This window comes from Urocampus carinirostris, chromosome 13 (genome assembly GCF_059441175.1).
Source record: "Urocampus carinirostris isolate Australia breed hairy pipefish chromosome 13, RoL_Ucar_1.0, whole genome shotgun sequence".
Taxonomy (NCBI): domain Eukaryota; kingdom Metazoa; phylum Chordata; class Actinopteri; order Syngnathiformes; family Syngnathidae; genus Urocampus; species Urocampus carinirostris.
Genome location: NC_142361.1, coordinates 18,187,237 through 18,475,594, shown reverse-complemented (window position 1 = coordinate 18,475,594; position 288,358 = coordinate 18,187,237). Strand labels below are relative to the sequence as shown.

The window sequence follows — 288,358 nt, the reverse complement described above, 5'->3', positions numbered from 1 at the left end:
GTGTTTTCATCTCTTTCACTCAAGTCAATAGATAGTCATCGATCCAGTTAGTTTATAAGCAGCCATGCTATGCGTGCGTGCCTGTGTAACAGGTGGAATAATAACTTTTGTTTTGTTGAAATTCCTGCTGAAATATGTTGTATAGTTTTTGTGTAAGTGTCCTGCAACGATGAGTCCAACAGTGCCACCTGCTGGTATGGGGTAATGTTTGGTTTGGCTTCTGATCTTGTGACCGGAAGGCAGACGCTGTTGGCGCTGCTAACGGTAAGGCACGATCTTTTGGTGCTCCGCAAAAAGTTAATTTTAAACATAAAACCACAGCTGACAAATCCCTCAACATGCACAGTAATGTGATTGATGTTGTCAAGCTGTTTGGATTTATTTTCGTTTTTTTCTGTCGCCATTTATGTTAGTTTTGCCGGACGTTGCATGTTGTGCTAAAATGCCAATTCCCCTTTTAGTGTTGAAAGCCAGCAGAGGAGTTAACCACGTGTTGTGTGTGACTCATTAATTTGTAGGTAAATTGTACCTGTTTTTATATTCGTTATTGTTATTATTTCTATTTTCTCATATATATATATAAAAAGGATGATGTTGGTTAAAATTCAGTTTAAAGAAAAATATGTTTAATTCATTGTAAATGTTAAAAAAACACTATACGATCTCTTGTTAAAAGTATCTTGTTAAAATGGATGTAAAAATGCATTGTGATGGTTGATATTATAAAATGTATTTTATGTAAACTGAAAAGAAAGCTATTTGATATGTTTGGGCAGTCTACAGCGCGCTGCTTACATGTTGAAATCCAGCATAGGAGCTAACCACGTGTTGTGTGTGACTCATTCATTTGCAGCAACTATAATAAAAACCTCATCATCCAGTCCAGCGTGAATGTGGATCTTTGGTGGAACGGGTACACCGCAGTTACCCCTGTCTAATACAAAAATTGAAGGCAAGCTGCCAAAACAAGCAAAGAGTGCAACTGAGTCCACACCTGCTTTGGTTTTGTGAGCCTCATCGAAACTTGTAGCAGTAGTCGGGCACCTCCGCGAGCAATTTGCTAATATGCTGATGAGTCTCGCATCTGTGAAGTCCAGCAAGTGGCGGCTACTCGTCTGGTGGCGATGCTTGCTACCTTTGCTGACACCGTGTGGGACAGTGTATCGACGGGCGCGTTTGTCGGCGATTCTTCTCCGCAGGGAATCGCAATTAGTCAAGATGAACTTTTAAACTCAACCGACGCGCTGGGAACTAGCAGCCGACTCGTTCGAGGACACGTGTTTTTGCTTTTACTTGTTTGTCGTACACGCAGGTGACAAACTTGTACGAAAACATATTCCCTTGATTGGCCTTGTGGGATAAACAAGACCGACCGGCGGCGTCGACAGAAGACGAGTTTTTTAGTGTCTTTGATATTGTTCTCAGCTAAAGTGCAGAGCACACCCACACTCAAAACAAGACTTTTAATTTCTCTGTGGCCTTTGCTGCTTCAATATGTTGCAATAGTTTTGATTTTCAAAGTCATTTTGTCTCACTTTTGAAAGAACAAAAACAGTAAAACTAAATATATGTCCGTCAATTGTATGGCTAAATAGGTTATAGAAGAAACAACATCATGTTTCAAGTCGTTCTGACAACACCATTATTCGCGTTTGAGAAATTGAATTGTCTTTTTTGTAATTGATAACAAGGTGTCATGCATTGTGTTCAGACAGCACACAGCAAATACGATCACGCGGGCAGGTTAGGGAGGGCGTTGTTTGTTGGGTGGGCGCGACTGCCAGTGTGCGCAACAGTGATAGGCTAATATGCAAGTGAATGTGTCGACACGCAACACCGCCCCAAAACAAATTGCGAAGCAAGGCCAAAACCACAGCTAGTATTTTAGCGGGTCGTTCCATTGAAAATAAATTCATCAACTAAATCAGACGCAGCACAGCGGCGCAGTGGTTAGCGCGTGTGCGGCATAGTTCTGAGGTCGTGGGAACCTCCTGAGTGGGTTCAAATCCAGCTCCCGGCCTTACTGTGCGGAGTTTGTATGTTCTCCCCGTCCTTGCGTGGGTTTCCTCCGGGCACTCCGGTTTCCTCCCACATTCCAAAAACATGCATTTCAGGTGAATTGGCCGGTCCAAATTGTCCCTAGGTGTGACTGAGCGAGTGAGTTGTCTGTCCCCGTGTGCCCTGCGATTGGCTGGCAACCAGTCCACCGTGTCCCCTGCCCACTGCCCGATGATTGCTGGGATGGGCTCCAGCATCCCCGCGACCCTACTGAGGATAAGCGGTGCAGCTGATGAGATGAGAAATCAGACTCTAAAGATACCAGATGCTAGTGCGCAGCTAGCCATCAGCTCTCTAAATCGCTCTCCTGCACTGTTCCCGTTAACCGCAATAACCAAAGGATTACTGATTTTTTACAAAAGTGAAATGAAAAATGTATATCAAAAGAGAGAAGAATTACTCTTCAAGGTACAGTTTGTATTATCTAACTTCATTAATTAAAATTATTTTAATAATAAGCAGAACTAAACGAATTATTATATAAACATGATTTTTTTTTCTCTACTCATGCATAACACGAGGCTAACCTAGATCATTACACAATGGAATCTAGTGGTCAAATATTACACATTGTAACAATTTAAAATCTCTTAAGTTAAGCACCAAGATATTTGATTTACCGTGAATTCCGAACTACAGAGCTCACCTGATTAAAACCTGTATGTGAAAATTTAAGGCAGAAAACTGGTTTTGCACAAGCCGCGAAGGATTTTGAGCCACACGCTTCAAAAGGCATAAAAATGAATACGATCACATCCATTTCGTACATTTAAAAAAAAAAAAAATCAGTGGGGAAATGTCCAGTACAAAAAAGTAACACACTGTGCCACGATTGAGACACCCATATGCGGACTGAGTGCACAACTGTCAATCTCAATAATCTCGCGCAGCAGTCAATATCTAAAAAGATGTGCGTTTACATGACAGTTTGTGTGTTTTTGCTTATTCAGATTCAGATTCAGATTCAGATTTACTTTATTGTCATTCGTGTACACGTGTATACAGAACGAAATGTCGATACATCTGACCCGCACAGTTTCTTTGAGCGTCGGCCGGGCTAGATAAGATTATTAATAGAATTATTATATTTTTTTGATGATTGCATTTTTTTTACCACAAGGAGACTCTAAAGCACTGGTTATCAACTAGTCTGACTTAAGGACCTATCACCCCACCGTGAATGATGAGCTGGGACCCAAATCAAGAAAAAAAATCTACTTCTCAAACTTATCCAGTGAAAGGAGTGTGCAGGTCAAAGCAGATATAGTAGAATATATTCACCTTTTTTCAAAAAACTAAATAACCAGCAAAACAAAAATGTCAAGTACCGTATATACTCGTCTTTGTCTCTAAAACTTCAATAGAATTGCAAAGCGTGAACCCAAACACCAAAAGGATTTAATTATGTCGTTTATAAAGATTTATACTCTAGTAAAAAGCTAAATACAGAACATTTTTAAACCATTTGCTGTACCTTCCAGCAGTGCCTCAAAGGCTGACACTCAAAACTATCTTCGTAATTTGCAATTGTTTAATTCGTCGACTAAATCGTTGTTGTAACTGTTACGTTTCCGAATTTCTTGGAACCCAATAAAAATAACTAAAACCCCAAATATTTGAATAAAATGAAATGAAATCCCTATTAAAAAAGCAGATTCACTAAACAGGTAGGAGATATCAAGCAGGCAATTACTGCCCTCTAGTGTTTTTTTTTCCTTTCTCACAGCATTATTTTGTCAAGGAAGGAGACCAAGAGGAAGGCCGCGATTGACGTGGATGAATGGTGTAATGAGTGCACTGCAGGAAAGAGGTCTAAATATAATGGAAGCTAGAGCTCTTGTTGGTGATAGAAAGGAGTGGAGAGGTGTTGTGAAAGGATAGTGGGATTGTGGACACGTTCTTAAGGATGGGCTGGGCACCCGTATGATGCGGCAGGGGTAACCAGTGAAAGCTGTCGGGCCCTGCTGTTGAACAAAAGAGTGTGTTGTGTCACCCTGACCCGAGTGACATGGCCGCTTTCCCGTTTCATCTGGAGGGACGAAAGCATGACCAACTTATGTGCCGAGGTGCCTAACTTGTGTGGGTGTTTGGGCAATTGGGTTGGCCATGGTCCAAAAATGTTCGTGTGTGTTTTTTTGCAATTCTTTTCCCTTTTATTTTCTTTGTTATTGTATGTGTTTTCTTGCTGTCGGTCACCCCTCTTGAGGGATATGACCAAGGTAGATAGATAGAATTTTGTCAAGGCAACGTCACACAACCCTTGAAAATGACTCCATAACCCACTTTTTGGTAACAACCCACCAGTTGAAAAACACTGCTCAAAAACAAAACACACTGTCACTTTGATGGTAATGTTTTTCAGCATTTAAATTCATACATTTTAATTGTGTATTTAATCATATTTTCCTCAGTTTATTATTTTCAATGATCTTCATGCTCATATGAATGGATATTTTTGCGTGAAAATTCGTATTTACACTCATTTTTGATGTTTTAACTAAATGTTCGGTAATAAGATGTGTCGGATGATATTTTGAATTGTTGCCTTCGTTGCTCTTCTTTTTTTCTATTCGTTACATTTTATATTCTTTTAAAAAACAATTCATAGAAGAACTCCACTGCGAGTGAGCCATTAACCTCTCTACATTCGCCATTTTTATTGCTCACCCATCAGGCAGCAGGAAGCCGATGCCAAATCATTTGACACTTTTAGGGTTTGATACAAAATCGCTAGCGGTCGCCATGGAGACACTTGACAACATATCTCGGAGAGAGGTCTTTGCTCACCACTGTGCATTTGACAGCTTGTTTGCATTATGATGTCATTGCGAACAGGAAACGTGTTTGCGGATGATTAGCAAATTGCAACAAAACCTGGAGCATTCAATCAAGCCTGTACTTCAAATGAGTCGTATTTTGATAACTGATGAATGGTCTCCCAATGTGCTTTACAATGTGCATACCCACACTTACCCATTCACACACACACTAACACACTGATAGCGGCGTCAGGCATGCAGGGAACCCTACCTGTTGATCGGGGGGCATTAGGGTTCAGTGTCTTTAGGACACACAAATCTGTGACCTCTCTGTCCCAAGATGAGCACTTGTGGGGGATTTTCAAAAACATTTATTGGTATACGTAATGTGTTCAATACTTTCATCAATAATATTGTTTACATAAATCAGGGGTGTTAAAGTCAATCGGACAAAGGGCCAACCAAAAAATTTGGCTATAGGCTGAGGGCCCAACTGATTTAATGTAATATAATCTAGTGAAGCTAATTAAAATGACTGAAAACCTAAGAAATATGTGGCAAAATGCCACCGAGCTTTGACGGGCCGATAGAAGATTATACTCGGCTGCTTGGAGTGGTCAGTAACCGGGAGCTCCAGTAACTGATTAGTTCGCCAGAGAGCGTTATAGACCCAACAAAATCAGACCCCACATAAAAAGATGTTTAGCGATTTTGTTGGTGTTTATTGGGGGTTTCTTCACACAAAGACACCAGCGGAGGCCCATAGTACAATTGTGTAAGTTTTTGTGAAAATTGGTTCAGCCGTTGCAAAGCGTATTAGTTACATACAAACACACTGCCAATTAAAGTAGTATAGATTTAGACAAACGTATTAGATAAATAAAACAATATTTTTTACAGCTCCGTCAGTCATTTTAAGTTTTCAACTAGCACAAAAAGACGAATGTCCTCTAAAGGAAGATTCCCATGTTATATTATATGATATTATTTTTTGGTTTGAACAATTTTATTGACACTATTAACAGCAAATAAACAATGTGAAGTTTGAACAATTTTTCTCGACATTTTTAACAGCAGTTAAGCATATTCACAATTTCGTTATATCTGACAATACGACGTTTTAAGATTTTTTTCCGACATTTTTAACAGCAATTAAACACACAATTTCATTATATCAAATCCCAACAATAGGAGTTTTTATCGACACTTTTAACAGCAATTAAATACATTCACAAAAGCCGCTAATACTAGTTAAAGACGTTTTGCTAGTCACAGCTAATGACAGCTAATAAAGCCAGTGAAAGCGTCTCAGGCTGAGGGAACGCTAGTTGCTAATGTTATGGTAGTCCATCTTTAAACCAATGCTAGACGATACAAATACTAAAGCTAACAGCTAAAGCTAAATGCGTGCGCACTACTTAAACTAAGAAAGTTAGGAGTTTCTGTGGTGTATTATGTGCATTCATTTCAAATTCTCCAATAATGTGTGAAACACATTGTAAAGCGCTTCAGTGACCCAATAAGCTCTATATAAATCCAGACCATTTACCATTTACCAATTATGGATAGCATTGATACAAGATATTGTCTCAGCCAAACTCGCCGCTGTATTTCAGGCGTCATCCGTAGCCCTAAATCTATGTTTTAGCAAAAGTGGGCTAAATTGACAAGAAAAACAAATATACCAATTGTATTTTCTTGCATTTGCTCAACTGAATTTTTCTTTTAAATATAATTGAAAAAAAAATAAAGTGCAAAAATATCTTACCATTAACTGTCTTCAAGGAGACCTATTGTACAGTAAAAGACAACGATTCCTGGTGTATGATAAAATAACAGTGGTGGGCCACCAGGGCCTGCAAAACCTTCTCTGCTAGCCTAAAGAATATCTGAATTGTGTCCATGAATTATTTAATATCGTAATTACTAATTGTCCGTCAACTTTACTTCCACTGCTTTTTCTCTCAAGCTACTTCCAAATGTGTGATTTCATATTTAAGCATTTAACCAATCACATTTAGCCACTACTAGTTGCCAGAGTCAGAAATCTATTAGGAGGCCTGGTTTAGCCAATCAGATTTTGAGAGGGTGACCAGGGCCTTCTAGCAGACATCAGGAACCATCATTGGTTTCACAAATTATAATTGGCTAGGGTGCAGTAACTAAAGTATCACAAGGAAAAGGTGAAGAAAAATACAGTACCCTCGTATTCACTGCTTCTGTCAAACTTATTTTTTAGTTTGAAATTGAATAATTAAATATGACAGAAATACGACAGGACAGGGTGGACTTTCAGCATTAGCTCTGAGGGCAATGGAAAATAGCTTTTTGATGGAACTGAAGCGCACGGATGATCTGTACGTAATTGTGTCATCGCAATATTCTTGAGGAAAGAACGGAGGATGGATTTTGTGCACAAATAGCTAGTAAATTGTGGCTACATTCCTCAATATTCTACTTACGAATTGAATTTGTTCCGGGAGTAGATTTGTAACCTGAAAAAATTGTAAGTAGAGGTGCCATTTCAATGTAAATTCGCTAATCCGTTCCAAGAGATGCAAAAGTATGATTTTTTGTTTTAAATAAATCATAAAAAAGCCTCCGAACAAGAAAAAATACATGTTAAAATTACTATACTATGCAAAAAAAACCTGAGAGGCACAGAATGTAAAAAAATCAAAGAATAAGGAAAATAATAAAAATATTCTTGTACTTTTTAACTTTTTTAGCACTTCCTTCTTTTTAATACAGTAATCGTGGCCATTTAGATGTATAGCGGCCATATGTTTTGGCAACATCACAAATACGCATCCCATTTTCATACCGTTCAATTATTTCCTGCTTTGTTGCAATGTCCAGAAAAACTTTTTTTCCATTTCTTTTCCCCTTGCTGCTCATTTTCTTGAATATCGTTCTTTGGGTCCATCGTTGATGTTTCGTATGGCTAGCTATAGTAGAGTACAGTACTGTACTGTTTACAAGGTGGGAATGGGACCGGAAGGGGACACAAAGAATTGGGCACGAAGATTAAGCGGTAGACACAAGAGCATGCCGATGCATACGAGTCGGGTTGCCAGATACAGTACTGCGGAGCGCCGAAAAGCAGCGTGCACAGTACTGGTCTGTTCGTACCTCCAGGTAATTTTTTCATGCTCAGTCTGCTCGTAACCTGAAAAATTCGTATGTAAATATGTTCATAACTAAAGGCATGACTGTATGTCACTGCCATATATGTAGTCAATGTTTTATATCCACAAGATAGTAATTGAGAATTAGGTTGTTTCAGACGTAACTTTCCTGAAGGCGTAGGTGTGAAATGCACTGCATACCACTGTAAAATAATGTATGAAGATTTTCTCAGGGTTCTTGGAAACCTTCTTGTGGGCTGAATGTAGCCCCTCGGGCCTTGACTTTGACATATGCGACTTAAACGAATACGACCTTATTTTATGTTAAATGTTTTTCCCGTATTGATATTTTTGTTCTTATGAAGTAAAATGTCTGCTGCATATCTTTAAAGCTCCTTCAGGGTCATTTGCGCCCACCCCCACTGCGCTTAATCCATTAACGGCACATTATTAGCCGGACCTTGAAAGGAGATGCTCTAATTGGCGTCATTGGCTTGATGTGGCGTAACGCGAGAAGCCGGACGCGTCTCATCTCGTCTGGTCCGCTGACCTTCTGACGACGGAGTTGCATGAAAAATTGTCCAGAGAACCATTTGTGACATCAAGCCCTTAATTGTGAAAGAAAAAAAAAACGATTATAATGATGAAGATTTCTGATGGCTCTGCTTGCTAGATTCAAGGTTCAGCATAATGACTTAGTATGTTGGACTTGTTGAATGCTGAAATGATTGATGTAATAAAAATTGCATGTTATATGGGTTTGGGTTAGTTTTGATGAATGCTACATTGTCTGCTGTTCATTGCAACGCTGGATGATCTTTGAAAACGAAAATTGCTTTTGATCATTCCTTATAAGTACAGGAATCGCTCAAAAACTTTAAATAATGTGATGACGTTTATTTTTTTATAATACAATTGAAAAAAAAAAAAACTGTCATTCATTCTGGATTCAGTACATCCATCCATCCATTATCTGCACTGGTTATCCTCAGTAGGGTTGCGGGGGTGCTGGAGCCCATCCCAGCTATCCTCTGACAGTGGGCAGGGGACACCCTGAACTGGTTGCCAGCCAGTCGCAGGGCACACTTGCTTATTCATACCTAGGGACAATTTGGACCAGCCAATTAATCTGACATGCATGTTTTTGGAACGTGGGAGGAAACCAAAGTGCCCGGAGGAAACCCACACAAGCACGTGGAGAACATGCAAACTCCACACAGGAAGGCATGTATCTGGGTTTGATCCTGCAACCTCAGAACTGTGCCGTGGACGTGCTAAACATTAAGCCGCCGTGCCACCCAGCTTCAGTACAAATCAATTGAAATATTGAACGTATTTTATTGTTTTGATATCGCTGATTATAGGATACAGCTTAAGAGTGGGGTGTGGCGTTTAAAAATTTCAGGTTGCAATCATGACTTTAAGAGTAAGGAGAGTAACACATGCTTTTTTGTAAGGCATTTAAAAAACATAAGTGTTGTAGATTCTGGATTCAAAACAAATTAATTGAAATATTGAAAGTATGTCATTGCTGAAAAGTAGGGTGCGGCGTTTGAAAACTCAAGACTACAGTTATGACTTTAAGCAAAGATACTTCATACAATACATCATGTCTAGAGAAAGGGAAAAAACATGTCCTATATATCTGACTTCAAGCTAAAAGAGGTGTAGGCTGCTGAAGAAACATGCAGTTTAGATATAAACAATGTCATACAATAAAAAAAAAAGAATACATCACTGGAAATTGCACCTTGGGCCTAACGTGAGAACAGTGGATCAAAACATGGACATTATCCAGAACGGAATATTTTTCATTGGTTTGAAGCCCAGATATGAAATAGATATGGAGTAATAAGTTCAGTGGTACCTTAACTTACAAATGTCTCCATATACAAAAGTTTCAAGTTACAAAGTACCTGAACGGGGGAAATATTGCTTCTAGCTACAAAGGTGGTTCAAAGATACAAAGTAAAAAAAAACAGTTCAGTACGCACTGCCATTCGCCGCTTCCAAAGTTTTACCTGGCAACTAGTGCATATGCGTCAATCCTGGCACGCTTTTTATGTTCCCTTTCGACTTTGTAAATATCTGGCCATCCGGTGCGTATGCGTGAATCCCGGCATGCTCTTCGTGTCCCCTTCCGGCTATGTAAATAATCTACCGTATGGTACCACTAGAAAGAGCTCATTCACAATGGACCTCATAAATGACATGCAGAAAAGTGGAGAAGGAGAAATATACTTTTTCTGGCCATCAAAGCAAAGCAAGAGATTATAAAAAGCTATAAAAACACACACCACTGTGCAGGAATGGCTTAGAGATGAGGAGTAGGAAGCAACCATCATTCCATCCACCCATTATCTGCACCGCTTATCCTCAGTAGGGTCGCAGGGTTGCTGGAACCCTATTCCAGCTATCTTTGGGCAGTGGGCAAGGGACACCTTAAACTGGTTGCCAGCCAGTCACAGGGCACAGAGAGACATACGACCCCCCCACTCAATTATTCAACCCTAGAGACAATTTGGACAGGCCAATTAACCTGACATGCATGTTTTGGAAATGTGGGCGGAAACCAGAGTGCCAGGAGGAAACCCACGCAAGCACGGGGACAACATGCAAACTCTCCTCAGGAAAGCTGGCAGCCGTGCCGCCCCAGGTGTCATTCCATCTGATCGAATTAAATACATTTTGGCTAAATTACATGAAATTTGTGGAATCTCAATACGATTACGAATGCCTCGCGCAAAAGCAGATGTCATTGGATCAGTTTATTAAGTATCACCAGGGAAAAAACACCGCTGAAGATTAGTAAACAAAGAGGCAAATTCAAAGGTCAATGAATACTTTTATTATTCCCTTTAGTTTTTTAAATTTTTTATTTCTTTTTTACATTATATGCCTCTCGTTTTGTGATTATTGTGCGGTAATCTTATTTTAATATGTATTTCATGTTCTGATGCTCTTTTATGATTTACTTGAAAAACAGCATACTTTTAGGGGTTTTGGAGTAATCCAAAATTAATTGAAAGTGATCGAGTCACATGATTGGAATATTATAGTATTCAGATACTGTTACTGATTACATGATTTAATAGGTACCTAGTAACTGTAACACATTACATTTTTGAAGTAACCCTTGCAACTCTGGCCAAGCCACTTTTGAACTCAAGATAACGGAAGAAGCCTTTTACTTAGGCTATGGAATAAAAGCACTGGACTGTTGCAGACGGCTCCAAAGTTCTCTTTTCAGAAGAAAGCACATTTTGTATTTCAATTGGAAGTCAAGTCTGGAAAAAAGGCTGGAGAGAGTTAAAAACCAAGTTGCTTTATATCCAGTTAAAGTAAACATTTGATTCAGCTCATCGCAGACGTGTGAAATGAACTTTTGCGGGTGTTGCTAATTTGCATATTTCGCGAACTTTTCAAAGTCATTGAAGCGCAAAGGCCCTCACACACTAACGTGACCTTGTGAGTGTTTCCCTGACGGCGGCATGACATCACCGCGGCCAGAGGCTTCTCTGTGGTGTTGTTTCGGACATCGGGCCCGCGGTGGCGGAACAGATTTACTGACGAGCGGAATCATGGCGCCGACCTCGCACCTCCGTTCTCGCTCGCATGACTTCATCACCAAGTTCTGTTCAGCGGCGTGACGGTACCTGAACATGCCGCCGGTGTCGTGTCAGGGAACGTTACGGCAACAACTTGCATGCTTGTCTGCTCACATGACTCTAATGAGGAAACGTTGAGGTGGAGTGCTTTGACCTGAAATGTTCTGAGCTAATGATTTAATTTGAAATAGAATCGAACCGGAATCAAAATCGCTTTTACAGTGGGACCTCGGTTCTCGACCATAATCCGTTCCAAAACCCTGTTCGAGAACCGATTTGTTCAATCACTGAAATCATTTTTCCCATTAAAAATAATGTAAATCATTTTAATCCGTTCCAACACCCTGAATGTTTACCATGAATGTTTAACGTAAACATGAAGCTAACCCAGGCTAATCGTACGTTCGCGTTATCCTAAACTTCCGTACGAAAGATTACGCTAACATGAACGTGTGAAAATTAAAAAAACAGGTCGTTTACAAGTCATTTAGCACCACAAGTGGCTAGCGCTTCATTGAAAAGGGGGCTCCGTTCCAACACCCTGAATTTTGGGCTCAGTTCCAACACCCTGAATGTTTACCTGGAATCATAAAGCTAACCCAAGCTAATCGTACGTTCGCGTTATCGTAATCTTCCGTACGAAAGATTACGCTAACACGAACGTGTAAAAAAAAAAAAAAAAAAAAAGATAAAGAAATGAGTTATAAATAGGATTTCTTACCTTTGTGGTGGTCAGCAGAAGGTGCATGCTGTATTCCCTAGCGAGTTCGGAAACTCGCACACCTCTTTCATATTTAGCTATTATGTCTTTCTTAAAGGCAATAGTTGTACGAACAACTTTTCTTTTTTCACCTGTCCTGCTTGCACCGACCTTCTTCGGAGGCATAGTTAGGGGCTAAAACACTCTGTTCACCGATATTAAAAGCGAAAGCAAAAAGAGGCAAGTGCGCACGTGATAACAGTTGGTCACGAGGGGTGGGAGGCGATCTACACGATCTACACCCGTACGCCGCTCAGCATCGCACTCTAGCGTACGCACTCACGCATTACCGGCGTTCGAACTCCGAATTTCTGACCAAACAGCGAAACAAGAATTTCTCGAAATTTTGGGTCGAACACCGATTTGTTCGAACTGAGAGGCGTTTGAAAACCGAGGTTCCACTGTATTATGCCTCATTTTCAAAGGCTTACAGAACATTTGGTTCTATAACTATATAGGGATAGGTTATAAAAAAGAAAAGCTTGAACCCTTATCTCTCATCAGAGAAAATTACGTTTTAAAATTATGCTTTTACCATTGTTTTGTAAACAGATAAACAATTAATTACCTGAGGAATCTTTCAAAATACTTGTTTCCAAGGAAAACACCTTTTTGTGATATGATTCATTTCACACAAAACCTTCACTTTGGGGCTTTTTTCTGTTGCGGGACAGCCTACACACAATAATTTGCCGAATATAGGAAGTGCTTATTTGATGTGTGGACAAAGATCTGCAACTCCTGCCATCTAATGGTGATTTATTATCCTCAAACTATTCCCAGAGGCCTAATATTTACGGATGAGGAACTCAACTTTAAGTTTTGGCATAAGGGACGATGCTTTTGCAAACATATTCATGCGTTATGGCATTAAATGCGCTGAAAAGCTTCCGGGAGCCACTGGGGCAGGTCTTGGGAGCTAAATGTGACTTTTGAACTTCAAATTGCACACCCCAAGGTTAGTCAATCTCCAGAAATAATTATTGATAACAGTTAGAAGAAATAAATTTAATTAATTGTCATTGATGAAAATCAATGAATTTCCTATTATCCCTTGTTATTCATATATTTTTTTTCAAGCACATTCTCAGACACTATCTCAGTCCACTTTAAACGGACTAAGTCAAAGTTTGCCGGTCTGCAAGCAGCTAATTTCTATTATGCGCTGTTTGCAAAGTGGGCTCATGCAGGCCACCAACAAAATATATTCGATTGAAGTGCGGTGAGTTGGCAATTACAGGGTTTAGCAGTGATATTTAACGGAAGATTACACGAGTCATTCCTGTGTTGAAGTAGTCCAGGTAATCCATCTTCTTTAAAAAAATAAATCGATGGATTTGATTTAAACATTGAATTCTTAGTATGAGGACAAAAAAAGGGTCACCTTATTTATCCTTCCACATTTTAGCCTGCTTATAACTGTGTTCTGAATTTGTCTTTCATGTCATTGATAAATACGTGGTCATTGATAAAAACATGGTTTACGAGATTAGACATGACACTCTGGGATGAACACATTATAAGAACTTTAAAGAGAACCATACAATTTAAAAAAAAATTAGGATAAATGGTGGTCGACACTTGGTCCAAATTGTCTTAGATGTTGATTAAATGCACCATTGTCGTCATCATCATCTCCTGGCAGTCAATCAGTCTATTTTCAGTTGTCTCGATTAAAAGTCGTATCCAGAACGTAAAGAGACTCGCTGCTGAAGACCTCGCGTGATTGGTCGCTTGATTTGATTTGCCACCCGCTCGCTTATTTATCCTCCCGCCTGCCGTCCTTTGATAGGAACCCTCGGCTAATCAGATATCTTGCACGTGAGCGCTCACGCAGGCGACCAAGTGTCCGTGTTTGGGTGAAAGGCAAAACGGAAACAAGAAGGCATTGAGCGTGCTGATACAGCTCATCCGCCCCGAAAAGCCATTTCAAGCTTTTAGCAGCGAACCGCTGCGAGCAGATACCAGCAAACGTCCACATGACTTATTGCGTGGATGTCCGCGGCGAGTGTCTAGCGGCCGTTGCTGTCGGGTTGTCGGCGCCGCCACCGTCGTCGCCTTGTCAAGCTGACTTACGGCTCAGACATTAATCTTGTGTTAGCGTTTATCTACGACACAACACGCAGACAACTGTTGACTGTGTGGATTTATTGTGCAGGTCAGAATCAGCAGTTAGGATTTAATAGTGCGAAATGACTTGTGTTTTTGGACGTACAGTTAAAAGTTCCAGGCTTGCAGGTTAACGAAAGAAATTGTAGAGAACAGATTAAAGTAAAACTTTTTCAACAGCTACAGTCCGCTCTCTGAGTTAATTCTTTGAAAGTTTTTCGAGCATGTTGACTTACTTTTCAGGCCAACAGAAATTTGTGTATGGGCTATAGAACCTTAGACTATGAAATGAAAGATCATCATCAAAAAGTTTGTGTGAAAATTCTTCACTTATTCATAATTGTGACGTATGAAATAAGGTTGGTTTCAGCAAAATCTGAGGATTTGGCGCAACAATCGGAAAAAAGGGATCTTTTGTGAAAATATATATTTATTGCAAGTTGGCGGTTAGCTTTACTGATTTCTAGGTTTAATGATGTCAATGCTGAACATTCGCAATCGATTTAGCGAACCCATCATCATTTGATGTCAAGCTGGGGCTTTGCAAAATGTCGTTACTGACTGGTCATTCCAGGTCTACCGTCACAAATGTCAAAGTGGGTCTGGTTGCAGATAGCACAATTGTAACTTCCAATCCCCGAGACTATATAGAGAGCCCCTTGTTGCTTCACTCTTCTGTTATCGCTAGTTCACTGCTTCGCAGATTTTCAAATGAATTGTCTTTTTGTCATTGATATCAACGTATTGTGCAGAGAGCAAACTCTATTAGTTGTCCGGGCAGATTGTGTGTGTGTTGGGTGGACGTCACTTTAATAAAATAGAATAGAATAGGCGGCAGTGGCTCAGGAGGTAGAGGGCCCGTCTTGGGATCAAGAGATCGCAGTTCGAATCCCGGCTCCTCCGTGTTACATGTCGAAGTGTCCTTGGGTAAGACACTGAACCCCTAATACCCTCAATAAGCAGATTAGCGCCTTACACGGCTGCACGGCAGCTATTGGGAAATGTGAAGCACACTGTAAAGCGCTTTGGGAAGTCTTGACTTGAAAAGCGCTATATAAATGCAGATCATTTCATTTCAATAGAATAGAATATGCCTTTATTGTCATTGTTACAACATGGATATATTGTAACATTGAAATTGGACGGCTGGTATATGCTGTCAATCAGAGGGGCGGGCGCTCAATGTCGATCATGACATCATCTCGAGGTAAGTTTGACCCTCGGAGACTTATTGAAGGTGCGACACTTGTTTGCGAATTTTCACTTTTCAAAGGAGGGAGGGGTATTGTAAGGGCGTTTGCTCTTCTGATCCCCAATAACCAATTTTTTTTGCTTACTTTTGCAAAAACAACAATCAATGTACTTTGAAAAATGATGTTTTCAAAGGTGATTTGCTTGTACATGGAGTTTACCCCCTTTAGAAATGGTCTCAAATTTTTGAGCTATTCAACCCTTTTTGTAGTATTCTTTTTATCTACTTGGATTGTTAGCTCGAGTTGATCTTTTTAGAAAGAGAGGCGTCACTGCCAACTCGTGGTTGCAGTTGGTCTGTGCTGTATTGGATCGGATCGCCAAGCTCCAATGGCTATTTGCTGTCTTTTCTTTTTGCAAATTGGACTGCGATGCTATGGCAAAGAGACGTGGCAGGAATGTTTTCAGATTCAGTTTCGATTCAGTTCGTCACCAGTCTTTAAGCCCTGGACGTCATAATTGATTGCAACTGTTTTTGATGACGACAATGATTCGGTCGAGATTTACAACAGAATGTGTTAGCGAAAAATGTTTGTTTATGTTGCAAATTTATCTCTTTTCCAAGAATATATCTTATTGTCAGCATGGTATAAAGCGCTGCATTGGACAGCTGAAGCTCCGCCCTGCCAGCTCTTTAATTTTACGATTTAGTATTTCCCCTCCCTGATGCTTGGATAAACCCTGCATCCCCATGGAGTAAATGGCGGCTTTCTTTCACCTCCGTCAGGACGTTTTTACCTTCTAGGCACTAAACCTCTTAAGCACGTTCTCATCCCTTCCACCCGCAGGATCGTCCAGAGACAAAACTCTCATTCTGCAGCTATTAAGGCCATTTAGCGGCTCCCCAGGCACAATTTAGAGCAAATATATTCCTGCTGCTTCCCACTTGCTATATCTTGTTTGCTTGCAAAACGCTGAGCTTTTGGATCAATCAACCTGAAAACTTTTAGTTGTTGTGGTGGTTTTGTGGCAAGTTATGAATTCTGATTACATTACTGTAACATCAATGTTGTGGACAAATCTGTCAATGAATAACTCCTGATAATGGAGTTCAAACGACTGCCTAAAAAACAAAGTGATGCACTCTCTGTTTCTTTACAGTTTTTCCCTCTAAAGAAATCTTCGTGATTCGACTGGCGTTAGGCCAAATTTCATGACACCTAGTGAAACCGATTCTTTTTTAAATATTTGTAGGCTGAGTCTTGAGTGTTTGTCTCTGTTTGTGGCATATTACCGCTTCAGCAGTGGGTCTTGTTGGCGTGGATCTGATAGGATTTGCATTTCACCTTAAAAACAACTTTTTCTTTGAAGGACTGCATGGAATTGGCCACAAATGCTGTAAACAAATGTAGCTAAATTCCTGTGTCGGGCACAAAAGATTTATCTTGCTCAATGATACTTCTGTCGTGTCCAGCATGGTCGCCGTGGTGACCGGCTGGCCCCGCCCCCTGGGCACGGCTGCAGTAGATCAGCTAATTTGCGTGTGTGCTACTTAAGGGTGGGTTGTGGGTTTTGCCGGTGCTGGCTCATTGCATTTTCTGTCTGCATTTCCCGTTCTGTTTTGCTCTGTCCTGTTTTGTTTGAGTCGGAAGAAACCTGTGTTTGCACGTTTTTAGTTAAAGCCTGTTTGTTCTGTGTTGTCCCTGAGTTTTGGACGACTTTTATTTTGCTAAAAAAAGTTTTGATCGTCAACGCAATTGAGTTCTCCCTTCCTGCCTCCTGCCTCCGTTCTGTTCCGGTCCTCCTCGTGACAGAATGAGCCAGCCAAGAAATTAACTCAGCGGACGATCCCATTCGACTCCCGTGCCTGCCTGTCCGATCCCCCCTGCCGAGCGCCGAGTCCGATCCGTCCGACGCCGATGGCGCCTACCTCTCCCCATTCCTGCTGGTTCGGAGGAGGGAGCGGGGTTGCCCCAATCGAGAGTGTCGACCCATTCCGGGGTGCGAGGGGGGTTTTGGGTATTGCCCCGGGAAGATTTGACGCCTGCCTGTTCGACTCTCCTGCCTGCCTGTTCGACTCCCCTGCCTGCCTGTTAGACTCCCCTGCCTGCCTGTTCGACTCCCCTGCCTGCCTGTCCGACTCGCCTGCCTGCCTGTCCGACTCGCCTGCCTGCCTGTCCGACTCGCATGCCTGCCTGCCTGTCCGACTCGCCTGCCTGCCTGTCCGACTCGCCTGCCTGCCTGTCCGACTCTCCTGCCTGCCGGTCCGACTCCCCTGCCTGCCAGTCCGACTCCCCTACCTGCCAGTCTGACTCTCCTGATTCCGCCTGTCCTGATTTCGACTCTCCTGATTCCGCCTGTCCTGTTTGCCGGTTCTGATTCTGCCTGTCCTGTCCTGTTTGCCGGTTCTGATTCTGCCTGTCCTGTCCTGTGTGCCGGTCCTGATTCTGCCTGTCCTGTCCTGATTCTGCCTGTCCTGTTTGCCGGTCCTGATTCTGCCTGTCCTGTCTGAATCGCCTGTCCTGTTTGCCCGTCGGACCCCCCCTGCCGAGTCCGGTCGTCCGATGCCGATGGCGCCTGCCTCTCCCCGTTCCTGCGTGTTCAGAGGAGGGAGCGGGGTTGCCCCAATCGAGATCGTCGACCCATTCCGACTGCGCTGCCGATCGCCTGTCCGACCCCCCCCTGCCGAGCGCCGAGTCCGATCCGTCCGATGCCGATGGCGCCTGCCTTTCCCCGTTCCTGCGTGTTCGGAGGAGGGAGCGGGGTTGCCCCAATCGAGAGCGTCGAACCATTCCGGGGTGCGAGGTAATAATTTTTCTTTTTGGGACCTTTAGGAGCTGTCCCTTAAAGGGGGGCTCTGTCATGTCCAGCTAATTTGCGTGTGTGCTACTTAAAGGTGGGTTGTGGGTTTTGCCGGTGCTGGCTCATTGCATTTTCTGTCTGCATTTCCCGTTCTGTTTTGCTCTGTCCTGTTTTGTTTGAGTCGGAAGAAACCTGTGTTTGCACGTTTTTAGTTAAAGCCTGTTTGTTCTGTGTTGTCCCTGAGTTTTGCTAAATAAAAGTTTTGATCGTCAACGCAATTGAGTTCTCCCTACCTGCCTCCTGCCTCCGTTCTGGTCCGGTCCTCCTCGTGACAACTTTCTTTGTGTGTGTAGGTGGAATAAAAACTACTGTATTGCTATTTTCCGGCATTTCCGCAGAAATTTGGGTAACCGTAATGACACTTATTATATGTTTCTAATATGTAGTGACGTGCTGTTAGGGAAGGCAGGTGAGGGTCTTTATTAAAGTTCCTTGTCATTTATTTGTAAATCTAACCAAGCCTCACTAGACCTGAACCTCACCGTGCGTCAGTGCTAATATATAATTGATTGTAAACAGAGCTTTGATTTTTGTTTTCTTGGTTTCTAACAAATTGCTTCTGCCTGCCCAGCAACTCCATTGCTCTGCTACTGTTATTTGTCATTTTCTTCAGGTAAATATTGACTAAATACTACTCCTTTCTTGATATTTTCGCTTCAATGGGATCTGCAACCTGCACATGTCAGGTTTGACATGCACAAAATACATATAGGTCATTTTACCGTCAATTTAACATATGAAAAACCCTTTTTTTTGCCTTCTTATTAAACAGTTTGACGAACGCATGTCATTTATTTAAGTCATAACATTATTAAAATCTCACAGAATTTTAAAAATGTTACCTTGTTTGTGGGCAGCCAGGCTCAACAAACGAGTACACCAGCATGTCGGCTGGCCTCAGGCAATGCGATGAGACTCACCGGCGTGTGTGTTTATAAGTGTGTGCATTGTGCTCGTGTATGTGCTGGCATCCATAGGAGGATGCAAACCATTATGTGCCAAAGGGCCGCTTTCAGACATCAGCAACCTTTAGGCAAGATGAGTGTGATGATGTCATCATTAGGTAACTGCATGCGCATGTGTCCACCGGTTTACTGCCAAAACATGCTTCATATTGAATCATACAAACATTTAAAAAAAACACTATTATTTAGCGGCATGTGGCTGAATCTGTGAATGTATTTTGAAATTTCTACTTGTCAAAATGTTTTCTTTGCACTGGACACAATTGCTTAGTTCAGTGTTTTTTGAATCAGTGTGCCTTAAGACCTTGTTTAGTGTGCCGTAGGAATTTGTCCAAATTTATCTTAGTGAATAAAGTATGCCATTGATCAGGATCTTTGTTTTCTTCTAGTGATTATCCGATTAATCATAAAAGTCATCCATATCAGTAGGTGGCAGCAGATTTTTTTTTTTTCATTTCTTATACTTTCTTTCTGATAATGTGATGGTACAAGGAAAGATATTTTAACAATTTTGTTGAAAAGTTGTTAAGAATTGCACTCCTAAAAATGATAAAATAAATTAAAACAATTATCAGGATGTCGCAAAAAGTTTTTTGTTCAACTGGACGATAATTGTCTTTGTTCCAAATATTGTTTTCGATATTTTTCTGTCACAGTTGCCATGGCGCCCAATTGGCCCTGCCCGTGTGGCGCCAGCTGCAGCTCATTGACAGATTGGCTTTCTGTCTATTTAAGCTCAGTGCTCTGATTTTTCCTTTTTCAGTCCATCAACGAACCTCTGCCCCGCAAGACGTGAGTTTTGACTCGGCCCCGTTTCCTGTTGGTATTCCCTGTCCGGTATTGTTATTTTCGTCCTGTTTAATATCGGTTTCCAGTTTTGTTCCCGTCTATTTTTGTCCTGTTTATTATTCTCTCCAGTTTTCATTCCCATCTAGTTTGTCCTGTTTATTTTCAATATCCTGTTTCATTATCTATCCTGTCTGTCATGTCCTGTCCGGTATCGACCCCATCTGTCCGATATCAATTCCGGCCATTGGTATCGATCTCGTCGGCCTCTGGCTTCCTATCATTTCCAGCCAGACTGCTGCCTAACGTGCATGACTCCCCATTTCCCGTAAAATAAAAGGCTTGTGTGGGTAACATCACGCATTTGGGTCCTGATCCTGTTCTGGTTCATGGCATTGTTCTAGAACAAAATAGACTGGTTACAAATATTGAAAATCCAAAATGACAGGTAAATTGTTTCACAAAATCAATAATGTGTAATAACTGCTGAGAAAATTATTAGAAAAACTATTGTCAAGAAGGTAAAATGATAATTTAAGCTTTAAAAAAGTTAAATTGGTGCCGGGAATTATTTTTTAAAAACGGTTTTCTTTTATGGCTGGTGTGCCTCAAAATTTTCCATCAAAACAGTGTGGTTGGCTCAAAAAAGCTGGGACCAATTTGCCAACCAATTTTTTTTGGATGCCTCAAGTTCAAATCGTTGGAATTGAGAAAAAGAAAACCTAGATATATTCAAGCCATTACATTACATTTTTTCACTTGTTGTATTTTTTGTATTGTTTATTGTCCAAAGAATGAATCAGAAAATAGTTGAAAAAACTGTTTTACAAAATTTGACATTATCTTAATAAAAACAGATAAACATGCATTTCAGGTGAATTGGCCGGTCCAAATTGTCCCTAGGTGTGAATGAGCAAGTGAGTTGTCTGTCCCCGTGTGCCCTGCGATTGGCTGGCAACCAGTTCAGGGTGTCCCCTGCCCACTGCCCGGAGATGGCTGGGATGGGCTCCAGCCCCCCTGCGACCCTAATGAGGATAAGCGGTACGGCTGATGAGATGAGAAAATAATAAAGAAAAAAAAAAACAAAAGGTGTCCGCCACCTTCTTCCTGAGGCAAGAAAATATAATTACTTTCCTAAAGGAAGGCTGACATTTTCAGTCGAACAAGCAGTTAGCAAAGTCGTTATTGATTTATTTAATAATTATTTCTTGTATCTCGAACTGTATTTTCATATGTCTTTGCTCACTGCTTTAATCCACATTTTATCGTGTGCAACTTTGTCCTGCCAAGTAACTTCCTAGCCGGTGGTCAGTTTTCTTTTTGTTTTCATCTTTTCCGACTGGTTTGATGAGGTCGAGTGGCCAAAGCTCCAGCCTCTTCAACAAATGTCACGCTCATTATGCCACTTGGAGCCTTTATTAGCACCATGCACACACACGGAAACACACACGGGGCAACAAAGGATCGGATTGTGGAAGTGCCGCCGCCTCAGTGGTTTCTCAGCCATTTCCTGTAGCTGAGGTTGCTTGTCAAATGTTCTTAAGAGACGCGCTTTGTTTGCCAACTTGGCAGACATTGAACTGTGTGTAAGTGTGTGTTTTCGTGTATTTATGTTGGACTTGTTGATTGCTGTTTAATTCCTCCAATTGCTAAATGAACCAATGACACTAGGTGTACTTCACACAAAATGTAAGTTGTTGTCACTTTCCTTCAATCTAGTTTCTTAGGCCCAATCCCATTCCTCTCACTTGGCCCTGAGAACCCTCCAGTGAGGTCCCTCCATAGGGAAGTTCCCTCAAGTGAGAAGAGTGCAAGTGAACATTGTCGCCTAAGAAATCTGCGTGTAATGGCTGGCCCACGGTCTGTCCTATCGTGTGGTGTCACGGGTGTTCAATGTTCACAGGTCCACCGTACACAGAATTGTCCACAGTTAATATGGAATTAATTGCCCAAAAGCAATGTTTCAGGCTCTGGAAGTCAGACCCACATTAGCATCCTGTGCTTTTCTGCATTGTTTGAACTATTAGTTATTACTGCAGCAGTCACCATTTGTCCTGAGTTCTACACAAGTTAATATTCATACTTGACCTGTGCGTCATGTGTATTTGGTATATTGTTTCTCTAAGTACAACTATTCATTAAACGTCTTTATCTTGAGTAACACCATGGTTGTTTATTTCATAATGATGTGACATACTGTGTGTGAACTGTGTGATTGTTAGACAGAAAACAACTACAAATCACTCTGAGTTAAATAATAATTTACTTTCAGAAAAACAAGCTCACATTGGTGCGAAATGCATCAGAGTAAATTAATAATGAGTCACAAAATGTAACAAAAATAAATCAATACGTCCATAAAACTGTAAAACACAAACTGGAACTTCATTGAGTTCTTAATAAAATAAAACGTTTTAGATGCCGACGACGTGCCCAGTGGTGTGGATGGTGTGGTCGCCGTGATGGTGGCCAGCTCTTCCACGGGCCTTTCGGTTGGGTGGAAAAAACAATAATAATTTCTTAATGCCGGTGTATTGTACAAGAACAACCGAGTATAGGATGCTGTACATAAAGAAAACGTTACTGGTGGGTTCAGTTCCTGCTCGTCTTAACTTACCATTGTGTTCTGGATAATTGTTTGATAGTGAATAGATACACAAAACTGACATGTTGTTCGTATGGCTGTAAGAGCCTTCTATTGACCAGCATCACATATGCTTTAGGATTGTCTCCACATTTGGACAACGTTTTGAGAGGGTAATTAATTATTTAATATGTGTTGACAGAGAAGACAGTGGACTATGTGATGGTTATTAGTTTCATCTGTATTTCCACATGAAATACAGAGATATTACATCATGATGCATGATGAAAACTAATGTATTTTGATCTCACATGAAAGCATCAAGGGCAGCACGGCGGCGCAGTGGTTAGCGCATGTGCGGCACAGTTCTAAGGTCTTGGGAGCCTCCTGTGTGGGTTCAAATACAGCTACCGGACTTCCTGTGCGGAATTTGTATGTTTTCTCCTTGCTTGCGTGGGTTTCCTCCGGGCACTCCGGTTTCCTCCCACATTCCAAAGACATGCATTTTAGGTGGTTTGGCCGGTCCAAATTGTCCCTAGGTGTGAATGAGCGAGCAAGTTGTCTGTCCCTGTGTGCCCTGTGATTGGCTGGCAACCAGTTCAGGGTGTCCCCTGCCCACTGCCCGATGATTGCTGGGATGGGCTCCAGCACCCCCGCAACCCTACTGAGGATAAGCGGTGCAGCTAATGAGATAAGATGAGATGAGATGAGATGAGATGAAAGCATCATATTGTAAATAAAACAGGACACCCGAAATTGTGTGCAGAAAACAAGGGCATATATCCAGAACGTTATTGTGACTATGATATTTTAGCGACTGGCCATGTAGATGTAAAGGCAAGACTCGTTTAAGATAAAAACAGGGATAGGCTGAACTGTGTTTTTTTTTCCATAGTTATCCTACTCTACGGTTTGGAGTGTGGAGTTTTTTTTTCCTGCTCCCTCGGTAGATTTGTTCACTGTGTAAAGTAGCAATTTTGCAATGTTCATGTTTTACGCGAAAATACGATTTTCTATTGCATTTACGTCTAACTAAGATATCTCAATATAATTCGTTGTGGAAAACTACTTACATTTGTGCGGTTCCTTTCCAGCCATGTTGTCAGGACCCGGAATGGAATCTCGGACTCAAATGCGTACGTTGGAAAGGAATCTTTATTGATTAGTTGACAGAGCTGGCTTAGGAAGCCGGCTGGCGTCGGTCGCTAGCAGCGTCGGGGCGGAACGGCAGTTCCGTGTCAGGTAAGCAGAATCAATCTTAGCGGGCAGGTCGATGGCCAGGGCAGGAGAGAAGGTCGTAACGTGGAGCGGAAAACAGGTCGGAACCGAAGGCAGGAATCAAAACGGAGAGTAGTCTTTAGTACTTGATGATCTGGCATGAACAAAGAAGTACGCTCGCACGAACTGGTCTGGGCGCTGACTGCTTAAGAACAATACGTCAGCCAATCAGGGAGCACGCTCAGCGCGCCACACGATTGCCGCAGGTGTCTTCACTTCAGCAATCGTGACAGAACCCCCCCCTCAAGGGACGGCTCCAGAAGTCCCCAGAAAAAGAAAAAGGTACTCCGACAGGCAAGCCAAGAAAGAGTAACAGGAAAACACAGGTAATCCACAAGTAAATCCAAAAATACGTCACCGATAAACCCAAGGAGCCTCACAGGAAGTCCTCAGAACACCTCCGAGTGAACGGGACCCCATCGTCAGCATCCGAAGGGGCAGGAGGGGGTGGGTCCGTAGGTGGAAGGGTTGCGGTACCAGACCCTCGGGGACGACCACGGCGTGGAACAGGTTGGTCCAAATTGAGGCGGTAGGTAGACTGGCAGGCGGGCTTCTTGGCAGACCAGTCTCGAGACACTCCGACGGATGACCCGGGATGGCTGGCACACGGAGGTCGAGACCGGTGGGAAGGCCGGCGGACGGACGGACGTGGAGACGGACTTCGGACAGACGGATGTCGGTACCGGCGGGTGGACCGACGTCGGGACTCCCTGACGGACGTCTTGTTAGGCAGACATGCGGACGGAGGACAAGACAGGCAGACAGACTGACGACGAGACTGGCGAACGGACGGACTGGACTGACAGGCAGGAGAGCAGGGCTGGCGAATCGAAAAGCTGATGGGACCCTCAGCTCGGTCACACGTTACGGGCGGAGACCTGGAAAGGATAGGACGAGAGGTTGGGTGAAAACAGGTTTGTCGACATTCAACCCCCCACTCCAGGACCGCCCCTGTTCGCCAGTCCAAGTGAGGGTTGTGCTTAACCAGCCACGGCTGTCCCAGGACGAGCGGTTGGCCGGGGGAGGGAAGCAGGTAGAAACTAATCCACTCGCGGTGGTTCCCAGAAAGTCTCATCTCCACAGGCTCTGTAATTTGTGTTACCGTGCCCAACAGATGCCCATCCAGAGCTTGGGCCGGAACTGGGGTTGGAAGGGGAATGCCTCTTATTCCCATACTCCGGGCGAAGGCCGCGTCCAGGATGTTGACCTCCGCGCCCGAGTCCACAAGGGCGGACAGGGACTGGGTTGACCCGGAACTTTGAAGGTGCACCTGGAGCCTTGGCCTTCCGGTCGGGGACAACGGGGTGTGGACGGAACCCAACCGGACGACCCCAATCGTTCGGTGAGATCCCCCCTTTACCGGGCAGGATGATGCCCGGTGCCCTTGCCCCCCGCAGTACAGACAGAGGCCGGTAGAGAGTCGGCGCTGGCGCTCCTCGACGGACAGTGTCATACCATCCACCTCCATAGCCTCTGGAGGGTCTAAAGGAATCGCGGGTAGTTGATGGACTTTCGAGTTGTCGACCCTTTCGGATGAGCAGGGAGCAGGGTAGCTCTGGTGGCTTCTCTCACGGCGTCTCGCCTGAACCCGACTGTCGATCCGGGCGGTCAAATCAATTGCCTCGTCAAGCGTTGCCGGGGAAGCGTGGGACACCAATTCGTCCTTTATGTAGCACGCTAAACTGTGGAGGTAGGCGTCGACCAGCGCCTCCTCATTCCAGTGGCTTTGGGCCGCCAGTGTCCTGAAGTCGATTGCGTAGTCCGCAATGGAACGTTTTCCCTGGCGAATGTTCATGATCGAACGGGAGGCGTCGGCCGTCGAGGAACCAGAATCAAAAATCTTGGTCATTTCTTGGGCCAGGAGCCTAAACGAGGTGCATGCCTCCGCCCTTCGTTCATATGCGGCCGTTCCCCAAAGGCGGGCTCTCCCAGACAAATGATTTATAACGAAAGCCACTTTTGCCTCTTCGGTTCTGAAATTGCGAGGCTGGAGATCAAATATCAGCCGACAATTAACTAGGAAGGGGCGGATTTGAGTGGGATCTCCACAGAACTTCTCTGGCGCGCCCACTCGTGGCTCCGCCGTTTCGATGGCGGGAAAATTTATGAGTGGAAGGGGCGGGGCTTGTGGCGGCACAACTTGCGGAGAATCTCCAGGAAGAGGAGCCGATGCGTGCAGCTGAAGGGTGAGCGCCTCTGGGAGGGCGTCCAACCTTGCTTGCTGGTGCTGAAGCACTTCGTGTTGTTGCCGGACAAGTCGAAGAATGGTGGACACTTCACTCGACATCCTTTGGAGCTCCGCCTCAGTTCGGCGCGAACGTGACATGGCTCCCTTCACTGATCGGTGCGTGAAAAAACGTAGCTGAGTCCTGTTTCTGGTCCGAGCGTTCTGTCAGGACCCGGAATGGAATCTCGGACTCAAATGCGTACGTTGGAAAGGAATCTTTATTGATTAGTTGACAGAGCTGGCTTAGGAAGCCGGCTGGCGTCGGTCGCTAGCAGCGTCGGGGCGGAACGGCAGTTCCGTGTCAGGTAAGCAGAATCAATCTTAGCGGGCAGGTCGATGGCCAGGGCAGGAGAGAAGGTCGTAACGTGGAGCGGAAAACAGGTCGGAACCGAAGGCAGGAATCAAAACGGAGAGTAGTCTTTAGTACTTGATGATCTGGCATGAACAAAGAAGTACGCTCGCACGAACTGGTCTGGGCACTCACTGCTTAAGAACAATACGTCAGCCAATCAGGGAGCACGCTCAGCGCGCCACACGATTGCCGCAGGTGTCTTCACTTCAGCAATCGTGACACATGTTTGTTGATATTGAGAATTCGCAAAGCCTTCTGGGTAGTCACTTCGTTCCAAGTCAGGTACCGACCTCCCTCGATCTGAATTGGTTATTTCATGGGTTGAGGGCACTTCTCCCTCGGTCTTGAGAGTATTGGGGCGAATTCCATTTTCATGTGAACGTGCATAATCGAGTGACTAGGGTAAATAGCGAATGAAAGTGAGAAGAATGGGAGGCAGCCTAAGTCTCAGTAAGTTTCCTCCCTATTTCCCCCTCTCTCTCTATCCCCTCTATGTCTCTCGACCTTACTTTATTAAGTCACTAACTTCCGGGTTCCATTTTCCTTCTCACTGTTCTGGTCATTTGTCATTATTTACCTCCAATCACGCCTCTCCATCTTCATTATTTAACACTTTGTCCCTTTGTGTTATTCTCTGATGTGACTGGAGAAGGGAATCCCATAAAAGTAGACACATAAGTAATATTTAGAAAACGATTCATGGACAGAGAAGTATGTGCCTGCTACAAGCTTAGCAAACACTAACTTAAACAACAGAAAACAAGAATTGGCTCTTGCTAGATAGTTGCCTTCCTTGTCACGTCCCAAGCATTCTTGTCTCATCCTTGTTTTAAGTGTACTGAACCATTGTCTGCCCTTCTGGATCACAGGTACCGTCTGATGAACTTTTGGACTGTTGCCTTTGCTGATTAAGTTTACTGGAACCAGCCACCAATCGACTGCATCTTGGACCACAATTGTTGTCTTGCTAATTGACTGTGTACCAAACCGTATCCAAAAAGACCTCCGTTACTGCACCAATCTGTGTTACTGCACTGTTTCGCACGCTCCGCAGTGGGTTCCTGACAGTTGTGTACCTAGAAAAATATTACAGAACTTTTTAACTATTTCAAATACGGAGCATCAAAGCTAAAACTAAAAGAACATACCAAAAAGAGTAGGAAGGAAAATCTGGTTGGATTTACAAAAATACAGAGCGGATACAACAACAGGAGCTTTTTAAAAAAGTAAGAACCCCCCCAAAAATCCAAAGAACTAGCAGCAAAGTAGCAAGTCAGAATACTCTTTAGCAAATGTGATAAAGACTCATTCAACAAAAGAAAAAGTCACACGTGAAAAAAGTCAAAATGACTAGGTGATGTAATGGGTTGCCAAATCTTTTGAGGGGTTGAGTAAACATTCAGGGGCATCTTTGGTGAGCAATGCTGAAAGATCTGATAAGGACTCTAACAAAATATTTCCTTGTTCACTACCAGCCTGGCCAAAGTGTGCTCTGGTGAGGCATGTTTGTAGCAATATGCGACCGGGGATATTGGATCACGGCCAGATGAATGTGCTTTTGCAGCAATATGCGATCTGGGATAATGGATTGCGAAATATTTTTCAACCCTCGATGCACTGAGGTCACAAAGTACGAAGCGAGAAGAAGCGAGAGATTGCATACAACCTTGTACTCTGTAATGTGACCTAAAAAATAACAACATAAATATAAAAAAAACTTGTAGAGTAATCTTTGATAAGAAAATTCGTCCCCGATAGTTGAAATGTGTGCGTGCGAATGGGTGTGACCCCCTTTCAAGGCGTGAAGGGTGAGCTGGTCACCGCTTCCCTTGAAGGAAGAAAAAAAAACTCATGAGCGTCACTGAGACGGTAAACAAGGCCGTTCCCCTTAATTAGCCGGCCTCCTGAACCAATTAAGGCCCATCAAGTGATGCTAAATGGAGTGGAATGAAGTGAAGCACGCACTCTCACGCAAGCGGGCACGCACACTCGCACAGTAGGAGCTAAATGGCTTATTTGCTTTCGTATCGTGCATTTTTTCACAAGTCACATTCATCATTGTGAGTCTTTTATTGTTTTATAACATTCTGCCCATGATTTATTTCGTCCACAATTTGTGATTTTTCCATTTTTCCCATTTACGTTCACCCACCCAGTATAATCTATTCCTCCCCTTTCTGTCATTTTCTGCATGCTATCCTCATTAAAATATGAAAACTTCTAAATGTTTGGGTGGTTTTAGGGAAGGCAGACAGTTTTTTCGTCTGTGTGATTTGGACAAAGATCAAAGTTCATTGGATGGTGATTTAATGCAGGTATGTGAGAAATTTAAAAGTGTTCATATACTTTTTTTTAACATTGTATTGAGCTAAAATGAAGGGAAATAGGGCACGAAGTTAAAGATGTGCTCAAATTTGATACACTGTAATCAATCAATCAATCAAAACACTTTATTTGTCCCCAAAGGGAAATTAAAAGACACACAGAGTAGCATACAACAAACACCCACATACTGTACATAGAATAATCCAATGTTCAACCTTAAAGTGCTGAAGTTCTGAAGTTAATACAGTAAATAAGACTGAATGAAATGTTAAAAAGTAAAAAAAATAAAAAAAAATAAAATAAATCTAAATGAGTTTGTGCACTGTCGTGAATGATGCAGGGGCAAAACACTACTGAACACTAGGAGGCGGGAGCTGCGAGTTCAGGTGCTGAACAGTCCTGGGGATGAAGCCAGTCTTCCCCCTTTGAGTCCTGCTGCCGGGGCAGCGAAGTCTGCGTCTTGATGGCAGCCAAACAAACTCCGGGAACAGGATGTGTGTAGGGTCCTGAAGGATTCTGCGGGCTGATTGGTGGTTTGTTGCTCACACAGGGTTTTGAGAGCTCTTAGAGGCTGGCCTATTATTTTGGAGCAGACTTCTACAGGTTCTCCAGGCGGTTTCTATTCTGTAGACTGATGGAGTGGTGAGACAGTTATAGCAAATTTGGGTGGTTAATAGGTTATTTGAACGAATAAGCAAGCATAACTTATTTAATTAAATTGAAAAGGTGAGTTTATTATTTTTCCAATCTCGTCTCGCCTTTTTGAAACACCACACACGTTTTAAAATAATTACATCAACCGAAGGATTGGCTACACACAATTTTAAGTTAACATATTTTTCCCAATATAAGGCGCACCTGATTATAGAGCGCAGCCCCCAAAAATAGTTTTTCGTCCTATATTTTCCATACATACCGGATTATAAGGCGCTACAATGGGAACGTCGACAAAACAGTCAAATAGTTCAGTCCAACTTATTACCCCCTTAACATTCCGAAAGCTTGCAAAGAAGCAAATATGTGTCGTAGACACGTGCGGATGCGGTGTCCGTACTATGTCACCAAACAAATATTTCTTAGTTTCCATTTTATTTTTTGCTAGCAACTGTGTGGACAGCAAAGTAAGAATTTTATTGTCCTGGGAAATGGGGTTCTTTACTGTGCATATGACAATAAACACTTTGAATTGAATTTAGTTTAAAAATAGACTCATCACGGAAACATCAAGATCGTTCTAAAACAAGATACCGGGAAAATATGAATCCGCATAGCTCACTCAAGTTCTCTTGCAGCCTTCACGTTCATTAATGATACGTAACCATGGTCTTCTTACAACCGTGAGTGTAGTAAAATATTTACAAATACAGAATAGTAAAACATGTTTTCTCTATGCCGTAGTGCAACCCAACATGTGATTCACAATAATCTTTTTTGGCCAATTGCAGGCTTTGTTTCGCCCTTTTAGCCTATGCAAGCCTGTAAATGATAAAAGGATCCGCCCCCTTTACCTCCGAATAACTTTAGCCAATAGTGACTGATTCAAATGATGATTGACACATTGGTTAGGAAATGAAACGCTGGTAAATCCCAGCATACACCACGGACGACTTCGTCTTCGGGGGAAAATCTAGTCGACGGCTGCTTTCTTTAGTTGCGAGACTTGATCCATAGATAAGGCGCACTGTATTATAAGGCGCATGGTCAGCTTTTGAAAAAATAGAGGCTTTTAGGTGCGCCTTATACTGTAGTTCGGAAAATACGGTAATTCCTTTTTTGGAGGGCATTTTCATACTAATCCTCTACAAAAGAATATAGAATAGAACACAAAATAAAACAAAGCTAAGAAAATAAAACAAAGAAAGATAGAAGTGGGGATCTTTCCTGACACTATTCAGATAGAAAACCAGTGTGGTTGGCTTAATTTTGACCGTCTATAGAATTTAAGGCAACTGGGCATTATAGTAATTTGATAGCATTCCCCTTAAATCACACCAATCATTACCTGGCACCATGAGATGGACTTTAGTCTTGCTTCGATTATGGTGGAGGGCAGTTCTGGTGTTCCAGGTGGTAGTCTGGAGTGAGGAATCCCCAAGGCTGGACCAGGATGCAGCGCTTGCTGTGTTTTTTTCCTGGACCGTCATATCTTTGTTCCGAGGTTGTGTGAGGTCGCTGGCTGAGTCCCACCGACCTGGTCGCACGTCACAGTAAATGCACAAACGAAGGATGTCATGGAAGAAACTTGGCTAAGACACATATGATAAAACTGATTGTTTAAGACTTGTTGGAAGTTGTCCGACTTCACCATAACAGAGATAGACGGACATAAACTTATGTGAATTAAATACTACTAAAACCAAATATTTGGAAAACGATAACCAAGATTGTTCGAGGTCTCAAATCAAATAATTTTGGTCAAACATATCCGCTAAATCCCAAAACGATGATCAAAATAGTTGTTGAATTCACTGGATTACTTGTGAATCAATCAATTCTTTGTTTCGCGTGTAAGAAAATTCCAGCAAGTCCATTTGATTAACTTTGCTTTTGCGTCGGTTACTCTTCCCCGATGAATTTTGTGCTTTGTTCAGATATCAATCATCCGATACGAGCGAGCGCATCCGTCACATTGACAACCTTGAGCAGAGGACGACGGCACAAAGCATCGAGAGAAGGAGGAAGAAGAAGATGAGGAAGAGGAAGATATATTAGCCAAGACAGGGCCGCCCGGGCGCATCCCTGGCAAGAATTGTAAGCGGGGCAGACAGCACCAGACCAACACAAAGGGGTATCGGGCTGGCGGGGGATGTCCTTCCTGGGCCAGATCACTTTCCCGCTTGCTGAAAATCGCCTGGTGGCGGTGGCGTTCGTTGAACCCGGCTCTGGGGGAAAACGTCAACTCAATTTCTACTTCGGACGGCGACGGCGCTCACCTGGCGGCAGCAAGGCCATCTGAGCGCAAACGCTCGTGACAGGTGAGCCACCTGGCTCTACAAACAATCAGATGCGTTTACTGTCTTTTTTCACAGGCGAGTCAAAGAGCTAGCCTGAGTTTTCAGAATTATAATCATCAATTCCCACTTTCCCAAAACAAATCACCATTGTTGCTTTTCTCTGAAAAGCGCCAACAAGAAAGTAAACTGGCTGCAAAACTATTTTCAGCATCCCTTTTTCGTTCCATGGATTGCTGTTCTGTGTTGCATTAACATTAAAAAAAAAAAAAAAACGAAAATAAATTAGGGACTACAAGCCAGCATTGAATAAGGTGCAGCTTTTTTTTTTTTCGCGAGACGGATGGTCAAAAGGATGACTGCGGCTACTTGGGACATGCATTGGAGCTCATAAATGGATTCCAACTATTCCAACTATATCTAGGGAGCGAGATCCCAGTTTTTGCAGAAAAAACAGGGGACATTTCCAAGAATGGTAAGACTCCTTTGCGAACTGCGTCTACAGCTGTAAACCTCAATCATTGGTCAACATTCTTAAAAATTTGCCTTAACATATAGGCACGGGTGCGACAACAATCATTATACATAAATATGAAATCTTTCTAACAAGTAGCGTCAGCTGATTGAATATTTTAGTTTGGAGGCAGGTGACTAAATATCGGTTATATTTTTCGTAATTTGACATTACAGATATTGGTCCAATATGGCCTTCTTGTGTTTCAAGTGCATGGACAAGACATGGCCATCAAAAAAGCCAGGGGGTCTGGCACTGTGTAGTTCCTTGAACACCTCCTCTTTATTCATTCTTCATAGGGGATGGAAATAAAGAACCGCTGGTTCGATTAAAGGTTGGTAAGTGTAAAGCAGGAAGCCTTCCACAATGAGGATGTGAGTCTCCTCATTCTGGACAGATTTGGGTAGAATCTCCTCATCCAGGGTGTTGTTGACTCAGTGAGACTTTTCAAACTTTACTGGTTTCTCTAGCCATGCGTCATCATAGCATCGCTGTCCAAAGCAGTAATGACATCATACTGCTTGAAGCCATCTTCAACTTCAATCTGATTTTGAAGTCATCTTAGTGTACCACACAGGAGCATGTAAACATAACTATAGACCTGTTCGAACACAGCAAATTCAGAATTTGTTTTTGGCCACACAAAAACATTATTGATGTTATATAGTAGGGGAAATGCCTTTAAGAAAGGCCCTCAAACATCCTATTACACATCATAGAGTGAAAACTTCATAAAATATATTTCAAGCATACCTTTTTAATAGGCATATTTAGTGTACAGTACTCAAGTACAGTGGTACCTCTACTTACAAATGTCTCTACATCCGAAGGTCACAAAGTACCTGAACGGGAGTTCATAGTTTCCCGAATGTAAAAAACAGCCTGTCGCTTCAAATCTGCCTGGCAACCATTGCACATGCGTGTTCCCAGCATGCACTTCGTGTCACCGAAGTTCACAGACAGGGTGGCGGAGGGTTTCCGGCAAGGCGTAGCTATCATTCAAACAGCGCAAATTAAAGACATTTTAGAAAATAATCTGCCTCACACGTTTCTGACAAATTATCAAAAGCCGACAAATGTAGACATCATTGGATATGTTTCTCAATAAACAGGAGCCAAAATGCTAAATGAATACATAGATATTTTGTATCTATTCTTTGTTTTTTTTTCCCATGATGTTCCTCTTGCTTTATGTTTAGTGTCTCAATCTAATTTTAACATGTATTTCTTTCACGTTCTGATGCATTTTTAGTAATTTTTAAAAAGATATACTCTACATTTGCCTGACTTGGAATGGATTAACGCATTTATATACAAAATGTATCTCCTCTTACGGAGTTTTCAGGTTAAAGAGCTACTCCTGGAACGAATTAAATTCGTAAGTGGAGGTACCACTATATACTCGTTGTCTTTTATTGAAATTGATTTGGAAATTTCAAATTAAACCGAATTGTACTTGAAATACAAGTTAATGTAAATATAACTCATTTTTGGTATAGTCATTCTATCTACAATATGTGACTTAGCTAAATAAATTGAGCCATACAGTAAATAATGTTGGTATTTTGCAAGTATTGAACAAAAGAACAAAAATACCTTAAGTCGGACTACATTTTTTTGTATACTTTACATATATTATTTACTTCAACTTGTGACATTATGTACTTGTTGAAGTACACTTGTGATATATTACTTTTTCACCAGGACAGGTTTTTTTGCTTATTGGATTTTGATTTATCTTCCCCAGACTCTTACCTAAAATATTTACACGCATACTGTCATCGCCAGACAAGGCCATCCATGCTTTAACGTTGAGGCTCAGCGCTAAAAAACAGCAAGCGCTAAAGAGACAACAGACCTTGCATCCATGTAACTTATTCATCTCCGATTGATTGTGGCATCAAGAGCAACCATTTTCTACATGCAATTACAGGCAACATAGTATTAGTCAGTCTTGTGCCGTCATCACTGGAGAGCCACAATAAGGTAATGGATAATGCGCAATTCCCTCAAAGCCTGTCAGAATTTATGCAACGACCGGGCGACGCCGGCTTGGAATCCCCTGACTGGTCCGACCTGGAGGGGGTGATGGTGTTTTCCTTCTCGTCCATCATTTCCCGCGTTAAAATAAAAACAACACAAGTGCAAAACACCCCCCAGCGAGATAACGGAAAAGAAACATGGCTCCATAAAGGACGCATTAATGCTGCATGCTGCTCCGGTATGCCTCTCATCAATAATTGAGCCCGGAGTGTAACCCCCTTAAATACACACGGTTGCGGGACGGAAATTTGGCCGCAAGCTAAGCTAACAACTGCATTCTTGTCAAGGCTCAGTCTGAGCAGGTCACTTCCACCTGGGATCTTATCATCTTTTTATTGATGGAACACAAGCTTCCACATAAAAACTTTATAGGCTGCGGTAGCTGTGAAAAAAAAATGCTGACCAACGGTTTAGGTATCGCCCCCAAGTGGCTTGGAGGCCAGATACAGGTCATAAAATGAAAATATTTAAGACTGTTTCTTTTCAAACTTTTTTAAGTTCGAAGTATGAGTGTAAAAAAAAAAATCATCATCTTATTTAGAATGCCCAGTATGTCAAGCAAGGTTCAGAATTTTGACAGGACATAAATCCAATAACGGGCAGCACGGCGGCGCAGTGGTTAGCGCGTGTGCGGCACAGTTCTGAGGTCATGAGATCGAATCTTTCTGTGTAGAGTTTGCATGTTCTCCCTGTGCGTGCGTGGGTTTTCTCCGGGCACTCCGGTTTTCTCCCACATTCCAAAAACATGCATGACATGTAAATTGGCCGGTCCAAATTGTCCCTAGGTGTGAATGAGCGAGCGGATTGTCCCTGTGTGCCCTGCGACTGTCAGGAAACCAGTTCACTATGTCCCCTGCCCACTGCCCGATGATGGGTGGGATGGGCTCCAGCACCCCCGCGACCCTACTAAGGATAAGCGGTGCAGATAATGGATGAATGGATAAATCCAATAATTCCATTAATAACATGCCTTGTTTTTTTATAAGAAATAATCAAAACATGGCCATGGCCAACCCAAATGCCCAGACACACAAACAAGTTAAGCAGCTCGGCACCAAGTTGGTCATGCTTTCATCCCTTCAGATGAAACGTGACACAAGAAAGCAGCCATGTCACTCAGGTCAGGGCGTCACAACACACTCTTCTGTTCAACAGCAGGGCCCGACAGCTTTCACTGGTTTTACCCTGCCGCATCGTACGGGTGCCCTGCCCATCCCTTAGAACACGTCCAAAAACCCCACTATCTTTTCACAACACCTTTCCACTTATTCCTATCACCAACAAGAGCTCTGGCTTCCAATATATTTTTCACCTCTTTCCTGCAGTGCACTCATGACACCATCAATCCACGTCAATCGCGGTCTTCCTCTTGGTCTTCTTCCATTTACTTCTGCTCTGTAGGTCCTCTTCAACATTCACTCCTCATCCATCCTCTCCATGTGTCCAAACCAACCGAGTTCTCTCTTATCCACACGCTAGTTCAGTTCCACTACTACTCCAGTTCTATCTCTTACAATTTCATTTCTCAAAAACATTGAATATCCTTCTCAAATCTGCGTTCAGGCTCCATGTCTCGGTCGGCATAATGAGACTCTCATACAGTCCCCATTTAACAGCCATACTCATACTCTTGTTACTCATCACTCTCCTCAGAGCACCCAAAACCTTGCTTCCTTGATTCAATACCTCACACTCCATTCCACCAACTGCAGCCACATCACAACCCAAGTACCTGAAACTTTCCACTTCTTCCAGCACCTTTCCATGAAACCTTATTTCTAACGCCATGCCCACTCCATCACGTGAACACTTCATCACCTTACTCTTCCCAACATTCACACGTAACCTACGCCTATCACACACTCTTCCAAACTCCATTAGCAACCTTCTCAATGTTTCCTCAGAATCGGCCACAAGCGCTGTGTCATCTGCAAACAACAACTGACTTACCTGCCACACTGTTCCACTGTTATCCATCCTCTCTACACCTCTGCCAAGTACTCTCTCATCAATGAAGTTCAAGTCGGAAAGATAGCCATGAAACCATTTCGTAAAGAGTCAAAGATCCCCCCTCCCAATTTTTTTTTGCCTAAAAGTAAACCTCTTGTGCTTTGCATTGTCAACATGCTAACTCAAGTCATGTTGACAAATGCAGTACGTAAAGGGGCAGATTTTTTTTAAAGAATTATGGGCAGGCTGTTTCGTGTCACACCTGCACTGTCCACCATATACAAAAACAACACGAAGACAAGAAACCTCCATTAGGTCTGGCCATGTCCCTGAATGCTTAAGTGTTCAGCTGTTAAATTAATAGATTAGTAAACACTTAGAACAAGGGGAGAAGACATCAATCGATTTTAAAGGGAAACAGGAGGCAGCCCAATTACAAAAAAATACATTCTCACCTGTTCTCAAAGCTATCATCTGAGCCCTTTCTTTTGACCAAATCATCTACGTTACAAAAAGTAGATCCACCCTAAAGGTTCTGGTAATCAAAGAGCAAGAAAATTATTGGCCGATAGTGGCAATGATGTAGAAAGTGCAAAACAACCAACAACAATGAGGTACAACAGACGAAATAACGAACTGCCATCCTGTCCAATCTTCTTTGCAGGTGTCCAATATTAAAGACAGAATACATTTATCATCAGCCCTCAAACAACGTATGCTGTATTTTCTCCGGACTTGTGATATTTATATGGAAATTGTTCTACAGATAAGAAAAAAAAAATACTTTGTGTTAAAAAAATAAATACAAAAATAATGCACATGCCGTTAGAAGAGCTTAGTCCAAAATTCTCCCTCGGCTTCATTCCTGCCTACCAGCCTATTGTGCTCTGGAAGAGTGGGAAATGCGCTGCTAAACATATCTGCGCAAACAACAAACGTTTGTCCTGCTGTAAGCTACTGTGGACAATAAGCATGCTAATCCTTCTGCTCTAAGAGGCTTTGGTGCTGCTTTTTCATCAACACTAGCATGACAAACAAGCGCGCACACACTCTACCTTTAAGTAAACGCCTGAACGTTGTTCGATCTTTTGGCAAATCATATCACTGAGAAAGATTTACAGGAAAAATACCAAAACAATTGTAATCATGTTCGAGCACGGCTGTTCATTTGCTTAACTGTGCTGCTGCTTGCACGGCCATGACAGGGAGTTAAAATCAAAGCTGATGACCTGATGCGCACTCCCCGAGCAGTCAAGATGACTGGTTTTGTTAACACCATTAGTGTTCACTCGCATGTGTGCTAAGAGCACTGCTAGCACTGTCACCAAGCCACCAACGTATCGCCCTTAGCTCTTACATGTTGACTCTGTTAACCTCTTACCTCCAAACAACACCCCAACCCCCTACTCCTGCATCAATAACTTTTCTGAAATAGAAGCCGGGCATTTAGTTCTCATTAGCTCAGCTCCAGGTATTGATGCCAGGAAATCTAACCCACAAGTTAAAAATGGAAAATAAATAAATATCTTACTGTATACGAGGATTGGTTTGTCAAGGTGCAATCCTATGGTGTCCCCTGGCTATTTGTGCTTTCTACACCTTTCCATTGCATTGGAGTGGGGACCCAATTATTATTATTATTATTGTTACATCACCGTAGGGGACTTGAACCATGCTTAGTCTCCCCACTTACCTAGGACCAGTTTTTATGGGCAACACTGCCATGTGCCTGAAGCCCCAAGACTACAAAGTTCCGGGGATCACTGGGACACAAAACCTCCTACACCACAGTAAGGTGACGGCGGATTTGTTTAGCATCTGCAGTTATGTAAACTCTGTATTAGTCCAGTGTGCTGAAAAAGGAATTGAGTCAAAATGTGAAGGTCTCAATTCACCATCCATGTTGCTACTCTCACGTGACCAAAAGAACTAGATTCTGGATGAAAATAGCCAGAGAAGTCTTTCCTGCAAAGTGTCAAGGCTCCTCCTAGGAGAGAGCGTGTGGAGTTCTGTCATTTTGGAGGGACTAAAGGAAGCACCATTGCTTCCTTGTTGAGTGGAGCCAGTTGAGGTGGCTTGAGAATTGGTTCCTTGTTTTGGGTATGTTCCACCGACAAAAGCCCCAGGGAAAAAACAGAACACACTGAAGATGCTATTTCTGTCAGCAGGCCAGGGAACACCTCAGGATCACTTCGGATAAGGCTGCTACCCTGTCGTGCTGACCCCGGATAAGTATGACAAAATGAATGGATGGATCTTTCAAAGAAAACAGAAGAGAGAGGGCCATGCAAAGTGACTGTCAGAACCTTATATCATCGGGATGGTATCATAATATAATGTGAAAAGAATGAATTGCACAGTGAGACATCTCTTCATATTATTGGTTGATCTATATTATATCTATTATGATTTAAATCACACGCCGCTGCCCATCAAAAATGAGGTCAAAAACACTTCACACAAAGAAGCAACAGCAACCAGATTATGAAGGTGCTGTATCTAATTTACATCAGGAAGCTTCTCCTGCTATTGGTAACCATTGAACTCAGTACTATACAGTGCATCCGGAAAGTATTCACAGCGCTTTACTTTTTCCACATTTTGTTATGTTACAGCCTCATTACAAATCTCTACACAAAATTCTACACAAAATACTCCATTATGACAATGTGAAAAAGGTTTTTTTTTTACTTTTTTTGAATTTATAAAAAATAGAAAACTAAGAAATCACATTTAGATAAGTATTCACAGCCTTTGCTTAATACTTTGTTGATCCACCTTTGGCAGCAAATACAGCCTCAAGTCTTATTGAATATGATCCCACAAGTTTAGCACACCTATCTTTAGGCAGTTTTGCCCATTCTTTGCAATAAGTCTCAAGCTTAATCAGGTTGGATGGGAGACGTTTGTGCACAGACATTTTCAGATCTCTCCAGAGATGTTCGATCGGATTCAAGTCTGGACTCTGGCTGGGCCACTCCAGGACATTCACGGAGTGGTTCTGAAGCCAATCTTTTGAGATCTTGGCTGTGTGCTTTGGGTCGTTGTCCTGCTGAAAAATGAACCTTCGCCCCAGCCTGAGGTCAAGAGCGCTCTGGAGCAGGTTTTCATCCAGGATATCTCTATATATTGCTGCATTCATTTTTCCTTCTATCCTGACTAGTCTGCCAGTTCCTGCTGCTGAAAAACATCCCCACAGCATGATGCTGCCACCACCATGCTTCACTGTAGGGATGGTATTGGCCTGGTGATGAGCGGTGCCTGGTTTCCTCCAAACATGGCACCTGGCATTCACACCAAAGACAGAGCAGAAGTAAATTTACAATCTTTGTCTCATCAGACCAGAGAATTTTGTTTCTCATGGTCTGAGAGTCATTCAGGTGCTTTTTGGCAAATTCCAGATGGGTTTCCATGTTCCTTTTACTAAGGAGTGGCTTTCGTCTGGCCACTCTACCATACAGGCCTGATTGGTGGATTGCTGCAGAGATGGTTGTCCTTCTGGAAGGCTCTCCTCTCTCCACAGAGGAACGCTGGAGCTCTGACAGAGTGACCATCGGGTTCTTGGTCACCTCCCTGACTAAGGCCCTTCTTCCCCGATCGCTCAGTTTAGAAGGCCGGCCAGCTCTAGGATGAGTCCTGGTGGTTCCAAATGTCCTCCATTTACGAATAATGTAGGCCACTGTGCTCATTGGGACCTTCAAAGCAGCAGAAATTTTTCTGTATCCTTCCCCAGATTTGTGCCTCAAGACAATCCTGTCTCGCAGGTCTACAGACAGTTCTTTTGACTTCATGCTTGGTGTTTGTGCTCTGACATGCACACTCAACTGTGGGACCTTATATAGACAGGTGTGTGCCTTTCCAAATCATGTCCAATCAACTGAATTTACTGCAGGTGGACTCCAATTAAGCTGTAGAAAGATCTCAAGGATGATCAGTGGAAAAAAGATGCACCTGAGCTCAATTTTGGGCTTCATGGCAAAGGCTCTGAATACTTATGTAAATGTGATTTCTTAATTTTCTAATTTTAATACATTGAAAAAAAAAGTAAAAAAAAAAAAACGTTTTCACATTTTCATAACGGAGTATTTTGTGTAGAATTTTGAGATAAGAGATTAAATTAATACAATTTGGAATGAGGCTGTAACATAACAAAATGTGGAAAAAGTGAAGCGCTGTGAATACTTTCCTGATGCACTGTATGTTTCTAATTAGGTTCTGAAACCCATCCCCCTAATAAAACCGTATGGTAGGGATGGGCGCCACTATGCTGCACTAGCCCAAGACACACCAAAAGAAGTGGTGTCCCTGAAAGCCCTTGTCATGATCTGTGAAATTAAATGAATCATAAAACATCGTAACAAAAACGAGTCGTTTTGTTGCTGGTTTGACTTAAATTAAAATGATATTTCCCCAAACCTAGGTCAATTTGATTTCACAGTCATTTCAGCAAATCATATCGAATTTGTCAGCGAATTAAGTGTTTGGTACTTCATTAAAATGTTCACATGAGTTCACTGAATTGAGATATAATATAAATAGAATCACTCTTAAATGTTTCCTAATTTTTGTGTGAATCATGTTATTAAATCAAGTGTGTCACAACCGGGACATGCAAGGGGACCCAAATGTGTAACGTTTCATAAAATGCATTATTAAGGGATCAGGGAAGTCAGGGCAAGAGGAAAAAGACAGCAATCTTGTGCTCGCTGGGCAGGAGGAGCGGGAAGGTCTTGCGAACGAAGATTGGGTCGGGGATCGAAACAGGAAACAATCAGGCTACGGGTAGCCGGGACCAGAGAACAGAGCTCGGCTCAGGGATCGATAGAGGAAACAGAATCAAGATACGGGTAGCTGGGACAGGAGAACTGAGGTTGGATCGGGGATCGATACAGGAAACAGAATCGGGATACGGGTAGCTGGGACAGGAGAACTGAGCTTGGGTCGGGGATCGATACAGGAAACAGAATCAGGATAGGGGTAGCTGGGACAGGAGAACTGAGCTTGGTTCGGGGATCGATACAGGAAACAGAATCAGGATAGGGGTAGCTGGGACAGGAGAACTGAACTTGCATCGGGGATCGATACAGGAAACAGAATCAGGATACGGTAGCTGGGACAGGATAACGGAGCTTGGATTGGGGATCAATACAGAAAACAGGTCGGTATCAAAACGGGAGCCAGAGTCAAAAGTGCTTGCCTTGCATGCACTGAGGTTCGCAGATGGACTGAACAGGAGTAAATGAGAGTACTGAGTTTAGATAGCAGGGGAACCAATCAGGAAACTAACAGCAGCAGGAGCCAATCGAGCGGGCACAGGTGAGGGCAATGCGCAAATCATGACAGATTGATCTGCTTGGGTCGAGAACACTTTTTTATCCTTTTTCATTTTTGAGGAATCTTGTGTTAAACAATGTAATCATCTCATACTTATTGAATTGCTTCGTATTAGCTCTGGATGGCTCAGTTCTGCTAATTTGTGTGCATGTTACGAACTCGCGCCTAAAAAAAAAAACAGAGTACAATTGTGCAACAAGAGAGCAAACATATTAACAGTAAATATTCATTACGGCAGTCTCATCTCTGCGGTTATTAAAGTGCCACTAAAACTTTCAATGACGTCGGAAAGAAAAGTCTGTGAGTGTTTTAATGAATACGGCTAACACATCATTAAGCTGCACATAATTACAAAGAACCGGCGAAACGGCCGCTTTGATGACAAGCGTTTGCAAGCACGTGGCACAACAGCGACGCCATTGTGACGCTCGTTTCCCGTTTCGCAGCGGGGGGTTGATATCGCATCTTTGGTGTTTAAATGATGTGTTCTACACGCCTGTATATCAAATACTTGCCTCCAATTTTTGGCCATTTTTCTATTACAGTTTTTCTTGTGGAATATACACGATCTAAAGACAGGGGTTTTTCTAAAGGTATTCAAAACGACCCTTTATTTTTCAATTAGGCACAGAACATATTATTCTTTCCCACAATTATCCAGATTTGATGCAAAATATTCCATCAACTGGTGATTTGAAAAATGTCGTCTCAAAGTTGACCAATTTGGCTCATAGCCTTTAGAACTGTGAGGTTATATAAAAAACAGATCACTTCCAATATGGCGAATAGCACTGTGTTTTTGGAGTTGAGAAAAAAAAAGTTGCGTTGGAGTCAAGTTACCACCAATAGCAACTTGATGAAGAGACAGCTCCGAACCAGTCGGCAATTGTGGTGAACAGCGATTAGCGATTGCATACAGTTTAGTTTTGCTCGGAGAATTTGGAACTTTGTTAATCCTGTTGCTGGGGGCCTTGTGACTATTAGGTGCTTCGACCTCCAAAAGTTATGTATGGTAAGTTTACCTGCCATCGTTACAGGGTGTGTTCCTTCTTTGCCTACGCCTTCTTTTAGGTAGGCAGTTGTAGCATTTCATTTGTGTTTTTTACCATGTGTGTCTTGGTTGATATAATTTTGTCCGACTAGCTTTCCGTTAGCGTCCGGGTGCTGAAGGCTTACTTTTTTGTTTGCTCCCGGTGGTTAGCCCCTGTTAGCAGCCGGCTGGCCTGCTGAGTCTATTGGTTTATTCCTGGATGGGTTCCTGTTTGTTCCAGTGACCGTTTTTTGTTTTGAGTTCCTGGTTAGCCTGGCTGCTCACTGCATGTTTTTAATCGGCCAGCTCTGAGTTTTTCTGCCAAAGCGCCTTTCGCTTATGTTTCCATGTTAGACCCTGTTAGCTCTCTGTGTTATTTTTGCATGTTAGCCCTTTTTAGCCGCTCACCCTTTGTTGTACCACGACAACATCCACACAATACTTAGGCATTCTCCACAAAAACTACCAAACCTTGGCTTAAAACACTCGTTACCTATTTGATTAATTAACATGTAAAACAATATAGTGACTGGCTTGCTCGGGGCCTGTGTTACTCGCATGACATCACAGCTCAGGAAATCAAAATAATACAGGCTGTATTCAAAATGCAATAACTTGGAAAATAATTAGGATTTACCAATGGAATATAATCTTATATAGATTGTATGCAAAAAAAAAAAGCACTAATTTGTAACATTTTTCAGCTTTTAACACCTTTAAGACTCAAGAAATCTGGTTGAATATTGTACTGTGTTGCTAATATGACCAGGCAAAACAATACTTTCCCATTCAAAGTATGAGTAGGAGGCCATGTTTGTTTTCCTCCAAACACAAAGTAGTCATCTATCTTGCTGCACAAAAGCTGGCAAATATGCAGTCGGTTCACGCCACATGTGACCTGCCTTCCATAATACCCCGCCCCAATTAACTGGAGCTATTCATCACACGGCTCGGTATTAAACTATCATTGTCTTGTGGAAAGATCTCATTTTTCATTGTGAGAAGGGTTTTTGTGAAGGAGTCGTGGCCCAGATGCAACCTGTGTGTTCAAATCACCATTTCAAAAGGTTTCATTATGGAAAGAGATGCTTTCATTCGCTTAATTAGAAAACAGGAAAGCCCTTTCATTTTTGGATTGTGCGCTTACGATCTCTCCATTATTTTTCTTTTTTTGTCCACCATTGTTCCTATTTATTTGGTGTGTGATTCCAGTCAGTTCCTAGATGACTTACTTGATTGTTTGCCATCTTACTGCTACTGGAACCAAAATACCTAAAACCCTATGCTTGCATGCTGAATAAGTTTCACCAGGCTGGGCAAAAACAAGAAAATTGGTATGGTTAGGTCACTTTGAGTCTGTGTGGTTTGTAATTTTCCCTGTGCTTCGTATCACCCATTTTTCGTTGCACTAGAAAACTCAGTCACATCTAGTGGTGAAAGATTACACTTTCCCTTCAAATTAGAAAGAAAAAGAATAAATACAGACCTTATTTATTTCAACTAGGTCTTGTTTAAGGACATAATATTGTTATTGTTTTTTTTTTATTTATAACTGCTTGTTCGGTGATGTTTAATGGTAACTGCAATGACGAGCATAAAGTCACTATTCAACCAACCCCCGTCACTCCCCCTTCCTTTTTCCCTAATTTGTTGCAGGTCATGTAACAGCATTGCTGAAAGTATGTAAGAAAGAAAACCCAATTAAAAAAAGGCTTGATATCCCGTAAACACATAGACACACTTCTCAATACATTTACTGTGTCAATCACTGCTCTAAGCTGTTTTGCATATGATGCATCATACTTTCTTCATTCCTTGTAAAACACTGAAGTCTTAAAAACGTGTTAGCTTACTTGGGTTTTAATAGTTTTTTTGTGCCCCTCGCTGTCTTGTGTTCTTTCAAATGGACTTTCTGGGAATCTGCAACAGGCAGACAATCGATTCCTACAGAATGTATCCAATTATCAACACTTTTGATCATTGCTTTTGGCTTAACGGCTTTGTTTGACCTATAAATTATGTGATTTGACTCAAAGGGTGTGGTTTTGGCATTGATGGAGGGGACAGGTTTCCACCAATATCAAGCAATCATTGTTTTGTCCCTACCAATAGTATGTGATCACTCCCAAAAATGCGCTGTTTCCCCATTAATGCCAAGACCAAACCTACGTTTTTGATTACAACCACTGAACTATTGTTATGATCTCTGCTTGTTTTAAGCTGTGTTACATTATGTTTTGATATTTTTGTTAAAAATACCGTTCACGGATCCCTCAACGGTATGGGTAGACGGGGCAACAATGTGGATGCAACTCTGGATAGTCTTTTCCACTGCTGACAGTCCCTGGCCTGTCCTTGGGTCATGGCAAAGTTGGAACCAGTCCATTCCTTACTGTTGTCAGCCCAGTTCTTTTTTGGTCTTCCTCTCCTCCTGCCCCTTAGACTGTGCCCTGAGGAATTATCTTGGTCAGTCCTGATAATCTTGTGACGTGACCATACAATTGAAGTTTCCCTCTTAGCACAGTTGATAACAGTTCTTCGTAGGGTCAAATGTGCCCTCTGATGGTGTTGCGCACTATTTCGTTTGTTACATAGACGAATTAGCTGATTCCTAGAAGATTCTTGTAGCATCGCATCTCCAAGGCGTGGATTTTCTTTTCCAGTGTTGCTGTAAGACTCCATCATGTCTTGCAAGCGTTCAGAAAGATGGCATGAGTCTGATCTTTGATTTCAGTGCCACGTTCTTGTCCCTTCCTGATTCCTGATCCTGATTGATATCTTATCCCTACACTAATACCCATTTCATAGTGCCCTGTCCTCTTGGGCTCCACCCATAGGGATCATGGGACGCTTCATAGGACAATGCCATTCAAAAGAATGCCAGCTGCTGTTAAGTACAAGGGAAGAAGAAATGCAATGGAAAAGCGAAGGCATTAAAGAGCACCAGTGTCATTTTCCAGCAGATTTGCTGAGAAACATGGCAATGTTTCCAAGCACTTCACCCTAAATTCAAGCACTTTTCAAACTTTAAAAGCAAAACGTTTAAATTCATGCTGTCACAAGGATTTCAAGCATGAGTAAAAACCCTGCTTTAAGTCAGGTGATTGTCATCTTTAACATGCCCACTTTTCTTTGAGGTTAGATTTAGTGGCAGCTACCTGTTGGTGTTACTATTATTGTTTACGTTATGTTTGCTCAATTTGTCTTCGGGTCGAAGTGTTGAAACTGCAGAGATTTAAATGCAAGTGATAAATGCATACACGGCAGATTGAGGGTGGTACCAAGGTACTGCATTGCTGAGTGCAAAATGTCATAAAACGGGTGATAAGAAAGACGACTAAGTGGCCTTTTTATGGATTGTGAAGCAGTGACATTTACTGTATGCCAGTGTCTTCATACAGCTAACACATTTTTATTAGGCAGTCATTTTACAGCCACTTATTTCAATAGTTTAAATCATCAAATATAGGAGGCGGTGTTTAATATTTGTAACTTAACAAGCAAGATTTCACTGCGCATGATAATATATGTACCGTGGGCGGAATGCTGCAGGAGATATGCGGGCAGATGTTGAACTTCAGGTTTTCGGACGCTTTGTCACCATCTGCTGTTGCCATCACAGGCGAGGATAATCAAGACCTCATCCAGTGTGGGCGAAGCACAATCACAAAAGCTCACTTTTCATTGTTTGCATGCAGATATTTACAATTTACGTACTTCCAAGGATGAGAACTCCTGGTAGATCATAGCACATAGCCAGAGCAGATGCTTTTCAATGTTATTAGCATTTTTATTGTCTATTTGCGTAATGTCTTTAGCGTTTACCCTAATTTAGAGTGTTTATTCCGGCAGCTTTTTACATTAAGATCATTAGATCTTTATTAGTGTGTCAGCTAGCATGAGTGATATTTCACTTTTCATTGCTTAGTGTGACTGTTCAAGGACACTTCCTTTTCTTAACTTGTCCTTCGCATGTTTGTCGAAATTCGGGTGATGAGGATGCTAGTAAAATGAAAGGCTGCAGATGGACTACTTCTGGAGAAGTTTTCAATTGAATTTAATTAAATTGTCTTTATTGTCATTAATAAAAGAAAAGTGAAGCATTGTATGCAAGAGGATTAAACATGACACTTCAAAGTCTGTGGGCATTTTTGGCCAAACATGTTTCCAAAAGGGAACATAAAAACATAAGAAAAGAGCCATTAACCACAGCACTCGAGTATGGTGACATCTTGGAAAGAATTGGGAAAATATTCTGGACACTTTTGCGATAGAGACAATGGCTACATCCTGGTAATAGTGTGTCATTGATATTTTAAACCCATATTTTTATACTTTTTATGAGGCATTGCAAAAAGTACACAGAAAACCACATCTGTAGTCTTCTGCTTGCCATCGTTTGCATATTTTTCTTTTATTAGCCAAGTTTACTGATTTTTGGTTTTCCATGTAGCACAATATATTGTTTTAGTAGTCATTTCCAAAGTTAACCCCATTGCCAGTCATTTCAAGAGTTGCCACTGTGATCTTGCGATTGTTGAACTTCTAAACATGAGGTTAAACTTGCAAATTGCATTAAAAATATACATTTATTGTTCAAGCTGATATACTTCATTTACAGTAGGGTCTATATCAGCTTTCATATGACGTTGCTTCTATTTTTCTTCTTGATTCCATTTTGTTCCCATATAATTTCTAAATGCACTTTACTTTCCTTAGATGGTCTTAAGTGCTAATTAGTGGTATAATTATGAATCAATCCTTTTTTTTTACCCTGATTTTAACTTTTAAATATTTGACCTTTGCAACACGCCTATTTTCATTCTTTGATTGTCTTTGCCGTAGAGCGTCGGGCATCTTGCCGACCGTCCTCCGCCACCTACCATTGATTCTTCGTCTTGAATTTCCTTACTTTACTAAGTTGCTAATTATAAGTCTACATTGCCATTATTAGCATTTGCAAAACAAACAGAGAGCAGGCCACTCAGGCTTGACGGTCCAAAACACTTCTAGCGCCATTATTAGCCAGCTTATTAGCATCTGCACGCATGCATACGCACACACATACTGACAATAAAGAAATTGAATCTCCAAAAGATGACTCCAAAAAACCTTGACGGGCTTATTATTAGGTTAAATGAGTTACGGCTTTCAAAAGTTTGATTCTCCATTGCAGTTGTTTCCTCTTCCGGGGTGAAATATGGCAACATCTTTAAAATGTTTAATTTGCCGGAATTTATTATCGAAAGTATTGGCAAGAGCTATGTTTTGGTTATCATCCTTTCTTCTTTTTTTTTTAAACTCACAGTGTTTCTTGAGTTTTTAACGATTTTCCATATACAAATAAAATAAAATCCCACTCCAAACAGACTTCAAGTTTACAAAGTAATTTAGAACAAAATACTGGAATAGTTAATTCATCACTCCTGCACTATGGGTGGGCGATACTGGAGTTTTTTAGATATATCCGATCCAAGTAAATACAGGGTAGTATTGATCCATACCGTTCCGATCCACTTATTTTTTTGTTCAAAAATGTCATGATCATTAAATAATTCAACATTTTTCCTTACGAGTTAGTTTTTAATTATGATTAAAAACAACACAAATATGTTAGGCACTAAAATTGTCAATTTTTCTATTTTTCTAAGGGACATTTCAATGTCTTGGCGCGTTTTCTTTTATTGAACCAGACCGAGTATTCGAACTTTGAAAAAAATAAATCTGGATAGAAGCAATGTAATTTCAAAATAAAGACAAAATCAGAGTTTACTCTCCTCCAATCGATGGGATGCGCGTGTCCCACCAAGAACGGCATTGAAATGTGTTTCGGCCCCTCTCTTGTAGGAGAAAGGCGTGTATTACGCAAAATGTAAAAATGCCACTCGAAGAAGCAATCCTGGGAACTCACATTACAAAATGAAAATGAGACTTTTGTTAAAACTGCACACACCTAGATTTTGAAGGTCGTTTAATAAGATAAGGCTAACGTATTGGAAGACTTTTACTGGGAATATAACCAATAAGAAAGGATAAAGAAGGTAAATACTTCATACAAATATGTGGACGAAGATAAGCGCATTTATACCAACTAAATGAGTAACGTTATTAATGAATGCCGTGATTATTAAATAATAAATTTAACATAGCTACAAAACTCATGTTATGGTGAAAACATAGTCAGTGATGTATTTTAGTAATTTAACACTATCTACAATGAAAACTTAACAGTATAAAAATATATGCAATTCTATTAAAAACTGTTTCAGAACAAAGGTCAAGCGAGTCAGACCACAAAAATGCAGCAGTGTAACGAAAAAAAAACTAATAAATAACAAAGTCAACATGAAAACTAAAATACCTTCCATTGCAAAATATTTTGAAAAGGAAGTCAAAGTGCAAATAGTGTAAACAAGACAATGTAAAACACTTTAACAGTGTAAAAAATACTCCTATAAAGATAGATAGATAGATAGATAGATAGATAGATAGATAGATAGATAGATAGATAGATAGATAGATAGATAGATAGATAGATAGATAGATAGATAGATGGATACTTTATGCATCTCCGCAGGGAAATTCACACTTCTAGCAGCATCCCTGCGCTGAAGGACAAAACAATAATAAAGCAAAAAGAAAAGATCTCCCCAGTCTGTCCGTGGTACAAAACTGTGACAGCAGTCTGTCGCTGAGGCTGCTCTTCTGTCTGGAGATAATGCTGTGTAGTGGATGTGATGAATTGTCCATGATTGACCGCAGCTTTTCCAGTGCCCGTCTCTCAGCTCCTGTTGTCAGGCTGTCCAGCTCTGTGCCCACAACAGAGCTCGCTTTCCCTACCAGTTTATTGAGACGAGAGGCATCCTTCTTCTTGACGCTGCCTCCCCAACACGCTGCCGCATAGAAGAGGGCGCTTGCCACAACAGTCTCATAGAATATTTTCAGGAGCTTTTTGCAGATGTTGAAGGACGCCAGCCTTCTGAGGAAGTAAAGTCGGCTTTGACATAGAGCTTCTGTGGTGGCAGTCCAGTCCAGGCGCACCTATATTAGCCAGAGATTCGAATGAGTGCCTTATAATCCAGTTCACCTATAAAGAGCCGGAAATGCAGTAAATAAATCTGGAAATCAATAATTACAACTAGATTCTTTCACATAAAGTCACCTTTTATGGATTGTTTTATTCATTTTAGTCGTGAAACATGATAATATCTATGTTGTATTTTTATATATATAGTATATATATATATATATATATATATAATGTAAATATTACAAAATATATTTCACAAAAGGATATATAGAAGGTGCATCTTATAATCAGGTGAGCCCTATAGTCTGGAAAATATAGTATTGTACAAGATTTTGAAAATAAAATCAGTTGTGTTAATAAAGTGTAATATTTTACAGCCCACTGCCAACACTATTGTAGTGATAGTTAGAATTGGAAGACAGTATCGATCCCAAGTACTCCCTCAGTATCGATAATACTGATATTTGGATCGATACTCCCTCCTCCAACTTATCTCGTCAAATTTTTGGGTTTATTCCTTCCCTCCAGGTAATGTTATATCCCAATATCACTGTGCAATAGTACTTTTTTAGGTTTTGTGTCTAATCACATTTGATCGATAGCATCAAAATAGACAAACATCTGCTTTAGTGGGGTTTCTATTGCCTTCGGGCGGCCACAGACCACTCCGAGCAGCCAAATCCAATAATTTATCGAAACAAACACCTTGATTGATTTTTTGTTTTTAAGGGTCACAAAACCAGGCCGTTCTGCTTGTTATCTATAAAAGGCTTGGGCTATTCTACTTGTTTGAGTTCGTGCAAGGAGGCGCGATAGAAGAGGGCGTCTTGCGACCCTCTTGTGGTTTATCAGTCCTGTAGAGGGCGGCGCTGAGCGTTGAGCTGTAACCAACGCCCCAGCTCTCAATACACAATGCCGCTTATCTCTTTAGCCCACATTGTGGCAAAGCTTTTTATATTTGGAGGTTATGTGACTTGAAAAGTACGACATTCAAAGGTGATAGCATTGTGAAGTGACTCTCCAACAACTCTTCACTTGCCGCTCCACAAATTACCAGTGCAAAAATAGCCTATCACGATCAATGAAATTCCCTTCTCATCAGAGTTAGCCTATTACAGAGGACACTGGCTTTTTTTAGTCTGCTTACATTGTTGTAAAAAATAAAAGAGTAATTAATTCAATACAGTTTGTTCCCAGATTATTTTAAATCTATTTTTTGAGTCTGATTCCTGGTTCTATTTCTGATACTTTTTAATCACTTTTTTGAAAATCCAGTTTTGTTTGCCTATTTGATCTAAATCATGTTTCTAGTTTTGCCTGCTTGCACCTCCTCTCCGCTTACCGCAGGCTTTCGTATCTCTGTCTTACAGCGCTGAAGCCGGGTAGCTCCGGGTAGCTCCACGTTAGCGTCCGGGATGCTGGATGTGAGCGACGTTTCCGTAAAACACAGCAAACTGCACTCCCTGCGCGCTTTGATGTTTTTCACCAGCACAGCCAGTTCGTCGGTCTTATTTGGTAGAGAGTTCACATTTACCATGATTACGGACGGTACCAAAGACTTATAATGCCGCTAGCCGCTTAGCTAGCTCCGGCTCTCCATCCGCGATAGGGCCCCCTCATCACGCCGGCACGAGAATTCTTCAGGGCAAGGAGTTGATTCCTCGAATAAACGCATTTTGTGCGTTAAAACCCATGGCCATAGGATAGAAGGTAATCCAAAGTGTAGTTGTCAAACGGGACGAAACACACCGAAGATAGAAGCACACAAAAAAAACAATAAATCATACAGAGCTGCTGGAAAGGCTGCTACTCGCGGTGGCGCTGCTTTAATCTAGTATGGCAGTAAAGGCTAGACTTTAAGCGTTATGATGGCAATGCAAAATTAATTCTCGATGTCACTGAAACGCACCATAAATCTGTACGACATAGTAAGAAAAATAGATTGTATGCACAAAATAATTTTATTTTCAGTGAGTAAAATGTGGCTATATTTCCAAATGAAGCGATGATTTTAGGTTTTTATAAATGCATTTTCATAGATGTCCCATCTGTAGCTGCAGTAAATGATTTATCGCCATAAAATAGTAATTGAGGGGTTTCATTGATTTGTCCTATTGAAGGCCTAGGTGTGAATCGTACTGCCCTCTACTGGTATGTATTGATTCTTTTTTTTTGTTGTTGAAAAGAGTGGTATGTAATGAACCCGTATCATCTTCAGCAGTTGAGTGAGACACACAATTGTCTTGCCACTTGACAGAAGGCGATAGTGAGAACGAGGATTGTGATTTAAAGCAGACATTAGTATCAACCATTAGAAATAGTGATAGTATCGCTAGTTAAATTGACTTTCTTCGTAACGCAATATTGCCTATTCATCAGTACTTTCCTTCAAATGGAACAGCGAATGGACTCTAATTATAAGACAATCAATGTTAGAATTATATGTTAGAGTTCATTCATTGCTTTGTTGCTCGCCAAAAATAATGCAATAAGTGTTGTACAATGTGAATCTCAAGAAAATAGTTTTTCCCCAGTGATTTAGGATTTTGTATCAAGGTCCGCTCATCTCTAAAAAACGGGAAATACAATGGCAACCAAAAGACGGAGTTGCTGTAACTGAGTCGGATCAGAAGTCTTCTCTTACTATTAGTAACCATGAAAACAAGTAATACCTGTTCATGTTAGGGAGCCTGGAGAGGGACGAGTGCCGCCTTGTTGAACTTGCTGGAGACACACCATAGGAAGTGCTGCCCCTCGACAGTCACATTGAGGAGTCTGTGAGCAGTGAGTGAGCTCTTCTAATCCAATGATGAATTAGGATTTATGTTCGTGTATTTGTAAATCCTTGTTGAACTTGCTGGAGACACACCATAGGAAGTGCTGCCCCTCGACAGTCACATTGAGGAGTCTGTGAGCAGTGAGTGAGCTCTTCTAATCCAATGATGAATTAGGATTTATGTTCGTGTATTTGTAAATCTGACTGTGCCTCACTGGCACGAACCTCACCACACGTTCACCGATACACACACAATCACACAATACAAGTTACACTCTGCGCCCATGAAACTCTCGTTTTATTATTATTGCCGTTTTCAATCTCATCTACTACGTAAACAGCAAACAAAGAAAGAAAAAGGAACTCTTCACACTTTGGACTTCCTCATCCGTTGCTGTTGTTTGAGGCACCGCAGCCAATCAATGAAGGCAGAATTGAAACGCTCCCCGGGGAGACAAGATGGAGATCTGCTCAGATAACAATAAGCTTATTCTGCACGCTCACACAATCACCACACAGCAAAGCACGTACGGACACACTTTGACCATTAAAGGATTAAAGGAGAACACCAGATGTGCGTTGATTTCATCTCGGGAAAAGTAAGAAAGCTGTTGAATCAAACTTTCCATCCATTACGTCACCGCTGCTCCCGTGTGGCAAAACGTCAACAAACGAAACATCGAATCGTGTTTGTGTGAAGCGAGGCAGAACAATTGCTGTTTCTCTGATGTGTCCAGTCACTTGATGTTACATGATGTGAAGAGCTCAGACCGGGCCGAGCGAACCCTGGTCATTCACAAGCAGTATTGGGTGTTGATAGGATTTTGGTAAATTTATAATGAAGTAACTACAAACATTGAGCATTACAGAGACTCTTACAGTTGAATAGTAAACCTCCATTATTCCGTTTGTTGTTTCTCTGTGTACAAATGGAGTGTCCCAACTTCCTTCCCCCAACAACTCTGACTAAAAAGAGGAGTTAGTAAAGTTGTGGGCAGATGAGAATCAGGCCTGAACTGACTTATTTCCTCATGAGCTATATTAGTGTCTCCGGTCTCTCATTGTGTGTTTCATTCAGATATGTAAGGTAATAGACCTAACAGGCGTGTTACTGAAAGAAAATATAAAATAAAACAACTAAAAGTAATTTTATACATTTGTCATTAATTGGAAATTGCCCTCACATGCGCTCACTTGTTCAGCCCCAGCTGCCACTTGTTCCCTAATTAGTTCTCCTCCTATTTAAAGACTTCATTCTCGTTCACTCATCGTTAGTCCATCTGCGAACCTTAGCGCGTGGAAGGCAAGCACTTTTGACTCTGGCTCCTGTTTTGATCCCGACCTGTTTTCTGCATCGATCTCCGATCTAAGCTCCGTTCTCCTTTCCCAGCTTTCCGTATCCTGTTTCTGTTTCCTATATCAATCCCCGATCCAAGCTCTGTTCTCCTGTCCCGGCTACCCGTATCCTGCTTTTGTTTCCTGTATTGATCCCTGGCTTCCCGCTCGTCCCAGCTACCCGAATTGTTCCGCTCTCCGACCATGCTCCGTCTACCGTCCCGGGTGACCGACTTGTTGTGATCTCCACGCTTCGTTCGCGAGGGCTAACCGACCCTCCTGCCCAGCGAGCACCAAAAATCTTTTTCTTCTCGCCCTGACTTTCCCCGATCCCTTAATAAAGCATTGTGTGAAACGTCACGCATTTGGGTCCCCCTGCTTGTATCGGCCGTGACAACAGTTACTAGTTAATGAATTTAAAAAGTAACTGCGTTACCACCCCATATTACTGACACTCAAAAGTAGCGTGTTACTCTGAAAGTCACTGGTATATGGTTATTATAGGTAAGATCTGGCCTAAAAAAATCCATGTCTGCCCTGCCCCGTAAGTATTAGATTCAGATTCAGATTCAGATATACTTTATTGTCATTCGTGTACATGTGTATACAGAACGAAATGTCGATACATCTGACCCGCACAGTTTCCTTGAGCGTCAGCCGGGATAAGTTTAACCATGTCTTCGTCAGAATTTATAGCGCAGCAGTTCGTCATCTCGCGGTTTGATGTTGCTTGATTCCTGGATGATCGCATATCCAGCAAAAAAAATCGTATATTAATCTGCGGTTTGAGTTGACTTGAGTTGACTTTGTTCGCCGTCAAAACTGAGTCGAAGACTGGGTTTTATGACCGAAGTGTAAAAAACTGTAGCGAGCCGATGTATCCGCAGCCGGAGCCTGAACAATTAACTAGATTTGAGGAATCGAACCAGAATTGTTCATATTTTATTTGAGAGGACTCCATACGATGAGGGCTGATTAAGACGGAAACATTTTAGGCCCAACCTGACCCGGGTTTCGGTTCAAGTCCTGCTTGGGCTTAAGATCTTACCGCTGACTCTCATGGCACAAAAATAGCCACATAATAAAATGAATAATAGGAAACCTTTTAATCCATTTTGTCTTTTGTTTTCAAACAACTCGAACATTTCATTTTCAATTTCTGGGTAATGACCAAATGCAAAAAAAAGAAGAAAAAAACTCAAATCCAAAAAATAAGACCAACATTTACCACTCTTTTACCGTAAATGTTGTGTTTACGTTTGCTCCATTTTTTTGTTCCCATAAAGGCCATGCCCCCTCCCCACGCATTTCCTACCATTCGCTACTGGTGACACATAACCAAGAAAGTGCATATAAACCCATCCCCTGATTTCAGTCTTTCATTTTATAGTTATAAAAATGGCTTAGATGTGAGTATACACAATTGAACAAATATCAGTAGGGAGAAATGATGCGACCTCATACTCTTCGCGGCCACTGTAACTGTATTTAGTTTTATTTTGTACGTAGGTATAAACATCCCAACCTTGCTTCATGGATGTGTTTAGCATTGTGTTGCTGGCGGAATGAAGGAACAAATGATGAATCACCGCAATTCAATAGATGTTGTTATCCGTAGGCTTTGTTCAAAAAGTAGCAGAGTTTTGCACCATGTTGAAGGACAATTAAGTTACAAAACTTTATCAATACATTTGAGTACTGTTGTGGCAAATACACTTGCAAATGTAGAATGGATTTGCATACATGTGGAAATTTAGAAAGACTTGCTTACGTTTGTGGGAAAAGGTCGGGTAGACATCCTTGAAGATACTCTTGGCAGACATTAAGTTTCCTTGAAGATAGCGTGCAAGGGACGGGACGCTCTGTACTTGATACGTGATACAGGACCGCCTTTTGGGGTGTACTCAATCGAAGCCTAATCGTCACTACCAGCTTTAAATACATTGTCATGTTCCTAGCTCTGTGAGATCTTTATTGACGCATCAATAAAGTGACATCTCCCTCCATAACGAAGCTGGCTCTCTGTCTATTTCTTTTATCCACATATGAGAAGACTTTCTCTCGATTATCGGACCTCCAATTTCTACAACATTTGGCGCCCAACGTGGATTGGCACTAATTAAGTAAAAAAGAAAAGGGAAAAGACTTCTCAGTGGAACGGTCTCGAATGAGCGGTTGAGGTAAGGAAGATTTTTTTTTTCTCTCCTTACTTCGGTTTGCTTGTGGAGATTCGTGGGAGGACGGGAGCCTGTGACGTCGGAGCTAAATTATGAAAATGCGTGCACGTGGAATTTTCCGTCTATAATCAGGCCCAAGTTCGGACGGATGAGATATGTAAACTGAGTTGAGATTTATTTTTTTTTTTTTTGTCCCGGGAGTTCGGTGCTCAAAGAATCCTGTTTGTTTGGGACGTAGGCTGCTTGAAAAAGGAAAAAGGCTAATTTTACCTGGATAAAATGGTGCAGCGGCGTCGGTATTTGTATATTTATGATTGTCTTGAGATCTGTGTAAAGCTGTGATAAGACGTCGTCATTTGCTGAAGTGACAGTTCGAGAGTGAACGATCTATATATGGTTAATACGGGGCATGTTTTATGTGTTTCCCTAGTCGATTGATGATTTGGGAGGGATATGTAACCTTGCACTTAGGAAAAAGTGTGGTGCATGGAACCTCGCCATTTTCTACAATCTAAAAGGTTATACCGGCGTTAGAAAAATGAGCAGTAATCAGATGTTGTATTATTAAGATATATTCGCATAGAAACAAGCGATACACAGAATGTGTGAGAATTGCTGACATGTTTTCAGTCTGGGAGATGTCTCATTCGGGAATGTTGGTGTGTGTGCCAGCTGGCGTTAATTGTGCGTGTGTCTCTCTGTATGTGGATGTGTGTTCTGTTCGGTTCGGTTTCTCCCCCGCCCGCCTGAGTGAATGTGCGCGGGTGATTTATACTTAACTGTTTAAGGGCTAGGAGAGCCTGTGTTTCTTTTTGTCTTTTTTGCTTTTTGTGTTGTTTGGCGTTGGGAGAGGAGTTAAGGAAGCATGGATGATTGATGGAGTGACTGCTTATTCTACGTTTTACGGTCTTGTATGTGCTTTAGGGTGTTTTGCTTACCCCCACCACTCTCCGTCTTTCCCCCGTCTTTCGCTCTGTGTGAGTTGAGCTCAACCGTGTGTATTCCCGCTCCGATCACCTCCCCCCACCCCCGTCTTTCCCCCGTCTTTCGCTCCTTTGCTGTATGGAAAATAAAAAAAAAGTGGAGGGATTAATTAATTCGTCAAGTGCTCCGTTTGCGTGTGGCCTTTTGATTTGTGGGATCTTGTTCCGATAAACGTGATAAGTATAGTTTGGGTAAATTGAGGAAACAATTTGGCAAGCATTTTCAAAAGACAATGAGGGGCAGATTACTCGATCTTGAGGAAGACCATGACAAATTTAAGAATTTAATTGCTTAGGTGATCTCTTCATGGTCATTTAACCTAGACTAAACATCCGAGTTTGTAAACATAACCGATTTAACAGGATTCAGAAGTCAGACGGACTGTTGAAAAGGGCTGAAGATGGCAAAAAACAAACAAAGACGTTCACTCATCCGTTGTCTGCGCCGCTTGTCTACAGCAGGGTCGTGGGGACACTGGAGCACATCCAGGCTGTCCTCAAACAGTGAGCAGGGGGCAATCTGAACTGATTGCAGCCAGTTTCGAGGAGAAAGAGGTAGACAACTGGGCGCCAAGGTCAGTGTGGCACTGATAAAGCTCATGGCGCATTCCTACAGCGGATTACGAGTGGAACGTCACGATGGACTGAGCCAGACGGCCAAGGCCGTCGACGAGGCGGTGATAACGAACAACACGAGTCTGCATTGAATCACGCTAGAATCTTGTTGATTGACGTAGTGTTTACAAATCTGAGGAATATTGATACGTTTGGATTGTGAATTATTTTATTTTTAACACAGAAATACTGCTAAAATTGTATTTTGAATCTGCTTTCCAGGAAAACGGTGATGTGTCTCCAGATGCAGGAGCATCAGGAGGATTATTAAGGAGAATAGGTAACAGGGGAATACCTTTGACTTTATATCAGATACAGGCCACGGTAGACGGAGAGAATAATAATAATAGGAGTAGTAGGAATAATAGGAGCAGTGCCATCAAAAGATCTAGGTGCGGGAACAGTAATTAGGTTTTTGATTAGAGAAGTTATTCCGCGATTTGGCATACCGTCAGAAATAAGCTCGGATAACATTTGTTCAAAAGGTCGTGAAGGGCATCTTACAAAAACTACACATTAAACAACGGTTCGGTGAGGTTTATCAACAAAGTCAAGGGATGGTGGAAAAGAGTAAATGGAATATTAAAATCAAAGATAAACAAGATCTTTGTGAGTACTAGGCTCAACTGAGGGGATGCGCTACAGTTAGCGCTGATGAGTTATCGCATGCAAACTCATTGGATCACGCATTTAACACCGCATGAAGTGCTAACAGGCAGACCAGCACCGCATCTGGGAGGTCCCTATAAGGGGCCGCCACTTGAGCAACTACAAACTGAACTGAGAGACTGTATGAGACAATTGACGGCTGTCATCTACCGGCTGGTTAAGAGACAAGAGTCCAAGGTCGAACAACCATTTGAAAAGACGTCCCAGGGGATCTCGTCTACATCAAGGTTTCGACGAAAGAGGAACCATCCGAGGCGTGAGGGACCCTACACCGTCGTGAGGGCAACGCTGGCCGCAGTCCAGGTCGAGGGTAGCTCAACATGGTACCATCTGAACCGCGGTACCACGGCTCACGCTGCCACCGTCAACGAGACCAAGCAAGATCAACAGGGCAGTAACGTTAAAATTAGGAAAACAAGATGTGGATGACAAAGCTGTGTGTGATAATAAATTGTCTGATATGATTGTTACTAGGAGCAGAGCTCGAGAAATCGCAGCGGCGAATGGAAATTGTGGTTCCGAAAGTGCAACCGGAGATCCAAAAAGCGACGCTGCAGTTGCAGACCATGACGCATCCTAGAGACAGCGGCCCGGTTAAGTGTGACACTACTGTATAACATGCAAAAACGGTTGAGGATTTGGGAAGTACAAGTACATTTTACCTCATGAAGGGCTCACTGGCCCTGAGGTATGGAAGCTCGAAAGTACCAAAATCAAAAATATTACAGGAAAAGAGAAAAAATGTGAGATATGACGAAAATGTGTAAAATATAATGTTTAAAATATGGTGCCATAAGAAACATGCACTCGAAATCTTTTAAAGGGACAGTGTGTATACATTGACCCCAAGATGTCTTTGCACTGTGGAGTGCAACCGAAGTAAAAGTGCTGAACAGGATAAATAAGGAGAGTCACAGTGCCCAAAGAAGCACTATTTTCTTCTAATTATTACTCTAGTTTACAGTCACGTAGTCACACCAGCGGTCCCTGTTTTGGATGTAAATTGCTAAAAATACTTTATAAGAAAGCTAATTAAACGATTTAGGTTCACTATCAAGACATTTGTAATAAAAACTCGCAGGAAAAAACCTTAACCGAGAACGAACGTTTTATCCAGAACCTGTAGCAAAGAAACTCAAACGTTTTGATTGGGTAAGTGTTAGGAACTATAAACAGGACATGCGCATTTTGCTCCATTGCCCAGCGCCTGTGCTAAAAGTAAATACGTAAGTGTCTTCAGTTGTAGGGATTTTTAACACTTTCGTTTTGGAATAGAGTGGCAGACAAAATGAGCGTCAGCACTCATAAGTGACGAAAGAGAGAGAGTCGAATTCTAAGTCGCTCGACACTCAAAACGTCACACAGTGAAAATTAAAATCGCTAAATGAAAGTACCGTAAAAATACTACGACAGTAATACGGTAATAGAGAAATGCCCCTAGGGCAAGGGTGTCAAAGTCATTTGAACTCGGGGGCCACACGATAGAACAAACATTCTGTCGGGGGCCTGACTGGTAGATTCAAGAGAAAGAAATTGAGAGAGGAATAAAAGAGAAAGAGGGAAGGAAAGAAGAGGGGGAGAGAGCATGAGAGACAAAAGGGATAAAAAGTCATGAGAGAGGGGGAAAAGTAAGTAATCAAAAGAGAAATAGAAAGACAGAAGGAGAGAAAAGGAAGAGTGAAGGGTAGGAAGAAAGAGAAAAGAGAGAAATGGAAAAAATGAAGGTAGAGCAAAAGAAGTTAAAAAGAGAGAGAGAGAGAGAAAGAGACAAAAATAACAAAGAAGGAGAAAAAGAGAGACACAGAGAGTGAAGGAGACAGAGTGGGAGAAAAGGGGTGGAAAAGAGAGAGAGAAAGCGAAAGAAATACAGAACAGTGTTTTTGTTCAAGGCACCTGGGTTTCATATTTCAACCTGCAGCCTCTTTGACACCTGTGCCCTAGAGGTATACTAAACAATATCACAAAACTAACGATTCAATATAATACTTTAAGACAAAGACATAGTACACTACATCAAATAAAAAATAAATAACTACAGAACTAAATACCAAGTTAAGTACAAGAAGGGCATTTATGAGCTGGCTCTCTTCAATAAATTGAGAAAAAAGCAGTTTTGTCCAATGAAAAAGACTGACTTAACCAATTACCAACAGCAATGACGTAATCTCGAAGCGACGAGATCTCATTAGCTAAGGTCGGCGTGCAGAAAAATAAAATCTCATACAGCAAGACCAAAGTAACGATGATGTAATGCGTTGAATCTTTGTTATAGAGGAATTAAATGATAATGACAATTTAAAGGAAAAGTTTGCGTCCCCAGCATGAATGATGCATCTGGGACACAGGTACATGGTGAAATGAAAACACTGAGTGTATAATACAAGATAATTATACAGAATAGTTTAAAAAGAAAGAATGTTTAAATAACAAAACTAATCATCTCTCGTTGAATATGCGAATGGCAAAAGGGTAAGAATTTTTAAGACGTGTAATTATGCTCCTAATAAAGCAAGGGCGAGTAAAACAAAGAAGACGACTGGAAACCGTCCATAATTTCAGTGTCCATCTTTTCGTTGGTTGTAAATGGACAAATTCAAAAGAGGCGTCATACGTAAAAGGATTGTTTCCTTAAGTTTTCTCATATTCAATAATAGATTACTAGTGGTAAGAATGATTTCGAATTATCAAAAATTGAAAGAAGTTTGAAAATGACGACATATTATCACAGGGAAGAAAATTGGAGACTAGAAATCATTAATAACGTAGCTGAAGCTATTTCAGTCACTGAATGAAATATTTCTTTTAAAAAGAAAAGAAAAAAAGAAACAAAGGGAACTAAGACAATTGCATAAAAACGAAGATTGTTGCGCGGAATAAAAGATTATGATAATAATATAAAATAAATACGAGTCAAAAAGATAATTCATGAGTGACGAGTATGTATTGCTTTATATCGAATCAACAATAAGAGATTATGATTACAGAGGGATGAAAAGACAATTAGAAATTTTTGACATTGAGTTCGAGTTGGCAGTTTTTTAGGACAATTGATTCCACACTGAATTTTTTAGAATGAGTGTTACGTTTGACAAATGATTAATAAATGTGAAACAATAGCTGACTTATGGTTTGGTTAAGTTAAAATGAAACATTGTCTATGGAAAAGAGCATTTTTTTTTGGAAGACAATGAGAAAAAGATTGATCAATCCTGGAAAGGATTAAAAGAATTAAAAATAACGGATTAATGGATTTCGAGACATATCATGGTGATTTAGAAATATAACTGCATGGGAAATGAATGGAAATTAATTAAACTAAGATAATTAATGTCTACTAGTACTTAAATTTAGAGAAAAATTTAGAAATTGAATGAACTGGCTAATTTACTAAAACATCTCAATACGTAAGCACGATAAAACTTAACGAGACTCTAAGTGCCCCTGAATTACACAAAAAAGTTTACCTAGTATATTGTTTTGCTTTATTTCTGAAAGAAAGGGAAAAAGAAACACTAAGACAGACATACAACATAAGTTATTTAAATAAGGATCATTTGCTGAAAATTGGGTATGAAAAACTTGAGACGAAAGTATGAAAAACAACACATTAGGTAGTGTTTTTGGAGTTCCCCAGGGTCTTGAAAAGCACTATATAAATCCAGATCATTTATGATGGAATGGAATATACCTTTACGGACATAGTTACAAAACGGGTTCACATATTGTAACTGACAATTAAATTTGGCATGACACTCCATCTTCAGAGTTAGGTAAAGGATCGGAAAAGATAAGGTTATAGTTATAATTAATACAATATTTATACAAGAATGTGCATTTAAAATGTTACATACAGTTGAGGTTTGTGTAAATATGCATTTGGTGAAAAATAGTCATTGTAGTGCAAAAAAGAAGTTGTCAGCATTGTGCAAAACATATAACAGTATTTTTATAGATAAGCTATAAAAATAAAAGGAAATTAAAAGGATCAATATCTAATTGAAGGCAAATAAACATAGACATAACATGTTGTTTTGCTTTAGAATAAGAAGATACGTACCACGCAATACATAAAATTTTATTATAGAAAGAGATGCTGAGCACAGGGGTGAACGAATTAATCAGATAGATAGATAGATAGATACTTTACTCATCCCCTGAGGGAAATTCACATTTCCAGCAGCATCCCTGAGCTGAGAACAATACAATAATAAAGCCAAAAGAATACAATATACAAATACCCAGTGTGACGTGCAAATGCCCACTTTAGCATGTTATATAGGGTAACTAAATAGTGCTACACAGAATACATATTGCAGTAAGATTCGGTAATGTCCAATGTAGGTGGTGTTGTTTAGTGTACGTATTATAGAAAGTAGTCCAAGTGTTGCAAGGCACTATAAAGTAAGCAAAAATAAGTAAACAAATAAATAAATCACAAAAGTAGCGAAAATAACACGAGAGCTGCTGGAGTGGCTGCCATTCGTGACGGCGCCGGAAGTAACATTATCAAATACATTTTTCCACAATTGGGTCAGAATTAAACCTCTAGGGTTTAATCCAGCCATTCATGTGCAGTAAACCAAAGGAGAACAAGAAATGGGATGGTAAAGTATTACGATAATGTAAATCCTACTACAGAAATTCTATGAAATTACTAGAAAACGGAATATAGAGCTTGGAAAACGGGACATAGTATATGGTACGGCTATAATTCTAAAAAGACCAACTACAGAAATTCTGCAAGAATACTGCTACAAAACTACAACAGCATTAATACTAGCGCTACTAAAAAAAAAAAAAAAAAATCCTTCAAAAATACTACAACAGACTTCGAAAATATTACAGAATCTTATTTTGTAAATATTATAAGATACTACTGCAGGAATGGTTGAGTTAAGTGCAGACCGGACCTGAACTCAATCGCTTAACGACCAGTTACTTTATTCAGCAAAATTGTCCAACGCTCAGGAAAAAAAAAACAAAACAGCAACTGGCTTACAGGCAAACAGGAACTCAAACTAGGAATACTCATAAAACAGGCTTTTACTCAGAACAGGCAAGCCCTTAAGAAGGACACACGCAAATTAGACGGTCGTCACGGCGACCATGCTAGACATGACAGAAATACTACATACGTGCACAGCTACAATGACACAGTTGTACCTCTACTTATAAGTTTAATTGGTTCTAGCAGTAAATATGGAATGATGAAACTATTGTAAATCGAAACACATTATCAATTTGAATCAATTGGATTGAAACGGGATTAGTCCGTTCCGAAAGCAAACGAACCTTGTTGAATCAACTGCAATTGCCCTGAAGGTATGCTGGTGTTCAGTAGGGGTTCATACATATACACAAAATAGATAAACATGAAATAAATATAATGAAATATAACATCATAACTGTAAATGAGAAAAACTGGATGTGTCCCCAGGCTCGTGACGCCAAAAGTTTGCCCACCCTTGACTTAGAACCATTGTTTTTGGGACGATGGACTGGTGGTTAATTGCGCTTTTAATGACGGATTTCTTTTTAGGTTCTTTTTAAGAAGCAGAATGTTGGAAAAAATTTTTTGAGCTGATTGTAGGCGATGATGAAATAGGTCGATAATTCTCTATAGAGCGTGACGTCTCGTTTGGTCTCATGTTATAGTCATCATAGTTCCATTCCACTCCATTTAGTTATTAGTATCGATACGACGACACACACACACGCACACTGCTGTCGTCTTAATAAAACTGAATCGTCTCTGCACCGCACAATACAGTGGCCACGATCACACTCTCAGTCCACTCTTGGCGCCCATACTCAGTCATCCCTCTCCTCAGAGCGCCCTAAACCTTGCTTCCTTGATTGAGTAGAAGGACGTGTATAAATAGTGCAATTGCGATAGAAGACAAGTTTGAATTACTGAAATTCCGAGTATTATGGGATGAGTCAGACGAAAGAGAGACATAGGTTGTGAACTTAGGTTTTAACTCAGGGGGGAAGTTGAGACATTCCGTAAAAATAAGTTAAAACCTAGTTTTTTCCGAAATTGATGAAAAATTGTCTTCTGAATAAGCTCTCCATATAACTGTTTTTTGAGATTCAAATTACGAAATTTGGACGGATAGAAAAATATTACACAGAAGAAATGTTGTAATATTACAAAATTTGCAATGTTTGTCAAATTGATTAACAAAAATCAATTAAGATAACCATTCACCATTAGCATATCGCACACATTGAGAACATTTTGGGATGGTATTTTTCATTTTTGGCAAAATCATTCACTTTGAGCGTGAATTACCTGCTTTCTTTGCAAAATACTGTTATTTTGAACAAGTTTACTTACTGAAGAGATCATATATAGGTTATGATTTTTATAAAAGGCAAAACAAAGAGTGAATCATAACAATAAAAACGTCTTTTCTTGGGTTAAATTGACAATTTAACAATCTATCCTGGTCATCTGCCTCGAGGGGAATGGCCAACTGTGTTAACGACAGTACAGACTAAAGTGACGGATAATATGCTAAACCTTAATGTGACGATACAGGCGAGAAGGGTACCGACACACTAAAGTCCAGAAAAACCTACACCCACGGCGACAGCACTGAAGAGTGAGGTTACAACGCCGACAGCCAAAAAAGAGTGCACGGCCAGTTCGTAAAATTCGGGAGATTGTGTAGAAGAGGAAAACCATAACCCTAACTCGGTAGTTGTGTAGGCACATGGCCTCAATGTGCACTGACTTAATTTGACTAATTAAAATTAAATTTTGTGGGCCATTTGTCTTGTTTTTATGTTTGTTATGTTGTAAGTGTTTGTATTCTTTCCTGTATTCTTATCTTTCTTGTCTATATGGTTGTCCAGCGTTTAATCGGCCCACGTAACTGAAAGGCTTAACAGAAAAATATCGAAGGAAAAGGAAAAAGGGAACAATACAGTACTCATTGAGACGAGAAAAACATTTTTAAAAAGGTAGACGGTTTAAAATGTATTGTTTTAGATAGAACCGATAGCACGTCTCGTTAGGAATCGAAAACGTTCGTTTTTTTAGAAATCGTTTTGACGCTAAGGGTGTGCAACATAACGTCCGAGAGCCTATGGAGTTCCCAGAAAAATAAATGTTTTTTCAGTTGGTAAACGATGAATTTAGGGGTGAAAAGTCTAGAAAAATTATGTTTGGTTATTTTAGGTGCTTTAGATTATGTTAATGCCAGAATAACACCAAGAAAGGATAGGATAATAACAAAAAGAAAAAAGTTAACCTATTCCGGTTTTCAGTTCAAAATTGGAAAATTAAGGAATGTGAAGACGAGGAAAAATCCAATTGAGTGAATTGGGATGGAGTAATTTGAGATGGAAGCATTGTTGTACGAGAATAGTGGAAAAGCGTGAGTAAATACTTTCTTTTCATTGAATATGGAGGAAATATTCATTGAGTGGAATACAAATGAGTAAGAAGAATCGTTGTAGATCAATGCACGTCATTTTCACATTAAGTAGGTGAAGCTAAGATAGTAGATTGAATTGGTTTGGAATAAATAAATAAATAAATAAATAAATAAGTGAGGTGGTTATATGTCAATTTCCCATTAAACTAGTGGGCTAAAAAGCATGTGTTAGAGGGCGTAGGAGAAGGGAAAGTTATGTAGAAAATTGATTGTTGGCAGAGCAAGTAAGGAAGTTACAAATACAGAAAGATAAAAGTTAGTAAAAGAAGGTAAAAAGGGGAAGAGATAGTAGGCATTGAGGGAAAGAGAAGAGGGGGACATGCAAGTGACAAAAGAAAGAAATGAAAAGGGGAAAAAAGTAATTAAATGAAATATTTTTGTTGACAATTGGCCGCAGTAAAGAGAACATATATTCCGGGTAGACGTGTATATCTAGATACCATCAGACAACCGAGAGGAATTCCAGAAGAATTTAAAGCTAGGAATGAAATTAAGTCTGGATTAGAATCGATATTTATCTGGATAACTCCGAAAAAGAACGCAGAATGGATTAATTACATTTATTGATTTATTACAACCAACGACGTTTTATTAATTACATTAACGAGGCCTTCAGTGCAGTAGGAGAGCCAGTAAAGGAGGCGTGTGTCATATGATATAGGAGGAATGCTGTACTTATATACCTTTAAATACATCCGAAGCAGGAAGCTTCACAAAAGCACTGTCAAAGATTCGTGAGTTGAGCAATGAAGTGACAGTAAATACTGAAAAGAACAGTATCTCTTTTGATTGGTTCTCGTCTACATTTGGGTACTGGGGTGGTATGTTAGCGAAGGGGGAAATTCTTGTACTAACTGTCGTAATAATTATGTGTTTGTTGTGCCATACCTATTCTTGAAAGAGGAATTCTTAAGACTTTTGGAGAACAAATGACAGTAGTGGCTAATACTAGGGTGGCAGAAGCTCAATGAGCACGGTTAGTGATTAAGTATCCAAGCCTATTCCTTAGTGAGGAAGAACAGATGATTCAACTAAATTCAACGCCTTGAATTTTATCTGGCAACGTTAATAGTCAGTCTACATTATAATAAAAAATGGAGCATCTGCGGAAAGAGACACATATGATGATCTGGACTGAATACGATATCAATTAGCACTATTGTTAAACACGTAACACACTATATAGCACTAGGAATAACAGCAACGAAATATATTTCTGATTGTGATTCTTTTGTTGGTATGTCACACTGCCGGGGAGCAAGCTGCTGTCTGGGATGGTCAGGATGCATCGTCGCTTCCGGGTTTTTGGCTGCATGGAAACTGAGCGTGATGCCTGCTGGGATGAACACTCACTCCAACATCTGACTTCACGACACCCGTTGACGAATACGACAATGCATGGTCTTCAAATTGTTCACGGGGGTCAGGCCAAAGGCCAATGTGGATATCACTATCCAGTCATGCACTCATCTTGGAATGTATCGACGACTGTTACCGAAATTTGTTATCACTCACTTATCAGTTCATTTATTCATTTACCTTTATCACGTACCGATCAACCGTCGACGGTCCGCGTGTATAATCCAGTGTGTACGGATAAAGATAAATGAAGGGGGGGTTAGTGCATGGGTCAGATGTTTGGAGTGTTGGGGGTTTTTTGTAAATGAAACATGAACAATGAAAGTTAGAATGATCACAGCAGGCTGACCGCCAGAATTTTATTTTATTTTCGATTCGCGTAAACTCTGTCCGTGTATTGATGTCTATGATTTGTAATACTTTGCCACTACTCTGTATTGATTTTCAATTTTAATTTCCATTCAAAATGGGAGTATGAACTCCCAAAAGGGGGGATAAGGTAACAGAAAAAAAAAAAAAAAAAAAAAAAAAAAAAAGGGGGGATATGTTGTGGCAAATACACTTGCAAATGTAGAATGGATTTGCATACATGTGGAAATTTAGAAAGACTTGCTTACGTTTGTGGGAAAAGGTCGGGTAGACATCCTTGAAGATACTCTTGGCAGACATTAAGTTTCCTTGAAGATAGCGTGCAAGGGACGGGACGCTCTGTACTTGATACGTGATACAGGACCGCCTTTTGGGGTGTACTCAATCGAAGCCTAATCGTCACTACCAGCTTTAAATACATTGTCATGTTCCTAGCTCTGTGAGATCTTTATTGACGCATCAATAAAGTGACATCTCCCTCCATAACGAAGCTGGCTCTCTGTCTATTTCTTTTATCCACATATGAGAAGACTTTCTCTCGATTATCGGACCTCCAATTTCTACAACAGTACTTGTTACCAAGAAAAGTTATTTTGTATCGCATTACTCTTAAAATTGGTGATGAGTCACTTGATGTTACATGAAGTGAAGAGCTCAAACTGGGCTGAGCAAACCCCAATCAGACAGAATCAGTACTTCAATACATGTGACGCCTCGGAATATCTGAGGTCACAGATTTTGTCGGGATGAAAAGAGGGCGGCTGTTTTTTGTGTGTTGTGCAGTGATAAAGCCTCAAACAATCAATCAATCATCAATCAAACCTTATCAAGATTGTTGATTGCGGAGATGTGTTTTCTGAATAAAGTTATTCAATGAAGATCAAAAAGTGTAAAAAAAAAAGTGATATTTTAACAAGTAATATTGTTTGCCATGAAGATAGCACAGAATGCCTCTTCTGTCTCTTTTTTCCCTGGGAAAACACGGCAAATCATCTTCTGAGACCAGATGACTCATTGTAAGGCCTGTACCATATGCATGGTTATGCTTTTTCTTCTTTGTGTGGTCCAAACAAACATAGCCAAAAAGATTCATCTGATTTCATATTCTAGGAACTATTTACTCAGATTTGGTGCGGTGTAAAGGGATGTCAAAGTGACATTGTGCCTTGATAGGGAACTGTGCTCGGTTGGATTTCTGCTTAGCACTTTGCCACTTTTCATTTCTCCATTTCTCTATCTCCACCTCTCCCTCTCTCAGTCTGTTTGAACTTTTGTCCATCTGGGCAGCTATTGACTCATCACTGCCAACTTCCTGTCCAAGCTCTGATAGCTGATCTGAAGACTGCGCTTCACCGTCATTGTTGGCAACCCATAGACAGAAACACACTCTTACACCTTAATGGCTCCACATGGTTATTGACTAAGAATTGATTAGGCCGCTCTTTGCTAGAAAGTTCGGGAGACGATGCCCGTGGGCTAACCGGCGAGACGTAATGGTATACAGGCTCTCATGCAGACATGCTATGCACACGAGCTGAAAACAAAGCAAAACGTATCGAAGCCACGTATTCAAACAAATTTTGTATCACAAAAAAATTGACTCAGCTGAATTGCAACATACACCGAAACTGAAGGGGGGAGCTTTGTCTGTCCTTCTCATACTCAAATCAACATCTGGGTTCCGCAAGACATGGAGCAGAGAGGTTCCATTGAGGTTTAGGATGGTGATTTAGAAGACAAGCACAGCACATATTTACCATGCGCCAAAATAATATGTGAATGAGGGCTAAGATTCTCTGAATGTGAGCCCTATATTTGTATATTTGTAGACAGCTCCAGAGTAACCATACTGAGAATAATGCCACATTGCAACACATACTTGAAACGTTGTCTCTCTGTGTTTTTGACATTGGCGGTTGCCGCGGTAGCATAGCAAATTGCACTTGCTTGGTATTGTTGTTAGGGGATTAGAGAAAACTTTGAGATTGACGTTGATGATACAGAAAGACAAGTGTAGCGCTTTTTATAGATATGTTCCACTGCTGCCTCTGAATACAGTTACATTGGCTGCAAAGAGTATGAGGTCGCATGATCTCTCCCTACTGATATTCGTTTAATTGTGTAAACTCACATCTAAGCCATTTTTAGAACTATAAAATGAAAGACTGAAATCAGGGGATGGGTTTATATGCACTTTTTTGGTTATGTGTCACCAGTAGCGAATGGTAAGAAATGCGTGGGGAGGTAAATACATCAAGTTGAAAAAGTAGAAATATCAGATGTTTTTATTATTGAATAAACTACAGTCCGGGGCAGCACGGCGGCGCAGTGGTTAGCGCGTGTGCGGCACAGTTCTGAGGTCGTGGGAACCTCCTGCATGGGTTCAAATCCAGCTCCAGGCCTTACTGTGCGGAGTTTGTATGTTCTCCCCGTGCTTGCGTGGGTTTCCTTCGGGCGCTCCGGTTTCCTCCCACATTTCAAAGACATGCATTTCAGGTGAATTGGCCGGTCCAAATTGTCCCTAGGTGTGACTGAGCGAGTGAGTTGTCTGTCCCCGTGTGCCCTGCGATTGGCTGGCAACCAGTTCAGGGTATCCCCTGCCCACTGCCCGATGATTGCTGGGATGGGCTCCAGCACCCCCGCGACCCTACTGAGGATAAGCGGTGCAGCTGATGAGATGAGATGAGAAACTACAGTCCAAACTCGTGTTTTGCTCCTGTCATAAATGATATTAAAATCCCAATGTGTAATATTTGACCACTTGATGGCACTGTGTTAACTGGTACCTGTGATACACGGCAGATGCCGGAAGAACATGGCGCCAATACAAGAAAGGATTCCATGGTAAAAAACAAATACAAATTTCTTGACCTATGATATTTTTCTGAAAATAAACATTGCTATGATAGCTTATGTATTTTTGCCCGTATTGAAATCAATGTTCTTTTGTTTTCTTTTGAATGGGATTAAAAAAAATTTATACAACAAGGAGGCACTAAACTTTACCCACGGTCTCTTATATATTGTTGGTTGAAAATACATGTATTTATTCACCCAGTAGGGTGTAGGAAATATTTCCAAGCATCACCGTGGTGTTTTGTATTTAGAGTGCATGTGTTGTGTAAAACAGCTGCTACAACAGACGCTCACCGTTTTCCTCTGTGCCGCGCACACTGAAGGAATTTGGCGACCGAGCGGCAAAACTATCATAGCTGTTTGATACTGCTTTCCCCCAAAAAGTGCCCCGAGCTCACCAGACGTCAAAAGCAAAAGGCCAATCGCCATTGGCGTCTCAGGTGGGCCTAAAGATAGGCCACCGTTTACCAGAGAGAAGTCGTCAAGTATGAAAGCAATACAGGAGCCAAAAAATATAATAAAAAGTGGAGCAGGAACCTGAACTGGAATAGTTTGTTTTAGAAAATGAAAAAAGACTAGATTTGAAATATATAAATATATTTCTGTATTTTATTTTTTTCTTCGCTGTTGATTCTCAGAAGGGTCGTGGTGTTGCTGGAGCCCATCCCAGCCATCTTTGGACAGAGGGAAGGGGACATCCTGAACTGGTAAATGGTCTGCATTAATATAGCGCTTTTCAAGTCACAAGCCAAGCGCTTTTAAACACAAACTCACACAACAATAGCCAGAAGCAGCCATGCAAGGTGCCTACTTGCCTATCAGGGGCATTTGGGATTCAGTGTCTTGCCCAAGGACACTTTAACATTTATTTTATAAGAGCCGGTAATCGAACCTCTGACCCCTCAGTCTCAAGACAACGCTCTACCTAAATATTCATCCATCCATTATCTGCCAGCCAGTCGCAGGGCAAACAGAGACAGACACCTCACTTGCTTATTTCCACCTCGGGACAATTTGGACCGGGCTATTAACCTGACATGCATGCGTTTGGAAGGTGGGAGGTAACCAGAGTGCCTGGAGGAAACCTACGCAAGCACGGAGAGAACATGCAAACTCCACACAGGAAGGCTGGTAGCTGGATTTGATTCCATGACATCAGATCTGTGTCGTGGGTGTGCTAACCACTGCGTCGCTGTGCTGCCCAATATATATATATTTCCTGACACCAGTAAGCAGATGAGATCACATATGACAGTTCATTAGGAACTGCGAGGATGAGACGACTCCTTATTAGCACCTCGTCTGCGCACATCTCCAGATGTGGACCGGGTCGCCCATGACAGGAAGCGCTCACTGCCGCATGCCAAAGCTTGCTGGCCTGTTAGCTCCAAGTCAAAGTTGATTGGCATCCATGTTTCATTTTGTTTGAACACACATTACCAGCCCTCAGTCACCAGATGGGGCGCATAACTAAATAGAGGTAATGGGCATAGTTAAATTAGTTGACATTCAAATCTGTAGGTATGAGCAAGCCTATTTTTTCCTTGATCCGGTATTGTTTCAATAAACTGTGAATTTTCTTTTTTGCCATTAATAACATTGTGAACATCGTAGACAATGAGATTAGATGTGGTACTCCAGGATAAACACACAATACAAACCCTTATAATGAAAAAGATGAGGATAAGCAAAATTTAAAAGGTCAATAACTAAGTTGTAAGTTCATCAGAACAATAGTGAGATGAAAACAGTTCAATGACTTTCGGAGCAATTTTTTTACAAAGTATAAAAGTACAGAAAATGTAGTATGAGTTCACATTTCTAATATGAGTTTACATAAATATGACATTAATATTCATAGTTTTGTGTGCTCTTTGAGGGTGGTGATGACCCTAGGGAAAAAAACCTTTTTCTGAGCCTGCTAGTCCTTGTTTTTAGTGTCTGTCACAGCCCAGCAAGTGAAAAAGGTGGTGGCCAGGGTGAAATGAGTCCTTTAGAATCTTGTTGGCTTTGCAGCAGTGTCACAAGCAAAAGATATCTTTCAGACCGGGCAAAAAGAAATCGGTAATTTTTTGGGCTGTGCTGATGACACTGTAAGTGTTTTCTGTTCGCAGCTGTAGTTCCTGGACACACAACATGATCCCTTATGCCAGTATGCTCTCCACTGTGGTTTTGTAGAAAAACACCGGTATATTCAGTTCCAGCTTGTTTTTCCCGAGCACTCTTAGTAAAACCACTGCTGGGCCTTCCCACACCTCTGGTGTTGGCAGACAAGATGAGGTCATCGGAGATGTGCACACATATATGTTATTAGTTTATATGTTTACTATCTTGCTCTTAATCCAGTTTTGGTCCTTTTTTTGATCCATCGTGAATTACTTTTGTTTTCTAGTAGTGTTCTGCATAAACCATCTGATATTAAATATTCTTAATGGGACTTGTGACTGTCAGTGTTATCAATCACGTTTAGTTTCTATTGATAATTTTGATCCAATTTTGTTTCAAAGTATGATCATACTGTTTTCCTTTCCTTTTGTGTTTGTGAGTTTTATGTTTGCTTGAAGAATGTATGCCACATCCTCTCCCTATTCGTCTTTGATGTATTTTTGTTCAACGGCAATGATCAAGTTTTGCTACTGTTCCTGCTTTTGATCCATTTTTTTCCCAAAGAGAGTGTGCGCGATTGCTGTTGGTAACAATAAACAGGCCTATAAGCTTTGGCATGCTTTTAAGAGACTTTTAAGCGGTTCTGGACTCGACCTATGTGTGTCTTTGTGTCTCTGTATACTATGACTACCATCTGTTGTTACTTTTTTTCATGCGCTCACATCTCCTAGTATTCCAAAGTATAGCAGACTGTCCATCGGGTCCTAAAAATGTAAGTTTTTATGCTCTGTAGAAAACCTAGTTGGCTTTGAATTGTAGCATGGATTTTTATTAGTGTCAAGTGGAGGCTACAGAGTTGAGTCAGCGCCACATGCAGCTGATACATTGTTTCACACTTGAATCGTTGGATCTTGGAAAATACTTCTGAACTTTGAGTTACTGTACAAAGTAAATACAGTAACACTTTTCACTCAGATATAAGTACTGTAAAAACATAAAATAAGCAAAAACAAGTACTAAAGGGTTGTTTTATGACTTTGGTATTAAAATATTTAATTCTGCTTGAAAGTAGGGTTGGGTGATACTAGGAATTTAATGCAAATAAATATAGGATAGTATTAATCAATACCAATATGATACTGATACTTTTAATATGGAAATGCCATGATCATTGAATTATCAAACCCCTTCCCCCTTGATGTGGTTTATGATTACAATAAACACAGCAAAAATATTTAGTCACTAAAAAACTTTTATTTTTTTATTAAATAACCACAATGCAAACTATGTAAAAGAATACAAATGGACATTATTATTACAACAGTATCTGGACAAAGGTTTATAGAGTTAAACATTAAAACAGAAATGTAACAAAAATACAAATACCGTATAATAATGTAATCAGAGAACTAAAATGCCTCCCATATCACAATATTTTTTAAATAAGGTCAGTTATGCCGATAAATTGTCAATTGTTCCCCTGTTGCAATAGTGCCAATAGATCTACAGGTTTTTGCTGAGGAATAGTAAATTTTTTACATGTTTGGTTGTGGCTCGTACCTTTCTTCAAAATGAGCCGTTTTCCACATTCATGTAAATTTCTCAGTGTGGCCACAATAGCAGACCACTTTACAACACCAATTATACCTGCCGTTCTCCTTATTTGTCATTGAAAAAAGTCCACACTACGCTGTTCTTCCTGTTTGCCTGTCATTCTTAGCTTCTGGTAGGAAAGTGCGTACGGATTTGTCCGTCTCTGCTGCTACGTCCGGCCTGGCGAGCAGCAGACCAGGTAGGGAGGTGTTAAAAGGGTGCATATCAGTCTCTCACTCAGGCATAAACATAAAAAGCGGATGTATGCAGTGGGTGAGAGGGATAAGGGCTGCCTGTCTACATAGCGTAAGAGCGCTTGAAGAAATTGGTGGAGTAAGGTATCAATTAGAGGACAATAGTCTTCATCAGATCTAAGTACTTGCTTAATATCAGTAACATCAATATTTGGATAGATCCACCCACCCCTACTAGAAAGTAGGACTTACATCAATTTAAGTGTTTGATGTTAGTTCTCCACATGATTCAGATGGAAAACAAGTTCAAGTACATCTAGCTCAGGAGTCATGAACCCCTTTTGACCCAAGTAGCCATAAAAGCAAAACATTCAAAAAAATCATTTAAAAAATGAGAAAGCTACACCTTGTATTGAGGAATAAAATCAACAAAAACGCCAAACCTGATCTCCAGACGAAAGCTAAATCTACAGGACATTTTATATCACTGTGTGACATTTGACGATGTGATCAAATCCATGAAATAATAATAATGCCAAAGTCTGAGTCCCATATCAATAATAAGCACTTAAATTTTGTCTCCTTCTCTCATTTACTTAAGAGAGTTGAAGCTCATTTTGACCATAATTTTTGTCTTAAAAAACTTTTCAAAACAAGTTATTTTGTAAAAATGTCACAAAGTTCTGCAAAGGAGAAGGATATTGTCGTATGTACCCTCTGCGCAGTCTGCACTGAGCGAGAGAACGAAGTAAGTGCCATGTCCTGTGTGCAGAGATCTGCCCACCTTCATACAAAATTTAATGAGCTTTCATTTAAAAAATTTCTTAGCAACCTTCTGCCAAAACCGGATAAGTGCATGGGACACTTAAACTGTAAACTGTAGTTGATAAGTGCCCTATATATCCTGAAGTAAACCATTATTTCCACAATGTTGCCTCGGCCCTGCATGTACCAAAATCAGCATCCCCTTCCCTGACTGTGGAACACTACAGAGAAAGGAACAGTAACCATATTTAATTTCCGAGCCATATGTACTTGTAAAAAGAGACATATATGGCTCGCGAGCCATAGGTTCCCGACCGATGATCTTGCGTATCTAGATTCAGAGCCATTTTTTATGACATTTGCCTTCTAAAAAGTGAGAAGTGATCCTTTTTTCAAAATGTGTGAACCCGAATTTACATTGTCCCAGGTCAATCTTCCCCCTGGGCTTCAGTTTTGGAAAGCTTGTTAGCCGTAACTTCAGCATTACCCGCGAACGTCAGATGTTTTGCAGCTGCTGCTCGTCTGGTCAAGGAATCGTTCGTCACATTTGGCTGGTTATTATCTTCACCAGCGCCCCAGCGTGGGAACAGCGCTGACGGAGAACGTCTGTCTGAGGATAAAGTCTGATGCAACGGGAATCCACATTTGCTGAATTCAAACCTAGGCCAGTCTGGTCAGCCGATGCCACTGCAGATGACTAATCGGACTTGATTTTACGCTTAGCTCTCAGTTTTTCTTCTCTTTTGGAGACTTTCGGCTTTGCTAAATTATGTCCACTGAAAGCTGTCATAGAATTTTAATCGTAAGCTTTCATAGAATATTAATCGTCTCTTTCGAACATATTTAGAGACTCTTGAGTAAAGACCCAGCCCTTTTTATTGCTACGCACAGCTGAACTTGATGACAATATATCCACCTACTTGTCTAAAAACGCATCCATTTACAAGCACAATCGAATCGCTTTTTTTCTGTTACTCTTCAGATGACCAAATCTCTTTTGGGTCCCACAAGATGCGGACTCAGTCGGCTGTTCTTGAACGTTCCATTATCTGCACCGCTTATCCACAGTAGGGTCGTGGGGTTGCTGGAGCCCATCCCAGCTATCTTTGGGCATTGGGCAGGGAACAGCCTGAACTGTTTGTCAGCCAGTCGCAGGGCACACAGGGACAGACAATTCGCTCGCTCATTCACACCTAGGGACAATTTGGACCGGCCACTTAACCTGACATGCATGTTTTTGGAAAGTGGGAGGAAACCGGCGTGCCCGGAGGAAACCCAACAAGCATGGGGATCATGCAAACTCCACACAGGAGGTTCGATCTCATGACCTCAGAACTGTGCAGCACACGCACTAACCACTGCTCCGCCGTGCTGCCATATGAACGTCAGACTTACTTAAATTCAGGCTTTTTTAGCAGACTTTTTAGTTGGTTTGTTTAAGTTGGATGAGTCCACTAAATCCCATCTTGCTAAATGCTTCACTAGCTCCAACTAGTCAAATTTCTTTGTAGCTCTTTTGATGATGGATTGACCACCACATTTTCCACTATGGTCTGTCTCAAGGTGCATAATTTCCCCCAAAAAGTTTGCAAAATATCTTGTTTTTATCTAAGTTGTTACCATGCTCAAATTTATCCTATTTGGGTATGGCATGGCATTAACATTGTAGCGGGTCTATTTATGGTAGACAAAATCTTTGGATTGTTATACTAAATTGGTATTAGAATAATAATTCTCTTAATTGCCATTGATAACAACATAGTCAACATTGTTTACAAGGAGGTTAGATGTGGCACTCCAGGACAGAGGTAGGATCATAAGCCTGGGCTTGACCAAACTCAGGTCAGGCCAAATATATATTTAAGTGTGGGTAGTCTGGGCTTCTCCCTCGCTGTCTTGTCTTTTGTTTTGGTATCTGTGCCTCTCTCTTTCTTAATATGCTGTGCAAGATTCTTGAGGACATTCTACCGCTGTAGTTTATGGACCAATTAACAAATGATGGACGGCCTTTAAGTATTTCAGTCAACCTTTTAAAAGATCAGACGATGATGTAAAACTGTCAGTTAATGTAACTTCTGCAGACACAGAAATATAAAATATGTAAATGTTTATACAGTCTTGTCCACCCTATATTGTGTACCAAAAACATAGTTTGGTTTGTACATATATATATATATATATATATATATATATATATATATATATATATATATATATATATATATATATATATATATATATATATATATATATATATATATATATATATATATATATATATATATATATATATATATGTGTATATATATATATATATATATGTGTGTGTGTGTGTGTGTGTGTGTGTACGGGGGTAAATAAACCTCATTTTTGTCTTTCAAGGCCCCTACACAAATACAAGAGTTTAACACCTTCTTGAAAGCACCTGTTGTCTTTACAGACGCGTATTAAAGACATCAGTTTTTTCTTGGATCTTTACAGGCTTACGAAATCGGTGTTTATATACGGCCAGCTTTGGGGCTGAATTTCCAGAGATTGCTCCTGAACCAATTGGCTGGCCTCTGTAGTTTGTAAATTTGAAGCCAAAGAAGCATTCAGTGTTTCATTGCTGTCAGTGCTAAGATGACTTAAAGTGTTTTGCTTGGGTTCCATCAAAAGTTTGCCCGTCGCAGCTCTGCAGTAATTGCCGGCATCCTCTTAGCCGTGGAGCTGAACACCACGGGTGGCGAGGCAGGTCCACTCCAGCAACTGCCGTCTCTCTTTGTCTGTCAGGTTTGCTAATTAGCGCTCTTTGCATATCTCCCTGTCTGATGACAATGGTCCAAAATGAATATTGTAAGACTCTCTTCTGAGCCAGACTGCTCAGCAAAATAGTGAGGTGTCGTTCACGAATGAAAGGGCTCTAAGAACCGAACTGCACCCTGACCGATCCCTCAAACAGCATCATCAAGTTCGCTGATGACACCACCGTAATCGGACTTATTTCAGGAGAAGATGAGTCAGACTACAGGGATGAGGTCAAAAGACTAACAGTGGAATGTTTAGTGAACAACCTCCCATTGAACACCATAAAACTAAAAGAGATGATCCTGGACTTCAGAAAGGGCAGAGCAGAACCAGCCCTGCTTCACATCAATGGGGACAGCGTGGAAATGGTCCCCTCCATCCCATTTTCTGGGCGTGCAGATCTCCGACAACCTCCCCTGGTGGGTTAACACCGCAGCCGTAATAAAGAAGGCCAAGCAGCGACTTATCATAGCGTGATATACACAGGATGCTTTGCGGCGGACAGGAGAGCCCTACAGAGGAGTATGAACATGGCCCAAAAGATCACTGGCTGCCCCCTGCCCAGCATTGAGGACATTGCTAGCTCTTCCTACCTCAGCAGAACTATACACATCCTGAAGGACTACTGACACCCAAGCATCCACAGTTACTGTCGGGCAGATGGTTCAGATCCTATAAGGTTCGAACGAACGAACAAACTGAGGGATAGCTTCTTTCCCAAAACTATCAACACACTAAACGACAGTTTTGGAACAGTGCAACATCCAAGTTGTGTATAGGTGTTATTTTAGATGTGGACATTTTCTATTAGAGGTGAGTACTTTATAGTTTTACATAGGATTTTTGTTTTTATTTCGTCCTATTCGACTCTTTTACTGATTCAAAATACTATTCTTGATGTAGCTTTTAAGCCCGTGGTTGGTTTTAGCATTGTGTGTGTTAACCACAATAATCACACACTCTATGTATGCATTCCAACCTTCCTCTTACCTCATCAGTTAAAGTTCTGTTTGCAGTTATTCTGAGTTTCAGTGTTATTCTTGATTATATATAAAAAAAAAAAAAAACGCCTACGTTAGGAAGTCTTAAGAGGGAAGGATGTTTCGGCAGAACAACCCTAAGAGCCCCACCAATTAAGAGCCTATTCCCTCTGGGACACTTTTTTTCTCTTGTGATTGGTCAATATGCATTTTTATTCAGGGATTCTGTGTTTTTGACTTGGAATTTGTTAAGCATTACAAAGGTTACAATTGTTTGTCTTTTAAATCTTTTTTTTTTGTAGATCTGTAAACATTTTTTGTTTCCTGGGTTTTTCAGGGATAATTTATTTTCCTTTTGTCTTCTTTTTGTTTGCCTGTGTGGGTTTCCTTCAGGCACTTTTTTATTTTAATGAAATGAAATGATCTGCATTTATATAGCGCTTTTCAAGTCAATGACTACCCAAAGCGCTTTACATTTACATTTCCCAATAGCGGCCGTGATCTGTGCAGCCATGTAAGGCGCTAACCTGCTTATTGGGGGTATTGGGGTTTCAGTGTCTTACCCAAGGACACTTCGGCATGTAACACGGACAAGCCGGGATTCGAACTGGGATCCCTTAATCCTAAAACGATCGCTCTACCTCCTGAGCTATTGCCGCCCCCTGGTACTGAAGAAAGTGGAAAATTGCCTTTGAAAATCCCTAAAAATGCTTAAATATGGTCATTGACAAGGTGCACAACACCAGTCAATTCTGTTCTAAAAATCGATTTCTTAGATTCACCTTCTAGAGTTTGCAACATGGCAAGCCCAAAGCCCCTCAAAGCAAATTTTTAGACAAAAGGCGGCGTTGCTGCTACTCCGTGTCAAGTGCACGGTCTTCCGAGACGGACTATTATCGGGCCAGGAAATCTTTTCCCTTATTTACGCCGCTCGCTGATCCAAGTTGGAGACAAAACGCTCGTCTGGAAGGCTGACAAACTTGGCGGAAATGAGATCTGTTATCGGCTCTCTGTCGTGCCGCCTTCACACACTCACACACATCCTTTGACCAAAGCCAATAATTGCGTCTGATATTACGAGTGTTTGTGTCATTTAAATCCCAGTAGTGCTCTGAAGTGTGCCCTTTTATCAAGCAGCCGTTTTCAAGCTCATAATGGCGTCACTGGTGTGTATCAAGCGTATTTGCACGTATGTGTGTGCGATTGCCTTCCAATATCGCCCGTCAGGAATTTTCATGCTGTGTGACGACACTTCAAACGTCAATAAATGAGCAAATAATTGATATTTTTATCAGTTGATATCAGTAGGCCCTTTGTTTTTATGGATCTAGCACAGGATTCTATGTATGCGTGTTTGTGTGGATACGTGTGTATGTGTGCATGTACACACTCTTGTGTAATTGTGCTCTTGCGGTTTACCAGAAGACAATGTCAATGTCTGCCAACGACATCCACACTCGCTATGAGGGATAGCGCAAACTAGTTGACGATCGGACACTCGGCACTTATGTTGACCACTGAAAGCGATAGCGATGTTTCGTATGATGGCGTCATGATATGTTTTCATCATTTTAGTTAGATTTAAGTTTTCAAGTGTCAATCTGTTGTCCTACATACGTTTAAATGCAAGGTAAGGTCCGATTAAGATCATATTGACAAAATTTAGGGTTTTTATGGCCATGAACATGAGGACAGATAACTACATGCTGTTAGTAGTACTGCTTATAGTCCCAAGAAGCAGACATGGGGACTTGAGACTTAGTGACTTGGACTCGAGTCGACTCGAGTCGCTGTTTTTATGACTTGTGACTTGACTTGGACTTGGCAATCTAAGACTCGGGACTTGACTTGTGACTTGACTTGCCCAAGAAAAAAATACTTGGGACTTACTTGGGACTTGAAGGTGAAGACTTGAGACTTACTTGAGACTTGCACATGTGTGACTTGGTCCCATGTCTGCCAAGAAGAGAGGTTTGGTCATTCTCTAATAACAATAATAATATTCGCTATGTAAAGGGATTAGGTTTATTGGATGTCATATAAACATGGTATGGTTTCTCTTCTTCGTTTGTTCCACATTGAATATTGTCTTTTACCACAGAAACAAAAATATAAATGCTAAGTCATGCTAACCTGCTGAACAAACTTAACTTAAATCGGTTAATATATCTGGGACATTTAAATTTGAATTCCTGACCCCGTGTGGGAAAAGCCATAGTTTTAGCTATACATATATTGTGTAGTTCCGAGCTTCTGTAAAATATATACATACAAGCACAACTTGTAAATACACAAGATGCAGCAATCAAGCACACAAAGCATGAAGGAAACAGCAAACTTAATTTATTGTGGTGTGTGATAGAAATAAAATTTACTTATTTAATTTCAAAAGGAAAACGTGGAAACTAGGTCATAGGATTATTTCCTAATGACAGGTTAATAGGGTTAACACTTGTAATTATTCATGTAAACTGATCATTCTTGTTCAAAAACCTAAATTCTGATCTTCAACTGACTATTCCCTGCATAGAAACTTACTACTAAGTGTTTGAAGTCTGATCCTCCCATCTCGTGTAAACCAATTAGCGTCCTCAATATTTGTGTCGTCAATTTCTATGTACTTAGTTCTCAGCTTTTTTTTTCCATCTTTGGCAGGGAGTTCTAGACATCCTTAGCCTTAGTTTACTAACTTCTGCCTTGTGTTCCTTACCACAGCCTGTTCTCACAATTCACTTTAGAACTTTTTGTTTATCGTTGAATTACATCTATAATCCTCCGGTAAAAAATAAAGTGATGCCATCAACTTTCAAAACTGAGTCCATTTTGAGGACTTAAAATCACTGTCATCACTCCCACCCATCTTATATAATATTTATTGGCGGTAACAATAAACATGGGTGTGTGCACTTACCATCACAGACGCACTGTTTTTACCACTGTCATAGTTGGTCTTAGTGTTGATAGAAATTTGTGTTTATAGTTGTTAAGTGTTTGCAGAGTTGTCAGCATTCAAGCACAGATGAGAGCAAAGGCACAACCATTAATTCTGGGGCCCGGCCGGCTGTTTTATGAAGGCGAGGTAGATCTTCCCTCGCTCAGACGGCAATTCGTGGTTTTGGTGGTTTTGGTGGGACAATTGGACACTGGTGCGGGTTTCAAAGGCATTTGTAGTGTTGCCTAAACCGAGGCAGTGGTTTTGCTCCACAGATGCCCTTTGTTGATAAGGTGAAAGCTGACACGAAATGGACGCCTACTTGGCTTTGGGGTGTGGCAAAATTGGTGCTTCAATAGTAACCAGAAGGTTGTTTCATTGTGTTGTTGTGCACCTTGACTTCAGGACATAAAAAGTGCAAATATTTACTGCCGGTCAAACTACAACTGGCAACCAATTTTCCATCAGTTTTCTCTGGGGCTTGCTGTGACCACGTTAAGAAGCTTAGCTCAACCAAAGTGTCATTGTGCATGAACTCTCCTATTAATGTGAATGTTTTCAAATTCTCGTAGGTCAAGAAATGTGCACTAAATGAGGCTCAACTACAGGGACGCGATCGTCCACCATTTTGGGTAGCCTACACCATGTCCAAAAACCTCACGGCAAAAAAAATGAAAGACAATTGATTATCTGTAGTTTATATTATTGATTTGGTTTTCTAGCATTCATTGTCAGTTGCCAAGGTTGGGTAACTGGATTACTTTCAATTACTTTTGGATTACTCCAATACCAAATATGCTAATAAAAGACAAAATAAACTGAATATGAATAAAATTACTAAATTTTGTGCAGGCTTGGGGAGTAACGGAATACATGAAACGGCAAAAATGATGTTGGCAAGCTGTTTGGATTTATTTTCATTTTGTTTCTGTCGCATTTTATGTTAGTTTTGCCGGAGATCAAAGCCAGGAGAGAAAGCTTACCACGTGCTGTGAGTCATAATTTTATTCATATTTAGTTTCTTTTGTCTTTTATTAGCATATTTGGTATTGGAGTAATACAAAAGTAATTGAAAGTAATCAAGTTAAAGTAACCCTACCCAACCCTGTCAGTTGCATTACACAATACAGTGACATCTAGTGGTCTAACGATACACGTTCTTTCCATTAAAACAAATTCTTTATTTAAACAAACAAACCAAGAGAAATGGAAGTTGATTTGCCTTGTTAAATTTTTTTTTTTTTTTGGTTTGAACAAATTTATTGACACTAATAACAGAAAACAATCTTAACAATCTTAACAGCAATCAAGCACATTCACAATATTATATTTTGGTTTGAACAAATTTATTGACACTAAAAACAGAAAACAATCATGACAATCTCAACAGCAATTAAGCACATTCACAATATTATATTCCAATATTACGTTTTTAACAGCAAACACAAAGTGAGGTTTGAACAAACCTTCTCGAAAATCAAACATATTCACAATATTATATTGTGACAATTCGCAACTCACTCTAGTTTTAATAGTCTAAGGAGTGTCAGTATTTCACAGCCGTACATCACCATATTTTTCGTCTTCAATGATGAATGTTGTGATGACAAAGCGTCGTGCACAAAATGAAAACGTGTCGTCGATAGTGACAAATGTGCATGTGAGGGCTTTCGGAGCAAAGCGACCGCCGATGTGTCTGCCACTTCCGTCTCTTCCCGAACACTGCTGATGATTCATTCCGACGTCAGCGCAAGCGATTGTTACGTCTCAGCACTTTTGCAACCCGCCTCGTTATAATTGTCCATTGCGGTGCGTGCACGCATTTTTCCGTCGCGTCCTTGATGAGACAACGAGGACAACACGGCGTAAATCAGGTACTGGACTGCTAACTTTGCGTTTTTACAATCAGAATCACACTGTTGTGCACTTGCAGAGGTGATGTTGGTGAGCGTCAAGAAATAACACGTTTAGAGTTCAGATAGGCTAAAATGTTTTGCAAGGCTGAATAGATTTTTTGTTTTTTAATTAGAAAGCAAACTCAATTTGATTTCCTTGTTGAGGACACTGCTCAGAATTATGTCAACAATGTCTATTCATTGATTATTGCCGTCGAAATCCAGTATCTTAATATTAAAAGAGCTGTGTGGAATTTTTAACTTTTTTACTGTTGGATGAGAGGACTCTGCTGTCCCTGCAGCAGCACACTGTCTACCTGCAGCCTCATTCTAACTGCCAATTGGGTTATCTAGATTACATAGATAAAAAAATTTATTGAGAAGTGAGAGCGGGATACACACGTGTCAAGAATTAAAAACCCGGCTAACGTTGCTAGCTAACCGTTGGAAGGCTAGCTAGGGTGTTTACCTGCTGTGGCTACACTGTCCTCCTGTCTTTAAGGGCCTCAAACACAGTGCCTTCTTTGAGTTTAATGCCATGTTGTCCAGCTAGGTGTTTGAGCATGCTGAGACGGCTTTTTCCCAAGTATGGCATATTCCTGCATCGTCTTTTAGAATGAAATACAACCACACCTTTGACCGTCTACTGTGAGCCGGCGACATCTTCCAAGGAATCTGTTAACTGCGGAACCGGTTCCAAATTAGAACCGGTTATCAATGCGCAGCCTTAGTGATGTTAGCAACTGGAACTTGAAGAGGCAATGTTGTTTCCAGTCAACAGCTGGGGGCGGTGCTGTATGAAATGTTGCTCCTCCTAAAATGAGATGAAAACATATCTGTCACAGTCCCGCACTCCAACGGCTTAACCAAGAGCTTGAGAAAGGTCTGAGAATGTTAGCAAAACATGGTCCTCCCAGCTAATTTTGGGCGAAAATGGCGCACAACACACTTCCCTCGGCCGTTTCTGGTATGTCGCCCTGTCATGTTGTGTTTGGCTGCCCTTTTTCTCTTTTTATGACCAAGTTCTTGTCCTTTCTGTTTTTAGACCTGTTCAGAGGTGCAGGAAAATCTAGGAACAAAAAAGTTCAGCCGATTTAAAGAGATCAGCTGACCCTTGATATTCGGTGGGGCAAAAGTTTTAGCAGCGAGCACGTAACATAACGATCAGATTAGCGTCCCACAAGCTCGCCCCCATGTTCGTCAGACCGTACCCGGTATCCAAAGGTGATCAATACAGGTGAAAACTACCTTCGGAATAAGACCCCTCCACCCCTCTGTTCCTTGAGGGTGACCTGGTATACCGGTTTAATAAATTGCTTTCAGTTCGCTGTCGGGGTCGTGGCTCGCAGTATTCGGTGGATTGGGAAGGTAATGATCCTTAGGATCTGTTTTGTGTTTCATTTTGTATTGTTTTTGGATCCTGACCTCATTTGTAAGTTGCATGCCTCTCATCCTCAGGTGACTGGGCCATCAGGAGCCGTCCCTTGAGGTGGGGTTCTGTCACAGTCTTGAACTCGCAGTGCAGGGCTGTGACAAGATGATTGATCAACTTTCTTCCTCCATCGTCTTGAAAATGCAAAGTTGATGCCGCAATCACGATGTACCCACAAGACAATATACAGCGTGACGTTGATCGCATTAAAAAAAATGTGCGTATCATGTTTAATGAGCCAAAACCGCCTTTAATGGCATGACATGACCTACAACAACTGGTGGCGCCTCCGTCACAGTACGACAATGCTCCGTGTCACATAAAAAAGACAGAGCGTTACGTAAGCGTGTTTCAGAGCGCAATAATCACGCCCTAGCTCTACGGCAGATGTCGGGTCGTTATGCGCTGTCAAGATGGACGTCACCTTTAGAAACGCCAAGCACACACCAGAAAACAAGTCACAAAGGCTGAAACAACAACACATTTCATCTGTCTTAATGTGACAGTTGTAAGCTCTGAGATGCATCCACTTACACTCAGTTGTTGCTCTTGTCCCTACAATACTGTTCTTGCCAACATTAGGTTATACATTTGTTCCAATGACGTAAAAACACGTTTTTGAAATATCAATGAATGTATATGTGTTAACTCCGTCCTTTATTAGGGTATAGTCATTTCCTCTGTTGACCAATGTGATCCTCTTTCTGCTGTTTACTGATAAGAAACTAGAATCTAGTCTACATGGTATGAGGTTTGGACTTTTTTTTAACTCACATGGCCTTCTAAGGTGGGAATCTTATAGTTTCCTGCATTGGTGGTGTCCGGATTGGGTGTCGCTATCCTCATTTCTGAAAACATAAAATAATTTTAAAACTGCATTGGAATAATTCAGATCATAGACAACAATTAAATCAAGATTTGGCATTGATTGCTTTTCGGTTCTAACCGTCTCTCAAATTTACAGCTCTGTAATATTATTTTTTGAGATACTGAAAGAGTATGGAATGTAAAACAGTCAACTTTATTTTAGAATATATTACACTTTTTTTGAATGGATAAATATGCAGAGTATGGTGAAAGAAAGTGCAAAATTTGCAAAGGGAGATAAAAATCCAATGAAGTGCGAGCATTTACTTGTAAAGGGTAGTAAACTCAAATGTCCGATAAACCATATTTCTAAATTTTAATTTACGAATACTTAATTTTGAAAAGAGTGTAATAAATTGGATAAGTCATAAACCTCTTTCAAATCAAGTCAATGTAATATTTTTATTGGGGCGGAAGCAACCGAATTTAGTTCATCTAATTTTCAGCAATTGACTTTGGATCCACTTAACGCAATCGTGTGTTACCAATTGTTATAATTGGTCAACTATTCTCTTAGAGTGTAGGAAGAGTGAGTAAAAAATAATTACTGGTATAAGTTTATATTAAATCAAATTAAAGTTTCATATTACTTTTATTCACATTTTGATATCCTTGTGCAAGTGGTAGAGAAAACATTTTTGGGAAAGCAATTAACTTCAATTAGCCTTAATCAGCAAACTTTGAAAAGCTGGAATGGAGGTACAGCACGTGGGAAAAAATTCAGAAGATTGGCATAAAAATGACCGAGCAAGACACAATCAGAGCTAGGTCATCCACAAAAACCAAACCGTGAGGCCCCCCGGGGCCTATTGGTACCTTTGCGGCCTGATTAACGGTGCGCTACCATTTTCAGAAGGCAGCTCTGAGGAAACCATCAATCCATTTGCGATGCGCTCTTTTAATAGGCCGTGTTTACGCCGCCTTTGCGCCACTTTAATGTACATCAGCACGACGGTGGAAGAAGGAGGTGATGAACAATAATTACGAGGCGTGGGAGGCGCAAGTAACATGCATAACTAAACGCAAACGCACACATTGCAGGGGAGTGTTGACTCATTTGCTTGAACGAAGAACCAAAAAACTCAGGTTGTTATTTTAAATGTAAACATTTGATAGTTTAAATGACTACATCTGGGCAGAAGGTGATTACTTCTGGTAAATAAGAAACAAACGACTGCAAGCCAATCGGAAAAAAAACGTTAGATTAAAAACGTTGCCCCTAGTGAAGGAACACAGATTGGCAGGGAGAAGACTACATGCAGCCTCACCCACCACATCTGCATTTCACTCTCTGCTGGTTTCCTGACTACTTGAGTCAGCTGGGAGTAGAAAATACGCAGGAAGTTCTATGAAGATTTATATCAAAGAGCACAAACATACACACACACACACACATACACACACACACACACAACAAAAAAGATCTATGATGCAAATGTGAAATGATCTATGATTTGATACACTGAGCTCCAGGGAAAAGGAAAAAAATAAAGTTAAAATAACACCTTAAAAAGTTTTATGGCTTTTTCGGAGAACTAACTGTGTAAAATCACTGAGCAGATTCAACACAAAGTCAGTTTCTGGTTCAGGACATATTCTGAGATTGATGAAGAACGTTCATGTCAAGAGACAGTGCTGAAGCTGACCAATGGCAAAACATCCCAACGTTTCTTTCTTCAAATAACAAAAAAGAGTTCATTTGAAGGGTTGATTTAATTAAAAAAATAAAAAATAATCCACCCAATATGTCATTTTCTGTTAAAAAAACAATTGGATCGTATTTTTCAAAACAACTCCCAAAACTGGATCATTGTTGTATCTTATTACTATCGTGTAACTATGAAATCAATATTTTATAACGGGGTTATTTTTAAGAGTGAGGCAAGAATAAACTCAGTCAACCATAAAAGGGTTTCCCCTAAAAGGGCACTAACCCATTACATAAATTAGTGAAAGGCTCATTCTAAAAAGATATATCCAGGACTAGAGTTATTATTAAGAACTAGTCATGTATTTAATGTCACGTCCAGGACAAAGGGTAGACCCAATCGTCTAACGTTTCTCACAAGTTTATTGAGATAGAGAGAGGGAGGGCAGCGCCCGCGATCCGATGCTCACTGGACGCGGGAACCAAGTCGCTTTCTTACTTGGATTGTGATCCGAACAGGGAGGGGATCTCTCATAGCGAGCGATGGCGGTGTCAGGGACGGAAAAACTGGTCGGTAGCCGGGACTGGGAGAGCAAGGCGTGGTCGGGTCGGAACCGAGTCGTAAGCCAGAACGGGAGTCAGGTTCGAAAAAGGCTTGACTAGTATACACTGAGGTACCCAGACAGACAACAGAGGACAGACAGGACTGGGAACAAATAGTTACAGGGAGCCAATCGGAACCCGCGGCGGTTGGCGCAAAATGATTAGGCAAAGGTGAGTCACATCAGTAATCATTACATTCAAATGAATATTCTGAGATTGATGATGAACGTTCATGTGAAGAGAGTCTAAAGCTGGCATTCTGGCGAAACCACACTAAAGCTGTGGTTCTTTTTAAAAGAGTGTTCATTTGAAGGGTTAACTTAATTTTATAAGAACAAATACCCTTAAATCAGGTTTTCCTGTTAACCAAACAATTTGATAATTTTGTACAACACAGCTCAAAAATCCCCCGTGACCCTTCAACGGATAAGTATTGCAAATGATGGATGGCCATATCAAAAATCATTTTATCATGTTATGAATGTTAAAACAAGATTAACATTATTGTTATTATTTAGAGATAGCTTGTTCCCTTTAGTCCAAAAATGAGGTTGTTCTTTGTCACGGTTGCCATGGTGCCCAATTGGCCCCGCCCGTGTGGTGCCAGCTGTGGCTCGTTGACGGATTGGCTTTCCGTCTATTTAAGCTCAGTGCTCTCACTCTTCCTTTGTCAGTCCGTCGAGGAACCTCTGCCCCGCAGGACGTGGGTTTTGACTCGGTCCTGTTTTATTGTTGGTATTTTCCAGTCCAGTATTGTTCCCGTTTATTTTTGTCCTGTTTAAATATCGGTTTCCAGTTTCTTCCCGTCTAGTTTGTCCTGTTTAATTTCGATATCCTGTTTTGATATCAACCCTGTCTGTCCCGTCCTGTCCGGTATCGACCCCATCCGTCCAATATCTACTCGGGCAATTGGTATCGATCTCCTCGGCCTCTGGCTTCCTATCATTCCACACCAAACTGCTGCCTAACGTGCATGTCTCCCCATTTCCCGTCAAATAAAAGGCTTTTGTGAGAAACGTCACGCATTTGGGACCTGATCCTGTTCCGGTTCATGACCGTTCTATACAAAAGTGCAACAATTATGTTTTTATCCACCCCTATGTTCCCCTCCTAAATTACACCAGTTTGTGTGAGGCTTTACCAGTAAGTGGGTCGTCTATTGAAAAATAATGACAAAAACTTAATAACTTTGACTACATTTTCTGAGGTATTTAATACCAGATACTTGGATACAGAAAAGGGGAGAGTGCACCAAAATTATGGGTTGCCTTTTTTCTGAACCCTTTCCAAGCAGAATCTGGTCTTTTTTGTTTACGAGTCAGGAGAAAATAATAGCTGAGTAAAATTGTTTTTATTGCTTGCATGAACCTCAATAGAAGGTGTCAGCTTGATTTTGTTTGATACTGTTGTATCATACACAATATTAATACTTACTATTGATTGTTACTCATAAACATACATTGTTCTGTTCTTTGTTTTGGCTTTCAATTTGAAAACAAAATTAATTGAAAAAAGGTTTGATCAACTTAATCACATTCATGGATTGGTTGGTCCATTTTTTAACCAAAAATCAGAGATTCTTTGCCCCAAGTGTGCATCTGCAAAAACCCACATAGCGTTGGCTTTGGTTGGGTACCAAAGACTAAAGGCTTGGAAAAAAAAAAAAAAAAATGAATGGTTGGATGAGGTGACATCATGTTTATTTTACAAAAAACACATCAGGTCTGCAGCTGGTTGCAAATAATTTTAGCATTTTTTCCACGGGCCTTCTTCCCTGCAGCTCCTTTAAGTCATTATATTTGTAGCAACATTGTCCCTCATTTTACACTCTATGAGCTCGTTTATCAAGTCGTCCTTTCCTGGGAGTCGTTCTCTCTTTCCAGAATGTTGAGTCATTAGACTCTAAAATGGTGTGTGTGTTGTGTATTTACCGTCATCTTTTGTGTTCATTAGAGGATTTAGTTCACCTTTTCTTGGTCTTTACGAGCGGATCGATGACAATCTTCCTCATCGTCTTCATCTTCATCTGTCAGTATTGAACCGGTGGTGGAAAAAATGGCGTTCTCGCCATCCGTCATGGCGTGATGTGAGCAGGTAAACAACACATTCATCTCCTTCACGCTAACGACAGAAAGAAAAAAGAGAAAAAAAGCAAGGCGGCCTCTTCTCAGGTCAAAACTTAAAAATAAACACTAACCCAAGAGCTGACAAATACTAAAAATCTTAATTAGTTCACTATGCCAGCTATTTCTGAAACTTTTTTATTAAAATTTAGAATATTTGTCGTATTGAAAAAATTGATTTTTACAAATATGTTGATTGTCACAAGTATCAAACAATTACATTCATAGCAAATACAAAATAAAGTTATTTATGATTGCTGCTTTTTTTGTTTGCATTTTAATGCAAACATTCAATAGAGGGAATGTGAGATTTTAGACTTGATTAATATTTGAAAGGAAAACTCTTTTTGTCCAACACGGCGGATGGGTGGTTAGCGCATAGCCCCACGGTGCGGAGGTCCAGGGTTCAAGTCCAGCTACCGCAGGAGTTTCCTGGCACTCAGGATATATCCCACATTACAAAAACATTCAAATTGTCTCGATGTTTGAATAAGTGAGTGAGTTGTCTGTTTCTGTGTTTAACCAGTTCAGGGTTCCCTTACAAATTGCTAGATATGCTACGGCGTTAGCATCCATGAGTACCTCTGCAAACAATGGACGTATGTATTCTCCTGCAAAAAAAACTTTTCACGTTCACACAGGAGACACATAGAAGTCAACCTGAAAGGGATCGAACTCAAAAAAGGGTACTGGCAATTACAATAAGTTTTGGCCAATTTTAAAAATATGTACTCAGAGTTCTAATTAATGATTCATCATGTACGTAAAGAGACTGATCAGGTTAATTATTTCTTATGCCTGTTGTGAAACGGATACTAATGTCAATATTTTCTGTCACGGGGAGACCAGAACGGAGGCAGGAGGCAGGAAGGGAGAACTCATCTGCGTTGACGATCAAAACTTGTATTTAGCAAAATAAAAGTTGTCCAAAACTCAGGGACGAAACAGAACCAAAACAGGCTTTTACTCAAAACGTGAAAACACAGGTTTCCTCCGAATCAAACAAAACAGGACAGAGCAAAACAGAACGCAAAATGCTGACAGAAAATGCAAATGAACCAGCACCCGCAATACCCACAACCCACCCTTAAGTAGCACACACGCAAATTAGCTTATTTACTACAGCCGGTGCCCAGGGGGCGGGGCCAGCCGGTCGCCACGGCGACCATGCTGGACACGACATTTTCTATGTTGTTTACAGTTACAAATTTCCTAAAAGATTACAACAACTGGTGAGACTTTTCTTTCTTTCTTTTTTTTTTTTTTACGAAAGCCACCCCATGTTTTTTGGGGACCAATGATCTGTTTATTTTTTGTTTATTTAAATCATTTTTTTGTTTACCAGGTAGAGTAGGTTAGCACATTCGCGGCACCGTTCTGATGTCACAGGTTCAAATCATGCTCCCAGCCTTGCTGTGTGGAGTTTGCATGTTCTCCCCGTGCTTTCATTGGTTTCCTCTAGGCACTCCAGTTTCCTCCCAAATTCCCCAAATGTGCATATCAGGTTAAATGGCCAGCTAAATTGTCCCTAGGTATGAGTGAGGTCTCTGTTTGTCCTGCGACTGGCTGGCAACCAATTTAGGGTGTCCCTTGCTCACTGCCCGAAGACGGCTGGTATTGGCTCCAGCACCCCTGCGCAACCCCACTGTTGGGAATCAAAATGTACCGTTTACCAAATTGTTCGAATTAGTTGTCTGAGTCTATTAACCAAACATGACCTACATTCATCCAACAATTATGCACGCTCGTTTCTTGAGAAAAAAATGACCAGGAAAGCTGACATTTCACACGGGGGCGGATTTATTTTCGTAACAGAAGAACTAAGTGTATTCGGGAGACGGCCGAAGAAGTGACGTTGGAGTCTGTGTGAAGCCCTCTTCTGAAGTCCTTTAGCTTTCTCTTATTGGCCCACGTCTCCCCGCAAGATGGCATCTCGGCTCCATTCATGGGCATGCCAAGCTGTTGTTTGTGCCTAACGATCTCACAAAACAGCGTCTTGATGTCTCGTTTTCCCAAAACAGCGACTGTCGTCCTGCGTCAGCATATCCACGAGTCCTGTTATCAACATTCCAAGACAAAATATTATGCATTTCGAACAGCCTGCCCTGCCATTGAACTAAAGCACAGTCAGTGAATATCTTTATTGCATTAAACTGAGTCAATCATATAAAATCCTCGATAGTGAAATGTATAAAATCCGTTACTATTAAGGATAAAATAATGGATGGATAGATGGATGTATGGATGGATAGATAGGTAAAATAATGAAGTTGTTATTCACTTGCTATGGATTTCATTTATGTGTCCAATATTCAACAAGCAAAAGGCTTATATCACATGTTTATACTCTATAAACATCCTTTTTTTCCACAAGTTTTTCTTTTATGATGCTTTTGTTAAGAAGAGGTTAGCGTCTCGTGTTAATCACTTGAACCAGAGTCATATATTTTATCCTTGGAATTTGTGAAAATGCCAGCAAAGAAGACGTGTAATCTGTTGTTGATCTGCAGCAGCATCTCCTCGATTGCACGGATAAAGCTGCCACTTTATACCGTGACAATATCTGAGCCTTGCAGAGATTTATCTTCTTTTTTCCCCATCTTCCAGAGGAGAAAACAAGCTCAAACGATACGGACACGCCTACCCCCTCCACATCGAGCAAATTCACGCATTGCCATCCTCAGGCTACAAGATGAAGCTTTATATGCTCAAAAGTACACGTTTGCTCGTTTTATTCGACATACACACACACACACTCACACACACAAACACTCAGGCAAGCCTCCCTGTGGAGGATCTCCGCAGATCCAAACAGACGATCGAAAATTGAAGGGTTATGATTTTTTTGGTGGTGGCGTTGAGAAGATTGGATATGGGCAGTTTGTGCACGACGGGGAACAACATGGATGGACATCCTGATGGGCCAGCTTGTATGTGTGCTGGTGTGTGTTGGTGCTTGTTTTCAATTCTGTCTGGTTCTCGAAACTCAGAAGGGTTTTGTGAATGAATAAGATCTGCTGAATCATTCTGAGGAAGGGGGAAAAGGTAGGGTATGGCTTTAAAGACTGGCTTTTCATTTTAAGTAAGGGTTTGAAAGCTTTCATTGAGGTTTTAAGATTGGGTCAGGGTTATAAATCCAGCTAATTTAGGGGTCAATGAATCAATTGAACCATCGATTGGTGAATTAATATGAAAAGACTAGTTTAATAGGATGATCTTGCCTTACGCGGCACCTTATCAATTTTTAGGTTTTGTCAGGGTAACCGAGGAAAAACCTCAAAACATATCTCATCATCTGAAGTTTGGCTACGAGGCAATGTAAGTGAGTTCTTTGAACCATTCTAAAATTTAGAATTATTCAAGCGACACACTCAAGTACTCATAGAAATTAGTTTAACACTGTTCTAACAGAAGGGAAAGTATTAAAAACACGCCGGAGATGTTGGGAGTTTTCGACCGCTGAAAGTCTGGAAGTTACTAGCACCAAAAAAAAGTTTCCCGCTATAATGCTAGTCGATTTGGGGGGATTCCCTTGTACAGAAAAAAACGCTCATTCCCAAGAACGGGCAAACATGGAGTTAATTTTAAACTGTCACCTTATTTGTCGTCGTGGAAAGATTTGGTCTCGTGCTCCCGATGGTCGCAATATATGGCCCACATGCTGATCTCAAGGCCGTAGTACAGGGCTGCACGGCCGCGTTAAGGGGCCAGGGTGTGCGATGTGTCAGGCGGAAAAAAAGGGAGCGAGCTATCAATCAGCTACTCTAATTACTGTATATGGACCCGTGACGCTCGACCAGATCATGCCTCTTTGGCTGTGGACTCAGATATCTGATACCACAAGTATCGTATGATGGTGTTTGAAATTGCTAAACTTGTTAGAAAGCCAAAGAAGTGAGACATTGGCGTAATGTTCTGTAATTTAAAATGTCCCTCCAACTGACATAATTACGTACGGTGAGATCATAATTTTATCAATACATGGCCTTGGATGTTTTAATTACATTCAAAACTTCATGTTATCGGTAAGTCCTGTCATGATTACTGATGCGAGGCACCTGAGTGCTCCTTTGGTACCAACTGCCTCAGACGCTGATTGGCTGCTTGTCTCTTTTCAAACCCCTGTCTTCCTGTCACCCGTTGTCAGTCCGTCTGCGAAGCTCAGCTCACGCTAGGCAAGCCTTTCGACCCTGACTCTCTCCTCTCCTGATTACTGTTTGATTCCCGGCTCTGACCCATGTTCTGAACTTGACTACGTTTTTGCTCCCCTGTCCCGGCCATCGATCTGTTTTTCCCCGCTCTCGACACTGCCTTCGCTCGCCACGGAAGTACCACTTCCTCGTCTGAGTAACAAGCTCCCCTCAATCAACGATCTACGAATCGTGGATACCACCCTTTCCCTTCTTCCTTATAAAACTAAGAGAAATGCATACAAGTGGGTCCTGTCTTTGTTCTGGTCCTGACACGTCCAGGAACTGTCTAAAAGGGGACGCAGTTGTTCCATCATTTCTAAAGTTCTGAGTTATTTTAACTGGGCAACTATAATTGTTTTTGTTTGTGTAAAAGAAAAAATAAGATGGGGGGTAAAAAGGAACGCGATAGTCATTTTTGTGTCGGGCTTATTTGCTCTACACTGAGACAATATTCAATCACAGAGGGACATCTCTGATGATTGTCTTTCAGAGGGAAACTGAGGATTTATTAATTTTGAACACCTTATTATTGTCTGCACCGCCTATCCTCAGTAGGATCCCGGGTGTGCTGGAGGCCATCCCAGCTATCCTCAGGCAGTGGGCAGGGGACACCCTGAACTGGTTACCAGCCAGTCGCAGGGCACATGGAGACAGACAACTCACTTGCACATTAATACCCAGGGACAATTCAGACCGGTCAATTAACCTGACATGGATGTATTTGGGATTTGGGAGTAAACCGGAGTGTCCGTAGGAAACCCACGGAAGCACAGGGAGAACATGCAAACTCCACTCAGGAAGGTTCGATGACCTCAGAACTGTGCTGCACACGCGCTAACCAATGTTTAATAATATTAGTACAGTTGGGTTCCTTGGACTGTCTTGAAAGTAACAAGACCATGTTAGAGTACAACTTGGAATAGTCATTAAATCTTTAATTCTAAGAGTTTAAGCTTTCCAATGGTATGTAGCATGTAACATCCTGAAAACACGCCTTTTTTTAACAGCCTAAACGGGTTAATAACTGAAGAGTTTCAAAGGACTGAATAAACCTACAGGGAAGGAGGTATCATCCCCTGATCTTAACCCAGAAGATTATATTTGGCATTCAAGCATACACTGGCAAAAAGGCGTCACACTAAGAAATAGTTGTGCTCTGTTTAAATGCCCCAAAAATTAAAAAGAAAAAAAGAACGTTTAAAGAAATGTTAAAGTTCGAAGTAAAAGACATTTAAAATGGACGATGTGCCTCCAAAAACTGTGATTTGGCCTAAATAAACTTGATAAACACTGGTTTGCAGCAAAAAAAATGATCTAGTCCCTAAATTCGTGCTTTCAACGCGACAAGCTTTCAACTTTAGGTATCCTGGACCAGGACTTTCAAGCAAACTTTGAAGGTTTCATGCTTGCAGGATTGTTGGAGATGATGAGCAGAAGCCCGCAAGCTCTGACAGGCTTTTTTGACAGCATTTCATGTTTTTTCTGGCGTCGCTAACGGCAACACGCCTAACGTCTTTGCTGAGTTCAACAAGCGGCAAAGACAAAACGTCCAAAGGATTGACTTTTCCGACCGCAAGTAGCATCTGCTTTCTCACTTTTACTGAAATGACGTCAATTGAGACAAAATCATCTCTGGTGAGAGTGGCAAGTGTTCTTCCAGACATGGCACTGACAAATGACAACACGAACTTTAGAGGGACACCATGACCTGACCCACTAATATCTGACAAATATCACAAAATTTGAATTAAGTTAACCTTAGGCGACATTGAGAAGCTGAGCGATACTGTTTTGTTACTTATTGGCACAAGGGCTACAATTTTGATACACTTGTAAAAAAAACAACATTTTTTATTACTATGTTATTAACATGTTATTACCATGTTGTAAAATTAGAAGTTAAGTACTAAAACTTCATGTCAATTAGACACAAAACATATGATAAAATCGCAATGACCCACTTTTTTGCGTACTCGTAGCAGCAAGGTGGCGGGAAATCATTTCAGCTTCCTCAAGGTGAGCCTCATGTAATAAAAAAATGAACAAGTTTCTCGACATATGAGTATTCATAAAAAATACTTGATTGTTCATGTATTTTTGCTTGTTATTCTAATTAGCATTCATTTTTTTAAATGTTTTTAGTTTTTTTTTTTTTTGAAAAACAATGTGCATTTAAAAATATGTTTTTTGATGCTTGAGTATGATACTCTTTGTTGTGGTTCCTTGAAATTAGCCTGCAGTTACTATAGCTAAATCATGTGACACATTAGATGATATCCATTAAGCTTACCCAGAACCAGGCGGCCATTAAAGCAAATCATATATGTGAAATAATATATACAGTTCGGCATTTTGTTTCTGTTTCCCCTAGCCATGTTTTGTTTTTTGTTTTTACCGTTTACTTTATTGCTTTTTTGATTTGTTGTACAGTTGAAATGTACTGTTTACACTGTGGTAAGATGTTTGTATGTAAATGTTTATGTGTTTGTTCAATAAAGCATTAAAAAAAAACATTTGGTAGCCATCACTTCTGTGACAAAAACCAAAGAAAGTGATGGCTGAATTCAGCCACACATCAACTTTGCTCAACCTCACCAAAATGTCAGCCATTTTCTACAGAAGTGCCCATTTTTTTACGGTTCGGATACAAATAATGTGTGTGAGTGTTCGTGTGGGATTCTTCATTTTCGGGTCGTTTCACGCGACCTTTGCGGCACAGATGAGTCGAAAGGTCGAAGGCGATCGATAGCCGAGAAATGTTAGCCATAGCGTCGGATGTCGTAACTTGAGCTGCTCCATTCAGTCTTGCTGCTGCCTGGAAGGGTCTTGGCATGGCTAATTAATGTGTGGATTTCGAGGTTGTGTGTAGTTTTGTGCGTGTAGGCCATTTCTATGGGGGGAGGACATTCTCTCAGTTCTAACCTGAGGAATCAGGGGTTCCTTTGGTTTTATAAATGCAAATCTTTGGATATCCTTGATGTCTACAAACATTCGTCTTAAGAGTGTTATGATTTGTGGCGGATTGAAATGCAGGGAAACAGGAACCATGGCAAAGTGCCCAAAAAGATGGTATTTGATAACGAGCAAATGGTCAATGCACAACAATCAAAACTCCCAAACTAGGAAACAAGGATAAACCTGGAAAACAGTGTCATTGCAATGTGGATGGGGGTAATTGATGATGACCCGACGAAAGTCAGTGCAGTATTTTTATACATCTTGGCTTTTAGAATTACACGTAGACCAGCATTTTCTGAGCGAAGGCACCCAGCAGGAATATAGGATGTCATGAAATCACGAACATACGAGGAGGCCACTCAAACTTGTGTATCTTAGAAAAAGAGCCTTAAGAAAAGTTTTGGGTTTCAATCAAAGGCTCAGGTTTTTTTGGAACTTGGGGAGACGTCTTGTCAGGTTGAACCACCCTTTTTCTCCCTCCCTCCTTCAATTGGGCGAGACTCCCTAATCGATTGCCAACCCTCTGCTAATGCTCTGAGATGCTAGGATATCTGATAGCCCCCCAAGCCCTTCAATGAGATCTCCCCAACTTTGTGCACATTCAGCAAATCTTTTTTTCCTTTACTTTGGTCAGCACCTTCACTTTTGCCAGCTCCTTCTCCTCCCTTATTAAAGGGTTCAATTTGGTTCAAAATGAAATGGGTCTGTTTTTAACCCTAGGGTTTGCAAGTGGAGCCAGTGGCATGGAAACCATATCACCCATAAATGGAGAACGGAAGTTTAAATGTTGTTGTTGTTTTTTTGCTTCATTGGCGGATACTTTCAATGCCACTCAAAAATGGTCAATGAACAATTGACAAAACTGTTCGATTTAAGAGACAAAAAACAAACCCCGTGAACCAGGCTGAACCAGGAAAACAGTGTCATGGCAATACAGATGGTGATAATTGATGATAATGAAGGAAAACAAATAAAAAAAGCATGCTGTAAGAATGTTTGTGTGTTTGTTTAAGTTGCAGTAACTTTAATTTTAAGCGCACAGTAAACGCTTACATACCATCAAAAGTCACTCCTGCTGTACCCCTAGCCACATATACACCTTCGTTTTGGTAAATCCCTCATAATAAAACTCACATTTTATCACGTAAGTATCGTATTTCTGTTTTTATATTGCAGTGGTTAGCACATTCCCCTTACATGCGAAAGGTCCCTGGTTCAAGACCGAGTGGAAACATTTGTTGACCTGGAGAAGAATGGGCTCCACCAGGCTGTACTTGCGCAAGACACACCGCAGGACATGGTGCCCCTACAACCCTAGTTGTTAAGGGATCCATCCATCCACAATGTCATATCAGGTATTTTATTACTGTATTTTTAATTATTATTTGAATGTTTTTTTTAGTAAAATGTGTTTCATAGCCATTAAGGATAACATGGATGCTCTTGGGAGGTTGGGAAGAGGCCAATTAGCTTTGAATATATCAGGGGAATTTGCTTGTTACATGAGAAATTTGAACTACAAGCACGATCCTGGAACGAATCCAGCTTGTATGGAGAGGTACCACTGTATTCAAATTTGAGTTCGCCTTGCAGGCAGGTGGCGTACTGTTAGCTCACACCGGTTAGTGGCGGAGTAAACGGGAAGAAACCCCACCTTTGGTTCTACATTATAAAAAAGAAATGCGTCAGACCACCAGGGAACAAGAAAGAGGAGATAAAAGTGGAGGCCCTCTTCTCTTACCTCCCCCAGGGAGACTCTCAGCAGAGGGTCAGGCTGCCGTTCTCCATTGATGTTGGCTCGCAGCCAGACGCTTGAAGAGCAAAACTGCAAAACTCCTCCAGGATGCTCGCCACACTTTCACACGCTTTTGTTTTGACGCCTCATCGCTCCAGCTTAATGCCAGATATTTCACACAAAATGTACAACATTCCTAGACCAGAATAATGGTTTAGAACCGCGGTCTAAAACTCTATTGACTTGGGGGCTGCCAAAACTAGGGTCCGGTGAGGTTGGGCCAAATTCTACTGTTCTCAAATATTTTTTTAAATAATTGTGACACATGCAAAGATCTAAAATTAAAAAACATTAGGAATTAATATGAAGATAAAACAATCTGTTTTTCCTTTTCAAATAATTGACGCCGTCAGGGTTGGGTTTGAGAGTGACCCCAACTCATTTTATTTTGATTAAGTGTGTTTTATTGCCTTTCTTGCTGATAATGATGGGTAGCAAGCAAATTCTAGATAAGGAAAAGTGGAAAACCGTGACAAAGACATTCAAATGGAAGAAGGGAAAGATTGGAAATTACAAAAATGGTGTACGGGTGTCTGTCATCGAAGTACAGCTTTAAGTTTCAATAAATGGTTAAAAATGGTTTAATTTTCAACCCTATTACTGGTATATCAAACTTTATTATATACACATGTAAATAACTAATGTCGTTTAAGAAACATTTTGGGTACGTATTTCTTTAGTATGTGGCCACTATAAAGCAGTTTTAGCGGGTTGGCTTATATCCAATGTTGCCTTATAAACGTGTATATGTGGTAAAAGAGAGACGAATACAAAGTAAGAATCACATTTTCCAGATGCAACTACCAGTTCGGTGCAATCGGTTTGTAGTGGACCCTTCAGCATTTGGTTTCTCTCACTAATGGCTGTACAAGCCGGGTTACTCAATTATTGCTTTTCCCATCATGCCACTGACTTGTGATTGTCTTTATCCTGTGGCATTTACGAAGACAGTGGAATGCTTTTAATTGAATATTTTTCAAGATCCTATTTTTCTTCCAGGTCCATTAGGCAGCATTATGCTTTGCTTTGCATGAAAAAAAAGCAACAAAGAAACACTTAACGGAAGACGACGTCCACTATGGCAAGTCAGTGTAATATCGGTCCTTCCTGCTGATGGAGCTTGATTTTATAGAAAAACAAAAAAAGGCTGACCAAGTTTATCTGACTTTTTGTTTGAAGACGCTTTAAAAGCAGCGAGCCGTCCGGCCAGTAGCCATTAGCGAGGAGGTAAGTGCTTCTTTTGTGTACATGAAAGACGAGCGTTTTAAGCTATAAGTGGACGCCTGGCAGCGACGCCGATTCACGCGTCAGCAGGAAAAACTACAGTAGCATCCATCTCAACGTAATGCTCCCTTTATTGACGCAAGTCGTGTGATGTCGATGAGAGCAGGTTCAATAAGTGAACGGGCTGTGGTTACATCCAACTCGACGTATGTTTTTCCAAAGTCTACAAATCCAACATGAACATGGGGTCTTGAGACCATATAGGAATTGGATTCCAAGAAGTCACGTTCCATCCATCCATTATCTTATCGTCAGGAGGGTATCTCCTGGCATGGGACACCCTGAACCTATTGCCAGCCAGTCACAGGGAACTCACGCATTCACACTTAGCGACAATTTGGACCGGCCAATTAATTTGACATGCATCTTTTTGAAAAGTGGGAGGAAAACGGAGTGCGCGGAGGAAACCCACATAGGCAACGGGAGAACATGCAAACTCCACATGGGCACGCGCTAACCACCCATCAACCGTCCGGCCTAAAAGTCAAGTTGTCGTAGCAAATAAAGTCTAAAGATAATCCGACGAGTTAAAAGTTTAGTTCATTGGTTTTCAACTGGTTCGATTGAGGACCCACCATCACACCCAAATCAGATGATTGTGCAGCTGACCCCAGAGAGAGTAAAACATATGCACATATAAAAACAGCAAAGCCAAAATGAGTTAAAGTCATAATAATCGTTTTAATTCTCAACGAGTTGCATTCTGAATGAAATCCAAAACATTTCACTTTAGGCGTTGTTTTTGATAATATAAATATCCATATCTCATATACACTCAACTTTATCGAAATTTGGCCATTTATAACAAACATTATCCATATTTTTCTGTGGTGTGAAACGGTGGGTGTCACTCGCATTTGCAGGGAATTATCGCCATGTGAATGGTCTGCATTTCCCTAGCGCTTTTCAATGAAGACCTCCCAAAGCACTTTACAATGTGCTTTACATTTATTCCTTTTACACACTGACTAACCGATAACCATACTAATCGAACCTGCCGGGACCTCTTGATCCCAAGACGAGCACTTTACCTTCTGAGCCAATGTGGCAATCTACTGGTATGGTGTTCAAATGAGCCTCAGTTATTTTTTAAAATCTTTTCTTAACATTATTTTGCTAAAACAGAGGCCTGTGACCCACTGAAAACAGGTCCATGACCCACTTCCGGGTCTCAACCTACCAGTTGAGAAAAACTCTGGTAGTCGACACCAGAACAAGGAGAGACGACATCAGTGAATTTTGAACTTGCAAGGCGAACAGGAGAAGATACAACCTTTAAGAAGAACATTTTTAAAATCCATTCCGAAGGTCCTCTCCCGAGTCCTTTCCTTTTATGAAATTCCCTAGGTTGCAAAAAGCAGGTCTGACCTAAAGGTTGAGCAAATCAAAGAACAACAGCATTATTGACTGAGAGTGACAATGACGTAAACAGTGCACAATAGTCAAAATCAATAAAATAACCAACCCTGGTATCCTATGCAATTCTCTTTGTAGCGGTTTAAATATCAAAAGGAGAAGCAAGCAGAATAAAGTCCATATCTTATTACATTTTTGTAAAAATTACAACATAGTTTTGAGAGTGTCATTTAAAAATAAAAATGACACGTCCACGTTAATATGATAGTGTTTATTTTTGCTTCTTATTTCAATCAATATTGTTTTTATTTTCGTGAATTATTTTGTTTTTATCATAAACGTGATAATAAATAATAAAAACTTTCTTGGTATCTTTTTAAAAAGCATCATGAATATTGTAATTTTGGAATTTTCAACATTTGAATTGATATGTTACATTAATTTACTTGTTTTGGTTTACTTAAAACAGCCTAAATAAACTGTCTTTTGTGTGTATTTGGTTCGAAGTAAAATATATACTGTTTTTATTGAATTACCTAAACTTTTAGGGCGGCTGAGTGGTTAGTGCGTCCGCGGCACAGTCCCGAGGTCATGGGATTGAATCCTCTTTTGCGGAGTTTCCATGTTCTCTCTGTGCATGCGTGGGTTATCCCTGGACACTCCGGTTTTCTCCTACACTCCAAAAACATGCATGTCAGGTTAATTGTCCCTAGGTGTGAATGAGTGAGTAGATGGTTATATGTCTCTGTGTGCCCTGCGATTGGCTGGCAACCAGTTCACGCTGTCCCCTGCCCACTGCCCGAAGAGAGCTGGGATGGGCTCCAGCACCCCCGCAACCAGGATAAGCCGTGCAGATAATGAATGGATGGATGGACTTAAACTTTTAAATTCAAAACGAATTTGTATATAAAACACTTCCAAAAAGACAGTGTGTATTGTATTTAAACTGAGTAAAAATATTTTCCAGTGGAACTTAATTTCTATATTATTTTTTGCAGTTCACTGGGACAGTGGATATTACTTGACCACCATGTTGTCGTATTGTGTCGTGCAACCGAATACGAGTGTTAGAAAACACAAAGAGGAATACAAACTACAGAGACTTTAAGGGACCAAACTTTACCATTTTCCTCATGTTCTTTGCCCTGCCTTTTTGAGGTTCTTGGATATCCATTACAGCAAGAAAACGGACAATTTTGTTAGCTCGGTCAAGGTGAGGCTTATGTAAAATAGAAGCATATTAATCTATCTGTGAGTATTTTAAATGCATGGTTACATGATAGTTCTTTTTTAAATATTATTTAAATCACTATTGTTTTAATTCAAATGTATTACATTGTTTTATCACTGGGAAGGAAGCACTAAATCACATACACTGTCCCTTTAGGGAAGGGAAAATATTTATATGTGCTGAAGTGATTTCTTTTGGGTGGGAAAGTTTTATTTTTCCCCCCCAGTTTTTCTTGTGATGAGCACAGAAGGAATGATGGGCTTCAAAGTTTTTCGCAAGAATCCCTCAAGAGCCTCTTGTAGGTTTATTATGAGAATTTTTCTTTTCTGGATGTCAGCGTGGGGCCCGCCTTGCTTGTCCCCAAACATTCTTGCATTCCAGTGAGATGTTTTGGTATTCGCCGCCAATCCGTCACTCGGACTCCAATTAGGCTCCGGGGTCTCGCCACCATGCAGGCATGCCCAGGAGAAGCCCACCCTGCACAACCTTTTCATGTATACGATTATTTTGTTCTTTCTTTTATGACTTTCTCTCAGCAAGCGTAGGGCAGGTGAAAAACAAACGGAAACCAGGTGATTTGTTTGGACAATGCAATGCTAATTTATAAAGTGATGACAGCAAACTTCATCATGTTATCTCCTGGGTGTAAATCTCACCACAATTGTCAATGTGAGGTAGAGGCAGAAGTGGGTAGAGTAGCCAAAAGATTTATTCAAGTAAAATTACTGTTACTTCAGAATAATATTGCTCAAGTAGAAGTAAAAGTAGTCATCCAAATACTTACTTAAGTAAAAGTATGAAAGTACTTGGTGAAAAAATTACTCAAGTACTGAGTAACTGTAGCAACGTCGTATTTATTGTTGTTTTTTAAATGCAAATTGAAGTGATTTAACAAACAACAAAATCAAAATAGTATGAATCAAACAAATACATTTAACACATGCAGCACTGAGGCCAGGGTGCTCCTCCTCTTCTGTGTTTTCATAGTCAGGATTGCTTAGCGACATTTTCGAACTGTTTTATCCGTAAACAAAATTTCCCCCCGCTGAAGTTGAAGATGGTCACATGACGAGGCTGATCCGTTTGATTGGTAGAACATGGTAAAGCCTCGCGGAGCACTGCGTCCAAATAAATGTGCCTTAGCGGAGACAGACAGACGCGTACTTACAGGGAGGGGATCTACGAAGTAATGAACTTCAATGTTGCCTGATGTAGCAGAGTAAAAGTACCACTTTTTCTTCACAAATTTACTGAAGTAAAAATAAAAGTATAGGGATTCAAAATACTCCTACAAGTACAACATTTCCCAAAACATACTTAAGTACATGTAACAGAGTAATTGTACTCCGTAACTACCCACCTCTGGGTAGAGATAAGATTTTGAGCCCAGGGTTCAAACTTAATATATCAATCATTTAGTCAGGCTGTTAGGGGCGGCCATCCCTCCTGCCAATTTTTATGCACTTACTTTTACACAAGTTATTCTTTAGATGACTGCTTTTACTTCTACTTGAGTAATATTTTTCTGAGGTAACAGTACTTTCACTTGAGTAAGACACTTTGGCGTGGTAATATGGCACTGAAATGCGCACTTTGTATTAAAAGTTATATTTTTCACAAAACTCAATAATAAAGAACATGCTTACTGAACTATCATTTTAACTCCAAATCATTAAATCCAAAGTAATTTTCATCCTCAGTGTCACGGTAGGAAATGTGCCGCTCCCTCTTTCCACCTTTACGAGGCTTACCTCAGACATCATTTCCGCTTTTTGCCAAAAGCTTAGAAGCTTAACACATTTTCTTTCTACTTTTTGGCCAATTTATCACTATCTTGTACTCTTCGGAATACAATTTTTTTTTCAGTGCTATTTGTTTTAGCTTTATTTCACTGAACTTTGCTTGTATGCGCACTTCAACGCCTAAGAGTCAATTTAGGTGCTTCCCTTCGAAGTGCACACTTAATTCGAGGGACAAGGACCAAAATAACCCGAAGCTGTGTACTTCTGCTGAAACACATACTTCAGCGTTGAATTAAAGCGCCTGGTTTACTTCGGGCTTGGTCCTTCAAATCAAGTTAATTGTTCTGGTTGGAGAGGGTTCAAGCTTATATTCCCACAAGTCGGGTCGGGCTGTATTTTTTGGGCCCTATTTTGCCTTTAATGTAATGTGTGAACTTGATTCGGTGTAACTCAATTTTCAATTTGATCGATAGATTAAACTCCTTCAGCAAAGACGTGAAGATTTAGTTTGAGCTTTTGATAGATCCCAAAAATAATCTATGGGTTATTAAGTTATATGTATACATCTATTAAAACACCATTTAGAACATAGCTTGAAAGAAAATGTATACTTGGCAATTTTTACGTGTATTTAAGCGTTTTTGATAATTTCAAATGGTATATATATATATATATATATATATATATATATATATATATATATATTTTATTTTTTATTTTATTTTTTTTATTTTATTTTTTTTATAAATATAATTTGAAATACAATTAAGTACAATAGTACAATTTTGGCGAGGTGTCGTACTGTGAAAAAAATACTCAACTTTTTCTTTCTTTCAGGGGCTGCAGACATTGGTCAATGTGTATTATTTGACCAGTACCTGCCAACTTATTGTGATGTGCAACCAGGAATAATATAAACTACGGGGACTCAAAGTGACTAAATGGCCCCAGTTTTCCTTTTTGGAGTGCCCTCATCGAGTGCTAGATAGTAGACGATAAAATAAAAAAAGAATCCCCCAATTTAAAACTGAAAATAATTTTAATTTGCATTTGCATTTAAAATAGAATTTTATAACCCCACTTTCTATGGCAAAAATATGTGAAAACGAATAACATTTAACCTATATGCAAAAAAAAAGGAAAAGTGAGAAGGAGTCAGTCTTTGTGGGTGATTGAACATTTTCAATGTTTATTTGATTTCTTTGTACAACAGATTTAACATTTTTTCACAAGCCTAGACGATGGCATTAAGCCGAAGGAGAAGCAAAATAATTAGAATATTTGCCATCATTTTCTCTTGTGGGTCCCCGAACACGAGTGACTCCATCTTGGAATCCTCAATCACCAAGCGTCTTGTTATCATCAAATTTTCTTTTTCAGTTTTTTTTTATCAAAGTCCTTCATTCATTTCACCATGTCAAAAACAGCAAATCAAACAATTGAAATGTAGAAAAATAATTCAAATTTTTGTCCCAGAAAGCAACGTAAACATAGTTATTTTTAAACAACATTGTCAACAATTTGCTTGTATTGAAGTACAACGGGAGTTAAATACATTTTCTCTATTTTTTTTACAAATGCAAATGGGATAGTATTTTCATTGCATTAACGAGAGAAAAAAGCCACCACATATAAGTATTAAAAAATAGTAGACAAAATAATACCAAATAATACATTTACAGTTACACCCCTTTCTCCCAACTCTATATGTGTTGGCTATATTAGCATCAGCCAATATTTTTTGTTTAGTAGCCAATATGTCACTGCTTGCATGGAGAGTAAAAAAAAAACTTACAGAATGTCCTTGAGAATTGTTGCTAAACCAAAAAAGCGGGGAAAGGTACAAAACAGAATGGATTGGCATGATCCCAACAAAACTTGTCATTTTTGATTTTAGCTTCACAAAACTAAGGCTAACCATGTTTTTCCAAAAATCTCACTTTGTTGCGCCTTAGCTTCAGCGTAGTTAACAGGTCTAATGACCTTTGCTTGCTGCAAACATTCAGTTAGTGCTCAACTCTTATGGCTATGTTTGTGTTAAGAATGGATTTAGTGATTATTCTGGCAACTTCACATTTTCTGTTATGGCTGTTGGCACAAGCTAGCTTATGTAACAAGCCTTGTAGAAGGAAAAATTGAGAAAAAGTCCAAAACGTCGCTTTAATGTGGAATTCTGTTCTAACTTGAGGAGTTATTCTGTTATCAAATGCCGCCTTGACAAAAACACAGGTAAAATAATCGAACGTATCAATAAATGTGTCTTTCTCATGGAAAGATACATTTTAACAAATTGAGCACTAGATATGCTAGCAATGTGACAAACTGTGGTAAGATGTCTTTCAATGACTTGTGCGAATTCTAAACTGGACCCTCGACCCTTTAAAGCAGAAGGGTACTGTTGCAACTTCGTCCAAACAATATGGCAGACTTTTATATTTTACCTCTTTTTTTTAACTTTGGGTTCTCTGAGGCAGAGTTGTCAACCTTATCCAAGTGCTGAATCATTTACAATCAGGAAAAAGTGTTGTGAGCTAGCTATTCCTGGTAGTAAGACATATATTGCATTGACATATAAGAACGTTCTACTTTTTGTCTGCATTTCTTCAAGACAAATAAAAATGTACATACAAGTTGATCATAGCCTAAAGGGACAAAAAAAACAGTAAAAAAATAAAATGAAAACACGATTCAAAGGGAATTCATACATTGAGTAGGGAGAAAGAAAGAAACAATTTCACTTTTATCTGATTTTCCCCCCTATAAATTCATTTCTGTCAGTCCAAGGTTTCGGGCTGCTTGTCTACGAAAGGTCTGCAAAGGACGCAAGAAGGCGGGCGCAATAGCACAGCCAGAGCAGCGGGGGCAGCAGAGTCGTCACCCAGGAAGGTCTTCGGTGTGGAGAAGAATTCCTCACAATGGCGTTGGACGTGCTGGGCCCGTCCATTTGGGGATCCTGTGAATGGGCACACAAAACAGCAGAGGTTAGCACAGATATTATGGTCTGAGTTGGTGAAGATTTAAAACAAGTAAACCGTTTGAAGTTGGATATACGTGACTACAGTGTTCCCTCGCTGTGTTTCTGTACTTTCCGTGATTTTTGATACTTTGCAGATTTTTATTGTGCATTGTGTCTGCATTATTTTTGGCTGAACAGTGTCTCAGCCCCATTTCTGCCTGCGTCTGCCTGTGCATTAATAATGATGGAGTTAAAGCTGTACACATATGTAAAACAGCTTGGTCAACTTACTTCCAGTATGTGCAAATCTTTTTTTAATGTCAAGTTTCTCTAAAAGCCATCGTGTCAATAAAATGCTGTGGACCGACTACACCTGGGCCCAAAAAGGAAGAGGGACATGCTTTCTATTGCCAACAAAACTGGACAAATCAGCAAGCGAAAGCAGTCAAAGCAGTTTTCCGAAACGCCCACATGATGGCGACAAACTATCAACAGTAGATAGTTGTGAAACATTCAAAATTGAGCTTTAATTATTTTTAATTACAGCCTACCTAACATGATGGCGAAAAAATATAATCTGAAGTGGATTGTGTACTCCGTTGATACACTCGTGTAAATGAACCTAATTGACTCATAGAGTCATAAAAGCAAACGTTTTTGAGCCAAACCACAAAACAAAACACAATGCTCTAAACCTGCTCTCAAGACAAAGGATACATTTTCAGCGCATTTTATTTCAAGTCAAGTCATTTTTATTTGTATAACCCTAAATCACGAAGAGTCGCAAAGGGCTTTATTGTGTAACGTTTGATAATTTGATCAAATGTATGGAATAATAATAATAGTGCCGGAGCCTGTATCCTATATCAATACATGTAAATATATCACTTATAATTTGGCCCCTTCCTACAGTGTTGAGGCTCATTTTGGCCGACAATTATATCAGAAATAATGGTTTCAAAGCAGGGTCAGAGCAAAGTTCTTTTGTAAAAATATTGCCATCGAGGATACAGAAGGCGAGAGATGAGTGTATGCGCTGTGTGAGTGCAAAGCACCACCCATCCCTACCGCTCACCCAATCAAATTGCTTTCACTCCCTTGCTGGAGTTGTCAGGTGTTTACAGTTTGTTCTGTGGGTTTTCATTATATAATGTCTCAACAGTGAACATAAGTTGTTTAATAAGCATCAATTTAAAGTATTCCTGAGCGATGTACAGCCAAAACGGAGTATGACACTGTGACTGTAACCTGTAGTGAAGACTGTGCCCTATATTTACCGGACTGTTTAAGTGTTGTTTCGGCTTCGCATGTCCTAAACTCGATATCACATATATTAAAGTTGCAGTGACAGAGAATATATTTGCATGTTTTAAACTTTATCTCTGAGTCAGGTGAAATCATGAAAAGACCCATATGGCTCGCAATACCTGCACTAGTGCAGTAAAGAAGCACGATTATTTTTATAATTTGACAGGACAGAAGTTATTTGGAAAAAAAATCGTTTATAAAGTACTGGACTTGTATTTGTTAAACAAATGCTTGAACCTGTAAATGGGGTTTGTTCTTTGGTTTTCATGTATAATAGAGTACTTAATAAATAAATAAATAAAGGTTTCTACTTTGCAGGTTTTGACAATTGAAGGACCTTTTTGTAATGTAACCCCTGCAAAAAACGAATGATCACTATATATATGAGTACAAAAATATCTACAAAATGGAGACTTTATCATTGATAGTTGGTTTTATTTTTTCTCCTATTTAGCACCTCCCAGCAATAAAAAAACTTAATTCATTAAATAAATCTACCACTTTGGAAAATTTGTGAAGGAAAAAAAAAAAAAATAAAATAATATATATATATATATATGTATATATATATTTGATGTTCAACTTTTTAAATTTGTTTTGACTAACATGAGGCTCGTCTAGAGAGAGCTTGCATACAAATGTAATTGCAATTTTTGTTTTGTACCGTGTCATCTAGTTTTACATTTGAAGCAGCATCTTGAGTATTTTCTCGACAATGCTTAAATAAATTAATCCGCTTTGACGGCACACCAGTGCTTCAAAAGGTTGTTTTTATTACCTCTAAATGCCACCGAGGAACGACTGGCTTGCACGTGTGCACGCTGCGAGCCCGCTAGCGTAAGCTAATCAAGCTGCAAGCTAACAGGCGTGTCATCTCTTGCTAGTCGTCGTGAAATGTCACTGCTTGTACACGCTGACATTTGCGCTGAACTTTTTGAGGTTTCGTCGCGTCCGCCAAGAGGACGAAGCCCTCCTGAGTCATGTGATGCCCTGCCTTGATCAGCACGCTCCACTTCATATTGCGTCCGTTCGGGTTCAGGATAAGATCTTGAGCCTAAGCCCAGCCTATTAAATGTCAATCATTACATTCGGGTTCAGGCCAGGGTTCTCTGTTTTTTTCTTATATTGTCCACGCATCATTTTCTTGGTTTGTTTGTGGAGGATCTGCGTGATAGATTTCGTCTGTCTCTCGCACGGCCCACCTTCGCATGTTGGCGCATACCATCGGACCTAGAGAAGCAAGCGCCCAGCAGGGAGCAGAGTCGGCCAAAACCACCCTTCCTGCTCCCATGGCCTCACAAATAGAATATAAAGTTTTGGGTTTGCTTTGGGCTTGGTCCCTTAAATTAAGGTTATTTGTCGGGCTTAGGCTGAGTCGGGCTTTAATACCCGTGGGCCCGGGTAAAGTTTGGCTAGATTTCTTAGGCCCGATCTTACTTATAGTTTAGATCCACTTTACTGGGATGCCAGACGCTAATGCTAACTTTAGGCTCAATGGATTTTTTTACCACATTATTTCATAGTAGAACAGGTTTTCTGCCCAGCTTTTTGAGTCGCAGGCCAGATTGGTTTGAATTTGTATGGGGCAGAAGAACAAAATAGCCGATTGATGTAGAGAGACTCCTACCTACTATGCACTTCAGTTATCGCTGGCTCACTGCTTTGCAGATTTTGAATTAAATTGTCTTCATTTTCATTGGAGTATCATATATTATGTTCAAAGCAGACAGCAGATAGCAAATGCTACCACAGGGGAAGGTTAGGGTGGGCTTAGTGTGTTGAGTTGGCGTGACTGCATGTCTGTGACTGTGATGGCTGGTGTATGGTGTCAGTCAAACAGCTGGGCGCGTAAACAAGTCACTGTGTCCACTCCCTCAAAACCAACAGCGGAGCACAGCTAGAGCTTAGCTAGTGCTTTAGCGGCTTGTTATATTAAAAATACATTTTTTAAATTAAATCAAACTCTGAGGAGTCAAAAGAATGCAAATACATTATGATTCGCAGTGGGTGTTCCGTGGATTGTTATCAGGTCCGGGAAGCGACAGAACAGGAGAAAAGGGAATAGAGAGGCTGCAGGTCCCTCCTCCTGCTACGGCTAGACTAACAACTCTCTTAAGCCACTTTCCGACCATTTTCTCAACCGCATCAAGCTTTCTTATTCCACTTTTGTTTCAAAAGAAACGGCTTGCCTCATCTTTAAACTTTAAACCAACCATATTAAATTGATGCAAGAGATATTAAACAATAAAAACGTCAAAGTTTTTAGCGTGCTAGCAATACAGTACACACTTTAATGATATACGCGAACCAGGAAATAGAAGCCGGATTTCTTCTTCAGCGTGGATGCTGGGTGACCTCTTACAGCGCCACTACACGCCGGTAGGGGCAGAAAGAAGCACTACAGTAATGTCCTGTACTCGGGAAAAGGTGCACACAATACAAAATCTAACTTATAGCAATGTCCAGATATTTTTCGACATCCTGAAAAAATTGTTCTCATCTACCGTTTTGCGTAAGTTGTAAGTAAGGGGGGCGTCTGTATATAGTTGTTATTTTGTTACAGTTGTATATTCTCTGTTGTTAATGACATCATCTCGAGGTAATTTTGCCTCATGGGGCTTTTATGAAGATGCCATGCGACTTCGCTGATATTTATTTAACGTGGGGGTTCCGGTCGCCATTAATCGAGATGACTGAAGGATTACTGTATTGATTTTTTTGTATATGCTGAAAGAGAGTCTTAATAGTCTGCAATGTATGAGAAAAAAAGATAACAAGCTAATCCATTTTTTTCTCCTTTGCCTTTATTTGCACAAGTTGTTTCATTGACTACTTGTTTATAAAGGTACCATTCAACCCAATTGGCTTTGAACATTTACCAATAAATATATTTTTTTACAAATGAAAACATTAATTAAAAGTAAGAGCAAAGCCACATCTCCCCTTTTAAGCACTAAATGTAATTACTTGCATTGAAAGAAATCAATGCAATAGGCCGTGCCAGAGGCCTACTTCAGAAGTGTTTTATTGCAAATTTATTTTATTGCAAATTTAGTTTATTGAAATTTGATATTTTGAAATGGCTTAAAATAAGCAAATACAGAAAATTGTAGCCAGCTATTGAATGTTGGCAATGAGCCGAATGAAAAGTATAGCTTTTATGAAGGCACACAAAGAAACACAGGATAGAAAAAACACAAAAATGACAAAACATTTCTATCAGTGTTTTTTTTTTTTTTACATAAACTACTGTTCAAAGGTTTGGGGTCACCCAGGCAATAACTGGTTTTCCATGAAGACTCTTTTTATTAATCAAAATGCAAAATAAAAAGAAAATGTAGTGAATGCATTGAAGAGGTTAGAAATACTGATTTTTATCTGAAATAAAAAACATCCTGCAAATCATTGAAGAATGGATATTTCTAAGCGACCCCGAAATTTTGAAAAGTAGTGCATGTTAGTGTAATGTTGCATACATTTTGTACTATTTATTTCTATGAAAATGTTTACCTTGGAACATGTCTGTTAGATTTCATATCTATTATTGAATAGAGCTAACTTCTGCAGCCCCGCGACCCTACAGAGGATCAGCGGTGCAGCTAATGGATGGATGGATGGGTGGTTTGCTTCCTCAAATGTTCTCTGGTTGATAAATTATATTCAGTGAATACAGCTTTGGGAGTGGTACTAAGTTTTGGCAACATCCAGCAGGCATATTTAAAACTGCAGGTCATTGATTTTCTGGTGCTTTCCTCAGGTTTGGATTAATATTATGGCCAGCCTGATCCAGCCGGCTATAGGCTGTAGTTTTCCCACCCCTGTCCTAGAAGTTTAACTTTTTCTGCAACTCGGCAAATGATAAATGACTAAAGCCAGAAAAGAGCTGAGTCGAGACTGGCTGTTATTGCAGTTCTCGTTTTCAGTTGCTAGCAGATTTCAAAATGGCCACCCAATCAGCTGGATAAAGACAGTTGCTGTGTTGCTGGCTCAACAGATATTTTCAATATATATATTTCAAATTATCTACTCAAACAGACTGAAAACGATAACAAATGCTTCGCGCTGTTGGTTGGTTAGCTTTTCAAAAGTTACTCAAACTTTCATCGTAAGGATAAGCATTGTGGTCTAGGGAGCTGCTCACAACTGTGGTAACAATGACAGTCAAAAAGATAATGACGAAAAATATCTCAATGACTCACCACGCAAAAGACGCTGTCAGCACTGGAGTTGGACTTCAACTTCTGAGCCTATTAAAGAAAAAACAAACAAAATGCAAGTCAATAGTTGTGACATTTCCTGTGTGTTGTGTTCATTTTATTTTTCAGAATTTTCTTTGACCTTAAGCCCTGCGTACTCTTAATTCCATTAGCATCAGGAATTTAGTGCTGACGCCACTTGCTACAGAAAGCGAATGTAGCTGTCCCTTTCACACATAAAGCTGGTTTCAGCTGTGCTGTTTTCAGCCCTACTCCAAATTGTCATGTGAACACTTGAGGGGGCAACTAACACAGAGTCAGAGAACAATTTCAAAGACAAACACCTACTGGTTTACGACAAACAAAAGAAGGAATGAGGGCTGTGTGGAGTAAATTAAGTCCTATATTTCTAGACAACAATCTAAGGGCACTTTTATGATACCCGCACAGAACCATGCAGTAGCCATGTTGCAACACAAATGTGAGAAGTTGTCTTTTTCTGTTATTGTCATCATGGTTGCCACAGTATGGGATCAAATTGCATTTGCTTGCTGTTGTTCCTTGAGCGCAAAAGGGAACTCCAGTGCCTGGGCAATTACTTTGATGATACTGCTTGATCCGTTTCCAGCTTCACTGGTAAAGGATCTGTTTGAGATCTTAGGACCATCAGTTTTAAATATTATTAATATATCGCTATCCTCGGGTATTGTTCCTGTAGCCTTCAAGTCTGCCGTCATTAAACCCACGCTTAAGCGACCTAACCTTGACCCAGAAAGCCTAGGTAATTTTAGGCCAGTGTCAAATCTGCCATTTCTTGCGAAATTACTTGAAAAGGTCGTTGCACAGCAGCTAAATGACTACATGTCAGAAAATAACCTTTTTGAAACTGTCCAGTCAGCATTTAGAGCAAATCATTCTACTGAGACAGCCCTTGCAAAAGTAACCAATGATCTCCTTTTAACAATAGATTCTGGTGCCTCATCAATGTTACTGCTGCTGGATCTCAGCGCTGCTTTTGATACGGTCGACCACAACATATTATTGATTCGTCTAGAACGCATTGGTATCTCAGGAACTGTACTCTCGTGGTTTAGGTCCTACCTGTCAGACAGGATGCAATGTGTTAACTATGGCAATATGACCTCTAAACAATCTAATGTCCCTTGTGGTGTTCCTCAAGGCTCTGTACTTGGCCCCCTTCTTTTTAGTATTTATATGATCCCGCTTGGTGACATTATCCGCAAGTATAATATTAGTTTCCATTGCTATGCAGATGACACTCAACTGTATGTGCCACTGGAAAAAACTGGACATTTAAGTTTTAGAAATCTGGAGGATTGCCTTACTGAGATTCAAAGATGGATGTCAAATAATTTTTTACGCCTTAACCCAGAAAAAACTGAAATGTTGATTATTGGTCCAGCTCACTGTCGTCATTTGTTTTCAAACATTACCCTGAACCTAGACAAATGTAATATCACCCATAGTGACTCGGTCAAAAATCTAGGTGTTATATTTGATCCTAATCTGTCGTTTCAGTTACATGTGAAAAATATTACTAGAATAGCTTTCTACCACCTCCGTAATATTGCGAAGATTCGTTCAATGCTGTGCCAATCAGATGCAGAGATTTTAATTCATGCGTTTATTACTTCTCGGCTTGATTACTGTAATGTATTGCTTTCTGGTCTCCCGATGTCTAGCATTAAAAGTTTGCAGCTGGTTCAGAATGCGGCAGCTAGACTTTTGACTAAGACTAAAAAGTTTGAGCATATTACACCTGTATTGGCCAACTTGCACTGGCTCCCAGTCCACTTAAGATGTGACTTTAAGGTTCTCTTATTAACATATAAATGTTTGCATGGGCTTGCACCCTCTTATCTCTCTGATTTGATTTCCCCCTATGTTCCTGCACGGAGTCTGCGCTCGGAAAATGCCGGTCTACTTGTTATTCCGAGAGCCAAGAAGTCTGCGGGCTCGAGAGCGTTCTCCATCCGGGCCCCGGTGTTGTGGAATGCCCTGCCTCTGGAGATAAGATCTGCAACCTCAACGGAAGTTTTTAAATCGAGGCTTAAGACACACTTCTATTCCAAAGCATATGATTGATGCCCACCTCGTATTCTGTTTTGTCCTGTCTTTTTCTGAGGCCTGCCTGGCTGATACGAAGGAGAAGGATGATTTGGGATGGGTCAGCGGACCGGGGTCTGACCTGCAGCATGTCAACCCCTGCATTTACCAGCTGGCGTCGTCGTTGATGTCATGCTCTTTCCGGACATTTTCAACATCTTACCTAGTGTTTACTATTCTGTGTACAGTAATGCTAATTGTAATTCACCCTGTTCAATCCTGGAAGGGGGATTACCACATGTGAGGTCCTTTCTCAAGGTTTCTCTTTTCTCCTCACACTGAGGTTTTTGAGTTTTTCCTTGCCCGCATGCTGGTTTGCTAGTTTAAGATCAGGTAATTGTGTAATTTTGTAACTGTAATCCTGTGCAGTCCTTTGAGACATTTTTGTGATTAAGGGCTATATAAATAAATTTGACTTGACTTGACTTGAACTGTAGTATCTACCTTTCCCTTCTCTTCAATTCGGAGGTATGAACTGAAGACTTTGTGGGTGGAAAGTTTGAAATATCCCAAGTACATTGTAAACATTGATTTAATTACCATCAGACTTACTGTTTTGCTCTTCCTTATTTTGCTAATCTTATAAGTTGTATGAATAATGTTAACATAAATAAATCAACTCATTTATCCACTTTGAAGGTGGATGAAAAGTTTTCAGACGTCATCGCGGTGTTTTGATTTAGAAGCGCATCCATTGCAGAAAAGAGCAGCTCGCTGTTTTCCATCTGCCCTGCACACGTGAAGAATTTTTCTACCATGCGCTTGAATTATCAACTATTTTTGACATTCAATATCAGTAGCACCGACAATAATCTGAATCTGAATCCTGTCCCCACTAACCAATACTGTACTTGATTTGGTGGCCTTAGTTTAGTTTACAGTTTTATGTTACTTTCATGAAACTTCCTGTTTTGGTAAACACTTCACGCTTGCAGCTCGAGTTATTATTTTTAGTGCTATTTTGTGTGTATGTGAGTGTGGGGTGTGTGTGTGTGTGGGGGGGGGGGGGGGGTGTTTGCGATGTGGTTTTATACTTCCTCCGCGTGGAAATTGTTTTGATTTCCGCCAGGCTTGTGTTCGACATTGTGAAAGCTAATCATATTGTTAGTCAAGAGATTTGCCTTGGATTGAAAAAGCTGTGAAGTTTGTTGTTGCTGCCTTTGTTCTTGATTGCGAACAAAGTGAAAAGTTTATTTGTGTAGTAATCAGTGTTGGAATCATTGTTTGATTGCGAGAAACATTTTCGGGTTTGTTGCACGCCGACATTTTCAACCTCATATTACATTTTCAGGTACAAATATAATTTTTACAGACACTAATATGTGTTTTGCTACAAGTGCAACCTTTTCTTTTGCATGTACAAATTTGTTTGAAACGAATACGAAATTCTTATTTACAAGTGCACATTGTCTACAGGTGCAAACTTCTACAGATACAAATTGGTTTTATAGTTACACATTACTTGCACCAAATTTATCTCCACGCAGATGATCATTGCAGCTTTGGATTCGGCTCAGAAGAGATGAAAAGCAATTATGAAATTCAAAGTGAGACAAAATTAATCAAAACAACCTTTTGAAATAAAAACAAATTGCATAATAATAATAATCAATTATGTAAAATGGCTATCGTTGCAATATCGAAAAGTATCACGGCAACATTTAGCCATGATTGTTTTTTTTTTTTTCATTTATTACCTCTTTATTATTTAGGTCTTTCATAACTTCTTTATTTAGACATACATTATCTTCTTCATCCTTTCATTTGCAATATTAGGACTTCATTGTTTCATTGTTTTAGTAGCATTTTATTTTGTAGTTGGGCCTGGCTTGGGCTCGTCATATCACTGTTGGAAGCGATTAAGACAAAATACTTGTTTGCGGATTTTTCACTCCGGCGTAGTCTCATTTTCTTTGTACTCAACCCCAACCACCATCCTAGTCTAAAAATAATAGTCAGCCCTTTTGACTGTGCACTCATGAACTCTTTGAAAAAGAAGGTGTCATTATAGAATATGTATTCACGGTTCTTAAAAATCTGCTAATTGACAGGTTTCATAATTAAATATTATCAAATATTAAACAATTTTTAGAAAACTATACTATGGTGTCTCTTGCTTTAATTTCCATAGTGTTATTTAAAATAAAAGACATTTTAACAAATTACATTTTTATTTAAAGCTGGAGTCATTCTTTCATTAAAGGGCATTGTGAAATAATAGGGCCATTGTTGAAAAAGACACTTTGAAATAAAAACAGACAATGTTAAAAAATTGTTTTTGAAACATAGCAATGAGAAATGATTTAAAATAGAGGATTATAAAACATATGATGTTATCAAAAATACAATTTTGAAATATTAATCATTCAGATTCAGATTCAGATTCAGATCTACTTTATTGTCATTCTAGTACACGTGTATACAGAACGAAATGTCGATGGATCTGACTCCCACAGTTTCCCTCAGTGTCCTTCAGTGTACAGATATAAATAAAGCTGTATTGTGTTATTTACCATAGTGCCGATAGTGCAAGAAGAGACGCTAACCAGATGTGCAAGATGGGCAGTCAGGTTAACAAGTCAGGTACACAGTACCATTATATTGTAAACAATAACACTGTAAGTAATAACACTGTAAGTAACAATAGTGCAGAGATCAAATGTGCAAGGAGTGGCAAGCTATAAAAAAACTGCCACTAGTGCAAAAGTCAAATTAGCAGCCGTTTAGATTTAAGTTAACTATATGTTAGATTGACCATTTAACAGTCTAATGGCCAGGGGGACTAGACTATTGCGGAGCCTGGTGGTCCTGCACCGCACACTGCAGTACCTCTTCCCAGAGGCTAGCAGAGTGAATAGTCCATGATGGGGGTGAGAGGGGTCCCCGGTAATGTTCTTAGCATGGGATAAGCAGCGCTTCTGGCCAATGTCCTGAATGGAGGGAAGTGTAGTCCCGATTATTTTCTCCGCTGTCCTCGTTACCCTCCTCACACTACCCCAGTCGGTAGCGCTGCAGCCTCCACACCACACAGAGATACAGCTGGTCAGGATACTCTCTATGGTGCCCCTGTAGAATGTGATGAGGGATGGTGGGGGCAGGTGGGCTCTCCTCATCCTCCGCAGGAAGTACAGGCGCTGCTGTGCCCTCTTAACCAGAGATGCAGTGTTCACGGACCAGGTGAGTTTGTTTGTGATGTGCACCCCTAGGAACTTGATACTGCTGACAACCTCCACAGCCTTGTTGTTGATGCAAAGTGGGGCATGGTTGGGCTGGTTTTTCCTAAAGTCGACAATGATCTCTTTAGTCTTGTCAACATTCAGGACCAGGCTGTTGTCCTTGCACCAGCCCACCATCTGCTCCACTTCCTCTCTGTAGGCCAGGTCGTTGTCATCCCTGATGAGGCCCACCACCGTTGTGTCGTCAGCATACTTCACGATGTGGTTTGTGGCGGACCTAGGGGCGCAGTCGTGTGTCATCAAGGTGAACAGCAAGGGGCTTAGGACGCAGCCTTGGGGGGAGCCCGTGCTGAGGTAGATGACATCTGAACTGTTCTGACCTATCCGCACAGATTGGGGTCTGTCACAGAGGAAGTCCAGCAGCCAGTTCCGCAGGGGGGTGTTGAAACCCAGAAGCCCCATTTTGTCTACCAGATGTTGTGGGATGATGGTGTTGAATGCTGAACTGAAGTCCAGGAACAGCATCCGCACATGGGTGTTCTTCTCCTCTAGGTGTGTCAGGCTCAGGTGAAGCGCAGAGGAGATGGCATCCCTGGTGGAGCGGTTTGTCCTGTAGGCAAACTGAAAGGGGTCGAATGAAGAGGGGAGACTGGAGGTGATGTGCTCTTTAACCAGTCTCTCGAAGCACTTCATTATGATAGGAGTCAGTGCAACGGGCCGGTAATCGTTGAGTGATAAGATCTGGGTTTTCTTTGGCACTGGGATGATGTTGGCAAATTTGAAGCATGATGGTACTTTGGCTTGGTCTAGCGAGGTGTTGAAAATGTCTGTTAGTACACAAGCCAGCTGATCGGCGCACTCCCTAAGTACCCGCCCCGGAATGTTGTCCGGGCCTGGAGCCTTCCTTGTGTTGACCCTTCTCAGGGTCTTCCTCATACCAAAATGTTTAAATTTGTATGACAATTCTATAAATGTTTCTCGATATGACACCATCTTTACAAACCAATTGTCATATCACAGAATCGTCTGTAGTTTGAATTATTTTCAAAAGGTTATTTTTATCTACTTTTTTGGTGCAATGTTGGCATTCCGTAGCAATGAGGCGGCCTGAAGAAAATGTGCAATAACTCTTCAAACCAAACATGATGATGCATTCGGAAAAATGTAAAACAGAAAATAAACATGAAGTTGGCTCATTTCCAATTCAAAGCAATAAGCAAAAAATCAGAGGAAGATGTTTTCCTGCCCTCGTCCCAATGTACCGGCTCTGTCTAATACCTGGACCAAGTCAAAAGTCACATTAGCATGCCATGCATTTCCAAAAGCGGCGGTACGCCAAGCCTGTAGGCTGCTAGCGCGGGAACATGCGTATTTCTTTCACTTTGGATTGTAGAGTTTCTTTATAATAAGACATGAAATCTGACAGAAAATGGAGTAGCAAACTTTTTGTTGTTTTGTTTTACCTGAAATAAAAACAAAGAAAAACCTCCTCTTACGTTGCCTTTTAGATAAAAAAGACCCTCCGTCAAATTAACGACATGTCATGTGACGACTTAAAGTGGGCGGATCTTTTCAAATATCGATGTTATAAATACTAAACAAGTACTTGGAGTGGACCAATACTGGAATCAATACTGTCTTTTCACATTAACTAGCTCCATAATAATCTTATAAGATTATACATACATAATAACTTTCAATCCAATTGTGTTTACCCTTTATTTACACTGCTGACTTCATTTTCAAGAAATTGTGCAATGACATACATTTTTTACGTCTTGTTAATATTGCTATAAAGTTTTTTTGTATTTTTGTTTTAGCGCTGCTTTTTTTGTTTGACTCTCTTGACTTTTGTTCTAAATCACTGGAAACAAAAACATTTACATATAGATTTTTTATATTCTGATACGGTTTGCATTGTAGTCATTTAATAAACGTTTAGAATCATATTTTAGCACCTAAAATCTTTGTGCTGTGTTTATTGTAATTATAAACTCACAAAGGGGGGTGATTGAGGTGGTTCAAATATTCAATGAGCATCAGATTTCCAAGTTATCAGATCGGTATCAATCAATAGTATCCTGTATTTACTTGAACCGGATCGATACCAAAGTTCCCAATAGTGCCCACCTCTGCTTGCAACATGTTCCAATCAAAAGGAGCCATACAAACTGGAATTGCCTTTTGGGTAATTTTTCTTTCCAAAATCAGACGAAAAATATTTTTTTTGCCTATCAAAATTAGCCTTTTTAAAAACAAAATTCAAATGTATGCACACCAGTGTAACGTTTTACAATGAAGGCAACCAAGTTCCTTATTACCTTCCTTTCAGAAGCTATGAAAGGAAGCTAATGATTTGGAAATATGTATTAATTTAATTGAATTTAAGTACTGATGAACAAAATATAATTAACATAACATGATTCAGATATTTATTTAGGCCAGCGAGAAAAGCCTTGCAGGCCATCAGGGCCCACCACTGCCTTGCACGAGCCACAAACATAATGTTGTCCGACATAAGCTTACCAAAATAAATTTCAAAATGATAGGATGTAAAAAGACTGAAAATCAAAACCCTTGTCCTTTGTCTCTTGCCCTATGTCTTGGCACATTTGGGACATCACTCTCTGCAGCATGTTACATACAGTAGTTAAGAAGACCTCATCCCATAATGCTTTGCTGAATGTGGAAAAAAGAGTGGAAATATTTTTTTTCTTTTTTTTTCATAATGTTTTATGTCTATCGCCTAGTGACACTAATGGTCAATGATATTTTACAAACAATTAATACATAAAAATGTCCACAGCATAATTGAGTTCCCTTCCTTGTAATTGAGCCATGGCACTCTTACTAACATGTTATTGGCAACATTGGTCCTGACCAGTGGGCCGTCAGGGCCTCCAAGACCTTCTGTACTGGCCAGAAAATGTTTAAATTGTGTGATGTAAAAATTACTGAAGAATTAGAAATTGTCTGTCAGCTTCCTTTCATTACTTTCCCCCTGGTTGCACTGCTTCCAGATGTGTGCTTCCATATTCGAAAACCTAACCAAATACATTTCAGCCATTACTTGTTGGCAGGGTTAGATATCTACCAGGAGGCCTTCACAATCAACTGTTTCTGGCAAACTGCTTCTGTCAAATTGATATTTTCAGCCCTAAAGTGAATAAAACTGTATGCAAGGATTACGACTGGACGTGCTCGACTTTCAACGGTAGCTTCAATCTGCTATGTAAAAGAACATCTTGATGGAAGTGAAACGCACGGAGAACTTGTACGACGGAGTAATTCAAAAGTTCTTGAGAAAGGAGGATGGATTTTGTGCTTAAATTAAATAGATTTTCGGTGACTAAAATGTGGCTATATTCCTAAAAAATATTGCAATTTTAAGAGGTTATTATTGATGCTCTTTTATATGTGTCACAGCTGTACCTGCAGTAAATGTTTTACAGTTATGAATGTGTTAAGACATCCAACATATATGTATATGAATACACAAAGCATAACAATTTTAAAGTAAGCCATTGCGCTGCTATTGTCTCTGCTAATGACGCAAACATTACGGACCGACTTCCTGCCCTGAGGCGCAATTGCCGCTAGCTGCTGCATCGTTTCATCAGCCCTGCCGGCTCAATTCCCGCTGGTGAGAACCTTGCAAGTCGGTTAACTCCCTGCCAACGCGTGTGCGCGCACCTGAAGACTCCCGCAGAAGTGGTAAATGGCCGAATCAGTGTTGATGTGGTTGTTGTCCAGGTTGTTGTTGCGGTCACGTTGCTTTGTTGAAATGACGGCTGTTGTGGTCTGTGCGGGGGACTTGGGCTGCCACGCCCCGATGTCCGTCCCATTTCCGAAGGCCTGGATGGCGTTGCCTGCAGAGCCACACACAGATTAGAGTCATTATCTAAAAGCAAAATCAAAGGCGTCTAGAGTATTCAACGTTTGGTCAGAATTCCGTTGATCAATGATCATACAAAGTCAAAACATACTAAATACTTGTACTGTGTTTTAAGTCAGTCACATAGACATGTTATCTGCCCGATACTGCTGGAACGTGAGGTTGGGGCGGGGGGGGGATTTCCCTGCATGTCCGCATCAAGGTCTCCGTGACAACTCAATCACAGGGAGGGTCGGCCCCTCACAGACACTGGAAACCAGAGCTGGTACACGTCTCACCTTGCAAGGGGAGTCTGATTTTGGGCAGCCACAAGGCAGGAGGGATGTCATAACAGGAGAAAAAGCTGGACCAAGGCCCTGACCGGTCCTGGCCAGGTCTCAGTTCAACAGGCTGCCAGCAAGCCTTGTCAGGTCGGCAGCCAAACTTGATCAAGCCAGCGGCCAAACCAGTGTGACAAAGCCAGCGACTTTAGGGAAGCCTCAACCCACCAGCAGTCAACCTCTCCTTCAACACTCTCCATCCTGTGGTCCTCATTCCAACCGACTTTCAAGCCTACCAGAATTCCTCATTGCTCTACAGCCAAGGACATAAAGACTGGACCTTCTTCATCAACGCAGAACTTTGCAGAACATCTCATTGTTGCTAGGTATTGGTTTTGGTGTGACGTAAAAAAAAATCAAATTACAATACCGCAGTAGTCCAGCCAAAGTTGTTGTCTAACGAAACTGTGCCATTTTAAGTTCTCAACGTTTAGTTTAGTTTTGTTTTATTTTCTTCTCATTGTTTTTGTTCCATTCAAGCTTCTTCAGCAGATGATTAGTAAAAGAAAAGTACATTAATAAAAGAGTGTGTGTGTCTTGATTAAAGTATTATGAACTATCAAAAACTGTAAAAATAATTCATCTAAGGTGTGTGTAGCCACCCTTCAGAATAACTAAAAAAGGTTTCTTATCCGTTTTCCTGACATAATGAACTAAAAAGTATGTGTTGCTCCAAAAAGGCGAGACGAGTTTTAAAAGGAATAAACTGGGCTCTTTTTTTCAATTGGTCAATAAATTGTTAGAATAATTTATTTGCCACCCATTTTAGCTAGAGTTGCAAACCTGACGTTACTGTCCATTTTTGTGTTTTTAAATATTGTAATGCCCTCTTATGATCAATGATGCACTCAAGTGCGGATTAACTCTCATCACCAATTTAATAACAGGCGGTATAAATATTCACACAAAAGCTACTGTTGGTCAAACTTACCCCGTTTACGTGCACACACAGATTGACTTCAAAGCAGACTACTTTAAAGCACAAAACTTCCACATATGTTGCCTCCTCCATCCCTTGCAACACGACCTTTCTTAAAGCGACTGTGCATGAACACAACAACAGTAGCAAAAGTAGCAGACATTACACTGCCTTCCCCTTTATGAAGCCCCTCACCCTGAGGGGTGAACAAAAATAATCTTCAAACTGCCTCGGTATTTTCCTCAGTCTCTGGGGTTAGCCCTGGGCTTGGCCAAGTCCATCTTGAGGGGAATTTGAGGGGAACACGGTTGTCTATAGCCTACTCTTGGTTGCAATTTCCCTCTCCATGGCTGTCAATCACGTTGCTTAAATTCACTGCTCAGCGATTCCTTCAAAACAAACTCCCAAAAACGCCTCTGCGACGCTCTGACCAGTGTTACGTGATTTAACAGAATCAACGACAGCACATAGGACGCGTCATCATCAATCAGCGACAGCACCAATCACATGGTTTTGGTTTCACTTGACCACCCTAGAGTCTCGGACACTAATTCATATTGCGCTTTATAAGCTTCCGAACTCCCCTTCCTGGAGAGCGCTTTATCGGCATGCTCATATTTGCGCAAATCACTCCTGGCGGGCTCTCAATACCGGCGTTCTGGCGACTGCTTTCGGTGCAGCTTGATCCAGGCATGTCGAATGATAACTCAGCAGGTTTTTACTTTACCACTTGCCGAGCTCCCTTGAGTGATAAACCAGCCATTCCTTCGAACGTTCTCGAGCGGCGGCAAATCAAAAACTTTTGACAACCAATGTAATGCCCCTCGATGATCAATGATGCACTCAGTTGCTGATTATGTCTCGTCGCCAATTTAATAAGAAAATAACAGAGCTACTGTTGGTCGAACTCACCCCGTACATGTGTACACACAGACTGACTTCAAAGCACACAACTTCCAAGCGCAAAACTTCTGCATCTGTCGCCTCCCCCCTCCCTCACAACACATCATCTCTTAAAAAGACTATGAGTGAGCAGCAACAGTAACAAAAGTAACGAACATTACAATATTTTTGAAATTAGTATCAGTATTGTAGCACGCCGCTGTCGGCCAATGATGAGGTCTAGTTCATCTTTGAAGACCGGAATGACGCTTTCCACCGATGATAAAGGTGCTGTATCTGTGTCAGATCAGAGTGAGCGTAATTTGTGTTTGTGGAATGAATACGAGAACAGAGAGAAGGAGGGGTGACCACACATTGCGAATGTAAACAAAGCTAATGCAAACAAGGAGAAAAATAAAAAGAGTTGGAACTAACACAAACCGGATTTCAATATCGTCCCTTGTTGTGTGCAATATAAAAATGCTCTTAAATAGAATTGTAGTCCTGCAAAGTAATACTTATTTTCAAAAAATATACCTGTAATTAGTTGATGTGTTTTTTCTGGTACTGTAACATAATAAAATCAGATTTTTTTTCATCCCAGTTATGTAACGCCATTCCCTTATATTCTGTTACTCCCCAAGCCTGCTCGTAAGTGAAAAGGTGAATCCAACCGGGAGATGTTTGAGTCAGCGCGTCAATCAGGAGCTTGTTTGGCTGGTCCCTGTCAGGAAATAAAAGTTGATTGCGTGCGGGCAGAGGCAATTAAATCCGAGAGCACAACAGCTATAGTACTTAGCAACTGTTTCTGTTCACAGTTTGGCTCGTGGTTGCACTTGCATCTTCAAAGCTTCCTTGTATTCTGCACGCACTCGACATACTTTTGACTTCTCATCTTCACATATTATGAAAAGTTGTATCCCTGGCAATTCCAACACTAGAATGAAAATGAAGTACCATATTTTAGGCCACAATTCTGAAAGTGGTCCTTCACGAAAAATTATTAAAAGAATGGAGGGAATAAAGTCTTCCGACAAAATACTATACAAAAGCTTTACGTTATTGACGCACAGGTGAAGAAGTTGAGAGACAGTTTTAGAATGCACAAAAATACACTATGAAAAAACATACACTATGCAAATCAGTGTTTCTCGTACTGTGAGTTAAATTAGAGTGTTAATGAGATCAAATCCACTGTTTTAGAATGCGTCACCTGCTGGTACAGTGGTAAGGTGTCATCATACTCATTGGTGCAACCTAGTTTCGAATCCCATTACATACATTGTTTGTGATTTTGGTCAATGACACTCATCGACTGATCATTCCTTAAAATCGTAAGTGCTAAAAGAGCCTAACATTAATATATAAATAGACATAGTAGCACTTACTGTAATCTCAGTTTCTTGCACCTTGTGGTCCGTCGCGCTTTATGCATGAAAACTACATGACAAAAGGCGTTTTTTTGGGGGCGTCCCTTATAAACTGGCGCACATTATAGTGCAGAAAAAACAGTATATCTGGTATATGACTTGTGTAAACTCATGTATATGTAGAGCAAGTATACTATGACCAATGTGCTGGCAGTGTACTTTTACACTAATTTACAGTAACATCTGTTATATTTAATTGTGACAATCTATGATCTTTAAAGTACCTTGTAGGTTTACGATTTATTATACTTTCTACATAATACTACACAATCAGAAACTTGACAGTGGAAGAAACACAATGCTTACCTTATTCAATACACTTTCATTTCATCAAATAATTTATTCATTTTTATCATTTTTTTTCTTTAGGTACGACACATTTTATCTATCAGGCTAAGCCTACCTCAAACTAATTTAGTTGATATGGATTTTTTGAATGTATGTTAATGCTTGTCAGTACAGTAAAAATATGTAAACCAGTATTGCTCATGTTTTTGTATGCTTTCAGTTTCTTCTGAATTAATCGGTATACTTTTCGAAAAAAAAACCCCACCAAGATCGAATACACGTGTGTAATGTTTATACAATGTGGTTTTTACGAAATAATATGAAGTATACTGCTTCCGTTATAGTGTATATAGGGTATATTTCAGGTATTTTTAAATAAACTATGTATTGTATGACAACCTATCATAGCATACAAGTAATGTGCAGTCAAGGGAGGCAGGTGGAGCAATGACTCACATGTCATATAATTAAAAATATATTACCGTAAATTCCGGACTATAAGCCGCAACTTTTTTCCCAAACGTTCAACCCTGCGGCTTATTCAGTGATGCAGCCAATTTATGTCATTTTTCTAACGGCCGCCAGCGGCGCTCGAGTACAAAAGGTAAGATTTAGACCGGTGGAATATATGCGCCGAGGAAGACTGCAACTTCTTGGCTTGTGCATAAATTAAATTAGCGTAAACATACCCTCATCATGTAAAATGGAAAAAGAAAGGCACATGACGCAGCTTTCAAGCTAAAAGCAATCGAGCAGTCTGATAAAGAAGGAGCGAGCGTGTTGCTAGCGTGTTTTGGAATAAGGGAGCGTGGGACGACAAAGTTTCTTTCCGAAGATGATGACGGTTTACCGTGATTTTTACAAGTACGGTATGTTTATTAACAGACCCGTTTACTGTGTTGCGAGCGTGTTGCTAGCGTATTGCTAGCGTGTTGCTACCATTAACTGCACTGTCACAGGCACCGTTTGGGATGAAAATTATATTATTATTATTAAAGCTTTGAAAACTCTCTCGGTGTACCGTCTTTCTTTGTAAATATGTGTAACCATGTATAATATGTATTTGCAACTGTATATTTCTGTAATGTATTTATTTCAACACTTATTCTGATATGTTTTGCCGCACACCTCAGACCCGAACAATAACATTAGTGATAGTATTAAACAGCTAACAGCAAGTCAAGCTATCTAGACAGTTGATGAATTAAATGCATGTTGATTTATTTTAAAATCTGACTGTGCTTCACCAGACACTAACCTCACTGCACGTGACTAAATTGAAGTATCCTGCCTCAGTTATATTGTAAAATAAGCTTATTTATTGAACTTATTTTCTTTCTAGGGTTAGAATGACCGTCTTTCCACTTGAGTCTCAAGGGACACCAAATTAGGAGGATTGGATGGCAAAGTATAGTAGCATACCCAAGTCTTAAACGGCCATTAGTACAACAAATGACTGTCTAATGCTAATGTAGTTCAGCGCGCAAGAAGGGAAGGCATGTGGCAGGTATTTTTTCACTTTCTGAAATTGCAGAACCTCTGAGCTCATTTAAGTGAGCAGAAGGAGGTTGAACTAAGAAGGAATGGGATATCAAATTGACCATTGTATTCATTGACCAATCAATAAGTCTCGATGTCAACTGTTGTGCTGTCCAGTTATGTTGCACGTCAAACATGAACTAGGGATGACCGAGACAGAGGACGTCATCAGTTAGTTCCGCTTCCCGCCTTAAACCGAAGGGACAGGCAAGGCCTATACTTTTCCCACCCTAGCTCTCCCCAAGGGGAGATAATAAGTTTGAATCATCCTCTTTCTCAGGGATGTATAAAAGTAGACTGCTCATGTCAAGCACACATTTGTATTGATGCGTTCCAATACCTCTTCAGTTTTTCACAAAATGTCATTCCTTCTTATTTTTTGTTGTAAGTCAGACCAGCACAGTGGTGTGTAGTCAGCGTAGGCAGAAAAGGCTGTGCCTCACCTTTCGTAATGATGTTTAAAATTAAAATATATGGAATGGTTATGTCATGAGATTGAACGTCCTGTGTGGAGTTTGCATGTTCTCCCCTGGCTTGCGTGGGTTTCCTCCGGCACTCCGTTTTCCTCCCACATTCCAAAAACATGCATGTTAGGTTAATTGGCCGGTCCAAGTTGTCCGTAGGTGTAAATGGGCAAGTGGGTTTCCTGTCTTTGTGCCCTGCGACTGGTTGGCAATCAGTTCAGGGTGTCCCCTGCCCACTGCCCGAAGACAGCTGGGATGGGCTCCAGCAGCCCAGCGACCTTACTGAGGATAAGCGGTGCAGATAATAGATGGATGGATGGAATGGCTATATATATATTCGGGTTTTTCTCATTTGATTTCACAATCTGTGGACGCTTCTTTTTCAATATCGCTGAATATTTATATCATATTATATATATTATTATGCAATTAATATGTCACGTGCAACTTGGCTGTCCATCTGCAGATCCAGAGTGAGGCACTCATTCTCTTGCCTCATGCAGAGGGCAATTATTAGACTAAGGATTCCTCGTCCAAAATAATAGAATTAGTAATTGTATTAATGAGCTCACAGCAAGTCAAGCCATTTCGTCAATTTTTTTCTCCTTGTCTGAAGCTTTTTTCAGAATGGAGGATTACTTATCTATTGATGCTTTTCTTCAAAAGGATTAGTACACAGACTTCATTTATAAAATAAAGTGAGACAATGAAACTTTTTTTTTCATGCTAGTTTATAGATCTTTGCCAATCAAATGATGATGTAAGTACATTTATTTAAAAAAACTGCCTATGCCTCACCAGACACAAACTTCAACGCACGCCACTGATAAAAGACCACTTCCACTACTTTTAACTTTCGCTGTATTATGGGACAAAGACCGTTCCCTGACAACTCAACATAAATGTTTACTTTTAATCCTTAGTATGACTCCTTTTTTTCAAGGAACAGTAAGAAAACCTAAACCATTCCTCTTTCCATTGTACCACGTAACCCATTAATATAAAACCAAAAAGCATAAATGGATACCAGGATAGCGGTTCATCAATCTTGTTCATGTTTGACCCTGGGTGTATTTTGTTGATTAAAAGGAGCAGTGCATTGATTGGATTTACAAGTTAAGGTAAAACAAATATTTTTTTTCCTATGCTACAGTTAATATATTGCTTTCCTACCATGCCAATGTCTGTTCCTTCATTTGTAAATCTGACTGGCTCACTTGCAGTGTTAAGAGTAATGTTTTACCTTTTTATTCATAACAGTTTGTTACTCAAATTGTATGTTACTCTGTTACTTAATAACAAAAGTTCATAAATTTCAATGTCATCTAATCTGTACCTAGCGTATTTTCCCTACTTTAATTCACAGGTTTTTTGGGCAGGGGTGCAACTTATACTCCGGTGAGTCTTATAAGAGAAAATATTAACACATAGTTATATCATTGAATTTTACATTCTTATTACCAGTACAGTGGGACCTTGCTACTTCGCGCTTCGACGTTTGCGGATTCAGAGCTTCGCGGGCCTAAAAAATAATTATAATAAGATAAAATAATTAATTTTATTTTTTGTTTTTGTTTTTTTTAAGCATTTTTGAAGGGGCGACGCTACTTCGTGGTTCCATGTTCGCGGGTTCAGAGATTCGCAGGTCTAAAAAATGATAATAATAGAATAAAATAATTTTTAAAAGAAAAATACTTCGCAGATTTTCACTTTTCGCGGGTGGTTTTGGTCCCCATTAACCGCGATAACCGAGGTCCCACTGTATATCATTTCACATTTTCAAACTGAACAGCAAGAGGGCATTCTAGGTGTTGATAATTTCAACCTTAAAACCAACGTAAAAGAGAAAGAAAGAAACTGGCGCATAGTCTATCTTCGGGACCTCCTGGGAGTTGTTTACCGGTAAAAGTGAAACAGAGGATTTGATTGGATTCAATGATTTGGAGGGAAGATGATAGTTTGGTAAGCATGTTTTTTATTCTAGAGTTATCTTAATAAATCTTAATATGTAATGTCGTTACTGATGAGTTAGATATGCAAGATATGCACGCATGTGTAAAGTTAGTTTATCGTGCTATCTGCTTTATTTCATTTTTTAAATTGTCTAACAATGTCATGAAATGAAATGAAAGGATCTGCATTTATATAGCGCTTTTCAATGTTTTGATCTCCCGTTCCGGCTGTCGACTTGTTTTTTGACCCTGACCACGTTTTGCTCTCCTGTCCTGGCTATCAACCTGTTTTTCCGTTTACTACACTACAATCTCCCACTCCGAAAGATCCACTTCTGCATTCGAAACACGTTCAGATTCTGTGAGTGGCTTGCTTCCCGCTTCCACCGAGCACAGGATCGCGGGCGCTGCCTTTTCCCTATATCTCAATAAACTTGTGGTTAATGTTACGCATCTGGGTCCTAATTCCGTTCTGGTCGTGACAGTTTTCTCCTTCTTAATGATGCATATGAATGATTCGTTCCTTTCACAGGTTGGTGTACACGTTTTCTTCTATTCCTTTTTTTTGTCGCCATTTTTGAGTTTCAGGTGGATGGCTTCAATGCGAGTGTACATGATAATTTGTAACTAGATAGTTACTTTCAGAGTAACGCTGTACTTTTGGTGTCAGTAATCCGGGGGTAACAAAATTACTTTTTAAATAGAGTAATTAGAAACAGAAACGAATTACTTTTTCAAGAAACACTGCTAACTAGACACAAATCTCACCGCACGTCAGGGGACCGGTAAATCCTTTAAATTTTCTATCACATGCGCAGTGGTTAGCGCATGTGCGGAACAGTTCAAGTCATGGGAACCTCCTGCGTGGGTTCGAATCCGGCTCTAGACTTCCTGTGCGGAGTTTGTATGTTCTCCCCGTGCTTGCGTGGGTTTCCTCCGGGCACTCCGGTTTCCTCCCACATTCCAAAAACATGCATTTCAGGTGAATTGGCCGGTCCAAATTGTCCCTAGGTGTGAATGAGCGAGTGAGTTGTCTGTCCCCGTGTGCCCTGCGATTGGCTGGCAACCAGTTCAGGGTGTCCCCTGCCCACTGCCCGATGATTGCTGGGAAGGGCTCCAGCACCCCCGCGACCCTACTGAGGATAAGCGGTGCAGCTAATGAAAGATGAGACAAATGAGAAATGTTAAAAAGTGGGATGAGACCGTATGGAAGTGTGAGAATATGGTCGATGGGTGACGTTTTTGCATGGACTCACGCAGGCAGGAGTTGTCAGTAAAGAAAGAGGCCAACTTGTCGCACTCGTCCTTGTTGCTGCCGCTGTTGCTGCAGTCGCAATATGGAGACACGCTGATCTTGGGCGAGCGAAGGTAGTTGGGTGTCATCACCGTGCCTGCGCAAATGCCACACACAACATGAAAAGAAAGCAACTAGAGGGCGATGCAGTTTGAAGTAATTTCATTCCTGACATTTAGTTGAACTTACTGAGCCTTTAAATTGACATTAACTTAAAACATTCAATTTTTTTGTATGATGAGTGCTGTACAATTTAATCTCATTTTTATCTTCAACTCACATTTGTTTTTTGAAAGTACAATTGTAAGTTTTGTCATAAAGAAAGTAAATATAAGTAGGAAAGTTAATAGTATTACAAATTAAATATTTTTTTAATTAAATGAAAAACAAGTAGTGAAAAAGTGAATAACTGAATAAAAACAACGCCAAATCAAGCAGAGTAAAAAAAGACAGAACAGGATTTGAATGAACATGTTCCCAGAATGCTATTACTTTTTTACGTGATGAGTATTGAAACTTATTCTTTATAAAGTTATGTAACTCTACTATTGTTGCTAATTGATGTGTTACTACACTACTTGATCAATGCAGAACATTACTTATAGTGTTCTGTTTGTTTTATGCTTTACGTTCGTTGTCACATATATTCCAATCTCTGAAATGTTTTTATATTTACCGACAAAATACAACTGAATGCAGTTATGGTGGAGCTGTCTCAAACTCAGAGTACATGAGCTGAATGTCTCCAATTGTAGATATTTTCTTTACCATTTATACTCACATCTAAGCCTATTTTACAACTATAAAACAAAATAATGAAATTAGGGAGTCAGCTGCAACGCACTTATTTGGTTGTCACCAGAAGCAAATGGTAGGCAGTGTGTGGGAAGGTGGGCATGGCTATTACAGGTGCAAATAAATCATGGGAAAAAGTGAGCCCAGAATTTATGGAAAAATGTGCTGAATTTTGGTCTTTTTTTTTGTAAAATTATTTTTGCAGTGTTTCATGCCTGGAAAAAAAGAAAACCTCTTGAACAGTGGGGCGGCACGGCTGGGCGCAGAGGTCCAGGGTACAATTCTAGCTATCACAGCCTCTCTGTGTGGAGTTTGTATATTCTCCCACAGCTGCGTGGGTTTCCCCCAAGCACTCTGGTTTCCTCACACATTCCAAACACATGCGTGCCCGGTTAATTGGCGACTGTATGAGTTAGCATGTGATTTAATGTCTGTCTTTGTGTGTCCTGCGACTGGCTGGCAACCAGTTCCAGGTGTCCTATGCCCACAGTCCCCAGATAGCTGGGATGGACTCCAGCACCTCCGCAACCCTATTGAGGATAAGCGGTGTAGAAAATGAATGGAATCTTGGACAGTACCCAGAAATGGAGTAGGAGTCTTCAGTTCATACCCGAAATGCAAAATGCATATGGGGTGTTTCAGCTAAGTGTCAACAAATATGAAGGTTCTACCATGTTCACAGGTTGGTGTAAACATTTTCTTATTTTTAGTTTTGTATGTGCCCATTTTAAAGCAGTTTTTATGCAAATATAAATGGTAATTTGTAAATAGTTACTTTCAGAGTAATGCTTTGTGGTAACTAAATTACTTTTTAAGACAACTATTATTGTAACTAAATACTTTTTTTTTTCACAAGTGTCGGACACTAGCGGAATCCGTTAAGAAGCTGAGTCGCAGCATTTGGAATTAGACATACATGCAAAACGGAAAGTCAAATTTAAAAACAAATTTCATGTTTTATGTCATACTGTATCTACAACAAAATCTGCATGAGTCTCAATATTTATGACACACTGTAGCTGTCAACACTCCAATTTGTCATTGAACATTGACCAGGAAGAAGCAATACGAGCGCTTGCTCATGCAGTAAAACCCAAAGATGGAGACTTTTTCTGCAAGTCTCGAGACGCTTGGACAACTTTTGTGTGTTTTGCTGATGAATGACAGCATTGATACTGTCAGCGTGTGTGTGAGCAGGAAGTGGAGGGCAGAGAAGCAGTGAAAGAGCGAGAGCAAGTAAATTGCTTGAGTCGGTGATTCTTCAGCCTCCAAAAAGGCCACTTGCTAATGTTGGCTACACTCTAGAACTCTTTGCTTTTTGCCTGAGGGGAGTTGCTGGGGGACTTTAGGAAAGGGTGTACTTGTTTTAGCAGGAGTTTGAGTGAGAAGTTAATGAGCAGCCCTTTGAGGACATAGCGGTGTGTTTGTGTATGTTTATGCATGCTGGCCTGTCTAGATTCTGAGAGGACTTTTCGCACAACTTGCATATTGTATTTTATTTCAAATAGAAATCAGTAGAATCTGTCAGAAAACTGAAAATCAATGTATTTTATGGGTGATAATAATATTAGAACATGTTCAATCATTACTTTTTTTATTTTTACTACTTCACACTTTGAGGTTTGACAGTACTATTATCATCAGAAAAGTTAATGCATTACCAGTGCTTTATATCAAACGTCATTTGCTGTTTTTTTTCACGAAGATTAAAAGTCTCCCCTGAAGTTTGGGTTCGTAAATGCAAAAAGGCCGACTCACCGATAAGACCGGAGTAGGCCAGCAAACAGTCAGCGTAGTTTTCTTTCAGGCAGCCCGACAGCGAGCGCGATTCCGACTGGCAGTTGGCGAAAAAGTCGGCCAGGCGTGACCTGAAACAAAATTGCAACATTTTACTCATCAAGGCAATTTAGGAAGGGGGGTGTCCAGGCTATTAATAGTTAACAGCTAAAAATCCCAGGTAGTGCTTAGAGACTAGGCCAAGTTAATAACATTATTATTATCATTATTTTTTTTTATCATTATTATTAATGATATTAGAATGTTCATGAATGAAAAAGAATAGTGCATCATAACAATAGTGTAATGAAAAGAAATGCAATAAAAATAAGCAGCAACCAAAAACAAACAAAAAGAAAAACAAGTCACAAGATATTTATTTTCAGAGTTTCATGCAAATTTAGAAGCACAATCAAACAATCTAGAAACCCCCCCCAAAAAGTCGCAAGATAGTTTTTCACAGTTTTGTGCGTTTGTTTAGGGAGGTGATGGCCCCAGAGAAGAAGCTGTCTCTGAGCATGTTTAAAAAGTGACCATAAAATAATTTTAAGACTAAAGTGAGGGACAAAACCCCCTCAGCAATAGATAAAGATGCAGGAACTTGATGCTTCAAGAAAATCTGTAAACAACGAAATGTGTACCCACGCGACACAGCAGCCGAACGCTGCTAGCGTGTTGTCGGTTGCAATCCATCAGCGGCCGTCGGGGAAGTACGTCGGCCATCTTACAAATGGCCAACATATGGCGAGGGAAACGGAGGCAAAGCGCCAGACTTATATCGGTCTTGCCGCCAGCTGACAAATGGAGCTCAGAGTGTGCAATGGCACCCGAAGCCAGACGGTATGCGGACGCCACTTCAAAATTGACTGCGCGGCCCAACGTTTGCACTAGCGTGTTCGTTCCTACTTTCAAATGGAAGTGAATTAAGATACATTCATTTAATTCTGGTGAACCTCAAGCGAGTGTGATGCACAGAAACAGTGCACCATCAGTAGCATTAGCGCATTTACATTAGGCAAAGTCTTGGAAGTCAGCTGCAAAAACTGAAAGGATTTACACATGAAAATAGGCTGATATAAAGACATAAATTGGCCTATTTTTTTTTTGTATTCACATTGATTCATTAAAATATGTTTGGGAAATAGTTTTGTCATGATGACTGATTAATTTCAGCTGTGCCTGCTCGTTTGGCGCCAGCCGCTGCTGGCTTCCCGATTGGTTCCCCGTCCGACTTAAGCTCAGTCATTTCACTCGCCTGGGGTCAGTCCGTCAGCGAACCTCTGTTTGTACAAGGCAAGCATTTTGACTCTGGCTCCCGTCGGTCACGCTCTTTTCACCCGTTTTCCACCCCTCCAATCCTGATTTCCCCGTCTGTCTCCAATTGCGACCTGTTTTTTGACCCTGACCACATTTTGATCTCCCGTCCCGGCTTACGACTCGTTTTTTGGATCCTAAACACGCTTTGCTCTCCTGTCAGGCTATCCACTTCCGCATTCGGAACCCGTTCTGATTCTGTGAGCGGCTTGCTTTTCGCGTCCAGCGAGTACCGGATCGCGGGCGCTGCCTTTCCTCTTTATCTCAATAAACTTGTGGTAAACGTTACGCATCTGGGTCCTAATTCTGCTCTGGTCGTGACAACTTTAATCATTAGATAAGCATTACTGTGTACTAGAGATTTAAAAGTCATTGTGTTAATGTATTGTAATTGTTTTTATATATTTTACCCCTATTGTAAAAATCGTATTAACAAGCAATGTTTTCACATAATTTTCTTTTAGTAATTTGACAAATTAATGGTTATTTAAATGTGGGGTGCATCGTTTGAGGTGTCCTTAAAAAGTTAAATAATTTACCTTTAAGTAAGGGTACTTGGATCATATCAATACTATTGTCCAGGGATTAATACTTCACCCCTCCACCAACTTCCTCAAATTGCCGCTTCTATGAAATAGCACCTTCTTACTCTTTCTCACCCACACTTTTGATGTTTATGCTGATTTGTGTGACTGTCAGGGACACTTTTAGCACCTCTCCCTACCTGCCTGCTGCTGCATCTTGCCTGCCAGGCAGCAGAGAGGGCCAAAACTACATGTAACCCCTTATCAGAAGCTAATTATGACAGAGACAAATGGGAAGCGCACCACGGTGTGGACTCTTTTAACGACAACAATATCTTGACAATATCTATGTATTTTTTGTTACTGCTACATCCATTGCAGCCTGGTCATACCTTCTTAAGGTTTCTTTGTTTTCCTCATACTGAGATTTTGAGTTTTTCCTTGCCCTAACGTAGGTTTTAGATCAGGGGATGGTGGAATAATAGTCTGTAGTTTGCAATATTATGTACTCTTTGCAGCCCTTGGAGAGTATTTGTGATTAAGGGCTACACAAATAAACATGACCTGACTTGACTTGACATTGCGAGATGTCATTTGTGTGGTACATTTTGTCCGTTACTATGGAAAATTTACCTAAACACATGAAAAACGTTCAGCCTATGTAGAGCAATGAGCTGAAACCAAAAATGTAACCATATTACTGTTCCTGATCAAAAAACTTTTAAATCCGTTGTCACTAGGGCAAGAGAGCCAAAAGGGCTTGTTCGTTACATTGCTGATTTTTGTTTGACTCTCTTGACATTCTCTCTGTAACATTATTTATTTTTTATAATGTTGAAAGTTTTTGCATAATATTATTCAAGCTATTTGTACATTTTTACTTTATTTTCAAAAGATTGTGCAATGAAAGGTATGGTTGACATGATGGCATTTTTATATTATATGTATTTTCATCACATGTCTTTTAATTACTTTTTTGTTCTGAGCCAGTTGTAGTATAAATATTTCGATGTATTCTTTCATACTCTTAAAGTTTGAATTCTACTTGTATGGAAAAAAAAGAAATAATTTTATGTATAAAAATATTTTGCATAGTTTATTATAAACTAGCTCAAGGGGAGAAGGTTCAATTATTTAATGATTATGACTTTACCAAGCAAAAAGTATCAGTATCGGATTGGTATCGATTGATTCGACTATGTATTTACTTGGATCAGATTGATGCTAAAATTCCCAGTATCCTTTAGGTTGTTACACACTAGGTATGTCATGATTACTGATTAGTGTCACCTGTGCCCACTCATTTGGCGCCAGCTGCTGCGGGCTACCTGATTGGTTCCTTGTCCTCTTTTCAGCCCAGTACTTTCACTCTCCGGTTGTCAGTCCGTCAGCGAACCTCTGTTGTTACAAGGCAAACATTTTGACCCTGACTCCCTCCTGTCCCATTTTAGCGCCCGTTTTTCCACCTGTTCGTTCCTGATCTCCCAGTTTGTTTCCGTCTCCGACATGTTTTTGATCCCGATGACGTTTGCTCACCCGTCCCGGCTCACGACCCATTTTCGATCCCGACCACGTTTTTATTCTCCAGTCTCAGCTATTGAACTGTTTTTCCGTCCTTGACACCGCTATCTCCCGCGACGGAAGATCCACTTCCGTATCCGGATCACGATCCGATTGCGTGAGCAACTTGCTCCCCGCGTCCAGCTAGCACCGGATCGCGGGCGCTGCCCTTCCTCTTTCTATCAATAAATTTGTGGTTAACGCTACGATTTTGGGTCCTGATTCCGTGTTGGTCGTGTCAAGGTAGGCGACCAGGGAGTTGGGGGGAGTCCTGTAGAATGACGTCATGATTGTCTCCGCGGGTTTTTTTCAGTTTCTATTTGTTGGTGCAGCACGAAATTGGTGAAAAAAATCATCTCTAGCGGCAAGATGGTAGACAACAATGGGATCTCCCTTTTGCCTCATATTAGGTGAAATAAATACAAATATCTAGAGCCAATGAGTGTTTTTAAAAATAATCAAATCAACATTGTTTATTAAATGAATAAGGTTTTTCTTTTACCACTAAGGGGCACTAAATAATTTACAATTAATTTTTAAATTTAGTCAAGTTAACTGCTAATATGCGACGCCGGTGCCAACGTTTGAGGTTTTATCGAGGATCACCTGCAAATGTAGTTGGTCCTGCAGGTGGCCTGCAGCTCCAGACAGTTTGGCTTTTGCTTCTCCTCGTAGGAGCAGACGGGAACGATGGTTTGGCGTCGGCGTTCCGAGCAAGCCGTCTGGTCGCTGAGCGGGCATGAACAGAACAGCATCCCGTAGCTGTGTTTGGGTGGAACCTGACAACAAAGGGGAGAACCTCAATCAATAGAAGCTCGACTGTGGGTGGCACAACAGTTACTGATAATTGTTTTGATTTTGCAGACGTACAGTCCATGGTAACGCCCACATCGGTGAGAAAAACTTTAAAAAAAAAATATGCCTGTAAATGATCTATCCCATGTTCTACCTACGTCTGTGCACAAGTTCTTCTTGTAAGGAGCGTAACTAATTTTGGTCCCCAAATAATCCTGTCTGTTCCCTAAACAGCCATGTCAATACAAAGTCAAAGCATACGTGTAAAAATAGGAAAACATCTGCAGAAGGGGCTGTGTAAGTTTGCATGAAAAATAAGGCTCGGGATAAAGTGAAATGATGCCTGTAATATCAAATGTAATTGAATACTTTTACATTAGAGAATGTACCCCTTTTTTAAATTCTTGTAACATATTTATGTCAAATTCATCAAACACAACATAACAATGGCGCGTTTTGCATATGAAAAGCACAGAGCATTTCGGAAAACTAAATGTAAGATGTAACAACAAACAAACAAAACGTTTGGTTTGACACATTTGAATTTGACCTTAAAAATACCTTAAACAATGCCTGCATGTCGGAAAAACAAGTCAGTCATGACTAGAGTGCTGTGTGAATCCTTTATTCTATTCATATGTTTTGTTTCTCAATGACTGTTTCAGCTTTTTGACTTTAAATAAGCCTAAAGGGGCACAAAGGTTCCCGTGTCTCTGTAGGTTACCTCTCTCTCAACCTTACTTTATTTGGTCACTCTCTTCTGTATTAAATTTTCCTCCCCACAGTTGCGGTCACTTGTCTTAAATTCCCTTCGATCATGACTCTACCCTGTCAATAATCCAACGCTTTCCCCTTGGCTCTGTGCTAGTTTGTTGCCTTTCTTGTTACGTCAAAAGCACTTTAGCACTCTTTTTGTTATTTCAATGTGCTGACCCCATGACTGTCCTTACAGATCAAGTAATGCCTAAACGAGATCTAAGACTGATGCATTCAATGGGTTTACTCAAACCCTACCCCGCAACTTGGACCCTGATTGTCTCTCTCTACTTGACTTCTAGTATACCCTGGCAAAATAAAGACCCCAGTTACTACACTAATCTCTGTTTCTGTACTGTGCTTCCACAACAACCCTAGTGGATCCTTGACACTTTTTAGTTCAACTAACAAAGTCATTTCATGTGATTTTATTTTGTATTGTTTTGTTGCCTATTTCTCATTCTTAACCTTCAATTATTGAAAAAAAAAAAAAAAAACGAAAATTGGAGAAAAGAACAGCAAATGACAGCAAACGATTATTTTTGACAGAGTGTAGATGGTGGCGTAAAACAAAATATAAAATATATGTAAAACACTAGGCAACCTTTAAAAACGTAAAGATGTTGTCAAGATGTCAATATCTTTGATTTCTTTTACGTCAGTGAAAAGTCGTGTTTGCTGTGAAGCAAGAAAAGTGTTTGACAGTGGCAATAATAAAAAAGGACAATAAAAGGCAATAAGCGTGGCTGGTAACTTAATGAAGAAAAAAAAAGCTCATTCCGAATTAAACTGACATTTTTCATACCTGCAATTAGAGCTGATGTACGGACAAGAAAACTCCATAAGCAGCTAAAATGTTGTCCTAGATGACGCAGAGGGTGTGGTGGAATCGTGGAACAGATTATTAAAGCGTGCGCAAATCTTTTCTGACCTTGAATGCTTTCGATGCAACAATTGCTGCTAGTATAATGTACACAGTGTTCTTATGCCTAAATCCATAGTGATCCAGAAAAACACACCCATGACATGCAGCCCATCAGCCTTTTGAATCCGACCTGCCAGAAATGGCAACAGTTTGACATTAAAACGCGGTAGATTATGTTGCAAACTATATTTTTACACTGTTTTTAAAGTGTAAAAACAATCCATCTCTAAAACATTAAAAATCCAAAAACAACATGTTTTAAACCGAAAGTGGCGGACTTTTCACAAAACGGAAATCTAATGCGATCATTGGAGTGCCTTATTCACGCTCAAGGACTTAGATAAAAAAAAAACATAGACTAGAATACTAGTCTTGAGTCAAATTTTTTGTTGTTGTTTGATTTTGTAAAAACAGTAGATTTGAAATAAAAACATCGATAGGCGTTTTGGAGGGGGCGGGGTGTGCGCTAGCCTAACACATAAAACAGTAGTTTTAGTGAGTAAGAAAACGGAAATGGTAAAAAGTAATGATAATAAAGTAAAAAAATGTACCTATAGGGGTCTGACATACCTCCTACCACCTGACGGCCCCAACTGAGGTGCAAACTGGGCACATGTGAGTGTCCAATTATAACACACCTATGCCCTTTTAAAAGGACATTTTGATCGTTAAACTTGGTCTGGTCATTGTGTCACTTTCATTTGCTCCTTGCGTTTTCCATTCCCTGTTTCTGTCGTGGTTTCTGATTTGGACCTTTTCAGGTTTTGTTTTGTTTGGACATTGTGTTGTTTTGCGAACTCATGATTATTTGTCACCCACGACCTGCTTTTGTTATTACATGCAATCCCCTATTTTGAGCACCCCTGCCTCCAGTTCCTGCTTCTCCCACACGGGTCAAACATCCAAAATCCATAACAGTAGTAATAATATACCGTAAATTCCGGACTTTTTTCCCAAACTTTCAACCCTGCGGCTTATTCAGTGATGCGGCCAATTTATGTAATTTTTCTAACGGCCGCCAGCGGAGCTCGAGTACAAAAGGTAAGATTTAGACTGGAACTTCTTAGTTTGTGCACAGATTAATTTAGCATAGACATATCCTCATCATGCAAATTGCAAAAAGGAACGGCACATGACGCAACTTTCAAGCAAAACGCAATCGAGCAGTCCGATACTGAAGGAATCAGAGCTACCGCACATAAACTTCACTATGCAAACATGATGCTAGCGTGTTTTTGAATAAGGGAGTGTGGGACGACGTCTATATGCCAAAGTCTCTTTCCCATACTGAAGGAAGACGATTCTAATGACGTCATTTATAAGGAGGAAGATGACGACAGTTAACCGTGCTTATTGGAAGTACGGTATGTTTTCTTAACAGAGCTGATTACTGTGTTGCGAACTTGTTGCTAGTAGCGTTTTGCTACCCTTCACAGGCACGGTTTGGAATGAAAGTTATATTAATATTATTAAAGCTTTGAAAACTCTCTCGGTGTACCGTCTTTCTTTGTAAATATGTGTAACCATGTATGATATGTATTTGCAACTGTATATTTTTGTAATGTATTTATTTTAGAAACGTATTCTGATATGTTTTGTACGAGCAAATGAGAAAGAAGGGGCGGGGCAAACGCGGGCTGACGGGAAGTGGAGTAAAGGTGAGACGTGTTTGTGGACGCGGCCGACAATAGTGGATATATATTTTCCCACCCTTACCTTTGGAAATATACACTTTTTCCCTTGGATTACTTTCAACGGGCACCCGGACTCTGCAGGTCTGCATTAAATTTTAAGTACCGGTATAAATTTCCGTTCATTTTGCCGGCTGGGTTTTTTGGACTGTATTGGGTATGGGTAAATCTGCTCTTTCTAGTGTCAATAAAATTGTTCAAACCAAAAAAATTTCGTGTTTGTATTGCGTTTTTCTATGTGGGCGCATGCGGCTAATATACAGGTGCGGCTTGTGTATGTACAAAATCGTTTTTCCTCCCGATATGTGGTGGGTGCGGCTTATAATCAGGTGCGCTCTATAGTCCAGAATTTACGGTAATAACCTGTGTTTTTGTGCCATTCTTGTCTCCGTCACTTTAAACAATGAATGAATGAATGAATGAGTAAAATAATCATTCAATTAATAAATCAATCAATCAATCAATCAATTAATCAATCCATTAATCTCTTTTTTGTAAATATTCAAACCTAATGCTGCCTCAAAAAGTTATCCCACCCCTGTGCTCTGTTAATGCACCAACCGCTTAAGTGAACGACCTTAGTAACCTATGGAAGAAATTTTTAAAACCAAAACTTTGCATTAACCAAACTAAGGTCTTTACTTTGGTTGCCAATTGAAAGCAAAAAAACTTTTACCTTGTCGAAGAACTGCCTCAGGGCCTTGTGGCACTTCCTTTTATTGCAAACTTCGGCCGTGGAAACGCGGCTGGTGCACGGGCTGATGTATGCCGAACGATACTTCTTGCAGGTGTCGTTCAAGTTGCAGGCTTTGGCCGCATTCAGGCAGTTGTTCTCCCGAGCAACCGCCGGCTCACCTGTCAAAGGATGTCAAACGACCTGTTAGAATCTGGGGCATTTTAGATCATGCACAACTTTCCCAAAAAGGGCATTTTCTGATCCTTGTTCTTTCATTAAACAAAAACAGTAAGGGCATTTTCATTCACCATAGAAAATCAAACTGTTAATGGGAAAATGAAAAGTTTAATACCCCCATGAAGTATTTGAAACAAACTAAAAGTAACTTAAAGCCATTAACAAAGAGCTATAAAGGCCACAATTACAACATCCCGTAATCTGAAACCTGCATGAGGGCAAGGGAAAACTAAGAAAAAAAACAGCATGAGGAAAATAAGAAACCTTGAGAAGGTGCCAAGAAACATTAAGAGGAGGCCAACCCCCATCTGACCCAGTCCAAAAACTACAATAATCAGTCATATAGTGTCATAAAATATTGATCATAAATAACATAATAATACTTGGAATGCAGCAATATGTAAATGAAAATCAATACATATGTATACATATACGTAGAAGACGAGTGATCTTCCTCTTTTGTATAGAATCATAGCTAAATTGTTTATGGACTTTCGACTATGCATCTGAATGATCAAATGGTACTTTGGTCTTCTGTGTAAAATTTAGTAAAAGTTGTGTTATAACACTGCAAAAAAGGGAAAAAAAGTCTTGTCGTAAATCAGTGTAAGAGCAACTTCTGTTAATATTTTTTCATGTCTAATGTCTTTTTTTATGTTTTGTCTTTTTCGGACAAAGCACTTTGTTAAGTGATTTTAAGAACATTAGTGGAGACAAAAAAATAATTGCTCGAAATTTGTGTGGGTATGGGGCTTTTTTCAAGTGATCACAGAATATTAGTATGGGGGAAATACGGATTCCTTAATATTGGTCCCCTCCGTCCTTGCCAAAACTACAACCTTAGACAAATCACAACTTCAAGTTGAATTAGTTATTTTTCGGAATTATGATGATGATGATGATGATTATAATTATTATTATTATTGTTAAAACTATTGCTTCAGTTTTGTGGAAAAAATACTTTCGCAGGACCTTAGCAACTATCCAGGTTCAACATTTAACAGAATCTCAACCCTCATCCACACAATATTCTGTCCTGAAACCTGTATTTGCAAAATGCTCGCAAATTATTGGCCCTAAAGCCAAATACAATTCCACAAGTTCGAGAGCATTCCGCTCAGGCTCATGTAATCAAGAACAAGAGACACTCCACAAGGAGTCTAGGATGAACATTTGTATCTTTTAAGATTTATATTTACAGTCCCGCATTTAGTTAAGTTGCACATAGTGGGGTATTAGCCTCTGCCTTATTCCCTGGCAATTCGACGTCGGCCTGTTTTATTGCCGCTTAACTCTTCTCTGTTTATAACATTGCTGTGAAGAAAGATAATCAATGTTAAGAAGCAAAATTAGTTAGAATTTATTTGCTGTTCGGGACAGTTGTGGATGATTATGCCCACTAGAAAATCATGCTTAATCCTAAACCGGTTGCCTTATCACTTTTCAAAGACAAAATATAAATCAACACAGCACATTGACAATTGTAACAGCTTAATAAATGCTAGTCATTGAAAATGTTTGTGTTTTTCCAAGTGTCTTTCAATGAAAAGTTTCAAACAAAGTCTTACAAATCCTATGACAAAATCTTGAAAACACTAATTCTCAATGTATGTTGCATCAAAATTTAGGGTTTATCAAAGCAGTCAAGAAGGGAGTTTGGAACCTTAGCAGTGCGTTGTGTGCCTGTTTCCATTATATAAACCTGACTCGCATGATTTAAAACAAGAACTCCCACAGTAAAGGGGAAAAGTTTTTGAGATAGACTATGGTTTGTCCTAAGGCATCTTTACGGGAAATCTTTGATCACAGAAGACATAAATATATTAAAAAATAAAAAACATTGGAACGAAAAGAACAAGCATTCCTCTTGCCAAGTCAAAGGCAAGCATGGCTCAATCTGACAACAATGTACATAAATCTCTACTGTAATCCATCCTTAAAGATGTAACGGGTGTAATAATAACTTTTGTATTATTGAAATTCCTGCTGAAATGTGTGTATAGTTTTTGGTAGGTGTCCTGCAATGATGAGTCGAACAGTGCCACCTGCTGGTATGGGGTGGGGTTTGTTTTGGCTTTTGTCATGTGACCGGAAGGCGGGGTATTGTTGGCAGTCTACAGAGCCAGCTGCCAACGGTAAGACACGTCTTTTGGTGCTCCACAAAATAAGTTAATTTTAAACATTATAACCACAGCTGACAAATCCCTCAACATGCACAGTAATGTGATTGATGTTGTCAAGCTGTTTTGTTTTGTTTCTGTTGTGCTAAAATGTTAATTCCCCTTATAGAGATCAAAGAGATCAAAGCCAGCAGAGAAGCTAATGTTACGACTCATTTCATCTGCAGGTAAATTGTATCCGTTTTTATACTCATTATTGTTATTATTTCTATTTTCTCATATATATATATATATATATATATATAAAGGATGATGTTGGTTAAAATTTAGACTAAAGAAAAATATGTTGAATTCATTGTAAACGTTAAAAAAACACTATACGATCTCTTGTTAAAAGTATCTTGTTAAAATGGATGTAAAAATGTATTGTGATATTCTAAAATGTATTTTATGTAAATTGAAAGAAAGCTCTTGGATATGCTTTGGGCAGTCTACAGAGTCAGCTGCTAACAAGATCAAAGAGATCAAAGCCAGCAGAGAAGCTAATGTTGTGGCTCATTCTATCTGCAAAAAATGTAATAAAAACCTCATCATCCAGTCCAGCGTGAATGTGGATCTTTGGTGGGACAGGTACACCGCGGTTACAAAGATATATTCATGATTTGATTGCTTATAGTTAAGTACTACTAAAGAAGAGAATCAGGCTTTGTGTTTTAAAATGGGTGGCTTTGTGATTTAATTCAAAGTAAATTATCAAATAAGACAGATTATCAATTCCAAAAACCTGAAAACACCTTATCAGCAGTGTTGAACATCTGATCTATGAAAACTCAGAGGACTTAATTGCTTCATTGTGCTTCATTCAATTCACTATTGTTTACATTTTCATCGGAACACATGTGCATATTTCTAATAAAAATGCAGGGTTGCAGAGCTATTTTTGGAAATTGACACAAAATATTCTTTACTTTCTGGCATACAACGTCACAGTGTAGTATGCTTGGAAGAGGGCAAAATACAAAAAAAAACAAAACAAAGAGTTGTCAAGAGATTTCAAAGAATCAATGGCTGCTCTCTGCCCAGTTTGGAGGACATCACCATAATACAGCAGAGCAAACAACATCATAAGACTACTCTCACCCTAACCACCACCTCTTTGACCTGCTTCTCTGGTAGTACAGGTAAATAGTAATCAACACAGCCCAGACAATTGTTGGGTGCTCTCTGCCCAGTCTGGAGGATATTTCCGGCTTGCGATACTAAAGCAGAGCCGTCAACATTGTAAAAGTCTCCTCTACCTCTTTGACCTGTTGCCCTCCGGTAGACGCTACAGGCCCCTTAAAACAAGGACAAACAGGCTCATAGACGGTTTCCTCCGTAGAGCCACCAACCTAAACAAGTACACAAGACTATAATAAATATATTTCTTGCCTAAGATATAAAAATGGGTATCCATATCTTATTTATTGAGTTATTTTTCATTTTATTACTGATAAGGGTTATTGCACTTTTTAAAAACTGTATTATTGTTCTGAAGCACTTACAACTTAAACTGTCTCCAAGTACTAACTGGTACATATTTTTGCCCATCTATCCTGACACTCTTTTAATTTGATTTTTCTCTTTCAAGTCTTTATGGTGTGTTTATCCAGGAGTGCCATGTCTGATCTTGTCAAAAATGCTCATAAAGTGCTTATAAATGACATTAAAGATATTTCTAATTCTAGTTTTTGGTTTAAAAAAAAGTGCGGTCCAGTTACGTATTTCTTTGGATTTTGAACACTGAAAAAAAAGATAAATAATCAGTCATTGCCTGTATGAAACTTGTATAATCTTGCTGGACTCCAATATATTCTCATTTTTATGTAGAGTATATTTTGCTCAATGCAAATTTTGAAAAAAAAGTCTTGATGACGTACAAACAAAGACAAAAACATCTCCTACACACGCAACAAGTTGGTCACTATTCCTGCCACCGCACAAATAAACGCATGCAGCTAGCGCGCCCGCTAATTTCCAGTGAAGGTCCTAGCAAGACTGTTTGCTGATGCCTTGCTGAAAATGAAGAAAAAAAAAGCTTTTTTGGTCTAATTAAGCAGCAGCGCCAATTAAGCCGGGGGGAGGGCCGGCGTGACAAACATCTGGGAGCAGGCGGCCCGTGAACTGGATTCCAAAGTGTGCTAATGAGAAGCAATACTTCAAACGGGCTAAAGAAGGGGGGATGCAGATCAGAAGTAGTTCAATGGGGAGGAGTGATGACACAGTAAAGATGTATTCTTTAACATCAGATTGTCGAGCAGGAGAAAAGACGTTGAGAAAAGAGGTTAACCATGCTGTAAGCAAAACACAAAATAGTGATGAAATTGTAAATGGACAATAACTATAAACCGAACAAAGTGCTCAAAGCTATTTGCAAACATGTGAGAACATCGTATTATAATGAGAAAACAAATGCAGGTGATTACAGTCTTACCTGACTGAGAGGAAAATACCGAATGAAAAATGCTTCTCCTACTCGCTGATAAACACAAAATCTTCAATACATGAGTACCAAGATGCTCAAAGAGGTGGCGATAAGAAAATGTAACATTTTTTTAGTTATGTTTGGGTAGATATTTAATCAAAAACATACTTTTCTATTGTAACAATTTCCTATTGCATGGTAAATTGCCAGGAACAGAATGGAAACAGGACCCAATCGCGTAACGTTTCTCACAAGTTTATTGAGATAGAGAGAGGAAGCGCAGCGCCCGCGATCCTGTGCTCGCTAGACGCGGGAAGCAAGTCGCTCTCGCAATCGGATCGTGATCCGAACACGAAAGTGGATTTTTCGTATAATAATATCTCATTTCATCTCATTAGCTGCACCGCTTATCCTCAGTTGGGTCGCGGGGGTGCTGGAGCCAGCCAATCGCAGGCCCGTAAAATAATATGATACTATTTATTTGGAATCATCAACTGCAGTAATTGATAATGTGAAAGATCATAATAAAATTGCATGTACTTTTATCCTCTTTTCAATGTTTGCTTGATTTCCTGTTCTCGTTTTTAATTTTTTTTTGTCATGCTAAAAACTACATATCTGATTATTAAGGTCTGATTTTGTTTTGGATACATTGTTTGGTCATGTTATTATTTCATGCTGGTGATGTCTAAAAATAATGTAAATTAAAGTAATCCATCACAACAACATAAAGAACATTAAACACATTTTAATGGGGGGTTTGGGCGTGTACTACTTGCTATGTACCGGTATATACAATATTGCAGTGCTTGTCAATGTTTTTGCAGCAAAGGCAAACTTTCCCCCCCCTGTTTATTTTTTTTAATCTTAAATTATCATGTTGCCTAAATTTACATAATTAAGATTTTCTTGTCATTTTAGGTCAAGCTACTTTTGGGTGTCAGTAATCTGGGGCATAACAGAATATAAATAACTAATAAATGTGTATGATTACTGATTTTCAGTAACACGCCCAACACTGAAAATGGACAAGGAATATGTACTGATTCCAGGCAAACACTGGATGTGACAACATAATTGTAATTAAGGGAAAGGTGGTCAGAGAGACTGCTAGTAAAATAAAAAGTAAAGAATGTCTCGAGGGTCCAAATTTCAAGGCTGTCCTCCCCTTGAGTAAAAAACAATAAACTTTGTAAAAGGAATTTATTTGACAAGCGTTTCAGCTCAACCACCTCCAAGTCCCCAAAAGACAACATTTAGCGAGGATGAGGGCCCACGTCTCTTTTTCTTCATTGGTGTCCGCCGACCGCTCTTTCCAGCTCAAACTCACAATTTGCGATTGATTTTCGGGCGGCTGCCGGGAGCTCGCTGGCTTTTTTCATGCAGAAAACGGCAGATACACTGCGGTTTGTTTGGCAAGAAGCGATCAATAGTCAATCGGCACTCCCCCAAACTCATGCAGAAGCCGATCCCCACTGAGGCCACACCGAGGCAAGTGAGGCAAACAAAGAGTTTGTCTTCTGGCACCAAAAACTGGTCTTCATAAACCCACCCACGGGGACACCAAACTATAGCATGGTTCCTACAGCTTAAGGCAAGCAAAATTCAAGACTTTTTATGACTTCTTCAATACCCTTTGAAATCAAATTTAAGACAAAGTAGGCAAACAAACACAATAAAAACAAAAATAAAATAACAAAATAACAACATGAATTAGAAATAATTTTAAACAAATATTGTTTTTATTTTATAAAATCATATTTTGGTCAAGGTGAAAAAAAACAACAAAACACTCTTCAATGTTTTAGACATGGAAAAGAATGAATAAAATTTATGTTTACAGTACATCATAGATCCTCTGTCAAAACTGGCTGATAACTAACTGACTAATAACTCTTTTCCTACATTCATTTGTTCACATTCATAAGACTTTCGGAAATTGGATTTAAGACATTTTAATGCCAATTAAGGCCTTATTTTTAGACTAATGAATTCAATGTCTTTTAAGACTTTACAAAGATCCGCGGGAACCCTGTGTAGGTCGTTACTGGTGTTGGGCACCTTACTTGTTACTTCAAGTAAAACAGTAATTGCGTTAGTAGTTGCCACGTAATAAAAGAAACATAACACATCTTGTACACCAATCTATCAAAGAGGTGAACCCTTCATAATTCTTCACATCCGAGACACTCCATATCCATTTTGTCTTCACACCACATAAACATTTTTTTCTTCTGACGTCCAAGCTGTGTTATTTCTTTTTTCTCCAGGCATAGAGCAAAAGTAATACTGTATCACAAATAACAAGACAAAAACTCAGCAATCTTTTTCCGTAAACTCGACCTCAGGTTTTATTTTGTTGTTTCTGTATAATCCATGCCCCTTGACATTGCACTGTCTACCATTCGCTACTGGTAACTCAACCAATAATGTTTTATTTCAGTATTTAATTTCATGTTTGTAAATACGGCTTGGGTGTGATTGTTTGCAGTATGAAGAAAATCAAAATACCGGAATGGAGAAATTACGTGATCTTGTACTCCATGCTTGAGACGGGGCCACCATAACTGTATTTAGATCTATTTTGTAGGTATTTATAAACATACCCACCTTTCCATTCTGTTCTTTTTAACTGTGTATTTCCGGTAGTTTGTGGGTTGTATGTAGCTCCATGAGTGAAGGAGGAATCATCGGAGATTAGTATAAAAAATGATCAACATGTGTAAAAAACATTACTGGTATGGTGTGAAACGGTGTCAACTCACATTAGCTGAGCATTATCAGCATCTAATGTAAAGGAGTGTCATTGACCCTCAATTTTTTTCTTTTCTTAGCATTATTCTGCTAAGGCAAAAGCCTGTGACGACTGATATCGTGTCCGTGACCCTCTATTGGGTTCTGACCCACCAGTTGAAAACCACTGCTTTAGTTGAATGTGTGCACATTAACCCCTCAAAATGCACGGTCAGCAATTCTGTTTTGTTTGGTATTTAAGTGCGCAACATTCTGAAAGCACTCCATCACGAGACAACATTAACTCAGATTGTCGCTCTTTAAAAGAGGCAATGGGCTTGTTCTCAGTATAGTTGTCAACAGCGCCCCCTTGGGATTGTTGAGCATGTGATAAACTCTAGGCAGATGGCACTCAAAAACATGTGGATGGTTGGGACTGGGGCCATCTGGATGCCTGGTCAGGGGAGCGAGGACCCCCGGTGGCTCACATTTCCGATGCGGCCACAAATTGATGAACACATCTCCTGTAGTTTTGTGTTCCAATCATTCTCAACCCCCACTTGCAACCAATCTCCACCCTTTTACCCTTCCTCCCTCCAAATATAATGAGTCTGGGACTATCCCTTGAGCCATGTTCTTTTCCCATGAACTACTTTCTTCCTCCCGCTGAGCAACTTTCCGATTGGGTTTTGAAAGCTTTTATTAAAAATCTTACCAATTATTTGTCAAACACTGAACAATATTCCTACTTAAAAAAAAAATCTCTAATTCAAGTATACAATATATTTAAAGTGACAGTGCGTATTATTGACCATTAGGTGTATTGCACAAAAAGCACAAGGAAAAACACAAATTACAGTGATACATGTGTGTATATGTGTTCGTATGTGGCTTATAGGCTCCGAAACTGTCAATTAATCATTGACTAATTCAGATAATTTTTAACAAAGTAGATATATTTAGAGTAGAATATTGAGGAAATAAGACTGTTATTCATTTTATTTTTTTAAATATTTAGTTCTTTAGAAAAACATGAATTCGCTTTAGTGTATTGTTTTCACTTAACACTTCCATATGTTGGGTCATATGTCATATTTATACAGGTAATGGACTAGTTCCTGCTTAACACATTTTTTTTTTAACCCAATTGTTTTCTGAGTGAGTGATGTGCTGTCGTTTCACTTGTATACAATTAAAAGACGAGTCAACATTGTCCTCCTAATAGTTATACAGGGACCCCTCGCTACATCGCGCTAAGGTTATCGTTGGTTTATTGCTTCACGGATTTTAAAATGAATTGCTTTTATAGTCATTCGTGTCAATGTATCAAGCACAGCAGACAGGACGCAACAAATGCTATCATGGGGGCAGGTTGTACATGTGTGTGTTGGGTGGGCGTGACTGCCTGTGTGCGGGGCTATGGATAGACTGGTGTATTCTGTCAGTCAAACAGCAGGTGGGCGCGAAGGAGAATGTGTCCACTCAAAGTAAACTGTGAAATATGGCTCCAGCAAGGATTTCAGCAGTTCATCACATTAAAAAGAAATTCATCAACTAATTTGGATTTCGAGGAAAGTCAGAAGAGCATAAATAAATGGTGATCACTAGCAGGTGCTCCGAGGATTATTATCGGGTTCGGGAAGAGACGGAGGCGGCATTGGGAGAGAAGGCAATAGCGGCACTGTAGGTCCCAAATACTGCGGCTAGGCTACTTCTCACAAGATTCCCCTGCCAAGCCTGTATCTCGCCAACGCCAGATTCAATACCCGTTGACATGGATACACCTTGTAGGAAACAGCTACATTTGCGACAGTTGTATTCTAACCATAAAAGAGACCTGGCATACCCTTCAAAGATACCCAAAGCTAATGTACAGCTCGCCTGCCATCCTCTATATCGTTTTCTTACATTGAAAGGAGAAGCCCTCCGATATGATTGAACTTTTTGTATAAGATAAGACAGACAATTCATTTAACTGCATTTATTTGTTAAACTTTTATTTGTGGATGTAATTTTTTTTTTTTTGTTAAAGTCATATAGAATCAGTCGTTAAAGGGTGTCCTCCCGGGGTAAGTTTGTCCCTTTGGGGCTTTTTTGAAAGTGCAATGCTACTTTGCGTATTTTCACATTGTATGGGAGGTTCTGGCCCCCAATTACTGCGATAACCGAGGAAAAACTGTAAAACATCCAAAAGCAAATCCATAGGGCCACACACCGCCATCAACAGAAAACAAACTTCAGTGACATTCACTGACTGTCTTGGCTTTCTTTTTCAGAAAAGAAGACAAACAAAACAAAAAAAGTATCTCCAGTGGCGCAAAGGGGTCTCGATGTTGTGTATCGTTAATAACGAGCGTCCCAGTGCAATAAAGCGACGGCGGCGGCGGAAAATAGCCAAAGTCCCATTTGCTGTAATTGATCCCTGCAGTGTTAACAGTCCACAGGAGTTGCTCTTCTAGCATTTTATTGCGCTTCTGCGACTCACCACAATAAAAGACAAAATCAGGCGGAGGACTCGGTCTCTGCACCGGCTCCAGTTATTCGAATTCTTGCTGGCTGATGAGACAACAAAATAGAAGCCGTCCTTGAAATTCAAGCCTGAACACAATTCCTAAAAGAAATGTTTTTTCAATCTCAGATATGACGTTCAAACTGGAGTATTAAACACAAATGCGATTTTGAGAGATCATACTATTTTGAGATGTACATTCAAAACGCTAATCCTGGTTTGAAACCCTAATTTAAGAGTTCAACAAAGGCTTGACACTTAAAGTAAAAACACTAATCTTTCCCTAAAATTATTACTTGAAAGAATCCAATCAGCTGGTTGAAAAGCCCAGTGAAGGAACAATAATTAGTACAGTAGACTTATAACATTGGTAAAATGGCGGCGCCCTCTGTTGGCTGCGGCTGCATCGGCTCGCTACAACGGGTCAGGTGTATCGACATTTCGTTCTTACAAAGAATGACAATACAAAGGAAATTATTATTATTATTATTATTATTAAACGGGGAGTCAGCTAGCAAGGCAACATAATCTAAAACGCCAGAGGCAAGTATCGTGATCCAAGAGGCAGACGAGTGGTCGACCCAAGCAGTGAAGGCAACAAACCAAGCGTTCACCAGACGGGCAGACAGGGATTCGGTATTATGGAAGACTGAAGAGCTGAGACAAGGGTGCTAGTGTGGTCAAAAAAGACAGCAAACTAGTAAGGAACCAGGGGTAATGAGTACTAATAAGATGACGATTCCTGATAGAAGTAAAAACTGTGGGGAAATCCATACAAGTGTATCTACTTGGATGGCATCGATTTTCAGTATTGCTCACACAAGTCAAGTTACTTTTATCAGTAAAGTCGTTAATCACAAATTGTCTCAAAGGACTGCGCAGGCCACATATACATTAGACGCCATTAACGTGTTGAGGCTTTGGCTGTATAAGAGCTAATACAACATTTCATGTCCAAACCACAAGTACAGTACTGATATGATACCCCTGACTGATGGGAGTACCGAAATATGGCGCCAGCCCTGCAAAATCTGACCCGGCCCTCCTCATCAAAGTGTCACATCGGAACGCGATTGTTGCCGACGTACATCGGCGTCTGGCGAGCATCTGGTCAGTTGGGGACGATAGCCTGATGAGGTCACAGCCATGAGATGGACTAATGAGGACTTAATGAACGTCCGGCCCACTCGGGGCGTCTTTACTGTCGGCTGCCATCCCAAACAAAAGCAGCAGTGTGCTTGCATGTATGCAGCAAAAAAAGTACCATTTGGAAACACATCCGGCGGCCTCATGGGGAAAAAATGAAGTCCAGTTGTGTCGGCATGAAGTTGTAGTGCAATGGTTGGCAACAGTCGATCAGTCGCCAAATACCACTGATCAAAATTGCTCAACATTGGATGCAACGGGAATCAAGCCCAGGTTGCGGCAATGCCATAGGAAAAATCATTAGATTTTATCTCATAATCACACTAGTTTTACTCATTGTACTATGTTGTTTTGCTTTTTTATTTTGAAGGAACATGTGATTGTACAACAATCTTCTGGCTTAATTTATTCCCATAATGCTTCATTATCATTCTATTCTACAACGTGGTCCTTTTTTTTTTTGGAATGACAGTTGAAAAGGCTTTGGATCTTCATTTCGTCTAGCTTTCAAGTCAAGTTGTGCGCATGTCTGTTCATTTGCCCAATCAGCAGTTCCTAAAATCTAAATTACGAAGAGAAGAAAAAAAGTTGACCTTTCAAGGCTTCCTAAATTGTTGTTAGCAGGAATCATACATATTTGTTTAGGGAGGGTATTCAGTGGCACGATATACAAATGTTACACGATGCACTCACTAATTCTTTGACCTTTACGATTATGAGCTCTGAAATGAAAATATCTGTGGCAGACGAGTCTATTTGGAAACACGAATGGAGATAAAATAGGCAATTAAGGCCGCAAAATAATTGACGAAAACATTTGAAAGAAGCTCGGTTAAATCGGCATGATGGATGTGTTGAAAACAACAACCGAAACTGGTGCTCAGCTTCAAACCGAAAATAATAAGACACACATATCAAATCCGACGAGTAGGCTCATTGATCGATTTGACCATAAAATAATCGATAGCTGCAACCCTAGTTCCAATTAACGTGCTTTGATGGAATGGCATTTACAATCGGATCGGATTACCTTACAAGTACAAAAATAAGAAAGAAAAAGTGGAAAACAAGGAACTATAAGATGTTGCATGGAGTGGTTCCTTTCATCTACAGTGGTACTTCTTCTTATGAATGTACAAAGGTTTGAGGTAACAAATTACCTGAAAGGAAAATATTGCATGTAGATACAAAGGATACAAAGTCAAAAATACAGTTTCCGCTGCTATAAGCCGCTTCCAGAGTTTACTAAAGCGGCTATTGCTTAAAATCTGACTACCAGTGCTGTGTGCCCCAGCATGCTCTTCTTATCACCATCCCAGTCTGAGTTTAGAGACGATGAGAAGGAGTTCTTAAAGAGAGCAGGGAGGAGGACGCAGCCATTATTTAATCAGCCCAAATTAAAGACATTATAGCAAAATTCCATGAAGTTCAGTAATTTATAAAAAGTCAGGCTATCGCTACTTCTTCTTGTTAAAAGCCGGCAAAATTAGATGTCGTTGGATCAGTTTTTTAAGAAACGCGAGGCAAAAAGGTGAATATGAATATTTTAATTATTACCTTGAATCTTCGTTTTTTACATTATGTGCCTCTAATTTCATGTTCATTGTGTGGTAATCCGATTCGAACATGTGTTTATTTCATGTTGTGATGCTCTTTTACGATTCATTTTGTGGGGCGGGAACGGATTTTCTTTTCTTAATTATTAAATTTGATCACCCAAAAATTAAATCTGAATATTGAGCCATGTGTTATTTTATTGTTTTAGTTATTATTAGTGCATATGCTTGCAATGAAGAGTGTTTTATCAATCCTTCTTACTAATGCTTACACTTGCAATGAAAAATGAGTACACTTGCAATATCAAAATGCCATTTTTAGTTAAGGACACTTACAATGATTTTGGCTTTAGTATTAAATGGTTGAACTAAGGAATATTTTTGGGTAATTAGACACTTAAAATGAAGGCTGGTTATAATACTGTGGTTGATTTATTTAAATGTTTATGCAGAAAAAAAAAGTATAAAAGTATATTATTTATTGTTTATGTCATGATTACCGAATGGAATCACCTGCGCCCGCTCATTTGGCGCCAGCCGCTGATTGGCTCCCTGTCACTATTCGAACCCAGTCCTGTCAGTCCCCTGTTGTAAGTCCGTCTGCGAATCTCAGTGTATACTAGGCAAGCCTTTTTCGACCCTGACTCCCACCTGTCCCATTTTTGCTCCCGTCTGTCTCCGGCTACGACCTGTTTGATCCTGACCATGTTTGCTCTCCCGTCCAGGCTTACGACCTATTTTGCCCCTGACTACCTCTACTCTCCCGTTCTGGTTTACGACTCGTTTCCGACCCCGACCACGCTTTGCTCTCCCAGTCCCGGCTACCCACCAGTTTTTTCCGTCCCTGACACAGCCATCGCTCGCTACGGAAGATCCACTTCCGTGTTTGGATCACAAGCCGAGTACGAGAGCGACTTGCTTCCAGCGCCCAGCGAACACCGGATCGTGGGCGCACCCCTTCCACTTTCCTTCAATAAAACTTGTGATAAACGCTTTGCTATTGGGTCCTGTTTTCGTTCTAGTCTTGACAGTTTATTCGGATGTGTTTTTATTCTGCTTGCTCACAATAAAGAATGCATTTCTTTTTTACTGGTTGGAAACCTGCAAAGGAGATTGCTTATGATGTCAGGGTTTTTGGTTACATTGACTACTATTCAACACTGTAACTCATTGTTTTGTCTCACCACTGTTTGTTATATTGTCACTATTAGCCAGTCATGTTGCTGTACTTTCATTTTCACGTACTGCTTTTTGTAAATACTTAGCTGTAATAAAAAAAAAGGTGCCCAGAGAAGAACTGTTATTTTTCTTATTAAAACAAATTGCAAATATGTTTTTATAACAAAAAACTTTCAAGAAATTTTCCTTCAACTAAATGAAGTGTTTTGAGTTCAAGCAGGGCTAGGATTTAATTTTAATTTAAATCCAATGTGAAGGCAGTTCTGTAACACTTAACACAGTTTTCCTGCATCTGGACTTATGAAGTGCCTTTTTGTGGGTTAGTCCAACCTTGCCTCCCAATCAGCGCAAATAGAAAGCACTCAAGTGAAGCGCAACCACCTCCGCGTTTGACCGGCACTGGGGCCAGTCAACAGCCACTCAGCGGCTTTTACTTTGCGGCCGCAAATGGCGTTAGAGGCCGAAGGAAGAGCCAGACGCCAGGGGCGCCTTGCCTTGCAATTTAACATCCGCCGCACATCCACGGGCCCTCTGATTGACCTTGTTGACTTCACTCCTATGACAAACACCTTGAGGTGGATGGGGGCAACTTTTTTATCACAATGTGGCAGCAGCTGGTTCACAAACTTTTTGTCATACTGAATTGCAGGCAGTTCAAATCCAGCTACCAACCTTCCTGTGCGGAGTTTGCATGTTCTCCCCCGTGCTTGCGTGGGTTTCCTCCGGGCACCCCGGTTTCCTCCCACATTCCAAAAACATGCATGTCAGGTTAATTGGCCGGTCCAAATTGTCCCTAGGTGTGAATGAGCGAGCGAATTGTCTGTCCCTGTGTGCCCTGCGACTGGCTGGCAACCAGTTCAGTGTGTCCCCAGCCCGCTGCCCGAAGATGGGCGGGATGGGCTCAAGCAGCCCCGCGACCCTACTGAGGATAAGCTGTGCAGCTAATGGATGAATGGATGGAATTGCAGGCATAATGATTACAGAACTTCACCACTTAAAGTGTTGTGTCTGGTGATGCCCATTCCTCTCCAAGCCAACAGTTCATTAATTTAGCCTTGTTTAAGTGATCATATAGAGAATTGGGGAAATACATCTTGGAACAACATAGAATTGCTAAGTCGATTAAAGAAGAAAGCTAATTAAATTGTGCATAACACTGGATATAAAGAATATACATATTATAAGTTAAGTGAAACCTAACATCAGGTTATTGCAGGTGGACACGAGTGGAGGGGACACAAGAACTGAGGCAGGGGTCTCAAAATAAAGATGGTATAGTATTCAAAAACACAACCAGGAACAAAGTAACAAATACACAAGCGTTGAAAAAAGTAAACAATACATGTCCAAAATAAATAAAACTAAAAGTGTTCATGCCAGAGACAAAGGCCGGAAATTGAGATGCGATGAAAAAAGTAAACAACCCCAAAACAAGTGAGCGCAAATAACTAACAAAATTCCAAACCAAAAAAAGGAACCAACAACCAAACCAGAGGTACTATCCAAATATAAAGGGTCAGGATTATTAAGGACGGGTGCGTGGTGATTGGACAAATCTGTGCCCAGTTCCAAACCCAGTTGGCGCCCTCTTGTGGAAGGTCTACCAGATCCTAACATTAAAATACAGATTATTAATATACGAAGCAGACTGTAATTGCTTTATCTTTTAATTATATGATATATAAGTCACTAGTGACACCACTATTGTTTTCCTTTGTGGGGTTAGGTGCCGTTTTCTCTTTTTAATTTTTAATATGTCCTTTCTAAAGGGAAACAAATAAGAATAGAAGTAAAATCGTTAAAGCTTTGGCTTTAGCCTACAATTTTTGGGCACACGTTTATGTTTTGTGTTATTGTATTGCGCAGCTGTTTTTTGTGCATATCATTTCTCGCTTCTTTTTGTTAATTCATGATTGATGTTGTTTGATTTTGTGCTGTGCCTAAAGTACTTGTGAACTTTTGATGACGAAATCTCACAGCCAGTGGTGGTTCTACACTTAACTACTCCTGGCGGTTCCCCTACACTTTTACCCTACGCTCCACGTCTTGTTATAGCCTGTCAGTCTTGCAGAAAGCAGGGGTGTCAAAGCTGCAACAAAGGGGCGTCCATTTGACAAGATGCAAAGTGATATCCATCCATCCATTATCTGCACCGCTTATCCTCAGTAGGGTCGCGGGGGTGCTGGAGCCCATCAAAGCTATTTTCGGGGAGGGACACCCGAAACAGGTTGCCAGCCAGTCGCAGGGCAAACAGACACAGACAATTCACTTGCTCAATAACACCTAGGGACACTTGGGACCAGAAACATATGTTTTTGTAAGGTGGGAGGAAACCGGAATGCCTGGAGGAAACCATGCAAGCAGGGGGAGAAGATGATAACTTCTCACAGGAAAGCTGGTAGCTGGCTTTGATCCCATGACCTCAGAACTGTGCCGCAGACGCGCTAACCACTCAGCCACTGCGTGATATGTTGTTAGATAATACAAAACCACTTTGCGGCACTCACTTACTATTATTATTATTTCTTTTCATTTAATTTTTCAAAACTCTTGTGCCACCTCTAATGTATCATTTTAAGAATACCGCCCCGGGCGGCTGACCGCTTTGCCCGTGCTTAAAACTGCGACTGCACACAACAAAATGCTAACTGCAGCAGGGTTTTCTGTTGGACTAAAGTGAGAACATGCTGGATGGATAAAATGTTATTTATTAAAAGCAATTCCCCTTGGTCACTATGGCAACCACTAACCAAAACCTGACCTACCAGTTGCTGTGTGCGTGTGTGCGTGACTTGTGTTTATGGGTGAAAGTAGGTCTGGTATATTGTACTGTACTCTATATGATGTGTGTGTGTGTGTGTTGTGAATGTGTGTTGTGAATGTGTGTCCTGTCCAGATGCCCGGCTGTGGTTTATGGATATTCATTACAGAACCATTACAGCTGAGGTTACACAGGATAAGTAGGATGTTTTATCTGGGAACACATAAAGCAAATACACACACACACAAGCATCTGTTGACACAGGAGAAACGCAAGAATCCATCATTTAGTGCGGCAACGACTGACCGGATGACAAGAACCAATACTGCGAAAACATTTGTTGTAAAATGGAGGACGAGCCAGTAGAAGGTGCCATCACCTGAAAAGATTCCAAAATCAGCCACAGTTTTGTAAAATAATGAGTTATTGGTAATACTAACTTTGCGAGTTTGACAGTCAGGATTACTGTAATTCATGACATCACTGGTTCTCAAGTGGTCTGACTACACGAACCACTATTCCACCCTAATGACAAGCTACGACCGAAACCAGTCAAAAATTCCACTTCTCAGATGTATTCAATGAAAGGATTGTGCAGCTTTTCAAAAACAAAATTCTATCCTCATATCCCTTGAGAGGGGTGACCGACAGCAAGACAAACACATACACAAAAACAAAGAAAAGAAAAGAGGAAAAAGTAGCAAAAAAACAAAAAAAAATACCGTGGCCAACCCAAATGCCCAAACACCCAAACAAGTTAAGCACCTCGGCACCCAAGTTGGTCATGCCTTCGTCCCTCCAGATGAAACGGGACACAAGAGAACGGCCATGTCACTCGGGTCAGGGTGACACAAAAAATCTTCCGTTCAACAGTAGAGCCCCACAGCTTTTCACTGGTATACCCCCTGACGCATAATACAGGTGCCGTGTCCAATTCATTATCCTTTCACAACACCTCTCCACTCATTCCTGTAACCAACAAGAGCTCTAGCTTCCGCTACATTTAGACCTCTTTCCTCCAGTGCACTCATAACACTATGCATCCACGTCAATTGCGACCTTCCTCTTGGTCTCCTTCCATTTACTTTTGCTCTGTAGATCCTCTTCAACATTTGCTCATCACCCATCCTCTCCATGTGTCCAAACCAACCGAGTACTCTCTTATCCACACGCTTGCTCAGTTCTACTATTACTCTAGTTGTGTCTCTCACAATTTCATTTCTCAATCTATCCAATTTTGTCACTTGTAAAACACTCCTCAAACACTTCATCTTAAAAACATTGAATTTCCTTCTCAAATCTGCGTTCAGGCTCCAAGTCTCTGCACCTTACAACACAGTCATACTCTAATACAGCCCTCTTAACATCCATACTTATACTCTTGTTACTCATCAAGTATAACATACTCATACTCTTGTTACTCATCAAGATTATGAGTAAACAAAATGATATCAGCTAAATCCAAACGACTTCACGTACTGTATATACTCGCATAAGGGCCTACATAAGCGTCATAATTGCATTTATTTATTTATACCCTCTTTACCATGTCATTCATTTACAGGGCTGTAACTAACAATTATTTTAACAATCGATTAATCCGTCAAATACTTTTTTGATGAATAAATGAGTTGGCTTTTTAAAAAAAAAAAACATTTTTATTTTCCACCTCTATTGGAATATTGGAGATTTAGACATAAATAAAAATTGCACACAAAACAACATAATATTTCATGATATAAAACAATAGAAAATCCAAGTGTTAGCAAAAACTTAGCAATAAGCCAAACTACAAACAAAAGTGCAGACACTCCCCTACTTACGACCATTCGATTTACGAAAAATGGTAGATACAAAAAAAAAAAAAAAAAAAAAAAAAAAAAAAAATCAGAACATTGCTGTAAGTTAGATTTTGTATTGTGTGCACCTTTTTTTCGAGTACAGGACATTGCTGTAGTGCTTCTTTCCACCACAATCGGTGTGTGGCGCTGTGAGAGGTCACCCAGCATCCACCCCAAAGAATAAATCCACTTCCTCTTCCTAGTTCGTATGTAAACATTCTATATTGTATCTCCAGCGCGCTATGAATTTATTGTTTAATACCTCGTGCATCCATTCAATTTGGTTGGTGTATAGTGTGAACAAGAGGCGAGCCGTTTCTTTTGAAATGAAAGTGGAATAAGAAAGCTTAATGCGGCTGAGAAAATGGTTGCATCGCTTTTTTCGGCCAATTTTTTTACCACCGAGGAGGAAGTCGCTCTTAAAGCCCATCTTCCAAAATTAAGTTGAACTTAACTTTATATATCTTTATAGAGCATATTATTTTATGAAATGTTTACTTTTTAGTACAAAACCATGCAGGTTACCTTGAACATACAAAATATAGCACTGAAGCAACTTACGAACAAATTCAACTTATGAACACTCGTCCAGAACCTGTCTGGTTCGTAAGTAGGGCAATAAATACATTAATATTGGACATCTGCAAGGAAGATTACATAGGATGCCAGTCAATTATTTTCACTCATTTTGCTCACTGTTTTTCATTATTTTGACTATTATGCACTGTCGACATCATTGTTACTATTAGCCAAAAATGTTGTTGTTTGATTTCCACACCCTTTGGAGTAAATCTGCTTTATGTAACCAAGGAGATATAACTAAAAGAAAGGCTCTTTAAAACTGATTTGCAATTGGGCATCGCAAGGGTTCTTTTGGTACAATCCTCTCGGGTCAGGCTGGATTTTTAGGCTCCCTCTAACAAAAGGAGAGAGAGAGAGAGAGAGAGAGAGAGAGAGAGAGAGAGAGAGAGAGAGAGAGAGAGAGAGAGAGTGAGAGAGAGAGAGAGAGAGAGAGGGGGATAGAGAGAGAGAGAGAAAGAGAGAGACATAAGTAAGTCAATAAATAGAGATGATGACATAAATACAAAAAATGAATGAGAATGATAAGGGTAGAAATGACACACAACTGAATTTAGCTAATTTATAAAGGTACTGCAAGCTCCCACGTTAAATAGTATTATGAGGAAAGGAAGACGAACGAGATGAGTTTGGCTTTTATTGTCTGGTTTGAATGTTGAGCATCACCAAGATTGGGCATCAGTAGTTAGTGGTGGCCAACTGATGGCCAACTTGGAAGGGATATTTTTTTAATACTGCCTGTTTTGTCCTACTGGATTTAGTTAGTTTGGTGCTTTTCTGGTACAAAGACCACATTCCAAATGTCACAACACTCATTACAGAAAACAAACAAACTTTAAACCAGGTTAATAGAGGTTTCACTTGACTGAGGAACTACTGAACCTCAGAAAGTTCCATTTCCTAAACTTAACAACCTGGCCCAAAGACGCACGAATGATCGCTCAAGACAAGCGCAGGTTGACAACATCCTGTTGGGGGTTTCTGAGTGTTAGTCCAATAAACCCGCTCCCCCATCCATGTTGTATATCCTTACTATCATCTTTACAAGCTGGGAACTTCTCTGCTGGTCCAGCGAGACATCTGGACGCTGTCTGCAGGACAGAAGCGCTGTCAGCCTGCAGGATTCATGAAGCCTCTAATGGGCCGAAATGGTGCAATTAGACCAGGACGCGCATCTGTCGTCACTTTCCCAGAAGAAGAAGAGGAGGGAAAGCTGGGCTTTGTGTGCAAATGCCAGCAAGGAGCTCTCAGGTGTGAAATGTATTTAACGTTTACACGACGCAGCTTTTGTTGAAGCCGATGTAGACACTGGCGAGGCGTTTGATGACATGCAGACTTCCTCGTGCGAGTTTAAATAAACGTTTCGGGGATGTCAAACCAAATGACGGCACGACATACAGGGCTTCAACACAGCGAACATCTCTTCCTCTAAACAAGACATAGAGGAAATAATGAACATAAAAGGTTCACGGCAGACAAATTGGAAACGTTGAAAACAAGTCTGATATTCAGGGCGGCAGTAGCTCAGGAGGTAGAGCGCTCGTCTTGGGATCAAGGGATCCCAGTTCAAATCCCGCTTCTCTCGTGTTACATGTCGAAGTGTCCTTGGGTAAGACACTGAACCCCTAATACCCCCAATAAGCAGGTTAGCGTCTTACATGGCTGCAATACAAGGCTGCTATTGGGAAATGTGAAGCACACTGTAAAGCGCTTTGGGAAGTCATTGACTTGAAAAGCGCTATACAGTATAAATGCAGATCATTTCATTTCATGATATATTGGAAAGAGTTCATCCAAATACAAATCCATAATTAAGTTCATGTATAATCAATTCATTTTGAACTTGAGCCATCAGGCTATGCAACGCTAGGAACGCACAAAGGTGGGCAATGCTAATCAACAGCCTGGGCAGTGAAGACCAATGCATCTTTCCGACCATCGCATCTTATGGACCCTTGGACATGCCAGTCAATTTCGGCCGGCGTTGACAGAAGCCCGGTGAGCCGGTCTACCTTTAGGTCACCGAACTCCCGGGATTAGCCACCCTCTGCAGGTTTGGGGATTCGCAGGACGACATGATTGGAGATCAGCTAGCAAACAACGACCTTTAAACTGCGAAATAAGCTATTTCTATTGCCGAACGACAAAAAAAAAAAAAAACAGCGAGAAGAACCCAATATTGATGATTGACATTTGAGGCCCGATCAACCCGAATTTCGGGTTGTGTTCGGACCGGAGCCCAAGATTTGACCTCTTCTGTTATTTCGTCCTGAATGTCGTGTTTATTAAATTAACGTCTGTGAAAATATCAGGAACCTCTAAAATGGTACTAAGAGTTCACATTAAAAATATGTTCTGTATTCTAACTTCAGTTTACAAGATTGATCACAAGGTTTTTCTTTGGTTATCCTGATGAAAATCATGTGGTGCTTTGCAATATTTCTTTTCAACTCTTCAAATTAATTTATCAATAGATTATTCGTTCAAATAACTTATTGACTGCTAAATTTGTTAAAGCACTAATATTCATTTAAAGATATCCGTTGGACATTGGATTTTGGTCTAAATCTCATCTGGTCTGTGTTACACATGGTTTATTCCAAAAATAAAAGTCTAAAAATATTTTTTATTAAGCGCATGCAATGTGGACCAAATTTTGCCAACCAAATTATTATTATATTAGTATTTCTCAGTCTTGCAAGAGTTGAGTTTCAATTTTTAACTCCTCAACCAAATACTGAACATTTTTGAACAGAACCTTGATAGCGTCTTTTAAACCAGCTTCTAATGGATGGGTTTCATGTGTTTGGTTAAAAAATGTGGCAGAGGGGCCAGGCCAAGAGGAAAAACAATGGTCGATTGATTTGATTGTGTGGATGTGATACTTCGGTAATGCATGAGGCATTGTATTTATATTTATGTCAGAGACAATTTTATCTAATTGGATTTCACGAAAAGTTGTATTGTGTCTCTTTAAAGCACGAATTTTGATTATCTATTATCTGCACCGCTTATCCTCAGTCGGGTTGCGGAGGTGCTGGAGCCTATCCCAGCTATCTCCGGGCAGTGGGCAGGGGACACCCTGAACTGGTTGCCAGCAAGTTGCAGGGCACATAGAGACAAACAATTATCTCGCTCATTCACACCTAGGGACAATTTGGACCTAACATGCATGGTTTTGGAATGTGGTAGGAAACCGGAGTGCCCGGAGAAAACCCACGCAAGCACGGGGAAAACATGCAAACGCCACATGGGGAGGCTGCGGTAACCCTGAACTTTTGCCGCCGTGCAAGTGTTTTTGCATAACATTTGATATACACCTTAATAAATAAAATGAACAGATGAGAAAGCAATGCAAGGCAGAAAAAAATGTTTCTGTATGTTGGTGCAGTACACATTAATGCTTTGTGAAAAATCTTATTTTTTGGACATTGACACAGAAGGAGACTGGAGGCAAGACTGGCACAAAAAAAAACTTTTGGTGCAATACTTTTTTAAACATTCTAGTTCGGCTAGCCGGATTAAAAAGTCTGACGAGCCACGTATAGCCTGAAGGCCGCAGTTTGCCCACGCCTGATTTATTTTAAGATGAGGATTGAAGTTTGCCAAACAGTTTGTGTATATCCTTCTTAAAGCAAACCTTATTATTGTTTCTGTGAAAATGTTGAAGAAAATAGGGATTTATGTCTTTAGTCGAATTGATAAAGTCAAATAAAAGTAGAATAGCATGCATTGAAATAGCTGGATTGAAACGTCAACCACTTATTGAGCGTCCCGGTCTGACAGATGAGTGTCGTCCTTCAAAAGTGCACATTTGGGTCAAACATGCACGAACGCATGCACAAACATGCAATTAATTGCCCAGCCCCCAACCACAGCATCTGCTGAATATCACGCCATTCCAGGCATTTTCATAGATTTGTTTTACACTGAAGCCAATCATTACAAGTGTAGCGCGGATCTTTTCTAGTCATATTCATGTTTGTTGTGTGCATGCTTCTAAACAAGCGGTGTCCAACTTGTTTTGGTTGAGGGGCCACATGGTGGAAAAAGCTCTCTCCCAGGGGCCAGAATAGTAGATTAAAGAGAAAGAAAGGACGTAGAATAAAAAAAAAAGGAAAAGGAAAAAGAGAGACAGCAAAGAGAGAGAGGGAAAAAGAGACCAAAAAAGAGAGAAGAGCGAGAGAAAGACAGAAAGAGAGACAGGGAAGTACAGGGGAGAAGGAGAAAGGGGGAAATAAATAAAACAGAAAAGAAAAATACAGAGAAAGAAGGGGAAACTAGGAAAGATATAGATAATTAAATGAGGTGAGAAAAAAGACAAAATGAGAGAGAGATAATGTGAGAAAGAAAGGAGGGAGAGAGGAAGAAATCAGCCAGAGAGCAGATAAATAAAGAGAAAAAAAGAAGGAAAGAAAGAGAGAAAAGAGAGAGAGGAAGAGAGAGTAAATTGAATACATCTACCGTTGCTTTGTGAGTGGTGGTGGCTTTGGTGACATCCACTGGACTTATTTAAAACTGCAGCTTCATTTCTGTATTGCGCTCCTCTCGTTTTATCGCGGGCGGGATTTTAACACTTGGTGGGCCTGATCTAGCCCACGTGCCACCTATTCGACACCCTAAACTCAAGCCAGCTAATGTGAGAGAGGCCTCCCATCCTCTTTGCTCTAGCAGCTGCGAGGCGAGCACGGCGCTATGAGTTCGGCAGAGGCTGGCAGGCATCCAAACCTCAGCGTTTATTGAGGCTACGGCCCAGCATGCCGCACACTTGACAACGTTCCAGAACGTGTAGCCGTCCCCGGAAATTTTCCCGTTTTGATTTCCCAGGCCAGTTTCATGAAGAGGACGCGCGAAGCGTGCTTGACTCGAGGATGTTTGATTTTCTCCGCTGCGCTCCCTGTGGCTGATGTGTCGAAGAGCTAATTGTTGGGGGAATCCAACATTTGGCAATTTGTCTAACTAACAACCACAGTAATCTGAAGATGGACAAAATCACCAACGAGCTTTCCTCTCGAGGCAATACCTGCCCAAGCTAAAAGATGCGCGTTGATCTGTGAGATGCTTGCAAGTCCGTTGAGGTTTATTCCTATTCTCTGTTCAGGGTTCCTACAGCCGAAAGCTAGTTAAATTAAAGTTTTTTAAGACTTCTTAATGCCTTTTGAAATCAAATTTATGTCAGAACCAGAACAGGCAGTCGACCCAAACGCGTAACGTTTTACACAAAGCATTAATAATAATTAATAACAATAATTTCCTTTGTATTGTCATTCTTTGTAAGAACGAAATGTCAATACACCTGACCCGTTGTAGCGAGCCGATGCAGCCGCAGCCAACAGAGGGCGCCGCCATTTTACCAATGTTATAAGTCTTAGGTATGACTCGGCCGAGGCGCGAACCAGCGACCTCCCAGTCTCAAAGCGGGCGCCTTACCATCTAGGCTACTGAGCTGGTATTAATGGGGAATCGTGGTAGTCAGGCGCTGGGCAGGAGGAGAAGGAAGCTCTCGAGAACAGAACGTGGTAGGAGGACGGAAGCAAGTCGGACTGCCGGGACAGGAGAACGGAGCGTGGTTGGAGATCGGGACAAGTCACCGGAGACGATCAGGGAGCCAGGGACGGACGAGCAGGAAACAGGACAGGACTGGACGGGACGCAAGCCAGAGTCAACAAGAGCTTGCCTTGCATGTGTGGAGGTTCGCTTACGGACTGACAAGGAGTGAATGAGAGTGATGTGTTTAAATAGGAGGGGAACCAATCAGGAAATAAGTAGCAGCCGGGGCTAAATGAGTGGGCAAATCATGACAATTTAAGACCAAGTTGACAAAAAAAAAAAAAAAAACACAATTGAAACAAACATACAAAAAATCATGACATGAATAAGTATCAATTTTAAACAAATGTTTATTTTAATCTGTTTTCAATTATCTTTTTGGTCTGGTTGAAATGTTTCCATCTGAAAATTACCGCACTCTCCAAAGTCTTTTTAAGCCTTTTGAAATCAAATTTAAGATCAAGTCGACACAAAAAACCCAACAATTGAAACATCCATCCATTTATTATCTGCACCGCTTGTCCTCAGTCGTGGCTCGTTCAACATTCAGGGGTGCTGATCCCTGCAATAGATTTTTACTATTTTAATTTTAGCATTCATTAAAGTACTTGAATTTACTTACCTTGATTATTTTAATCATTTTTATATGTAATGTATTATGAATTTTGATTATTTTATGAACTGACTAAAGGATTTTTTAAACAATTCAATACATAATACCTCGCTTAAGTTACTCAGTATTTTTTTATTTTTACTCAAGAAATTTTTTTGAATGACGACTTTTTACTTTTACTTGAGTCAGATTATTCGGACGTAACAGTACTTTCACTTGTGTACATTTTTGGGCTACTCTATCCACCTCAGGCCTTAGAGTTTAGATATTAGAGTATTCTACTTTTTAATAGTTATTGTCAATTCAAAGCTCCTGTTTGGGCTTTTAAGTCTAAATTCCAATGAAAAAAAATACAGCTTGATGGTCTTAGTGTGCTCTGCAGCAAGCCAAACCTGTTTTAAAATATCAAACTGGTTAACACAATTTCCATCCATCCTTCCGTTATCTGCACCGCTTATCCTCAGTAGGGTCGCGGGGGTGCTGGAGCCCATCCCAGCTATCTTCGGGCAATAGGCAGGGGACACCCTGAACTGGTTGCCAGCCAGTCGCAGGGCACACAGAGACAGACAACTCACTCGCTCATTCACACCTAGGGACAATTTGGACCGGCCAATTAACCTGACATGCATGTTTTTAGAATGTGGGTAGAAAACAGAATGCAGCCATGCAAGCATAGGGAGAACATGCAAACTCCGCACAGGAAGGCTGGTAGCTGGATTTGATCCCATTACCCCAGTACTGTGCCGCGGACGCGCTAACCACTCAGTCGCCGTGCTGCATCAACACAATTACTTAGTAAATTGATGTTCTTACCGAGCAAGAAAACCCATGATTTGAAAGACAATGGTTTGGTGTTAAAATTCGTATAAAAGCTACCAAAATGCATTTTTTAATGATGAATTCCAAAACACTTGGTAACAAATCAATAAACATGCTTCAGCTGAGAGCACTTTATCATTTGATTTACTTTTCTTGGACAAACAAGCCACTTCGCTGTAATGAAATGGCTCGGCTAATTGCGCTGAAGTGTGGTTAGTGCAGTTTTTTGGCAGCCCTCCACTTGGGAACCAAAATGGAGCATGCTCAGGTGGCAAAATTGTGAAGCACCATAAAGCCACACTTCGAAAAACGCTAAAGTGGACATCATTTTGAAAGATGATTGGATAGCATATTCGCTTCACAGTTAAGATGTTCCCGATTCAATTCCAAATACCGGCCTTCCTGTGTAGAGTTTGTATGTTCTTACTTGTGCTTCAAAAGTGGCTAAAGGAAAGCGTCCCGACCATTTTCTCAACTGCATCAAGCTTTCATATTCCACTTTCATTTCAAATGAAACGGCTCGCCTCTTCTTTAAGCCTTACGCCAACCATATCGAATGGACGCAAGAGATATTAAACAATAAAAACATCAAAGTTCCTTGTGCGCTAGCGATACAGTACACCTTGTTATGATTACACACAAACCAGGAAGTAGAAGCCGGATTTCTCCTTTGGGGTGGATGCTGGGTGACTTCTCACAGCGCCACGCCGCGGAAAGAATCACTACAGTACTGTCCTCTACTCGGAAAAAGGTGCGCATAATACAAAATCGAACTAACAGCAATGTCCGGAGATTTTTCAACATCCCGAAAAAAACTATTGTACCTGCCGGAATCCATAGGTCGAATGTACTTCTGTATTTTTTAGTAGAAATTATCCGTAGATATAAAAAATGTAAATTCACACTACTGTTTTGCTACATTTTCCACACTTTGGCTTTAAATACAGTGGCAGTGATGTTTTTGATTGATCAAAAACGGTGGTACATTATACCATAAAGCCTCGTGTAGCATCGCACAAGATTAAATACCGTGTGCTTTTCCAATTCCATCCACATATAAGGCACACTTTTGAATTTATGGCCAAGTTAGTACAGTAAACTATGGCCCAAACTTCATGATCATTACTTTGAGCCCAAAAAATTGACCTAGCCTTTCAGAACTTGGATAGCTAGGTAAAATACTTGTTCAGACAGGGCTTGCATACTTGTGAATGTGCACTTAAAAAAACTATTTACAAGATTTCAGTAGAAAACTTAACAATGCTCAGGTCAGATGATAATCTCTAGAGATCAAATTGTGAATGATAATCGCTTGAGATAATCTCGTGAATGGCCTTTGCTAACTTCAAGCTTGTAATAGGGTACAAAGTGGCTTTGATAATTAGTATGAGTGATTTGTCATCTTAAATATGTGGGTTAACTTCACGGGATCATCTCATCAGCAAATTTCAGTTGTCTTTAATTTAAAGATGTAAAAGCAGCTGCCCATTGATGAAAATGTTTGTATCTGGCTTTCAACTAATCATGTATGGATGGTAAATATGGCGGAACTGCAGCACTGTTCTGAAGTCATGGGATTAAATCCTTTCAATCTTGCGTGTGCATTTATCAAGAAATTATTTTAGGAGCTTGGGTGATTTGTGAAACTATACGTTTTGAGACAAGTCTCTCCCCATAAAGGTGTTGGGTGAAAATGACGGTAATATGTAGCTTACATTGTCAGTTGCAGGAAGTTCTTCCCATTACAATTTACCACTGGGAAATGTTACCCTAATTTTTAGCATGGACCATAATAATTGTCCTTGATTGAGAGGTAATTCTTTCACCAATACACATTTCCAAGTGCCTTGCTGAGGTGGAGCATGCACACGTCCTCTTAGGCACAACCTATGGGTGATGATGCTTCATAGGACAATGCAGTACAAAGCAATATTTTCTGGAGTTAATCACAAGAGAAGCAGGAATGCAATGGCAAGCGTCATTCTTACTCAAACTTGTTGAGAAACATGGCAACAATTTCAAGCAATTACGAGCAATTCATCTAACATAAAAGCACTTTTCAATCTTTAAAAGCACAACTTTAAAATTTAAGCATTTTCTAGGATTTCATGCAGCCATCATACAAAACCTGATACTAACAATCTCAGTCTGTACATAGTCAGTTCAGAGGCCGAAGAAATGAATCCAGCTTAACAGACAGCATTATATGTGTCTTGACAAACTTTATTCCTTCTTACCATTTTTAAATCAAACGGCGCTTGGACTTCCTGGAAGGAAGGAAAGCGATTTATTTTACCGTCTTTGCCGTCAATTGCCGCACGTCCCCCGCTGAGTTAATTGACGTCCTCTCTTTCAGCCGAAAACCAACTAGAAAAGTAATTACGTCTGTGAAGGATGGGTCATGTGATTGCTTCTCGCTTTGCATCCATTTTGTAGCCGCTTTTTTGTCAAACCTTCCACCTGCTTGCTTTATTTTTGTACAAGCGTGAGGAATTTACATCATAATGGCACATTCTTCTTATAAGCTTATAGGCGACCAAACACCAACACGCGTACAAATACAAATGATTTTCTTTAGGCTGATGCACAAGCAATAGAGACCTGCACCAAGGCTTCATACACAATGATATGCTAACGGTGTTGCCTCTGACCTCAGGTCATATTAGCATTTATTATAAATGTGTATTTGTGTGCATGTCGCAAATTAAGGGCAGCCCCATTAACAAAACGACGTTATGGAAGAATAAGGTTGTCGCCATTTACACATAAGAAAATAAGTTGATGCTTTGTATTATCAAAGGTAGATTTGTACTTGATCATTTTGTAAGTAGCCCGCATGCTTGAAGTAGTGATCACACGGAATCTAGCAGCTAATATTAACCTTTGTATACTCTAAGATTAATTTCCATTCAAACCATTGGGCATTTTTTTATTTTTTAAACATTTACAATTTGGTTTCATTTTGTATTAAATATTTCTGAATAAGCTAAAAAGTCTTTATACGACAGTTCTTTTTGTTTTGGGTCGATCTCTATATGGTTACGTAGTGTTTCCGTAGTGCAGTAGTTAGTATGGTTGTCTCACATGCAAAATTACCCGGTTTGAGACTAGGTGAAAATATATGTTGGCCTGGAGAGGGATGGGTGCCACCAGGCTATACTGTACTTGCTCAAGGCACACCACAGGAAATGGTGCCCCTATGACACTAGTGGTGACCAAGCATCCACGTGGTATGTACAGTAGCTTGTATGCTGGACCTCTGTGAGGAACCTGATCTAGCGGCTACCATTGACCTTTGTTCAACCATACCCTAATTTCCATTTAGACCTTTGGGTCCTATTTTTTTATAAACATTTAACATTTTGTTTCATTCTGTAATCGAAGAGATCCCTAAAAAATTCAAAACTCTTCATGAAATAAGCGTTTTATTTTTATTAATTTCATGTTTTTAAAACTTAAAACAGGTTAGTGGTCTCCCTTACAAACAAGGCCATATGTGATCGCATATGGCAGCTGTGTTGTTTCTCCGTTCTCGCCTTCTCACCATGTAGAAGTCAGGCTCCTGTTCGCCGGCCATAATTCAAGACAGGTCATCTCATAAAAAGGATTAAATCATTGCTTTTGGTTTCATCAGGATTCGGTAAAATAAACTCAGATAATTTCCACAACAAATTAATTTGCAAGTCAGTAGAATGCTAATCAGATTTTGGATTTATCATTTAAAAAACGTGTTTGAAGTTTAAATTAAATTTTAGAGTTTTGGTTCCTTTATTTTTTGATTATGTTTGCATGCAAAATGTTTGCAAATCTTTCCAACAATTAGTTAATTTATAAATGAGGTCAATGTGCTGCTCTTTTTGAACCAAAGCATCAATAGATAGGTACAACTTCATTATGAAAAAAAGTCCATTAAATGTGAAACTCAGAATTTTTCCCGACCGCCCTCTGCCATGCAGACACTCAGCACAGTCGTACATTTTGTATTGATTGTACAGACGCTCCCCTACTTACGACCATTCGACTTACGAAAAACGATAGATATGAACATTTTTTTCGGGAAATATCCGGACATTGCTGTGAGATTTTGTAATGTGTGCACCTTTTCCGAGTAAAGGACAGTACTGTAGTGCTTCTTTCGGCCGCTACAGGCGTGTGGCGCTGTGAGAGGTCACCCAGTATCCACCCCGAAGAATAAATCCACCTCCTCTTGCTAGTTCGTGTGTAAACATTCTATATTGTACCTCCAGCGCGCTATGAACTTATTGTTTAATATCTCATGCATCCATTCAATATGGTTGTTGTAAAGTGTAAAGAAGAAGCGAGCCGTTTCATTTGAAATGAAAGTGGAATATGGAAGCTTGATGCTGTTGAGAAAATGGTCGGGACGCTTTCTTTTAGCCACTTTTGAAGCGCAAGTAAGAACATACAAACTCTACACAGGAAGGCCGGTATTTGGAATTGAATCGGGAACATCTTAACTGTGAAGCGAATATGCTATCCAATCCTTGAGTTAGACTTAACTTTATTTATCTTTATAGAGAATATTATTTTTTTGTATTTTTTTAATACAAAACAATACAGGTTACTTACACAAGCCTTAAACATACTTATATAAACCTTAAACATACACAATATAGCACTGAAGCAACAATCATCTTGTTCGTAAGTAGGGCAGCGTTTGTACTAACAATAATTGTAATAAAATGTGAAATTGCAGCAATTAAAAAAAAAAATCCTGAAACTTTGACAGTGAATAAATATAACCATTTAATATATTTTTAGTTTCACAGTTCCATGAAGCACAAACTCACCTACCTCCCCTGAATGCATATCACTAACACAATTACATTTTAACGTTTGGCCAGCCTGGAAATTAAAAGGGGGACATTGTTTTACCCTTATTTGACTACTATTTTTACAAATAAAGCAAATTGTTACCTTTTGACATGAGAATCATTTTGCCAAATTGAGAAGTTAACTTTTACACTGAATACATATAACAGGTATTTGTAACTTTATATTTCCATGATTACAGGTGAGGCGCAGTCCCACCTGCCTCCCTTGACTGCATATCACTGAATGTTATAGAAAAAAAATACTTGAAGTTCTTGCATTTCCCGGGCCTTGAGTTCAAAATGTTTTTTCAGTGTTTTATTCATCAAATCTTTTCAATTGTTGAAAAATTTTTATGAAAATGTAAATTATATTAAATAGGTTTTAGTTGTTTTATGTAGTCGTCTTAATTTAATTTGCCTCATTTGGTTACTCGATTAATGTAAATTAATGAAAAAAGTGTAATTGTATTAATATATTGTTGAGTCTTCGAATGACACGTTTAAGTTTTGATTTGAAATGCATTATTCCTCCCTTTTTCTTCTTTGAGTTTATAGATATCAAATCAACTTTTCCATGTTGGTCTTGCGCAAGTTGGAATTTGCGAGCGTCTGGCGGCGCCAAAGAGGCTACAGAGTCAACGGTGCTGGATGTGCGACTTCATTTTCCATGACAAGCTCCATTTGCTGCCACTTGATATGCCACGCGAGCTGCTGTGTAGACACTTAGATTACTTGTGCTTACTGTCCCCTCGCCACGCACACACACACATCTGGTCTTCGAGGCTGATTTATGATTTATGCGTTTTTTCCTGCCACTTGCACCTTGAGAAGCACGTATTGTATTTTACGCTCCGACTAGAGAAAATAAAGTGTCTACTTCCCGTTTAGTGCATTTTGTATTCACTTGTGCAGAAATTCGGGAGAGAACTAAAATAAAAAAGTAGATGTAATACGATCACGGGGAGATTTCCAGTCAAGCCTAGTTGTGTTTTACATTTTTTATGCGTTTTTACCTTTCAACTCGCTTCAAAACGACTCATGAAAATAAATGTACTAGAATGGTTGTTATCATTCTCACACTTTCACTGAACTGAAGACACTCAAACATTTAAAGCACATTTTTCCACATTAGTGGAAATAAAAAGTGGCAGCGTCAGGCTGTCACTGGCAGTTCAAGTTATTTGTGAAATGCTGACTACGTGCACTGAACGTGACAAGAAAAACTATCTGAGAATATTAACTCTGGCAGATGGCCAACGTTGGATGCTTGCTAGCATTGGTCCGCCAGCTCGCAGGACCCAAATATTGCTCATAACGGCTGCTCTGCTGACAAGTGCTACATTCTTTGTCTCTTGGTGCCATTTTACTGGCGACCAATCAGAACACTGCCGGCCAGTTTCTTGTCCGTTGGGGCCTGCAATGAAAACTGTGGCTTTAAAAAGTCGAGCAGTGCCAAACCTGATTGACACTTAATGCAATGGACTGTTGGAAGAACTGCAGAGTAGTGCTGCCTCTTTCTTGTTTAATGTGTCTTATTTACATTGTTTCTTCTTCTCAATGGATAGAGAGGGGATGAGTGAGCAGTTATGCATGGAGCAGGACAAATGACGCAAGATGAAATACTGTTAGGAAGACACCAAGTGTGCTGGGTAGGAACACTTTTACCACTGACACAAGGAAAGTTAAGGAACTAATTTACAGGATTGGAAGATATTCTAGAGATCTATTGGGACTATGTGGAACCAGATGAGGAAAAACTATAGTGATGACATCTAATAAGGGGCACTTTTTCTGCTATAATGGAGTCGCTAACAAGAACTTGTACTGTGTGGGATTTTTAATGAAACTATTCATTAAAACAGGAGGCCCCGGGGACGACCCAGGACACGCTAGAGAGACTGTTTCTCTAGGCTGGCCTGAGACTGCCTCGGGATCCCGTCGGATGAGCTGGAATAAGTGGCTGGGGATAGGGAGGTCTGGGCTTCCCTGTTAAGGCTACTGCACCTGCGACCCGACCCCAGATAAGTGGAAGATAATGGATGGATGGAAAGTGGTCAAAGAAAAGTCAGAAGAATAGAAAGAAATAGTTATCACCAGCGGGTGCTCCGTGAATTGTTATTGGTTCCGAAAAGCGACTGAGGCAGCTTCAGGAGAAAAGGCAATAGCAAGGCTGCAGATCTGGCCTACTGCTACGGCTGGGCTAACAACTCTCCTAAGCCACCGCTGCCAAGCCTATATCGTACCAGATCCGTTACCCATGAAACGGATGACCTCGTGGAAAACTGCTATCTTTGGGACTTGGTATTTTAATCATCACGGAAACCTGGCTCAACCGGCAATCCCTGTTGCTAGCATGCAGCTAGCCGGTTGCTCTCGACAACCGTTTTCTTACGCTGAAAGAAGAAGCCCACCAATTTTGTAGTACTTTTGTCCAATGACAGTAAAGATATTTCATTCAACTGCAATTCTGTGTTATATGTTTTATTTGGAAATCTATAGTTGTTATTTTGTTACATTCATATACTCTCAGTTGGTAAGGCTGTCATCTCGACACATCACTTTTCACATTAATCGTGAGAACCGAGTTATTACTGAACTGTAAAACTGTATACATAATGCTGAACTACTGGAGTTCTATACTGTTAAAGTTAGAATTGTAGTTATACACTGAAATAACAGAACATTTATGGCGCCTAAAATATTTATGCAGTGTTTATTATAAATATAAACTAACTCAAGGGGATATAGGTTCAATTATTCAATGATCATGCCATTTTCAAGTAAAGAGTATCAATATATATTGGTAGTGATACTACATATTTACTTGGATCAAATCTATACCAAAATTCACAGAATCACCTACCCCTACCGGCCAGTGATTAAAATTACTTTGCCGTTTGGGGACAGAATTTGGTGGCAAATCACGACTTTGACTTTGCACTTGGAAAGCAAATTGCTTTTTTTTTCTACCTCACTTACTGGCACTCTTTAAGCGCATTTGCCGCCATGAGTACTTTTCAACCTTCACTTTCCCGGGTTAAGACGCGCCTGCCGCTTTGCATGAAAATCTCCGGAGTTGAAGTGGAGTCTTTTACACTGCATTGAGCGGTTGGTTCGAGGATGATTCCGAGGTTTGAGTGCTATTCACTGACCTTTGTTTTATTGAGCCGGCCTTTTGACAACCTGGGATGACTTGACGTCTAACCTCCATTAACGGTTGCACTTAAATTTGTGTTTGGAGACGCAGTAAAAGATAATCGTATTGCGAGGGTGGAATTATTCAGAGAGGCTTAAGCATGAGGAAAATAGAAAAAGAAGCTCACCCAAAAGCTTCCTTGTCTTTCTAAAATTCTACTTTGGCTCATACATGCAAATACGTTTAAACATATTGAGGGGAAATAATACGAACGTGGGCAGCACGGCGGCGCAGTGGTTAGCGCTTGTGCGGCACAGTTGATGTCATGGGAACCTGTCGTGGGTTCAAATCCAGCTCCAGACTTCCTGTGCGGAGTTTGTATGTTCTCCCCGTGCTTGCGTGGGTTTCCTCCGGGCACTCCGGTTTCCTCCCACATTCCAAAAACATGCATTTCAGGTGAATTGGCCGGTCCAAATTGTCCCTAGGTGTGAATGAGCGAGCGAGTTGTCTGTCCCTGTGTGCCCTGCGATTGGCTGGCAACCAGTTCAGGGTGTCCCCTGCCCACTGCCTGGAGATGGCTGGGATGGGCTCCAGCCCCCCCGCGACCCTAATGAGGATAAGCGGTACGGCTGATGAGATGAGATGAGATAATACGAACGTATTTCTTACCTTGTACCAGTGACATGGTTTCAAGGGAGGCTAGTAAGGCTGTGCCTCACCTGTCGACATTAATATAAACCTAAACATATATTTAATGTATATATGTTTACTATGTTATAGTTCTTTCACAATTAGCTTCACAATTTTTAGATTTTCTTTTTGAAAATCGCTGAATTTTCACATCTTATTAGGAATGTTATTAAAACAATTAGTATGTTACTCGCGGTAAGCCCAAGCCAAAATTAAGGAAGAGTCAACTAAAATCCTACCGAGTCCTCTCAGTCTTCACAAATAAAATATGAAATTTCAGGTTTACCTCGGGCCCGGTCCCTCAAATCGAGTTAATTCATAGATCGGACAGAGAGCGCTAAGATCCGATCCCATCTGCAACCTCAGTGGAAATGTTTAAATCTAAGCTTAAAACACACTTCGACTCTATAGCATATGAATAACCTATATTTTTTTTGTTGACAATATCTCTGTAAGAAAGAAGCCGGACTGACCAACACGGTAACGGACCCCAGCCTGCCCCCGATCAACGAGTACGGATCGATCTTCGTCATAAGACCCGTGTCGCCACCTGGAATGTCCAGACACTCCTTCGCCCCGGAGCTGCCACCCTGCTGTCCCGAGAGCTCTGTCGCTATAACATCACCATGGCAGGGCTCTGTGAAGTACGATGGCAAGGCAATGGTGAAACAACAGCTGGCAACCATTGCTACATCTGGAGTGGCCCCGAGAGTCGGACCGGCCTTTACGGTGTGGCTCTTGCCATTCCAAAAGCCCTCCGGAGGTCCCTCATCAGCTGGACACCAATAAGCGACAGACTACTGTCTGCTCGATTCCTCCACCATCACGGCAAGATGACAGTGATCGTCGCCTACGCCCCCACCGATGTCGCTGATGAGGATGCGAAGGACACGTTCTTTGACCAACTCCACCAGGCTGTCAACCAAGCCCCACCACACGACGTCACCATCATCCTCACTGATGCCAACGCCACTCTATCCAGCAATGATCGGTCCCCCGGCTCACCTGTCGGCACCACCTTCGTTGACAGCACAACAAACGACAATGGCAACCGCCTCCTCCTCCTCTGCCACCAAAACAACCTTTGTGTTGCTGACACCTGGTTTCCCCGGAAATGCATCCATCACTGGACGTGGTACAGCCCAGATGGCAGAACCAGGAAGGCATTGGACCACATCCTGATATCACGACGCTGGAAGTCGTTTGTAACCAACTGCCGGGTGTTCAGAGGAGCACAGCTTGGCAACACAGACCATCGTCTGCTGGTGGCCCAGCTCAAGCTAAAGCTCCGAGCCAACCAGCACAAGACTCTGCCTCGCCTCGACTCCTCCCGACTCAGCGACCCCAACATTGCCAGAGACTTCAGTTGCTCCATCCGCCGCTCTCTTGATACCCTGGCTCCTGACAAGCTGACAGACTGGGCGGCCTTCAAGGAAAGTGTCCTCCAGTCTGCTCACAATGTCCTCGGACGCCCGCGATCCTCCCCGAGAAAGCCCTGGATATCAGAGAGGACACTAAACATCATAGACCAGCGGCGTGAGGCCCGACTCCGAGGCGACCTCACAGAGTATCGGAGACTGAATCGCCTGCGCAATGTGGCCATTGCTGAAGATAGGGAGAGGTTTTGGCAGGCAGAAGCCCAACAGCTTGAGTCCGCGGCCAACAACAACAACATGAGCCGCGTATTCAGTCTACTACGCCAAGCCCGTAGCGGCCCACACATAAAGACAGCCCTGGTAAAGGACTCAGACGGCAACCTCATCATGACAGAAGCCAACTGCCTCGAGCGCTGGAAGGAGCACTTTAGCCTCCTCTTGCAGCACAGCACCATCCCGGCTGATCCCACCCTCCTAGGGGCTGCGAGCACAGCACCTCCTAACGACACCTGCTGCACAGACCCTGTAACACCCGAGGAAGTGAGAGCTGCTCTGAAGAAGCTGAACACCAAGAAAGCCCCCGGCATCTGTGCCATTACCGGCGAGATGCTCAAGGCCGGCGGTGATGGCATGGTGGAGTGGCTAACCCGCCTATTCAACCAGGTGTGGGAATCGGAGCAGCTGCCCACCGACTGGACCAGAGGAGTCATCTTGCCCTTCTGGAAATGCAAGGGCGACAGGCTTGTCTGTGGAAACCACAAAGGCATAACCTTACTCTCCATCCCGGGCAAGGTCTTTACCAGGATCTTGCTCAGCCGTGCCCTTCCAGCAATCAGAAGCTGCCGCCGTCCCCAGCAGGCTGGCTTTATGCCCAACCGCTCCACAACGGACCACATCTCTGCCGTCCGTTTGCTGATAGAAAAGACCCGTGAATTCCGTAAAGATCGCCATCTATATATCGGATTCATTGATCTGAAGGCCGCCTTTGACACTGTCTGCCACTCTTCACTGTGGAACATCCTCCAAGCTCTCAGAGCACCACCCAAGATCATAGCCCTGTTCAAGCTGCTCTACAGCAACGCAGAGAGCTGTGTCCGTATCAACGGCATTGACTCCGACTGGTTTGCTATCTCCAGCGGCGTTCGCCAAGGCTGCGTGGCTGCTCCCGACCTTTTTAATTGCATCATCGACCATCTGATGTTAAGGGTTAGTGAGCGCATCCCCGGAGTGTCTTTCGGCAACTACCACCTGACTGACCTGGAGTATGCTGACGACACCATCATTCTCAGCACTTCCTACAGCCAGCTGAGAGACGCTCTGGGCATTTACAGCGAAGAGGCAGCGCGGCTTGGCCTGCAAGTGAGTTGGACGAAAACCAAGTTCATGTATGTCGGTGATGGACCAGATCCACCTCCCATCCAAATTGGTAGCGACATTGTAGAGCCTGTCAAGAGCTTTGTATATCTGGGGTCCATGGTGACAGACAATGGGGACCTAAAACCAGAGATTCTCCGCAGAAGAGCCCTGGCAGCATCTGCTCTGCAGTCTCTCTGGAAACCACTCTGGCGGCACCAGACCATCGCACGCAAGACGAAGCTCCGCATTTACAACCTCGCCGTACTCCCTATCCTGCTTTATGGCTCAGAAACATGGCCCCTGAACGACACCCTGGCCACAAGAATCGATGGTTTTGATAGCAGGGCTCTCAGAACCATCGAGAACATCAGGTGGCCCCAGCGAGTCTCCAATAAAGAGCTCAGAGCCCGCACGTGCCAGCCCCAAGCATCTTCCTTGGTCGCACAATGCCGCACCCGCTGGTTTGGCCATGTCCTTCGTCTACCACCAGACCATCCGACACGAGCCATTCTCCAGTTTGACCCAAAGGCCGCAGGCTGGAGACGACCACGAGGGAAACCCCGCACTCGATGGCTCGACGTCGTTGCGGGCGACCTCCAACAACACGGAGTTGCCGTAGAGGATGCAGAACAGCTGGCACAAGACCGCCAGCATTGGAAAAACCTGGTTCATCTGGTCGGCTCAACGCACAGGGACGGGACCCCCCGACCTTCGCTGGAGCAATAAGTAAGTAAGTAATATCTCTGTACTATTTGGACTTGCAACATCCATTGCAGCCTGATCATCCTGAAAGGGGGATTACCACATGTGCGGCCCCTTCTCAAGGTTTCTTCATTTTCCTCATGTTGAGGTTTTTGAGTTTTTCCTTGCCCTCATGTTGGTTTCAGATCAGGGGATTGTGTAATAATAGTTTGAAATAATACTCTGTGCAATAACCTGTGCAGCCCTTTGAGACTTTTTGTGATTAAGGGCTATACAAATAAAAATGACTTGACTTAATTCATGCTCAACATAGAAACAGTATCAAAGAATCACAAGCAGAGCAAATATGGCGGTTGAACCAACAACAGTCACTATTCCTGATAGCATAGCCGTATTATTTATTCCTTACTATGCAAACTTATCTAAAAAGTCAGTAGAAAAGTGTCTCAAATATCATTTAACAAAGTTGTATTCAAATTAAACTTAACTTAAATTTGTTAAAAGTAAAACAATTTTTGTAGAACAAATAACTTTGTTCCGGTTCCCATCAATCCTCTGCACGTTGGGTTGATTGTTAGGGCACTGCATGCCTTTATCCATTACAGACACTTCTCCAAATTTGTTTTCGGCTGAGCAAAAGAGACATAACTCACCCCTACCAATCTTTCCGGATACCTCTGATCAACTTTACAAGTGCACCAGACACATCATCAAACCATTTTAATACAAAACACTCAACTTACAAATGTTTTAGGTTACAAAGCTACTCTCACAATGAAATCAATTTGTAACTAAAGGTACCACTGTACTAGTGTGTGGATCATATATGACACAAAGATGGCAGACCTTTGTGGTTTGTGCAATACCTCACATGACTAAAGGGACAAAAGATTAGCTTTTGTCGTGAAAGTACATTTTAAGGGACTTGCAAACCCACTTTTATGTATATATTCACAGAAAAATGTATGTATGCTTTTAAGGTTGGGGCAACACTTATGCTTTCACTTAATACAATTGGTAAGAAACAAAAAACAGACCCTTTACTGTGTTAGTTAGTAAACTAATTTGACACATAAGTATGCATATCTGCCAACTTATAAGTATGTCCTGTCTTCTATATGTGTTTGATCATTTCAATTTGTCTACATGGGGTAGTGCGGGAGAAAAAAGGAATAAATAAAAGTTGTTTTTTTGTTAAGGCCGTCTCTTCTTTACCCCAACCGGCTCTAATTTGGATCATTTTAGTCACTAGTATCGGACAAAAAAAAAATAATGGTAGATTGCTAACACAGTTTGTCTTGCTCTGAGTAAATAGGTGCCACATTGTGTTATTGGTTGACATTGACAAGTGTGAGTATGCAATAGAATGCAGCATATGCTTTTTCACTTTCAACGTCTTACTTTCATGAATTGCAACCTAAATGGCATATAAGATAATCAGGGTAGTTATTTTATCACCAGGATATTCCTTGTTCAAGTCGAGTTAAATCAAGTCATGTTTTTTTGTGTAGCCCTTAGTCTCTCTTAAGTCTCAAAGGGCTGCACAGACGTTTTCTTAGTTCCAAGATTAGGTTATTTTCCAAAATGCAGCCTAATTCTTATGAAGGATGACAAATAAATACATACAAATAGTCACAAACATTTGGATTTTGGTAAAATCCCAAAAGATTGACGGTTTTCCATGGGTGTTTTACACATAACTGGCACTCAGAGAATGAAAGTTGCTATTGCTCATTCGTCAACTTCAATTTGTACAAGCAAAGCTGAAGTGCTGCTGTTTCCAGGACGTCCCGTATACGGTCTTGCCACCCAGAACAGGGCTGTGCTTTACCTTAAAGAGCTCAACGTCCTTAATTCGAGCGAACAGCATCACAATACTAAATGCTGGTCCTAAATTTAGCGTTGCCACAGCATAAGAACTGCAATGTCGTCGAGACATAAAAAGCAAAAGCAGCAGATCGATTTCATTTCTAGCAAATCCTCTTTGAGGAGAGCACAAATGATTGCCGGGACGGCTTTTAAATGATCAGTTTGGACAGCGTTTACACGCAAGCCCTCGGTTTATACCTTATCCCTGTCGGAGGCCGCAGGGATTTCTTTTGAAATCCTCATAATACCTGAAGATGTGAAACCGGTGCCAACCTTTGGCAGCGGCAATTATTGCATCAATGGATATGACAAGGCTCTTAATGCTGCAATGCTAGACTTGTGATGGAAAGTGCAAATTATCACTTCTTATGCCGAGAAAATCAACGTTCTGACTTCCATCAATTTCATGTCATGGCTGGTAGAAAAGAAAAATGACTAAGTACCCCTATCGTTTCGGCAGATACCAACTAAAGCTGTGGAGTAAGTACCCTTTTCCAGTACTTGTCACCTTAAGGTTGTCGATTGATATGGTGGTAATTTGGTACTAAGCACCAATAAAGAATTAAGTGTGAAGCGTCAGTGGCAGTCCCTTTTTTTACAGTGTGAGTAGATCAAAAATATTTTGAAAACAAATTAAGGGTGTTGGTTTTTTTAAAATTGATTAAATAATTGCAATCTGCATTAGGTTCCAATTTAGACAATATCATGATCTGACGAACAAGCAGAATTGATTCTGATACTTCATAATCGACACATTAGCTCAAGTGTCATACCATTTTACTCAAAGAGCCATTCAATCAAAATATTTAGATTTTTTGGGGGGGAGCGTCATCTCATATATATAAAACACAATTCAACAAAACCGCCAAACTGGCTCTCCAGATAAAAGTTTATTCTCCAGTGCATTTTATTTCATTGTGTGATGTTTGATGATTTGATTAAATCTATTCAAAAAATAATAATGCTGCACTCTGTGTCCTATTTCAATAAATGTTTCACTTGAAATCTACTTAAGATAGTGGCGACCTTCAATTTTGTCATAAACAATGGTTTTAAAATAGGGTGCAAGCAGATTTATTTTGTGAAAATGTAACAAAATTCCTCAAACGAGAGGGCAACGGCTGTATTTAACTTTCCCGCTGATGTCATTGAGTGAGAGGGAGAGGGAGTGCGCTATTTGTGCTGACATTCGCCCACTTCTACCGCTCAACCAATCAAGTTGCTCTGGGTGCTTGACTGGCACATCTGGGTGTTTACGGTTTGTTCTGTGGGTAAAATGTCTCAACAGTGAACATACATTGTTTAATGGGCTTCCATATACAGGATTTTATACATACAGCCAAAAAAGAGCCTCTTAATGTAACAATGTGACTCTAGCTGGGACTTTGCCCTATATACCCTGGACCGAACCAGAAACATATATACTTATGAAAAGAGCCATATGTTCCCGACCCCTGCACTAGCTATGGCTCAAAAAGGCTCCAGCAGGAGTTGGATTGCAAAGGCTTGGAAGATTCTTGCTTCCCGGCCCTCAAAAATGGAAATGATGCAGAAACGCCATAGCGAGACTGTCAAAATTTCGGCCCCTGCCTCCTTTCATCAAATAATTTTCTCTAGGGGCTCAGCCTCAGGGAGCGCATCTGCCGCGGGGACATTTTGAAGGACTTGTCTATCAGACCGTGCCCACATGAATCCACAGAAGCATGCCCCATGTGGACTGCGAGGATCCCAAACCATAACTTGCAAACCACACTGAGTACACATCAGGCCAAGATTGGGGGAAAAGCCCTTGCAGACCCTCTTGGCCGGGGTCTACTTTCTTAAAAAGACAAAATGCTAGGTTTTACAAGTGTTTGTGAAGGCTGTAAAAGCTTCATTCTTGTCATAGAAGGTCAGTCGGGTCCATTACAACTGGTATACATTTTTTTAAAATCGGACAAGAAAACCACGTTCGCCATTTTTCCGTTGGGCTTTAGCTACGAGTATGAGTCAAAAAATTTGAGCAACTGGGTGAGCAAACGCTCACAAAATCACACACAAACATACAAAATGTCTTGTTACCCAATATAGCCCAATTGGGGTGGGCCCTCCTATTTCTACTGGGGTCCTGCAGATTGGTGGAGGAAGGCCCCCCCCTCGCCCGGGCGCCGAACCTCCCTGGAGACAAAGTGACCGAGCGGCTCCCGGGTTCTTCCCTCTCTGCAAGAGATGGGCTATGTTCAGGACTCACGCCTCGGCACTGTCAAAGTAGTAGGGAAGGGCAGTGGGTGGGCAGGGTGTCAGAGGCGAGGGTGCCAGTGGGATGTTTGGTAGGATAAACAAGGAAAGTCAAACAAGGAGCGGGAAGCTGACTCACACTTTTTGGCAGGAGGACGGAGTGTAGTTGAGGGAAAGGGGGCAATGGTAAGGCAAGACGGTGGTTGAGTTTCATTAGCTTTTAACTCACTTAAGATTTTTTTCACACCGACCACTCACTACCTTCTTTGGGCAGCATTGGCCCTGACATGTGGCATGTAAGAGGTCCTAAATGAGCTGACTTGCCAAGGTCACATTTCATACTTGACTAATCAGCCACTGGTCAAAACTCATCTAAATGGCTGAGGCCTCGAGGTAAGATCTTGGACGCGGGCCTAAACCCAGCCTGAACCCAGCAAAGAAGAACGTTTACTGGCAAAAATTGCAAAGTGAACCTTGTGTATCATGGCAGTACCTCGCCAAGTGAACCTTGTGTATCATGGCAGTACCTTGGAGATGCACGAGCGTTTAAAGAGAACTGTCACACACTTGAACAAAACAGAGTCAGATTTGCCTCGGTGTGATTCAAGTAAGATTCAAGCCAATACAGTTTTGATGACATGCATTTCACATTTATTACGCATAAATTTACCTAGAGAGCTTAAGCGTTATGTCACACTGTGCCTGACAAACTTATGTGGAATTTAATTCATCCAGTCTGAAAGACAAATGTCAGCCGTTAAAACGTTTAACACGTCTAACTTTAGTTGTTAAAACTGTTTGATTTCAAATTGTCGACAATTGTTTGGGTACTTTTTTTTACAGTAAATGTACTCAACAAAATGGACATAATATTTGTTTTATTTACTGTTTTACTGCTCCTAGGGAGCCCGATTTTGGTTTACAGTGATACAAATGTTTACTTGATTCTAATGTATTATTGATTTGCCTGTCCTTGAAAAATGGAAAGAGTTTTATGGATTTGTGTCTCTGTACCAATGTTTCTTGCATTTATTATTACTTGCCAATACTTAAATTAAATGCAAAATTTGAAAAAAAAAAGCATACAATCTGATTTTTCAACTGATAGTTTCAATAGTTGGTGATTAGTCAATAAATAGGATAGGTGTTAGTAGCAGCCCTATGAAGTGGACAAAAAATATGTTTTTATCTGATGACCTGAATGCTACATTCTAAGCAAGCTGCATTTACTTTATTAGCCACATGCTCACCCACGTCTCAAATAAGTCAGACGTCGACCCGTCTATGCGCATGTTCTCCCTTTGATGTCGGCTTTTGGTAGACAATCAAAACGATCTGCTGCCCACTCACTTGCCCCACAAAATCTAAAGAATTTTTCCGCTCGGGCCAAACACAATGGGTACATCGAGCAGGGAACAGTGGTGACGTTTTGTCGGATTACTCACTAAAAAGACACCATTCGTTTTGAAGCTAGCGGATCGATGCGACCGGGAGCCCTGAATAGAAACTTCCGATGATAGGCTGGCAAATTGGGGATGCGTGGACATGTATCTTGTGGTTAAGGGGGTGTTTGTAGATGAAACAAATGCAAATGTGGCCATCGACGGCCTCATTGAACGCGACGCAGCGCAAACACAGACACAACATGAGCTGCTGAGTGTGTTTGCTTGGAAAAGATTGCTGCTTTTTGTCAACAAAATGAGGCCGCCCAACCTTTATCGAGCCGCCACACTTCTTTTCCAGAGAAAAAAGTACAAAAGTATAAAAACGAATGTCACAAAAATGTGTTAAAACCTTACTACTAGGGGCCGCACGGCAGCTGAGTGGTTAGCGTGTCAGCGGCACAGTTCTGAGGTCATGGGATCAAAACCAGCTACCAGCCTTCCTGTGCCGAATTTGCATGTTCTCCCTGTGCTTGGGTGGGTTTCCTCTGGGCCCTCCGGTTTCCTCCCACATTCCAAAAAATATGGATGTCAGGTTGATTGGCCGGTCCAAATTGTCCCTAGGTGTGAATGAGCATGTGGGTTGTCTGTCCCTGTGTGCCCTGCGACTGGCTGGCAACCAGTTCAGGGTGTCCCCTGCCCACTGCCCAGGGATGGCATGGATCGGCTCCAGCAACCCAGCGACCCTACTTAGGATATGCGGTCTAGATAATGAAAGGAACTGACCTTACTAATAACAATGTTGATGATTTGTTGATTTGGCATACACAACAGAAAATCTCAAATCTTGAAAATACCACTTTATATGAGCACCTCTACAAACAATCGAGAATTTTGCTCATTATACGAAGAAAAATCCAGTCAGTTCACTAACAGTCTCAGAGGCTACCACTGGAGACCGCTTGTTTGGTCCAGTTTGCGCCTCCCCATCATTCCGCGCCCTTGTTTATACCTGCAGCGTACCTGTATTCTTCAGCAAGTTCATTATGATCGAATCATTTTAATTGCATTTTACAGCATCTCATTTTGTGACTTTTTGTAACCTTAGCCGTGAATTCCAGAAAAGGAAATGATAAAGTATCTGAGAAAGAAAGGGGAATGATGACTATCGAAAAAAAAGCAAGAAATAATGGAAAAACACGAGTGCGGTGTTTCATGATTGACCAAGCCAAGGAGTGCAAACAGGAAGCAGTGAGTGCCAATGACAAATCTGAATTATTTTGGAAGGAGTTAATATTCATGTTTAAAAAAAAACTGCAAAGACGAGGACGAACCAGAGAAGCTGGTGTTTACATAAATTGGAGGAAGTTGCTGCTTTCATTGAAATGAAAATCCAGAAAAAGTGGCAACTGGTCAGGTGACAGTGCTCTTCGATGACACTTGCTTTACGCAATTGAGTAACATTTTGAAGGGGAGGCAGAGACATATTTTCTTCGATACATTCCTTTTTCCAGCTTAAAAGGGTAAAAGAAGGTAATGGATGAAAACTGAAACAGGCAAAAGTAACTTAAACTTTAAGTAAACACTAAGTGCTTACGTATCATCAAAGGTTGTGGGCATCACTCCTCCCGCAGCCCCCCTTCCTACTCCTGCACCTCCACACCATGCACACACCTTTGTTTAGATGACTTGAGTCCCCACCATGGTAAATGCTCATAAAAAAGTTGTTAGTATCAGCTTTATCCATGTAATTTATTCGAATGTGTTTTAGTGATATGAATGGCTTTGATCCTTTGATTGGAAAATGTGCTCATTACATGAGCAATTCAAGCTACGGGAACAATCTTGATACAAATTGAGCTCATACCTGTATGTAGAGGTACAACTGTAGTAATTCATCTAGTGACAGCTCTATTTATTATAAAATAATAATAATGCTATGTAATCCTGTAGTCCTTCCAGTTATTTGGTGTAAGTGGCAATGTAATGGGTTTGATCCAAAAATAGCCACATGGTACTTTTGATTAAATTCCACCAAGACCAAAGCTGCCAAAGGATGACAACTGAATACTACCGGCCAAGTGTATTGTCGACAGCATTAAAAATGGCCCAATGTTGACATACATTCCTGACCAGTCACATTCTGACAATATATCACTTAACCTAAGCAAGCTATTAAACAAAAGCATGTATCCTTGTATTACATTTTGAAGATAATTGAAAGTCTGAAATGGAAGATATCAAAAAGATCATAGCTGTAGAACAAAGGGCTCAAATTTGTGGTGCAGCGGCCAATTGTAGCCCAAAGGATGGTAGTTTAAGGCTGCTGCTTCAATAAAAATGTTTAAATGGAGAGTATTTATTATTTAGTGCCTGCAAATGGAAGAAAATAAACATAAAAACTAAAAACATTTTTGATTGAAAAAAATGAACTATAATACAAACAGCATTTTCATATTATATTTGTAAGGACTCGGGAGGAGGACGGATGGTTTTGACCAACTCCCCTCCCTTGCCTCAAATCCCTGGATCCAAACACTATCGAAAACGCCAACGTGGGACGGTGTCTATTGTGGGGATCGTCGACACGCAAATGAAACAAAAAACAATGAAGGGTGAATAACATTTTTGAAAAGTCAGCGACAGAGAAGCCCCGCCCAGCCAAACCGGAACGTACATTTTAGGCTCCGGCTTGAGATCTTGGCTCTCATGGGACATATTTGTTCATCGATATCGTTTTGTGGAAACGTTGATTTGGCCCAAACTCACCCAGACCCTAGCGTTGGGTTCCCCCAAGTAAATTGAGTATGAGACCCCTGCCATAAAACGACAAATGTATGCACCTTTAAATCACCTTTGTCTTTCCTAGTTGTCCTGACAACAAGTGGCAGCATTTTCCATTATTTTAAGGTACAAACGGACACGGATCCGGCTGGCAGACCCCATACTGGGAATCTCATTTTCATTTCAAGTAGCAGCTTTTGGTTCCAGCATGCAACACGCTCTCCAATTTCACAGCACCGCCGTCAACGTGCGCACCAAAGTTAATTGCGCGTATTTGCATGCACGGCAAAGCGACGGCGGGTGGCGGACCTGCCGGATCTGGCGCTAGGCCACCTCCTGCTGATTGGAGCTGTCAGCCGCATTTATTAATGATGACAAATCACCCGGCAGCCCGCCATCCAATGAAAGGTCTCTCAGAGGAGCTCAAAGCTGCTCGCCTTTGACTAAATGATTTTCTTGGCCTGTCGAGAGCCGGCCGAGGGTCCGGCTGACGACGCGCCGATCCGGCTGTTCTAGGAATGCCTCGACAGCTGGATGCCACCATCTTGACGCAGGAGTTTGATGAATTAGGAACGCGGTTGACGGGTGCCACTGCGGGGGACAGGATTAAGAGGAAAAATTGTCTTGTTTGACCTTCGCAAGGATTTGGATGAAATTAAAAGATAATTTGACAACTAATAGCTCAAACGTGTCTTGATTAACGTGCTAAAAACTACTTCATGCGAAGTTATGAATCCAGCCCAGATAAAAACCAAAAACTAAAGTAAATATAAACAGAATGTGTCATTTGGCATTACTCAATTTGTCCACATGTCAGAACAGGCAAACCTAACAGAATCTCTAAAGTAATTTCAAATTACCGAATATTCCGGACTACACGATGCTACATTTTCCCTACATAGTGTCTTTAAGTATGGTGTGGCTTGTTCTTTTTTTTTGTAAGGTGCATGGTTGCAGGGGTGTCCTTGGCAATTTTGGACGCCTCTGATGGCGCCTAGCAGCTAGCTTAGAACTGGTGCGGACCAGAAAAAAAATCCTCACCTGTAATATCCCTGTGTAAATACATAAAAGAACATTGTGTAATATTTGACCACTGTATTTTCAAATGCTAACAAAAACCAGTGCCAATTGATTATGGCGTAGCAGCAAGATGCCAGACAAACATGTATGTGACTACTAGGTATGGGTTCCGCTGTGAAGAAGGAATACCAATTTCTCGACAAAGAATAATTCTTAAAAAAACAGCATTACATAATATTTAAATCAATGTTATTTTGTTCTGTTTTTTACTGAATGAAGGTATTTGGTACCACAAGGAGACACAAAATATAACACAGTGTCTTTTTGAGAAAACAGTGAGCATAAAAGTTTGAATAAAAAAACACAGTGATGTCTGGAAACATTTTACCGAAAGAAATTTGCCCTTGTTTTTAACATTATTCATAAAATAAAAAACAGGAGCAAAACCGGGGGTTTGACAATCCGCACATTATGTAATATTTGCAACATACTCACAATATTTGGACATTTGCACGCACAAATCAAGTTCTATAGATCCAAATTGAACAGGAATGACGGTTGTCTAATAAAAAAGCACTCCACTTCTCTCATCGTTTCATCTGCGTCAATGTCAGGTGACTGGAGTCTTTAATTCACGAGGAACGATGACAAGCAAATGCAAGTTGGCCCATTGCCGCAGCAACCTCCAATGTAAGAGAAAGGCAGAAAGACACATCCGAGTAACGCAGCCCTCTTGTTTTCTTTCCGCGCGATGGTAAATATATGCTCGCTTTTGTAAGCACCATCTTGATTGGTCATATGACGCAAAAACACGGAACGTAGGCAAATCAGGGGGATAGAGGAAATTGGCGGAAAACCTCATTCTGCATCACGCCCCTTTCCCCTGTTCCTTGTTCCTTCTACTAAATAATTCGCCCTTAACGGCTCTCCTAAAATTAAGATTAAATACATAGGCATGGTATATTTAACTTTCAACTTTTCAAAGTACAATTTAAACGGTGGACCTGATCATTAAGCTTGAGATGTAAAATATGGTTAAGCTTTTAGAAAGACAACATTGGGTTTTGTTTTGAAATGTGTACATGTGGATTTTAATCAAGTGCGCATTGTAGTCCAGAATTTATGGTAAATGGTGTAGCCTGAAATGGGGAATTGAGTATTCATGAGGGTTTTCTTACAATGGAGATAACCCCCACATCATATGCTGTTAGCTAAAACTGGGCGCTTAAACCAACCACCAACTTATTTTTAATGGACTCAATGAAATGACGTAATTAACCCTTTTAAACCAATATGGCATGCTTTCTTCAAAACAAAACAAAGAAAAAGAAAAAAAGGAAATAGGGGGTCAATACAACACGTAGCAAAAGCAAAACGTATAAAAACATATAATTGTATTATTAGTTTTTCTTTCAAACGACACCTGAAAATAACAATATACGATAAAAGAGGTTATCTGAAAATAACAAAATAAATACGACAAATATAACATAGGCAGATCTCACACTGTTTTTTTGGCACTCTTTTCGGGAAAAAAATAGACTGCCAAATAAAGACTCTTTTCTGGCCATATTTATGAGGTGCTGTCAACCATCATCATATGTTCTGGGCAAGCACCAACTAGTAGCTGGATGATGATGTGTGGCAAGTTGTGGCCGAAGCGTCTCAAGTTGGGCACAAATCGGGCAAAACAAATCACAGACCACTTTGGTTTTGAAGAAGGACTGCAGATAAGCAAAATAACAATTATAACGAAGCTTTTGCAACTGAAGGAGGCCCACGACAATGACTGCAAAACCATCAAATCATTCCAAGTAGGCTCCAAATCACCAGGGAGGAAATAACAGTTCCGGCGGCGAAACAGATTCGGGACTAAAAGAAATTGTTTCCAAACTAATTGCAGTTTGATGTGCTTTTCTTTAAATGAGAGCTTAATTGGCTTATGTACACATTTTGAAAACACGCTGCTGAGAATTTGCGGACATGGCGCATTGCTTCCATTTTCAGACTGCGGTGGTAAACATCTCCATGGAAACAAAGCCCGCCCAATCGCAGATGATGGACTACTTCATGAGAAAAAAAGTGTGAAGTAGACCACAGAGATTTGAGCTCTGTTTGTGCAGTGCGTGCCACTTAAGTCCCGCCGCTTGTTGAAGCTGATTCGGATTGCACACACGTTGTGGTTATCAAACACTGGAATACTCTAGAACATCAAACTTATAACTTATTGCAGTTAAATTAAAATACTAATTTCACTGATTTAAGCATTTAAATCAGTGGTCACTGTATTTAAATAGGTCCCTGAGTATGCTGTCACCAAAACATGAGTTTTCCAGCTATATTAAGTTTATTATTTGATCATCACAGCATTACTTTGATAATCAATCACACTATTCATTTTAGTTATAAATTATAAAGTTATAAATGCACTTATGTTCATTCACACATTTAAATGAAGTATTTCCTTGCTGTATCCTTTCATATCAGTACTTTTCTAGCAATGGTCTTCCGCCCTTATCATACAACTTTCAAAATTCAGCTGTATGCAGTTTTAACAAAAGTCTCTTGTTCATTGAAATCTTTTATTTTATTTTAAAATGTGAGTTCCCTGGAGAGCCTGTTAGAGTTTCATTTTAGGTTTTGCATAATCCACGCCTTTCTCCTATAACAGAGGGGCTGAAAAAGCCTTTTTTGCTTCATCTCCATCGATTGATCCGGAGTGCACTCTGATTTTTTCTTTATTTGATTTTTTTGTAATAAATGTCCTCAACTGCATTGCTTCTTCTCAGCTCTATTTTTTCAAAGTTCGAATATTTATTGTGGTCCCGAAAAAATACACGCGGCAAGACATCGGAAATGTCATACAGGCCGTATCAGGTGTTCTAAAATTCCTTCCGACCAATGCCCAGTGCGCGTGCACACCCAAGCACTTACGATTTTCATTTTTATTTAGCCATATTTGACTCTTTTAAAGCTTCAAAATATGTTTTCGGACATAACTTTTAGTCCTGGTATGTTCTTTTGTGGTAGCTTTCTAGCATGGTGTTTTTCTTTTTTTTGCAGCAACATTTTGGTGTCGTGATTTAAAAAAAAAAAAAAAAATCCTATGTTTCATGTATTTATGATGTTATTATGACACTAATATATTTACATTAAAATATAAATATTGATCAAGCTCAGTGATGGATATTATTAAAACTGTAGCTTGTTTTCTCAAACAGTTTCTCTGATTGAGCACATTCTAACAGGATGCATAAATATTACTGGGACATGTAGAATTTGAACAAAATAACAAGTAGAAATACAAATTTGCAAAATTCACCTGAAACGCATGTCTTTGGAATGTGGGAGGAAACCGGAGTGCCCGGAGGAAAACCCACGCAAGCACGGGGAGAACATACAAAACTCCGCACAGGAAGTCCGGTAGCTAGATTTGAACCCACACAGGAGGTTCCCAAGACCTTAAAATTGTCCCGCACACGCGCTAACCACTGCACCACCGCGCTGCCCAGTAAAGGTTCTGTTTGCGAAAATTCTGGGTTTCAGTGTTCCTAGGTTTGCTTGACGATTAAGAAGACAAAATCGCTGCTGTTAGGAAATTGAACAATTCAACAGGGTAGGACGTTTCAGCAGAACACCGGGTCGCAAGACGATGTTGAGAGAAGCATGGGAGAAAAAATGAGCAGCTTTTCATCAAAAACATGCAGTTTTAAATAAGCCCAACGGATGTTACCAAAGTCACATGCAACGCAACCACTTTAGCTGTATATGCTGACTAATATTTATCAAACATAGAACATTTGTGGAAACACCTGTTCAAATGTCCTATTTTAAGGCAATACAGTTGCACTCACCTCGATTTCTTAGCCTGTGTCCCTTTGTTCACCCCCATGAAAACTATATTTTTCATTGCGCTCATGGCCAACATTCAAATAATTGTCTACATCTTCTGTTTTTGTATTATTTTTTATCCACTTTTTATGGTCCCTGGCCTGTTCTTAGGTCGTGGAAAAGTTGGCACTAGTCCAATGTTGTTGCCCCAGTTATTTTACGCAGTCCTCATTGGTGCCCTAACAACCTGTGTGGTTAAGGGATCGGTGAACTGTGAGCCGGTTGTTTATTGTTTATCATTTGAATCACGTTTATTCAGGGCAGCACGACAGCCAGGTGGTTAGCGCGCAGCCCCACAGTGCAGAGGTTAAGCTACCCCAAACTCCCTGTGTGGACTTTGCATTTTCTCCCCATGCCTGCGTGGGTTTTCTCGCACATTCTAAAAACATGCATGTCAGGTTATTTGGTAAAACCCAGGTTGTCCCTAGGTGTGAATGAGCGAGTGAGTTGTATGTCTCCAAGTGCCCTGCGACTGGCTGCAACCAGTTCGGGATGCCCACTGCCTGAAGGTGGCTGGGATAGGCTTCAGCACCCCCTTGACCCTACTGAGGATAAGCAGTGCAGATGATGGATGGACGTTTATTCATCAATAAATGATAGGTGGGATGCCTCGTTTGAGGTCTCCATAAAGAGTTAAAGGTACACTATTCTCTCTATTAAGTACTTGTTAACAATGCCCAACTAAGTTCGGAGAGCCTGAATAAAAATGTTCCCACAATGTCAATCTGCTCTTTTCTTACTTTACTCAGAGCTTTCCGGGACTTGCAATGCATTAGGAAACAGAAAAGAGGGAGGGGCTGGAGAGTGATCTCATGCTTGTCTGTGGTTTTCTGTTGTATAGAATAAAAACGATGAAAGTAAGAAAAGTTTGTTGACTGTTTCAAATACAGTCCAAACGCCGTGACTATATCAAATACAGTCCAAACGCCAACCCAAAACCCTCAAAAGATGACAGAAAAGTGTATTCAAGTGCGTCTAAGAAATGCATGTCCTTGCACACACAACACAAGCAGATTGACGAAGGCTGCAATGATGACTTAAGCCAGAATATGGTGTCAACGAATAAAACATTACCTTTACATTTCATGCAATAAAACACTTCTGAAGTAGCCCTATGGCATTTTTTCAGTGCAAATGATCACATTTAGTGCTTGAAAAAGGGAGATACTCTGATTTTACTCTTAATGAAAGTTTGTTTGCTTTTGTAAATGAATATATGTATTTGTATTTGTTGATTGTTTCAAAACCTCTTGGATGAAATGGTTCCTTAATTACAAATACAAAATGAAACATGACTCGTGCAGGTCAATAGATTAGCTTAAGATATCCGGTTGCCTGTATTGCTAAGGTATTGGATTTAAGCCTCTGTTCAAATATGCAAAACAAAAAAATACATCAATCAGCCTTATCTTTTTATCCAGCTCGGCCCCTTAGTCATTTTTTTTCAACCCATTGCAGCCCACAATTGAAAAAGTTTGCCTACCCCTGCTCCAAAACATAACAAAAGGTAACATTTTCCCTTTTTTAATAACTAATTGGATTTCAATTTGAAAAGCAATTAGTTTGTCACTATCTAGAATATAAACTATTGGCAGTTGTAAGCTTGTAAAAAAGGGATTCTTTGTTGTAATGTGTCCACAGGGCCCCTTTAGCTGTTTATATACCAAAAACACGCAAACAAACAGGAACAATAACAGAGGAACGTAGCAGGAGGGACAAGAAGGTCAGCGAAAGCCAATCCCGAAAGGACGGCCTCGTCCTCATCTATCCAGACAACTGCAGCTGAGCAGTCCATCACAGGGCGGGGGAAAGCGAGCGGCGGAAGCTTCCGCCAGAAAGCGAGCCGGCAAAAACGACAGGGGAACAAAAGAGAGGAAAATCAATGTCTTCTTGTCGACACGGCCTCAAGTTTCCAATCTAACACAGCGCGCTATCGATCGACCGAGCGAGGACCAGACAAAACCCGGTTGCGCGGCCGCGGGGACGACAGATGGATAAACGTGTCGCATCAGATGACTTTTCGGAAATTTTCAAGATAACCTGTTCTTAAAAAAATGTATTGACGTTATACAGATTACCTTGTACAACCTGAGCTTGAGAATAATCATGGTTAGGAACAGGCTGCTTCAAGCCAATTTCAAAATACTAGAAAACTAATGAGGCTTAAATGAGCACTGAATTACACGGTAAAACAACTCTAAATGATGGTCGTATTATTAGAAAAAATATTTTTGCAATACACAAACGCGTTTACGTTCAAATGTATCGTGTAGTGTAGAAATTGCAGAGCAAAAGAAAAAGAAAATAGAAGCTAAGAAATGGTTGGCATTTCTTGAATCCCAAGAGTTTAACCTTCAAATGATATGTGGAATGCCGCATTTGATTGATTGGCGACATTGTACAGACACCGTGTCTGTACGTGTCTGAGACAGCTATTTGCTTCTTTGCGAGCCGTCGGAATGTTAAGGGGTTAATAAGTTTGACTGAACTATGTGACTGTTTTGTTGACGTTCCCACTGTTGCATGTTATAGTCCGGTGTGCCTTATGTATGGAAAATATAGGAAAAAAAATATTTTTGTGGGGGGTGGGCCTTGTAACCCGATGCTCCTAATAGCAGTGTCTGAAACTCATGACAAAAGGTTACCGGACACCAGTTACCTGCCCAGCCATAAAGTTGCCTGCCCAGCCATAAAGATACCTGCCCCATTTTTCACAACTTGAAACACAATAAGACGACAAAAAAATAAAACATTGTTGCAAAGTATTAAGGATTGATAATAAGAATATACAACAGAACAAAACTTTAAAAATTAAGTTTATTATAAATATACTGATAACATTAATTGCATGTATATGACATCGCCGTTTTCCATCTGCCATCAGTATGTACCTGTATTTACTCATCTTTATTCATGCAATGTTTACGTTGCGTCGTCTGCTACAAGCCACGTGAACTCCTCTTTCCTTGATGCTTTTAATGTACGTTTACGTCTTGTAGCGTCATAAATTTTGTTAGCTTCTTTCGAATATTTCTTCTGAGGCTGAGGTTTTGGCTTGATTCCTAACCACTTATCGATTTTTCTTGTGTTCTCTGTGCATCTACTTTGGAAAATGATATGCAAATGCACGACCTTATAACGCTCGGGAAAGTCCAGAAGCACAAAGTTATTCAATGCAGGCTTCTGATCGACTGCCTAGTATGCAAATTGCCAAACGAACCGAAATTCTGAAATTTCCAAACCGAACGAAGATTTTGAAATCGGAATAAGCAAATGTTTGATTTGAAAAAAAAAAAAAAAAGTGGTCGGCCACCCGGGCAGAGTTGTTGTGTAAGTTGTACGCCCGACGTAAAAGATGCACACCCGGGCATCCGGGCAGGCGTTATTTCAGACACTGCTTATAGTCGTGAAAACACGGTAAATCAATCATTTGAATTGTGTGCACTTAAATTAAGGCCTTTGTGCTATGTAGTCTCTTTCCAGTGTGCAAGAGTTTCTTGCAGTTAAATAAACTGAAGTGGAAATGAATTCAGTTGTTGTTTTTCTTTTTCTTTTACATATGCAGTGATAAACAATGCAAGATATTAAATCTTAGCGAAGGAATGAAAACAAAACATGATCGTTTTATGATAGAATCTTACACCCCTGAATCATGATTGCAATTTAATTGTGAGCCTCCGAAAAAACTCAAGCCCTATAGCTAAAACACTTTTCATGCAATTAATTTACTAGTCCAGCTCTTGTGAAAATGATTTTTCTACTATGTGACCCCTAAGCTAAAATTATGTTGACACCCCTACCATAGAACTTGATCAGCCATTGCCTTATTCATTTTGACACAAACACTAAGGTAAGATGTAACATTCTAATTTCTAGAATTCATAAGAAGAAGACAACAAAATAATCTACCAATATGTGATTGATGCTGTTAAATTTGAGACAGTTTTCTGATGACCACGCAGGCGATATCTAATCCACTATCCTAAATTGCACATTCAGACCATTAGTAGCGCAACCTGATCCGTCTGAAAAGTGGCAATAAATGTACCTGCTTTGATAAGCTGCTGTCATGAGAAAGAAAAAAGCGCTTGCTTTTGCTATCAATGCTCATCCCTTGAACGTGTGTTTCTGTGTTGTCCACGTCGGCACTTTTCTCACTTCCCGTCATTTCTTTCTAATATGCTCAGGAGGCCAACAGTCACCAGTAGAGAGTTTACAACATCCCCCCGTCCAACCCCTCGGAATCATTTTTCAAAATATGTTGCCATTTTTATGAAGATTTTTTAATTCAAACTGGCTGTCAACCAGTTGAGGGTGTCCCACTGCCTGAAGATGGCTGGGATAGGCTCTTGCACCCCCGCGGCCCTACTGAGGATTAGCTGTACAGATAATGGATGAATGGATTTTTAGTAAAAACCCTTTTCTATGCTTTTAGCGATAAGCATTCTCAAACCATTGATACATATTCAAAGATGGTTGTGTCAATCCCAATTGGTATGAAAACCGAAAGGTAATGGTTACCACGGTTTAAGTGAACATATGATAATCTGTAGAACAGTGTTTTTTTAACCAGTGTACTGGGGCACACTATGTGCCGTGAAACCTTCTATAGCAGGGGTCAGCAACCTATGACACGCGTGCCAGCAGTGGCACGCGAGAAGTTAACCAGTGGCACGCGAGCCCACGGCAAAATAATAACGATTTTTTTGTTCTTTTTTTAAGCACATTTACCGGAAATTTAGACATTTTCAGTTGTGCGCCGTGTTGTTTTTGGAAGCTTTACGTTAGCGCCCCTCCGTGTGTCAGTGCGTGTTTACGAGCCGCCTCGCGTGTTCTAACCCAGCCAACAAAACACACGCGCGTGATAAATGAACAAATTATGACAGCTCCTTGAGCAAAAACATTGTGTTCTTTCCAGCCAGCGTGGAGAGATGACTGGGGCTTTGTGCAAAAAATGACCGTGGTGTTTTGTGCATTATGCCTCGAGACCGTACCTCGCGCATCAAGTGTTAAACGTCATTACGAGACCAAACATGAACATGTATTCAAGGTGGAGACATTAAAAGGCGCAGTGTCCAGGTACGGCAAACAGACACAGACCCTGAAAACCATTGTCACTGCTAAAACACCACCACTGAAGCAAGTTATTACATTGCTCACTGCATAGCAAAGCACGGAAAACCATTTACTGATGGCGAATATTTTAAATAATTGTGTGTGTGTGTGTGTGTGTGTGCTTGTGTGTGCGCGTGCGTGCACGCGCGTGCCTTCTGCATTGCTGCTGTTATTTCAAGTTTTGATATTTTCTGCAACAAGATATCATTGATAGATTGTATAGTAGCTGACCATATTACTTGTTTTTGATTATAGTTTATAGTTGATGAAAAATGGTTGATTCTGGTTAATTCTTGTGGTAAAAAGTTGAAGTCAGAATGGCTGCAGGCCTTTCCACATGTTGTTTATATATTTTAGTTATTTGATGAACAAGAATAGTGGAAGATAAATAGGTCAGTTATACCAGTGTTTTTCAACCAGTGTGCCGGGGCACACTAGTGTGGCCTGAGACCTTGTCTAGTGTGCCTCTGGAATTTCATCTTCCAAAAAATCAGGCCATTATTCAGTATTTTTGCAACTCTTCAGACGAGGAACTGTAATAGTCATCCATATCAGTAGGTGGCAGTAGATTTTGATATACTTTTTATATACTAATTATACGCTCTTTAGGTAGCACAGTACATTTAATAACTTAATTTGTTCAACAAAGTGGTTTAAGAAAAAAAAAAAAAAAAACACATCATTCTTTTTTACTTTAAGTATTATTTTCTTCTTTTTATAGACTAATTATCTGCTTATGAGGTAGTACAGTAAAATAGTTGACGTAACTTATTTTCAAACATTTTCGACAGTGTGCCGCGGAACTTTTTTATAAATAAAAGTGTACCTTGGTTCAAAAAGGATTGAAAAGCACTGAGTTATACGATTAAAATTTCTATGCATTTTGTATATTTGAACTGGTATAAAATGACATCTCTGTTGGATATTAAAACAATGTTGTGCAAGTCATTAATCTTGGTGTGGCACACCTATTTACATGGAAATTTGAAAGTGGCACTCCGCACCGAAAAGGTTGCTGACCCCTGTTCTATAGTATGCCACAGAAAATTGACTAATCGAATCTTTGCAAAAAAGCATGCCATTGCTCATTATATTTGCTTGTTCAGCCAAGTAACATTTGTAGCAGATTACTATTTTTTCTTTTTATACGCTAAGTATCAGATCCTGAGGTAGTACAGTGAAAATTATTATATAATTGATTTTGTTGAAGAATCTGTTTGAGATTGCACATCAAAAAATATATCAAATAAATGAAAAAGTAAAACTATAGCACATCACTTTGCTGAATGTTATCTATATTTTCTTAGTGCACAAAATAAAAATTGTTTCCACTGGTGAATAGTTTTGCGCATTTAAAATGCAGTAAAACATAAACAACTGTCACATCCTGGTTGTCAAGTTTGGTTTTTCTTTTTCTCTCCCCCGCTCGCTTTCCCTTGCCTTTTTTAGTCATGTCCTTCTTGGCTCTGATTTCCACTCACACTTGGTGTCACTTCCCTTATTGCACCCAAATCACCTCAATATTTAAGCACTCCTGTTTTGGGGCTTGGTCAAAGTTCCTTGCCTCGTGTACCATGTTCCCAAGCCTTCTTGACCAACGGTCACAAGCTTTCTTGTACCACGTATCAAGTCTAACTTGTACCACGTATAAAGCCTTCTTGTACCACGTACCAAGCCTTCTTGTCACGGCTTTATTTATTTCCAGTGTACCAAACCCTTGCCTCCTTTCTCAACCAAGACTGCTGCCTCTGGTATTTAGATACTGCTAGCCCGATACCGGATTCCCAGTGATCCCTGCCTAAAAAAAACAACTGTACTTTCTGTGTTTCTGCATTGTGTTTCCTCACTACCTCAAGCGGGTTCTTGATAAAAACATCGTAAAATCAAACATTTCCAACCAAAATAAATGACTTGAATTGTCTTCTGAGCCACAGTGATCACAACAAGCTTTATACTGTCCATTTAGACAACTTGATAACTCAATCTTGGGAAAACCAACGACAAAAGCAATGTGAAGCTGGCGGCAGGAATCCATTCTTAAGTGTCACTAATGGGTGATATGCAATATATTTTTAATAAAAGGTGTGTCTTGGCTTCAAAACACATTGAGAAACTACACTCTTGAACAAAATGTCCAGTATTAGGGTGTGAATCAACCAAATTGGGTTCATTTATTAACGACCGGGACAGGTAGGAGTAACCTCATCGAGCTGCTACTGCGGAAAAAGCCGACATGCTGCACAAACATCATCAGCAACAGTCAAAGGTGACAAGCTTGACTTGTAAACCAGTGATGTGCCAAAATGATGCACATCAAAGACCGCAAATGTTGTCAGTTGGCCAAGTGGAATTTTGGGGAAGTGCAGAAAGATCAGGCAAGATGCACCTTGACGGAAAAATAAATCCTCTTTCTACCTCCCCCGCATTCCCCTCATGATTATCTTCATCTGCCATGGGCACACACACACACACATACACAAATGTATATGGAGTTTTATTTAGACACATTGCCAACCTGTGATGCAAAAATATCAAAGAGCCCAGGGTCGTATCGGGCCGCAGACCATCAAGCAAATAAAGTGTGTCTAGTTTGGCTTTCTGGCAAGATTTGTTGAAATGAAAGGCACCAAAATACAAACTTTGACTGAGCAACATTTTGAACAGATTTCTTTCTTGATGTAAACCGTTCAATGGCTTAAGGTTCCGAACTTTTGAACAAGACAATGCCTCACAGCACACTGACAAGGGCACCTTGATTTACAGGATTAATTTGCTCAATGGAAAGGCTCGTGACACTCTTAAAACTGCTGGACCCAAAAACACGGATTAATTCGAGTCTGTTTTGTAATGAAAACAACAAAAAGTTGGATCAAATTTCCTAACGAGAAGTCCTGATAGACCCGGTACGTGGGTATGGGTATATTTTTAGAAATAAATTGAAATGTACTCCACCCACTTTAAAAAACACTATAATTCTATTATAACTGGATTGAGAAAGACAAATAAAAAGGTGCAGTACCAAGGAATTGCATTTGGAATGGCATGACCTTTGAAGATAAATAAAGATTAAGCCACAAGAAACAATGTCTCACACTATTTATTTTTTATTTTTTTATTTTTTACCAATAATAGCCACGCCATATGACACATATTCATTGACATAGTGTTATTCCTCATTCTCTGAGGAAATTTTGCTGTGTATTGAGTCACTTAAAGTATCGTAGTTGTAGAACTTGTTTCAATTGTGTCTGTTTGCACCCAGTGCAAATATTGCATAAACCAAATTGAACTTTGCTTCAAAAATTTCCGTTTTTCTTCTAGAATGTCAAATGTGTCACCCCAATGTAATGCTTATGTGAATGTTTTGGTTGCCAAAGGGGCGAGGGACGCCAGTGATATGCACTCAGAGTGGCACCGCCATCATGGAAACATAACATTGGAAATATATATAAAGGATTATATTTATCGTGTGTTTGATGTTTCTCGTTTTATTTTAAAATTTGGGGATTTTCTTTTTCAAAATCATTGAATATTTTTTCATTATAGTATGAATAGTATTAAGACATTGTTAAATAAATAATATAAACTATGTTACAATAAATAATTGATTTATTTTTCTATATGCTGGGTTATTTAAAGTGGGGAACGATAATTTACTCTAATTTAGTTTTTAATGTCGGACACCTACGAAGAAGTGCGCTAAGGATGCCACGGCTGTTATTTTGGATAAATGTTAATTGTTTGGACTATTATTTTGCACTGTTGTTCTTTAATTTGATTACTATGTGCTTTTTACATCATTGCCAGTATTGGCCAATCACAATGCTGTTCTATAATTTCATCAACTCTTAGGGCTCATCTGCTTTCTGTAACCTTGAATATTAAGTAGATGGAAAGGGCTCAGGGGAGGGCCTATAGAACAGGTTAGTCTTAATATATGGTGGTTTCGTTCCCTGTCCTCATTGTAAGTTAAAACTTAAACTGAATGAGTGAATAGATTGATTGAGTGTCTACTAAGCTTTAAACCTAACAGACATTTGTATGTAACATATTTATATGCTGAGCATTTAAAAATGCTGATAGGGGCATGCAATTGTCTTGCCCCAGGTCAAAAGGCAATAGTGAGACCAAGTATTCTGATTTGGCCCCAAACCATAAAAAAAATGCTGGAGTTGGCAAGCTAAAAGCAAGTAAAGCCATCCATCAATCTATTATCTGTCGCTTATCCGGGGTCTGGTCGCAGGGGAAGCCCAGACCTCTCTATCTCCAGCCACTTTCTCCAGCTCATCCGACACGTCCCAAGGGAGGCCTCCAGGAGGCTTCCTTATCAGATACCCGAGCCACCTCAACTGCTTCCTCAGCACAATGCGGAGGAGCAGTGGCTCTACATAGAGTCCTTCCTGGATGATTGATATTTTCTCAAACCACCCTGCGGAGGAAACTCATTTCAAAACCTTGTATTCGGGATAGTGTTCTTTCTGTCATAACCCACAGTTCATGACCATAGGTGAGGGTAGGAACATAGATCGAGCGGTAAATCGAGATCTTTGCCTTTCGGCTCAGCTCCCTCTTCACCACGACAAACCGGTACAGGGTCCGCATGACGGTAGATGCTGCACCTACCCGTCTGTTGATCTCTCGTTCCATCCTACCCTCACTTGTGAACAAGACCCCAAGATACTTGAACTCCTCCACTTGGGGCAAGATCTCATCCCAAAGCATGGCCTCATCAAACTCCTCCCATGCCCGAGTTTTTGCGTCGGCATCCACCAAAGCTGCATTCCGCTTGGCCAGCCAATACCTGCCAGCTGCTTCCAGAGTCCCACAGACCAAGTGGGCCTGTTAAGGCTCTTTCTTCAGCTTGACGGCATCCCTCACCGCTGGTGACCACCGACGGGCCTGAGGGTTGCCGCCGCGGCAGGCACCGAATACCTTCCGGCCACAGCTCCGATCAGCCGTCTCGACGATGGAGACGTGGAACATGGTCCACTCGGACTCAATGTCCCCTGCCTCCCTCGGGACATGGGTAGTTCTGCCAGAGGTGTGAATTGAAACTACTTCTGACAGGAGATTCTGCTAGCCGTTCACAACAGAACTTCACAACACGCTTGGGTCTGCCAGGTGGTGATCAGTTGACAGCTCCGCCCTTCTCTTCACCCGAGTGTCCAAAACATGCGGCCGCAGGTCCGATGAAACGACTACAAAGTCGATTATTGAACCATGGCCAATAACGATACACCACTCAGGTTTAGGTAAGGGGTACCATTCTTCCTAATCACGCCCCTCCAGGTCTCACTGTCATTAGGGGCGGCAGTAGCTCAGGAGGTAGAGCGATCGTTTTAGGATTAAGGGATCCCAGTTCGAATCCCGGCTTATCCGTGTTACATGTCGAAGTGTCCTTGGGTAAGACACTGAACCCCCCAATTCCCCCAATAAGCAGGTTAGCGCCTTACATGGCTGCACAGATCACGGCCGCTATTGGGAAATGTGAAGCACAATGTAAAGCGCTTTGGGAAGTCATTAACATGAAAAGCGCTATATAAATGCAGATCATTTCATTACATTTCATTCATTGCCCACATGAGTGAAAGTCTTCCAGCATTACAAGATAGTTCCGAGGGGGCGCGCTGTCGAGTACACCCTCCAAGGACTCCAAAAAGGGTGGGTACTCTGAACTGCTATTTAGTGCATAAGCACAGACAACAGTCAGGACCTGTCCCCCCACCTGAAGAGGCTAGCCTCTCGTCTACCGGGGTGAACCACAACGTACAGGCCCTCCTTCATGATATGCTACCTTATCGTGGTGGAGGAGTCTATGTGTCCCAATGATCCTAGTAGCTATGTGGTCGGGGGCTTTAAGCCCCTGGTAGGGTTACCCATGACAAACAGGTTCTAGGTGAGGGGCAAGACAAAACGCAGAACAGAAGACCCCTTATGACGACACAAAACTTTTCCTTGCCTGGACGCTGGTTACCGGGGCCTCTTTCTGGAGCCAGGCCTGGAGGTGGGGTCCGCTGGCGAGTGCCTTGTGGCCGGGCCTTTGCTCACGGGGTCCAGCCGGGCACAGCCCGAAGGGACAACGTTGGTCCCTCTTACCATGGGCTCACCACCTGTGGGAGGGGCCAAAAGGCTCGAGTGCGTAAAGAGCTGGGTGGCAGCCAAAGGAGGGGTCTTTGGCACACTGATCCCCAGCTGCAAAAACTGGCTTTTGGGACATGGAATGTTACCTCTCTGGCGGGGAAGGAACTCAAGCTGGTGTGTGAGGTTGAGAAGTACCAACTGGATATAGTTGGACTCACCTCCATACACACCTTGGGCTCTGGTAACAGTCCTCTCGAGAGGAGTTGGACTCTCTTACACTCTGGAGCAAGTAAACCCTGCAGAAATATTTTCTTGTTGAATTTATTCTTTTTTATATTGGAAGATTGTTGATCTCTTGATGCTTTTATTCAAAAGGAACAGCGCAATTACTTAATTTATGAGTTTAGGTATGACGATAAACATTTTATCCTATGATGCAGTTTATGTATTGCTTTCTTGCTCTGCCAATCAAATGATGAATAAGGTGGCGGTTCATTTATTTATAAATCTGACTGTGCCCCACCAGACATACACCTCACAGCACATTAATGTTAGCAACACAACACTGGTAGATGCACTTCTTTCAGCTTACCGCAGGGCAGCTATGCCTACTTACTGCCAACATATGGAATTAACAAAATGAACGCACCTTTTGTGAGCTTTCTGAGTACCTGAAAGCAAAATATTCTAATGCATTTTTTCAACCAATTCAATTGGTAGCTGCAGGTAACCTGTACAGTGTGTGACTTTTATAATAGCGTAACAAGAAGTAGTTTATTACGGAGGACCTACCGACGGCCCTTCAGCTATTCGCCGCCGCCCCCTAACAGATGTCGCCACATCGCGTTCCGCGAAGCATTTCGCCATGCGTTTGAAGTCCCGACATGTCGAGTGGGTGATGCTCCGCCGGCAGCCAACCGGGAAGAGGAGGACGCGGATTTAGGAGCGAGGGGGCGAGGCAAACACACTTAAACATACACATACAAAAACACACAACCAGGCAGCCAGCAAACAAGCAAGGAAAAAAAGAAAAACATTCTTAACAAGCCTGGGAAGCGGTTTGTAATTACTGCAGGGATCCTTGTCAAACATGCAGGTTGGAAAATAAATTGCTCTCAAGCACAGACCAGATTGCTGCTAATCCAAACTCCAGCAGAGGCGGGAAAAGTATGGCCAAGGGGCTCCAGACACACAATCGCATCCTCGAATATTGCGACGGACGCACACGGATTTTGAATTTGACATTGTCTCGCTTAAATCCAAATAATTTGCACTGAATATTCTCATTTTTCATTATTTTCTGTTTCAGGAAGTAAAAGTACAAAAAAAACAAGGTTTCGCCAATGCGGGGAAGGCATAACTGTCAACTTGTACGCTTTGCCTGTATTGATGTATGTTTTTTTTAATCATTTCAAATTGTGTATGCCGTGTAACATGTTCTGTACAGCAAAAAAAAAAATACATGTCGTTTAGCCCATCTTGGCTGTAATCTGGATCATTTTAGGTCACTGGTAGCAGACGAAAAGGTCATCGTACGTTTGTAATGAAGATGAAGTCTGCGAAATCCTGCACTGCTATGTTTAATAAGCAACAGTAAGTTGAGTGCAAGTGGTGAGGAAAGAACTGAGAAAGATGCTGAACTAAATTGTTTGTGTTCTTTAATCCGTAAATAAAATACAGCTGTGTACATAAATTATCTTTGTTTTTAGTCTACATAGTCTTCCTGTGAGTAAATAGGTGCCACATTGGGTTAGTAAGGTTTATTGTCACTTAAGGGGAAATGCAATCATTAATAAGGGTAGTATTTGGATGAGGTTGAAAGGTATGGAATTGATTTGCATAAGCATGATTTTTGCCAAAAATATTAAGAGTTTAAAGTGGAAGTCAAGCCAAAGGAGTTCATAAAAATAATGTGCAGTCAACACAGAGCCTTTTGACTAATATTGCATTGGTGGAATGTAAATTAAGGAACGGCCATTTTGAGAGTCAGTGTTAGTCGTGATGTTGTCTAATCGATCATTCATGGTTCACTGGCTTTCTAATGCAAGGCTTGATTGGTCATTAGCTTAGACCTAACTCTCAAAATGGCCGCCCGCAGACATGAACACAATAAAGTAGATATTGATTCTTAAATCATTCCCTAAATACAAAATGCAACGTTTGGATGAGTAGATGCTTTTAAGAAAATGTTGAGGAAAGTTTTTTTTCTATATGTGTTAAATATAACTTCAGTAGAGGGGTGTGCCATCATAGAAATATAAGATTAAAATCTTAATAAATGGTTATACTTATTTAGTGAAGAAGTTTTTTTGTCATTCAACTTTACAATTTTTGAATTTTATTTTTGAAAAAAAAAAAATGATGCTGAGTGAGGCATGCAATTATCTTGCCTCATGGCAGAGGGCAATAGTGAGACCAATAATTCTGATTTGGACCACACCTCAGTTCCAAAAAAACTGAATTGCTCATAGTTTTAGCAGGCTAAGATCAAGTCAATCCATCCATTTTTTTTTCTTCTATTTTGATGGACTTTTTCTCAATATGGAAGAGTATCTGTCTACTGGTTGATTTTATCCAAAAGAGCAGCATATTGACTTCATTACAAAAGTTAGAGTAATACAAAAAACGTTTTTTTTTTTAAATATGCTCTACTAACTAACAGATGAACACGATCTAGGTTTATTTATTTGTAAATCTAACTGTAGTTCACCAGACAAGAACGTCATCTTAGGCCAATGTTTCACTATCTCATCTCATCTCATTAGCTGCACCGCTTATCCTCAGTAGGGTTGCGGGGGAGCTGGAGCCCATCCCAGCAATCATGGGCAGTGGGCTGGGGACACCCTGAACTGGTTGCCAGCCAATCGCAGGGCACACAGGGACAGACAACTCGTTCGCCCATACACACCTAGGGACAATTTGGACCGGCCAATCCACCTGAAATGCATGTCTTTCGAATGTGGGAGGAAACCCACGCAAGCACGGGGAGAACATACAAACTCCGCACAGGAAGTCCGGTAGCTGGAATTGAACCCACACAGGAGGCTCCCAAGACCATAGAACTTTGCCGCACACGCGCTAACCACTGTGCTGCCTCAATGCTTCACTATGAACAATGCAATTTAATAAATAAGTTAAAAAAATATATTACTTTGCTCAACCATGTCATGTTCAATCCAAAATGTCTCTTAGTCTTTTCATGAGACAATTGATAATCCAATGAAATGAAAATGAGAAGCTATTTTGATATGCTGCTTGTGAACCAATTTGGTACTTTGAGTCTGTACTGTGAAAAACTGGTGAACCCTTGCTTGCTTGCGTGCTTGGCAAGCCGAAGCAGTAGGGGGGTTGTTGCTTGCATCGCAGCTTGCACACAAAGCAAAACTCGGAGGCAGGATTCCTAAGTGGCACTTTTAGGAAGCTCTAATGTGAATCTCATCAGTTTGCTGCCTGGCCGCTGCCCAGACACTCCATTATGTCACTTTTTAGCCTGACTTTGACATTTCTCTCATCACGCTTGTTTTAAAGGGACTTTTTTTTAAAAGGCTCTTTGTCGCAACGTCATTTCCAATCCGGCCATCCACTTGGCAGGAATGGCAAATGTGCACGATTGCCTGACGTGCTGCGATAACAATCAAAGCAGAATAAATGGGGGAAATAAATCTATGCGAAACGACTTTCAGCTCAGGATGTTAAAATCACACACAAAAAACATGAAATTAATTCAGGGCCGACAATTTTGCTGCCTCGGTAAAATGTTACCCAGAGTAAACAAGAAGGAGCAATTATTTCAGGGCTTTAGACTCAAAAGCACAACATGCTTTTACTGAGATCCAGCCCTGAAGATATTTCAGAAAAGGCTGCCTTAGACATAAAACAAGAATATTAATAAGACAATGGTATAGTTTAAGAAGAATGTAAAGTTTACTGTAGGTAAAAAAAAACGTTGGTAAGGCAAGAGCAATCGACTAATGGTTCGGCCCCTGGCTATTTATTGACCTCAATTAACCCAACAAGCGAAAAGAAAATTCCTTTTGACCCGGCTGACATTTGGTCACTATAATGTCAAACTTATTTTTAATCAACTCTTGTTGCAATTCTGCCTTTCTCTGTGTGACGGACCGATACTGACAGATACCATTGAGACACTTTGAGGGAAGCCCGGAGATACCCAAGTCGCTTAAATTCTTGCATAGATGAGGGAGAGTCAATTATTACATTTTGTGTCCATAAGCTGACTATTTTATGATCAAGTTCATTCACTGCTATTTTAATGATTTATTTATTATTCAAAGACTTTGCACCAAGGGTAAGATCTTAAGCCCAAGCCCAAATCTGACCCGGATCGGGCCTAGAATGTCAATATTACTTTTAGGTCAGGTCCTGCTGACTTCCTGAGAAATTATCTAGCCGTTGTTCTTCTTTGTGTCCCTATCTGTCTCTCTTTGAGTTTCTCAATTGATTCTTTAGGGTGAACTGCCACTGTGGTTTATTGAACACTGTTCAACTCTGAAAAAAATCAGTAAATAATGGAAAATTGTCGGTTAATGTAACCTCTGCAGACATATAAATAAAAAAGATGTAAACGTCTACACATTCTTTTTAATTTAGATTTTGTTCTTAAAACAGGATTTAATTTCTTATCAAAATCATCACTCCTCCTGTCGAGTCCTCACAATTAAAATATTAAATTATGGGTTTCCTTAAGGCTCAGTCCAGCAAATCAATTTAACAGTTCGGGCTCTGGATGGGTCAGGTTTTGATATCAGCATGGGTTGGGTCAGGCTGTTTTACTTTTAGGCAAAATTTACCTTGCACTGACTCTGCTAATGTTTAGTCTCTCAGTAGTAAATTTCCTTCATTTTCTAGGCCTTGTTTTACCGTTTAGGTAACATTTTGTACACAGTTCTGATAGGTAAAATGGATAAAAAGGATTGTCAATGTGTTCTTTTTTTATATTTACCTATTTCATCGATATATTGAAAGGATACTTCACAGATAATTTGATTATCGAAATACCCATCTGTAGAACAATGTGTTTTTTTCATGTCAGTCAAAACCGTCATGTGCTATTTTTCTCTCCGCCGCCACCCACGAGATGACGTCACCCATGCGAGTAGGAGAGGGCCGCATTGTTGTTGTTTTTAGGATGTCTTGGAGGATAAAGAGGCTGTGAGCTGTGCCAGTGTCACTTGTGTTCGACGTGTCTTTGATATTTGGAGCTCCGCCTGCGGCACAGATCACATGCTCGCCTGCTGAGAAGCTCTCAAGACACCGGCAAACACGGAGAAATTATTGAGATATCAGAAGACGTCCATTTGCGTAGCTGAGTACACACACAGTGGTGGGAGAGAAAATACATATTTGGTGACGAGACGGAATTACATTTTTAAGTGTCTCATCTTATTTTTACTTCTCACAGCTTTTCACCTTGGTACCTTACTTTTTTGCAAAATGACATTTTGTACACAATAATATTGAGGTGCATTTGGTGGTAAAGGATCCACTGGGAGTGATTGATTCCAAACTGATTTGGAATTAGCAACATTTTATGTATCATCTATTTTCAAATTACATTGGAAATTCATGGTTGTCCCCTGAAATAAACACCTAGATAAATAAATCCAATAACTTTGAGGGACAAAACTTTGTTTAACAGACCTTCTATCATAATGAAGTCATGGTTTGAAGCTCTTGGGTAGTTTAAACACTGAAGCCCTTTCCCCAAAAAAGAGCAATTGAGATATGTTGAGAATCTCAAGTACTCAACATCCATCCCATCTTTGCTCTCAGCTCAATGAGACTCAGAATTTATCTACACCATGCGGGATCACAACGGTGAGGAAGAGGTGAAAGATTACGGGAGCGAGGGGGAGGATAAACAAACTCAGTGTGGCGCAGGGTGAAAATTAAGGACTCACCGATGATGGGGGCCAGGCGGAAAATGTCTGACAGGCGACTGTTGACTGGCTCGTATGGGGAATCCTCCAGAAAGTCGTTTCCTACCAGACAAGAACCAGAAGTTAGCTTGTTCTGAAGCTTTGGGGACACATTGTCAGGTACCAATGCTCCATAGTAGTCTTCATTTACCAGCTCAAAGGCTGTGAAAGTCATCCTATTTTACTCTCACTGGAGTTTCTAGCGATACAATAGTAAGTTCTGAAAAATAGGCAGTCAGTCTCCACTTGTCTTCCTTTTAGTTATTCTCATTGTTAATTCATTCACACCTCCGCTGCAGCGAATTGTTGTTTTGATATGGAGGGAATGGTTAGACTAGAATAAAGAGATTGCTGATATTAGGATGATGTCAAGTCAAGTCACATTTATTTGTATAGCCCTTAATCACAAATTGTCTCAACGGACTGCACAGGTCACACTTACACCATCCCTTAACTGAAACATGCATGCGGGCAAGAAAAAAACAAAAAGTTTCACATGAGAAAAATAGGAAACCTTCAGAAGGGGCCACTGAATAGATCATTCCGGGATGACCATGCTGCAATAGATGTTGCATTGGGTAACCAGTGTTAGGCAGGGCGCTTTAAACGGTAATTAGTAATAGTTACTCACCACTTATTCCAAAAAGTAACTGAGTAAGTAAATTAATTACTTTATACTAAAATTACCTAACTTCCAGCAAAGTAAATATTTCCGTTACTTAAAAAATAAGTTGTAGGTCAACAAATTTGACATCTTTAGAGCAAATACGATACACCGCTGTGACATGTTTGAGTTTCCTTGCAGAGATGTAAATGCCTACTATTTTTAGAAAACAGTTTTTTTTTTTCCCGGTTCGGCTAATCAAAATGAGACAAACGGCTATTCGGGTTGCTTTAATACCTACATGAGCAATTATAATGGATCATTATGATCAGAATGATTTGAAAAAGGGGAAACATAGATTAAAAAAAGACAAAATAGGGGAAAAAAGGAAACCAACGACAAAATTCAATAACAAAAGAAAGAAAAGAGATAAAAAAATAAAAAAACATTATCCATTTAATATAAGGACTATACCACTGAAACACACGGTAAATACAATTAAATATGTATACAGTACATCTATGAACAAATAAAATAAAAATAAAAAACATTGTAACCTACTGAATTCCCCAAAAATGCATTTTGACCAATCACAAGAGAAATAAACTCATCTTGGAGTGAACCAGCAGTTGATTGGTGGCGGCGGCTGCCTTCATTCACTACAAACATTCGGATCATATAGATGTTTCGTTCACAAATGACACAAGTCAGATGCTGTCAAATACAGGGCTTACATTTTTTTGCAAATCAGCCCTCATCCAGCTTTTCTTTCAGCACATTATTAAATACTAACTATATGGTCACTATTTTGATTGGTGACATGTTTCAAAAAGACGTGACGTAAACAACTCGGCGAGCAGAAAACCCTATTGCTGAAAACAGCATCAGGTGTGCGGGGACACCTCCCCGTTGGGGTTATGTAACCATTGTTACGCACTGCTTTTGACCCATAAGTAACGGTAGCGGCATTGTAATGGCGGGAAGAAAAACGAGGTAGATTACCCTGTTACTGAAAAAATATGCCGTTATTTAAAACTGTGTTATTTTTAATGGTGTTACTCCCAACACTGTGGGTACCTATTGACCATTTGCTTGTGGCGTCACGTTGCCTTCCCTGGCAGAAGAAGAGCAATGATGGAAGGTAAGGAGCACCCAAGCAGACAGCACTTAAATGAGCATTTAAGTTAAAACAAAAAGCAATAAACCAGAAAAATATAACCACACATTTTTACAGTTATTTATTGCTGTGCATTGGGCTCTGCCAACGGGCAAGTTTCTAGACCCGACTTAGATTTTTTTTGTATCTGTTTTTCTGAAGACAGAAGACGGCGATGTGTATCTGCCAGCAAACGGAAGGACTGGTCGATATGTCGTTTTAGTAGCGTTAGTGCAAGGGGGACATTTCCCGTCGGCGGTGCATTTGTCGGAAAAACAAAGCGCAGCAACGCGCAACTGGCATCCAGACTTTTATAAGTTGTTAGATCAGCACCGGTGTATTGGGATACTCCATTTACAATAAAGTGGCACAGATCGTGTGGACCATACGTCAGGCAGACTGGACAATTTGGTCAGATGTGTGAATATTTCAGGAGGAACACTGTATGAGTGGGTATCTACCATTGCTAATGCTATCCTCAGTTTCTCCAAATAGTGCCTTTTGTGCTTTTTCGACAAGATGAGCCACCTCTTCTGACAGTTTTACAATATATGTTTTACTAAGCATTGCCAACAGTGTTGAATAGTATAGCTTTTGTTGTTGTTGTTGTGTACTCTTTACTGACCCCACCCACTGTTTACCTCGGTTTACTACCATCAGTCATGATGTCATCACGTGGCAAGGTCACGTGTGTGCAAAGGGTCAATACAAAAAAACATTGTCAACATCAAAAATAAATAGTTAATACGTTGAATTGTTCAGGACCTATGTAAAGCCATTTGAACAAGCACAGAAATCCAAATACACCTTACTGTTTGAATTCCCAATCTTATTCACTGGATTCTGTAGTATAGCAAGGCACACTTTTTAATTTCTGGTCAATGTAGGGTTTTTAGGTCCACCTTATAGTCTGGAAAAAACATTAGTTCCGAATTTAAAAACAAGAAACTCTTTGGTCGGCGTCAAAGTAACACTTTTGGACAGAAAAACTGTGCTAGTGTTAGTAACAACACGCACATTTTTGGCAAATATCTGAAAATGAGTAGGAGGGTAATTTGCGTTTTTGTATACATGTCGGTGGTGATGTGGGTCAGTCGATATCCACGCTGGCTCGCAGCCTCACGGTTGATTAGGCAGCTTGGTCAGCAACCTCGCTGGGATGAGATGGAGTTTACTGCCTGCCCAACTGCGTGCTGCCCAAACCAAGCACACACCCACCGACCGACTGCCTCTGCCCCATTCATGGCCTCCCGATGATCCATTCGCTTCCTTCATGTTGCAGCGCCGAGGGCCATCAAGCTTTCTGATGTCCGCGTAAAGGGACTGGAGAGGTCAAAGTACGTCTTGCCTTAGCAAGATCGCATAAAAGAGGTCGAGGGGCTCAGTTTTTCATGCAATTGCTGCTGATAGGATTGGACTGCTCCCAGATAAAAAGTACAGTTTTTATTTTGCGGCATACACCCTTGGATTTATATTACTGGTATACTGTAAATTGATTTGTTTGTAGATAAATTAAAGTAGTGCCTTGAGTTATGTCACTTTTATTGGTATTTTTAAGATACGAGTTATTGCTGCATTTTTTTAAAGAGTGTATTTTTTGACCACTAAACGTGGTTGTATAGGGTCATGAAAATGAAAAAACGAGTGCTAATAAGCAAAAAGAAGAATACAAACTACAAGGATTCAAAGTGACTAAACTGAACCCCTTCACTTATATTTTTTTCGCAGAGCCTTTTGCAAGGTTTTAGGTTTTACCCATAGCAGCAAGGTGGCGGATTATTACGTTATGTCAGCCCCCTCCAGTTGAGACTCATGCCATGCAAAAAATGCAAATTTCTCGACCTATGAGTTTGTGTGATCGTTTATTCATATTTGCTTACTATTTAAATCAACATTGTTATTTCAATACACGCTGTCCCTTAAGAAAAAAACAAAACTTGAGAAAGCATTCTAAACTCTGAGCCCTTTAACGGTCAGCGAATGCAACTTGGCAGACACATATACTGTATTAATTGAATTGTGAAGAAAGACATTTCTAACAGTTTCTTCTTTTCCCATTTAAATCACCCTCAAACTCAATATTATCTAAAGAGAGTGCCATGCTTTTCATTCATAATCTACCATTTTAACGACTCTTGATCATTTGCAACTAAATTCAGTGACTACTGTGGCGCTGTCTCAAGAGGTCTGAATTTCTCCTCATGGTGATATTCTCCCTACCGTACATACTCTCATCTAAGATGAATTTATAACTAAACTCAATAAATGAATAACAAAAAATATGCATATCAGGATCACTTTATATGCACATATTTGGTTGTGTATCACCAGTTGTGACAGGAACAATAGATTAATGGGGCAAACATGAGAATATAATTTACAGTAAAAGCATGCAGAATTTAGGTCTTTCGATTTCTAAAATTACTTTCGCAGGTCTTGGACAGTGCCCTTTTAAAGGTTTCTTCATTTTCCTCATGTGGATGTTTTTAAGTTGCCCTTCTGTAGCTTTTCGATCAGGCAATGGTGTCAAAATAATCTGTGGTTTGCAATAATCAGTGATCTGTGCAGCCCTTTGAGACTCCTTGTGATTAAGGGCTATATAAATAATCATGACTTTGCTTGACTTAACTTTAAAAATGGAGAGGGAGATCTTCAAGTGGTTTGAAGCTTAGTGAAAAAATGGATATGGAGTACCTTGGCTGAGTATCCATTTTTAAGCTCCAAAGATTGCACAAGCCAAGAAATATGTATATTTCACTCCTTCCACAGGTTGGTGAACACAATTTCTTCCATTGTTTTACTATGTGGCTATTTTGAAGCAGTTTTAGGGGATCGACTTCTATGCAAGCATAAAAGAACATTTGTAACTAGCTACTTTCAGAGTAACACGCCACTTTTGGGTGTCTGTAATCTTGCGGATAACAATTAATTCTTAGTAACTGTTACTAATTAAATTTTTTTGGTAACGCTCCAGTTATAACATGTCATGGACCGTTATTCATACAGACTCTCCGACGCACCTTGTAAGGTTTGATAAATGCTCCAATAGATGCGCAGGCAGTTCTTCTCCTTCTTCATGCCTCTTTTGCAGCGGCAGTTGTAAAGCGGGCTCAGCTTTAGTGCGTCCACAGCGCCTCGGCACTCGTCCTGAGCGCCGCGCCGCGCCACGCCGGTGTAATTGCCCTCTTTGGCGGGGCCCGCACCGCACTGCCGCATGGTTCGGTATTTGCTGCTGCACCACGCCTCCTTCAGGCACTGCTCGCTGGCCCGCACGCAGTCTAATCGAGACGCCCGCCCGCCCTCCTCGGCCCCATGCAGCCCATCTGAAAAAGGAGACGGGCAGTTGATTAGGGACACAGAGTGTAGTGGTGGGGAGGTGCAAATGGGATTAAGGTTTGGTAGTGGTGTGAAAAGTAATTTTGAACGACATGCGTTGCTTCGGACATTTTAATGTGTGAAATATTGTCATCTCTGTTCTTGCAAAAGATTAAAGCAGGGGTCTACAACATTTTTCAAGCCGAGAGCTTTTATGTTGCTAATTAGCGCAAAATGGCGCCCAGTTGTATATGCACTTATTAAATACCAACTTATCATGTTACTATTAAATATGGGAGTAGAGGTAAGATCTTTGGCCTGAGACCAAACTAGCCCGGAACTTGGAAAGAAATTCAAGTGTAGTTGGACCTAAAATGTCAATCATAAGTTCGGATTGGTTGATTTCATGTTTTTTATTCAAATCAAGTCAATTGTGTTGGACTGGATTTTTTTTAAGCCCAATCTTAACTTTAGAGTAAAGTTTGGTGATAATTGTACTCGAAAATCACAATGACCCAGCACTGGTGAGCTTTTTTAGAACAGGTTTGTGAGCACCTCAGCTGTCTTTAGGGGACAACGTGGTCACCTTATTGGAGACCCCTGGTCAAGAGAATATATGTGTTTTAATGACTCAGTCATTCCACACGAGGGTGCTGAACATCATAATTTATCATCAGGGACCCAATGCCTTAAGTGAAAGGGACATTGTGTTATTTTTGGCGCCTCCTTGTGGTAAAAAAAATCATTAATTGAATAAAAGACACAATCTAACGTTTAAAAATATGCAGAAGTACATAAACTATCATACATATGTAAATGCTTTTGAATACTTAGAGGTCAAGAAATCCGTATTTATTTTACATAACATAAAGCTCACTTAAAATGGGCTAATATGATTGTCTGCTATCTTGCTGGCAAGGGTACCCCCAAAATAACTTTGGAAAGGCTGGGCGAAAAATCAGAGGCAAAATAGTGCAGTTTTGTAGTATGTTATCTTCCTTGGGATTTGTAGCACTTGTTTTATTGATGCGCTACACAGTGCAGCAACATTTAATGGTCAACTATTACACATTGTCCCTTTATTGGCGCTCCTCCCCTGTTTCGCAAAGTATGTCATTGGTAAAAAGATTAAATCAGTTGGAGGTGTGACGATAGGTTAATTGATCTTAAACTATTTTCCATATTGATTGACTGTTGTGAGATATTATTTATCAAACTCAAATTATCAGATTTTATTGTTTTAATAATAATTCTTGTCTAAATTCTAGAGCTGTGCTGTAGAGCAGACTGCATTATAGCAGCTGCGTTGTGTTTGGAAAGTTAAGTGTGACATTGTTGTTAATTTGCCAGTAACAGCTATTTATGTCAAATGTCCATTTTTTTATAACTAGCCTGGCTGTGAAATAGTTAAATATTAAATCAGTAATGGGGTCTTAATCATTTTTTTTTTAATTATCTCCAATGTATGTTTCAATTAAACAACTTCAATCATTCTTTCGGTTTGGGTAATTTCTGATCATTCGATAAATTGTAGGTAAACTACTTATTGATTACTTGCAAACCTAGTCAGAAAGCACTTTCATAATATCTTGACCATTGTAATGTTTTGTTTTAGATTACATATGTAGGCTATTGTAATTCCTTGATATAATTAATTGATACTCAGATGAAACCCTTGAAAACAATTCTCATATGTTCACTCCCAAAAGTATATGGTATCAAAATGTTACCAGAAATCCAGATCAAATTGTCCAGATATGAGAAAAATACAACTCGACATGCTATATTATACATCATTTTTGTCTCCATTTTATCTTGATAAACAGAAAGTGCCATAACTATATATTGCGGTAGAAAATACATAAATAGAAACTCAATTTTGCATTTTTAGCCAGGCGAAATGCTTTCAAAAGTAAGTCTAAACCTTTTGTCGTAATTGTATGATGATTTAGTATAAGATAATTGCCATTGTTAGAAAACGTAATGTTGTTTTTCCTCCGGTTAGATATTGTGCATGGTCAAATTGCAAAAGGGCTACAGTGCTGGTCTTATGGCTGCTCGAACGGGTCAAAGGATTCGAAACGAAAGCAGCAATTTGCAAAGCAGATTTTCAAAGTTGCTGTCGCTCTTGTATAAGATTATCTCTCATATGTTAATGATGTAAAGTCAATTTGAAAACCTGTTTAGAAGAATTCTAAACTTCTGGGGAGAAAAGTTCCACAGTAAAAGCGCTCCTGGTGACTTTGACAAAAGTGAGGTCGCACAACCCGCTCCAGTACAACATTTTACACTTGAAGTCGAAAATATTCAAACCGATATAAATGAGGGCAGACAAATGTGAGAAAGTACCTAAAAGAGGCAGAAGAAGGCAGAGTCCAGCGAGCATCATCCTCGTTGGAACCTCAACAGCTTCGTTGGAAGAAAATGCGCAAAGTTGGCCTCACTTTAAATCCACGAGAAGGAATTCCATTGTGGCACACTCAAAAACGTGAAAAATAAACAATCCACACACGCTGCGTGGAAAATCTCCGCAAGTCCTTGTGCTCGTTCGGCGGGATGCTTGCAAGTGGCGCGTTGAGCAGCGCGTCGAGAGTTGCGCGAGAGCGCCAGCTTCCCCCTCGAGTGCGCCACTGCCAATTACGCACGGCGAGAAAGAAAACGAGCAGCACAAGAGGCACAGCACGCAAAAGAGCCAGTTATGTCAATCCTGGCTCTTTTTAGAGAACTAACTCTTTCGGTTTGGCTCCCTGAAAAGAGACGGTTCTTTCAGTTCCTCAACTTGTCTTAATTTAGCATCTTATCTCATTAGCTGCACCGCTTATCCTCAGTAGGGTCGCGGTGGTGCTGGAGCCCATCCCAGCAACTATCAGGCAGTGGGCAGGGGACACCCTGAACTGATTGTCTTAATATAAATTACCAATAATAGGGAAACATTAAGGCAGCATGGCGGCGCAGTGGTTAGCGCAACTTAGAGGTCAAGACATGAAGCTCACTTAAAGCAGTGTTGATGTGTATCACCGAAATACACCTCCTGCCTGGGTTCAAATCCAGCTCCCGGCCTTACTGTGCGGAGTTTGTATGTTCTCCCCGTGCTTGCCTGGGTTTTCCTCCGGGCACTCCGGTTTCCTCCCACAAAGACATGCATTTCAGGTGAATTGGCCAGTCCAAATTGGCAGTTCTTTATAGCTTGCCACTCCTTGCACATTTGCTCTCTGCACTATTGTACTTACAGCGTTATTGTTACAGTGTTAATGTTACTGTTTACCTGACTTGTTAACCTGACTGCCCATTTTGCACATCCGGTTAGCTACTCCTCTTGCACTATCGGCACTATGGTAAAATACTATACGTAGCCATAATACAATACAACTTTTACTTATATCTGTTCATTCAAGGAAACTGTGCGGGTCAGATGTATCGACATTTCGTTCTGTATACACGTGTACTAGAATGACAATAAAGTAGATCTGAATCTGAATCTGAATCTGAATCTGAAATTGTCCCTAGGTGTGACTGAGCGATGATTGCTGCTCCAGCACCCCCGCGACCCTACTGAGGATAAGCGGTGCAGCTGATGAGATGAGATGAGGGAAACATTATGCACCAAATTGAATAATTTTGAAAATGTTTCATGCTACAATATTATAACAACCGTTATTGTCTCAATATGCAGTGAACTTCTAAATGTTCAAAATGGTTATACAAAGTAAACAACACAGAGATGACGCCACTCATATTGACCAGTCACCAGCAGAGAGAGAGAGAGAGAGAGAGAGAGAGAGTTAGAGAGAGAGACTGAGAGAGAGAATGAGAAAAAGCGAGAGAGAGAGAGACTGAGAGAGAAAGCTAGAGAGAAAGCAAGAGAGAAAGCGAGAGAGAAGGTGAGATACTGAGAGAGAGCCTGAGAGAAAGCGATATAAAATTAGAGAGATACAGGGGGATACAAATTTAGAGAAATAGATATAGATATTCAGACAGTGAGAGATACATTTAGAAAGAGAGAAAGAGAACAACTATAAATAGAAATTAATAGAAATAGAGAGAGAGAGAAATATAGACATTAAAAGAGAGAGAGAGAGATTGATTTAGAGAGAGAAAGGGATAGAGAGATATTTAGAAAGAGAGGGAGATGTACACGTACAGAAAACAGAGAGAGAGAGAGAGAGAGAGAGAGAGAGAGAGAGAGAGGGGGGGGGGGGGGGGTTAGAAAGAGATAGAGCGTTCGGAAGGGAGCCCCGTTCATTGTTGATGGGGAATCGACTCACGTCCTCCACCAGAAAGCGCATGTTCGTAGAGCCGTTTTGTTCGCGAACGACCTATCCCTAAAAAGAGCAGCAAACGCAGCAGCGAATACAATTTTAATGAGAAAAGCAGTCCCAGAGTGAGCGTAATGAAACAAACACGGCGATGCTTTTCTGGGATTCGTCTTATTTTCAAAGTATCGTTGTTGCAGCCTAAATGGCCACTCGCAGCATTTATGAAGTGTTTCATTAAGTTCCCTTAGTCAGCACAACCTCATTTACGCGCCTATTAAAACAAGACTCTCAGCATTTGTAAGACAATTTGAAGTTATTTTCAGATGCTTGTCAGAAATCGAGACTTACAAAGTGATGCCGTATCGTTCACATGATATAGCAGCATGCATAACCAGGTCAATAATGTCCACTGTATATATTTAGAGAGAGAATGGACGAAGGTAAATAAAAAACACGTCTGTAGAAAGCCGTTTGACAGTAGACACTGGCGCCATCTGTTGATTACCATAGGCGAAACACCACAAAAGCTCTGCGACCACATTTTCAATCAAACATATATAAACGGTTTGATTTTTATTTAAACAAGTATTTAAAAAAAAATCCAACTGCAATTCATCATTCATTTTCAGGCTAATTGCTACAATCCCGACATTTTGGGTGAAATAATTTAATAATTATGGATTAAATTTATAATTGATTTGTCATATTTTAAATGTAAATAAAAAAAAGAAACACACACACACAAACAAACAGATGCAAATATGTAAAATGAATAAATACAGAACTAAAAAGACAGCAGCTGAATTTAGTTTTGAGTACTGTATGTGCAAGGGGGGCATTATTTGGCAGGAAGTACCAGTGAAGCGACAATAATTTAAATTTAAATTAATAATACAATATTTTCCCTCGTGTGTCTATTTCAGTGATACACATCAACAACGAGATTTTGGAACCAAATTGGGGTACAGAAGTCTCTTACATTTTGGTCCAATTTATGTTTTAGTGATAACACGTAGCCTTAACAATCGAAAGTGCTCTAAATTACGTATATCAGGATTTGGTATTTAAACCCATTCCGAATCCTTGGGTTGCCATAATGTTAGCATGCTAGCTTCTCTCATTTGCTTCAATTGCGCCAATCATGCGGTATTGGCACATACATGTCCGTTGTAAATATTGAAATAAATCATATTGTTTAAACTTTAATTGTACTGCTGATTTCGAGGACAGTTGCAATTGCATTCAGATTACCTCGAACCAGTCTCAAAGCCCTCCAGGCAAATGTAAACACAATGGTTGATTCACGTTCATTGTTATCTGATTGAAGCAGTCCTTTGCAATCATCTATATTCAAACACCAAAAAACGAACAAAATGCAGCTTCCCTCCTTAAAATAGCTGTGTTAAGTCGGCTTCATTCAGGATTTATGCACGTTAATGCCTCTGTGATTTGTCAGATTTATAAAATGATGACTCCACCCGTTCTACATCCAATTCAATCCAGTTTTGAAATCAGAGTATGTTGACATAGACGATAAAAACAAACTCAGATTTGAGTGAATTTGATTAAAATAGAATGATACAGATCAATAATTATTCATTAAACCTCATGTAACAGAGTTGAAATTTAATTGCCTTTAGTTTTTTTTTTTTAATTCTCACAAAATCTGTGTTTTTGTTGCATTACTGTCAAAATTCTGGTACCACATTCATTTGTTAAGCCATGGGCGTGTGCGTCTTTTTGTTTGGCACTTTATGGGCTGCTGTGCTTGCCGTACCTTCAGCTTTATCACCTCGTGCTGAAGGTAAGCTGTGCCCAATATCAGTTCGGGTAAAAGTTCATATTTTGCTAAATATAGGAGCTGCTTTCTCGAACTATTTTTGTATATAAATGTTTATAAGTTGTGCTAAATAATGCATTAAAAAAGCACTAATTAAAAGTAAAATAATGCAGCTGGAAACGATGATTACTGAGATGCTGCATGCTTCAATGCAACCACGCCACGATGTGCGGCATGTTGAGTGATGTCCCGTTTTTGTATTTTTGTTAATGTTTTAGATGTATGCAGTCGTGCACAGATACCCTGACTTATTTGTATTGTTTATTGAATGCAGGTACGTGGGAAAGCTATGTTCATTGTTATTATTAAGGTTTCAGTATCAATGTGCTTGCATGTTGTTTGCCTGGCATACCTTCAGCTCTATCACCTCGTGCTGAAGATGTATGCAGTCGTGCACAGACGCCCTGACTTATTTGTGTTGTTAATTGAATGCAGGCAATAAACCGAGTCAGTGTGCACCCTTGTATCTCGCATGATTGAGGGTCATTATACTCACATGATTGTTTTAATATGATACATGTAAATGTGAATATTTGAACATTTATTCAGCGGTTGTTCAACATAAGAACCTTACATTATTATTTCGATTTTTTTTTTTTCTTTCTAGACTTTCAATCTACCATGAGTTTGGACAACCTCTTTCACCAAATCCTCCTAGCAGAGCAACATTTAAGTTTGCAATCTCAAAAGATAAAAGAAGGTGAGTCTTAATCTTTTCTCGATGATTTAAAAAGGATGCAATATGACTCCTTTAGTTGCGAAATATTGACTTGGTTAGTATAGTGGCTTTACGGTCAGACTAGAGTCAGATCAGATGATTCTCTTTTTTGTCTTTTAGAGTTTGATCAAGATGCACACAAATCATTTTTTTCCTCCATTATGTTTTTGCTGTTACTACAGTTTTTTTTTTTTGTCATAGTGAGAGCAGCCACCGTCAGATACAACTTTCAGGTGAAAGCTGCCAGAGAAAAGTACCAGAAGACTACTGAAGAACTTGACATAAAGGTTAGAAAACTTAAAATATTTTTAGATAATTTGTGTTTGATCAGTGTCTTGGAAATCTTAAAACATTGAAAGTATCTGTAAAACTCGGGGGATTACTTTGAATAGTGTTAATATCGGTCCATACCTTAATACATGGTTATGTTGCAATCACTTCATTCAGTAAGTACAAGTGTCAAGTGACATGTCAGCACAAGTCAGGCATATTGGCATATTGATGATCAGATTCCCTTTATGATTCCAAAACACTTAATCATTCCCGTTCGTTAGATAAGTGCGACAAAGAATCAATGGCGAGTGCCGGCATCAGATCAATGCCTAATTTCCACTGGATAACATTAGCCAGAGTTGGTAGTGCACACATGAAATGCCACATCCAACATTGGCTTGCTTGAGTGAATGCTTCCTGAGTAGTCTTTGTATCAAATCAGTAAATTCATCACTGTGACAGGCGTGAGTAGCGTCTTCACAATGTGTGTGGGCATGTGTGCGAGTGAGCACAACATCTTCTCCTGATCAACTCGCTACAAAATGAAAACAGAAGTGTTTACATCCCACCTGTTAACCATTTGGTTCTCCATTTTTGGCAATACAGGGATCACTCTGGGTGGGAACTTGATGTTGATTTACGTGTAAAATTCTACTATACTGTGTATTCAAAGTAAAAAGTAGAAATGTGTTCTATGTATACACGAGAACAGGGGTCGGTAACCTATGACACACGTGCCAGCAGTGGCACGGGAGGGGTTAACCAGTGGCACGTGAGCGCACGGCAAAATAATAATTATTATATTTTTGAAATGCGCATTTTTACCTAAAATTTAGACATTTTCAGTTACGCGCCATGTTATTTAGAGGCTTTACGTTAGCGTCCCTCCTTCTCTGCTCCTTGTGGGAGTGTGTGTCTGCGCAGAGGAGAGATTAATTTAATTTCCTAATAATAATTTCCTTTGTATTGTCATTCTTTGTAACAATGTACACAGAACGAAATGTCGATACACCTGACCCGTTGTAGCGAGCCGATGCAGCCGCAGCCAACAGAGGGCGCCGCCATTTTACCAATTAGGTATGACTCGGCCGAGGCGCGAACCAGCGACCTCCCAGTCTAAAAGCGGGCACACTACCATCTAGGCTACTGAGCTGATCCGTGTTTTAACCCGGCCAACGAAACACACGCGCGTGATAAATGAACAAATCATGACGGCTCCTCGAGCGAAAACATCTCGTCCTTTCCAGCCAGCGTGGACAGACGAATGAGTCTTTGTGCAAAAAAATAACCGTGTTGTTTTGTGCATTATGCCTCGAGAGCGTTGTACCTCGCACAGCAACTGTTAAATACGTCATTATGAGACGAGACATGAATTCAAGGATGAGTCTGACATGGGGGAGACAGTAAAACGCGCAGTGTCCAGGTACGGCCAACAAACACAGACTCTAAAAACCTTTGTCACTGCTATAATCACCACCACTGAAGCAAGTTATTTCTCACTGCATAGCAAAATCAAGTCAAGTCATTTTTATTTGTATAGCCATCTCTTGTGTTTCAAAGTACATAAAACCATTTACTGATGGCGAACATTTTAAAGAAGCGTGTGTGTGCGCACGCGGGCCATCTGCTTTGCTGCTGCAAATTCTAGTTTTGATATTTTCTGCAACAAGATATCATTGATGAATGGCATGGTAGCTGTCTATAGCACTTGTTTTTTGATTGTAGTTCATTGTTAATGAAGAAAGGTTGATTCTGGTTAATTTTTGTTGCAAAACGTTGAAGTCATGGATGGTTACAAGCCTTTCCACTTGTTATTCACATTCATTTTTTAGTTGATTGATGAACAAGAATAGTGAAAGATAAATTGGTCAGTTATACCAGTGTTTTTCAACCAGTGTCCTGGGGCACACTAGTGTGCCGTGAGACCTTGTCTAGTGTGCCGCTGGAATTTTGCCCAATTTTATTTTTCCAAAAAAATCAGGCATTTATTCAGTATTTTTGCAATCTTTAGATGTGGAACTGTAATAGTCATCCATACCAGTAGGTGGCAGTAGATTTTAATATACTTTTTTATGTACTAATTATCTGCTCTTGAGGTAGCACAGTACATTTAATAAATTAATTTGTTTAACAAAGCGGTTTAAGATTGCACTGTAAAAAATAAAAACATAAAGCACATCATTCCTTTTCATTTGAAGTATTATTTTCTTCTTATTATATACTAATTATCTGCTTATGAGGTAGTACAGTGAAATATTTGACACAACTATATTTTCAAACATTTTCGGCGGACGGTGTGCCGCTGAAATTTTCCATAAATAAAAGTTTACCTTGGTTCAAAAAGGGTTGAAAAACACTGAGTTATACGATCAAAATGTATATCCATGTTGTATATTTGGACTGGTATAAAATGACAGCTCTGTTGGATATTAAACATTTTTTATGCAAGTCATTAATCTTGGTGTGGCACACTGATTTACAAGGAAATTTCAAAGTGGCACTCCACACAGAAAAGAGTGCTGACCCCTGCACTAGAGTAATCCCTAGTTCAGGGCCGTTGCTAGCCATTTGGGTGCCCTGAGACCGGAGGCTGGGCACAAAGCAAATTCACCCCTTTTCTAGGGAAATTTGGTTTATGCTGCTTTTGTATTGTTTAACCATATAGGTCTAATTAATTATTCAGTTTATAAATAACTTCGTGGACTGCAGGCATCCTTAAGATCAAATTTGAGAACCACAGACTGGTGTGATCTGATTCCCCCTGTGTGATACTCTAAGCAGCAATAAACCTGCTGCCTCAATGATGGACGAGGAAAGTCGACCTGAGCGCAGTTTGAGAGCCTCTCAAAGAAACAAAACTCGAACAGCAGCACAAGGAGATAAACACCGTCAGGTTGAGTTACGACCATGTGCATACTTGGGCATTGTGTGCCTTTAATTGATGTGATGTGAGCCTGCGGAAGGGTGCTGCAAAATCAATTTTCTATTGTACTATTTTGCACACTTTTTAGAGATTGTTTATTTATTTCTATCTTGAGACAAGAAAGGTAATGGATGTGCTGTACATGGTTTTTATACTGCTATGGGACTCTATTTTTGAAAGTTCACATGATACCAACCATACTGGTCATAGTTACACGTGTACAGGTCACATCTCCAACATCATTGAGACTGAAACTTGAGTATAGCTACTTGTGCAAAGTCTAGCTTGCTCTGTCAGATGATTGACCTTCTTAAATGGTTTGATTTAGGGCCAACAGTTATCTACAACCAAGCTGCACTGGGACTTGTTGAAGAAATCCGAACAGCAGACATCACAGCAAAACCAGCAGCTATACTCAGAGAAGGTCCACCTCCAAGAGCGCCTGGTAGCTTCGTGACATCTGATTGAGAGCAACCTAAAACTGACAGTCCCGGCTGATATCAGCATATTGTGTTTTTTGTGGCCTCACACACCAGGTAAGAATACAAGCAGATTTTGAAGAAGAGCAGCAGGAGTTCCTGCAGGAAATTCGGAACTTCAACTGTGAATTCAGTCTCTGCAGGACTCCAGATGCGACCACTCAAACGCACATGCAGGTTCTCAACCTGAACATAAAGGTGGACTCTTTGTACAAAGGTGCAAAACCACTCGACTCATGGGAAGTCTTGACTTGAAAAGCGCTATATAAATGTAGATCATTTAATTTCATCAATTAAAAATATTGTTTCTCTGATAGCGGTACTAAGATGTACAAATATTACTTATTATTTTACCAGACTTTAGTACATGTTGATAATTGTTGCCTCTATGTAACCTGAGTGTAGCAGCTAAACCCACCTGGTTTAATTAATCTCAACTGGTGGCCGACATCAGTTGTTCAGGGTTTAGGTAACCACCAATTACAATTCTGTTTTTTTAACTTATACCATAGCATTTACAACTGCGATGTCAGCATTCAGGTACAGTCAATGGTAATGCATGAAATAAACAAGAATGTTCTGCATAATGCACATTCACGCATACCAATTATTTCATATGCAATCAACATTTCCCTTTTCAACATTCTCATGATGTCCTTTGCTACGTCCGTTTTACAGCAACACACACATATGCATACACATTCATAATCTACACTATTTAGATATTCTATATAACACACTACAGTGGGCATTTGTATATTGTATTCTCTGCTTTATTATTGTATTGTTCTCAGCTCAGGGATGCTGCTGGAAATGTGAATTTCCCTGCGGGGATGAATAAAGTATCTCTCTCTCTCTCTCTCTCTCTCTCTCTCTCTCTCTCTCTCTCTCTCTCTCTCTCTCTCTCTCTCTCTCTCTCTCTCTCTCTCTCTCTCTCTCTCTCTCTCTCTCTCTCTCTCTCTCTCTCTCTCTCTCTCTCTCTCTCTCTCTCTCTCTCTCTCTCTCTCTCTCTCTCTCTCTCTCTCTCTCTCTCTCTCTCTCTCTCTCTCGGTCCATTCATTCTCAGTAGGTTTGCGTGGGTGCTGGAGCCCATCCCAGCTATTCTCGGGCAGTGGACAGGGGATACCCTGAACTGGTAGCAGGACACCATATTCATAATACCAGGCCTTATTCAAGGGTTTGCTATCTCTGGCAATGCTCACTACTCCTTTGGATTTTTAGGAGGTAGTTTTTGTGGTTCACTTTTCGATAAGAGAGGGAAACCTGTAAGAAGAAAGTGGGTTTTGGTGTGAATAATTTTCCTTTAAAGTCTACATCCCCCAGTACTACTCAGTTTTAACCGTTGAATGAATGGCATTTTTGTTTCTGAATAGTCCACAGAATAGCACTGAATAATTCCAAAACTGTCTTTGTGTTTTAATGTATTCCTATGCACTGCTTCACACATTGGCTCACGGTTTCCTTTATAAACGCACGTCCTAAATATTATCTTAAATCTTAAGATTATATACTTGATTCTTTTCCCTAACAAATTCAGAAATGGAGGAGATGATGCAGAATAACTCAAAAATGAGTGATTTGAGGGCGCAAATAGGGAGTCTCCAGCATGAACTGCAGGCTCTGAAAAGTTTACACGCAGGTCAGTGGCCTTAAACAGCTTACATTTAAAATCAATTGCCATCTGTAATTTCCAATCTTTGTTTAGACCTGGAGCGGCAACTGAGCGAGACACAAAAAATGACAGCGTCTCTGCGCGCCCAAGACCAGGCTGCTGGTCACAAAGTTTGCACTGATGACGGCATAGTCAAGTGAGTGTTTAAAAAGAAATTGATGCATGGACCTAAGTATGATCAACATTATATCATAGTAGCATAGTAAGCAGCATGATAGTTTACCATATTTCAATGACCATAAGGGGCACCACACGCAATGGTGCAGTATTCATTATGTGTACCACATTGTATTTGGCTCACACATAAGACGTACCTGACAAAAAAGTGTGAGCTTTTTATACAATCCCCGCGCCATGACTTCACCTTTTAGCGCCAACACCTCACCTTTTAATGTTATCATGATGTTCTTTTCTAGGTGTCCTCTAATTCGACCTTCTAACGCCAACATACGGATACACACATTCTCGCTCTTGCACATATTTTTGTAGATACTCTTTAACACTCACATTCTCTCGCAGGGTTCTATTGTAACCGCTTCCTCAGTTGTTCCCAACCTTATCTGCACTGACTGGTCTGATGTCTGAGAATGTTGTATAGGCCCAGCCTAATGATAATAGTTGTGTTACATGATAATAATAATAAAAAAAAAAGCCTCAATCCACGCTGTTATCACTAAACCACTAGGGATGTAGATGAGATAGGAAAAGGCATTCGGTTTTATCTCATTATCACACTATTTTTAGACACTGCACCGTCCTTAAAGATATAAACAAATGCAAACAGCATGACAAGAGAAAAAACTGGTGTATCTTTTAATGAATCAGGACCTTGAAAGTCATTCAATAAATGCATTGTACATTTTATTTTACTTTTTTTTTCGTTGGTACTTTACATTATAAAATGATTTTAATCATGGACCCACATATTCAAAAATGTCATACAGTGAGTAAAAAAATGTAATGATGAGATAAAATCGAATGCCTTTCCCCATGTCATCATATCCGTAATGGTATAGTGGTTGAAATGTGGCACCCTCACAACCGCAATCTGGGTTTGATTACCATTTTACTTGGGTATTGTGTTCATAGTTTAAACGTCATGGTACCGTGAGTAAAACTAATGTGATGATGAGATTCCCATGTCATTTACATGACTAGGGTTTTAGTGGTTAACGCGCACCTAAACCTTGAGTTATTTTATTGCATTGAGGTAAATACGCGTTACACACAAATAAATATGGTAAAAGCGAAAGAATAAGACAACTTTTTCTGTTTCTGTGACTCACAGCCCAGTCCAGTGGTTGTTCAAAACACGTACACTGGCCGCACGGCATGATAGAGACACTTTTATATTTTAATGTGCCACTTATGGTCGTTAACATTGTATAATTAACAAAATACTTGAATCAAATCATTTCAACCATGCAGAGTCGAATACAACTACTGCAGTTACTATGTTTGCTGTACTTAACCCGTTCCTACAGTGGTTTTGCAGCTCAGAATCTCATAAAACTTTCAATTGGCCCTGAAAATGTATCAGACCAAGCAAGAATGTGTTGACGGCGCTAACAGAAAGGAACAAACTGCAGCCGTTTGTTCGGCTGAGGCAGTTTAGAGATGTCCTGGTGTTGAAGTACTTCGGGCTGACTGAGCTGTGATATTTAATTGGTTGTGAAGCGAGTCGTCTCGTGCTTCTCGGGGCTTCTGCTTCCTTTATAAACGGCGGACATTTAACCAGCAGCCTTTAAGCCCCCATTTCTCTTCGCTAACGTTAAACACGCTTAACAGCCTCAACTGCAAATACATCTTTTTTAAAGGCAAGTGCAATTACTTTTTTTTGATGCCAAATGAATGAGGAGTCATGCAAGGTGCTGCTTTTAGTGAGGATGCATCAGAGCTGGATGTATTTTTAACATCAGGGACCTCAAATTCGTGACCCGTGGGCCAAATGTGGCCCACAGCATAATAGTGTGAGGCCCTCGCCTTACTCATCTCATCTCATTAGCTGCACCGCTCATCCTCAGTAGGGTCGCGGGGGTGCTGGAGCCCATCCCAGCAATCATCGGGCAGTGGGCAGGGGATACCCTGAACTGGTTGCCAACCAATCGCAGGGCACACAGGGACAGACAACTCGCTCGCTCATTCACACCTAGGGGCAATTTGGACCGGCCAATCCACCTGAAATGCATGTCTTTGGAATGTGGGACGAAACCGGAGTGCCCGGAGGAAACCCACGCAAGCACGGGGAGAACATACAAACTCTGCACAGGAAGTCCGGTAGCTGGATTTGAACCCACACAGGAGGTTCCCAGGACCTTAGAACTGTGCCGCACAGGCGCTAACCACTTTTGTTTTTGCCCAGCCTTTTGTGAATTTATGTTTTTTTTTTGGTACAAGTAGCAGCAAGATTGCAGACAATGCCATATTTTCTGGACTATCCGGCGAACGAGTTATACGGCGCACTCTAAAAATAATCCTCAATGAGATATTATTTAATATATAAGGTACATTGGACTATAAGGCGTATTAAATTAAAACTGCATTAAGAGTGAGAGTTTCATTAAAAAAAAAAATAAGAAAATAAAATACACATTCAATAAAATATAAATATCAGGAATTTCTGTTCGCTATTACATTTTATTGATAAATTACTTCTGTGTGTAAAAGCAATAGATTTACATTATGTATTTTCTAATTACTGTATTTCTGGTCTATAAGGTGCACTTTCGAGTCTGGAAAACACTGTACACATATCTTTATCTGCGAGTATTTTCAAAGATGCACGTTTAATTGCTAGGTTTTTTTTTTGCCCTATCATTTCAATCAATGTTTTTTAATGATTTTTTTTTTTAATCACATACTGTCCCTTTACTGTAGGTGTAGCCCATGTGGATTCTGGATTTGTTTACTAATCGATTGACTTCATTTTATATTTGTGTTTTTTTCTTATTTGTGTTAAACTATTATAAAAAAGACACTTAAAATTGTTTTTATCATTTTTTTGATATAAGCTTTTCTTGTGAAAAACCCTGAGTTGGCCCGTCATATCCCAGACCTTTAAACTGATAACCTTACCTTAACAATATACTGGTTACATTCACATGTACTAAACATGAGAACTGTCTGTTTTGAAAAATAACACTGTGTAGTAATGTTTTATTTGAATTATAAAGTAAAACGGGTTGTTCCTTTTAAAAATGCAAATGGGATCGTGTGTCAGTGTTGGGACCACAAGGAGAACATTTAGGTTAGTACTATTTTTGAAAATAAGTTCCGCTTCATATTACCATCATCATATTTGGTGGGATATAATGCAGCAAGGAGATGCACTCTGCAGTTGTATCTAATGTTTAGCTTTCAATGGAAGTCAGACGCAATGTTTCTATTGTCCTAAATGGAGTCGCAACTCAACGTGACGTGACTTGTCATTTCGATTTAGCCGGATGAATGTGATTGCCGCTGCCTTTTGGTGCTCCATCAGGTTGAGGTTCCTTTATTTCATTTAGGACACATAATCAATAGAGTTTCTAGAAAGAAGACAGGGCAGTGTATTGTTATTGCTCTGCTATACAACTACTAAATTTCTCAAAGTGATGCATAAATAAAATATCATTTTATATACAACATTACATCTCTGTGAAAATACTTTTTGGTTGGTTGGATTCCTTAACCACTAGGGTCGTAGGGGCACCATTTCCTGTGGTGTATCTTGGGCAAGTACAGCCTGGTGGCGCCCATCCCTAGTGGCCAACATATGTTTGCACCCGGTCTCGAACCGAGGACCTTTCCCATGTCAGGCGAATGTGTTAACCACTGCATTTTGTAAACCGCGAAATCCTTTTATTTATGTTACATTTTGGCCCAGGGGCGGGCAAGCTCTGTGGAGGGCCATATTGGGTAAAACCATCCGGATTGGGGTGCTGGAGCCCATCCCAGCAATCATCGGGCAGTAGGCAGGGGGCAGGGGACACCCTGAACTGGTTGCCAGCCAATCGCAGTATATATATATATATATATATATATATATATGTGTGTGTTAATGCAAATACAGTTTTATGGCGTCATTTATTTGAGCGCGAGATTATTGTTCAGTGAACGTTCCTGTAAACTGGCCACTGGCAGCAAGAATAAAAAAACTCTAGGATTTGCTTGAAATCCGAAAACAGAAAAATATGCATGCCCCACACATGTGTGAAACACTTCAGAATCGTAACTATGTTTTTAGTATGCTTCAACATTTCCAACGCCACTAATGTATTCGTCAAATTAATGGTTTCGTAACAATTGTCTTTCATATCTGCTGCATGTAATCTTTCCACGCTAAATTGTCTGGGTAATGAAGATGACTTTGGTGCAAAAAGCCTAGCTGTTCTCTATTGTGTCTTTTACACACTATTGGCTTTTGTCGACCCCCAGCCACCCAGGAGCTGACCCTTAAATCATGCATGTGCTTAGTACGTCTTGCTCATCCATCAGACTCATTAAGAGTGGGCCCTTCATCACCCCCCGGTCTTATTGGCCCCTAGGAAGTGCTGAGGATGTGCCTAGGCTCATTCTTATGATCACGAGCTATCAATCCAGCCGCACTGTCTCTTGAAGAGGCATATTTAACCCCCCCTCTATTGACTAGTCGAAATCGAATGTGTGTCAATTTGAATGAGTGCTGCCTTTGTTCAGAAAGTGTTTGGTGTGCATGATATTTCCCCTTACCATGCACTGGGTCGCAAATTTAGATTGTGCATACGTGGGATTTTTCTTCTCATTTATACAAGACTTTGCAACTGTCGTCATTTGAACAATCAAATTGTAGAATGGCAATTGTCGACAATATTCCACACACGTCAAGTCATGTTTATTTGTATAGCCCTTAATCTCAAAGAGTCAAAGGGATGTACATACCACAGATTATGCAAACCACAGACTATTTTTATACCATCCCCTGATCTAAAACATACATGAAGGCAAGGAAAAACTCAAAAACTTCAACATGAGGAAAATGAAGAAACCTTGAAAAGGGACTGCACATGAGGTTATCCCCCTTCCAGGGTGACCAGTCTGCAATGAATGTTGCAATAACAAATAATAAACAGATATTGTCAACATAAAATTGTAAAGTAAGCTACTTTTAGTTACTGTGTATTTCTCAGACTCCTGTGTTACAAATTAACTTGCTATGAAATTAACCTGTTTTTCTATTTTAATACACACGTAATCACTCACACACACACACACACACATAGTCTCATTCAAAAATCCACGCATTTCAGTCTTTTTCCATTGTATGTAATGTAATGCGCATGCGTGACTCCATTGTATGTACTGCGCATGCGTGGCTTTTCAATGAATACGCGCTACTGAACCGGAAGTGGTCAGAGACATTCGGACAACCAAACGGGCCACGTTGGCGGATCTCTCCTACTGCAGTAGTCCTTTCAAACGTTATTTCCTGCCTCTGCCTGAATTCCTTGGTCATCCGTGGGTTTATATCTTTTTAAACTCAACAAAAATATAGGTTATTCATATGCTATATTATAGAAGTGTGTTTTAAGCTTAGATTTAAACATTCCCACTGAAGTTGCAGATCAGAACATAACATTGCCTTTGCAAAATTGTTATGTCAGGACACATGGCATGCTGACCTTTAAAACTGTGTAATTTTGCCTCAATTGTTCAAGAGTTTCATTACCTTCCACGTTAAAAGATGGTAGTGCGTAATGTATTATTGAACCTTTAAACATCTGCCGTGTAAGGAAAAAAAAGGAATGCAATTGAAGTTTATGTAATCTAACAAAGACACTTTAAAAAAAAACTGTATATAACGGCATCTATACACAGAAATGCTATTGTCCAAGTTATAATAATATTCTGTTATTGACACTACAGCAAGTAATTATTTATTTTTAGGTCTTATGTCTCTTGTTGCTAAAGTGGTAAAATAACTATAACATAAAATTATGTGCAGGTTGTTAGCTAGCTAGCCCTGAACACGTCTTTCTTTTGGAGATTCTGCTGGCAGTGTCTCTTTAACGTGCCTTGTTGGCTTTGAGTTTTCGCATGCTCGAACAAAGGGTACAAGAATCAGTGACATACTTATGACAGTAGCGCATCTCTACAGTAAATAAGCAGCTAGTTGTATGTCTTCGTATTGTGCACACTCAACAGAACAGCCACGTTCATAAAAGTTTATAATGAAAACACTTGGAATTGTGCAGATGGCAGAATTTGTGGATGGGAACCTCAAATAGACTTATATCATGTACAATGGAACCTCGGTTTTCGAACGCCTCTCAGTTCGAACAAATCGGAGTTTGACCAAAAATTTCGAGAAATCCTTGCTTCGCTGTTCGGTCAAAAATTCGGAGTTCAAACGCCGGTAATGCGTGAGTGCGTACGCTAGAGTGCGATGCTGAGCGGCGTACGGGTGTAGATCGTGTAGATTGCCCCCGCCCCTCGTAACCAACTGTTATCACGTGCGCACTTGCCTCTTTTTGATTTCGCTTTTAATATCGGTGAACGGAGTGTTTTAGCCCCTAACTATGACTCAGAAGAAGGTCGGTGCAAGCAGGACAGGTGAAAAAAGAAAAGTTGTTCGTACAACTATTGCCTTTAAGTAAGACATAATAGCTAAATATGAAAGAGGTGTGCGAGTTTCCGATCTTGCTAGGGAATACAGCATGCGCCTTCTGCTGACCACCACAAAGGTAAGAAATCCTATTCATAATTATTTTCTTTATCTTTTTTTTTTTTACACGTTCGTAATAGCGTAGTCTTTCGTACGGAAGATTACGATAACATGAACGTACGATTAGCCTGGGTTAGCTTTATGATTAGGTTGAACATTCAGGTAAACATTCAGGGTGTTGGAACTGAGCCCAAAATTCAGGGTGTTGGAACGGAGCCCCCTTTCCAATGAAGCGCTAGCCACTTGTGGTGCTAAATGACTTGTAAACAACCTGATTTTTTTATTTTTACACGTTCATGTTAGCGTAATCTTTCGTACGGAAGATTATGATAACGCGAACGTACGATTAGCCTGGGTTAGCTTCATGTTTACGTTAAACATGCATGGTAAACGTTCAGGGTGTTGGAACAGATTAAAACGATTTACATTATTTTTAATGGGAAAAATGATTTCGGTGATTGAACAAATCGGTTCTCGAACAGGGTTCTGGAACGTATTATGGTCGAGAACCGAGGTTCCACTGTATTTACAGATTAATGTGTTCACAGTATGTGAATGTAGCTTCAAGCATTAAGATATATATTGCAAGATTAAGATTAGGGAATGTCATATGTATCTGTTGATTGTGGATGTGTGAAGCCCTTTCAGACTCTATCTGCAACCTCAGTGGAAATGTTTAAATCTAAGCTTAAAACTCACTTCTACAGGTTTTACACATGAGTTGGAGTCGACTTAAAATGGCCAAATGAGATTTAGCCACGAAGAGAGGGAATGCTCAGATCAAGCTTTTTCTTCATACATTGTGTTACTCTATTTGAGCATATGGCTGCCACCTGTTAAAGGGCTCTAAAGACCACAAAGTAAATTCAACAATCCACAATCTTAACAACTGAAGAACCTGAACAATGGCACACTTCTGTGTTTTTATTTATTGATTTTGGGCTGGTCGTCTGAATTTTTATCAGAATTGTTTACAATATGATGTCGAACAAAGGACCCTGAAAACGGGAAAGCATACATAAAACACATTTACAAATAACTGTCTCCTGTGAAAGGAAAAATAGAAACACAAAAACTGTTAAGTATGAGTCCACAGTTGTTTAGTGTGTCATTTCTTGTTCAACACAGTGTCATGAAATATGTTTGATTGGCAGGTAGGTCTCCTCTGTAGCTATTCACTAATTAACTCAGGATTTACATGCCCAGGCTGAGGGAAGAACTGGAGATGCACCAGGAAGGAGATCTCGAACTCCTACTGGAGACCCTCAAAGTGGAAGTACAACATCTCCAGAGTGTACGTACATATTTTTCATTATGTTATTTTAACGGTGGGAGGATGTGGCTTGGGCAAACACATCATGGTAGGTACCTTTTGAACATCATTTTTAGGCTATTGAGTCATGTAGCTCTGTGAATGTGTTTTCCTTAGAAGACGGACAGCTGGAAGGGTGGAGATCAGCTTTAGAAACACCATATTGTTGTTCTTGTTTGCCGAAGGGAGAGAGTCATGTCAACATGTTCTGGCAGAACGATTTTGTCGCTAAACCCACCTCGAATGTTTGCTTACTTTTATTGTTGCTAGCCTTTGGGCAATGTTAACAAAACCTGATGAAATGTGTTGAAAACGCCTCAAATCGTTTCTTTAGTTTCTATAAACCTGCAGCACACTTGATGGTGCACTCATCATTAAGCACTCATATCAATAATTAGGGTAATTTCGATGCCTTGTCCACCAGCTCTTTTAAGTTATTCAAACCAAAGCATGATAATCAGAAGTCTGAAGGAGGGTCCTTGGTGATTATTTTTGTCTGTTTCAGTGTGTTAAGGATTTTTGTCTTGAATCAGATGTTAAATGCCCTAATGCCTTTTTTCTGTCTTTTAATTTCTCATGCGACCGATGTTACACTTTTTTTTTAAATTTGTGGACTTATTTGTGGATGGTAAAAAACACAATTTGATTGACCCTAATTATTGCTTTGTCATTTAAAACAAACCCATTTTCAAATATTCATTCCACTCATTTTGAGTGGATTTCCATTTTATTTGACGTGCTCTGAAAAATAGTTCCTATGCAATTTAAAACAGGTTCTGTGCCAAGGCGAAAACATATCTTGAGGAGCCGGTCAATGGAGTGAATAGTACAATGCTGCGCTCTAGTGTGCAATACGTGCAATGGTTAATTTTCATTGTTCAGTGGTCACATTTCCCCGTAGTGAATATGAGGATCATTACAGAAACATAAACATCTGTTACCTGCCATTTTGCATCAGAATTACTACTGATGCATACAGAACATTGCCAATATGTTGGAGTGAATTGAACTCAGTGTATATTGCAATCTGTAGTAGATTACAGGAAACTCATAGTTGTAAGGTTTGAGTGCAGCCTACCACTTTTCCTCTTTCCATTGTAACAACTGTATTGCCATCCTTTCCAAAATGTTGTGTCCTGAATGAATACATGAATTCAGACAGAAAAAAAACTAAACTCATATCCATTCCAGATGTTTTCTTTTTTGTACCAGGCATTAGTTGACCAAACCCCAACATCCCCACCTCGAGGAAGACAATGGGTGCTAATTTTGAAATTATTCGGTATTACGTGCAGAAACTAACCCGTGAGCTCCAAGTTTTGGGATGGCCACTCTACCACAATGCCACCGAGCTGGATAATTATTAACAAAAAAAATCTAGTCCAGCATGTGAAATAATTTTCACTCCAAGCATGTATGCAAATGTAGTGAGACAAAATCTTGCAAGGAAAAAAAAAGCCCAGTCGGATAGTTTTAAGGTTTTGACGTTTATCCACACAAAAGGCAGAGAGACTTTGGGTCCTCATCTAGCCCATTCTGATTGAGCTCCTCCACAAAGTTGTGGAAGATGTCGCTCTTTGTTTGGTCGCTGGCCTTGCTGGTTAGGCAGTCTTGGTCTTTGGAAAAGTATGCCATCTTCGCCCCAGCAAATTGAAGAGTCGCTTCTAGAGGCAGCAAATGCATCAGGACAGACGCAACCAAGTTAGTCATTAGCACGAGCAGGAATTTTAAAAGTGGAAACAAACTACTGAATGTAGACAGCAAAACCAGCCCAGGACGTTGCTCTAATGTTTCACCCACCATTGCAAACTGCCAGCTTGTTTCCTCCCACATACTGAGTGCTCCACTTGTAACCTGTCACCGCACTGCACTCTTCAAACACTCTGCTTCTCCTCTGGAAAGCAAAGTCGAAACCCTGCGCGAGGGAAGCGACATCGAAGCGGTTTTCCAAATTGACCCGCTTTTCCTCTTACACATGCGTGACGCCAGCTTACGTGGTTGCAAAGGGGTTTACAAAAGCGCCTGTTGGCCACTGTGGCGCATGCCAAGCCTCCGTTTTGGGGCACTTCGGGCGGCGGGCATTTCAACGGTTCGGCCCCCAGACATTCTGAATGCAAACACAAACACAGCTTTTGATTAGGGCACACAGAGACTGACAACTCACTCGCGCATTCACACCTAGGGACAATTTTGACTGGCCAATTAACCTGACATGCATTTTTTGGCAATTGTGTTTTGTACAATTGTAAAACACATTGGTCAAAAATAATCACAAAAAAATCAGTTTGCTCAATTCAACACAACTTTCTGGGTTTTCTTGTACAAAACCGCCCAATCTTTTGAGTTTTTCTGGACAGTTTTGTGGTTGTGATTTATAATCTGACCCACATGTTGGGGTCGGCCGTTTTACACAAATTAGCGTCATTTTGGGGGGACACTTGAACAACAATAAGAACAAAAAAAATCTGATTTTTTTTGCAGTTATTTTGAGTAACAAGAGTATGAGTATGGATGTTAAGAGGGGACTGTATGAGAGTGTGATTGTGCCGACTGTGTTGTATGGTGCAGAGACTCGGATCCTGAACGCAGATTTGAGAAGGAAACTAAATGTTTTTGAGATGAAGTGTTTAAAGAGTATGTTAGGAGTGACAAGTTTGGATTGATTGAGAAATGAAATTGTGAGAGACCGAACTGGAGTAGTAGTGGGACTGATCAAGTGGACAAGAGAGTACTCGGGTGGTTTGGACATGTGGAGAGGATGGATGAGGAGCGAATGTTGAAGAGGATCTACAGAGCAGAAGTAAATGGAAGGAGACAAAGAGGAAGGCCGCGATTGACGTGGATGGATGGTGTTATGAGTGCACTGCAGGAAAGAGGTCTAAATTTAGTGGAAGCTAGAGCCCTTGTTGGTGATAGGAATGAGTGGAGAGGTGTAAAAAGGATAGTGGGATGTTTGGACGCATTCTAAGGGATGGGCAGGGCACCCGTAAGATGCGGCAGAGGTAAACCTGTGAAAGCTGTCGGGCCCTGCTGTTGAACAGAACACAACAAGTTTAAAATATCCAATAAAGTGTGTCCCACTTATTGTTGATGCTTCACAAGAAATTACAGTTTTATATCTTGATGTTTGAAGTCTGAAATGTGGCAAAAAGTCACAAAGTTCAAGGGGGTCAAATAGTTTCGCAAGCCACTGTAGATAAATAGATAGATATTTTGGACAAAATAGCTTTTTTGGTGGCTTTAAAAAACTATATTTGAATTAAACAATCTCATTATCTCATCTCATTAGCTGCACCGCTTATCCTCAGTAGGGTCGCGGGGGTGCTGGAGCCCATACCAGCAATCATCGGGCAGTGGGCAGGGGACACCCTGAACTGGTTGCCAGCCAATCGCAGGGCACACAGGGACAGACAACTCGCTCGCTCATTTACACCTAGGGACAATTTGGACCGGCCAATCCACCTGAAATGCATGTCTTTGGAATGTGGGGGGAAAACCGGAGTGCCCGGAGGAAACCCACGCAAGCACGGGGAGAACATACAAACTCCGCACAGTAAGTCCGGTAGTTGGATTTGAACCCACACAGGAGGTTCCCAAGACCATAGCACTGTGCCGCACACGCGCTAACCACTGCGCCGCCGTGCTGCCCACAATCTCATTATGTTTTGTTTTTTGTTTTTAAATATTGGCCGAGTTTTCTTTTGGTCTACTTAACAATTCTGATTTGGGAGTAGTTCAAAACACCATAGTTTAACCTATCTTACTTATATAACCAACATAGGGATGCTTTTTTATCATTAAAACACAGGAGGTTGGTTCAAATTAACCCAAGAATGATCAGGTCAAGCTTTTGTTTAGAATTTTGTCCTAATTGGACCAGGATGAGGCAGGATGTTTCAAGGGAAAGTGGTTTCGTGTTATTACCTGTCAGCTGTTGTGTGTGCAGTGTCTCAGTCAGATTCCTCATGTAGAGAAGCAAGGCCGCCCTCTGCGTTGAGCTCCATTTGGGATTCATGCTGCATTCTACTGCCATCTGTTGTATTTAAACAAGAACAGCAAGATTCCCTTTACAACATTCAGGCTTTTTTGACTGGCAGGTTTCAAAAAAGGTGCTGTAGCCTGTAGAATTAGTCAGCAACACTTTTGGCTATTTTATGTTCAAAAGAAATGTCCACTGCGTGTTCGGAAGAACAGTGTATTTTTTTCCAATGTGTGTATTCTAGAGGTCTACCGATTATCGGCACTGATGAATTTGACACATAACATCAACGGTCTTTTTATTAATTAAAACTGGGAAAGGGTCCCGGCCTGAGTTTCGCTTTGAAGTCAAGTTATCGGCCAGCTTCCCCTTACTCCTCCCCTTGTTGTATTGACATATTTGTTTATTTAAGTATTTACTGTTAAGAAATAAAAACAAAAATCTGGGAGATATTTAAGTTTTTATGTACCGTTATACAAGTTGCTGCCAAGCCTATTTGTATTTGCTGCACTGTTTTTGATGAAAGATTAATCATGTTAGTTGTGTCGAAATGCTAACTTACTTTAAAACGTTTCATGTGGCTATTTAATATTTTATGTGCCTTTTTATACAAGTTGCTGCTATGCCTAATTTTATTTCCTGACTGTTAGTTGTTGGTTTAAGTAGAATAAAAGTCATGCTAGTTGTGTTGAAGTTATAATTTATTTACTGTGAAATGGTCAAAAGAGCTATTAAAAGTTTTATTTGAATTTATAAGAAATGGTCTGAGCTTTTTTTTTTTTTGCATTATTAAAAAATATCCGATTTTTAAGCTTTTCTGGCAAATTAATTTGGGCTCCAAATGTCACTGATTGGCCATCTCTTAATACTAAAAATGTGTATTCAAACTGAAAATCCCCTATCGGTCAATCCCTAGTGTATTCTGCTTAGCGTTGCAAAAATGCAATCTGGAGTCAATGCCAGCTGAATTTGGCTGCGCTCCCACCACTTAATCACATTAACAACTTTGCATCTCATGAAATCCAAACATCAAAATCTGCAGACTTTAACTTTCCTTTGAAACGTTTCCACTACTTTTAACCACTACTGCACTAGACTAACTTAGCTCAAGTGACACATGTAGTGTGTTTCAGAGGAGTCGGCAAGTTGCACAAAAAGTAGAAATAATTGTTGACCGAAACCAATACCTTTTTGGATAATTGACCGAGATAATAGGTTAGAAATACCTGGAGATCTGCTGTTAGGTTCTCCACGAATTGTGAGCTGCAATTCTTTGTTTGAACTTCGTGTTGATACGAGCAAGTCAACACTGAAAAATGAGAAAATCATATATTCAAAAAAGTGCATGGTCTGTTTCTGTGGACATTACCTGAGATTAAGCATAGACAAGCCGATAAGTCTTTCACTGCCATCTTTGTGTTTTGTCCAGCACAGCTGCACACTAAACTCTGGCTGTGATATTTTTGACTCAACCTTTGGGAGCAAAGGGTATGCAAATAGTATGTTTCAAAACATTTGTTTTTGGGGGTCTGTGATAGATTCTGCTGCACTGAGTTTGAACTACGGGTGCTGCTGAACATAATTAATGAAGCTGTGAAGAAAACGCAAGCAACTGTCCTGCACTTGAAGATTCTGATTTGAAAACAGAGCTTTGACACTATCTGTTTGTCTGCTCAGAATGACAAACCCATACCAATCTTCATCTTTCAAACTCAATGGGATGTTGGGGAGCTGAACAGATTTAAGATTCTATGATCGCCTTCCTGCAGTCAAGTTTGCAACCATTTGGTGTCACCCTTCTCTCATCGAAAGTGGAAAGCAATCTGGCACAATCAAATTTGTTTCCGAGTAAAAATTAAAAACCAAACAAACATGTGACCTTTCAAATAAATGGCAGACTCATATTGTTTTATGACTGACAGTTTTCTGTTTGGTTTGTTGGGGGCAACAACTTTACAGAGAGTCATCAACACAGTACAGACCATTACTGGTTGCTCTCTGCCCAGTCTGTAGTATATTGCCTGCTTCTGATACCAGACACGACAACATTATGTGCCACTCAGCTCACCCGGGCCACCACCTTTTTGACCTGCTGCGTCTGGCACACGCTACACATGCACAGAGACAGTTTCTTAGCCAGGGTCACAAACACCCTAAACAAGCGCACTAGACCATGAAAAAAATATATATCTTGCCTATGTATAATACAATAAGTATTCGTATTTTATTTCTCAAATCTTATTTTGGAAATATGTTGCTGCTTATGTCATTGCTCGATTTTTCATTGCTCTACAGTTCTGAATCAGGGTTGGGTAGGGTTACTTTAACTGGATTACTCTCAATTACTTTTGGATTACTCCAATACCAAATATGCTAATAAAAACAAAAGAAACTAAATATGAATAAAATTATGACTCACAACACGTGGTAAGCTTTCTCTCCTTGTCACGAGGTGGAAGGGGTGACCAGACCAGAACGGAGGCAGGAAGGGAGAACTCAATTGAGTACGAACAAAGCTTTTATTTACCAAAATAAAAGTTGTCCAAAAACTCCGGGACAAAACAGAACAAAAACATTCTTACACTCAGAATGGTCAGGTACAGGTTTCCTCCGACTTAAACTAAACAGGACAAGGCATAACAGAACAGAAAAGGTGTAATGAGCCAACACCCGCAATACCCACAACCCAACCTTAAATAGCAGCCACGCAATTAGCTGATCTGCTTCAGCTGGTTCCCAGGGGGCGGGGCAGACCGGTCGCCACGGCGACCATGACAGAGCCCCCCCTTTAAGGGACAGCTCCTGAGGTCCCCAAAAAGAAAAAATTACTACCTCGCGCCCCGGAATGGTTCGACGCTCACGATTGGGGCAACCCCGCTCCCTCCTCCGAACACGCAGGAACGGGGAGAGGCAGGCGCCATTTGCGTCGGGCGGATAGGAATCGGCGCTCGGCAGGGGGGTCCGGCGGGCAAACTGGACAGGCGAAACCGGCGAAAACAGGACAGGTAAACAAGGGAGTCGGACAGGCAGAATCAGAACCGGTAAAATCAGGACAGGCAGAATCAGAACCGGCAAACAAGACAGAATCAGAACCGGCAAACAGGACAGGTAAACAAGGGAGTCGGACAGGCGGAATCAGGGGAGTCGGAATCAGGACAGGCAAAACAGGAGAGTCGGAATCAGGACAGGCGGAAACAGGAGAGTCGGACTCAGGACAGGCGGAAACAGGAGAGTCGGACTCAGGACAGGCAAAATCTGGAGAGGCAGAATCAGGACAGGCAGAATCAGAAGAGTCGGACTCAGGACAGGCAGAATCAGCAGAGTCAGACTCAGGACAGGCAGAATCAGGAGAGTCGGACTCAAGACAGGCAGAATCAGGAGAGTCGGACTCAAGACAGGCAGAATCAGGAGAGTCGGACTCAGGACAGGCGGAAACAGGAGAGTCGGACTCAGGACAGGCGGAAACAGGAGAATCGGACTCAGGACAGGCAAAATCTGGAGAGGCAGAATCAGGACAGGCAGAATCAGAAGAGTCGGACTCAGGACAGGCAGAATCAGCAGAGTCGGACTCAAGACAGGCAGAATCAGGAGAGTCGAACTCAAGACAGGCAGAATCAGGAGAGTCGGACTCAAGACAGGCAGAATCAGGAGAGTCGGACTCAGGACAGGCAGATTCAGGAGAGTCGGACTCAGGACAGGCAGAATCAGGAGAGTCAGACTCAGGACAGGCAGAATCAGGAGAGTCAGACTCAGGGCAGGCAGAATCAGACAGGACAGGCAGAATCAGAACCGGCAAAACAGGACAGGCAGAATCAGAACCGGCAAAAACAAGAGAGTCGAATCAGAATAGGCAAACAGGAGAGACGAATCAGAACCGGCAAACAGGACAGGCAGAATCAGACAGGACAGGCAGAATCAGAACCGGCAAGACAGGACAGGCAGAATCAGAACCGGCAAAAACAGGAGAGTCGACTGAGAACAGGCAAACAGGAGAGTCGAAACAGAACCGGCAAACAGGAGAGTCGAATCAGAACCAGCAAACAGGACAGGCAGAATCAGAACAGGCAAGACGGGACAGGCAGAATCAGAACAGGCAAGACGGGACAGGTGGAATCATAACAGGGCAGGCAGGGGAGTCGGACTGGCAGGCCGGGGAGTCGAACAGGCAGGCCGGGGAGTCGAACAGGCAGGCCGGAGAATCGAACAGGCAGGCCGGAGAGTCGAAATGGCAGGCCGGAGAGTCGAACAGAAGTTTACCCCAAAAATTGCTTTTCCCAAAATGAAGTGTTTTGCCTAATATTGTGTTACGATTCCAACTTTTAATCTCAATGTTTGAGAAAGGTTATTTTCTTGTTGCTGTTGACTGAAAATGAAATTATAACCATTATGAGCTTTGCTTTTTTAAAGTAGCAAAGTGATTGGTTGTTTGTGCGCCCTGAGTGGCTGTGATGCCATTTTACATAACTGCAAGTTTTGATATGGCTGCCTTGTGAGATCAGATCTGTAAAAAATTGATTTTGCCACTTAAAGGATCGTAGTAGTGTATAAAGTATATAGATTGTAAATTGAAACAACATTATTATCGGTGTTGCCTTCCACTTTCAGAATGGTAAAACGAGCTCCACTATGGATCCCCCAAAAATATAATAATCAATTAAGCAAAGTTAAACTAAACCAATTTGGTACACATGTAATAATAATAATTGGCTTTACTGTCATTGATAACATCACAGTGAACACGTCAAGAAAGAGTATACATATTTAAAGGAACAGTAGTGAACTCATTATGTGGTCTTTAAGGTGCAGCATGTTTAAAAGCAGGGAAATATGTACTGAAGGCCCAAAATTGTCAGTTAAATGAAATTTGTATTCCTTTTTGGTAAACAGGTCAAGAGATAATGCACATATTGAGAGAACAGCAGTAGCATCATCAAGTTGTCTTTAAAAGGTGCAGCATGCTTAAGCGCATAGAAATCTTGAATGAAGGCTCCCAAAAATGTCGGTTATTTGAAAATCGTATCAATTTTTCAACATGGTCATATTTTAGAAAAACGTGTATAAACCTCGACTAAATGATATAGAATTAAAATATTTTTTATTGTAATATATGACAACAGGGGGAACATTGTTTGGAACAAAACTGGGTGCGGCAATCCAGGATACAATTATAATAAAGACCAGAGAGGAAAATAAGAAAAACACGTCTCGATAATAGACAACTCATTTACAAGGTGGTACTTAGAACGTTGCCTGAGTTCTATGTGTATAGGAAACATTAAAGCTAAAGAATATACTTCTGGTAACTGTTTATGTTTAGATAATTAAGGTTGTTTTATGAGTATGATGAATGGGGCCCCTGGAGAACGATCCTCCATCTAGCTACATTGTTTTTGGACCTGGAATAATTTTCAGTCGATTAAGTCTTGCTGAAGCAGAAGATGGTGATGCTAAGCCAAGTCTTTCGCACACATGCTAACGACGTCGAGCCTACTTTCAATCCATATGTCAGGACTAAAGCAAACATCGCAATGCTGTCGCAGTGACGGTCGCAGCGCGTGAATAATAGAAGGTGATGCGATCCATAATAGATGCGTGACAATCAGCAACCGCATGCATAATTGAGGCCCGTAGCAGGAATGATGGAGCTCGTTAATTCGCACAATTGTCTCTTTGCGTTTGATTCCAGCCGCCCCCGAGACTTGTCATCTTTTTTTCCGCATACCCATTGAACTCTGCTTTTGCTTTGTGTTTCCCTCTCTTTGGTGGCTGGTATGTGTGTTTTCCCGCAACTTTTATCCCATCAAATCAGAGTGAAGTACCACGAGCTCTGATGTGGCACTTATACCCGGCGCGCTCCGTTTAGCCGCCGTTCATGGCGACATAAGACGGTGCTGTGAATGACATGCGTGGTGTGCCACTTTGAGAGGTCACGCAACATTTGCAGTCATCGGAAATGAAAGGCGTACATATTTTTAGGGATGAACCAAAATAGGAACATTTGGCCTGACAACACCAAGTAAACCATGTAAAAAAAATCCCCCAATGAATTTAGAATACAATGAAGCAATTACCTTTTTTTTAATAATATGTATTTTCAAACCGATTCGAGAATAAAGCACAGTGTAAATGCACTTTTTTAAGGGGCATTGTATTATATTTGACCACTAGATTTTGTTGGCTCTTTTGCAGCATCGCGAGCCGGCAATGCCCTCCAGTCTGGGTAAAGAGCCACTGATGAATTTCTGAGGTGTGTTGATGACTCTTTTTAGGTTTTTCTGTCTGCAGCTGTGCTACCGGCATACCACACCGTGAAGCCATATGATAGACATTTTCACATTGTACAAAAAAAAAAACAACTAAGATACTATTAATCTTATATGGGTCTTTCTTTTTAAGCCTAGAAATGTTTTTTTTGTACAAAATGTTGGAGAATCTTTTTTTTTTTTTTGTTGTAATTTTGCAAATCAACATTATAGCAATTTGTTTTAACTGGTCAAAAAAAGTATATTTTGTTGTTTAAAAAAAAACAACAACCCTTAAACGGGGTAGTTTTTTAACATTTTGTACAGAACAAACCATACATTGGATTAAATGAGTCTAAGTAATGGATCGGTCTATTTTTGACAACTTTTGGTTATTTTTTACCGACTATTTTAAGAGTATGTATTAAAATAATAAAAAGTAATTTCGGGCAAATACAGTTTTACCGTCATGATTATTCATTACACTCACCTGTGGCCGCTCGTTTTGCGCCAGCTGCTGCTGGTTACCTGATTGGTTCCCCGTCCTATTTAAGCTCAGACCTTTCACTCACCTGTTGTCAGTCAGTCAGCAAACCTCTGTTTTCACAAGGCAAGCATTTTTGACTCTGACTCGCGTCGGTCCCAATTTGTCACCCGTTTTCCACTCGTCCGTTCCTGATTTCCCCGTTTCTCTCCTGCTACAACCCGTTTTTGATCCTGACCACGTTCTGATCTCCGGTCCCGGCTAACGACCTGTTTTTCCGTCTAACTTCGCTATGATCTCCCACTGGAAGATCCACTTCCGCATTCGGAACACGCTCCGATCCCGTGAGCGGCTTGCCTACCGCGACCAATAAGCACCGGATCACTGATGCTGCCTTTCCTCTATATTTCAATAAACTTGTGAGTAATGTTACGCTTCTGGGTCATATTTCTGTTCTGGTCGTGACATTTTACCACCAGTGTGACAACATATTTTAAGGAAACTTGTTTTAATGCTAAATACATGTATTCATTTCCCTATAAAGAGACACTGTAATATTTGACCTATAAATATCACTGCATTGTGTAGTGCAACCGTATACGAGTGCTTCAAAGCACCACGAACAACACAATTGACGGACTCTCAATGTGACCAAACCGCACCTATTGTTATTTTTTTGCCCATGCGATGACAAACGTTTTGGGGCTTTGGGGATACCCTTAGCAATCATATCTGATTCCTCTAAGTGAGCCCCATGTTCTGTCAAATAGATACTTATTTATTGACCTCGGAATCTTTAGGAAAAAAGCACGTTCATGTGATAGTTAATGTATTTTTGCTTATTGCTCAAATCAATGTTGGTGTTTTTTTAATGGATGCACTAATACACAATGTCCCTTAAAAGTACATTTTTGGCAGTAAATGTCTGCTTTCTCAAAGTGTGAAAGGAAACTAGGGACAGGGGGACGCATATGCAAACAAAATAGCTTTTGGTCGCATTGTATATGTTGCAGGTGTTTAATCGCTGTCGTTGGCGCTTGCATATTCGCCATAAAAAAAATTCATGTTGGCAATTCTGCGAACATTACCATGCGAGATCTTATGAATTTAGAAGATGAACGGAGACAATGGCCCCTTTTGTTTAAGAATTTTCCATCCATTATGTGCGTCGCTTATACTCAATAGGGTTGCGGGGGTGCTGCAGCCCATCCTAGCTATCTTCAGGCAGTAAAAAGGAGACACCCTAAACTGGTTGCCAGAGACAGACAACTTACTCATACAATCACACCTAGGGACAATTTCAACCAGCCAATTAACCTGACATGCATGTTTTTGGAATGTTGGAGGAAACCTGAGTGCATGGGGAAAACCCACGCAAGCTTGGGGAAAACATGCAAACCCCGCACAGGAAAGCTGGTAGCTGGAGTTGAACCAATGACCTCAGAACTGTGCCGCAGCTGCGCTAACCGCTTAGCTGCCGTGCCGCCCTGTATGGGAAGTTTAGCTCTAGTCAATTACTCGTTAGAGTAAGCATGTAAACGTTAGCTACAAAAAGCATTTTCGGGGACAAACAAATCTCATGCCTCATGCTTTGATTTTGTTGCCTTTCTCCTTCTCTTTCCTCACCATGAGCACATTTTCCACGTCATGCACAAAACAATACTAGAATGAAATCTACCAATGCAAGTTTAACCTCACATTTATGGTACAACATAAAGAGATGTATTTACTTCAACATAATAATATTTTTCTGCAGGCCCTTAAGGTTTTATGTGGTTCCAGCTCAAAAACCTCTGGTGCCAAAAATTTGGTATTCTCCCATGACCCCATGATACTCAATCAAGTTGACCCATGTACATCGTATCATGGATGGTAGCTAGCCTTCGGGCCAAGTTTATGAAATACTAACAACCGCAATTAGTTCCTTTTAATGACTTTTGTCCGTTTGTGGGCTTTATAAACACATTTTATAACCCATCTCACAGCTTTTGTGGGATCTGTGTGAAAATGATGGAACGAAGGCGGTGAATGTTATTTTACAGGCTTTTAATTCGCAACATGGCTCCGTCTTCCCACCGTGAGCCATCAAACGGCGTCACCGTGGCGGGAAGCGGCAGAGCGCACTTTAGTACTTTACGTTCTTTAATTAATGAGGACGCGTGCAGGTGTGATGATGTCTGGCCTCACAAACCAGCAATTATCTGCGAGGGTGCGTTCTCCATTTTTTGTCACAATGTCCTAGCTGCTTTAATAGCATGTTTTTGGCATGTTCTTAGGATGGGACAATTAGGTAAGACTAAGGTGAGTTCCTCCAGGATAAACATATAATAAAGACTTAGAGGAGAAAAATAAGATTAAAACATGTTAGGATCAATAGTCAACAGACAGATTGGGGTCACATATGACACCTAAATTTTTGACTGAGTCACTCTGGGTGATGTTCAGAGCAGATTTTGAGAACAAGTCACGGCATTTAAGTAGACCAATAACTAACATTTCGGTCTTTTCAGAGTTATGGCGCAAGAAGTTGAGTGACATCTATTCTTTTATCTCAGTGAAACAGGCCTCCAAATTTCCACAGTTTAGTGTGGCAGATTCCTTCATCTGAAGATATAGTTGAGTGTCATCTGCGTAGCAATGGAAACTGATATTATACTTGCGAATAATATCACCTAATGGAAGCATTTAAATGCTGAAAACAAGGGGGCCAAGTCCTGAACCCTGCGGAACACCCCAGGTAACACTAAAGGGCTCTGATGTTATTTCACCATATTTAACACAGTGCATCCTATCTGAAAGGTAGGATCTGAACCATAAGAGGACGGTTCTGAGAGACCAATCCATTTTTCCAACCATTCTAGTAAGATATTATGGTCCACAGTGTCAAAGGCAGGACTAAGGTCCAGCAGCAGCAAGCATGAAGCACCAGAGTCCATTGCCAGAAGAAGATTTTTGGCTACCTTAATCAGGGCTGTCTCAGTAGAGTGGTTAGCCCTAAATCCTGATTGCATTGATTGAAAAGATTGTTCTCGGATACAAAATCATTCAGCTGCTGTGCCAAAACTTTTTCAAGTACTTTAGAAAGAAACGGTTGGTTTGACACAGGTCTATAATTACATAAGCTTTCTGGATCAAGGTTGGGTCGTTACAGTGTAGGTTTATTAACAGCGGACTTAAAAGCCGCTGGAACTACACCTGAGGAGAGTGATGTTTATAATATTTAGTACTGAAGGTCCAAGGACCCCAAAAAGACCTTTAATCAGCAAACCCTGATGCGGGTCAAACAAGCAAGTAGTTTGTTGGCCGTATTCACCACCTGTTTAAGATTATCGAGTGACAGATCACTAAATCAGGAAAAATTCCCCGACAGCCACCATGTCGCGCATCAGCCCTTTAATATGTGATGTATTAACACTTTCTATAGAAATGTATTCCCGTATGCGTTGAATCTTCATATTAAAGAAGTCCATAAAGTCATGGGCTGATTGGGTAGAACTATCCGGGATAATCTGTTGCCTCGTTAGCAATGCTTCAGTGTCGAAAATGATTCTGGGGTTATTCTTTTGTGCCGCAATCACCTTCGAAAAATAGAATGTTCGTGGCTCCGCAGCGGTATCCAAAACCGGCAATGTCCTCCAGATAAGCCATAGAGCAGCCACTGATTCTAGGGGTGTGTTGATGACTCTCTGTAAGGTATGTATGTTTGTTGCCGTGCTCCCAGCATTCCGTATAGCCGGAGTGCTTTCCACTTTCATGTCACAGATGTATGTGGATCATTCAACGTTTGGTGAGAATTTCGTTTTGCAATGTCATAAAATAATCAACCCATGTCAAAACATGTGAAGTAAATACCCTGTACTGTGTTTTAAGTCAATCAGATATATATGTTATCTGACTGATAATTCTGGAATGGGAAGTTTGGGAAGGGCGGGCTATGGCATCATTTGCGCATCAAAAGTTAAGTTGCCGTGACTGAGAGCTGGTACGCGTCTCACCTCGCAAAGGCGGTCTCATTTTGGCCAGCCACAAGGCAGGTGGGATGTCCTAGCAGGAGAAAAAGCTGGACCAAGGCCCTGGCCAGTCCAGGCAGGTCTCAGCTCAACAGGCAGCCGGTGAGCCTTGCCAGGTCGGCAGCCAAGCTTGTTCAAGCTAGCGGCCAAACAAGTGGGACAAAGACAGCGACCTCAGAGAAGTTTCAATCCACCAGCAGTGAACCTCTCCTTCAACACTATGCATCCGTGATCCTCGTCCCAACTGGCTCTCAAGCCTGTCAGGATTCCTCATTGCTCTACAGCCAAGGACATAAATACTGGGCCTTCATCTTCATCGACACAGAACTTTGCAGAACATCTCGTTGTTGCTAGGTATTGGTCTTGGTGTGACGTAAAATGGGGAACTCATTCAAAATACAATAACGTAATAATCCAGCCAATGTTATTGTCTATCCAAACTGTGCAATATTAAGTTCTCAACTTCTAGTTTAGTTTTGTTTTATTTTCTTAATATTTTTTTGTGTAATATTCAAACTTCTTCAGTAGATGATAAGTAAAAGAAAAGGCCATAAATCTAAAACTGTGTGTGTCTTGATTAAAGTATAATGAATTATCAAAACGATAAAAATAATTCACCTAAAGTATGTGTAGCCACCTTTCAGAATAAATAAACAAGGTTTTTCATACCTTTTCCTGACATAATCTAAAAACGTATGTCAATTGGTCAATAAATTGTTTGTTGGAGTAATTTATTAATATTTTTTTTATAATGTATTTACCACCCATACAGTCACGAATAGTCTCAAAAGGGCTGCACAGATCACCATTAAAACATCCTCTGCTCTGAAAAACACACGAGGGTAAGGAAACACTAAAAAGTAGCACTTAACAAGGGCATCAAAATTTTCCGTTTCATGTTGTTTTTTCCTGAGGAAGAGAAGTCACCGCCGGGCCTTTTCTTTCCAAATAGATGGACAAACTGAATTACGCTTCAACAGTATGTACAAAAAACAATGTATTGCAATCTTTTTGTACCAATCTCACCATCAAATCCTGTTTTATTTACCACTCGATGGATTATTTTTAGTCTGGGTAACAAAACCGAGGCATCCCAAAATGGATGGTGTGCAACATTACTGCCTTGCAGCCTTAAACTAAATAATCCAGATGAGCGCGCGGTGAACTACGAGCAAGTTGGCCTCATAGCAGCTGGCATGAGCTATTAATTGATCAAATATTTAGTAGATGCAAATGGATTTGCGTGCTCTTGTTTACTACCTGTCTTAGCAGACTTTTTCCCCAGCAGCCACTATGTGTGTGACTTCCTGCTTGCTGTCTAGCTGCTGCGCTGCACTTTTGTTATTATCTATGGAATTCCTTATTGTGGTTGCATTGTAGCATGCTGTGTAATGTCTTTACTAAAGGAGACAGCAACAAACTTAACACTAAAGGGACAAAATAGATAAGATGGATTGAATTTTCCTTCTCTGCGAGTTTGTTTCCTACTTAGGGGCCGGTCACACAGACATTTGCGGCTGAATCACGGCTAAAATTTTGCGTTTTTTTTTGCCCGTGGTTGCCCGGGATGGAAAATGCGCAAAATTTGACAACCCGCCGTTCGTCTGTGGTATGGCCGGAAAAAAGACGCCGGCGACTGTTCCGCTTCCTCATCGCGTCATTTCTGCGTCATTTTCTCGTGTGGACCACGGGTATAAAAGCTCCCGAGCCGGTGTTGTGCCCAAATCCGACTCCTACGGATGTTCACCCCCTTGACGTCACGAGCACAATGGTGTGCTCGGCAATCGCGCTGTATATACGCGGAGAAAGGCGTTTGACTGTCACACGCGTAACACGCTAATTTCACGTAATAACACCGCGATACAGGCGCAGAACATGCTATTACCATGCTCCGCCCACGATTACCCGCTGAAATTTCCCGTCCTACCCATGTGTAACTACGCCCTGGCCGCGGCCAGAGCACGTCGTTCCGCGTCATTTCCGCGTCATTACCCCGTGTTGACCACGTGTGCGGCACGCGGTTTAACACGTGCTCAAACTTTTGAGCAGCTCAAAAGTTTTGAACGCGGCCAACCACGTGAAAATTTCCGACCGCGAGTAAAGCACTGCTCTATCTCGTCTATATGGCGGTCTCAAAACGTCCAACAGCGCCCAACGACATCTGCTTCACGGCCAGAAGTTTACGGCCGCGGTCCAGCCTCGATAAACTCGTGAAAGGCTGTGTCCACGCGCTCTCAAGAATTGAACAGTGCAAAATTTTTTCGCGCTGCCACCCGCGCGCGAATTTCCGACCTCGTGTTATGCACTGCCGTAACTCGTCTGAATGGCGATCTCAATGCGTCCTATAGCGTGCGCCTCAAAGTCAGAAATTTCTGGCCGTGATTCAGCCGCAAATGTCTGTGTGACCGGCCCCTTAGGTTGCAGGACTGCCCCGCTGAAATTTGTTATGTCAGAATATTCTGGGCAATGTAATGTACATAACAAGGCTATATGGTTCACCTTGACAAGTGCTTAGACTAAGGCTAACTATCACTTCTATATACGAATGGCGGGTCAGAACAAAATTGAAGCAAAATGTCTCATCTCATCAGCTGTACCGCTTATCGTCATTAGAGTCACGGGGGGGCTGGAGCCCATCCCAGCCATCTCCGGGCAGTGGGCAGGGGACACCCTGAACTGGTTGCCAGCCTATCGCAGGGCACACGGGGACAGACAACTCACTCGCTCATTCACACCTAGGGAAGATTTGGACCGGCCAATTCACCTGAAATGCATGTTTTTGGAATGTGGGAGGAAACCGGAGTGCCTGGAGGAAACCCACGCAAGCACGGGGAGAACATACAAACTCCGCACAGGAAGTCTGAAGCTGGATTTGAACCCACGCAGGAGGTTCCCATGACATGAACTGTGCCGCACATGCGCTAACCACTGCTCCGCCGTGCTGCCCCACGTGAGACTCATCATTGAAGTCTCACTCATCTCGTTCATGATGTGCAAGTATCTACATTTCTTAGACACGTTTTAATAGCAAAATGTATTATCACAAAATTAAATAATTGTGACTAAATGAGTGAAAGAGTTATACTTGACTTGAACAATAAAAAAAGTTATGAATAAAAAATGGAAAAAAACATACAAGCGTGATTACAAACAATGCCCTACGAGGTTCCGTACGATCGTTGGTAAGTTGAATTTGTTCGTAAGTTGCTTCAGTCCAATGTTTTGTATGTTTAATGTTTCATATACGTATGTTAAAGGCTTGTATAAGTATTCTGTATTGTTTTGTACTAAAAAATAAACATTTCCTAAAAGAACATGCTCTCTAAAGATAAGTAGAGTTAGGTTTAACTTTCTTTTGGAAGATGAGCTTCAAGAGTTAGGCAACTTCCTCCTCCGTAGTAGAAAGTGGGCGAAAAAAAGTGATCCAGCCATTTTCTCAACAACATCTAGCTTTCATATTCCAAGTTCATTTCAAATGAAATGGCTCGCCTCTTCTTTCCACTTTACACCAACCATATTGAATATTGAATATATTGAATGGATGCACGAGATATTAATCAATAAAAATGTCAAAGTTCTTAGCACGCTGGGGATACAGTATGCAATGTTTACACATGAGCTAGGAGAGGAAGCGGATTTCTTCTTCGGGTTGGATGTTAGGTGACCTCTCACAGTGCCACACGCCGGTAGCGGCGGAAAGAAGCACACCCATGCGTTCCTGTACTCCGAAAATGGTGCACACAATACAGTCTAACGACAGCAATGTCCAGAAGTTTTTCGAAATCCCGAAATAAATGTTCGTATCTACCTTTTTTTGTAAGTCGAATGGTCGTAAGTAGGGGAGCTTCTGTATATATGCTGTGGTACTTTACAATACTACAACAATACATAGGTTAAAGGAAAGGTACAAAATGTTGAGCTTTTTACCCACTGCCGCCATCTCCTGGCTCATTTCATCATTGCGGTCTCACTCATCTCGTTCATGATGTGCAAGTATCTACATTTCTTAGACACGTTTTAATAAACTCTTTATCTGTTTTGGGGTTCGGGTTGGTGTTTAGACACAAAGCAGGATTTTTTTTAACTTCTATGCTTTACTAACACATTAAACGAAACTAGCAAGGAAGAGCCCAATGTCACTCTTCAGCACTCCCTATCCCCTTTCCTCATACCTAATGTGCTCCACCCCAAACAGTTTTGCTAAAAGTTAGATAAAAGCAGGTGTGCACGGTAGAAACTAAAGCATAAGGACGCTTTGAACTCAGATGGGCATTGTTAACACACACTTAAAAGAGAATATATTTACCTTTTAACTTTTTTAAATGAACCCCCGGATGAACACAAAATAAAACATTCAAAAATAATGGTTTGACCAACGGTGTTCTGAAGATTGTTTAAGTGTTTTGATTTCAATAAAGTGGAAAGAGACAGCTTCTATCCCCACTGAAGTATATCTTAAGCTTAACCGCATCGTTTACCACTTTGAGGTTTTTGCAGTCAATAAAAGACATCAAATTGATGTTGCTCGCCAGTTATTTTTCATTGCAGCATAGGTGATTTTTATGCTGCATAGCCATGTTTGTTGACCTTTTTTGTGTTCTTATGGTAGGTATGCTCACCATACACTCAGACGTAAATGTTAACATACAAGTATGCATACATATTAACATGTGGCATTTTTACATACGTTAACATGGAACAGAACAACCATACATACCAGTTAAATGAGACAGTATGGTGAATATTTGATTTTGAAAGTGCCTGCAATTGATTCTTATTTGCAACAATAATATAAGTAAACGGCTACAGACTGTGTATCCTAATGCTTTCATATAGTCTCCTTGGCTGTCCACTTTCCTATTTGCCAATTAGAAAAAGCGCTGATGAAAGTCCTGTGATGATCTGCCCACATAGTGGTTGTTTTTTTCACTATGTTGTTCTAATCACACACATACACAGACGTGTGATATTTACGGATAGAAAAAGTAATTATTTTAATGGGTTTTCTGGTCTCTCAGGAACCGTCCTCTTATGATTCAGATCCTACCTCTCAGATAGGACGCACTGTGTAAAATATGGTTACATGACATCTGAGCCCTTTAGTGATCCCTGTGGTGTTCCGCAGGGTTCAGTACTTGGCCCCTTCTTTTCAGTTTTTACATGCTTTGATTCGGTGATATCATTTGCAGTTTCCATTGCTACGCAAATGACACTCAACTATATATTCAGATGGAGGAATCTGCCCCACTAAACTGTGGAAATTTGGAGGCCTGCCTAGATGAGATAAAAGAATGGATGTCACTCAACTTCTTGCTCTTTAACTCTGAAAAGACCGAAATGTTAATTTTTGGTCTATCTAAATGCTGTAACATGTTCTCAAAAACTGCTCTGAACATTGACAAATATAATATCATCCAAAGTGACTAAGTCAAAAATGTAGGTGTCACATTTGACCCCAATCTGTCCTTTCAAACACGTTAAGATTATGACTAAAATAGCTTTTTTTTCCATCTTTGCAACATTGCTAATATTCACCCTATGCTGTCCCAGTCCGATGTGGAGATTATAATTCCTGCATTTGTTACCTCCCTATTCGATTACTGTAATATACTACTCTCCGGTCTCCAGAAGTCCAAAATCAAGAGCTTTCAGCTGGTACAAAATGATGCAGCGAGGCTTTTAACTAAGACAAGAAAGTTTGATCACAATACCCCAATTTTAGCTAACCTGCATTGGCTCCCTATCAGCTTAAGATGTGATTTTAAAGTTCTGTTGGTATTTTACAAAGTCATGCATGGACTTTGTAAAATATGGACTGAAATCTAAGCTTAAAACACACTTCTACTCTATAACATATGAATAACCTATATTTTATGTTGATAATATGTGTATTATTTGCCCTCATGTAGGTTTTAGATGAGGGAATGGTGTCATGATAGTCTGTAATTTGAAATAGTCTTTGATCTGTGCAGCCCTTTGAGACCTTTGTGATGCCTAGATGGTAAGGCGCCCGCTTTGAGACTGGGAGGTCGGTGGTTCGCGCCCCGGCCGAGTCATTCCTAAGACTTAAAAAGTGGTCGGCGGCGCCCTCTGTTGGCTGCGGCTGCATCGGCTCGCTACAACGGGTCAGGTGCAATCGACATTTCGTTCTGTGTACATTGTTACACAGAATGACAATACAAGGAAATTATTATTATTATTATTATTAAGGGTTATACATAAACATGACTTGACTTAAAATATTTATCATACTGCCTTCTACCACCACGTTGACCAGTTGCCCTCTGGCAGATACAAGTCCCTTGAAACTATCAGGCTCAGAGACAATTTCTTCCTAGAGCCATCACCCCCTTAAACAAGCGCAAAATAATGTGAGAAAATATTGACCTTGCCTATGTATAGGATAACCAGTATTCATATTTCATTTCTCGGCTCTGGTTTAGAAAATATGTTGCTGCAAAGTTCATTGCACTATTGTTCTGATGTACTTACAACTCAGGGCATTCTTTTCCAGAATCCACTGGTGGTGTTGTGGAAGCACAATGCAGAAACACAGATGAGACCATTTAATGGTGGTCTTATATTCAGGCCGAGTTTAATACACAGAAAGTCTGGAGGCGAAGCAAAACTTTATCTAGTACGCCAGAGGCAACAATCATATTTCAAAAGGCAGGCGGAGATTTGGTGGTCCAGTAGACCCGATCAGCAAAGACAAAAACCCAAAAGTTTTTTAGGTGGTACTCATCATCCAGAAAAAAGTGTTCAGTACATGGGGATAACAGAGAGATAAGACAAAGAGCCAGGAAGAGAACCGCAGGTTTGAGAGCGTTCTCCTTTCGGGCTTGATGTTGTGGAATTCTCTGCCCCCTGAGATTCGATCTGCAAACTCAGTGGACATGTTTAAATCTAGGCTTAAAACACACTTCTATTCACTAGCTTATCAATGACCTATATTTCGTGTTGACAATACTGTATCTGTGTATTATTTGTTATTGCAACATCCATTGCAGCCTGGTCATCCTGGAAGGGGGATTACCTTATGTGCAATTCCTTCTCAAGGGTTCTTTATTTTCCCCTGTTGAGGTTTTTGAGTTTTTCCTTGCCCTCATGTAGGTTTTAGATCAGAGGATGGTGTAATAATAGTCTATTATTTGCAATAATCTGTGGTCCCTTTGAGTCTTTTTGTGATTAAGGGCTATACAAATAAACATGACTTGACTTGACTTGACATGTATTTACTGTTTTTGTCTCCGGACACATTTGCAATAATTTGTAAATCTTTTCACCTTTTAAACTTTTTTTTTTTTTAATAAAATGTTACCGCTTTGGTAGAAAATTCTTGTAATTTTAAAAGGGTCATTGTGTATTATTTAGGGCGCCCTAAATGTGAAAATGAAATTCTTCTTTGATTAAAAACAAAAACGATATTGATTTGAATAATTAGCAAAATACAGTACATGAACTATCAAATAAACATGCATTTTATGTACTTTTAGGTCAAGAAACTCGTATTGATTTGAAATAACACGACATAACACTTAGAGGAAACCCTTGCTGCAACTGCTACTTCCCAAAACTGCAAACTTGTAAAAGGCAGGACAAAAAAAAAACAAAAACAAACAAAAAAACAATGTTCCGGAACAGGAGGAGGACCCAGATGTGTAACTTTCTCACACAAGCTGAATGATCTTCTAGATTCTACATTTTTTAATAGGAATATTTCTTATGATATCTGTTTAAGGTTTTATTTATTTTATATTTTACCCTAAAACACACACACAAAATTACACTTCCAATGAGCAGCATGTTATGCCGAAAGGGTAATACTTTTTTTTTGCAGTGTAAGACTGGAAAATAAAGGACATAAGGTAAGTTTTAGCTACATTAGCATCAGCACATTGGCAAACATGATGCAACTAACTTTTAAAAGATCACATGTCTTCTGTCATTAATGGCCCAATTGTAACATATGCCATGACTGGGAAAATAATTGATTGCATTGAACCCCTGTTTTCGTCCCCATTTTGAGGACCTTTTTTATATATAGCTAAGATGACCATTGAAAAGAACCGGAACAGGAGGAGGACCTAGATGCGTAACGTTTCTCACACAAGCTTTATTTTAGGGGAATGACGCAGTCATGCACATTAACACAAACGCCAGTGATTCGACGATCGCTTGGAGGAAGAAGAAAGACAGAAGACTAGCGTGGAACAACAGGAAGCAGAGACCAACGAGATCGATACCAGTTACACGAGCCGATACCAGACAGATGGTGTCGATACCGGACAGAACGGGACTAACAGGATTGATAACAGAGAAAGGAGACTGGAGACAGAGATCAGACAGAACGAGATAGACGTGAACGATGCCTGACAAGATGTACACATAGGATACCGGACAGAGTCAAAACACACGTCTAGCGGGTGCAGAGGTTCGTTGAAGGACTGACAAAGGGTGAGTGAGAGCACTGAGCTTAAATAAGAGGGAAGCCAATTAGTCAACAAGCCTGTGGAGGTTGTCAGCAGTATCTAGTTCCTAGGGGTGCACATTACAAACAAACTCACCTGGTCCGTGAACACTGCATCACTGGTTAAGAGGGCACAGCAGCGCCTGTACTTCCTGCGGAGGATGAGGAGTGCCCACCTGCCCCGACCTTCCCTCATTGCATTCTACAGGGGCACCATAGAGAGTATCCTGACCAGCTGTATCTCTGTGTGGTGTGGAGGCTGCAGCGCTACCGACTGGGGTAGTGTGAGGAGGGTAACGAGGACAGCAGAGAAAATAATCGGGACTACACTTCCCTCCATTCAGGACATTGGCCAGAAGCGCTGCCTATCCCATGCTAAGAACATTATCGGGGACCCCTCTCACCCCCATCATGGACTGTTCACTCTGCTAGCCTCTGGGAAGAGGTACTGCAGTGTGCGGTGCAGGACCACCAGGTTCCGCAGTAGTCTAGTCCCCCTGGCCATTAGACTGTTAAATGGTCAATCTAACATATAGTTAACCTAAATCTAAACGGCTGCTAATCTGACTTTTTGCACTACTGGCAGTTCTTTATAGCTTGCCACTCCTTGCACATTTGCTCTCTGCACTATTGGACTTACAGCGTTATTGTTACAGTGTTAATGTTACTGTTTACCTGACTTGTTAACCTGACTGCCCATTTTGCACATCTGGTTAGCTACTCCTCTTGCACTATCGGCACTATGGTAAAATACTATACGTAGCCATAATACAATACAACTTTTACTTATATCTGTACATTCAAGGAAACTGTGCGGGTCAGATGTATCGACATTTCGTTCTGTATACACGTGTACTAGAATGACAATAAAGTAGATCTGAAATCTGAAGCCGCAGCTGGCATCAAACGGGTGGGGCCAATTGGTGACAGTGACAACTATGTGAATAAAACCAATTTTCCCTTTTTTCTGCTGTTAAGACTGTCACGGTTGCCACGGCGCCCAATTAGCCCCGCCCATGGAAACCAGCTGAAACGCGTTGACAGATTGCTCCTTAACTACTTAAACGCCGTCTGTGAGTCACCTGGTGTCGGAGCGTCTGCGAAACTCCTGCTAGACTCTGTTGAGATATGCCTAAAGTCCTATGAATCCCAGTTTTCGCTCTAGTTTTGCCAAGTCCTGTGAATCCCCGTTTTTGCCCGTGTTTTTTGCTCTTGTTTTGCCCATCCCTGCACATCTCCGTTTTGCCTGCGTTTTTGCTCTTGTTTGCCAAGCCCTATGAATTTCCGTTTTTGCCTGTGTTTTGATCCTGTTTTGTTCTCGGCCCGATCTGTTTGATCTTGACCACTTCCTTGTTCCGATCAAGCTACTTCCGCGACCAACGATCTGCGGCTCGAGCTTGCACTCATTCCTCCTCTCCCCAATAAACTGTGAGTAACGTTACGCGATTGGGTTCTCCTTCCTGTTTCCTGTTCTGGTTCGTAACAAGGTCAGCACTAGGAAAAGTCATAACATTTAAAGTTAAGTAAAATATTACTTAGGGGATATTTTTTTCCGGTATTTTAGCAACATGGTGGTGGGTCATTTTGACGCTAAAACAACAGGAGGGTCTAAAGTAGCCATAGTCGCGTAACATGAGCACCTGGAATCTGTAAAGAAAATATGTCAGTTTAATGCTACACCACTGAGAGTCGTATTGGTCAGCCAGAAGCTTGTACTGGCGTTGACAAACAAAAATAATCGGTCGCCGGGGGGTATGATTTTTCTCCGATTTGAAAAAACAGAAGAGCATCAAAACAACAATTAGCTGCAGCGGAGGTGTGAATGAATTAACAAAGAGAATAACTAAAAGGAAGACAAGTGGAGACCCGTTGGCCGTTGCGAACAGGATTGATGCGACTAATGCGCACTAAAAGCTTTTCACGGCACTTCTCTCCTTTGCCCGGCTCACGTTTGAAAGAAGACGTTTAAATGAAACGTGCGCCTTACGCCTTCTCCAGTTTTCCTTTCCCCGCATTTCCGTAGCGGAGAACTGTCCTACGTGAATTACTGTTTTAATTTGCCGCTTTTATACTGCCTTCAATGAATGCGACTCGGATAAAGCTACAAAGGCTCGTAAAGTTGCCGCAGAGGATCCACTTCACAGGGAAATTCATGAGGTTTTGAATTATTTTTTTGTGTATTGCGATTCAATTTGGGTAACACATTAGTATTTTTATGCCACTCCGAGCACACCTGGAATAACAACACGTATAAATGTGTTTTTTTGGGGGGGGTTTTCCTTGCGTACATCATTGCACAATGCATAATGTTAAAAATGTATGGAGGAGATGTGATAGCACTAAATCATACCTAAGGATAAACACAAATATTTTTCAATCCTTCTCTACCGATGCAGAGAAGCTGTGACTCAAAACTTGACTGTCATTTAATAAAACAAAAACGCATGGGTACACCTTGTTATTCTTTTATTATTGGCTTACGAATGACGCACGCCTGCTCACAAGTGTCCCGACTGGAACGGGATCACACTTCATAGTTCTGCCTAAAATATTAATCCATTCCATCAATACATTATTCCCACTGCTTGTCCTCAGTAGGGTCGGGGGGTGCTGGAGCCTGCCCAAGGAATCTTTGGGCAGGGGACACCCTGAACTGGTTGCCAGCCAGTCGCAGGGCACACAGAGACAGGCAACTCAGTCACTCATTCAGACCTATGGAAAATTTCTGACCGGCCAATTGACCTGACATGCATGTTTTTAGAATGTGGGAGGAAACCCGAGTGCCCGGAAGAAACCGACGCAAGCACTGGGAGAACATGCAAAGTCCGCACAGGAAGGCTGGTAACTGGATTTGATCCCATGAACTCAAAACTGTGCCGCGGACGCGCTAACCACTCAGTCGACGTGCCGCACTAAAATATGAATCTTTTTTGTATAATGTTTTCAATAAGTAAATAATCTAAATTTGTACATATATGAACTGATTCAGATTTGCTCACATAAGAATCAAATGGTCTTAGATGTCTGATAGTCGCAGTATCGGGTGACGGCATTTGAAGTTGCTAAACTTGTTAGAAAGCCAAGGAAGTGAGACATTGGTGTAATGTTCTGTCCTTGAGAATGGCCCTCCAATCGACATAATTACGTACGGTGAGAACATTATTTTGGCAATACATAGCCTTGGACGTTTTAATTACATTCCAAACTTCATGTTATCAGAGTTCATTATGGTACATGGTAAATTGGTACGTTCAGGAACTGTCCAAAAGGGAAGGCCTTTGTTCCATCCATTCCAAAGCGAGTTATTTGAAACAAATCTGGAAGTCAATTTTGTGCTGGCCTTATTTGCTCCACAGTACTTTACCCTTCTGTTGTCTTCTGGTCAAAATGACCCACAACTGTGCTGTTAAAAACACTGAAAAATCTGATTATATTTTATTTAACACAAGTCAGGTCACATTTATTTGTATAGGCCTTAATCACAAATTGTCTCAAGGGACTGCACAGGCCAAAATTATACAATCACCTGATCTGAAACCAACATGGTAAATGTTATGACTTTTACTAAATCGGTCGGAAAAATTAAACGTTGTTTTTTATTCACATTTCTATGTAACCTGTATAAAAAGTACATAAAATAGTCCTCAGAATGAAAGCACTGGGGTTAACCATGTTGAGAAATTTTAAACTTAAGAAAACAGTACTCTCTTCTGAGGAGCTTTGTTATGGTAGCCGTCTGCTCACACAAGGCTCAAAGCTCAGTGTTTTGCGATTATACAACAGCATTATGTCACATCGCGATATCGAATAATCGTGCAGCCGTATATTTTGAGTTTTCATATTTGGTTTGTTTCAATTTTTTCTTCATTTTTTTTTGGATCAACTCGGTCTTAAACTAGATTTCTAAAGGAATAAAAAAGTCTTGAAATTAGCTTTCCATAAGCTGCAGGAAACCTGAGTGGGGAGCATGTAGAAGAGGTGGTGGCCAGGGTGAGAGAATTGGCTTTGCTGTTGTATCGCAAGGCCGCGAGGTCCATTCTCGGTCAAATAATCTTTTATTACACACTTGAGAAGGAAGCAGAAAATAAATCTCAAACGTCCAACCGCATTCCAACGTAGATAGCAAAAGTAGCGTCATTGCAGCTTTTATCTAGAGAACATCTGGGCCTTGTTTTGCTCCCGTAAGGGCTAATGCCTTTACTGAGGCCATGTGTGGGCTTTTGCTGACACATTTTACGGAAGCCATGAGAAAAAAAAATGTCCAGGCAAATAATCAATAAAATTGATGAATAACATGGCCTTCTCCATTAACGTCAAGTGCAACTTTTTATGTATTTTATTTAATGGGTTCTATCTTCTCCCCCTTTTTATCTGCCCACCCCTGGAAGAATAATTTCACTAGGGTTTATTAAAGTGTTTTTTCTTTTCCTTTTTTTTTTTTTTTTACACTCAGGCGACTGATAAATCCTCCTTTATAATCTTCAACCTGCTGTGAGTGTGTTGATTTTATGAGGAATTTGCCGTGATTTTCCCCTCAGCCAGCTTATAGCGGCGGATTTCCCATTATTGCTCCAAGCGCAATGCACATCAATGTGATGATAGACCCTTAAAATGCACCTTTATTCTTTTATATGTGAATGATCATTGAATGCAATGCTTGAAGCAGGAGCCTCTGAGGATTATTACAGCATTTTAGCTGACTTTTTCTAAATGATAATTTCCTTTTTTGTGTAAGTAGAATTAGTGTTTTTGCATGTTTGATATAACCAGAGCGACCCTGCCAGGAATGTAATATGAATTCAACCCGTTATAATTTTACCAGCGTTAAATTGTCAAGTTCAAGGTTAGTAGGGAACCCTAAAATCCATGAAAATGCTTTCATTTTGGGTGAAGCGTTTGAAAATGATTGAGATTGTTTCCATTGCCATGTTTCTTGGAGGTTTGTCTAAATAGACCACACATTAAATTAAGAACAGAAAAATGTGCGTAAAAATGACGCCGATGGTGGCTCCTTCTTATTGAAATGTCATGTGAAGCGTCACTGGTTGCAGACAAAAGGACAGTTGCATCGGACTAATAACGGGAATCCCGGCTCTTATTTTGGAGAACCAGCCCTTCCGGCACTTCGGCTGTTAGATTTTTGTTGTTGTTTTTTTTTTTGTGATATATTATCAATAATAGAAAATACATTAGGGCAGCACGGTGGGGCAGTGGTTAGCGCGTGTGCGGCACAGTTCTAAGGTCTTGGGAACCTCCTGTGTGGGTTCAAATCCAGCTACCGGACTTACTGTGCAGTTTGTATGTTCACCCCGTGCTTGCGTGGGTTTCCTCCGGGCACTCCGGTTTCCTCCCACATTCCAAAGACATGCATTTCAGGTGGATTGGCCGGTCCAAATTGTCCCTAGGTGTGAATGAGCGAGCGAGTTGTCTGTCCCTGTGTGCCCTGCAATTGGCTGGCAACCAGTTCAGGGTATCCCCTGCCCACTGCCCGATGATTGCTGGGATGGGCTCCAGCACCCCCCGCGACCCTACTGAGGATAAGCGGTACAGCTGATGAGATGAGAAAATACATTATGCACCAAATTAATTAGTAATTCATTAGTAATTAATTTAAAAGATTGAAACTTTCAAGTGTCAACTTTAAAGTCAAGCAACATAACAACATACAGTATATAAGTAAAATATATATAAAATATATAAGTAAACATATTTACCTTTCGGTGCAACAACAAATAATATTTTTTGTTGAAAAACAAACTCCATGGGGACAATCATTTCTCCTTTGCTTTTGTAATATATTAAAAGTTCTTGGTCCGTGTAAAGGATTTTGTTTTTGGTGTATTTTTGTATCTACTGTCAAGTAATGCATGTGTTTATTTTGAGTTAAATTCAAGGTGAAAGATGGGATCCTTGAAAAACACATGAAATACTCTGAACTGATTTAAAGTCAAACAAAAATGCAGAATCCATGAAAATGTAAAACAATTAAATATAAATTAAATATATTGACTGTTCAGTCGTATAAATAAATGATAAACCAGTGTCTGAAATAACCCCTGCCTTTACGCCCGGGGCGTGCGTCTTTTACGTCAGACGTCGGTGGCCGACAACTTTTTCAAGAAAGAAAAAAAAACCTTTCATTTTTATTCATTTATTTATTTTTCCAAATCAAAAGTTTGCTTTATTTTGATTTTGAAATCTTCGTTCGGTTTTGAAAATTCGGAATTTGGGTTCGTTTGGCAATTTGCATATTCGGCAGCCGATCAAAAGCCTGCATCGAATAACTTTGTGCTTCCGGACTTTCCCGGGCGTTATAAGGTCGCGCATTTGCATATCATTTTACAAAGTAGGCACACAGAAAACACAAAATTGAGAAGTGGTTTGGAATCAAGCCAAAATCTCAGCCCCAGAAGAAATATTTGAAAGAAACTATCAAAATGCATGACGCTACTAAACGTAAACGTACATTAAAAGCATCAAGGAAAGAGGAGTTCACGTGGCTTGTAGCAGCCGACGCAACTGAAACATTGCATGAATGAAGATAATAAGTAAATACAGGTACATACTGATGGCAGATGGAAAACAGCAATGATATATCCATACAATGAATGTCATAAGTAGATTTACAATAAACTTAATTTAAAAGTGTTTTTCTGTTTTATATTCTGATTATCAATCCTTAATACTTTGCAACAATGTTTTGGTTTTTTTTTTGCGATTAGTCGTCTTATTGTGTTTCAACTTGTGAAAAATGGGGCAGGCAACTTTATGGCTGGGCACACAGTTGTCTGCCCTGGTATCCGGTAACTTTTTGTCATGAGTTTCAGACACTGGATGAAATAATAATAATAATAATAAAAAAAATTATACAATTCTATTTTAACCAATTTAGACACAGATCCTCTAAAACACACAAAAATAAATATACAATATTATAACAAAAAGATCAGCAGTCTTTGAGATGCTTCATAGCCTTCAACATCATTCAAATGAGTGCACATTTGATTCATTTTGCAGTTTTTCATACATACAGTACTTTATATTTTTTTCTCCGTACTGAACTCCAGAAATTACCGAACACCTAAATATCACTTTTTGTGTTTGTGAACAAGTGTGACGTGGCCAAGCTGGTTATTCATTTCTGAGGCAGAATGGCAGAATTAATGTCATTTTATAAAAGCCCATTGACAGAAAATTATCGTGGATTATAGAGAGGAACATTTCAAACAAAGTATGTGCTAGCAGCAAGATAGCGACTTTATTTAAGTCATAAAAGTCAACCAAAAAAGCATTATTTGATCGGTGCTGGATTTCTTGCATCGAATGTAATGAAAAAATAGAAAAATTGGCTTTGAAAATGCTTCAAAAGTGCTTGAACTTGTCCATTAAAGGGTTTGCAAAGTTTTTCCATCCACTTTCAAATACTAAGGGTAGGTGAATCAATCCAAATATTGATATTATTTATACTGAGCGAGTACTTGGATTGAATACTGTCTTGGGTTCTATAGTGTCTTCCCATTTTAAATAAACTATAATAACGTTGTAAATGGGTCGTAATATTATGCATACACGATAACTTTGAAATTTGATTCAATTGTGTTTACACTGCATTTGCACTACTGACTTTAATCTAAAAATATAGTATGATGAAAGTTTTTTTTTTTTTTACATTATTATACCGTATTTTCCGCACTATAGGGCGCACCGGGTTATAGGGCGCACCCCACCCCCAAAAAATATTTTTTGGTCCTATATCTTCCATAGATAAGGCGCACCGGGTCATAAGGCGCTACAATGGGAACTTCGACAAAACAGTCAGATGATTCAGTCAAACTGATTACCCCCTTAACATTCCCAAAGCTTGCAAAGAAGCAAATACGTGTCGTAGACACGTGCTGATGCGGTGTCCGTACGATGTCACTCAAATGCATCATTTCAAATATCATTCAGAAGGTTAAAGTCTTGGGATTCAAGAAATGCCAACCATTCCTTAGTTTCTATTTTCTTTTTCGTTCGCAACTTTACTGTGCATATGACAATAAACACTTGGAATTGAGTTTAATTCACTCAACTCATCACAGCAACATCAAGATGGTTCTAAAACAAGATACCGGGAAAATATAAAGCCGCATAGCTCACCTAAGTTCTCACGTTCAATAATGATACGCAGTCATGGTCTTCTTACAACCGTGAGTGTAGTAAATCCAGGAGAGTAAAATGTTTACAAATACAGACTAATGAAACATGTTTCTTTATGGCGTAGTTTAGCAAGCTTGCTATTCAGTCATCTTTTTCGGCCAATTGCAGGGTTTGTTTTGGTCCTCTAGCCAATCCGAGGCTCCGAATAACTTCAGCCAATAACGATCGATTTGTCTGATGATTGACACATCTTTTTCGGCCAATTGCAGGGTTTGTTTCGGTCCTCTAGCCTTTCCGAGGCTCCGAATAACTTTAGCCAATAGCGATCGATTCAAATGATGATTGACCCATTGGTTAGCCAATGAAACGCCGGTATATAAATCCCAGCATACACCGCGGACTACTCCACGTTCGGGGGAAAATCGAGTCGGCGGCTGTTGCATAAGTTGCGAGACCTTGTGATTTAATATTGAGCCATATATAAGGCGCACTGTATTATAAGGCGCATGGTCAGCTTTTGAAAAAAATTAAGACTTTTAGGTGCACCTTATAGTGCGGAAAATACGGTACAGTATTCATATTTCCCTTACATTGCTGCTTGTTTGGGTCTGAATTTTGTTTTGCATTGGTTTTCTAGTAGTGTTTTTTTTTTAATATATTGTTAAAGCATTGTCTGTCAAGAACCGGAACCGGAGGAGGTCCCAGATGCGTGACATTTCTCACACAAGCTTTATTTTACAGGAAATGGGGCAGTCGTGCACGTTAACTCAAAACAAAGTGATTTGGCGATCGTTGGGTGGAAGACGTAAGGGAGCAGTCTGGCGTGGAATGACAGGAAGCCAGAGGCCGACAAGATCGATACCAATTGCTCGAGCCGATATTTTATTTTATGATACCAAACCGCCGACATGGGGTTGATACCGGACAGGACGGAACAGACGGGATTGATATCAGGCACTGGAGAGTGGAGTCCGATAACAAGCAGGATGGGTAGAAGGAAACGATACCAGACACTGGAGATCGATAACAGACAGAAAAAATTAACCGGGAACAAAACTGGAGATCGATATTAAACAGGAACAAATAGAAGGGAATGATACCGGACAGGAAACAAAAGCAGGAAACCAGACAGAGTCAAAACCCACGTCTTGTGGGTGCGGAGGTTCGTAGACGGACTGATAAAGGGTGAGTGAGAGCACTGCGCTTAAATAGGAGAAAAGCCAATCAGTCAACAAGCAGCAGCTGGCGTCAAACGGGCGGGGCCCATTGGCGCCATTGCAACCGTGATATTGTCATTCAAAGGTACAATGTGTGGATTATTTAGAGCATCCTGGTGCTAAAATACAATTCAATATAACAGAAATACATGTATTATCATATGAACGTAAATTTTTCAAAATACACGCAGGGCGGAAAATTTGAATTTGTTTTACATAACATGAGCTTCAATCAGAGGGAGCTGACATACAGTATTTGTTTACCATTTTTCTGCTTCTTGTACCCAAAAGACAAAAACCTTGCGAAAGGCTGGGCAAATAAAATGAATAGAAAAACTGTACAGTTTGATCGGTTTGAGACTCCGTAGTTTGTATTTTTGATCTAGCTTTTTAGCATTTAATTTGAGTCGCATGAACATATATTCACCTCTTGTGGTAGGAAATACATCCAAACTTTAGTGTAAGTTTTGGTACGCGTACATAACGTTGACGATGGCATTTCTGTACGTTACCGGTCGAGATAAAGACGCTATTGTGCATGTGCGTCTATCAACAGAGGTTTTATTCATGTAGAGATGTCTCACTCTTGGAAAAATGAGTTTCGCAACAACAGTCGACAATGGAATTTAGAGTCGACTATTTTTATGATCGATTAATCGTTGATCATGCTCGCTCGTTTGGTAAATGAAGATTCTTAGTTTTTTTGTGTGTTAATCAAGCATGCCGACTCGAAGTACACGTGTTTATGTACATGTGTGTCGCATGCTTCATTTCCTCGTCTCGCCGTAACTGCAGTGAGCAGCGAGGCAGAGGAAGTTGTCTTGTTTGTGAACTTTTCCCTCTACTGAGCTAAGTGAGAGGGAAAAAAAGGTAACAAGGATGTCAGGTATGTGTGTCTTTGAGTGTGTGCTTGTTTGTTGAGGCGAAGACGTAATCCGAAGACAACGCTGACATTTCAAAGTGACACTGTGATGTGTTCACCCAGGCGTCTGGTCTCAGAAGAGCACCTTCTCGCTTTTCCTTGACTTTGCGATCTGATTTTTTTTGAGGTGAGGTAAACGCACGTGACACGCATGCTAATGCTAACCTGGATCCCAGGCTAAAAATAGCCTGCCATCTGGGAAGAACTCGGAATGGGTGTGTCATTTTGATGAAAAATGGAATGCATTATGTGGTCACGCCATTAAAAAAAATTAAAGCCCTTAATTTGAATTATAAAGTCACCTGTAACGGCATTAGCAATAAAAAAAAAATTGTGATTTCAGGCCATGTCTATCTATCAAATCTAAACTACTTTATAAATACCGACTTGTGTGTGCTTGTGTGTGTGTGCGTGTTTGTATGTGACTTATAGGCTCCGAAAAGGCCTAACCGATTTTTGTAAAAATTAATACGGTTTTACTCCAGTCCTCCACAAGTGTCTTTAGCTAGGTTTTGTTTCAAGGCACCCCCAAAAAATACCAACTAAATCGTTAAACATTTTGTTTCATGTGGTCTGCTTAAGTGGAGTCTCTAATGCCCTCTCGCGACCAAATTTTGTACTGCAGCTTCCAACCAGTGACCACTCCAAGCAGCTGAATCCAGCCTTCTATCTTGATTGTACTGTAAAAACGCTAGTATTTAAGATTCAACCACTATAATAAAAGTGCAAAAAACGTTTTTTTTAACAAAATAAATACCTTAATTCAGTGTGCCATGGCACAGTAGTTTGCCGTTGTCTAATCGCGTAAATTAATAACTTGGAAAATAGAATGAATACATGACAAACAAATAGCGAGTGCAGAAAAATACTTTAGTATTTATTCATTTATTTTCTTTTTCTTTTTTTTTACAGAACAAGAGAGGCACCAAAACAAGTAATTTTCAGGACTTGTGAAATAAATCTCAAAAGAAAAAACTATCCAAGTCAAGATCCAATAACAGACTGAAAATCAGAGCTTTAAGTACATTAGCCTCCAACCCAATATCAGGATAATAACTTGTGGGCCACAGCACAACGCATGTTTTGCACCTTGATGTACATATCAAGCACAGGATATATTTACTTAGTATTTTCCCTTTCATATTTTGTTTATTTCTATTGTATTCACTGTATGTTTTAAACGTATCTAAAAAACATCTCATCACCAGAGTTGCAAAGAGAAAATGTCATTGGCATTTATGTTTATGACTACAATGACAAACTTGAATCTCTTGAACGAGTTAGGCAAACAGGCTCTTTGTTGTCATCTGCAATAAGATTGGTTGTGTCATGATTACCAATGTGAATCACCTGTGCCCGCTTCTTTGGCGCCAACTGCCTCGGACTCTGATTGGCTCCCTGTCCTTATTTAAACCCACGAGTATCTGTCCCCTTTTGTCAGTCCGTCTGCAAACCTCGGTTAACACAAGGCAAGCGTTTTCGACCCTGACTCCCACCTGTTTTTTTGCTTCCATCTGTCCCCGGCTTCAACCCCTTTTTGATCCTGACCACGTCTACTCTCCCGTTCCAGCTTTCGACCTCTTTTGTCCCCAACCACGTTTACTCTCCTTTCCTGGCTTACGACTTGCTTTTGACTCTGAGCACGTTTTTGCTCTCCTGTCTCCTCTATTGACCCGTTTTTCCGTTCCCAACACCGCCATCGTTCAGAGAGACCTGCCTCCCGCGCCAAGCGAACACCGGTTAATGAAATTAAATGAAATTAAATGAAATGAAATGATCTGCATTTACATAGCGCTTTTCAAGTCAATGACTTCCCAAAGCGCTTTACAGTGTGCTTCACATTTCCCAATAGCGGCCGTGATCTGTGCAGCCATGTAAGGCGCTAACCTGCTTATTGGGGGTTCAGTGTCTTACCCAAGGACACTTCGGCATGTAACACGGACAAGCCGGGATTCGAACTGGGATCCCTTAATCCTAAAACGATCGCTCACCTCCTGAGCTACTGCTTATGGGCGCTAGCCTTCCTCTTTCCTTTAATAAAACTTGTGAGAAACGTAACGCAATTGGTTCCTGTTTCTGTTCTGGTCCTGACAGGTTGACTAACCTGGGCACTAATAGTGTTGCTTTTTACACACGGATGATTCAGACAAATAAGATCAATTCAGCAACGTAAATTATGTATTAGTGTGACGATTATTTAACATTTTAGTTTTACCATTATCATTTGGAGGGCTGGATTATAATGGGTAATGGGGCCTATATGGCGGTGGGATGTAATTTGCCCACCCCTGATGTAAGTGATGCCACATAATTTCAGAAAATGAAAATCACCCAATTGAGCATACAGAAAGGATAGATAGTGAAGCCTTAATTTGAGACAACCCAAAAATGAAAATAAAAAACAATGAAAGTTAAAAAATAAGCAGGAGGTCATTGTTACAACTCGAAATTATTCTCAGTACCTGCTGATCTACTGGGATTTTCACACACAACCATCTCTAGGGTTTACAGAGAATTATCTGAAAAATAAAAAAATATCCAGTGAGCAGCAGTTCTGTAAGCAGAAATGCCTTGTTGATGCTAGAGGTCAGAGGAGAATGGCTGGACTGGTTCAAGCTGATAGAAAGGCAACAGTGACTCAAATAACCACCTGTTACAACCAAGGTAAGCAGAAGAGCATCTCTGAACGTACAGTACGTCAAACATTGAGGCATATGGGCTACAGCAGCAGAAGACCATGCCGGGGGCCACTCCTTTCAGCTAAGAACAGGAAACTGAGGCTAACATTTGCACAAGCTCGTCAAAATTGGACAATAGAAGATTGGAAAAAAATTGTCTGGTCTGATGAGTCTCAATTTCTGCTGCGACATTTGGATGGTAGGGTCCGAATTTGTCGTCAAAAACATAAACGCATGGATCAACGGTTCAGGCTGGTGGTGGTGGTGTAATGGTGTGGGGAATATTTTTGGGTAATTGTAGCAACGCCACAGCCTACCCGAGTATTGTTGCTGACCATGTCCATCCCTTTATGACCACAATGTACCCAACTTCTGATGCCTACTTTCAGCACGGTAATGCACCATGTCATAAAGTTGAATACATCTCAGACTGTTTTTTTTTAGCTTGACAATGAGTTCACTGTAGTCAAATGGTCTCCACAGTCACGAGATCTCAACCCAATAGAGTGTATTTGGGATGTGGTGGAACGAGAGATTGTGACGCCCGGCCCATGCCCCAGCCCTCCATGTATCCTCCCATCTGCGAGAGCCACGATACACGCAAGCAATGTTCCCTCTAATTTTCCACGGGTCTGAGCGTTGACACAAAGTCAGTGAGCAACGCTTAAAACAACAGTGAGCAACCATAATCCCAAGTGTGGCAAGATAATTAAGTATCAAACATGTCCAAAACTTAACATCAAGTTACATTTAGCTGAGTTTCCGGCAATGCAAAATTATTTTTCTCTTTTGAATGAATTGACTCATGTACTATTGCAAAGGTTGTACGGCCTACAATAGTTGTTTGTTCTTACAATTATTTCACAAAATATACATTTCTTTTTATTTCCTGATATATTTTGTCGCATAATATTAATTAATATTATTTTTGGGGGCTTATTTGGTCGGTTGTAAGATACAGAACTGTACTTAATTGCATTTTTTAGTGGAAGTACAATGTTGGCAACAAGATTCACTTGATATAATAGGAAATTATTTGAATGCAACACAAACTTTTTCTTCTTTTTCCGTGTTTTTTTTTCTACTTTTTTAAAAATTCCTTTAAAAAAATCTCATTGTGTTTATTTTTTCCGAGCTGTTCCTTTTTTCTTTTTGTTCTCTATTTACTTTTTTCCTACGTTTCTTTCTTTTCTTTTTTTCCTGGCTTTTTTCTAAATTTTTCCTTCTTTTTTCTCTTCCTTTTGCTTCTTTTTTTTCTCGTCTTTTCACTACTTTTTCATTTTGGTATTTTTTTCTTTTTTTGTTCTATTCCCCCCCTCCTTTAAGTCATTTTGTGCATAATTTTACATAATATATGGTCATGTTGGGATTAAAAAGCAAAAACAACCCAAAGAGCCGTTTAGGACCCGAAAGGGCCGGTTCCTTTTAGTGAGCCGAGCCGAAGAAGCCGGTTCTCGACAAACTCTACTAACTTTACTTAACTGCGTTCTACTTCGACTCGACTTGAAAATACCACATTTAGGACACAACGTCAGGGGAACCCGTGTATTTTTACCTTCATGCACTGTAACTTTGACTTAAGTCGCTTCTTAATTAGTAATTTTGAGCCCTCATTTTTGTGCGCTGACTAGATTTTCTTGTGCGCTGAGAATGTGCGAGCAGTGCGCAATTGCGCGTGCGCGCAGATTAGAGGGAACACTGCACGCAAGTGACCCACTCCATCCTCTAGGATCACTAACAGAAAGGATTTGATGAGCTAAGTCCCCCGGCGGGAAACGCGCCACATGTCCGTAGAAACGTAGCTGGCGTGTTATGTGTATATAGTGTATATATATTATATATACATATAATTATTACTCACGTTTTTATTGAGGCAAATTGTCTTATGATACCAAAGCGCCGAGCCAGTTTGTATTTCATGTCTCTGTCTGAAATTAGCGCGTCAGTATTGAGCTCCCTCCCTGCCAAGTCTGGTCCTTCATACGATACCAAATACATAAAAATGCCATCGGAATTTTCGTCGATCAGCCAGAAACTGTCGCACATTGCTGCAGTTCTTTGCAGACGGACGGACAGACGGATAGATCAGCAGATGGCCAAAACAAACATTAGGCAACCGCAGGGCTTGCGTTCACACTACACTGACGACAACTGGAGCGTTTTCATGCCGCTTAATAAACGCTGTGTGCAAACACAATCACATCCTGTCTAGGCTTGATGAACAGAATATGTGATGTTGGTTGGCTCACGGTGAACCCCTGATGACGCTCATAAAGAATCTACCCTGGCGACCTAGCTAATACTTTGGGATTTTAAAACCAAAGCAGAATGGGATTTGACTCATCACTCGACATATTTTTATTAATCAGAAACATGACTTCGGGGACATTGTATGAAAATGGATAAAGAAATCATGGCTCACTGAAAAAACGCAGCTTGAATTAGTCCGGCCGGCGCATTTAGGCTTAATCGGTTGCACGTTTACCTTGCTAAGGCGAAAAGGCGCGGCTCTGTCAAGGCATCTGTAGATAGTTGGGAACTGGCATTCATGACATCCTAAAATCGACCCCCAATATCAATCTTAGAATCACATATCTGTAAATGGAAGTGACGGCCATCCACTTTTACCGATGTTTAATAACAGTTCATTATGGAGGTATATGAAGATGTAAAATAACTTATAAGAATAAAAGGTAACACAACCACCTCCTGGCACAATTGCGCATTGTCCCGTTAAATTGCATTTTATCTTTGGCTTTTTTATCGGGCATTCAGTGGCTCCAGTGTATAATTTTTTTCCTGGGTTTAATTCCAATTCAATAAAACACATTTTTCCTATTTATCCTAACATTCATTTTTATATTTTTATACTTTTTTAGTCTTTTATTACATGTTTATCCTTGAGAAACATGTCTAATTTCATTGTAAACAATGGTCAGTACATTGATTAAATGACAAGAAAGACAATTCTAATTTTCATTCTTATCCATTTTTTTTATAGTAATTGATACTTTATAAAGAATAAATCTCTCTCTTTGACGAGGGAACAGATGAATATGTGGGTTTATATATAACACATTTTCCAACCCATAAGTCACTCCGAATAAGTCGCACCAGCCAAAATATGCATAATTAAGAAGGAAAAAACAGAATTTAAGATGCACCAGGGTGTCATGATTACTGATGTGAATCCCCTGTGCCCGCTCCTTTGGCGCCAACTGCCTTGGACTCTGATTGGCTCCCTGTCACTATTTAAACACACTCCCTTCTGTCACCTGTTGTCAGTCCGTCTGCAAACCTCAGTTTACTCTAGACAAGCTTTTTTCGACCCTGACTTACACCTGTTTTTGCTCCCGTCCGTTCCCTGGCTTCGACCCATGTTTTGATCCTGACCACGTTTTTTGCTCTCCTGTCCCGACTACTGACCCGTTTTTTCCTTTCCCGACACCGCCATCGTTTCACTTCGGCGTTCAGAGCGACTAGCTTCCCGCTACCAGGGATCACCGGATCGTGAGTGCAACCCTTTCTTCCCATCAGACTGAGAGAAACGTAACGCAAGTGGGTCCTGTCTCCGTTCTGGTCCTGAGACAGAGTATACATCTCACCTCAGCCAAACTATATAAAATACTGCGACTTATATGGCCTGACAGCAATAAATATACCACATCCATCCATCCATTATCTGCACCGCTCATCCTCAGTAGGGTTGCGTAGGTACTGGAGCCCATCCCAGCTATCTTCGGGCAGTGGGCAGGGGACTCCCTGAACTGGTTGCCAGCCAATCGCAGGGCACACAGGGACAAACAACTTGCTCGCTCATTGATACCTAGGGACAATTTGGACTGGCCAATTAACCTAACATGCATGTTTTTGGAATGTGGGAGGAAACCGGAGTGCCTGGAGGGCCACGCAAGCACGGAGAGAACATGCAAACTCCACACAGGAGGTTCGATCTCATGACCGCAGAACTGTGCCGCACAAGCGCTAACCAATGTGCCGCCGTGCTGCCTAAATATACCACATACTTTAACGAAATAACTATATAGCCTATATGTATTATTTTAATACGGGATAATAGAAATAATGCAACATATCAGGAAGTCCATGTAAATGCTATGTAACTCATTATTTTCAGCAGTGACAGTAAAATTGCCAGATGTTTCTCTGGGATATCTCTTAGCCTGCTTGTTAGCCTGGTCTGGAGACTAAATCACCATATTTATTGAGCCTAGTAAAATTGAATATGCTCTAATGCAACCGACTTGAGGCTAAATTTAGTTAAGATAATAAACATAAACTGGCTTAATCCCATTTCTTGCTTTCGTGAGGCATTGCCCGTTTTATTTTGTTTTGTTTTTTATTTAGATTCTAGAAAAGGGACAGCATATATAAAAACGAGTACTATTAATGGTGAAGTTTGTGGGCTGTTCTTTCACAGTCATCGCAATTCTGATTCACCCCCCAAATCCACCTAAAATACCAAGTTTTTTTCTTTTCCCAAATCTAATATTTATGCGTGCCACGTGCTGCTACCCAAAATAAATTGAGTTTTCCCAGCAAAAAGTGAAGGAAAACCAATGAGTCGGCTTTCCTGTCTCAGCGTGGGATTCTTTCTGTCGGATTGGACCGACCGATTGTCTTTTATAATCAGCTCTTGATCAAGGCGGTTTCCATCCTGCCTAGCTAATGGCGTTCCCTGCGGCTAATAGCCATCCGTACCACAGGCACGCTATTAGCCTCCTCCTCAAACGCGCCAGCCGGTCCATGTCGTCCCGCGGATCACTTCTTGTCTTCATTGTCTGCTACTCATTCAATTTGATTTTTGCCGCCAGCATGTCTGTTTGCAAATATGATTGCCGACTCTGCCACTTTTACTTTGTTGTGATGCCCACTTATCTAGTAACTGATAGATTTTTACTTTCTTCTTAAGGGCAATTGTTTGAAAAAAATAATCATTGTTTATGCCTTTTAAATGCAAAGACACATATTTGTATACCAGTATCTAGTTTTTGGAGTTGCTTTGTGCAATTTGACACAATTTCTGCCGTATATGCTGGGAGCACTGCTGCAGACAGAAAAACCTTACATAGCCTTCAACAAAGGCTAGAAAATCATCAGCTGCTTTCTGCTCAATCTGAAGAAATTGTGGGTTTGCTATACTGTAACATGGCCAACATAATTATAAGAGACTCCTTTTACCTCTTTGAGCTGTTGCCCTCAGGTTGATGTCTCTTAAAACAAATACCTCCCAATTTCGTTGTCACAATATGTTAACCCATTTTTGTAACAATGACAATAAAGGTATATTCTATTCTATTCTATTCTATACAGGCTTTGGGACAGTTTTTTCCCCCAGGGCCATCACCAGCATAAATAACCAAGAGTGTGAAATAATATATATCCTGATGAAACATAGATATTCAAACCTTATTTCACAACATTGTTTGGGATTAGGTTAAACAAAATGACTCTTGTAAATTGGGACGAATGAACTCCAAGTAGAATACCTTAAATCTGTTCCTTATTGTTTTTACCTCTGCTGCTTTAGATTTGCTTTAAAAATAATTAAAAAATAATAATTTTATAGATTAAAAGTATTAAAGAATAACTGTTGCGCCGTTATACACTTAAAAACTAGTCCATCGATTGAAATGTCACCGACCTAAATGGCAAAACATCGCATTCAATGGGAATTGAACCTGGGTCTCAGCGGTGAGAGCACTGAAACCTAAACACTAGACTACCAAAGGTAAGGTTTACATGTGAAAAGGCATTGGATTTTATCTCATTTTCACACTATTTTTAGTCACAGCACCTTAGACAAATGTTAGAGAAACAGAAAGTTGTCCTGAAAGATATAAACAAACACAAAAAAATAGGACGAGAGAAACAACTCTTTGGTGTATCTGATGATGAATTGGACTTGGCGTTCATTTTTTATCTTTTTGGATGACTTCCAGTTTTCTCAATTCTCTAAAATCAATTTCCGGCACCGTGGGTGATAATAATACAGCATCTAATGCTTTTTCCACATTTCATCTGTATTAGTGGTGGTTGAGTGGTTAAATTTTGGTTCTCTCTCTGCCGCGACCTGGGTTCAATTCCTGTTGCATACGATATTCTGCAATTTCGGTTAGAGACATTTTTCGACTGATCAATCATTGGACTATTATATACCGTAAGTGTATACAATGAGCAACATGGTAGCTTCTACTGTAGTTCCGATTTCATGCGCCTTTTAGTCAGTGTGCCTTACAGGGTTGGGTAGGGTTACTTTAACTGGATACTTTCAATTACTTTTGGATTACTCTAATACCAAATATGCTAATTAAAGACAAAAGAAACTAAATATGAATACAATTATGACTCACAACACGTGGTAAGCTTTCTCTCCTGGCTTTGATCTCTGTCAAAACTAACATAAAATGCGACAGAAACAAAATGAAAATAAATCCGAACATAATTTTTGCGTTCCATGTATTCCGTTACACCCCAAGCCTGCACAAAATTTAGTCATTTTATTCATATTTAGTTTCTTTTGTCTTTTATCAGCATATTTGGTATTGGAGTAATCCAAAAGTAATTGAAAGTAATCCAGTTAAAGTAACCCTACCCAACCCTGGTGCCTTATATATGCATACGGTTGCTATTTTCCTCATAACATCTACATTTTGTCATTTGCTAATTTGGTATTTTTTTTGTTAAAATCGAGGGACAGAAAAAGTTTGCAACCAGTTCCAGTATAAGTACTCAGTTATTAAATAGTTACCGTTATTGATAGCTCGCACCATCACCGCTCCTGCTACGTTTGGTGCAGATGCATTTAGGAACTCCAGTGGATTGGTATCGTATCTGTCACACAGCGACTGAGGGGGAAAATCAAAGCGGAATCCGCCGGAGACCCAGCGAGCGGTCTGGATCTATCTTGTAACACCACTATCCTCTCACATCAAACACACCTGCATCTTCCACCATCTTGTTGTGGCGCCCGCATGCTGTGTCGGCCCCTTTTTTTCCTTCACTCCCTCTCATTTCTTGCCTTTGCTGATACAGTGCACTAATCTCAGGCTCAATAAATCAGTGCTGTGGCCAATAAGCATTACTTCTAATTAGAGCGCCACGGAGGGAAAGCGGCTGACGCCTCCATAAAGACCTTGTTCATTAGTCCGCATTGAACGGGAGAAGCGAGGGGCGGAAAGGGCGGCCAGGAGCCCAAATGAAAAGTTGGAGAATAAATCCCTTGGGAAAGGCTGGGACTCAGGTCAGAGCGTCACCCAATTGCTGTTGGGGAAAAGTGGTCTTTACAGGAAAGTGGCTGGAATGATTATCGGACGAACTCTGGTGGTGCTTGGCTTTTTGTCATCCCTTTGAGAAATATTTCTTGTGGGTAGTTGGAAGACCGTTCTGAACCAGATTCCATTGCCTTTCATGGTTTTGCCAGGACATGGCAGTATGTCACTAAAATTAAATCTGTTGTGCTTTTTATTGAGTTTAATAATCAGAAATTGTTATGTACTTGCTTAAATTTTCATGAACCGGAGCTGGATCAGGACCCAAATGCGTGACGTTTCTCACACAAGCCTTCATTTTACAGGAAATGGGGAGTCATGCAGCGGTCTGGCGTGGAAAGACAGGAAGCCAGAGACTGACAAGATCCATACCAATTGCCCGTGCAGATATCAGACAGATTGATATTGAAAGAGGATAGCAAAAAAAAAACAGGACAAACAAGACGGGAACAAAAACTGGAATCCGATATTTAACAGGGCAAAATAAACGGGAACAATATTGTACTGGAAATACCAACAGGCAACAGGACCCACGTCAGAACCCACGTCCGAGGAAGTGTGAGAGCACTGAGCTTAAATAGACGGAAATCTAATCTGTCAACAAGCTGCAGCTGGCGCCACACGGGCGCCACACGGGCGGGGCTGATTGAGCGCCATGGCAACCGTGACATAAATGGCATATTACACAATATATTCAACACTTGATTTTACTTATTGAGAGTAGAGTTTGACTGGTTATTGGGCGGCCCTTGTTGGTGCAGATATTTGGGAATTTGATGGATATTGGTATCTGCATTTTATTCATTCGACTGGCCGATTATTTATGCTCTCTTTCAGTCAATAAAAGGAGTGTTTGGCCAACTTGAACAACACTATACAATAGAACGCTGGTCTTTTTTTTCGTCCTTTCACTTGCTATTTGGGTTAATTGGTTTATTGGGTAATCAAATATATTTTTTTAAATTTGCTACACAAAATAAACATTAAGAATTCATGTAAAACTACAAATGAATTAATGTGAAAGAGTTCAAATGATTCTGTAATTTGCAGGGGCTTTACTAACATTAAAAGTACAATGTGTATTATTTGACCACTAGATATGCTATATTGTGTAGTGCAACCAAAAACAAGTACGAGGAGGAATACAAATTATGGAGACTCAAATTGATAACTAACCTCCCATTTCTGATATTTTTGATTACCCTCAGCAACAAAATGGCCAACAATTAACTAATTTCATGTAAAATAAAAGCAAATTTCTCAGTTAAAGAGTGTTTTAATGAAATGCACGTTTATATCGTAGTTTGTTTTAGATTTATAAAAAAAAAAAAAAAAAAAAAAAATCAATTATGTTGTTTTTTGTCACGACCGGAACAGGCAGGAGACCCAAAACTTAATGTTGCATACAATGCTTTTTTTGAGAATCGAGAAAGTCAGGCGAGAGGAAAAAAATCAACAGCTATCCGGTGCTCGCTGGGCAGTAGGAGCAGGAAGCCCTCGCAAACGCAGCGTGGTCGGAAGCAAGTGAGGCAGCCGGGAAGGGAAACTGAGCGTGGTCGGAGATCGTAAGCAGTCAGTTAGCTTGGACGGGAGACAGAGCCTGGTCGGAGATCGGAAGCAGTCGGGTAGCCGCGATGGGAGATGGAGCGAGGTCGGAGATCTTGATGAGTCAGGTAACCGTAGACGATCGGCAAGCCAGAGACAGACGAGCAGGAAACAGGAACAGAGCGGGACGGACGGGAGCCAGAGTCAAAAATTGCTTGTCCTGCGTGTGCGGAGGTTCACTGATGGACAGACAAGGAATGCATGAGAATGACATTTTTAAATAGGAGGAGAACTAATTAGGAAACGAGTGGCAGCTGGGGCTAAATGAGTGAGCGCAGGCAAGAGCAACTGGCCAATCATGACTGTTTTTAATGAATGCTTTTTTTCTACCTCTAGGAGGCCCTTTATTTTTTTCTATTACTGTGGCGGTGTCAAGCGATCACCCTCGGGCCGCATGTTTAAAAAATCCACCCTTGACTGTCCACCCAACTGGGTCTCACAAAATACTATGGGAAACACTGCCCAATATGATTAAGTACTCACAAAAATGCACTCGTCTTTTAAAATGTATTTGCAATACTGGTGTGAAAAATCGCGATAAGATTGGTTTCCAAAATTGTATAACCCAAGTGGAGACTGATTAATTAGCTTTTATGACATTAGTTTGTCAATTTGGTTCTTCAACAGGAGTGCGTGCACTTTAATTTGCTAGTTTCTCTGAAATTCCCATTGCGTAACGCATACAGTAGTTGTGTAATTAAAGTTTCAAACACTGATACATTCTCAGTTTCTAGTCTGTGTATTGTAATGAAAAAAAAAATCATATTTTTGCACACTAAAGAACATTTTATATATATTATATGTACAGTTCTTTGGTCATGGGTTCAAATCCAGCTCTACCAGTCTTCCTGTGCGGAGTTTGCATGTTCTATTCATGCTTGCGTGGGTTCCTTTTATATATATATATATATATATATATATATATATATATATATATATATATATATATATATATATATATATATATATATATGCATATGTCTCATCTCATCTCATTAGCTGTACCGCTTATCCTCATTATCTCATCCTTTTCCAGCAGCTGCCCTGTTGTTTTATTGTCTGCTCCTATCTTCGGTGTTTTTTCTTCCCGTTTTGACAACTACACTATGGATTACTTCTATCCTATGGACATGGGTTTTAACGCACAAGAAATGCGTTTATTCAAGGAATTTCAACTCCTTGCCCTGAAGATTTCTCGTGCCGGCGTGATGAAGAGGCCTATGGTGGAGGAAAAGCCGAAGCTAGCAAAGCGGCTAGCGGCGTTATAAGTCTTCGGTACCATCCGTAATCATGGTAAATGCGAACTCACGACCAAATAAGATCATCGAGTGCTGGTGGAAAACATCGAAGCGCACAGGGAGCGCAGTTGCTGTGTTTTGCGGAAACGTGGCTCACGTTTAGCATTCCGGACGCTAACGTGTAGCCACCCGGAGCTACCCGGAGCAATCCGGCTTCAACGCCGCTAAACAGAGACACGAAAACCGGGGAGAATCGGAGAGGAGGCGGACTTGCTAACACGAGGTGGTGTATCCCTGGATTTTCACAAAGAAAAGTTTTCCATCTGCCGCAGGGATGTCGAAATTTTGGACTGGCGTGACGTCATCCACTTAGCTACAAGCACCCCTAGGGCATAATGTTCATCTGTTAATAAACAACAGGGTAGACTGCTGGAAGTGTGAATTTCCCTACGGGGATGAATAAAGTATCTATCTATCTATCTATCTATCTAGTGTCGCGGGGGGGCTGGAGCCCATCCCAGCAATCTCCGGGCAGTGGGCAGGGGACACCCTGAAGTGGTTGCCAGCCAATCGCAGGGCACACAGGGACAGACAACTCACTCGCTCATTCACACCTAGGGACAATTTGGACCGGCCAATCCACCTGAAATGTATGTCTTTGGAATGTGGGAGGAAACCGGAGTGCCCGGAGGAAACCCACGCAAGCACGGAGAGAACATACAAACTCCGCACAGTATGGCCGGTAGCTGGATTTGAACCCACGCAGGAGGTTCCCACGACCTCAGAACTGTGCCGCACACGCGCTAACCACTATATATATATATATATATATATATATATATATATATATATATATATATATATATATGATGTATGTATTTATGTGTGGGTGTGTGTGTTTAATGGCAAATTGTATTGAAAGAATATCCCAGCATACAAATAAAATGGTACTATTTTGTAGGGTAATGGCATTTGGTAGCGTGATCCTTTATTTCTCCTGGGACAATCATATTGTCTATGCCAAATATACCATTTTCCTCTGACCACCAAGCTTTATTATTTGTCCAGAAAGTAAATGTCTTTTGGTGGCAAAATATCTCTTCTGCAAAGGACCAAACTGCTGTCAAGGGAAAAGTGTTAAGTATCGGACTCACCTTCACTGGAGCGTGAAGGAAAAACAGGCATGTTTTGTCTTAGTGTACAGTCTATCTATAAATTACACGAGACACAGCTTATGATACGATAACCAAGATTTGATGGAAAAATGGGGTATCTTATTTCTTTCTGTTTTGCCCTTTTTTGAAAGTTTTTGATTTTGAATTGTGACCTTGCATCGGATTAAAAGAAGGGACAAAATGTCATTCAATAAAAATTATTTACAGCAGCAGGCGACAGGGCAAAAGTGTATTTGTAGCACTAAAAAGTACAGAAAATGCACAAGCAAAAGTCGAAATCCCACTATGTGTTGATCTGTAACGTCAAGAAATGACCAACGACATTAATCATAATTTTCTCTAGTATAGGACAATGTTTGCAAATGTCACATTTTGTGAATTTTGACATAAGGCCCAGGTCTCCAAAGTAGTCCCTGTGGGCACCCAGTCGCCCTCTACGACAGCTGAGTAGCCGGCGGACCGGTTCTGGAAACAGTTCAGCAGTGGTGCTTCATTGTGATTTTCTAATAAAATATATTTTTTAATAATTGACTGAGTCTGTTCAACCCAACTTTCAATAATAAACTTCCTTATAACATACTAACAACATAGTAATAACATGACAAATTATTGTGTTTGAAATGTATATTAACTGGTAACCCTTTGCGCCAATTAGTAACAAAACACAGCTCTCAGCTAGAAAGAAGCTTGGTTACCTGTGGTAAAGTGTATTCTATAAATGACACCAGAGACAACTTAGATCCACCCCATGATATAATAACAAATATTGGGTACAAAACTCGGGTTTTATGTTAATTAGGGTGCAAACATTGCTCAAAAGTTGTTTCTGAGAAGCAACATTTGCATCAGAAACAACAGTCTCGAAAAAGAGTCTAGGAAAGTACCCAAAATACGCAAGTGTTCATTTATTAAACCCGCAATGTTTCGATTTGTAATGTCAAAAAATCATCAACAACATTGTCATTGTTGCCTAAGTAAAGGCAATGTTTGCAAATGTCACATTTTGTGAATAAACCCAAAGGTCATTAGAAATTGGAGTATCTGAAAGGGTATTGTATTATTTGATGACAAGATATCCCTTTATTTTTCAGTGCAAGTTAAAATGTCTGCTAAAATAGCACAAGGAAGAATGCTAGCTACGGGGACTTAAAGTGACCATACCGCATTATTTTTGTTAATTTTTTTTCCCAGCCTCTTGCAAGTTTTTTGTTTTTGTTTTTTTGCCCGTAGCTGCTACAATCTGTCGGCTCCTTCTAGGTAAGGCTCATGTTATATAAATGGCATTCAAATTTCTCAACTCTCTCAGATTTGGTTTCCCCCTAAGTTCCTGCAGGGAGCCTCCTCTCGGAAACCCGTGACTCCAAGAGCCAAGAAGAAGTCTTCTGGCTCGATAGCTTTATCCATCCTGGCCCCAGTGCTGTTGAATGCGTTGCCTCCCGAGATAAGATCTGCAACCCCAGGGGAAGTTTTTAAATCTAGACATAGGATCCACTTCTATTTAATAGCTTATGATTAATGCCCACTTCATATTTTTCTTTTCCTGTCTTTTTCCGACTGCCTGGCTGGTGGTGATTCGAGAGAGAAGGACGGTTTGAGATGAGTCAGCGGACCAGCGTCTGGACCAGAGGCATCTCAATGCCTGAATAGACCAGGCGGCACAGATGGGAAGCTGCGTCGTTGCTGTTATGGACTTTTTGGACTATTTTACAGGCTTGAGGCGTCATTGCTGTCATGCACTTTCTAGACAAATTTTTTTGGGTTATACAGAGCCATCATTCTCTTCAGAAAAGAGCCAGGCCTCAACATTGACGGGCAAGGCGAGTCACAAGACTAATACTGAGGAAAAACTAGTTCTTTCCAACATAGAAATGACATAAGTTTTGATTTTGAAATGTGCATCAAACTTGTACACTTTCGTGTCAATCGGTAACAAAAATTAGTTCTCGGTTTTGAAAAGGTCCATTAGCCCAGATCTATTTGATTATTTAAAGTACAATTATATGATGAATTGTACTTTAAATACAATGTAAAGTCAGGATATTTCCTGTGAATTGTGAACTTGACAATTTTAGTCATATTGCAAATTGCAGAGTCAAAATTTGCAAAATTTTGCTTTTCAGGAGAGGTTCAGTGGCATTTGGCATTCAAGACCACACGAAAAGATGGATGCCTCTTTATTTGCCTGTTGTTTTTTAACTTAATTCAACACTGCTTTGTGTAAGCCTTTTGTCATTTGAATAGAAATGTCAGGTGAGCCCATTAAGGCTGAATGGGGAAGTATTGGGGGCTTTAAGCAGTTTTTGCTGATGATGTACTATAAGTTACCCACAGATGGCAGTGTGGCATTAAGTTGCTCTGGGCAGCACCCCCTTTCTAGAAATCAGGCACATCCTGGAAAACACACACTCATTGCAAAGCTCTGTTCAAAAGATGACTCTGAGAGTGTGTCACACACGTAACAAATTGATGTTAAATAAGCGACACGGCGGCACCTTTACTCCGTTCCTCATGTAGGCTCTCTGGCCACGTGACTATCTTGGTGCGCCTGAATTATAAGGCTAAGCACAGATAAAGCCCCTTCCCAGCACCCTGGCTGTGCTTTGGCCCCCCTGTAATAACAGTTTGGATTTCCCTCCAGCCAGTGCCTTTTTTTTCTTCACACGCTCTTTCGACTATGGAAATACATTGCATCCATGTGTTATCTTTGAACCGCCAATATAACAGAAATCATTCATACGGGAAGTAGAACATTCCTTACCACAATCAGTACCGGGCAGCACAGAAATAAACATAAGTTCCTTCGTTTTTGTCCTACAATCATAGTGGTTTTAACGGACAGGTGCAGCTTTCCGTTGGCAGTGCCACTCTCCTGTTGAAAGCGGGGATCACCACCTGCAGAAGATACAGCAAAAGATGAATCAAACAAAGGTCTGAGATTAAAGCCAGTCAGCTTGGAGAATGGACAACTGCAGCCCACTGTGGTATATTACAAGGGTTTAACACATTCAGGTTCTTGGAAAACTCAATCTCAGAAGATTTCTCTTGGACAGCCAACACCACCGCCATCCTAAAAAAAACAACCAGCAGCGTCTTCACTTCTTTAGTGTCCTCAGGAGTAACTACCTAGACATGAAGCTGTTGCTGGCATTGTACCATGCATCCATTGAGAGCCTGTTGAGTTACTGTGATTTCAGATAGTATGGGAGCTTCACTGAGCTGGGCAGAGGGAGGTTGCAAAGGAAGGACAGTGAAAGGAGCAAAGCACATCATTGCCTGTCCTCTCCCCTCACCTATAGACATCTACTCCACTCAATGCCTTACCAGAGTCCAAAACATTATCGTGGACTTGTTACACCCAGATGCCCAGGAAGGTGCTGGAGGTGCATCAAAGTAAAAACATACAGAATGAAAAACAGCCTCCCAAGAGCTAAAACTACCTTGAACTCCAATTCACTCAGTACAAAAATAGTAAACAAACATGTCGCCATGGAAACATTGGTGTTACATAGTTTGAAGATGCATAGATCCTTAAGTCCACAACAAAGAAACCACATAATACCAACTCACCTTTTGCCATAACGCTTTGCGTTAAACGTTATGATAGAGACCAGAGTTTGTTTTATCAAGACGTCCGCCTCACAGTTCAGAGGCTCAATCTCAGCTACCAGCCTCCCTGTGAGGAGTTTGCATGTTTTCCCAGTAGTTCTGGGCAATCTGGTGTTCTTCCCACTTCCCTTGGATGGATGGGCCCCGTAACGCTAGTGAGGATAAGCAGCTAGGAAAAAGATTGATTTATTGTGATTAGTGTGCTATGTTATGAGGACAAACATCCATCCATCCATCAATTATCTGCAGTAGGGTCATGGGCTGAAGCCCATTCCAGCTAGCATCAGGCAGTGGGCAGAGAACATTGTGAACTGTTCAGACAACTTACTCTCTCTTTCACACCTAGGGCCAATTTGGACCGGCCAATTAACTTGACATGCACGTTTTTAGCAATGTGGGAGGGAACTCACAAGCACGAGGAAGGCTGGTAGCTGGATTTGATCCCTGACCTCAGAACCGTGACAACGACAGGCGCGCCGCTTTGCCGCCTATGAAGACAACCAAACGTTGCATATGTTTACACTATGGATTTATTAGGGTTGAAAGTTTTAGGGTTAGAGGGTTAGCGGGTATGGTGATTAGGGTTATGGTTAGAGGGTTAAGATTAGAGTTATGGTTAGGGCAGAGGTAGTAAACCTGGTCTTCCAGAGCAGCATGTCCTGCGTGTTTTTAACCGGTCCGTGATACAGAAATACTTGGGGATCACTTTTTTGTCTTAAGTTTTACTGACAAAAATATAGGTGCACAATAATCCTCTGCATCTATTTTCACATTCAATGAGTTGTCAATCACTTTAGTAGAACTTGTCTTCCGCCGCCTTCATCTCAGCTGTGCGCCCACGTGACAACTGTGCTGCTGGAACATTCTCAATTTTCTTTCAATTCCCAAGTGTGCGGCGTGGCTAAATTAACCCGCTAAAGCCAGCCAGACCATCTATCCGACCCTGTCTGCGAAGGCAGATTAGATTCCCGGTGGCAAAATGCTGCACTTAGTATCTAATTTCCTCCCCAGACGTGGCGACACCAGCATTTAGTGAATCCTGATTTAAAATGGAATGGTGATATACGCGCCGGCCGATGGAAACCAAGCTTGACTTGACACCAG

The 288,358-nt window shown here is 40.5% G+C and overlaps 3 protein-coding genes and 2 long non-coding RNA genes across 7 annotated transcripts; 3 read left to right on the top strand and 2 right to left on the bottom strand.

Annotated features, from left to right (window-relative positions):
- The first annotated feature begins 28,642 nt into the window (after positions 1 to 28,642).
- On the top strand, positions 28,643 to 32,199 carry LOC148353924 (uncharacterized). Its single transcript, XR_015852434.1, has 3 exons — positions 28,643 to 28,727; positions 28,910 to 28,982; positions 31,584 to 32,199. It is a non-coding gene; the product is annotated as an uncharacterized LOC148353924 (long non-coding RNA).
- Positions 32,200 to 83,439: 51,240 nt separating this feature from the next.
- Positions 83,440 to 97,049, top strand: LOC148353923 (uncharacterized). Its single transcript, XR_015852498.1, has 4 exons — positions 83,440 to 83,659; positions 85,139 to 85,329; positions 90,184 to 90,324; positions 95,959 to 97,049. It is a non-coding gene; the product is annotated as an uncharacterized LOC148353923 (long non-coding RNA).
- Positions 97,050 to 106,067: 9,018 nt separating this feature from the next.
- On the bottom strand, positions 106,068 to 218,687 carry gfra1a (gdnf family receptor alpha 1a). 2 transcript variants are annotated; one of them, XM_088351515.1, is made up of 11 exons: positions 218,395 to 218,687; positions 215,751 to 216,053; positions 210,953 to 211,033; positions 184,603 to 184,740; positions 142,471 to 142,649; positions 138,234 to 138,406; positions 134,212 to 134,321; positions 131,621 to 131,755; positions 122,369 to 122,544; positions 113,376 to 113,423; positions 106,068 to 107,865 (listed from the first exon to the last, which is right to left on the bottom strand). In XM_088351515.1, the coding sequence occupies exons 1-11, from the start codon at positions 218,432 to 218,434 to the stop codon at positions 107,713 to 107,715; spliced, it is 1,536 nt and encodes a 511-aa protein (XP_088207641.1). In that variant the 5' UTR covers positions 218,435 to 218,687; the 3' UTR covers positions 106,068 to 107,712. The 2 variants fall into 2 exon arrangements, with proteins under 2 accessions (XP_088207641.1, XP_088207642.1); XM_088351516.1 differs by lacking the exon at positions 184,603 to 184,740 and having other exon boundaries at positions 218,395 to 218,685.
- Positions 218,688 to 221,174: 2,487 nt separating this feature from the next.
- On the top strand, positions 221,175 to 237,555 carry ccdc172 (coiled-coil domain containing 172). Of its 2 annotated transcripts, XM_088351877.1 has the most exons (10): positions 221,202 to 221,263; positions 222,360 to 222,415; positions 222,749 to 222,841; positions 223,061 to 223,146; positions 226,384 to 226,500; positions 226,592 to 226,751; positions 228,072 to 228,173; positions 228,240 to 228,342; positions 236,095 to 236,182; positions 236,318 to 237,555. In XM_088351877.1, exons 2-10 carry the CDS (start codon positions 222,364 to 222,366, stop codon positions 236,351 to 236,353), a joined length of 837 nt encoding a protein of 278 aa, XP_088208003.1. In that variant the 5' UTR covers positions 221,202 to 221,263; positions 222,360 to 222,363; the 3' UTR covers positions 236,354 to 237,555. The 2 variants fall into 2 exon arrangements, with proteins under 2 accessions (XP_088208004.1, XP_088208003.1); XM_088351878.1 differs by lacking the exon at positions 222,360 to 222,415 and having other exon boundaries at positions 221,175 to 221,263.
- Positions 237,556 to 237,668: 113 nt separating this feature from the next.
- Positions 237,669 to 241,639, bottom strand: LOC148353920 (uncharacterized). The gene is made up of 6 exons (XM_088351879.1): positions 241,549 to 241,639; positions 241,406 to 241,488; positions 240,125 to 240,233; positions 238,195 to 238,307; positions 238,001 to 238,115; positions 237,669 to 237,864 (listed from the first exon to the last, which is right to left on the bottom strand). The coding sequence occupies exons 1-6, from the start codon at positions 241,589 to 241,591 to the stop codon at positions 237,689 to 237,691; spliced, it is 639 nt and encodes a 212-aa protein (XP_088208005.1). The 5' UTR covers positions 241,592 to 241,639; the 3' UTR covers positions 237,669 to 237,688.
- Positions 241,640 to 288,358: the final 46,719 nt, after the last annotated feature.

What these genes read in the sequence shown, in the direction of transcription:
- gfra1a (XM_088351515.1), bottom strand. Translation starts at nt 218,434, where the DNA reads ATGATGCTCGCTGGACTCTGCCTTCTTCTGCCTCTTTTAG. An exon ending in CCGCCTGGCCCCCATCATCG is followed by an intron (nt 184,741 to 210,952) that starts GTGAGTCCTTAA and finishes CATCTCTTGCAG; the next exon opens with AGAGGGAAGAACCCGGGAGC. An exon ending in CCCCAATTGGGCTATATTGG is followed by an intron (nt 142,650 to 184,602) that starts GTAACAAGACAT and finishes ATCCTTTGACAG; the next exon opens with GTGAGCCGGCGGTTGCTCGG.
- ccdc172 (XM_088351877.1), top strand. Translation starts at nt 222,364, where the DNA reads ATGCAGTCGTGCACAGATACCCTGACTTATTTGTATTGTTTATTGAAT. An exon ending in ATCTCAAAAGATAAAAGAAG is followed by an intron (nt 222,842 to 223,060) that starts GTGAGTCTTAAT and finishes TTTTTGTCATAG; the next exon opens with TGAGAGCAGCCACCGTCAGA. An exon ending in TCCACCTCCAAGAGCGCCTG is followed by an intron (nt 226,501 to 226,591) that starts GTAGCTTCGTGA and finishes CTCACACACCAG; the next exon opens with GTAAGAATACAAGCAGATTT.
- LOC148353920 (XM_088351879.1), bottom strand. Translation starts at nt 241,591, where the DNA reads ATGGCAGTGAAAGACTTATCGGCTTGTCTATGCTTAATCTCAG. An exon ending in ACCTAACAGCAGATCTCCAG is followed by an intron (nt 240,234 to 241,405) that starts GTATTTCTAACC and finishes TAAATACAACAG; the next exon opens with ATGGCAGTAGAATGCAGCAT. An exon ending in GTAAACCCCTTTGCAACCAC is followed by an intron (nt 238,116 to 238,194) that starts GTAAGCTGGCGT and finishes TCCCTCGCGCAG; the next exon opens with GGTTTCGACTTTGCTTTCCA.